The sequence below is a fragment of the Tursiops truncatus genome, chromosome 8, assembly GCF_011762595.2.
Source record: "Tursiops truncatus isolate mTurTru1 chromosome 8, mTurTru1.mat.Y, whole genome shotgun sequence".
Taxonomy (NCBI): Eukaryota; Metazoa; Chordata; class Mammalia; order Artiodactyla; family Delphinidae; genus Tursiops; species Tursiops truncatus.
Genome location: NC_047041.1, coordinates 8,926,695 through 9,162,767, shown reverse-complemented (window position 1 = coordinate 9,162,767; position 236,073 = coordinate 8,926,695). Strand labels below are relative to the sequence as shown.

The window sequence follows — 236,073 nt, the reverse complement described above, 5'->3', positions numbered from 1 at the left end:
CTGGCTAAAGTTTTATCAATTTTGTTTATTCTCAAAGAACCAGCTTTTAATTTTATTGATCTTTGGTATTGTTTTCTTTGTATCTATTTCATTTATTTCTGCTCTGATCTTTATGATTTCTTTCCTTCTACTAACTTTGGGTTTTGTTTGTTCTCTTTTCTCTAGCTCCTTTAGGTTTAAGGTTAGATTGTTTATTTGAGATTTTTCTTGTTTCTTGAGGTAGGCTTGTACTGCTATAAACTTCCCTCTTAGAACTGCTTTTGCTGCATCCCATAGGTTTGGATCGTCGTGTTTTCATTATAATTTGTCTGTAGGTATTTTTTGATTTCCTCTTCGATTTCTTCAGTGATCTGTTGGTTATTTAGTAATGTATTGTTTAGCCTCCATGTGTTTGTGTTTTTTACATTTTTTCCCCAGTAATTGATTTCTAATCTCATAGCATTGTGGTCAGAAAAGATGCTAGATATGATTTCAATTTTCTTAAATTTACTGAGGCTTGATTTGTGACACAAGAAGTGATCTATCCTGGAGAATGTTCCGTGCGCACTTGAGAAGAAAGTGTAATCTGCTGTTTTTGGATGGAATGTCCTATAAATATCAATTAAATCTATCTGGTCTATTGTGTCATTTAAAGCTTCTGTTTCCTTATTTTTTTCATTTTGGATGATCTGTCCATTGGTGTAAGTGAGGTGTTAAAGTCCCCCACTATTATTATGTTACTGTCGATTACCTCTTTTATAGCTGTTAGCAGTTGCCCTATGTATTGAGGTGTTCCTATGTTGGGTACATATATATTTATAATTGTTATATCTTCTTCTTGGATTGATCCCTTGATCATTATGTAGTGTCCTGCCTTGTCTATTGTAACATTCTTTATGTTAAAGCCTATTTTATCTGATATGAGTATTGCTACTCCAACTTTCTCTTGATTTCCATTTGCATGGAATATCTTTTTCCATCCCCTCACTTTCACTCTGTATGTGTCGCTAGGTCTGAAGTTGGTCTCTGGTAGACAGCATATATATATAGGTCTTGTTTTTGTATCCATTCAGCGAGCCTGTGTCTTTTGGTTGGAGAATTTAATCCATTCATGTTAAAAGTAATTATCAATATGTATGTTCCTATTACCATTTTCTTAATTTTATGGGTTTATTTTGTAGGCCCTTTTCTTCTCTTGTGTTTCCCACTTAGAGAAGTTCCTTTAGCATTTGTTGTAGAGCTGGTTTGGTGGTGCTGAATTCTCTTAGCTTTTGCTTGTCTGTAAAGCTTTTGATTTCTACATCACATCTGAATGAAATCCTTGCCAGGTAGAGTAATCTTGGTTGTAGGTTCTTCCCTTTCATCACTTTAAGTATATCATGCCACTCCCTTCTGGCTTGTAGAGTTTCTGCTGAGAAATCAGCTGTTAACCTTATGGGAGTTCCCTTGTATGTTATTTGTCGTTTTTCCCTTGTTGCTTACAATAATTTTTCTTTGTCTTTAATTTTTGTCGATTTGATTACTATGTCTCTTGGCGTGTTTCTCCTTGGGTTTATCCTGCCTGGGTCTCTCTGTATTTCCTGGACTTGGGTGGCTATTTCCTTTCCCATGTTAGGGAAGTTTTCGACTATAATCTCTTCAAATATTTTCTCAGGTCCTTTCTCTCTCTCTCTCTCCTCTGTCTGGGACCCCTATAAATGCAAATGTTGCTGCATTTAATGTTGTCCCAGAGGTCTCTTAGGCTGCCTTCATTTCTTTTCATTCTTTTTTCTTTATTCTGTTCCGTGGCAGTGAATTCCACCATTCTGTCTTCCAGGTCACTTATCGTTCTTCTGCCTCAGTTATTCTGCTATTGATTCCTTCTAGTGTATTTTTCATTTCAGTTATTGTATTGTTCATGTCTATTTGTTTGTTCTTTAATTCTAGTAGGTCTTTGTTAAACATTTCTTGCATCTTCTCGATCTTTGCCTCCATTCGTTTTCTGAGGTCCTGGATCATCTTCACTATCATTATTCTGAATTATTTTTCTGGAAGGTTGCCTATCTCCGCTTCATTTAGTTGTTTTTCTGGGGTTTTATCTTGTTCCTTCATCTGGTACAAAGTCTCTGCCTTTTCATTTTGTCTGTCTTTCTGTGAATGTGGTTTCCCTTCCACAGGCTGCAGAATTGTAGTTCTTCTTGCTTCTGCTGTCTGCCCTCTGGTGGATGAGGCTATCTAAGAGGCTTGTGCAAGCTTCCTGATGGGAGGGACTGGTGTGGATGAGCTTCTTATGTTGGCAATATTCTGCATATTACCACACATTGAAGCCATGAGAGAAACTCATTCTTGAGGACACAAACGTTTGCATTTGGAACCCTCTCAGTTCTACATTCTGCCATATGTATCTCTTCCTTTGACTGGTTCTAATTTGTATCCTTTTATTGTAACAAAACTACTTCCTGAGTCCGTTGAGTCATTGTAGCAAAGGATGAAACCTGAAGGTGGTCATGGAAGCTTCCTAATTTGTAGCCAGCTGGTCTGAAGTAAGGGTGGCCCTAGGGATCCCTGAACTTGCAGTTGGTGCCTAGTCTCAGGCACACTTGGCAGTCTGGAGGTCTGTGCTCTTAACCTCGGTTGGCTCTAACAGTAGCATTAGAAGAATTTAGGCAACAATATCTAGTATCTCAGGTTGCGAGAAATAGTGGTGTCCCGCAGGCAATGATGGTTTAGAACTACTGAGTTTCCACAGCCTGCATTAGATCCTGGATGGTACCCAGTGGCTCTAGGTGAACATCATAACACCACATATTTGTACAACTTACCTTGGCAAATTTCAAATCTGAGTTTCTAAACAGGTAATATCATCTTCCTTTTAGAAGCAAAGAAACTGAAGTGAAGGGGAGACACTTGCCCAAGGTCACTAGACTCAAACACAGGTGTTCTACTTCAACACAGAACTCTTTATAGTAGCACCCACAAACTACAGAAGTCAATTATAACACGTAAGCAGGGGTATCTTTCTGATCAGTTCTGCCTAAGCCCTTGTTAGGAAATTAAAGGCAACTGGGTTCCTCCAGACTTAGGACTCAGGATCCTCTTCCACATATGTGACTTTCTTCTTTGGGGGCAGTGAAATTTGGGGGAAAATCTCTAGAAACCCAGGTCTTCGCCAGTTAGAGAACCACATATTCCCTTATAGCTCATAATGGTCTCATACTATTGGCCTTTCCCAGGGGAGGAGAGAATTCATTACCCTCAGAAAGACCAAAATTAGGTAAGGAAACTTTCAGTTCAGAGACTTGAGAGAGCCTGTCCCAGAATTGTATCACACTACTAACATATGAAAGTTCTTGAGTGCATTGAAAGATGGTAAGCCAAGCCTACAAAGCAAATGGAAAATGGCAAACATACGAATAGTCAGTTTCAAGAAAAAAAATACAATTGGCTCTTAAGCAAATAAAATATTCCCAGTCTCACTCATAATATGCAAAATACAAATTAAAACGACAAGAAGATGTCATATTTACCTGTCAGATTGGCAGAGAAAAAAATTTGGATAACACATGGTGCTGTGAGATCTGGGGAAACCTCATCTGGCACCCTCTTATGTTGCTGGGGAGATTCAAAATTGGTATAACCTCTGTGAAGGGGGCTTGGCAACATTTTACAAATGCATATTTGCATTTGACTCAGCAAGTTCACTTTTAGGAATTTATTCTAAAAATGTATCCACTGGTTAGTGTAAAGATGTCTGCTGTATATTGAAAAACACTGTCACAATATTTTACAATGCTTTCCATTAAGAGATGAATCTGTTTTCCCCACTCTTTGAATCTGGAATTGCCCTGGGGCTTGCTTGCAATAAAATGTAGCAGAAGGGTTCCAGAGCCTAACCTCTCATGCTCTTGGAATTCTGCCCTTGGACCAGTTGGTGGTTAGAAGCTGGAAAAACACCAAAGACGCTGTTAGCAAAGCCTGGAGGAATGGTGAACAAACAGTTGCTGGAGGCTGAGAAAGCAGTAAGAAAATAGTTATTAGAGGCTGGAGAAAGGACAACACGTGTTATGTATGATGGAATAATTGCCAAAATGTTGCCTGTGGAAACTTGAAAGATAAGAAGTGTACGTAATAAACTTTAAAATATACGATAAAGAGATCTCCAGACAGAATGTTGAAAGTGCCCTTTGGTTTCTTCTGACGGAGCATAATAACGCACAGGAAGAGAAGGGTGAGCGAAAGAAGGCACCATGCAATTTACAAGCAGAATCTGGAGGGGATGCAGAAGCGCAAGGATTTGCTGGTTTGGCTGATATAACTGTCTCTTATCCCCTGTTTTCCCAGCTCATTAATATTTCTCAGCATTGAAAGAGTCCAAGGCCAAAAATCAAATCAAGGGTGTGGCTGTGAGAACCTTTGTAAGACTCCTGAATGATTTAAGGTAAATGCCTAAAGGACTCTCAGCAAGGGCTTCTGAGAATCTTCAGGATGCTTTCCCGCAGTAGCTCCAAATTATTGCCCCCAGAGACCTTGATTGTCTTGGTATACGTGACACGAAACAGCACAAAGTTCCCCTATTTTGGGCTTCCCTGGTGGCACAGTGGTTGAGAGTCCGCCTGCCGATGCAGGGACGCGGGTTCGTGCCCCGGTCCGGGAAGATCCCACATGCCGCGGAACGGCTGGGTCCGTGAGCCATGGCCGCTGAGCCTGCGCGTCCGGAGCCTGTGCTCCGCAACGGAAGAGGCCACAACAGTGAGAGGTCCACGTATCGCAAAAAAAAAAAAAAAAAAGTTCCCCTATTTTGATAGCATTGAGTTAATTGGATCACTTGAATACCAGCAGGGAGGATATACACCCTAAAATGATTGGGGGGCTGCCTGGTAGCTATTAGGGTCCGGTTGTCTGGGGCATGCCCAAGAGGTCCACTCCAAGCTTGAGGACAAGTTCCTGTACCTTGCTCCACCTACCACACGGAGGTGTAGATCTGGTAGGCTTCTTGGGATTTTGGAGACAGCATATACCACGTTAGGGAATACCACCCCAATCTATATATTAGTGACTTTAAAGGTCACACATTATGAGGGGGGCCAGAGCAAGGGCAAACTCTGTAGCAGGTTCTGGGTACCGTTTAAGTGGCCTTGCTGCCGGGCCCTATGACCAGTAGATTCCTTGGTGCTAGTGGTGTTAGTTGTACATGTATATGCCATGTAGAGTTTTTGCAAGCTCCACTGGAAAAACTGTAGTGTAGACCTCCAGGGTTCTGCTGCATGGCTGTGCCTGTAACAGTTAATGTTCCCAGAAGCAGATCTTAACCGATGATGGAGAGTTGGTAAATAAATATCCCAACATCCTTGCTCTTCCCTGTGGGGTAGCTCTGAGGTGTGTCCTACACCATCTCCCAGGGCTCCCTGACGGGATTAAACCCCAGTTGCCCACGCTCACCCTTTATTGCCCTCCTTCCTTTTTTTTAAACACCTCTATTTCCCTACTGGTGGTCCTCTTCCCCAGGTAAACTCCTTGCACTCTAATCCTCATCTCAGCGTCTATCTCTGGAAGTTCCAAACTAACCTACCAATAATTAGAAAAATAATTAGAAAAAAAGAAAAGAGTCTTGCTCATCTATGACTCCTAGCCCCAAACAGAGCTTTTCCCCAAATCGAATGTTCCCATGATGCAGTACCCTGGCTTACTGACAGATCAGTGAGCTTTCTGCTGTACTGCAAGTGCATATATTCTCTCTCTCTCTCTCTCTCACTCTCTTTTTACATTTTATTATTATTTTTTAATTTGGCCACGCAGCTTGCAGGATCTTAGTTCCCTGACCAGGGACTGAACCCAGGCCCTAGCAATGAAAGCACCAAGTCCTAACCACTGGACCACCAGGGAATTCCCCGTACATACTCTCTTGATCACAGGTGAAGGTCGGCCAGAAGCCACCTGAAGCATCAGAGGTGAAGTAGTTTTCTACTCTCACAGAGCTTTGGTGGATACCAAGAACTTCCATTCACTGATGCATTCTGGTAGACACTATACTAAGCATTTTACATGCATTATCTTATTGTCACATTATAAGTGAGATGTTTAGCCTTAGCTCAGAGCAGTTAAGTTACTTTCCCAAAACCTGATCACTGGTAAATGATGAATCTAAACTTTGATGCTGGGACTGTATGACCTCAGCTTATGCTTTAAATCTATATTACTTTCCTTGTGTCAGTCACCACAGTTCTACCATTTGATGGAAAGTGTGTTCTTCTCTTAAGAGTAAGGCCCTCTGCCCAAGTCTACTCTTCCTCTCTCCTTCTGTCCTGAAGTAGGTAGGGGATTCTGTAGAGGGTCTTGGGTTGGACACTGGTTGCAGAGAAGATTTGGAACTGGAAACATGGGACAGGAGTAGCAATGGTGGGGCTCCCACTACAACTGGGCACCATTAACAAGATGCCGCAACTCCCTCAAACTGCATCTCTCTACTAGATAACTTGGGCTTTGCAAGATATGGGGGTACGTTCTGTTTCAGTGCCTTAAGTAGGTAATGAAAATTCCTTGTTGAACAAATAATTGAAAGAAGACAGAAGCAACTGTGTGTATGTAATATGCTAATAAAGGTTGTTACAGTTAGTAGTGGGGAAAAGCAATAAACAAACTTATGAAATCTCCTTATGTTTATAAATTAATTTCAAAGACCAAATGTTGGTTTGAATGAGTCTCACTATTTGCATTGATCAACAGTATCTCAATAAAAGTGGGGTTTTTTGAACCTAGCTTCTTCGTATGAGAGTCAAGACAATATGACATTCCGTAAGTGTGATAGATGTGAACATGATTTTATTTTTTGATGGTCGTTAATGGCCTATAACCAGGGCACAACCTCCCAGGTAAACATTTAACTTTGCAGCATTAGTAGATGATTCACTAACTTTTAAAATTATTTTCCCCTTATATCACTATCCCATTAGGGGATTGTAGCTTTTAAGTCCATATACTCAGACACAGGTACGAATAAATACACATATATTATTTGTAGTATGTGACAGTTTACATAAGGGCTTCCTAGTACAAAGGGGGTTGTTAGTTTTGCATCTCAAATTAGTTCCTGCTAATCCAGCAACTAAAGCAAATTCCTTTGTGAAGAAAAGTTTCCTAGCATGGCCTGGTAATTGTTTTAATGGATTTTCAATGAGGGGTGACGTACCATGCTATGTGCCCTGCAGGCATGCCATAAATATGTTTTGACTGACTCTGTTAACAATCCACATAGAAAAAAAAAAACCAAAACAACCAAATATGTACTGTTTCAATTATTTTTTTTCTCATAGTCTCTGTCTTTAGCACAGATATCTATAAACATTTTAGGCCACCAAGGGACCTGCTGCAGTGGTAGGGAACTGCCCAGTGAAGCGCTCGGGGCTGTGAGTTTTACTTAGTCTAAGATGGTCAGTATTACCTGAGATTTGCACATCCCCAAGGGAGGGAGGAAGCTGCAAGCCGATGAGCTGAGGGTAATGGCTCATCTGTGTTAGAGACCCTTAACAATGGTATAGACAACTTCCTGTTTTCTATGTAAGGTATAGATCTGCTCTGACCCTGGCACTGTGGTGGATACTACTCTATTCTCAATATCTGTTGCACATACAACCGAGATAGAAAAAGGTGCATAAAACCGAATCTTCACCTGCTTGTCTCCCAAAACATTCATTGAGCCTTCCTGTAAGACATTATATATATACATATATTTTTTTTCACGCAAACACATATGTATGTGTATTATTGCTGTGAGCCTGTAACTCTTGCCCAAGTTGTTGTATGATTTAGGTTTTGTAACATACTGAGGATCCTCTGAGGGAGGGGTAGATTAGAGACCATCCATGTGCCCATTAGACTGCAAACTGGAATTCAGTAAGAAGGCCCTGGAGTGGACTCTAGAGTTAAAATAAAGCATTCATTTTTAGTTTGAGGAAGATTCAGTATAAGCAAGAGAACAAAGAACTGTCGGGTGGTAGGAAATAGAGGTTGACTGCCAGATGGGGGCTGGGAAAAAGAAGCCAAGCACTGGGGCTTAAAGCCGTTCAGGGCTGCCACGTGTGTATGCGGCGCCAGAAACCTCTGGTTTGAAGTTACATTTTTGGCATTTTTCTTAGTTAAGTAACCCATTTTCTTTCATCTACAAGAGGGTGAACCTCTTTTCCGGAAGGAAAAACTAGCATGTCTCAGCGAGCCCTTGAGGAAACTCAAGGGATCTACTCAAGTACCTTGAGTAGCAGCAGTTACAAAGGTATTTTCAAGTAACTGCTCTCCCTGCCTCAACTCCCAAGTCATTTAAGTAGAGAAACAGCCTTTTGTCCTCGCTCTGATTTGAAAAAAGTAGTTTAGGCCAGGCTTCAAGTCCAGGGTTAATTCTCATTAATGGGGCAAGGTCTGCCACCTGGTGGTAGGAAATAAAATTCCACCTGCTTTTCTCATCTAATCTTTTGCTATATATATTTTTTTTTTTTTTGGTCACATTTTTACAAAACCCATCCTCAGCCTCTGACTTGGGCTTGCCTGCCCCCAGCCAAAGTCTTGTAACTGGTGATAATGATGCTGACATGTCGAGGAGAATTTTTCAGCAAATATCTGGATCTGAAATCACCTGTAGAGTATTTTAGAGCCGCTGGGAGAAGCAAAGGTGAGGAAGAGGGGACTGGTAGGTGTTAGGGTTCTCCTAAAGAAGAAGGAAAGCATTCATTCATTCACGGAGTCACCATTGAGCACCCAAAACCATGCTAATCAGAATAAAATGCCTTTCCTTGAAAAAAAAAACATGCTAATGAATTTGCAAACAGAAATGTGTAAGACAACATCCCTGCACCTTTAGTGACAAAAAGATGAATGGATGACCAAGATAGGTTGGGAAAATAAATTAGGGTAATTCTTGTTTCCATTAGGAGGCTGAGGAGAGCGCAGAATCGTTTGAGTCCATTAGGGGGAGTGCTAAGTCACCAGACAAGAAACACACACACTAGGCTAATTCTGGACTATGCCCACAATTGCTTGGGGATATAGCCTATCTATCCCTCACAGAGAGTGAAGATACCCCAGGACCCTGGGGAGCTTGAACTTCCAATAACCTTCTCCAGCACTGCACACACATCAGTTCTTTCCTCTTTCACCAGCCCTTATTTCTCCTTCCATCTAGGTCAGCTCTCTCAAATTGTGGCCTCAGCACCGCCAACACTTGGGAAACTTTTAGAAATGCAAATTCTCAGGCCCTACGACTTCCCAGACTAAATACATCAGAAACCCTGGGAGTGTTTTTAACAAGCCCTCCAGGCAATTTTGATGCTTGCCAAAGTTTGAGAACCATTAGTCTACAAAACTATGTGGGTATGGACCAGGGAGACTGGTAGGAATGGAAGGGAAGGGAAGGGAAGAAGCAATGGTTCCTGCAGGCCAATCTGGTTAGCCCCGTGGCGTGTTAGAAGCAGAGGAAGCAGAGAACAGCTGTAAACGGAGATGACACTGCACACAGTGGATTTTGCGAACTCAGCTTGGCACCAGTGTTGTAGACACTAACCCCCCAGTTCGCCCTAGGTTAGAATGGTGACCGTACCACGACCTTCAGACTTGGGACACGGACTCAACCTTCAATTCGTGCCACTCCAGAGAAGTAGCTGCACAGTGTCGAGTCCAGGTAAGGTCAATCAGGGCTGTGTTAACTGCTACCGACACTCAGTTTCAACTCTCTCCACTCCCTTCCAGATCCATGACAGGCCCGCCTCACCTCCTTGGCAGTGTAGTGTATTGGAAAGCCCCCGTAGCACACCCTCCCACCTCCTCCCGCTTGGGGTTGGGATACCTGGATTGAATGGTTTGATGGTTTGAGTTACCATTAAACCTCTGGCAGCACTCAGCACCTTGCTCCCTCTTCTGTTGGACGGAGAGAATACTACAGTGGGCTCTCTGGGTCCGTTGGTTCTGCAATCACAGATTCCACCGGTTGTGGATCGAAAATACTGAGGAAAAAAAAAATTCCAGAAAGCAGAACTTGAATTTGCTGAGGGAGAGCAACTATGTACTTACATAGTGTTTACACTGTATTAGGAGTTTTAAGTAATCTAGAGATGATTTAAAGTATATAAGAGGATGTGCATAAGTTATATGCAAATACTAGGACATTTTAGATAAGGGACTTGAGTATCCGATTTTTGGTATGGGGGTCCTGGAACCAATCCCCAGAGGATACCCAGGGAGGACTGTACTTACTAAAGGGAAATGCTATTGAAATGAACAGTATCGCAGCACCTATAGTACTTACAGCATGGCAGGCATTATTCCTTAGTATTTTTCTGCCACCCGTTCCCATCCTCCCCCCAACCCGTCTGCCTGTGTCTCCCTACCTTACATTTTTAGCACAAAATGGGCATTTAAATGGTGTGGAATGAACGGCCGAACCATGCTTCTACTATCTGCTTTTTTTTTTCTCTAGCTGCTGCCCAGAAGTGTCAGGCCAGAGCCAGGGGCTCAGACTTTGCCAGTCTCTTCCAAAGAAACCACTCTTTTTAAGGGGAAAGCAATAAGCTTATTCCGGCGCCTCCCTGCGGCGCCTCCCTGCCTTCCAGTCCTCCTCCCCACGCGTGGGTACACAAAGAGCCGAAGCGGAGGTGGCAGTGGGGGGGACGGGCTCTGTACATCCAAAGCCCCGGGTCACCCCGCCCGGAGTCCGTCTAACTCCGCTGCAGACGGGAAGATGGGGCCTGGGCCGGGAACGGAGCCTTACCCCCACCTCCCCGGGCTCGGGGCCTGTCAGGCCGCATCTGCTCCAAATTTATAGCTCCTCCTCGGGCCGCCGCCGGCCTCTCCACGGCCTCTTTACCAAGTGCAGCCCCAGCTGAGACCCCTCCCGCGGGGAGGGAGAGGACACACCCGCGCCCGCCCCGGGCTGGGGGCGGGGAGCAGGTGTGAAGCGGGGGTCGCAGCCGCGCGCGCGGTCACTCTCCATCGCACCGCGGAGACCCGGTTTCGTTCCCTACGTACACACAATGGGGCCGGGGCCTGGCCGAGGGCGGCTCATTACCCCGATGGGCCGGGGAGCGGGTGTTGAAGGATGGGGGAGAGGGGGAGGGCCGGCCGCCAGATCGCTGCGCGCAGACCCCGGGGCCGGAGCGCGCGAGGGCGGAGGGGCGAGGCCTGCACCGCAGACACAGGTCCAGTTGCGGCCGAGCTCCGAGCCTCGCCAAACCCCCAACGCCCAGGCCAATCTGGGCCCCCAAGGCCGGGCGGGAGGAGGAGCCAGGGAACAACAAGAGGCCCAAGGGGGCTGGGGAGGGACGGGCGGCGCCCGGGGAGCGCGCGCCCTGCTGGGCTGCTGATTGCCTATTGTCCGCGTCGCCTCCACGCCCCGAGCCCGGCCACCGCCCCGCGCGCTCGCCTGGCGTTAACTCCTTCTCCCTGCTGGCCCCGTCCGTTCGAAAAGACCAGCTAGCGCCGCCGGCGCGTGCCGGGGAAAGGGTCTTTCAAGGAGGGAGCCTGGGGGGAGGAGAAGAAGGGGAGGCAGGAAGCAGAGGCTGCACAGAAAAGCACTAGCCGGCCTCCAACACCGTCCCTCACTCGTGCCTGGGGATCACGGGACTTTCACTCGCTCCCCTCCCGCGCCCCAAATGCTTCGTCTCCCCAGGTTGACGACTCTCTTCTCTAGCCCGAACTGTTCCGGGAGAGATGCCCCCTTTTTATTTTATTTTATTTTCCTGGGCAGTGGAAGCCTTTGTCTGGGCTTTGGAATGCTGAGATAAAAGCTGGGACGTCTGGACAGGTGTGTGTACCTTTGACGTTGAGGTAGAAGACTTGGATAGAGGAGGGAGGGAACTAAAGGAAGTGTGCTAGGTTGTGACGGCCCCTGACACCCAGCTCCCTGCTCCCTAATCCTGGGGTGTCTTCTGTCCCAGGGAACTCGCGCTGGTCTTTATGGCTTTGTTTCATGCTCCTCTTTGCCACACTCTTACGTTCCCTGGGAAATGGGCACCTCTGGGAAAGGACCTGAAAAGGGACAGCGAGGTCTAGGGATAAAGCGCCCACCACTGAGGGTTCGGACTCACGGGGGGGTGGGGGGGTAGCGTTGAGTGGAAGCTGAAACTCACCAGAATCTGGCAGCTCGTGGACCAAATCCAGGCGACAGACACATTTTGGCCCGTTAAGTATTTTTAAGCATTCTACTATGGATAATAGCATATTCTGGATAATAAACATATACAAAATGAGAGAGAGTAATAGAAGGAGCCCCATGGATCCGTCACTCAGCTTCAGCACGTGTCCATTCAAAAACAATCTTCCTTCATCTGTCCCCACCTCTCTCCCCTCGTGATTTTGAAGCAAATGTCAGAAATCATATTTCTTCTGGAAATATTTCAAAGTAGTCCTACAAGTTAAGGTCTCATTAAATAACATAATAAGAGTAATAACATTGTCACGCCTAAAGTATATCTCCCAATACATAATCAATATTCAAACTTCCCCAGTTGTTTCAATGATTTTTCTTCCTTCTTGTTGTTCAGATTAGGATCCAGATGAATCTGTACAGTGCAGTGTCTCTGTTAACTGGAGGTTCCCCTCTAATCTTTCTCTCTTTTTTCTTTGCAAGTGACAAAACTGGGTCATTTGTTCTGTAGAATTTTCCACAGTCTGAATTTTGTTGAATGTATCCCCGTGGTGTCATCTAACACGTTCTTCTGCCCCTATATTTCCTGTAAATTGGTTGTTAGATATAAAGGCTTGATCAATGAATGCTTGATATTTTTTTTTGCAAGAGTACTTCATAGGCAATACTGTGTAATCGTATCAGGAGTAATGTCTGCTTGTCTGTTTTTTGTTGTTGTTATATCAGCATCCAGTTTCCAGTAAAGATCATTGCCTGGATCCATTATTTCATTAGGGATTGCCAAATTGTGGCATTCTAATTCTGTGATTCCATCTTCATTTATTAGCTGGAATACTTTTCTAAAGAAAACCTGTCATCAACTATTTGTTTACACTTCGGTACATCCAAGTAGAAAAGGTAGGATAAAGGCTTGATTCTTTTCCTTTACCTATTATTTCTTAAAATAATGAACCAACTCCTTAGCATCCTCTAAAGGTAAGCAATGACTTTTTTTAAAAAAAAAATCATTATGGGGGCTTTCCTGGTGGCGCAGTGGTTGAGAGTCCGCCTGCCGATGCAGGGGACACGGGTTCGTGCCCCGGTCCGGGAAGATCCCACATGCTGCGGAGCGGCTGGGCCCGTGAGCCATGGCTGCTGAGCCTGAGCGTCCGGAGCCTGTGCTCTGCAACGGGAGAGGCCACAACAGTGAGAGGCCCGCGTACCGTTAAAAAAAAAAAAAATCATTATGAACTCATGGATTTAAATACGTTAGATACGTTTCACACCAAGCATGTTTGGATTACATGGGTATTGTTAAATTAGGAGGCACCATATTAGAAATTCTGAGTTCTGGTTTCTCCTGCAGATGATCTGGCAATCCTGAGCCCTTTTCCAACATGGCTAGAGCAGTCTGTTGTTGAAGGGCACTGCCCTCGTTAGTGGGCATTTATTCTTCTCCTGGTCTGCTCAGATCTTTTCTGCTACCTCCCTGGACACTGCAGGTGTGAGTTCGTAAACCAGATTCAATCTGTATTTCATCTTACAGATGAGAGAACTGGTGAAGTAATTTACCTACCTGGGACTAGAAGACAAGTCTCCTGGTCGCCTCCTCAGAGGAGAGAACCAGCTGGACTCTGCCTAACCTTTAATTTGAGCTGAGTCAGAGACCTTGAAACACCTCAAGACAACCTTCCTCCCAGTTCCCAAAATACACTTTGCAGAGGAAACTTGAGGCTATCCCAAATTCCTCTCTCTCTCTTTCTTGCCTTCTACACCCAATCAGTCACCTACTTGCTAATTAGCCTCCCTGCCTCCATTCCTGTCCCCTCCAATTCATCCTGCTCATCAAAAAGAGGTGTTCCAAACCATAAGTCTGATCACGTCACTCTCTGGCTTAAAAATCTGTCAGTAACTTCTCATTGCCTTTAGGTTAGATCTAAGTCAGCCTCCTTTGCACGTCAGACAAGGTTCCCCATGACCTGCGTCTTACCACATGCTGTCCCCTTGTCATGAGCTTGTCCTCCAGCCAGACTGAATTACCCACAGGACTCTGCACACACAGTGCTGTCTATATTTTGTCCTCTGTACTTTCTATTTGCTTCTTCAAGCACCCACTCCTTCCCCAGCTAACTCTCACTTATAGTTTAAGTCCCCTTCAAGCTTTGATCTTCTTAGGAAAACTGCTTTGGGCAGGCCCTGGCTGCATTTCCTGCTCTGTTCTTCACTTCTGTGGCCTCCTGTGTGGGTTTTTGTTCTTGTATTCTCTTTTTCAAGTTAGGTTCGTTTTTCTCTTCCACTTGTCTCCCACCTGGACAATGTGGGAGCTTCCTGGGGCCTGACAGGTGCCATGTCTGTATCTCCAACACCTAGAAGCGCAGCACACAGTAGGCGGGTCAGCGAAGATTTTGGTTAGTAAATGAAATTAGACCAGAGAGATGAAGCTTTGTGGACTTTTTTGGACAGAAGGAAGTCCTCCCTTCCGTTGTAGGGAGGGGGCTTGATGCAAATGACACCACTACAGTAAACTCACTGACAGATGCCAAGTATTGGCTAGGGTTGCCTGGGGCTGATGCAGCATCTTGGGGACCAAGCCTGTGTCTGCTGCCCTGGCTGAGCCACGACCCGGGCCCGGCTTGGTCTTGTGCATCCGAGGACACGTGTGTGTGTGTGTGTGTGTGTGTGTGTGTGTGTGTGTGTGTGTGTGTGTGTGTGTGTGTGTGTGTGTGTGTGTGTGTGTGTGTGTGTGTGTGTGTGTGTGTGTGCGCGCGCACGTCGCCCACCCCTCCTCCTCCCGCTGGGACGATAATTAAAGCGCCAAACGGCGGAGCGGGCGGGCAGTGCTCCCGGGGGCGCATTTCATCGCGGCTGATTAATGAGGCCGGGGAGTTAATGAGGAGAAAGCTAAACGGAGGGAGCCGAGCAGCGGAAGCACTCTCAGGCCCTGGGGGGGAGGGGCCTCCGAAGGCATCTCCCGCCCTCTCTTTTCAGCCGAGGCTCTGCGCGAGCCACGTGGTGCCCGGGCTTCCACTAAGCTGCCTACGGCCGGGGAGAAGAGGGGTCGCCTCACACTCGCCGCCGTGGAGAACTTGCTTCTCCTTCCTCCGTGTGTGCCCAAACTCGCTAAACAGAGAAAGAACCTGCCCTTCCCGTCTAAAACCCAACAAAGGACCTCAGGAGACCGCCTTCTTCATTGTCGGTCAGGAGTCCCAGACCCCCCTGCAGATTTCATTGCCGACCCGAATTAATAACCAGCTCTGTTGTTACCAACCGACTAAACTTAGACAGGTTATTTAGTCCTTTAAGCCTCAGTTTCTGCACCTGTAAAATGGGATCATAGTCCTTACCCCACCTCAAAATGGCTAAGGTTGACTGATATGTACCAGACACTCCTGTAAGCAGCTGGCATGTATAATCTCCTTAATTGCTCCCCAAAACTCTAGGAGGCAGGCTTTATTCTTACCATCTTTATTTCCATAGAGAAGGACATAGAAGCAGGGAACGTGAGGTAACTTACCCAAGGCCACCCAGCTACTAAGGGGCGCTGGGACGTCAACCTACAGTGTGATTCCAGAGCTCGTGTCCTTAGCAGTAAGCAACAGTGCTAGTTTGCAAGGTGGCTGTGAGTATTTAATCATATAACACATGAAAAAGACTTTGTAAACTGTTAAATGCTAAGCAAATGTGAGAAGCCACTGTTGTTGTCGTTATTATTATTATTTTCATACCCAGTTTTGGACCCAGGGTCGAGACATGGCTGGGAAGGATGTGGCCCCTGAACAGAGAGAGACAACAGGGGGTGTGGTGACCTCGCCAACAGTCTGCAGCCTTGGGTCTTAACCATAGTGGGAGAACAGAGCAGAAAATGACCTGCTCTGCTCTGCGTACCCACCTCTTAAGGCACACACCTCTGCGGTCATACTACAGACACACCAAATGGTCTCCATGTCCGCACAGTGGCATAGGAGTAGTAGCCTCGATTTTAAAGGGCAGAGCTTGGCACAAAGGGATGGGGCTGAGTTTGGACTCGGAAGAACCATGTTCCAATATGAATCTGCCGTTGACGAGCCATGTGGACCTGGTGAGTCACTTGACGAGCCTGAGCTTCATCTGCCGGTTGGGATGATAACCACTATAGCTGTCTCACAGGACCTGCTGCAGCAGGACAAGCATGAAGCTTCGCATGTGAAGAGTCATCGTAACTTTACGTTGAGGTTTGTGTCTAGAAATGGCTGGCCAGGGAGTCCAGGTCACTGCCCTGGGGCGCGCCAGGGGTTTCTAGCAATGGACAAAGGGCGAGATGCCAGAGCTGCCCAATGAATACACCTCCCTTCTCCCAGGAATCTCACTTTGGGATCTACAGCTCCATGTTGCTCTCCAGTCTAAAGTGATTTGGTACCAGAAGCCAATCTGCTTGACTTCTTGCAGTCAAGAAGTTCTTGACTTCAAAATGAGCCAGTTTCCTCCAGATGAGTTTCTTCTGCTGAACCAGGGACATTGAGGCTGCCCGGGCCAACTAAAAACAAATGAGTCTGCCCCTGCTTGTCAGGCACCTTCACCTTCTCCACCAAGCAGCCTCTGAAGCCCCCAGCCCTCACTGACACTTCATACCACCCACCCTCACTGTGGGAGCCAGCCAGGGATGGCAGAAGAGGGAGCATCAATAATTTTCTCCAAAGGAGCTTGTGTCTAGAGAAACCAATATTTAACAGCCCCATTTACATTGAAAGCGTGATTCTGATTATGAGATGGTAATGAGGGGATTAGCCAGAGGAGAGAAGCCCCCTGCCTGCCTCCCCCTCCCATTCTTCCTCCATCACCCTGCACGGTGGGCTTATTCCTAGAGGAGGAGTTATGGGGGAGGGTGCAGGGCACTCCCACTGGGAGAGCATCAGAGATGCCAGAGCAGGGCAGGGGTCCTCCAGGACCCCATCTGAAAGCCCCTTATTCACTTCTGGAATCAATTAACCTCAGAAAGCGTGATGGGTGACGTGTGAGACACCCAATTCTGAGAGTCCTTCCATTCCTTTCCCCTAGACTCAGCTGAGACCCTCTGCTCTCTGACTCTGTCCGGTATTTCAGATGGGCACGTTTAAGTCATGTTTTGCCTCTGAAGTAGAGGGGACTGAAGTTAAAAAGTCTGTTGGGAGAACTTTTGCTTGGCTCCTGACTTCTCTGGCTTAACCTCAAACCCAGGCCCTGTTCCCTGAATTCCCCGCCTCTCTGGAATGGCATATCCTTGTTCTCTTCATCCCACACCCTGCCTTTTAACCAGGCGGCGGTTTATCTCTGGCTCTTCCTGTGGGGCGAGGGGTGGAGGATGGAGAGAACCCAAGGGGGTCACCCATCCTGAGGCCCTGTTTGTTGGTGGACAATTGTGCTCAGACTGGATAATTCAGTGTGTGATTGTGGTCACGCCCCCCCCCCCTTTTGTGCCCCTTTCGGAGCCAATCTCCCAGACCCAGATGGGTTAATCCATAATGCAGACGAGCAAGTAATTGGCTGTCAGCCCGGCCCCCTGCACCCCCTCCCCTATTAGTGCCACTGCCCTAATGAAGCCCAGCTTGGAGAGCCCCCTTCTCAATGAGGCGCCAGTCCCAACCCAGCCAGGCACACATGTGTCTCCGCTGCTCTGCCCGAAGCCTGGTTCCCTTTAGGGACCCTCAGCCCAGCCTCCCCGGGGTGACCCAGCTGCCAGGGCTTCGGAGGCCCAGGGGGAGGCTGTGATGGATGGGAGGGAGTTAGTTAATAGAGCCCAAAACACATGGGCCCTGTCCCCACACCGACCCTCCCCCTCATACACACACACACACACACACACACACACACACACACACACTTTTACAGCTTCCTCTGACAGCAGCCCTGGCCTTTTGAAATAGCCCCATGGAATATTACCCACTTCCATCTCCCACCTAAGCTGTGCTGAAATGGGAGCTGGAAAGCTGTTTCTTTGGACGCTGGCACAAGTCATTGCCGCCCACTCTACCCCCAACCTCTGCCAACCTAAGTCCCCGTGTGGGTTTTGGGCAGAGACGGCTCAGGACTGTGTTGAAAGATGAGCTTGGCCTTCAGTCTCCAATGACTCGACTAATGTTGGAATCTCACCAAGTGATTTTCTCTTCCTTAATTCTTGGACTCCATCTCTGTTTTTGATCCTACTTCTCTTCCTACCCACTTCCCAACCAATTCTTTAGAGGCAGAACTAGAACCAAGCCCCAAAGGTGAGGCGGGTATCTACAGACCAGAGCCGTTCTCTCTGTTGGAGCTGCCCATCTTGTCCTAGGCATCCCACCAGGTTTTGAGCTCCGTCTCCGGAAGGATTCAAGCCAAGCCTGGATGAGAAGAAAGGTTTGGCGAGGATATTTGCAAAGGGACCTACCATTCTTTGATTCCCTGCACTTGCTTCCTGTCCGTACATCTCTCTTCCTTCCTTCCCTCCAATATAAAGAGCTGTGGGTTTGCTGACCCTTTTTCCAAACCAATGGAGGAAAGAAGAGATTGGCTGCTGCCTGGGCTTGGGTGCCCATCGAGGCAGGAACACTTTGTCCTGAGGAGAGTCCTCGACCTGTAATCTGCCTGCCCTCCTGCCTCTATTTAAACCTTTAAAATGATAATTTTATATTTTCCATTATTATCAAAATACTTTTAAATGGAGGAAAGGTGAAAAAAATGCATATAGTCCCTCGTAACTAACCAACCATTGCTTAGATTTTGGTTTATTTTTCTTTCCTTTTTTTCTTTTATCGTATGCTTAGAAATCACTCAACACAACTAAAGTATTTACCGAATGTCTTCTGTGCATCAGGCAGAGTGCTTATAGTTTTTCTACCTGGATTATAACTCCAGACCTGTTCCTATCTTTCCTTCTCCTCATTTTTTTTCTTTTTTTTTTGGCGCTACGCAGGCCTCTCACTGTTGTGGCCTCTCCCGTTGCGGAGCACAGGCTCCGGACGCGCAGGCTCAGCGGCCATGGCTCACGGGCCCAGCCGCTCTGCGGCATGTGGGATCTTCCCAGACCGGGGCACGAACCCGTGGCCCCTGCATCGGCAGGCGGACTCTCAACCACTGCACCACCAGGGAAGCCCATCCTTCTCCTCTTTTAATGCCAGGGTTATTGCTCTGGAATAGGTAAACCCTCTCATGATGGAATATTTGGAAATTCTCACATTTGGGATGGGGGTCTCAGCACTTGTCAAGGTTGGAATCCATAAAGTGCTCCAAAGTCACAGTGGGCCATCCCTTTATGATTAAGATCTTGGAGAGGAAAATAAGGCCCCCATGCCGATAGTGCAGGGCTCAGGGGGTGGAGGCAAGTGACCCTGAGTAAAGTCTAGCTCCATTTCTGATTGGATGTGGTAACAACACTGAGTGGTGAAATAACATTCAGAGGTTGCTTCTAGGAAATGTTGAATATTTATGAGCCTTGCAATCAGGACCTAGGAGGTAAGGCTTTAAAATAAACAGGCAGCAGGATGGGGGTAGGGAAGATGGAAGGAGAGAGAGAGACATGGAAGAAAAGCTATGGGGAAAGGAGAGAGACACATGAATGGAAGGAAGAAGAATAGGTTCTTGTGACTTGTCAGAATAATGACTTCTCTACATGTGTAGATGGGGAATGAGGTCACAATGTTGCTGGCTTTTCCAGGTCAGACCATGGAAGCCCAGAGAGACCTTGGAGTCATCTTCACTCCCAGGCATTGAGCTCCAGGATATGTCGGTTAAACGGAGCCCCTTATGGTGTAGAAAACCAAAGCTCAATGTAGAGCAGTGGAAGGAAGGACTCCAGGGCAGAGGGGTCCCGAAAGACACTGGAGATAGGTCCAGTACTCAAGGTGAATACAAATAAATCTATGAACACAAGTAGCAACTCAAAGAACACAGAGACTAAAGACTCAGGGACGTAAGGTGGAGAACCTTTCACATATGTATTTAATGCAAAAACATTTCCCTCTGAATGTAAATCATTAGAGGCACGGGAATATTTCTCTTTAATTGAAAAATGAGACATCCTCTGTTGGATGCAGGGGATTTGAAGATCTTAATTGGTCTCTTCCTTTGTGAATTTTATGCTCACGTAGAGAGAGAGAGAGAGAGAGGGAGAGGGAGGGGGGAGAGGGGGAGAGAGAGAGAGAGGCTGAGGCTGGGAAATTGAGACAAAGAGTGATAAAAAACATAGTCCATTTCTGACTTCCCTGAAACTGCAGAAGTTCCAGGAATGATAGAAATGAGCAAATGGAAAGAGCAGCAGGTTTAATACTGATAGGTACCAGGTACGATGGGATTTCGGAACTAAAAACAGAATGGTAGAAAAAGATCTGGAGGTCTCAGTGGGTTACACTCAGCCATGTGCTTGTAGAAGTCATTCTGTTACTAGAATTATGAATTATACATAAGAACGGTGGGGTGGGGGCAGGGGAATCTGCCTTCTGCTATCCTCAGATGCAGGTCCTTCACAGAGAGGTGGTATACCAGGCACACGGTGTATGGTCAGCCTGAGTTTAAATCCTGGATCCTCCATGTAGTAGCCACTTAAGTAACTTGGGGCAAGTCACTTAACCACCCAGTGCCTACATCTCCCCATCTGTAAAATGAGGGTAGTAACAGTGCCTGTTTATTGGGTTACTAGGAGAATTAAATGAGAAAAGCACCTAGAACAGCCCCGCCAATAGTAAGTTCACAATAACTGCTATGCTACACATCATGTCGGGCACCCAGGGTTCAAAGATGAGTCAGATATAAGTTCCAGCTCCCTAAGGGGAGCTTGGAGCTCATGGGGAAGCTAATCACGGAGCAAATAATTTAAACATCGCATGTTAAATTGTACGGTAGGGGAATAAATCAAGTGGTCTGGGAGAGTCAGGGAGGGCTTCAGTAATCACTAATCTGCACGGAATCCTGGCAGGTGGAGAACGGAAGGGAGAGGGCACTTCAGGAAAAGGAAGTGGAGAATGGCAGGAGCTAAGGTACAGAAGTAGAGAGAGCACCACACGTGAAAGAAAAAAGGCAGCTTGGCGGTGGGAGGTAGATGGCCAGAGGGATGGGGTGAGAGGTGGGGTAATGGAGAAGATCTGGGAGAGGCACACATGATCTATGGTGATACTCGTATGCACTTCCTCTAGGAATTGAGAAGCCATTATCATTTTTAAGTAGGCGAGTGACATGATCAGGTTTGAACATCAGAGACAAGCATGTAGCTCAGTGTCTGGCACTTGGCGGTTACTTACTAAATGGGGTTTGAACAAATATACGACAGTTCCTTGAAGCAGCAGAGTACAGGATGGATTCCCAATGGGAGGCTGAACGCAGGGAGTTAGTTTGCAATAGTCAGAGTGAAAGATGGTGAGAATCTAAACTAAGGCTGTGGCTGTGGAGATGGGCAGGAGGTACAGAGCTGATGAAATAGCTCTCAGAGACTCACTGGACTGGCTTCCTCAGGTTCAGGGTTTAAGGGGGGGAGGTATAAAGAATTTAGGAAGAGTCCAAAAGAAAGGTCCAGTTTATAATTGTAACACAACAGTAGTAAACATAGGAATAAACAAATGAGAAGTATTCAAGATCTACATCATGGAAACTTTAAAACTGTTAAAGGACATAAAAATGAGGCAGATGTTTTCTGCCACAAACATGTATCACTGGTCCTAAAGGGGAACAATATACTCCTTGCTCCTCGTTGTTGAAAATGCCCCATATCTGAGTCTAATGTCCTAAGACTCTATTACCCACCATCTCAGTACTGCCTACTGCCGACTCCTGCGTCCTACCACCTCATTCCTTGCAGATTTTAGCTTCCGGCTCGATGTTTCTCACCAACTCTTCCCCTGCTCTAATTCTTGATGGTTCTAATAACCACTCAGATGATCCATCCGATATCCTTGCTGTTCGGAAATTCTCTGGTGGTCCAGTGGTTAGGACTACAAGCTTCTACTGCAGGGGGCACGGGTTTGATACCCGGTCAGGGAATTAAGATCCTACATGCTGGCAGCTCCGCCAAAAATGACCTCAAAAATCAAAAACAAAACAAAACAAAACACCGAACAGTATCTTTGCTGCTCAGTTTCTTGACCTCTCCTCTCACCACCTCGTTGTCTGCTCTACCTTAGCCATTAATTCCTGTGGTCATACCCTAGTAGACCTTGTCATAACCAGTAACTGAACTACTCCATGATCTTAATTTCAAGCAACCTCATTTCCAATCGTCATCTCCTATGTTTTCCCATTGGCTTCTTCTGATGTTCCAATTCCAACAAACCTTAGAGCCCCACCAGGATAATCCATGAATCTTATTTTTTTCCCATTGATCTCAATTCCTTTTCACTGTCACTCCAGTTTTTCAACTCGTGGCCCTACTTCCCTCCTTACTCAGCTTACATTCCCACGGTCAATCATCAGAGTCAGTTTCTCGTAGACATGCTCAGCTTTCCTATCTGACCCTCAATTCTCTGAGTGTGTTTGACTAACCCACAAAGTTGAATAAATCCAACCCTCCACCTCTTCTGAACCTGCACCCAAGCCACCGAAGGTACCTGGAAAACATGCAAAACTATGCACAATGGTCTCACTTTAAATTCATGATCACTAACCCCGGGCAGGCCTCTAACACTGCCTGGTGATTATGTTGCATTTCCCTAGTTGGTAACTCTACTGCTCTCCTATATGAATATGTCATACACACACCTCCATCCTCAAGCCGTGAACACCTCTTCCCCTATCCCACTCTTAGCTGATAACTTTACTTCCTATTTCATGGGGAATAGAGAAGCAATCAGAAGATAACTCCTGGGACTTCCCTGGTGGTCCAGTGGGTAAGACTCCGCACTCGCAATTCAGGGGGCCTGGGTTCGATCCCTGGCTGGGGAACTAGATCCCGCATGTGTGCTGCAACTAAGAATTCGCATGCCGCAACTAAGACCCGGTGCAGCCAAAATAAATTAAATTAAATTAAATTAAATCAAAAAGAAGATAACTCCCACTGGCTCCCACCATCACATCTTTCCACCTACTCGTGTCTGGACGCCGTACCCTCTTCTTCCTTTTATTGTGGAAGAACGATCTGTGTCCTAAGTGAAACTGTTCACTTGTGCACGAGACCCCGTCGTCTCTCCAGTCAAGGACATTGCTCCAGCCACGCTCCCCTCTCTTCTCTGAATCGTGGATGTCCCTTCTCTATTAGGTAATTTCAGTCAGCACAGAAGCAGGAGGCTTTCCCTCTCATTTTATTAAAAGAGATTTCTGATCCCACTTCTTTTTTAACTTTCTCCCCACAAGTCTTCCCATTTCAGCAAAACTCTAATTCCTTTGCTTCTATTTTCTCATGCCACCCCAATCAGAATTTGCTTCCACCCAACCACCAGAACTGCCTTTAACAAGGTCACAGTGGCATCCACATTACTGAATTTAATGACTCATCTCGGTCTTCATTCTAGCTCTTCTTATTCCATTTACTATAGATCCCTCCCTTCTCCTTCACTTGGTTGCCAGGATACCACACTCTCCCAGATTTCCTCTTATCTCTCTGGCTCCTTCTAAGCTTTCTTTATGCTTCCTCCTCAACTCCCTAAATTCTAAATATTAAAGTAACCAAAGCTCCAGTCCTTGGACCTGTTTACTTTTTTTTTTCTATCTCCCTTGATGATCTCATCTAGTTTTGTGGCTTTTTATAGCATTTATTTGATGAAGGCTCTCAAATTTTTTTATAAGCAATACAAGTTTATTTAATTACTTTGGAAACAATCCCCCCAAATGATGCCTGAACCTAAAAGGTACATAAAAATGACCAACAATATCTTAAAATAATAGAGCTGAAGGGCTCTCAAATTCTTATCTCTAGCCTAGACTGCTCCTCTGAACTTCACGACTAGTTCATCCCACTGCCCATTTGATGACACCACTGAGATTTCTAACAGGCATCTCAAACTTAACATGCCCCAAACTAATTTACTAATATTAACCATAAACTCTACAATATGTTTAGGTTTCCCCATACCAGTAAAATCTTGTCAGCTCTATTTATATATACGATGTGAAAGGATACCCTAAACACATTGATGTTAACAAAAGCAGGCTGCAAAGCAGTACAATTAATATGATCATATTTGTGTTTTAAGAAGGATAGAGAGATACATGCTTTTTCTTAAAATTTGAAAGGGTACACAAGAAACCATCTGTAGCTGCCCCAGGCTGAAGAAGGATAAGAATGGTGTGAGGACTTTGTTCATCTCATACTCTTTTATTCTGCTTGGATATTCTTGCATGAGCATGTATTATGCATAGGATAATAAAACTATTTTTAAACGAACAAAATAGGATCCCTAGCAGAGTATCAGAAATAATAGAGGGGGAAAGGGAAGGAAGAAAAACAGAAAAAGAAGGTGTAGTGGGTTAAATTTCAGAATGTAAACTTATTTGGAAGGAGGACCTTTTCGGTAGTTAAGAAGAGGTCACACTGGATTGGGTTGGGCCCTAATCCAATGACTTGTATCCTTATAAGATGTACACACACAGGGAAGAATGCCATGTGAAGACAAAGGCAGGGATTGGAGAGATGCGTCTACAAGCGGAAGAATGCCGCGGACTACCGGGATCCACCAGACCTGGAAGAGACAAGAAAGAAGATGTGGCACATATATACAAGGGAATATTACTCAGCCATAAAAAGAAACGATATTGAGTTATTTGTAGTGAGGTGGATGGACCTAGAGTCTGTCATACAGAGTGAAGTAAGTCAGAAAGAGAAAAACAAGTACCGTATGCTAACACATATACGTGGCATCTAAAAAAAAAAAAGAAAAAAACAAGGTCATGAAGAACCTAGGGGCAAGACAGGAATAAAGATGCAGACCTACTAGAGAATGGACTTGAGGATATGGGGAGCAGGAAGGGTAAGCTGGGACAAACTGAGAGAGTGGCACGGACATATATACACTACCAAATGTAAAATAGATAGCTAGTGGGAAGCAGCCGCATAGCACAGGGAGATCAGCTCGGTGCTTTGTGACCACCTAGAGGGGTGGGCTAGGGAGGGTGGGAGGGAGGGAGACGCAAGAGGGAGGAGATATGGGGATGTATGTATATGTATAACTGATTCACTTTGCTATAAAGGAGAAACTAACACCATTGTAAAGCAATTATACTCCAATAAAGATGATAAAAAAATAAATAAATATTAAAAAAAGAAAGAAATCTTCCTTAGAGCCTTCAGAAAGAGCATAGCCCTTGACTTCAGACTTGCAGCCTGCGAAAGGGGATAAATATGTGTTGCTTTTGTCCACCTAGTTTGTGTTTTTTTGTTACAGCAGCCCTAGGAGAATGATATAGAAGGGAGAGAGACAGACAGAGACAGAGAATGAGAATGAATGGGAGGCACCGAGGGAAGGCTAGTGGGCTCTGCGGGGGCAGTTGTTGTGAGGACTGACTAGTTAATTGGGTGTATTCACTAAACCAATATGTACGGAGTGCTTGCTCTGTACCAAGTTTAATAAAAGGAATCAGGAAAACTCTTGTTCTCCCTAGCCTTTGTTCCATCTGTACTGGGATGTGGACATTTCTGCCCAGTTGCCCCCAGATTTCCAGACTTGGCGGTGTGTGTTGCACACTAACTCCCCCCAGGCTCCTCCACTGGAACCCCAGGGGTGGGGGGCCGAGGCGGTGGGGGGGGGGGAAGTGCGCTCTGGGACAAGGGGCCCTGGCCTATTATCTCAGCAGCTACAGGGTTGAGCCAACAGACCCTGGCTCCTGCCGGGGGCTGGCTCCTGCTGTCTGCTTTCCAGCCGGGGGCCTATTCTTTGCTCTCTGATCCCCCCTCCTGTTTGGCCCCTGCAGGCTGGGTCAGTGCCCCCTGGCATCATTGCTCTGAAGCCAGCAACCCTGCTGGGCCATTCACAGGCATAACCTAGTAGGGGTGGGGGACAGATGTTAGTTCCTTGTCTCCCTCCCCAACAAACACACACACATATGCTTGGTCCCTGGGAAAGGACCAAGGCAGAGAGAGTGATGGGAGGCTACAGGCTCTGGGGGGATGTAAACAGACTGTGTGTGTGTGTGTGTGTGTGTGTGTGTGTGTGTGTGTACTAGGGAGAGGCAGGGGCAGTAATCCGTGTGAGATGGGGGGTTGTCCTCAGGCTGCTCTCCTGGGCAATTACATGCCAGCAGCTCATCCACTACCAGCTGGCATGCAGGCTTTGAACCACCAAGAAGCTTCCCATACAGCCCCCAGCTTGGCCACTGAAAATTCCCAGCTATGTTCTCTGGCCTATGTGATGGCTCTAGGCCATGGAAGTTGACCTGGGGTAGCTATTCTCTCCATAAACACACACGCCCACACCCCAGACACACATTTCTTCCCACCAGACTCCAGAACCCTATCAGAAGAAACTTACCCTCTCTCTCCATAGACTCCACTCTCCCCATCCTCTCTGCCTCTTGCTACTCTCTTTTTTTGCCAACTCCCCTCAAAACTTCCTTTTCTCTTTTTGACTCTTTCTGAAGTGCAGACTGTTACTGATAAAACCCTGGGAAAGAAGTAGTCTCCTGAGGCAGCAGAAGGGAGGGGCCTGGAACTCAAGTCCTTTCTCCAGCCTAAGGTGGAAGTTAGACGAGGACCCTCCGATTACAGTGCACACACTGAGTGCTTCAGGTCAGGGGTCCCCAACCCCCCCGGGCTTCGGACCAGTAGCAGTCCCTGGCCTGTTAGGAACCGGGTTGCACAGCAGGAGGTGAGTGGCAGGCGAGCAAGGGAAGCTTCATCTGCCGCTCTGCATCGTTCGCCTTACCACCTGGACCATCCCCCTACCCACCCCTCATCGGTGGAAAAGACTGTCTTCCACAAAACCGGTCCCTGGTGCCAGAAAGTTGGGGACCGCTGCTTTAGGTGCTGTACCAGCGCCTGTGGTCTACAGGTTAGGAAAGGGAGACAGATACAGCGAGTTACCTACTCTCTCTAAATAAGAGGTAGAAGCCGGAGTTGTGTTGGTCGTTTGTGTGGTGAGGTGGGGCAGGCAGTGGGGAGACGAATAGGAGGCAAACTCCTTCCAGAGCTGCCTGTGCGAACAGCATAGCGAGAGGCAGGACTGGAGAAGGTGCAGGGCCAGTGTCCAGGCTGCCCATCGGACCTTAAGAAAGGGAGGCTGGGCTTTTTCTGCCCACTCTCTGCCCCACCTGGGCTCCAGGGGCCCTGAGCGGGCTGGGAATTGGGCTGTGGTTGGGAGGCCTTTATTCTCCAATACACCCCAGTTGAGTACTGCACCCTCTTTTGGCATTTAATATGAGTTGGTTTAAAGGGAGAGTATTCTAGAGATAGAGAAGTACAAAAAAGGAAAGAGAAGAAACAAGAACAAAAAGTGGGGAGAGAGAAAAGAGTATTGAGAAGGAGTGAGGTGTAGAAGAGGGACAGGAGATTTGGGCCAGGAGAGTCTCAGAAAGGAAGAGAGTGGCCCTACTTTGTCCAGTCTCTAAACCCAGAATGCCAGGGATTAGGAAGCTGCCTTGCCCATGGGCTGAGTTGCCGCCTCCGCTCAGGGAACCCTGAGCAAATAGCCCTGATCCCCACATAAAGGGCCAATTAACTGCGCTGTCTCTGGGAACAAATCCGCTAACAGGGTGACAAGCCCCTAGACGCTGGCAGGCCCTGTGTTTGCTGAGAGGCCCACCGGGAGCAAATCAGGGGATTAGGAGGGGGCAGGAGCCACATGGTGGGATGCGGTTTCCTGTCTGCTGCAGCCCTCCCTGCCCCAGAGCAGGGCTGGTGCCAGGACGCCGGATTTCTGTCCTGGTTCATCCTCTGACGTGATGGAACCCAGGTGACCTGGGTGGGTCAGCAAGGAGGGGAGCAGAGGGCTCCTGAACCGGGAATCTGAAGCATCAGAGCAGAGCAAGTAGTCCAATTTCTCCTTAACGGATGGGCAAACAGGTCCAGAGTGTGAAATCTCACTGGCAAATATAGGATTGGGACGTCTGGGTTCGTCATTCCTGAAGGGATTGATTTCTGGTGGGAAAATCTAACCCTTATCACCTCTCTTATCTGAATGCAGCCTCGTCCTGGAACAAGGATCAGACGTCAGGTCCTATCTCTTAGTAACTGGTCCTTGAGAAAGAATGTCACCAGCTCCTCTCCCACCTACCCTAATTTAAGGTCCGCTGGGGTTTAAGTGTTTGTGGGGCGCCAGATTCCTAGTCCAGCAAGGACAGGCGGGGTGCTGAAAGAACAGCTCCTAGGGCGCAGCCTCCGGTGGGGCACGCCCTGCCCCACTGCCCCGCCCCGCCTCCGCCCTTCTTGCTTCTGGCCTGGCGAAGTCACGCGCAGAGCTGAGGCGGGGCGGGGGGCCGTAGGAAGGCACCTAAACGTCCGTTCGTTTGAGGCCCCCGAGGGCTGCTCTGAGGATTGAGGGAGGAGTTTGGGGACAAGCCCCCACCCCTTGACTAAGTCTCTAGTTCACTTGAGCGCTGCCTGCCTGAAATACCCAACTCCTGACTTAGCTTACGATGGGGTCTACGTCTGTGTAACACCCACCCCTCAGGATGTTGACCTGTTCACCTGCCTCTTCCCACTTCGGAAGCAGCCACTCCTCAAAGGTGATCTCCTCACACGGAGCCCTCCGGTTGAGCCAGAACCCCACCATCAGCAGGGCCTTAGCTCAGATAGGCCCGGGTCTCTCTTCCCCTGACACCCCAAGGCCACCCGTAGCCTAGGAAAGTGTGTGTGTGTGTGTGTGTGTGTGTGTTTGGAGGGGGGCGAGTGGGAGATCTTCAGGTACAAAGAACGCCAGAAAAGCCAGAAGCAGGCGGGTGGGGGGGGTGTCGTGTCCCCTCCCCCTAAGGAGGATCGTTATCAAGTTTGAACTGATTTGAGCGAGTCTTCCATCAACCCCATGTCTTCTCTTGCACTTGCCTTTACAGGAACAATATTGCTCTCTTTGTCTTAGCCCCAGACTCCCTGGCTCCCCTTCAGTCTCCTCCGAAAGGTGAGACAATTTAATAAAATATGTCAGAGCAAAGTAATGCAAAAGCATGCCGATAGATGCGAGATGCCTGGGTTTCCCTGGGCTTTCCGCCTCCAGTTTTATCCCTGTTGAGTATCCTCAGGAACTACTAGATTAGTGGTGCGTCTGGGGCAAGGACTCCCCGGTCAAGACGCGCCACCTCATCCCCCGGTCTCTCGGCTGCAAACCAGGCGACTGCTGGGCAAAGGGGTGGACGCACCGCGGAATTATTCTCCACCCACTTCCAACTCCCGCCCCAAACCACGCCAGCCGTCCGCACTCCCGCAGCAAAGCCCGGGGACTTGGGAGGAAGTGGAAGCCAGGACTTGGAGAGCTAGAGGAACGGTCTGGCCCTTTGCCTCAGTTTCCTAAAAGAGGAAAAGAGAGGAGGGATTCCTCCTTTGAAGTCAGGCAGAAGGGCAGAGTCCGAAAGAGCCTCATCCCTCATCTTGGGTGCTTTGAGAAAGGAGGGAAACTCTCCCGAGGTGTCCAGAACCGACGCGGGACTCGGGGCGCGGGGCGGGGACTCCGCATCTCGCGCGCGACGCGACTCTAGTCTCTGGCCCTGCTAGTGGCCGTCGGGGTGGGGGTGGGAGGGTGGAAGGCGGCGGATTAATCCCTTAATTACGCGGTGATCCGCGTGGCACCTGCTTTCTGCCCGCCCAGCTCCCGGGGGACCCGGGCACGGCGGGTTGGAGAGAGAAGGACGAGGGAAGGAGGAGGGCACGCGGAGGCACGCGCGGTACCCAGGCGCGCCGGCAGGAGAGCGGCACCGTGGCTGGGACAGCGCGCAGAAGCTGTAGAGGGGCTTACGGCTCCCGGCCCGCGGGTCTCAGACCCAGGGGCTGGGCCCCGAGCCCCCAGCCCCGGTCCCAGTCGGGTCGCGCCATGCTGCGCTACCTGCTTAAAACGCTGCTGCAGATGAACTTGTTCGCGGACTCCTTGGGCGGAGACATCTCCAACTCCAGCGACCTGCTCTTTGGCTTCAACTCCTCGGTGGCGACGCTCAACCAAAGCCAGCTGACCCCCGGCGATCCTTATCTCAACGGTGAGACCCTGCGCCACGGGGACTTCGGATCCAGGGATGGGGTAAGGTGGGAGGGCGGCATGGACGGGGAGTCCAAAGCGCTCCTGCCCCAAGGTTCGGGACCCAGCTACTCCCTCCCACGCCTCCCGGGTGGTGGGGACCAATGGCTAGTTTGGGGCTTAAAGCACCTGAGTGGGGATATCGGCAGGAGATCGAGGGCTTGGGAGGAGTTGGCAGCTGAGTCCACCACTCCTCTCCTCCCCAACCGATGTCCACGGCCACCCCAGGTGAGAAGAACCTGAGTAAGAGAGGCCGGGACCCACAGCACGGAGGGTAGAGGAGGGGGCGCGGTCGCTGGAGGGCCTGGGCCAAGCCGGGCCACTCGGTGACCCACCCAGGTAACAGGTTTCCGTTCGGGACCCTAAGTTTTCCAAGAACTCACTTAGGACGAGGGTGATGACGCCAAAATGTTAAATGTGTTTGCTACAGAAGGCGACAGAGGCGGCGACCATTTCAGGGAAACTTAGAAGTTTGCCCCTCAGAGGTAGAACTCACCGCCGGCTCACCCCGGCAGAGCTGCGGCGGGCGGGCAGCGCTGGCTGGGAGGTCATTACCGCTAATTACGGTGATTAATAAATGATTGAGACAGCGCGCTTTCCCCTAGCGCTGCGGGGAGGCGGCGAGAGTAGATCTGCCGGAGCCTGGGGAGAGGGCCAATTGCGCCCCCTGCCGGCAGCATTGGGAACTCCCGCAGCCCTGAACGACTTTGCTGTTGATCCCCCTCTGGGCACAGCCTTCATCCCTCCGCCTCTACCCGCTCGAATCTACCAGCACCGTGCTGGGGACTCCAAGGTGGCAAGAAAGGAGACCCAGGCAATGGATGTGTGTTTGTGAGTGGGGTACTCCAGGTGCTGGGGGAGGAGCGCCAGAGCCTCATTAGCATGGTCATTAGCTATTCATTAGCTGCTGTCGAAGCATCTCCTGACACCGGGAATGACAGGGAAGAAATTCCAGGGAAAGGACGCCTGCAGCTGTGTCTACAGGAATTAGGGGGAAAGAGCCGATGAGAAGGGTGTGGTTTGTATGGAGGGAGCAAGGAGGAAGGAGATGGGGAATGAGATGGGATTCTCCAACCTCCTGACCCTCTTAGATTCCCAGGAGGTTAAGCACAGAGCCCTTCTCACGGACACCCCAGACGCGCCTCTGCTCCCCCAGCACTCTTACAGTGTTTACACCACACATCGTCTCATTCAAACTCGAAAATTCAAGGAGGTGCGTTGATGGTCACATTTTGTGACTGAGAAAACAAACTCAGAGCGGATGAATAGTATCCTAATGGTCACGAAAGCAACGTAAAGCTTGGCAATAACAAACCAACTTCCATTACACCCAAAGGCCATGTGAAGGGGGGAAAGGGAATTTTGGGGCCTGGAAGAATCTGATTCAGGTAGAGACTGTAGAGGTCAAGATAAGGTAAGGTGGGCCAGGGAGGAAGAGCCCTTAACTAAAAGTAGAATAGCCACATTCATGGAGTCTTCTTCCAAGTGCTTTACATACACTCTGGTCTTGTGACAACCCTACCACCAGTGCCACATTACAGGTAAAGAAACTTCGACCCAGACAAGTTCAATAATTCGCCCTAGTTCTGACAGCTAGGAAGTGTCAGCGTCTGAGATTCCAGCCCCGGTCGCTTCCACGACACCCCTTGAGCTCTTATCCACTCTAGGGTCGCTCACGTGGGGTCTGGTCTGCCTAAACGGGGACTGGAATGGGATGGAGGAGAAGAAACGAGTGAGAAGCAGAGGTTTCCATCTGAAAGGGAGGAAATCGAGAAAAATTCCTTCCTTCCCTAAGTGGGAGGGAAACCGATCTTCTTGTCCCTAACCAGTTAGGTACCCTCTCCCCAGGACAGCAGCAGCACGGGGCAACCCGTGCAGCTTTGTCTCCACTAGAACTTCTTAAGAGACGGGGCTGAGAAATGAAACCCAATCCCGTACAGAGGCTGGAAGCAAGAGGTCCCCGCGGATTTTGGAACTGGGGGTGGGGTGGGGCGTTGGGGGCGGGGGCGGGGGAGGGAGGCAGAGAACAGAAGCACGGGGCTGTCCCTGGTTATTTAAGGACACCAGGTTACGCGAGGCGGCAGCGACGCCTACTGGCCATAGGTTACAAATCCATTTTTGACGAATCTGGGGGTGGGCGTCTGAGCTCAACCCGCTCGAGGATCCTGGATCCCAAACTGCAGAAGAAGAAGCGAGCAGAAATCTGTAGGCCAAGTGAGGGGCAGGAGTAGACATGCGGGTGAACGGATCTGAGTGACCAAGGAAAGTGAGGAATTCCTCTCTCAATGATTCTTAGCCTTTCTTAACTATTATCAACCTGTAGAATAATCTGTTGAAAACTATGCCCTCTTAGAAAAGGAGCGTTACTCACTATTCCACCATCATTTGCGTTCAATTCGCGTGACTTCACAGGACCCAGAAACGTGATTATCTGTGGGGTGTCAGTAAGAGGGCACTGTGCCTATTCACGGGCTCCAGGATAAGGAGTCCTAGCCCTCAGCCCATCATTCACTTCTTCCCTTTCCTAAGGGGGGGCCCCAGGCTGGGCCACAGTCTCCATATCGCTGGTCCGGGACCGCGCGGGGGCGAAGAACAAATTGTCGGCGCTGGTGCACCGCTTATGGTTGTTCACAGGTCTGTGAACCAGCGCGGGTGGGAGACTGAAAACCAGTCGGCTAGAGGCGCGGTCTACTTGCCAAGCCGTGGCCCAGTCACTCTGCACTTCAGCTTGGCAGGAGGCTGGCGTCGTTAGCCGGCCTAGAAAGCCGGCCTAGGAGCAGGTGTCCAGATTCCTCTACTGATCTGCCTGTCCGCAGGCATCTTCTTTCCAGCCTAAGAACGTGCGGGGCACCTGTCCCGAAGGAGATACTCGACCCTACACACAGAGAGGGTGGGCAGGAGGGGATCTTTCTTCTCTCTGGAGATTCGATCTTTCTCCCGGTTTCCGGGTCTGAATGCTCTGCGCCCCCCACCCCCCTCAGGGTCAAAGGTCGGGCCGGAGGACGCGATGCCGCGCATCGTGGAGCAGCCGCCAGATCTGCTGGTCTCCCGAGGCGAGCCGGCCACGCTGCCCTGCCGCGCGGAGGGCCGGCCGCGGCCCAACATCGAGTGGTACAAGAATGGGGCGCGCGTGTCCACCGCGCGCGAGGATCCGCGCGCACACCGCCTGCTTCTGCCCAGCGGCGCCCTCTTCTTCCCGCGCATCGTGCATGGGCGCCGCGCGCGGCCGGACGAGGGTGTCTACACTTGCGTGGCGCGCAACTACCTGGGAGCGGCGGCTAGTAGAAACGCCTCTCTAGAAGTGGCAGGTAGGAGTCTCCTGGTTGCTTCCAGAGCCTCGGGAAGACGGGAGGGCACCGGGTAATCCCATCCAGAGCCAGGCCCAATCTCAACCCATTCAGCAGCTTCCCTTTGGGACTAAGACCTTTGGTCTCTAAAGCCCTCGCTTTGGTCGGATGAGGAAGTGGGCCTGGTGTTGTGGCAACCCGGGAAGAGTTCCGGTCTGCGGTCTGTGGTGATCCATCTCTCCCCAAAACACTTTCCTATGTCCTCACCCAGTTATGTCACCCCACACCCTATTTATTCCCGTGGTCATTCATTCTCTCTCTCTCTCTCTCTCTCTCTCTCTCTCTCTCTCGCTCTCGCTCTCGCTCTCCCTCTCTCCAGTCCTCCGCGATGATTTCCGGCAGTCTCCTGGGAACGTGGTGGCGGCCGTGGGGGAGCCCGCGGTAATGGAATGCGTGCCCCCCCGCGGCCACCCAGAGCCTTCCGTGTCCTGGAAGAAGGATGGTGCTAGACTCAAGGAGGAGGAGGGAAGGATCACGGTGAGGGGTGGGGCCACGGCTGGGGATCCGACCGGGAGCCAGGGTCGGGGCCAGGGACATCCTGAGGGGCGAAGCCCTAGGCTAGGGGTCTGGGACATGTGTCAGAGGAGGAAGGCCTGAGTCTAAAGGTCTTGGAGGGGCCGGGGGGAATGACCTGGAGGCGATAAGACAAGAGATTTGAAATTGGGGTATTAGCTAACCAGAGGCTGAGAGTCAGCTACTGAGTGGGGGATAAATCAGCAGAGGTAGGACGGAATCAGTGTAAGAAGGTGGGGATTATGATGCCCCAGGGACTGGTGGGAGGTGGTCTGGGCTGTGGGAGAAATGATACACTTGAGCCCCCACCTTGCGCAAATCACTCAAGGATTCCTTATCTGATAAGTGGGTCAAATTCACTGGTCTTCTTCATTGGCTTGCTGTGAGGATCAGATAAACAAATAGGCTTTGATGGCTATAAAGGATCAAAGTTTCCATTATTACTCTGCAGCTCCGTGGAGGGAAGCTGATGATGTCACATACGCTCAAGAGTGATGCAGGGATGTATGTGTGCGTGGCCTCCAACATGGCAGGAGAACGGGAGAGTGGGGCAGCCAAACTTGTGGTCCTGGGTAGGCACGTGGGGTTGTGGAGTTATGGGAGTGTGTAGCCTGGGGAGTGAGTAACTGAGCTGACCTCCTGACTACTCACTCACTCACTCTGCACAGAGCGTCCCTCATTCCTGCGTAGACCAGTGAATCAGGTGGTCCTGGCTGATGCCCCCGTGGACTTCCCATGTGAGGTGCAGGGGGATCCCCCGCCTCGTCTACGCTGGCGCAAGGAGGATGGGGAACTGCCCACAGGCAGGTGAGAAGCCCCCTCCTACCGCCTGTGAGGAGACCCAATCAGCTCAAGAACATACCCAGCCCTAGAAAGCTGGGGCGGGGCGGGGGGACAGGAAGGCAGATGCCTCTCACTTGCTGGCACAGAGAAGTCTGTTCCCCAGAGCCTGTGGCCCCTGCGCTAACCAGTCCCCACCTCCGTTCATGGGTCCATGGGTAGCAGCTTCTGTCCCTGTTGAGGTCTACCTTGTCCTTATGTACCCTGATCCTGGTGTCTGTCCTGGGGTGGGTGAGAAAGGGTGTGTAGCTGTGGCCAATCCAGCCTGGGGGTGGGGGGTGGAGCAGGTATGAGATCCGGAGCGACCACAGCCTTTGGATCGGGCGTGTGAGCGCTGAAGATGAGGGGACTTACACCTGTGTGGCGGAGAACAGCGTGGGCCGCGCCGAAGCATCCGGCTCCCTCAGTGTTCACGGTGAGGGCCCCACCTGGGACTGCCTGCAGCAGGGATGAGACGAGGGAAGACGGAGGATGGGTGGAGGTGGAGAATGAGGAGAAAGGACAGAGCAGGAGATATGAGTGCATCCCCTGAGACTTCTGGAAGGAGAGGAAGGATGGGAAAGCTAAGCAGGCTTGAGCAAAAGACGGACATCTGCTCCTGCTTAAGCCAAGCTCAGGCGTCTCTCTCCTGTTTCCTGTCTCCCTTCTTAGTACCCCTGACTCCCTGTTCCTTTATCTCCCCTCCCCTTCCCAGTCCCACCCCAGCTGGTGACCCAGCCCCAGGACCAGATGGCGGCTCCTGGAGAGAGCATAGCTTTCCAGTGCGAGACCAAAGGAAACCCCCCGCCTGCCATCTTCTGGCAAAAGGAGGGAAGTCAAGTAGGTGGCCAGCTCCACAGGCCTTCCCACCAGCTTCTCCTCTGGGTCTCAGCCGTCCTCCTTCTACATTCTGCAAACTTCTCTCTGGGGTTCAGTCTTAGCTTTCCTTCCAGAAACCTGTGCAAGTTATTTGGGAGGATTAAATAAGATAGTGAATATAAAAGGCCTGGAACATATGATAATATGTTTTGGTGGTAGGGAACAGTCCTGTATTTTCTTGGAGAATCTTTCTGTTTTGGGCAAGGCTGTCCTGAGGATGTAGCAGATCCAATTAGCTCCTTCCTCCTCCCCACGCCTGGGGTCTGGGCTTTAACATTCTGCTCTGGAAAGTGAGTACTGTACCAAAGCTGCTCAGGGTAGAACATTACACGCTTTTCTAATTACAAAGGACTTCCACCAGGGGGAGCTCACAGACACCCCTCAACCTCAGCAAGCAAATCTCAGCATATAGAATTGGAATGAACATGAACTGAAGTTACAACACAAGTAACTCCCTCCAAGGGGAGGGAGTTGTGCCAGCAAGTGAGAGAAACAGGGTCAGTAGAATAAAATAAGAATAAAATAAGTCTCATTAACCCCATCCCACTGGGAAACCAGGCCACCCACTGCCTCGTTGCAAATCCACAGCCACAATTTTCCAGCATCTTCTCTAGCACTGGGGACTGCTGCATTTTAATTAGATTCTTAAATGAATCAAAATGCTGATGGTAGTAGAGGGTGGGAACAAGTGTCAGTCAGGGGCTCAGCATGATGTCATTAAAACCTGCTTCCTTACCTTCTGTGTATCTAACGTAAAATGTTAAAGCCAGAAAGAAGGGGAAAGCACTTAACATTTATCATCCAATGTATTGAAAGGGTTTCAGGTAATCACTTGACTGAATCCTCGTAAGTATCCTCTAAGAGTCAAATCTGGGGAAATTGGGGCTCAGGAAGGTTAAAGAGCTTGCTCAGTTTCCTGACTGGTAGAGCCGGGATGTGCACCCCCCAAATCATCTAATAAAACTCCCTTATTCTTGTGAATAGGGTTAACTAGTTTGCCTAAGGTCACAACACTGGCTTTGGACAGAGTATGAACTAGAAGCTTAGGAATTCTCTGGATCCTGGGGTTGGTGAGAATGGGGAGCTCTCCCTGCCAGCTGCCAGGTGGCTTGGTTGCTTGCTCTGTCCCCAGGCCCTGCTATTCCCCAGTCAGTCACTTCAGCCCACGGGGCGCTTCTCAGTCTCTCCCAGAGGCCAGCTCAGCATCGCTGAAGTGCAGAGCGGGGATGCTGGCTACTACGTGTGCCAGGCTGTCAGTGTGGCCGGCAGCATCTTGGCCAAGGCTCTGTTGGAGGTGAAAGGAGGTACGTGCCCATGGAGACAGGGCTGGACTCACGGCCTGGAAGGAAATCATGGCTTAAAGAGATCTGTTTTTCTTGGATTCGCTGTAATATGTCTGCAAGGGGAGAGGCATGTTCCTGAGACATGTCCTTGAAGTTTGGAAATCAGGTACAGAAGCCACTAGTAGATGGCTGATCCCACACACAGACAACAGATAGTTATGGAAGCCCCCTGCAATATCCAGGGGAGGGGAAGTGAAGGAGCAGAGATGAGGACAAGGGGCTGGTTGCCTGAACCCAGGACCCTCGCCTGAGGTGCCCAAGTTCTTCCTCTCTCAGCCTCCCTGGATGGGCTGCCTCCCATCATCCTCCAGGGACCAGCCAATCAGACGCTGGCACTTGGCTCCTCTGTGTGGCTGCCATGCAGAGTGACTGGGAACCCTCAACCTAGTGTCCAGTGGAAGAAGGATGGGCAGTGGCTGCACGGGGATGACGTCCAGCTCAACCTAATGGCCAACGGTACCCTGCACATTGCCAGTGTGCAGGTGAGTCTCACTCCTGGGGCCCAAGTAACTGAGAATGGCCACGTGGTCCACATGCCCAACTCCAGTACCTGCTGCAGCTTGAACTCCACCTCTGCCCCTCTGCTCTCAGACCACCTAGAGTGGACAGCATCCTCCCCATCCTTCCGTATACCCACCTCCACTCCTTCGGCCTACCTTGCTCCACTCCCAGTTTGCCAGTCCTCCACCCTCTCCTGCAGGAGATGCACATGGGATTCTATAGCTGTGTGGCCAAGAGTTCCACAGGGGAGGCCACCTGGAGTGGCTGGCTGAGGAAGCGGGGTGAGTTTTTCCTTTGTTCCCTTGTTTTGCCAGCACCCTTCTCCAAACCTGCTTCAAAGGTGGCCAGTACCTCCCCAAACCCCAGGACTGATTTTATCTTCCAAATGCCATGGCCATGGTGGTGGGGAAAAGGAGGACAGAAGTGGTGCCCTTGGGAGGCACATGTGAGCAGGGGTTAGTTCACTATGTCCCCCCTCCACCATCACCACTGTCACAGCGCCACAGCTCCTCTGGGAAGGAGGAAGGTTACGCTGGGGCCATCTTTTCCCCATCCTTCTACTCAAAGATTATCTCCTCACTGCAGAAGACTGGGGAGTATCACCAGACCCCCCTACAGAACACAGTACCCCTCCGGGGCCTCCCTCGCAACCAGTGGTCACTGACATTACCAAGAACAGCATTACCCTGACCTGGACGCCTAACCCACAAGCTGGGGCCACAGTCACCTCTTATGTGATAGAGGCCTTCAGGTAAGGAGAAGGTTTTGAATGCAAACATGGAAAGTTACCAGGAGGGGCCCCTGTGTCCTTAAAGGCTTTGCTGTTGTGGTGAGAGGTTTGCCAGGGTGAGGAGGTAGTAGGGGGTGACAGAGAATGGATGAGATGAAATAGACAGGTTGGGCTCGGACAGCTCTGTCACCTCATTCTTGTTGTAGTCAAGCCTCTGGCAACATGTGGCGGACGGTGGCAGACGGCGTGCAGCTGGAGACACACACTGTCAGTGGCCTGCAGCCCAATACCATCTACCTGTTCCTGGTGCGAGCCGTGGGAACCTGGGGCCTCAGTGAGCCCAGCCCCGTCTCCAAGCCCGTCCGCACCCAGGGTGAGTAAGGTCAGGGTCTCTGGATCATGGGTATAACGTGCAACATGGCAGAGCGCCCCCTCCCCGCAAACCAGAGCACCTGCCTGGTTCCAGGTCTGTCCTGGTGGCCCGGCCTGGAATAGGTGGTCATGCTTTCCTTTCACTGAGGGAACAAGAGAAGAGGAGAGAGAGAAAGAGAGGAAGATTGATTCAGTCATCTTGGTAGCTCCTCACTTCTGAGGCTTTACCCACAGATAATGCAGATTATAAGTAGAAGGAAACTTGGGGGGTCATCTTCATGTGAGAGATGAGGAACAGGGCCTTTAAAGGGCGCATATGTAGCCATGCAGAAAGAATACTCATGTTAGCTGGACACCCTGGCCCACCTCTGGAAGCTCTTCCTCTGACCAGCCTGTTCCTGACCCTGGGATGTGCTTCAAAGTACTAAGTAGTGGTCTGTGGGGCAGGGCAGAGGTGGAACATACTCGCACTCTCAGTCCTGACTCCCTGTCCCGGAGGCCCCTGCTGAGTGGGCTCTTTGGTCAATAGACAGCAACCCATCCGGGCCAGTGGAGGAGGACCCGTGGAGAGGCCAGCGGGGACTGGCTGAAGTGGCTGTGCGTCTGCAGGAGCCCGTAGTCCTTGGGCCCCGGACCCTGCAGGTGTCCTGGACTGTGAGTGTGGCCTAGGGATGAGGCTAAGGGTGGAGATGATGATGGGGGACAAAGGGGCCTCCAAGAATTGGTATGGGAGAGTGCGAGGTGAGTGGCTGGGGAAGATGGGTGAGTGGAGGAGGGGCTGGGACTGGAGGACTTACGTGGCTCCAGCTCTCCCCCTGGTGTGCTTTGTCCTGTCTCCCACAGGTAGATGGCCCAGTCCAGCTGGTACAAGGTTTCCGGGTGTCTTGGAGGGTAGCAGGTCCTGATGGGGGAAGCTGGTCAGTGCTGGACCTACAGTCCCCAAACCAGCAAAGTACTGTGCTAAGAGGACTCCCCCCAGGGACTCAAATTCAGATCAAGGTTCAAGCCCAAGGCCAGGAGGGGCTGGGGGCTGAAAGCCCCTTGGTGACCAGGAGCATTCCTGAGGAGGGTAAGGGGGTGGGGCCCAGAGCTGATGGGTGGACAAGAGGGAAGAAGGAGTGGGGGAGGATGAAGGTTTGCCTGGGGAGAGCAAGGAGCCGGTGGGAAGGGGGGATGCATCTCACTTCCCTAAGATGTTAGAACTGGGAGGATGAGGAAGGTTGGGGCAGGAGGGGCAACTTGCAATGACTGTCTGTGTCCTTCTCACCATGCTTCACCCTGGCCCAGCCCCCAGTGGTCCCCCCCAGGGAGTGGCAGTGGCCTTGGGGGGTGACGGCAACAGCAGTATCACTGTGTCTTGGGACCGTCCGCTCCCCTCCCAGCAAAATGGGGTCATCAAGGAATACCAGGTGCAGGGGTTGAGGAGGTGGGCGGGCTGGGGAGTGGAGGGAGAGGGAGGATGGAGGGGTTAGGATTCGGGAGGAGGGAACCTAGGACTGGCTCTGGGACTGGAGACGAGGCTGGGGGAAGAGGAGAGAGGTTTCAGAGTGCCCTCTCTGAGTTGAATTACGCCCGGCTAAGCCCCTTCTACCATTCAGAGCTTCAAGTTTCCCCGTGAGGCCAGAAGCCACTTCTGAATCTCTAAACCCGGGTCTCGGCCTCCCCAGATCTGGTGCCTGGGCAATGAGAGCCGCTTCCACCTCAATCGGTCCGCGTCAGGCTGGGCGCGCTCGGCGGTGCTCCGGGGACTGCTGCCCGGTCTCCTCTACCGGATCCAGGTCGCGGCGGCCACCAGCGCGGGCGTGGGCGTGGCCAGTGCCCCGGTGTCGGTGCAGCTGCGTGAGTCCGGAGGGGGTGGGAGGGCGGGGCTGGGAGTTAAGGGGGGTCCTGGGGTAGCGGTGCCTCTACTCCCCTCACCTCTCTGACCCCCACAGCGTCTCCGCCGGAACTGGAGCCTGGGCTCGAGGCGGGCCCAGGGCTGGCGGAGCGGCTGGCGAGGGTGCTGCGGGAGCCCGCCTTCCTCGCGGGCAGCGGCGCCGCGTGCGGGGCGCTGCTCCTTGGGCTCTGCGCCGCCCTCTACCGGCGCCAGAGGCAGCGCAAGGAGCTCAGTCACTACACGGGTGAGAGCCCGGCCCGGGGGCAGCGCGGGCCGCGGGGCACAAGGGCTTCCCGGAGATGGAAAGGAGGGCCTTGGAGTGGGCGGAGCCTGGAGATCCCGCCCCCCCAGGGAGGGAGGCGGGGAGGATGGAAAGAGAGGAGGAGGGGCTCAACAGCTCCCGGAGCGGCGTCGGGCGAGGGGTCGCACGGGAACTCAGCCCCTTGGACAGGGGCCGGGTGCCCAAGATGGAACCGAGAGCTGTCGGGACCTGGGCTTGGGGGGTGGGGTGACGGGGAAGATCGGGGCCCAGAGGAGGCGGGGCGGGACCTGAGTTTGCTGAGAGGAGTGAGATTTGTCCTTAAAATGCCTCGGGAAGGAGCAGGCTTTGCGGTCAGCCTCAGTAGAGAAGGGGCAAGTCTGGGGGGCGGGGGGCGGAAACTCACTTCCTGGGGGTCGGGGGCTGGCAGAGGAAGTGTGGCCAGGATCCCAGGCGATAAATTGTCAGGCGGGGTCTGGATGGAAAGGGGGGACCCGCTGAAAGGAGGAGACTTGAGTTCTGCTTCTCCCTGGGAAGGGGCGTGTCCGGAGAGATGCGAGGTCTCTTAGTTCAGAGGTTCTCAATCTTCGCTACCAGGAGTCACTTGGGGAGCTTTAGAAAATTACTGATGCCTGAGTCGCACCCCTAGGAATTCCGATGAAATTGGTCTAGGGTTTCACAGGTGACCAATTCCTGTGAAATTGGTCACAACCTGAGTGGTGGAATTAGGACCACGCCCAAGGAGTGGACCAGAATATGGATATTTCTGACTTTTCTCCCCATTTCCCCTCTTCTTTCTCTCACGGGTTCCTTTTCGGAAGCCTCCTTTGCTTACACACCTGCAGGTAAGACATCTCTGCCCCCGGGGTGGGGGAGGGGAGGGGTTCGGACCCCAGGTAGCCGCGCTTCTCACACTCTCCCCGTCGTCTTCCCCAGTGTCCTTCCCACACTCAGAGGGCCTGTCGGCAGCCAGTTCCAGGTAATTCTCTTAGCTCATCTCCCCAGGATGAGGCCACTCCCTTCGTCCCAGGCCCAGCTGCCTCCCCGTGCTGACCTCCGCCCTCCTCTCACCGCCACACTCACCGTTACTGTCCTCCAGCTCCCATTACCCCTGCCTCCCTTACTTCGCTGGCCTCTTCAGGCTCTCTGTCCCCAGCGTTCACCTGCTGTCCCTCAGGCCACCAATGGGCCTCGGCCCTGCTCCTTACCCGTGGCTGGCAGACTCGTGGCCGCACTCATCTCGCAGCCCCTCGGCCCAGGAACCCAGGGGAAGCTGCTGCCCCAGCAATCCTGACCCAGACGACAGATATTACAATGGTGAGGAGTTCTGCTTCCCTCAGGGGTACACCAGGAGGCCCTGCACCCTCTCTCCTCCCGACCGGCTGGGGCAAACTGAAGGGGGCCAAGGGGTCCCAGTCTTGCTGAGGCTGCGTGATCCTTGGGAGGCTGTGAGTTGGGGGAGCCTCTCTCATGCCTTACCTTTACCCCGGATTGGGATGGGGAAGAGGCGGCATCCCCTTGTGCCCTCCATTCTCCTGTTGTCCTCTATTTTTCTGTCTCTGCCCCGTCTCCTCCCCGGGCCTCCCTCTTTCTCCCCCTCAGAAGCAGGGATCTCCCTTTACCTGGCTCAGACGGCCCGGGGAGCTGCCGCCTCTGCTGAGGGTCCTGTCTACAGCACCATTGACCTGGCCGGCGAGGAGCTGCAGACCTTCCACGGGGGGTTCCCTCCACATCCCTCAGGGGAGCCAGGCGACTGGAGCCAGTATGCTCCTCCAGAATGGAGCCAGGGGGACAGTGGTAGGACTCCAGTTCCCAACACCCCCATTTTAGCCCTGAGCAGCATCTTCCCCAAAGAGTATCCTCCACCCTCCCTTCTGGGACCTAGCCCAGCACTCCTTTCTGACGCGCCTCACCTCTGCCTCTTTCCTGCCTGTATCTTGCTGTGGCCCCATCCTGCTCTCCTCAGGAGCCAGGGGGGGCAAAGTAAAGCTTCTGGGGAAACCTGTACAGATGCCCTCTCTCAACTGGCCAGAAGCGCTGCCACCCCCGCCCCCTTCCTGTGAACTGAGCTGCCTAGAGGGGCCTGAGGAGGCGCTGGAGGGCCGGTAAGGATGCGCCTCGCCTGCAGATGCCCTGTACACGTGGGACCAGCCCAGGGCCTCCTGTCAGCGGAGGGCAAAGATGCTGGGAGAAGAAGGGAAGGGGGCAGCGGAAGGCCAAAGGGAGGGTATGAAGCTACTCAGTCACCCCGCCCTCCTGCCTCTTTGCCCCCAGCTCAGAGCCGGAAGAGTGGGGCCCACCAGTGCCCGAGAGGAGCCACGTGGCAGAGCCCAGCACCAGCGGGGGGTGCTTGGTCCCTCCATCCCGAGGGGAAACCCCCTCTCCCACACCTTCCTATGGACAGCAGTCCACAGCCACTCTTACCCCCTCACCTCCTGACCCTCCCCAGCCCCCCACTGACATTCCCCATCTCCACCAGACGCCCAGGTAGGGAGGTGTATAGTACCTTGCATGTTACAGGCCCTCCGTACATATCTATCCAGTGGGTGAATGGGTGGGTGACCAGATGGATGGATGAATCTGGGGCCCAGAGGTCTCATGGCTGTATCAGGGTGCAAGTGTGATTTGGGGAGAAATGTGGAGGCTGGCAAGGTCTCTCACTCCCGACACTCATTGGAGGGACTCTGCAAGCTTCCTGGGGCATTTCAAAGTTGGCTTTCCTCGTATTCCACGAGCATGGGCGCCTTGTGGAGGACGAGCTGTGTCTTATTCATCTGAGTGTTAGGTTGATTGTTTAGCATGGTGCCTGGCACACAATAGGCACTTACTGTCTGTTGAGCGAACAAATGAAGCCTCATGTCATTGCAGGAGGGCGCCCCTTGGGCCAAGTTCCCCTCTCAGTGTATCCCAGCCCACGCTGAGTAGCCGTGAAGGGAGGCCTGCTGGCCTGGGTGCTGACCCCACGGCCCTCCATCACAGCCCCAGCGCTGCCGCTAGTACAGCCAGCAGTGCCCCAGGTGAGTCTGTAGACCCCTCAACTGGCCTCCACCTCCCCACCTCCCGGAAGCTTGTTTCCCCTTCACCCTCAAGACCCTTTCTTTTTTTTTTTTTTTTAAATAACTTTATTTATTTATTTATTTTTGGCTGCATTGGGTCTTTGTTGCTGTGCGTGGGCTTTCTATAGTTGTGGCGAGCGGGGGCTACTCTTCGTTGCGGTGTGCGGGGTTCTCATTGCAGTGGCTTCTCTTGTGGAGCATGGGCTCTAGGCGCGCGGACTTCAGTAGTTGTGGCGCACGGGCTCAATTGCTCCGTGGCCTGTGGGATCTTCCCAGACCAGGGCTTGAACCCGTGTCCCCTGCATTGGCAGGCGGATTCTCAACCACTGCGCCACCAGGGAAGCCCCTAAGCCCCTTTCTTGATCCACTCTCTTACCCACTCCTACCCCCATCTCCCAATGCCACAGGGAGAACCCGGCAGGCGCCTGGGGAGATGACTCCTCCACTTCACGGGCCCCGTGCCCGAATCCGGAAGAAACCCAAGGCTCTTCCCTACCGGCGGGAGCACAGTCCTGGGGGTGAGGGGGCCGTGAGCCTGGGAGGTGGTGACAGTAGGGGAAGCAGGCAGATAACCAAGGTTGAGCTCTGCGGGTTGGAGGAGGGAGCGAGTGGACCCAAACCTTGGGCTGCTCGTTCAGCGCCCTCTGACGCCGGGGAGTGGGAGTGGGAGAAAGGCCCGTATAGGGAGAAGCAGGAGAGCGCTGAAAACAGGTCTCTCCCCAGACTTGCCGCCCCCTCCCTTGCCGCCACCGGAGGAAGAGGCAAGCTGGGCCCTGGGGCTGAGGGTGGCAGGCAGCATGTCCTCCTTGGAACGGGAGCGGGAACACAGTGGGGAGAGGAGAGTGGCGCAGGCCGGGCCCCTGGGGGCCTGGCGGGGCCCGCACCTGGATGGTAAGGAGGGCCCCTGCTGCACAAGAGGGTGGGCGCTGCGACTGGAGCCTAACAGGGTGGTACGGACCGTGCCACTGATGCACTCATTTTCAACCCAGCTCACCCCTGACCTCCAGCTGGGAGGAGGTCAACATTTGCTCAACATCAAAGACACTTGTCTCTCCAGCTCTCTTTGAGCAAAATCCCCTTAAGTTCCCAAGTTGTATCCGTTCCCAGGACTGAAGCCCAGAGGAGAAAAGAGAGGGGGCCGGGCGCTCTGTCCCTCCTTTCCCAGGGCCCTCTGCGTGGGAGTTCCCCACGGGTTTCTGAGCACGTGTTATGTAAAGGCCATGGGCTGTGCGCTCTGCTTCTCCTCAGCCCCCAGGATGGTCTGCCCTCAACTCTGCTTCCAGAGCTGGGATGGCGGTTAGGGGGGCACGGGGGCAAGCAGCGATGTTCTCCCCCTGCCTGGGCCCAAATGCCCCTCTGTCTCGTGCTGCAGAAGAGGCCTGGCTCCCCTACAGCCGACCAAGCTTCCTGTCCCGGGGCCAGGGCACCAGCACCTGTTCCACAGCCGGCAGCAACTCTTCGAGAGGCTCCGGCAGCTCTCGGGGCTCCCGGGGCCCTGGCCGGAGCCGGAGCCGGAGCCAGAGCCGGAGCTAGAGCCAAAGGCCAGGACAGAAGCGTGGAGAGGTAGGGGCTGGGGATGGCAAAAAATGAGAGTGGAGGGCTAGGGAGCATGGGCCACGGGATGATTAAAACTAGGAAGGCAGAGAGGTCCTCTGGGGGAAGTGTCAAAAGGAAGGGACCCCGTGAGTAAGGAGGAAGAGAGGACTCCTGGAGCACAGGTGACAAAGGATGAAGACAGATGACATAACAGAGGGGCCAGGCTCTGTAGGAGAGCTGGATCGGGAGAGAGGCTGACCAGAAATGAGGTGCATCCCCACTGGGTCCTGTTTGTCCCGACCAGCACCTTACAAACCAGCCTCTCTCTCTCTCTCTCTCTCTCTCTCTCTCTCTCTCTCCCCCCCCCCCACCCCTCTGTCTCTAGGAACCAAGATGACCTTTGATGAGCTACCAGAAATTCCATGGGGAAGGGCGTGTCCCTGGGCCCGGAGCCTGAGCAAGAGCCCCTCCCCTTGGTGAATGAGGGCTGAGCGGAGAGGAGCAGGGAGGAGTCTCTTCCCTCTCAGCAATGATGCATGGGGCTCCCTGAGAAATTGGCCTAGAAGCCAGGAGCCAGCTCTTCCCTTGCCATCTGGGACCCATTCATAAGAAAGACAATAAAAAGAGTCTGATCAGAGCGCTGGGCCCTGTTTGTCTGGTTTTGTGCAGGATGTGGGGAGGAAGGGGGCTGCGAGCGTGTGTATATCATTTGAGCTTCTTCGGCTGAAAGCACTAGGGGAGGGCAGGGCTAAGAGATGCCACCTGTTTTGCCTCCAGAAGGAGCTGAAGCCACCGTCTTCCCAGTTACAACCAGAAGGACTTTCCGAATAACCAACGGCGAGAATCTTGTCCCGCCTTCCCAGAGCGGAGCCAGGCCCTCCCTTGGTGCCCTCCTCCCCTATCAGGAAATATACCCCTTACAATAACAGTAATTTTTAAAAACTCAAAGAAAGGAGGAGCTGATGGGGGAAATCCCAGCCAAGAAGGAAAAACAGGCTTTTGCAGACAACCACCCACAACCCCTCACAAAGGGTGTGTGTAGATGGGCACCTCTTAGCCAGATTAGACCCAGATGTAGTTGGTTAGACTGGCAGAGAATTTCTTTTTAATTTTGGCCACGAACGCCATCGTCCCCATCACTCCCGAACCCGCAGCCCACACCACTCACTGGGCACTGAGGTCTGTTTCCTTCTCACTTGCCCAGTGACTGCTCCGGGCTCTCAGGGGATGGCCGCTGACCCCCCAGTCCCAGGCTCTGACCTCTCCTACCACTTTGACCTAAGTGTGTACAAATCCCTTTTTTCTCATTTCGTCTGGCAAATGAGGTTGGCATGTTTTCAAAAGGAATTTTACCAGGAAGCTAAAAGAAAAATAAAATCCAAAAAAGGAAAAGCAAATAAAGAGGAACGGATGTGTATCCAGAGCACTGACTCCTCATCCTGAGGTCACGACCCTGGGCATGCTCAGTAGCAACCGCCCAGCGTGTGGCTTCTGCCCCTGACCTTTCCCGCCAAGCGAGAAGGACGCAGCCCTGCCTGCCCTCCAGTGGTTTTCTGTGGCTCAGGCTCTGGAAGTCCTGCCCCTCCATTCCTCTGTTCTGTTTTCTGTCTGAAGGGTGCCCACTAGCCAGCCCTTACAGGTGGTTCTACCTTTTGTGAAACTTAGCTACTTTGTCTATTTTAAGAAACCATCTGGGACTGGTCTTTGGGGAGGGCAGCTGGGACCCCTGAAAGCAGGAGTTGTCTTCACAGGACAAGTTGCTAAGACCAGCAGACCCCGAAAATCCCCCACCCCTCCCTTTCCTGCATTCTGCTTAAAGTCTGAAAGATGCAGGTAATTCCCCCCTTCATAACAGAACAGAAAGGAGTGACACCTAGAGTGTCAGTGAACCCTTGATCCCTTTCTAACCCAGGAGCCCTCCTGAGGGTGGTGCTCCGCCGAGAGGTCTCATGATGGCGGCCCGCAGAGTGACCTCGTAGAACTCAAGTCATCGTAGCTTTATGGTATCAGATTCCTTAAGCTTATAGTGACAAGAGTATGAGGAGGGTGTACTTGTCCCACGTTTGTCACTCCTCCTTCATCTTCCTCCCTAGACTCATCACTGCCTCAGTGGAGTCTCTCTTTATGTCCCTTCGTGGTGTGTTTGGGGAGAGAGTTAGGAATCGTCCAGAAAAGGCAGAGAGGGGAGGCCCTGAGATGAGAAGCTCCTTCCTCCACAGCCCTCTCCCATGAGCCACTGTTGTCCTCCGGGCAGACGTTTGGCCCCTCCACTTCCCGTGATCCAAGTGGGTGGGGAGATCAGGATTTAGGGCTGCTTCTTAGGCCCAAATGACCTGGCTGTGGACGTGGATGAAGCAGTGGGAAAAGCAAGGGCTGGGAGTCAGGTGGAGATGATTTTTTCCCCCGGGGGCTCCAGGTCCGCTTTGTTCATATTTTGTTTTGCTTTCGTTTGTTTTCACAATCCGGGACGGAGAACTCTGGAGGCTGGGAGAGGTGGACCCCGACTGCAGAGATGCAGAGATCAAGACCCACAGTCCACAGCCCAGGCTGGCAGCTGACAGGGGAGACGGTTCTGATTCTCCTCTCGGCAGTCTCGGGATCAGTTCACGAGGAGTCTGTAGGAGAAGTTGAAGGAGGATGGATTTATCCCCCAGCTCCTTAGCTCTCCTGCCAGACCCCAGGTGCCCTCTTGGACCCCATCCCACTGCCAAGAACCCCTGCAGTCAAGATCGCCACATCAGCTAGCCAGCCAGACGCTTACCGCCAGCCATGGGCGCAGGACAGCTGACATGACTTCTCTGGGACGAGATCCGAGAGGTGGAGGGCCAGGGAGGCAGCCCCCTTCCCAGCCACTGGGTGTGGTTTTTCTCCATGTCCTCCAACCAGTCTGACCTCCACTCCCACGGGGGCAGGGAGAGGGCGGAGTTCAGGAAGAGGTCATCCCGGGGGGAGGGAGGTGACAAAGCATCTGTCAGGGAGGGTAGAGGTATCTGTGGAGGGTTGTCCTTCACCCTTATGGACCAGTTTAGGGCAGAAGGCTTGGGGCTGCTTAAGGCATACACCCAACCCTAGACATAACCCAGCCCCACTCGGTCCATCACCCCCAGTGGCCACATCCACAGGAGCCTCCGCCCCAGGGAAAGGAAGATGTCCACTGGTTTCTTCAGAGAACAGCTTGAGCTCTTTTGTCCTAGCCCAGCCCTGGCCTTCTGTCCTAGGTAATCCTTGCTCTCCTATCTACCACAAGCCTGACTGCTTTTTTGGGGGGGCAAAATGTAGAGTTAGGGTTCGTAAGATGGGTCTAGGGGATCTAACAGAGTGTCTGAGGAAGGGCACTCCAAAGGGCCACGGGGAGCCCTGACTACCTTCTGTTGACTTGGGGATGATGGTCCCACCTGCTAGACACGTGAAACAGGCCGCCCAGTCACTTCCCACCCTGCCACGCACAGGACAGGAAGAAGGCCTTGAAAGCACAGGGGGACACATGCGAGAAAACAGACCTTCCCACAGTGGGGACGAATCTGAGTCACTGGGCTGGGGAGCAACGTTTCCTGGAGACCCACATCTGGTAAGAGGGTCCTGGAGGTAGCAGAATGGACTGTACAATCGGCTGCCTCTGGGATTTTAACTTGAACAATTTATCCTGTTCTGGTAGGTGACCTTGAGCAAGCTGATAAAGCTGTTGGACTTACAGTTTCTTCATTTGGAAAAGAACGACAAAGAATATTCTTCAGAGAGTTGCTGTTAATGTTGAGTGTATGTAAAGCACTTATCATAGTGCCTGGGACATAGTCATCCCTCAATAAAAACTAGCTGTTTGGGCTTCCCTGGTGGCGCAGTGGTTGAGAGTCCGCCTGCTGATGCAGGGGACGCGGGTTTGTGCCCCGGTCTGGGAAGATCCCACATGCCGCGGAGCAGCTGGGCCCGTGAGCCATGGCCGCTGAGCCTGCGCGTCCGGAGCCTGTGCTCCGCAATGGGAGAGGCCACAACAGTGAGAGTCCCGCGTACCGCAAAAAAAAACCCAACTAGCTGTTTTAGGGACAACGACCACGAAGACGATGCTTAGGATGCTTTGCCTCTTGGTTGGGGAGAAGCTGTGTCCGCTCCAGGCGGTGGGGATGAGGAGGAAGACAGGGATCTCATGTACCTGTGAAGACGCAGTCTGCCTCCCTGGGCTCCAGCCCAAAGCCAAAGCTGTCCGCAGCCACGGCCAGGGCCCGGGCAAAGTGGGCGTCGGCGAGGAAGGAGCCGTCGGAGGAGCTGACCAGGCTGGCTCTGGCGCTGGGGGCGTTGTCCTCAGAGGCTGAGCCCCAGCCATTGGCCAAGGAGCCCTCGCTGGGGGTGGGTGTGGGGCAGGGCCGAGGTGGGCACAGCAAGCCCCTCACCTCGGACCCCACCCCCCCTCCAGGCCTGCCCATGTCTGCTAGCTCCGAGGCCGTCGGGACGCTGATGTAGCCATAGGTGATGGGGGGTGAAGGAGCCCTTGGCATTGGAGAGACACTGTTCCTAGGAAGAGGCAAAACGGGGGATGGGACGTGGTCGGGGTGGGGGGCGGGGCGTGGAGTGGCAGAAACAGCCCCGTTGAGGAGGGTGGAGGCAGCAGACCTAGGCACACTCCTGTCTCATGCTCCTATCTGTATCCTTTGGTTCCCCCTCTGGCCACTCACCTGGGGGTCTCCTCACCCTCACTGAGCTCCAGGCACAGGGCCACCTCCTCAGGGGTCAGCACACTGTCTTGATCCTCCCCCAGGGACGACAGTGATGAGCTGGACAGGCGACTGGATGCTGGGCTGGGACCAGAGAGGGAAGAGGCCTGGGGACTGGAGGGGCTGGGGGGACCAGAAGGGATAAAGGCAGGGACAGGGGCTGCTGGCAGTGGGTGGCAGGAGGGGGCTTGGGGCTCCACCGATTGCCTGATTGGGGTAAGATGGCAGGATGGTTAGTGCCGTCCTTCTGGCCCCTGCCACCCCTCCCCCAGCCCCGTCCACGGTCAGCAGACACCCCACACCCCCAGTGCCCAGCCCTGCGTCCTGACCCCATGCCCTCTTACTGGGTCTGTTGACTCTGAGTGCGGGGTCCACGAGGAGGGAGGGGTGCTGCGGGGAGAGGGTGAGTCACCAGCTCACTGGGGGAGCCGAGGAGCTGTGGTCCCAGGGCCCGCCAGGCAACCAGGGCCCAGGGCACAGCTCCTGGGGAACGACAGGCTGGGTGTGAGATAGCAGAACCCCCGTCAGCCCCGGGCCCCAGTTTGCCTGTCTATCCAGCCCCTCAGAGTCCTGTCTGCACCCAGCCAGCCTCCACAGGGACAGGAGAAGCCCCACACCCTGCCTCAGCCCCTCACCTGCCTCGTAGCGCCCTCCTCTCACCTGGGCTTTGGGAAAGGTTCTTGGAGCCTCTGTTGCCCAACTCACAGGCCCAGAGCTCCACAGGGTGGCTGGCCCGGAGCAGCGGGGAGCTGTTGGCCTGGTGCAGCTCTGCAAAGCAAAGAGTTGGTGGCTGGAGGCCAAGCCTGGGTGTGCCTTGCAGACCTCAACCACAGGCTCTAGCTTCAGCTTCGTCATCCAGTTAAGCTTTAGGGTTCTTGAACCCAGAGGGAAGAGGGAAGAACCTCTCTCCATCCAGGCAGCTGTGATATAATGGAAGGAGCACTAAGCTTGGAGTCAAAACACCTGCACTCGTAGCCTGGCTCAGCCACGTATTAGCTGTGTGACCTCAGGTAAATCCGTTAACCTTCCTGAGCCTGTTTCATTTGTAAACAACCACTGCAAAGCATGGTTTGGCCAGTTAACTAAAAACAGATTGGAAAGTTCCCGGCACCTAATAGATATATTAAAAAACAACTGTATTTCTCTTTACTGTACACATTCCAATTTCCTGATCTCTATACCCTCACATTGCTACCTATGTTCATGAATTTTGCCTCCGTGAAGGCAAATACTCCTTCTTTTCTTGGAGAGAATCTGTTAATTTCCACTTCTCACATCGCAAATATCTCACATGGCTCTGGATAGCCTTGCCCTGATAAACCCAAGTGTCTCTCACTTGGAGAGATGGGTTGGGCTGTCAAGTTGAGCTGAATGAGGAAGACAAAACCAGGGAGCTCCAGACCATGTCAGGTGTGAAGGGAGAGAGTCAGCTGATGGGAAGAGGAACTTGAAAATAGGAAGATGTGTTGATCTCACCCAGGGAGGCAATGCCCTGCCCGTGGATATTCAGTACGTGTTGAATGAATGAGTGAATGGATGGATGATATCAGAGATGCAGGTTTAAACACAAGGTGAGAAGAATCATGTACAAGATGGCAGCTATCATCAGGCCCATGTGGCCACTTAGGAGACAGGGCTCTGCGTGAACTGTGACAATACAGAAGACCCGGCTGTGTGCAATGACTTGGTCAGGCCAAAACCAAAATGGATCTCAGTTTAAACCAGAGAGGAGCAGAATAATAAAGGGAAAAGGATTTTCCCAAGACCAGGAACAGGAGAACATCAAGCAAAGGAGAAAAGAAACAGCCTTCAGGTTAGTGTCACATGATCAGAAGCCCAGTTAGGAAAGGGGACCGGAGACCAGGCAGGACTCTCAAGACAGAGCTGTCTAGTCAGTCCGATTTCAAAGATCTGGGGCAGGTTCAAAGCAGGGACAAGGCATTCATCAAGAATCCATCTGGACCCTAGGAATCCATGTACAGTAGCCAGACCTTCTGAGCCACTGGGATGAAAAGCCACACAATGGCTAGACTTCCTCCATCAAAGTTTCCTTTTGTAGTTTGGCTGGTTTGGTTTTTACTCATTTCCTTTAATTGTCATATGACCCAGGGAGTCCTGGAGGCCACCTTTGGGTGCTCCAACCCTGCTCTCATCACCTGTCTTGTCCTGTGCTTCTTGACTAAGCTCAGAAATGGGGGTACCTGTTGTTTATGTTGCTTTGTGTGGAAAGGGAAGGAAAAAGGCCATGCTTATCCCTGCTCCTATCATTTCCTCTAAAGGATTCTGGTAACAAAAAAACCCTCCTTCCACCTTGCTTGGAATTACTTGAATTTAGTTTCAATATTATTTGAATCAAACTATACAGTAAACATGTTATCAGGGTTAGGTGGAATCTTGTTGGGCACACCTGAATTGCGATAAATATTTGTTTGAATTAATTATTTAATGAGGCTATTCAATGTATTGATGATATGTATCCGCAAAGTGAACTGAGAATAAGATATAATGGATTAGACACGGGAGACAGCAGTTGTGAGATTATTAGTCACAGAGGAAAAAACCCAACTAAGGTCAGATAATAAGAAAAAGGGGACTTCCCTGGTGGCACAGTGGTTGAGAATCCACCTCAGGGCATATGGGTTCGATCCCTGGTTTGGGAAGATCCAACATGTCGTGGAGCAACTAAGCCTGTGCGTCACAACAACTTAGCCTGCGCTCTAGAGCTTGTGAGTCACAACTACTGAGCCCGCACTCTAGAGCCCGTGAGTCACAACTACTGAGCCCGCGTGCCACAACTACTGAAGCCCGCGTGCCTAGAGCCCATGCTCTGTGACAAGAGAAGCCACCGCAATGAGAAGCCCGCGCACCGCAACGAAGAGTAACCCCCGCTTGCTGCAACTAGAGAAAGCCCGGGCGCAGCAACGAAGACCCAATGTAGCCACAAATAAATAAATAGATTAAAAAAAGAAAAGAAAAAAGAATAAGCAAGTCAAGGGGGTAGAGGACACTGAGAGAGCCTGCCAGTTTTAGAAGACAAGGAATCAGCAGTCTTTCGGACCAGCTGACAGCAGTAGAGGAGCTCCATGCCTCTGAGATCTTGCTGCCACTGCAAAGAGCCAGAGGTAGGCCAAGTGTCCACCAGCCCAGGGGAGTCACTGTTCTCAGCCCATCCTGGGCAGTGGTGGGGTGGGGCCGGGTGAGGAGAAAAGGGGTGCAGTGAGGACCTAGATCTCTGAGTGAGGTTAGGAAGCTTCATCTCAGAATTGGAATCTTCTTAAGAATTGAGTGTAGAAAATTGCTCACCTTTTGTGGGGTAGTATTAATGTTCTCAGACAGGGTATACGTTATATTCAAATTAGTGTGGTTATCCACGGAAAAGCTAGTTTTTCCATGAGACTTCTGCAACCTCTTTTTAGCTGGTATTTCATTATCACAGATGATTATTTCTAATGCAATAGCTCTGAGGCAAAGCTGGAAAGGATGCCAGCTTGGCTAATATTTAGAGTCATAAAATTCCGGATATTGGACAAGCTCTTAATTACTCTGAATCCATCTTTGTCTTAATAAAAGTTGGATTATATCCACTTAACAAAACTGGCTGTTGAACATTTGTAAATCTTACTAATCAGTACAGGAGGCTCAGGAAGACAGCAGAGAGAGTGCAGACAGTGAATGTTCAGAAAAGGAGAAAAGAGTCAGGGAGAGAACAGAATTGCCCAGGGGCGCTCCCAGAGAGATTCCGAGTAGCCTTTGGAAGCAGACCATTCTGGCTTCAAATCTGAGAACTGCAGCTTATGGACATGGAGTTTTGAACAAGTTACCCAATTCTGACCCTCTTTCCCAATCTTGTAAAATTAGAGAAATAGCACCTAGCCGATATGTTGTGAGGATTAAATGAAATAACAAATGTAAGTAAAGCACCTCCCATAGAGTAGTTGCTAAAGAAACAGAGATTATAATTACTTCTCTCTAGAAAGTCAAAGCAGGTAGCCGGAAGTCAGGAGAAAACTCTGGATAGAAAGGAAATACTCATTCTCTGGGAAGCCAGCTGGAGGTGGGTACCTGGGCAGACCCGTATATCGTGCACGTACATAGTACATATGGACACAGTGCGTAGTAGAGAGGTCATGAGTGCCTGAGGCTTTGGGCTAGCACTGGTTACACCCCTCCAGGTTCTAGAATTTTCTGTGTGCTGGTCAGGCACTTGCATTAGACTTTGAGCTCGTAAAGAGCAAGGATTATATTTGGTGTTTCTGTGTCCCCCGTCTGGCATACAGTGGTGCTTATTAAATGTTTGCTGAGTTGAGCTGGCTGCAGCAACAAGGCTCACTACTGGTGTGGCAAAACCCAAGCAAGATCATGGTGTAAAGAAAAGCTGAGGCCAGCACACTCCGGGCTGGGTGCGTGGCGATAGGCGTCCATCAGGACAGGCTGCGAGTGGGGTGCGGCCCACACCCGGCGTCGAGGCCACCCCATGCTCTCTCCTGTCCCCCCTACCACCCGAGTCAGGCTGTCCCTCCCCCCATCCTTACCCTGCTTTTTTTTGGCCTTCCAAGCCTCTGCAGGGGCCAGAGACAAGCGCGGAGAAGAGAGGCCCCTGCGGCCGCAGAGGCTGTCTGAACTGGCCCAGGGACTGGAGAGCCTGGCCAGCTGGGGTGTGAGCCGCCTGGCAGCTGGGGCCTGGGGACTTGGCCGGGCTGGGGGGCTGGAAGGCAGCTCATTGATGAGGGAGCCATAAAAAGTGCTGGTGTCGGGAAGCAGGGGCACACCGGGGCTTCGGGGATCCCAGGAGATCACTGCAATAAAAACGACAGGAGGAATTATGGTGAACGCATCCCACCCATGCCCCCCCCTTCTCCAGCCCTGGGACCCCTGCTCCACTGCCAGGCCCACCCCACCCCCTCGGGACATGCTTACAGGAGCGACGACTGTCTAGTGGGTCCCGGGGGTCCATTCCCAGTCGGCTGCTGAGACTGCTGCTGCTGCTGAGGTCCCGAGAGCCAGAGGTGGAGCGCCAAGTGTCTGCCAGCCACGGCGAGTCACTGTGATCCATCCTGGGCAATGGAGGGTGGGGTGGAGGGAGAACAAGATTGGCCCAAACCTCCGACTCAGCGGGTAGCAGAAGGGGGGGGGGTGTTCTTCTCACTGCTTTTCAGCCCCTCACAGCCTCCTTAAGATCTCTGATCTGCTGTCCCAAACTCAGCGCCGCTTTCTTATCCTGGGATCAGGGGAAGTCCAAGTTGCCCAGAGCTAGGAGGTATCAAAGAGAGATAGCTACGGGCTGAGACAGAAAGAACACAGACCTGGAGCCAGATCTGCTGCAGCCTTAGCTGTGCAACCCTGGGCAACTCAGTCTATTAGCCTCTCTAAGCCCCCGTTTCTCCATCTGTAAGATGGCAACAGTAAGGCCTTCCTTACAAGGCTGATGCTGTAAGTTGAGACGAAGAAATGTGAGATGACTCAGCCAGCAGAGCAGGAGTTTGCTACCTGAAGGTTGGCTTCTCTACCTCTAGCCTGGTTCCCTTTGAATGGGACACCATGTGGCAGGGATCAGACCAAAGCACTTTTCTGCCTAAAACCTTCAGTGGCTCTCCATTTACCAAGATAGAGCCCAGCTGCCTAGCATGGCTAACAGGGCCATCGTTGGTCTGGCTTCCAGCTCCTCAGTCTGTGCTCTGACCCATCCCACACAGTACGCCCCAGCCAGACCAAAAGGCTTGTCTTTCCCTATGAATGCAACCGGCTATTTCTTGCTGTTCCCTTTGCCCTTCCCCTTCTAACTGCCAGGGTAAATGTGAAATCTTCTTCCTCCCATAGTTCCCCTCCAGCCCCTTCCTTGTACTTGTACATGTTTCTGCACCCCCAATTCTGGATTGCATTTGTGCTTGCGTGGCTGTCTCTGCTAGACGGAAGCTGTTCTAAAGGAATGAATCAACAAAGTGATCAGAGTGGAATCTCCCTCAAGGAGAAGGGATGAAATCCCAGGGGAGCCAGAGAAAGTTCGGGGCAGAGCAGACTAAGCCCAGGAGGTAGCTGGAAGGGAAAGACCAATGAGCACAGAACAACGCAGGAACACAGCACCAGCCAGCACAGAACCTTGCTCTGGGCCGAGAAACTGACAGCAAAATGGTAGAGCTGGATGTGTCTCACATAGTAGGTGCTTGATAAATTCCTGTTGAAAGATGCAGACCTGGAATGTGAACTCTCCCAGAGGAGATCTAATGAGATAAAGAGCAGGAGAAGGTGGGCAGAGATGAAATGGTTGTTCAGTGTAAAATTCAGCCAGTAGGAGAAAAAAGGATGTTTTCTCTTTTAGTGTCGTGTCTCATAATGGGAGACTTGCTCTGGCAGCCAAACGCGCTTGGAGCAGATGTACCTGCAGGCGGGCTCCGTTGCTGAGAACAAGGAGTAAGAATCCATCACGCAAGGGCAGAGCGCCCTCTGCTGGAACTGTGGGTGGATTATTGCGAAGGAAAGATGCCTCCGTGGGTAGGTGATTTCCTGTAGCCAAAGGGACTACTAGGGAGATGCTGAGTGTACAGAGCAAATTAGAAATCAGACTGGTCCTCCTGTGCTAGTTATTCTCCACCTAGCAGCACGAGTCAGCAGGAGAGTGCAGTCAGTATTAATGAGAGCTTGGTAACAAGAGCACTGGATTAGGAATTCAGAAGGCAGCTACTAGCTGTGCAGCCTTGGGCAGTCACTTGAGTCATGAGTCTTCAGTTTACTCACCTTGTCAAGTGGTGTGATAGGAACATTAATGAAAGAGAAATTTAATTCTCACTTGAAGTTCAAGGGAAATTCAGGTACTAGGATGCCAAATTGCCTGGCAGTAGGGGAGACTAGTACTCCGGCCAGTTCTCCATCCCAGCTCCACTGTCCCTCGGCCCCTCGGCCCCGCCCTCGCCTCAGGCCCTTTCGTCTCTCACCTGTGTTTTAGGATGGCGTCCTCACTGGTATGTCTGTACAGACCTGGGAGAGGGCAGGAGGAAGGGTCAGCCCAGAGTCTCCAGCACCTGGCTAGCGGTCTAAACCCCTGTAGCGTTCTGGCTGGACCCAGGGAAGGCCTGATCACCTGGGAGTCCACTTCACCTTCTCACCTGGGCCCAGGTGCAGCCCAGCTCGGCGCCGGCGGTGGATGCACACGGCGGTGCCCAGCAGCAGCAACCAGAGCACAACACCCCCGCTGGCAATGACCTCTGGCCGCCTCAAGGCCGCCCTCAGCTGCTCCAGGGTCCACGGGCCGTGCGCACTGGGCTCCTGGAGAGCTTGCTCCACGGCCTGCTCTGTATGGGAATTTGAGCTCAGGGGGAGGGGGCGGCTGAGGGGGAGGAGCCGGAAGCGAGAGCAGGGAGAGAGGAAGGCGGAGATGGGGCCTGAATGGGTCGGGGTGGGGCCGGTGGGCACTGTCCTCACCTAAAAAGAGGCAGACAGGGCTGCTGGGCTGCCCAGCCCCAGCCCCAGTGACTGCGGCCACTTGTACGCAGTAGGAACCTGGCACGCGGGTGGCGATCTCCAGCCGGGTCTGCTCGCCCGCCACCGTCCAGTTGGCCGGGGACAACGAGGTGTTGCCCAGGCTCCAGACCTGAGGCGCAAACAGAGGGGAGCTCGCCCCCTGGCACCATCCCAGCAGCTCAGCCCTTCCTCTTGCGGATCAGACTCCGGGCGTGTGGCCACCCTGTCCTGCCGTTCACCTGGGGACGCCCCCCGCATGCACCCACACGTCCTATTTCCTCCTCCCCCCACAGAGTGGGAGACACTTCTTTCTAGACCGACAGACGAGGGACAAAAGTAATCGGCGAAATAGGCGTTAGACCCGTGGTTCGCAAACGCCAGCGTGCTTCAGGGTCACCTGGAGGATTTGTTAAAATCCAGATTGCCGGGTCCATCCCCGACTTTCTGATTCACAAGGCCTGGCAAAGGACCTAAGGATTTGTGTTCTAACAAGTTCTCAGGTGATGCTGACGTTGCTGGTCCAGGAACCACCCTCTGACACCACTGCCTTAGAAGCTGAGAGTCAGACACGGCCTGGTTTGATTCCTGTTCTGTTTCCCGCACCTGTGAGCTTAGCCTCACTTTCTACGTCCATACACGGGACAATAACCCAGGGCGGACTATGGGATGAAATGAGATTCTAAGTAAGTGCTCGGCAGTGTCTGGCAGACAGTAGGGTCCTTGCCCAACAACAGTAAGTTTCCCTTGCTTCTCTGCCCAAGTACCATTTCTTAGTGCCCAGAGCAAGTGTCTACAGGACGCCAGGGAAGAGGGATCTCCTGGCACCACTAGGAAGGGGTGTGTCAGTTTGTGGAGGGTACCTGGTAGCCACGGATGATGCCATTGTGGTTTTCAGCAGGTGGTGGGACCCAGCTCACGAGGACACTGCCGTTGCCAGGTTTTAGGGTCACCTCCTGGGGAGGGGCACTGGGCACTGGGGAGGGGGGAGGGAGAGAGGCTGTAAGGGATGCTGAGGGAGAAGGCTCTAGGGGAAGGAGCTGGAATGGGACACAGGGTCAGAACCACACTGGTGAGACTAAGAGCCTTTCTCAGCTCTGCTTGCTGGGCCAGGGCAGGAGGGACCCAGGGGTGGGACCCACCATCCGCCCGGCTAGAGTGGGACAAAAAGGGGCTGGGGGTATATTGTTGGGTCTGGGGGGGCATCTGTCCCCGACCTTGCTCAGGCAGTCTCAGGAGCAGCACGTTGCTGTCGGGGCCTTGAGCCCGCCCGGAGGATGGTCTCACTTTGAACTCGTAGTCCTGGCCCCACTGGAGGCCCTCAAGCTCTGCGCTCTGCCAGCCAGCCAGCAGGGCCTCTGCCCACGGGGCTCCCTGGCCTCCGGGGGCAGCTGGGGTCCTGAACAAGGCCGTGTAGGACTGAGCAGGTGCAGCAGGGCCGCTCACCTGGGAAAGAGCCCAGAGGGAGAGGAGGGCTCAGGGCTCTCGTGAGCAGCCCTTTCTGGAGCTGTGACGGGCTCCAGCCCAGGTCCTGGGCCTCACCTTCCAGCTGAGCCACACAGCAGGACCAGGCTTGGTGCCCTTCGCAGGGTCTGGGTTCAGCAGGGTTACGTTTTCCAGCTGAATGCGCACAGCCAGAAGCTCCAGGGGCTCCTTGTGGTCCTGGGGCTCTGTGGGGAGCACAGGGCTGGGGTGGGGCCCATAGGCCAGAACGGAGGAATTGGGTGGAACATCCCTCGGCCACAGAGGAGCCAGAACTCGCCCAGGTTGAGAGCACTCCGATTTCTATTCTAGGACGGGGGAACCACCCCTAAATGGGGTCCCCGCCGCTCTGACCCTGATCCCGGGTTCCGCTCCCACATCCCCTAACCTCAGCCAAAACCAGACCACACCACCCTAACTGGAGCCCCCGACCTTGGCCCTGACCGCCCTCCCCTTACCTTGGACAGACACCCTGGCTGCCCGGCTCTCCCGTCGTCCTGCACTGTTGGTGGCCACGCACATATAGGTCCCTGCGTCACTCTTCTCTGCTCTTGCCATCAGCAGGGAACCTCTGGACACCTGTCAGGACCAGGTGCGTTGTGAAGTGTCCCCTGCGGGGAGGGCCTCTGAGTGCGGAGGGAAGTCTAAGGCCTCACCGCCTCCCCTTCCTCAAATTCTGCAGGGGACATTGGGCCATGGGGCGGGTCAGTCCCTCGCGTGTGCACAGTTGTGGCCAGGACAGGGTGAGGCATGGGGAAGGGGGCTACACTCACCGAGTGCCGCCCTGGCTGCAGGGCCAGGGGTTTCCCATCCTTCCACCATGAGACTGTGGGCTCTGGGTGGCCCCAGGGCGGCCCACACTGCAGAATCACCTGCTCGCCCACCGTGGCCACCGCGTCCCGAGGCTGGACCTGGAAATCTTCCCGAAGGACTGTGGGGAGGAGGGAGGGTCGCAGAGGGCGGGACCCAGTCCCCACATTCAGGTCCTGCCTTGGCGTCTCACAGCGTTCTGCATTACCTGCCTTTCCGAAGAGCCCCTCCTCCCCGGTCTCCTATCTAGGACCACCCCCAACCCAGGTCTCCCCGCCCAGGGCTCACCAGCCACAGACAGCCGAGCGCCCCGGCTGACTGCCGTGCCCAGCCGGTTGCTGGCCTCACACGTGTAGACACCCAGGTCTGTGGACAGGACCTGGTCATCGTGGGCACGTCCCCGGGGAGGGGGCCGCAGCAGCAGGAGGGTTCCGTCAGGTAGGAGGTGGTGAATGTCTGGGGGCACCATGCTCAGGGGATGCCCATTCAGCAGCCAGCGGATGGTGGGAGGTGGCTGGCCTGAGGCCTGGCAGCTCATCTTGGCCGGGCCAGGGCCCTGGAGCAGCTGGTCCTCGGGGTGGACGAGGATCTGGGGTGGGGAGTCCTGAGCCATGCCTCCTGGGAGAGGAAAGGAGGTGCAGCCCAGTCTGACTGCAAATAGGGCCCCCAAATCCCTGCACGCCTCATCTTCCTCCTCTTGCCTGAAGATCAGTTCCCAAATAACACGCTAGCTGGGAGGGGAGAAGGCCAGCATGCGTGCGTGGCACCCAGGTGAGGGCCAGTGGAGCTCTCAGTCTGTCTGTCTCACACTCAACATCACCATCATCATCATCATCACCGTCGTCTCTGGTACCCCCCACTGCAAAAGGGAAGCAAAGGAGCAAGGGGGTCTCCTCGCTGCCTTGGCCAGGCCTCAGATCAACGGAGCGGAGCGTGGGCTAGGAGTAGGGAGGGCCACACTCACCTGTGACGAGCAGAAGCAGGAGGGGCAGGGGCTGACGGGCCCCAAGGAGGCCTACTCCTCCAGAGTCCATGGCTGCCCTCAGGCCTCTGTCCTTGTCTGTAGCACTTTGTCCTACTGCTCTGAGCTCACAGCGGAGGGAAGGAGGGGCGGGCGCGGCGGCAGTGGTGGTTGTTTGTGACCGAGACTCTGCCCCAGGAGGGAAGCGGCTTTGAGGAAACCGATGCTTCCTGCCTGGCCCTCAGTGCCTTGGAGAATTGGGAGGAGACCAGAGGAGAGAAAGTCTCTGACCTTGATCCTGTAGTCATAACCTCTGACTCGAAGCCCCGCCCTAGGGTTTATCTTGTGATCTAGTCCAGGATTTCTTAGCGGTAATCCTTAGCCCGACCATAACTTCAACCACTGTTTTGATCCTTTACCCCAAGCCTCTACTGAACCCTTGAATCTCAATCCCGATCCTTTGGCTTCCAAGCGACCCCCTGCTAGAGTGGCATGAAAACCCAGAGGTGGAATCTCAGGGCACAGTGTTCTGAAGCTGAGGGTAGAGGAAAACAGGCCCCGGAAGCCAAGTGCGGGGAGCAAGTGTGTCTTGTCATGCCCCGGCCCATTTCCCGGGGAGAGGTCAGGGTGGTAGGTCAGAAGACAGGGAAGAGCACAGGCTCTTGTCTGGGAGATGTCCACTCTGTGCGCCTAGTCAGCCCAGAGACAGATGAGATAAGCTTCTGGGAGACCTCTGGCAAGTGACTTAACCCCTGAAAGTCAGTTTCCTTTTTTGTAAAGTGAGAATAATAATAATTAATCATAATAATAATAGTTCCTACCTTGAGAGCTGGAGTAAGAGTGAGAGGAGATGAAGCATAAAATCATCTAGTACAGTGCCTAATGCATTGTAAGTGATCAGTAAAGCTTAGCCAATATTGTGATATATTTATTTTCATGCACATCCCATCATTGAAACTATTTAAGCATCCTTGGCAGGGATATTTTTCAGGCCCTGGAAAGGTGGTTGGAGTACATGACCTTTAAGAGTTTTTCCAGGGCTTCCTTGGTGGGGCAGTGGTTGAGAGTCCGCCTGTTCATGCAGGGGACACGGGTTCGTGCCCTGCTCAGGGAAGATCCCACATGCCGCGGAGCGGCTGGGCCCGTGAGCCATGACCGCTGAGCCTGCGCGTCCGGAGCCTGTGCTCCGCAACGGGAGAGGCCGCAGCGGTGAGAGGCCCGCGTACCGCGAAAAAAGAAAAAAGAGTTTTTCCAGCCCTGAAACCTCGTGTCTATAGCAGACGGGACTGTAGCTTGTGAGTCTGCAATGTCGGTGCTCACCCCGCTGCTCCCCACACCCTGCTAGAGAGATGCTGCTGTCCCCTCTCAGAGCCCAGCTCCTGTTTACGGGTCTCTTCCTTCCAAATCTGGAATCTCAGACATTTCCTGGAACTGTTCCCGGAAGGCCAAGGCCAGGCTCTGGAGGCTCAGCGGAAGAATGTCCAGCCTTTGTTCCCCATTGTTCCTGGCCAGCTCCTTTGTGGGGCCCCTAACCCAGCCGACTCCCTCCCTTCCTCCCCCTTCTCAGCCTGGCCTCGCTCGGTGCCAGCTGCAGCCACGGCCCTCACAGCCTATCAAGAGGAAGGCCTCCTTCACTCCTTCTTCTCTTTCCCCTCAGATGCAGACCAAGACTGATTAAGACAATTAGAGCAAGAGAACACTGTGGTCTCTCCAAACTGGGCATTTCCAAGAGGTAAAAAATTGAGTTAAAGTAACAGAGTGACAGAGCTGGAAGAACAGGAATTGGGGTCAGAGAATAGAGCTTGGTGTTTCAGAAGCGGAGAAACTAAGAGCAGTGACAGACTCCATGGCGCGTGCCTGGGCGTATGTGTGCCAGGCATAGCGGAGTAGAATTTATGGGGTCAGGGATCTGTGGGGACAGAGTGATGAAGGAGGTATTCACATGGACCTTGAGGACAGCCAAGGGTGAACAAGAAAGGGCGTGGCGGGACAGATGGATTTACTGCACATCTAGCCCATTTGGGATTTCCCAGGTCCAGAGCCCCCCAGGCCTGCCCGACCCAGTGACTACCTGCGCCCCAGGAATGTTGCTGTTAGCAGTCCTCTTTAGTCTCTTCTGCTTATGCATTGGACTTGGGGAGACTAAACAAGTTCTCTGCTAATTATTTGCTGGCAGCTTGATTTGACTCAAATCTCTATAATCCAGAAAGATGGTATAAATTTCCCTTGGGGGATAAGAGGGCAAGTCTCAAAGGAACTCAGATTCATGACTAATGCTGTCCTCAGCTGAGTCGGAACGGGCAGGTGACTCAGTGAGGAGAAGCACCAGTGCTGTACTGCAGGAATGGAGCCTGGAGGCTACAGCAGCTGGGGAGGGGCCCTTGCCCCACAGTTACGTGACTCATCCCCGGACATGCCGTTGGCACAGCCTCTTTCCATTCCCAGACTCTGGACACCCAAGTGCTAAGAACTGATGGGGATTGGAAGGCCCCATCGTTCTGAGCTGTTCCTTAGGACATTAAGACTCTTTCTCCTCACTCAGTCCAAGCATCCAGGGCACTCAAGGATCCGTGGAGTGATGGCCGAGGGGACTTCCCAACAGTGAGGTATGTCTGGGTGGCTCTCAGAGACCACAGCGATCATTTCCAGCAACATGTCCCATCGGCATCCTGACTGTCTCATTTCCACACGCTAAGGAAGAGCCGACTGCGTGAGTCATGGGCATGACGTTAGTCCATGGGACCTGCCTCCAACTATTTCAAGGAAGCTCTGCTCTGGGACCCTGGGGATGTGCTGGCCAGTGACCAGTTTAAATACTATCTTCCTTCATCCCCTAGTTTTAGAGTTTTGGGTTTTTGTGAGTAACCCTTTCATTGCTTGTAAGAGGGAAGAGAGAGGAGAGAGATTAGTTGCTCTTCAAGGACCCTCCAGAGGACATTTGTTTTCTCCTGGTTTCTCTGGCGTCTTATTCTGTGTTTTCTGAAAATGCAGCCCAGGGACTCCTGCTGGTCAAGCTGGTGGGGTAAACAGTACTAATTCAGGTGGGATTTGATGTATCTTCGTATTTTCTAGAAAAGCATTAAAATCATTACCGGTGACATGTGCTCCTCGTGACTAGCAGCAAGTCTTTGCCAAAATGTGTGCTTGACCACAGCACCCTCCTTCACTAAAATCATATCCAACACTGAGCTTCCCCCTTGCTTCTGGAGCAGTCTCTCGGGGCTGTCTGAAATGCTTTCTCCTAGGCTGTAGTCCTCATTTTGCCCCAAATAAAACTTAACTCACAACTCTCAAGTTTCGCATTTTCTTTTCAGTCAACAAGATCTTCTCTTTGTCCTTGGTATACTCTAGCTTTACTACATTTTATGTAGGTGTGGAAATCTTTTAAGATATCTTGTGTGTCAACCTTCTTGAATCTGTATATTTATGAGTTCTACAAAAATTTCAGTCATTACTCTTAAAATATTGTCTCTTCTCCGTCTCTCTATTCTCCCCTTTGAGCTCTTGAGGAAATGTGTGTCAGACCTTTTCATGCTACATTGCCGTATCCCTTAATCTCTCTTCTCATATATTTCATCTCCTTGTCTGTCTGTGCCTAATTCTGAATAATAATCTTCAGGTACAACTTTCAGTTAACTAACTCTCTTCAGCTGTTTTTAATGTGCTGTTAAACTCTTTCATTTTTATTTCAATAAATTATATTTTTATGTATGAGTTCTATTTGTTCTTTTTCAAATTTGATCACTTTGATAGTCTCTTGTTGCTTGTTCATTTTTGTAATTTTGTCTTGTATTACTTCAAGAATTTCATAATTATTTTATGTTTTTTTTTTTTTTGCAGTACGCGGGTCTCACTGCCGTGGCCTCTCCTGTCACGGAGCACAGGCTCCGGACGCACAGGCTCAGAGGCCATGGCTCACGGGCCCAGCCGCTCCGCAGCACGTGGGATCCTCCCGGACCAGGGCACGAACCCGTGTCCCCTGCATCGGCAGGCGGACTCTCAACCACTGCGCCACCAGGGAAGCCCTATTTTATGTTTTATATCTGATCATTTCAGTGTCTGAAGACCTTGGGGGTCTAAATCTGTTGCTTCTTATATTTGCTGACTTTCATTCATGATGATTTGTTTCCTTCTGTGTTAATGACCTTTCCTTGTGAACTCGTCTTTGGTTGGTCTTAGTCTCTGAAAATTTAAGGAGATGTTTTTTTCCAGAGAGGATTTGTATTTTTTATTTTAGGAGCCTGGGATGCTACCAGCTGGGGGCCAATACCAATTTAATCCAGGAGTCTCAGGTTCAGCTCCCACACCTTGCCACTGGCACAAGTCTGGTCTTTCATCAGTGCTAATATAAACATTTGCCCTTGGGTAATCCACATTTTATGAGTGCTAAGAAGTCAGGACTCACCTTACACTTCTAAGCTTTTATATACGCTGCTCCTTCTGCCTGGAATATGTGTCCTTTTATCCTCCCCCCCATGCCCTATCTGATTAATCAATCTTTCTAAGACTAAGTTCAGGCTTGTTCTCCTCCAAGATACCTTTGCTGACGATCCCTAGTCTGGGTTAGATGCCGCTCTTACATGCCTCTATAGCACGCTGTATCTACCTGTCGTTGCATTTTCCACACTGTATTGTAATAATCTGTTTACTTATCTGTCTTCCTCCATGAGACTCTCTTTGGTAGGGGTCATGGCATAGTTATGCTGTTTCCCCAGTGTCGGGCACAGGGTGGATCATGGTAGATTAATACATGTCTGTTGAATAAATGAAAGACACCCGAATAAATGAATGAATGAATGAGTGAGTGATGATTTTGGAATGGACAATATGGGATTTCCAGAGAGGGTGAAGGATGATGGAGGGATGTGAGAAGAAAAGAGAAAAGGGAAATGACTGGTATTTTTAGGCTGTTTGTTTGTTCTCCTTGATTAAGTGGAATAAAGTTGTCACTTTATTTCATCAAAAGTTTATTGAGCATCCAGTATGTGCTAGGCACTCTGCTAGATGCCAGTAATACAAAGATGAAGATCAAAATGAAACAAAAACAAAACCACTCCCCCCTCACCCCATTTAAGGCAGATTTGGCTTGAGCCTGGGAAGCCGGCCCCTCAGGGATGCAGAACCGGGGTTTGGAATACAACTTGCCTGCATCTCACCTTAATCTTCACCCTTGCCTCTCAAGGCTGACCAGCATGTACCCATCTCCAAGTCCTGCATCTTCCACCTGCCTGAACAACTTTCCCCTGCATGCATTATCTCCTTCTAGATGAGGCACCTGGGGAAGTGAGGGGAGCAGTTCTGGCTAAGGAAGGGGAGCTGCAAAGGCACACCTGCTCAGAGGAGCCTGCAGAAGTGCATAGGGGCAGGGAGCTGGGAAGGGCACGAAGTCCAGGTAAGAGCAGAGGGGACCAACAAGAAATGTTGTTGCCCTTGGGGCTGGGACAAAACTGGCCCCAGTGTGGAGTGGTGGGGAACAGGGACCTTGAGAGTCGCTCTGTGGGATGGTGCAGAGTCGGAGCAGGAGCTTAGGAAGTTAAGGAGGGACCAGGGATGCACTAGAGGCCTCAGGGGAGAGAGGTCAGAACACAGCGAGGGACTTCTTCTCTTTCAGCTTTTTAATTGCGCTCTCTCTTCGCACGGTAGATTACTGTTCCTACAAACTGTTCAAGAGGCGGCGGCATGGGCGTGGCCTGGCTACACAGTGGACCAACCTCTCGGTACTCCGCTGTTTGTGTGACTGGGGAGTCTGCCCTTGTCCTGTCTCCTGGGACCTGAGCATCTGGGAGCAGGCCAGGTGAGAGGCCAGAGGCCAAGGGTTCCATCATGTCTCCAAGACATGCTGGGGAGCAATAAGCCTCCTCCTCCCCCTACCATTTTTGGGGAGAGTGGAACTTCATCCTCTTACAGCTGGAGGAAGCCCAACAACTTTCCGGGGGATAATGATTGTTTGAAAGGCTTGTTTTGGACAAAGCCAGGGAGAAGCCATAGGTATGAGGGCTCAAAAGACAGATCTTCACTTGATTTAGCCTTCTGGGCCTGAAGAATGAGTGAGAAGCCCCTTCTCTATGGAACAGAGATGGAAAGAATGCCGGGCACGCCGCTGAGGGAGGCTTTGGGAGGAGGCCAAGCGTGGGAGGCTTGAATCCTTTGCTCTTGCTAGAACCCCGGTAGCGGGGCAACGGAATGTATTGTACTTGAGCTCCTCCTTCACCAACTGGTAGGTACCGAGGTACCATATGCCTGAGAAGGGTGCTCCAAGGTACTGCCTTCACAATGATTCGCTGGATGCTGAGAACAGCCCTCTGTACACCCAGTAAAGGGCATTGGACTTCCCCTTAGTTTAGGACAGTTGTACGTTTGAGGCAAGTGGCCTCTCTAATCTGGGCTTGCCAAAAAAGTTCCCCAGGAATCAGGAGTTTGTTCGGAGGGAAGGGGAATGGGTGGGAAGCGTGAGGGCGCCCTAGGAAGGGCATAGGATAGTCAAGGGGGTTAGGTTACTGATGTTAGTTTCCATAAGCCCCTCCGGGGATTGGGCCGTAAATTTAATAATCTATATGGTCCTAAGAGGGCACAACCCACACCCACTGAGAACACAACTAAAGAGCCGGGAGCAAACGTAACCCGGTTTCACCACCTGATCCACCCTCCGCCTTCCCGCCGCGTCCCCCATCTGCGCATGCTCACAATCGTCCACGTGCCGGAACCCTAGCGCTGAGTGAGGACCTCCATCTCCCCTCGCCCCTCGCCCCTCGCCCCTGGCGGGCTGCTGCCCCGCTGCCCTGCCCTCCCCCGGGCCGCGGGCAGCAGTGCGCGGGCGCCTCCCGGGGGGTCCCGAAGAGGCTCAGGCGCTGATCTCCACCGGGCCGGCCTCGTCTTGCTCGCGGATCAGGTGCACGCCGCCCACAGTCCGCAGTGTGCGCGAGGCGCTGCGCGAGCGGCCGGGCGAGCTCGGGGCCCGGGGCGGCGACGTGTGCGTCCGGCCCGTGGCGGGGGAGCGCGCTGGAGAGCGCGGATAGCGGCGGGCAGAGCGGCTGGGCAGCCCCGGCGAGCGGCCTGGCACGGCAGGCGACACGGAGTAGCCGGGCGGGCCGGGCTCAGTCGCGCTCCGAGGCTCCGGGGCGGGGTTCTCCTCGGGCTCCGGGGAGTCCTGCAAGGACACGTGCCGCGAGGGGTCAGCGGACAGCCGGCCAGGGCTGGGAGCGCGCCTGCTGTTCCAGGGCGCTGGGAATACCGAGGTGGAGGGGACATAGTTCCCTCTACACTCCGACTGCCTGGAGGGCTGCAGGCGTAGGTCTGTTTTTGCTTGCAACACAGGACACTTGATGTGGTGCCTGGCACATAATAGGTGCTCATTAAATGTTGAAATGCATTAGTTTGAGTGCTTTGTCCACTTACTCTGCACCTTCCACCTGCCTTGGACAGCATGGGACAGAGTTGGTTTATGGAATAGTAGGGAAATCACCAGAGACAGTGTCCAAAGACCTGGGTTTGAAGCCTAGATTTGCCACTGATTTACTTGTTTGATCCTGGGCAAGTCATTTCACCCCTGTCAGCCGTATTTTTCTCATCTCTAAAGTGGGGATGACACAAATATTTCTTAGGGTTATTCTGAGTCCTAGAAAGGTATATCTATATGGTATGGCTACGTAATACCAGAACATGGTAAGGGCTGGTGGAGTGTTTGTGGGGCGCCCAGCCCGAAGCTGCTCACCTTGTCCTTCAGGATGTAGAGTGCCATGGGGTTCTTCCGCTCCTGCTCTCCACTCCGTGGGAGGGTGTCTGCTGCACGGAGCAAAGAATGGGGTGGCTGGCCCAGGTACAGAACCCTTTCCACCAGCCAGCACCTACACTCTTTGCTTCCCGATGGCCAGGTAAGGCCATCGGGAAGCCAGCCTCCACCAAATGGTCTGGAATACCTGAGGTCCTACCTTGGCCGCTCCTCTCCCTGCTCTGCAGTCTTCGTGCAGTTGGTGCAGGAAGGGGCCCTGCAGAGCTGGCTTCCTTGTCGCCCATTTCGGCCTTTTCCCAGCAGCTTACTGATCTGAGTGAAGATGGGACGGGTGAGTGCGTGGCTGGGAGCTCACCTTCTGCTTTCAGGCGGTCATCATTCTGATCCATATATTCCAGGGAGTTTTGCTTCTCCAGCTTCCTCTTCTTCCTGCAAATCAACCCAGCACCCTGTGAACAGAGCTGTCGAGTGTGAGCAGGAGAAGTTCTGGGGGCGAGGACACTGGGGGGATCTGATGGCCACAAACGAGGCCTTGTAACAGGAAGACGGGCTGAGTGCGGTGGGAGGGGGAGTAGTCCAGAGCTTTGGGATGCATCCCATCTAGGTTTGCCTCCTGAGTCCGTCCCTAGCATTGTGACTGTGGGCTAGTCATCTAACTAATCCGAGTCTCAGGTCGTTGTCTGTAAGCTGCAGATAATCACATTTAAAGGTAACACCCTAACCACAAACACAGTGCCTGGCTCACAAAAGGTGCCGTGTAAGTGAAACCAGTATTCATCGTGCTGGGGTTGTCAGGGTTGTGAGCACAGAATGCAGTGGTAAGATGGATCTCCCGGGAAGAGGTGCGGGGCCCTGGGAGGAAAGGCGTTTAAAGAGACGAAGGAAAAACAGAGCTTGGGGCTGGGATGGGTTGAAGGATTCAGGTGCTCAGGGAGAGGAACTTGGAGAGTTACCCAGACTTTCTGGACGGTTTCCAGCAGGCACAGACTGTCACCAAGGTCACAAGGAGGAAGATGCCTCCTGTGGACAAGATTATGTAGAGGGAGCTTCTTCCTAGGGAGAGAGAGGCAGAGAGTGGGGAGAGACTTCAGAGGGGGCAGGAGGTGTGGTGAGGAGAGCTTCCTGCGGCCGAAGAAATAGAAAAGGAACCCCAGGCAGCATGGCTGGCCAGTGGTGGACCTTGCCCAGAGCTCACTTCCTACCTGTGGCTGTCCTCCAGGGAGAGCTGGCCCATCTCTGCCTCTCTCCCCCTCCAGTGGCACTCTGTCTGGGAAGTCCTTAGCCTCTCATGGGCACCTGCCTCTCAGGGCTTTGAGTCCCAAGGGAGGGCAGCGGGAGACTCACTGTATACGGTGATCTTGACGGGCAGGCTGCGGCCCTGGCTGATGGGGTTCTCCACCACACAGCTGTACAGGTCGTCGTCCTCCATGAGCACGCGGGTGATGGTGAGCACCTTTTGGTCGGGGGACAGGAGCATCCGCGAGTCGTTGAGGAGGGGCTTGCCGTCCTTCAGCCATGTGTAGCTGGGCTTGGTGCCGTTCTCGTGCGAGCAGTTCAGGGTAAAGGCCTCGCTGAGCTCCAGCACCGTGGTCGAAGCCACTAACACCTGGGGCCTCGAAATGGGCACTGAGCCCGGGGGTGGGGGGAGCCTGTGAGCCACAGGCCAAAAGCATCTCCCTTCCCCTTCTTAACTGCCTACCTTCCAACTCAGTCTGCAGTATTGAGAGATCGTCACTCCAGCTCTTTACCACCATCCATCCACCCATCCATCCATCCATCCACTCACTCATCTATTTACCCACTATTTATTGAGCACATACTGAGCACAGGGAGTACAATGCCAAACAAGACAGCTATGGTCCCTGCCCTCGTGGACCTTCCCTTCCCTTCTTCCCACATACCTTTCCAAGATGTCTTAAACTGACCCAGCCTGGAAGATATTTTAGTTGGGCTAAGCTTAGGTCGAAATAGGTTCAAATATTGGCTCTACCACTTACTAGCTGCCTGAACTTATGCCCCAGTTTCCTCATCTGCAAAATGGGGTCCATGATATTAACTACCCCTAGATTATTATGAGCATTACATGAGTCAATATAGGCAAAGCACTTACAATCGTTTCTGGCACGTAGTAAGCGCTGTATACGTGTTAGCTATGGCCTATCTGCCAACCTCTAACATTCCAGTTGGCTCACTCCCAAGCGGCTTTTGTGTAGCTTTTCCTGGGGTCTAGCTAATATACTGGGTGGACGTGGCCCCAGTTCCAGTCACCAGTCCCGCCTCCTTCCCTGCCAGAGACTTTACCATCTACAGTGAGGTTGATGGTCTTCTCTCCAGTGAAGGTGTCATCGGTGATAGAGATCTCAACCTCATAGGTGCCCTCGTCGGCCAGCTGCAGGTCGCTGAGAAGCAGGGAGCCGTTTTCAAAGAGGCGGATGCGGTCTCGGTAGTCGGGCCGCAGGGTACCGATGACCTCTGTGCCGATGGACTGAACCACGGTCACTGGCTTGTCCCGCTTCAGCTGCCACTTGACAACGGGTTTGTCACTGCTGGTGCTGCTGTACTGCACAGAAAGCAGGGCCGCCTTCCCCACTGTGCCATGGATCAGGCGCACCGGGCTGGTGATGTTCACCGCCTCCAGGGGCTCTGTGGACAGAGACCCACGAGGTGAGGGCAGCGTCAGGCCCTGGCTCCTAACGTCACTCCCATCTTCGAGTCCTCTGGTCTCTCCATGCCTCACCCTTCTGAACCCTTCACTCCCTGTCAGTCCTTCCTTCTTACCCTTCGACTGTAGCTCTGGCCCCTCTGCTCCCCTGTCATCCCTCACACCCATCCCTTTGCCCTCAATCCTTCTTCAATCTGGACCTCTGCCTCTGGAGGTTTTCCCTATTGCCTTCCTCTTGAGGAAGATTCCAGGTAACCCATACCTTATGTGGCCCATTTATGGAAATATGTATTGAGACTCCCCATGTGCCAGGCACTGTTCTATGTCCCCAGGATATATCAGTGAGCAAAACTGACAAACATCCCTACCCCCTAAAGCTTATAGGTCATTAGACCCTAGAGTGAATTTGTCAGATTTTCTCCTTAATTGGGCATTGGGAAAGTGAGGGATGGAGAAAGCATGGAAATGTAGATTCCCAAAGAAAGGAGGGTGTCATGAGACAGTGCCAGTAGAGGGCAAGTTTAGGGGCCTGAGGACAACTGGACAACTCTCCGGTCATACCAAGAGCCTCCCCTATCCTTGTCCCAGCTGCACGTAGCATCATACTAGGTCTGCCCAGGGCAGAACAGTCGTGGAGATTCACCCAAACTCCAGCCCAATTTGCATCCCCTATGGAAGAGGGATTTGGGACAGGTCAAGCAAAGAGCTTGGAGTCAGAAGACCTTGTAAGATTGGGCTCCACTGCTTACTGGCTGTGAGAATTTGGGCAAGTCATCCTTCTAGGCCTCACTCTTCTCTCTTAGAAAATAAGGATGATAACGATAACAAGAGCAAGTGTCTTCTCCAGTTCACAGTGCAAAAGCATGATATGTATGTCAGTTACTGTGGTGTAGGGGAGAGAACACAGGATTGAGCATGAGAGATCGGGGCCCTATTGTTGACTTAGGACCTGGGAGAAGTTGCTTGTCTGTTCAGGGCTCAGATTTCCCACAGGTCAAATGAGTGGTAACGAGATGGTCTCATGGTTTGTTCCAGCCCTGTAGTTAGTTCTGGGATTTTACCATCTTGTCCGATGGCAGCCCCATCCAGAGACACATCTCACATTTCAGAGATCTCTTAGGAACTTTGGGGCCTGAACACTTGCTGCTCGTTGGCCTTGTACCTGGCCTTGCAGAGCAATACAGCCACCTGAGGGAGGGGTCTTCTGGAGAGGATGTCAGCTAGGAACAGGACTGAGTTTAGCTGAATAGATACGTACGTGTCAGGTTCTCCGTTCCTCTGCACCCCCAGGTGCTTCCTTTGACTGTCATTGCCTCTGAAGTTCCCTCCTTCCTTCTCACCCCTGTTTCCCACTCTGCTACTGCTGCAGTGTAGATTAGGGGAAGGTGAGCTGTACCTTTCCAATCCCTATTCCTCTCCTTGTACCTCGAGGACCCAGACCAGACCAGGAGGCAATGGAACTAAAAGGTTAGCTGTGGAGAGCGAAGCAAATTTTTTTTTTTTCTTGCGGTACGCGGGCCTCTCACCACTGTGGTCTCTCCCGTTGCAGAGCACAGGCTCCGGACGCGCAGGCTCAGCAGCCATGGCTCACGGGCCCAGCCGCTCCGCGGCATGTGGGATCTTCCCGGACCGGGGCACAAATCCGTGTCCCCTGCATCGGCAGGCGGACTCTCAACCACTGCGCCACCAGGGAAGCCCGAAGCAAATTTAATTTAAAAACATATCCAGTCCATTTAGGGAGCAAATGCATTGTTAAGTAATGAGCTTATCATCTATGGAAGTGGTCAAGGAAACACCAATTGACTCTTCTTTCACCTCACTGTGCTTCCATTTCCTCCTCTGAATAGTGAGGTGGTGGGACCAGATGATCTCTAGGGGCCTTCTCCACCCTGACATTCTATGATCCATCACCTGTCAAGGATGTTACAATCATAAAACCTTAAGCATGGAAGAAACTACCTTAATGATGAAAGCCACCATATGTATGACTATTATATACTTGTTGACTATTATATACTTGTTACTGAGAGGAGTCTCAATTGGCAGGAGTTAGAATGGACAAAATCAACTATTTTCAAAATTTTTAAATTAAAGTATTTTTGTTCCCACAAAACCTTATGGAAATTGAAAAGAAATGAAATTTAGTTCTAGTTCATCTGATTTGGTTCAAGAGGTGGTGAGGACCAGAGCCCTGTCCTCCCCAGTACCTCGGGGTGCTGCTAGGAATCCTTATGGCTTTGTGTATCAGGCTGAAATCGTTTGGCTACATGATCCTTAAGATTTCTCCAGCTCTTAGTTTCTGTGATAATTTAGATGGGATTTCCTGCCTCGCATCTGCTAGCCCGGAGATGGAAACAACCTAAATGTCCATCATTGGATGAATGGATAAAGAAGATGTGGCACATATATACAATGGAATATTACTCAGCCATAAAAAGAAACGAAATTGAGCTATTTGTAATGAGGTGGATGGACCTAGAGTCTGTCATACAGAGTGAAATAAGTCAGAAAGAGAGAGACAAATACCGTATGCTAACACATATATATGGAATTTAAGAAAAAAAAATGTCATGAAGAACCTAGGGGTAAGACAGGAATAAAGACACAGACCTACTAGAGAATGGACTTGAGGATATGGGGAGGGGGAAGGGTAAGCTGTGACAAAGCGAGAGAGAGGCATGGACATATATACACTACCAAACGTAAGGTAGATAGCTAGTGGGAAGCAGCCGCATAGCACAGGGAGATCAGCTCGGTGCTTTGTGACTGCCTGGAGGGGTGGGAGGGAGGGAGACGCAAGAGGGAAGAGGTATGGGAACATATGTATATATATAACTGATTCACTTTGTTGTAAAGCAGAAACTAACACACCATTGTAAAGTAATTATACTTCAATAAAGATGTTAAAAAAAAAAAAAAAAGACAGCACCTACAATGTGAAGGTGATCTTAGGACTAAAAGGGTAGAAACCAGGCAAGGGACTTCTTCCTATTGGGTCGGTAGAGGATGGGCTGACTCTAGGATCCCAGAGAATAACATCTTGCAAATCAGATTATCTAGATTTATGGCATGCTGTGTTTATGTCTGTAAATAGTATCCTAGCCTCTAGAAAAGCCTTGTTTGAATGTTCCAGGAATAGGGCTGTGATGAATTTAGGAAAGACTCTTTAGGCCATATTAGGTTCAGAGCACTAGGTGTTACTTGCCTGAGGCTAGGTTGGTGATTGCTGTCATAAGGGAGTATGGCAAGGGATTAAAGTAAATCTCTGGGAGCCAGGGCCACATGGTCCAGCCCCCCTTTTAGTGCCAATCTTAAAAATACATTTCCCAGCCTCCCTTGCAATTAATTATGATACTACTGAGTTCTAGCCAATAATACTAGTAAAAGTTGTAGACACCATTTACAGGCTGATTTAGAAAAACCTCCCTCCTTTTCTTTTTTCATCCTCTACCTAAAAGAAATGAAGATAAATCTCAGACTGACCATGGGAAACACATGTCAAAGCTGATAGCACTCCATCAGCTTGGTGCCTGAAAAACCTCACGGAACAGTCTTTCCTCACCCCAGGCCTAGCTCGAACCCGTGTACCCCTGCATTGGCAGACGGATTCTTAACCACTGTGCCACCAGGTAAGTCCCTAATGGTAACCTTTTAACTGGCATATCCAATGGGCTCTTTCAGGTCCTTATTATACTGGGCTCCTTGATACATTTGATGATGATTGTCCGGGAAACTCCCAACTCCCTTCATTTTCTGGATACCACAGTCTCCCAGGTCTCCCTCTGTGTTTCTGATTATTCCTTCTGGGTCTCCTCAGTGGGCTTGATTCTCTGCCTTCCTCTGCAAATCTTGGGGTTCCTCAATGTTCCATATTTAGCTCATTTTCTCCTCCAAGGTAATATTTATTCATTATCCTTGTTTTAAATCTCACCTCTTGGCTGACAGTTTCCAAATACTTCTCTCCAACCCTCCAGCTTTAGGTTATTCAACATTTTCCCACAAAAGTCCCATAGGCGTTTCAACCTCAAGGTGAGCGCAACACTAGCTATCATATCTCCCAACCTTGCCCCATTTTTAAAATTTATGGTTTCACACAGAAACCCTACCTCCTTCTCTAGATCGTTTCACTTCCTATAAATCACTAGGTCCTGACTTTCCCTCCAAAATATTATCTGAACATCCCTCACTCCCTCTCTCTTTATTCTAATTCCAGCCCAGGTCATTTCTCTCCTGAACTATTGCAATAGCCTCGCTATGGTTTGACTTGTGTCCCCTAAAATTCATATCTTGAAGTCCTAACCCCAAGTATCTCAGAATGTGACCTTATTTTGCCGTGTGGTCATTGCCAAGGTAATAAGCTGAGGTCATGCTGGAGTGGGGTGGGCCTCTAATCGAAGATGACTGGTGTCCTTTTAAAAAGGAGAAATTTGGATATACACACAAGCACAGGGAGAATGCCATGTGAAGATTAAAGTTAATCTGTCACAGCCAAGGAACTCCCAGAAGCCAGCAGAGAGCGCTGGAACAGAACCTTCCCGAGGGCCTTCAGAGGGAGCGCAGCCTTGCCAGCACCTTGATCTGGAACTTTTAGCCTCCAGAGCTGTGAGACAATACATTTCTGCTGTTGAAGCCACCCAGTCTATGGTTCCAGCAAATGGATACAGGCTTCCTTTCCTATCTTGCTTGCCTGTAGTTTCACCTCCAATGCCTCACTGGAGAGTGAGGGACCTGAGCTATACTCTGGCCCTGCTGGTTCCCAGATTAAAAACCATTCAATGTCCTCCCCCGCTCCCATTGTTTGCAAATTATATTACAGTTTCCTTAGCAGGGTTTACCAGACTCACCTAACTCCACCCACACTTTCTTCTCCAGCAGCGGTGACTGACTGGGCTGCTCCTAACATGTGATACCATTTCAAGCTGTTGACCTTGGCGCATTTTCCCAACTATAATGCTCACTCCCACACCTATCTGTTTTTCTCATCTTTTAAAATTCAGTGCAGACATTCCCAGGAAACCTCCCCTGATATTCCCCCACTCCCATTCTGTACCACCAGCGCCAGCTTCCTGATGGGGTAGGTGACCTCTCTCTGATTCTTGGGACCCTCTGCCTCTCTGACTCATAGTAGTTTCTGCATTTTATTAAAATGATCTCTGCATCTTATTTGCCCCACTAAATTGTGAATTCCTAGGCTCTCTGGAATAGTGTGTGTGTGTGTGTGTGTGTGTGTGCGTGTGCGCACATAAGCACATGTATTTCAAATAAGATCATTTCTCCAAGAAGTTGGTAGGGGGAGGTAGGTGTCTATGGCGTGTGTGTTACGCATAGGTTGGTGTTACTCTCCCAAACCAGGAGGCTTATTATCTCCAAAGCTTCTTTCATCTCCCTTGTTATTTTACACTCAGAGAAGCCAGGGTGGCGGCTGGGGAGACACAAAACCAAGATTTCCCCACCCCTCCAAGGCCCACCATAGTCCCTCGGAAAGAATGCCGGACTGGCCCACGCCAACAAGACATCCCATCAGAAACAGCTCATTGCCCTCCATCTAATGTACTGAATGCCGTGGGAGCTGCAAAGTCATGCAGGCTTTGGGGGATGGGGGGCAGGGGCCGGGCAGGAGGCACACAGAATGAAGAAATACATTCAACACGAATGCCTGAATTCACTGAGATGCTTCCCACGGTGGCTAAGCATTCTCCCCTCCTCCCACCCCAAAGGCATTCTGGCCCTCAGCTCTCCCCTCCCTCTCCTTCGAAAGCCCCGGGTCCCTTCTCCAGACCCTGTCTTACCCTCTGGTCTCCTACCTGTCTGGATCAGAAGCAGGTAGAGAAAAGGAGTGAGGCGCAGGGCATTGAAGGCTCTGGACAGGGCTTCCCTTTCTCTCTTCATTTTGGGTGGCGTTCTCCAGCTCTGGTGCACACAATTAGCATGATTTCTCCACTCTGGGCACGTCCCTTTGTACCACTCGGAGTTTCTCTGCCCGAACACAACCCTGCCAAGTTCTCTCTGAATACACAGAGCTCTGTGTGTTGCTGGACTTGTTCTTTCCTCTCTTTCAGACCTGGCATTTTCTAGTTTCAAAGCCCTACATCCCGGGTTCGGAGGAGAGTATCTGCTTGGGAGATAATCTCCAGCACAGGGTTCAGTCTGATGGGTCCCAGCAGCCTAGCAATTCTTTGCCGGCCTGTGCTGAGCCCCACTGCCAGGGGGAGATGAGGATTTGGGCTCAATGAATGGACTGGGCCGGGACACACACTAAATTGGACCTTGTGTGTCCCAACCTGTCCTGTCTCCACCTCACGCTCCCTGTTCCTGCGAAGGAGGGTGTGCGCCAGGGACACGCCTCAATAAGCTCTGAAAATGGAGGGAGAGGAGCTTTTCAAAAGCTGGGGGATGAGAGATTCCAGAAACTGCTGAAGAAATGGAAAACTCCTGTTCCACCCCAAAGAAAGAAGATTGGAATATGGCTTGAATTCTATTATTTTCATACCTGTCCTGGTGCTGCTTGGGCTTCTCTCTCTATCATAGAATCACGTAGATGCTGGGGACCTTTCTCCAGAAGCTACTCTGCTCATTCCCCAGCCTCCAGCCCATTTCCTAGAACATGTCAGAACAAAGACGAAGGTAATAGCCCAAGAGCCTGGGGTTCTGTCACCAGCTACAGCCCAGCCGTTTCCTCAAGTCTTGAGGTGTGATGAAGAGAGACATCCCAGCTCTACCCTGACCCTTCATTACCACGTCCACATCCTCTCCTGAGGGGCGTCAGTGGAATGTATGCTTGCTAACTGTGTGATCTGGGGATGGGTGTGCAACGTTGTTAATTCTCCAATTTTACATCTGTAAAAGGGGGAGAAACAGTAGCTTTCTTGTAGAAATTGTTGAGAGGATTGATGAAGATTTAGTATGGTAGGGTACCTAGAAAATTCTTTGTTGGAGAGGTGAGATATATATATATATATATTTTTTTTTTTTTTTGGCGATATGCGGGCCTCTCACTGTTGTGTCCTCTCCCGTTGCGGAGCACAGGCTCCGGACGCACAGGCTCAGTGGCCATGGCTCACAGGCCCAGCCGCTCCGCGGCATGTGGGATCCTCCCGGACCGGGGCATGGACCCGTGTCCCCTGCATCAGCAGGCGGACTCTCAACCACTGCGCCACCAGGGAAGCCCCAGAGGTGATATTTTAAACTTTAAGAAAAAACTGCCTCTTCTTCTTTTCCATTACTTTAGGGATCTTTATATCTTGGTGAGACCAAAGTTTACAAGTTCCCCTCTTGATTGTCTCTAACGCTGACCTTAGTTTTGTAAGTTCAGTAGCTATCTCTCAAAGTATTCTTTTTACATACTGGAGACAGCTTGTGTAAGCCAGGTTTCTAGAACTGAAGATTGAGTGCATGGTCCATCTGAGCCAAAGGATGGGGAGGAGAGGTGGGAAGCATTGCTTTTGAACTTCACAGAGGAACTCCAAAAATATTCTGAAATACACAAGTCAGATTTTTTTCCTTTTGCATCTTTATGGTTGTGACTTTTTCCTACCCAGCTCAAGGCGCTTGTCTGCCTCTGGTAGAGTTAATGGTGTTTCAGCATGAATACAATGAAAAAGAGAAAGGCAATATTCAGCTTCTGACATCGAAAATAGTATTTTAGAGTCAGTAGCAAGACGAAAGGCTTGAAAGCCAGTGTTTGTAAGGTACAGAAGGATATTTTAATTTCTTTTATCTGCTCCTTTGATGTATCACAGAGCAGGCTGTGGACCAGGTCATAGCGTTCTTCTATAGTTGTATACAAATGGCCTCTTTTGCCTGTGATGGTTAGGTCCAGAGGCTTATTGTCTGAGGTAAAAGGATATGATGTTCAGGAAATAGAAAGCCTGAACTCTGCCTTTTTCATCCTGAAGGACTGTGGAAAGCGAGCTGTGATAGAGGGAGACCTGGGCAGGATCTAAGTTCTCCACACCCCCTCCAGGGATGAACCTTAGGCTCTTTACACCCACGCAGAATACGAAGGTGCCCCAAAGTGGCCACATGTTCCCTTGAGGGGACCCAGAGGTACTGGAGGGTAAAGCACCAATAGAGGGCAGAACAGGGAGCAAAGGGGCCGCACTGTGCAGGTGACAGCTGGGCCACCAACCGCCCCTCAGACCAGAGAGCAACCTAGACTTGTGCAGAGACCAGTGGGAGTCCTGAGAAGGCCACACAGGTCCCCGGACACCATCTCCCGCCTTGCCACAAGGACCCCTAAGCCACCCTAACCCTTCTCAGAGAAGAGCTGGGTTTGGGGAAGAAACTGGAAAGGCTGATCCAATCAGAGACTGAGCTACCTCAAGAGAATGTTCAGGTGGTTGGGTTAGACTGAGTTTACCAGGATGGACTGACTTTTGGTTTTCCTCTGCTGCCCTGGGCGGGGGAGTGGGGTGGGGGTGGGAGGCTCACATGGGAGACCCCGGCAGCTGCAAAGGCGCAAAGGCACACTGTGCCTTTGCACAACTGAGTGTACGAGGAGCAATTCTGCAATCCTGCTTCAGGTGTTTTAAGATGAGTAGCCCTACAGAAGCGTATATCATCTGCTTCTGTGCTTTTCTCATCTCAAGAACAGAGAGTTCTTGGATTGAAGTACTGTGTCTTATTGGCCTCTGTAGCCCTACTGTGTAACACAGGGCGGGGCACATAGTAGGCGCTCAGCAGACAGTTGCTGACTATTGAATGGGCGAAAACTTGTGGTGGGTCGGGGGACCTCTCTAGCAGCTGGTGGAGTGGAGGGCGACTGTGAGGGGGATTGGGCGAGAGGAATGACAGCAGGGAGGGCACCAAACAGCAACTGCAGATGACAGAGCGATGTGTGAGCACACATGCGGCACCCCTTCTGGAATTCCCAGAAGTAACTGGGATTCACTTTGAGGCGGGCCACCGATCCAATAGGCAATGGGTGACAGAAACATAAGGTAACAGTCCAGCCAACGTAGTCTCACACACAACACGTACCGGTGATCTCACCTGTCTGAGCTGACCTTGTTTTATCCTTCCATGCATTCCTTGGGTTTTTCCCTGTGGGTGTGTCTGTTCCAGCTAATTGTTGATGATTCAGACTGGGGTTTTTGTTTTTTTGTCTTTCGTTCTTTTCTTTTGGTACGGATATCCTGATTATATATATATTACTTTTCTTTAGCTCTGAAGAGGGTTGTCCCCCTGGGGATCAGAAAACATGGTTACTGTGGCCATCTCCTCATTAGCCTGGGAGACTCTCCAGGGCAGGGGCTGTAATTCCTCATTCTTATGTGTCTCCTCCCAGGGAGGAGCTCTGAGCTCTGCATAACATGGCTATTAAACAATGTGGAGACACACTGCTTGACTGACGGCATCCAAGGCCTGTGCCCTTTCCTCCTCTGAGCACTTCAGCAGATGCATTTCCGCGGGCATCGTCCTCTCCTGAGCAGCTCGGCCGGTCCTCTTGGCCCTCCGGTTGCACACAGGTGCTTCAGGCCACTCTCATTTGGCACCCGCTCTGGGGCTCCGGGATTCCGACCCTCCCCTCCCCTGCATGCATGGCAGCCCTGGCCTGCTGTACTCAGGACGCTATGCTGAGCACCCAGGCAGTGGCCCTGCAGCTCAGAATGGAAACCTCCCCCAACACACACACACACACACACACACACACACACACACACACACACACACACACATGAATGACGTATAGATAAGTAGGTTTTAATAACCCTACCATTAGATTTAAGAATGTCCCTGCCCACTTGGCCTCTTCTCCTGTCTCCAGGCTGCATGAAGAATGCTCTGGCACCGATACTACTGGAGAGGTTTGGTCCTTGCTAATACCATAACATCAGTGGGGATTTTTATATTTAGCATCCTCCCCCTCCTTCCCTTCATTCACTTCCTGTTATCAACTGAGTCAAATCTGTCTCCTCCACTAAATTGTAATTAATCTTTGGTAGCAGAATGAAAAATAATCTAACAAATGGCACCCAAATTCCTCTTATAGAGTAAATTGTCTTTAGCAAGAAAAATATCTAGATACGCCACATGGAGTGGAAGGTAAGGTCTGAAGCAAAAGGCGTCAAGACACAAAAAGATAAACTCCTGTGCAATAGAAATAAACAGGAATTGGGGATGGAGAAAGAGCAGAGAGGAGAGACGTGAGGGGCCGGGGTGAGGAAACAAAAGGGGCAGGCAGCTGAAAACAACTGAAGAACAACTTGCATTGTTACACTATAAAACCCTTTCTCCTCTGTCTTCTTCAAAACTCTAAGAAAAGTTTCCTGTACACAAATTGCAGTATGTGTGTGTGTGCTTCTAGCTGATAGAATATGGCAAAGGTGATAGGGTAGCCACTCCCTTGGTTAGATTATGTTATATAAGACTTAGCAGACCAGAGCGAGAGAGAGAGAGAGAGAGAGAGAGAGAGAGAGATGGTCCTGCTGACTCTGAAGAAGTCAACTGCCCTGTTGTGAAACAGCCTCGTGGCAAGGAAATGCTGGTGGCTCTAGGAGCCGAGAGCTACCCTCAGCTAAAAGCTGGCAAGAAAATAGGAACCTCAGTACTACAGGCACAAGGAACTGAATTCTTCCAATGACTACATGAGCTTGGAAGAGGACCTTGAGCTTCAGAAAGGAATGCAAACCAGCTGACACCTTAACTGAAGTCTGATGACACCTTGAGCAGAAAATCCAGCTAAGCTGTACCCGACCCACAGAAACTGTAAAAAAAATAAATGTATGTTGTTTTAAGCTGCTAAATTTGTGGCAATTAGTTATGCAACATAGAAAACTAATACGGGTGTGTGTGTCTGTGTGTGTGTGTTTACACACTGAGACAAAGGACGGAGTTCTAGGTCTGCATCAACAAGGTGGGCAGGAGTACAGCACATATAGAACAGTGAAATGATCTCTAAAGGGACTAATTCAGGTGAAGCAGGAGTTTGGAGTCAGAGATAGTGCTGAGAACTTAGGCCTTCAGAAATTTGGAGAAATACTGGTATCTTAGTCCGGGTTGCCCCAGAGGCAGACTCCAAGGCAAGAAGCTAAATAGTTTATTTGAAAGGTGATCCCAGCAAAACCAGGTAGGATATTGGGGGAATGAGAGATGGAAGGGAAGGAAGCCAATGAAGGTTGCACATCAAGCAATTTACTACCATGGACAGCTAGAGCTTAATCCTGTGGGAAATAATGAAGAATAAGCCTCAGAATTATCCCAACCCAAGGGGCAAGGGAGCTGGGATATTTATCCACCGACTGCCATCAGATATGGGTTGAAGGCTGCTTCTCCGGGGTAAGAAGTTAATTCCCCTGACCTTGCAGGAAGGTATCCTGTCCAAACCTTCTCCCCTTCTCTAACTGCTCTCAAAGTGTGTGTGTGTGTGTGTTTGTGTGTGTGTGTGTGTGTGTGTGTGTGTGTGTGTGTGTAAGCTACTCCTACTGTCAGGCACTTTGTATCTATTTGTTCATTTAATTCTCCCAGTACCTCCTTTTCAGTAGATATTATCATCTCATTTTACAAACAAGAGAGACTAAAACTTCAAGAAGTTAGCAATTTGCTGAGGTCATATAGTTACTAAGTGGCAGAACCTGGATTAGAAACCCAGGTTAGTTGCTAACAAAGCTGAGGCTCCCGACCACCTCTCTGGGTCACCAGTTGGAAGTCCAAATCCTGGTCTAACCCTTTACCCCCAGCACCCACCCTCTGACTAAGTCCCAGGATGTAAGGTGGACCTCTCTGCCCACTCCTGGTGCCCTCTCTTGTTGCTGAAGTTATTTTCGATTCTTTGTTCCATAAACCTATATGTGAATGGTGCCAGAGCTGTCCCTACCATCAGTTCAATTTGCCAGAAAGGAGGGAGAGGGAGGACGGAGATTTGTGGAGCTGCTGTGCGTTGCCTGGGAACGAGGAATTTGTGTGAGGTTTTGAGTTGAGACAAGGCAGGGCCCTGCTGCTCCAGCAACCAGCGAACCAGGGACAGATTGGCCAGCTCTCTCTGGAACAAAACAAGCTTTCTGTGGGCCTGGAGAGTGAGGAATGGCCCTCCCCAAGGACATTTCTTCTTTCCTTTTTCTTTTTAAAGTTCCCCACCTCTGGCTCGCTTCTGAGAAACACCATATATGAACAGAGATGGGGGTCAAAAGGCTCCCTGTGCCCTCCCTGGGGCCTTCATCCTGAATGTTGGTTTTGCTGCCTGTGAGTTCAGTGAATGTGAGGGGATGCCTGGAAGAAAAGCGTTCTACAGATACGGTGTCTCAAAAAGGCGTGGGGTTTACTAGCAGAAACAATGTGATCCTGCAACAGCATGGGGTCCAGATTTCCATAAGCCAGGGAGGAGGTGCTCCCAGTTCCAAAGTGGAAAACTTGAAAACATCAACGTGTTTTATGCTGAGAGTCAATATTTGATTTCTGAATAGAATTCCCACCCCCTCAGAAACTGAGAGGAACTCAGGCTTGTGTCCACGGTCGATGAACGTGCCCTATTCAGCAACTCTCCAGAGGAACAAAGAGGAGACGTGAATTGGTATTAAAGCGTGGAGAGATCCAGCTTCGTTGACCTATTTGAGATGTGGCGAGGACATTCTAGAAAACATCTCTGGATTTCTGTTCATGTAAAGCTTCAGTGCTCAAAGAAAAACAGGTTGAAAAATCATGGGGAAGCCACAAATTACCCCCAACTCGTGAATGGCTTCATTTTTTCTTTTCTTCTAGATCCTCAGATGGTGTCCTCCCACCAACCTTGTCAGGAACGGGTTTGGTCCCATCCTCCCTCTCCCGCCCTCCTCCCAAAGAGGGAGGCACAGAAATGGAAATCAGCTGGCCAGCATCTAATAACTGCCTACTGTGTGAAGAGCACTGTGTTCCAGACTTCAGTAAGAGGAGTGGGATGTGGGGAAGGGTGTCACATTCAAAAGTAACAGAAAACACAATCCTTGCCTAGGTGCTTAACTCTAGTTGCGAGAGATGCATCTATATCTATAATACTGTTGATAATATATTTGCATTGCCCCTTACAAATTGTCTTTATTTTTACTATTTTATTTATTTGGCTGTGCCGGGTCTTAGTTGTGGCGTGCAGGATCTTCAGTTGCAGCACGCAGGATCTAGTTCCCTGACCAGGGGTTGAAGCCAGGCGCCCTGCATTGGGAGCACGGAGTCTTAACCACTGGACCACCAGGGAAGTCCCCCAATAAAGGGATTTATTATCTTATATAACCAGAGTCCTAAATAAGGGCATCTCTGTAACTTGTAAAAGTAAGTGGCTCAGCAATGTTATCAAGGATCCAGGTCCTTTCTGTCTTGCTATCTACCAGTCCCAGCTTCTTTTTTCATCATACTTATCACCATTTGAGACAATATGACGTAGGGGTTAACACAGACTCTGAAGCCAAACTCCCTGAATTTGAAATCTGGCTACCACGTTACTAGGTGTTGAGTTAAACTACTCAATCTCTCAGTTTCCGTATCTGTAAAATGGGGATGATTATTATAGTATTACCTACCTCAGAGGGTTGACTTGAGGATTGAATGAGTTGCTGTGAGGATTAAATATGTAAAATGCTTAAGCAACCTAAATGCCCATAGACAGACAGCGGATAAAGAAGGTGTGGCACACACATACAATGGAACACCACTCAGCTGCAAAAAGGAACAAAATTGGGCCACCTGTAGAGACCCGGATGGACCCAGAGACTGCCATAGAGTGAAGCAAGTCAGAAAAACAAACATTGTACGTCAACGCATATATGTGGAATCTAGAAAAATGGCACAGATGAAATAGAGGCTTGCAAGGCAGAAATAGAGACACAGATGCAAGGCTTGCAAGGCAGAAGTAGAGACACAGACGTAGAGAACAAACGCATGGACGCCAAGGGGGGAAAGTGGTGGGGAGGGGCATTGAATTGGGAGATTGGGATCAACACATACACACCAATATGCATAAAATAGACAAGTAACAAGAACCTGCTGTCTAAAAAAACAAATAATAAAAATCAAAAAAAAACTATAGGCTTAGCAGGGCCTTCTAAAAATAAATAAATATGTAAAATGTTTGAAACACCTACCCTAGTTCTAGTTCATTCCTCAGGCTCAGCTGTATCCTGGAGACATTCCTGTATCCTTTTAATAAATTCTCCTTTCTCGTTTAAACCCTTCATTTCTGGGGTTCTCCACGGGGCTCCCTGCCATCAACAAATTGTCTTTTAGAATATGGTCTTATTTAATCTTCTAACAACTTTATGTGGTAAGAATTTTTTCCCGAGGGACATGAAGCTCAGAGAGGTTAAGTAACCTGCTCAAAGTCACACAGTTTATATGTCAGCATAGTGCAGATTCAGCTTGTGCTTCTTGGATTAGTGTTCACATACTACACTCCTGAAAGAGGTTGCCTCCACTCAGGCCCAGAAGTAAAAAGTGGGTGGAAAAAAGCAAGGCTCTGAGACAAGATATGAGATGAGGAAGGATAAAGGTGAGCAACAGGGACTTAAAAAAAAACAAACTAAAAACTTAGTCAACGAGAGAATGATTGGGTCCCCAGTGGTGAGTCTGGGGACACTAAGAAGATGAATTTATGATACATGGGATTCAACATAGGGAGAGACAAGGTTTTTTTTTTTTTAAATTTTATGTATTTTTGGGCTGCGTTGGGTCTTCGTTGTTGCACTTGGGCTTTCTCTAGTTGTGGTGAGCGGGGGCTACTCTTCATTTTGGTGCAGGGACTTCTCATTGCAGTGGCTTCTCTTGCTGTGGAGCACGGGCTCTAGTTGCGCAGGCTTCAGTAGTTGCAGCACGTGGGCTCAGTAGTTGTGGCGCACGGGTTTAGCTGCTCCAGCATGTGGGATCTTCCTGGACCAGGGATCAAATCTGTGTCCCCTGCATTGGCAGGCAGATTCTTAACCACTGCACCACCAGGGAAGTCCTGAGACAAGGTTTCTTAAAAGAAGGCCCCAACTAAGATAGTAGGAAGGTGGCCTTGAAGACAGGCCAAAATGTTCACCCCTTGTTATAGTACTTTTAGGGTCCAGGTCTGTCTCGTTTACAGATCCTTACCAGAGTTAGCCCTCCAGGATTCTGCATCTGGTTTGCTGCCCATCAAGCTAAAGAATGTGATTCGTCAAGATTTTTTGGTTGTAAGTGACAGAAGTTCAACTTCAACTGTTTGAAGCCCAAAAGGAGGAATTTCTTGCACCATGTAACAAAATTTCGGAGGGAACCAGAATAATTGGGAATGAGATACTTAAAAGCCATGGCAGTTATCTCTCATCTCTCTTGCTTATGTCTTGGTGTCAGCTTCATTCTCATAAACCTTCTAACGCTTTTTGAGGGGGGCCGTCGTTGCCAGTCAGTCTAAGGTATCAGTGCTGCCCAATATAACTTCTGCATCTGTGCTGGTAAGCACAGCAGCTGTTAGCCACACGTGGCTATTGAGAACTCCACATGTGGCTAGTAGGACTGAGGAACTGAATTATAAATTTTATCTAATTTTAATTAACTTGAAATTAAACAGCTTCATGTAGCTAGTGGTTAACACATTGGACTGTGCGGCTTGTTATCCACGGAGGAGGAGAATTTTGACGAAGCTAGTTAAAAAAAACTTAGTGGAGGACTGTGGCTGGTGCGGAATAGGTCACAGACACAGCTCTGTATCAGTCACAATAGTCAGGAGGATAGAATACTATCCCAGGCTGGGCCATGTGCCCAACCATGTGCAGACAAATCAGTCTGCTAGGGGCGGAAGAGATGACTTCTGTGTTGCTTCTTAAAAAAAAAAAAATTAGCAAGCATTTATTGAAAACCTGTTCTATATTACACATTTCACATATATTACCTTCATTTTCACAAAAAAGTCCTGAAAGGTCAATTGTTCCACCCATATTGTAGATGAAGAAACAAAGATGCAGATTATGTGACTTGACCATAAATAGTAAATTGCAGAGTCAGAATATAAATCCAGGTTTGTTTCCAAAGTCTCTGTTCTCTGCACTATAATATGCTGTCTCTAGAGATTTGGGATATAGAAAATGAGACTATTAATAGTGGATAATTATAACAATCATAGAAGAACACACAAAATGAATGACTTGGTTTTGTCCAAATAGTTATCTTGAGTGCCTGCTACTTATTCTATAAAACATTTTTGAAATTGCTTTTAGATCCTACAACATATTTTTTAAAGTACCTTTAGTGATTGCAATTTTTATATTTTAGAAGTACATTTTCTAAAACAGTAAAAATATGGTGAATAATATTGGTAACAATTTATTAATAGATAAAATCATTTTGGTCCTAACTAACTATTGTGTTAAGGCAAAGTCTCTTATCTTCATGAAGCTTCTTTGGCTTCAAAGAACAGATACCCCAGGGAAGGTACCACCAGAGGAGAGGCACATCACAAGGATCTCGAATTGGAGAGCTCAAACGCTGAAGCAGCTCCTGGAACCAGTTTTTGTGGGTAGCTCAGAATCTTCTGCTTTTCTGCTTCATCCTCCTACATTTACCAATTGCCTCCCTCTACTTTGCTCATCTCAGGGCTCTCTCTGTTACAAACAATGTAAAACCTAACGCAAATTGGCATTCACGATAAACAACTTTCTTGGCTCACATATTTTGAAAGTCTAGAGGTGAGGTAACCTTGAGACTTAGCTTAATCCAGAGGCTCAAAAGTGTCAACAGGGAATAGCAAGGACTTTAAACTGTGGTTTGATGGAAAAAGAATAATGATAAGGATTGTCTATGTGTTTTTACACTGGGAAGTACGTGGCCTCAGAGCTGTTAGTGCCTTGGTCCCTGAGGCCTAACAACAGTCAGAGGGGGGTTGTAGGTGGGTTCTCCAGGAAGCAGACTCTAAGACTCAAGTTCAGGATGTTTATCAGGGAGTGCGCTGGAGATTGGCACCTGTGGAAGGGAGGAGGAGGAAGCAGGAAGAGGCACAGGAAGAGGCTGAGCTGTGATGTAGGTTGGACCACCTCAGCCAAGCCCACCGGGAGCTCTAAAGCTGAAATGATGGCTCATTGGCGTTGTTCCAAGTTAGGCAGAAACCGCCAGGCCTTTACATCGCCAGACCCACCGGTCTCAGGATGCGGCTGCTCCTCAGAGGGTGAGGCTGCTCTCTGAAGCTGAGGCTGTCCCTGAAGGAGTCGACAGCTCAAGGGACTACATTCTCAGAAGCTGGGCCAACAAGTCCTTCCTTGAAGGGAGATCTGGGAAGTGCATCTCTGTGTCCATCCAAGATGAGTATTTGGTAATGAGGAGGACAATGAAATTCTTGTTAATTTTTTTTTTATCACTCACCAACAGAAAGGGGAAAGACTTCTGCATCCATGACAAATTAGAGAATTTTTTGCAAAGATCAGTACAGCAGGTGCCACTGAGACAACCAGAACGATCTGCTATTAGTGCCACATACAATGAAATGCTGCTGCAGAAACTTATCGTGCACAGGCAAGCAGAAGAACCCTCATCAATTATTCCAGTTAGAAGGGTTATTCTGTGAGGTGGGTAAGGAGGAGGAGGAACAAAGAGAACTTTCAGGAAACATCCCAGAACATTGGCTGTTAGCCCTGGGGAATCCTGCTTACATTTGGGAAAGAGAGTGGAAGAGGGTACGACTCAGCTGCCTGAGGATCCCGATATCCAGATCCCATGAGAGTGGGAATAGGCAGCTTTCCCACTTCCAGAGAGGTTCTCCTTAGGATGGGCCCTTAGGACGAACAGGTTACCAAGTTTTCTAATTTGTTACAGGTGGGGGGTGTCAGTCAGCCACAAATAGGACAGTGACGACCAAGCAGCACATTTCTGAGTTCTGTGTGGGGTGGACCACTGCCAGAGACCCAGTGACTCAGGGCTTTGTGCAGAGATGGCCAGGGATCCCCCAGCCACACACATCAGAGATCATCAGCCCAATGAAGAGTGCTCTGGAGTAGGGCCGCAAGACTGCTGCCAGCAATACCCATTCGAGTTTCTGAAGAAGATAGACAGTTCTAAGCAAACAGTTCCCTTGCTGAGAAACAAACTCTGGCCATACAGAAGATAAGCCTTGAGAAAACGTCAGAAAATGGGTGCAGGGCCCAAGATGTGATCTCTCTAGACATACGAGAGTATATATTCATATGAAGCCACTGGCACAGCAGCTAGTGGGAGGCACAGACCTGAGGTAGAGGGTTAGAGACAGCAAGGAGCTACCTAATAACACTTCTTCTGAGTGTGTGTGTGTGTGTGTGTGTATGTATGGAGGTGTACAAATCAATCTCCCTCTGGCCCTCTCCAGTGGTATGTTCTTCTCCTCACCCTTCTGGGTGGATGTGGGATGGGTTTCCTTCTTGTTACTTGATTACTCAGTGCTATTTACAAACCATTTATTTTTTATTTTATTATTTATAAAAAGGGAGCTCCTTTTTTTCTCAGCTTCACCTCTTGCTTTGAATCTGATGTTAGACTACGTCACTCGCTACTTTCCAGGCTACACTCATCTACCTCCAGGTCTTTTCCTGAAATTCCTTGAAGACTGTTGCTCCTGGCTCTCGCCAACACTCTTCTGGTCATGTATCTTGGTGATTTCAACAACCTCAGGAATAATCCATCCAGTGCTCTTGCCCTCATTTCTATGACCTCTTCTCCAGTAATCTTGTTCTCCTACTCCCTCCCTTGGTCATACCATAAACTTTGACAGTACCAATATCTGCAGTTTCAAGCATCCCACTCTTGGATCACCGCCTCTTATTTTTTCAGTGCATTCCTTCTAGTATCCTGCTCTAACAAACCTTAGATCCCCACTGGAGCCTACAATCTCTTGATCCTACAAACTTTACAAGGTCCCTTACCCACTTGTTATCCTTTCCCATATTATCTATCTTAAATTCCATGGTCAGTCATTTAATCACTCCCTTGCGCTCAACATTAACTCTCTTGCCCCTTTCTTGTCTGAGAGTAATAGTTTGGTAAAACCTCAACCCTGGTTAAAAGTAAAATTTCTACCTATGGCTATGCCTGTAACCATGAAACTGAAGGAAAACACTCAACCATGCTGACTAGTCTCACTTTAAATTCATAATCATGAACCTCACATGGGTCCTTAAGGCTGTCTGGCAATTGTACATGTTTCTAGTTCATACTTCTACTCTCCTGGACGACTATTTTATACCTTCTTCAAACCTCCAACGTCCCTTCCTCTATTTTATTAATTGATGAACTTGCTTTCTATTTGTATTAGTTATCTCTCTCTGTGTAACAAATTACCTCAGAATCTAGCATCTGAAAACAACAAATATTAACTCATACAGTTTCTGGCTGGGTCGTCTGTCTCAGGGTCTCTTATGAGATTGCAGTCAAGTTGTTGGCCAAGGCTATATAGTCTCTGAAGACCTGACTGGGGCTGGAGGATCCACTTCCAAGATCATTCACCTGGCTGTTAGCAGGAGCCTTGAGTTCTTTGCCATGTGGGCCTTTTCACGTGACTTCCCATGACATAAATGGCTTCCCCCAGAGGAAGTGATCTGAGTGAGAATGAGAGTGAGAGCAAGAGTAGGAGATGGAAAGAATGAGAGTGCACGCTGGAGAGAGAGAGAGAGAGAGAGAGCGAGCACACGATAGAGAGAGAGAGAGGACACAGTGTCTTCTATAACCTCATCTCCGAAGTGACATACCACCCCTTCTGCCATATTCTATCTGTCACACAGACCAACTCTGGTACAGTGTGAAAGGGGACTACAGAGGGTGTGAATACCAGGAGGTGGGGATCATCAGAGGCCATCTTGTAGGCTGGCGACAATTCTGTTTTACAGAGAAAACAGAGGAATCAGAAAAGAACTTCCCACTGCCATATTACCCAATTACCAGTATATATTCTATTTTCACTGCTAGTGTTATAATGAACTCTCTCTCTCCTGCTATCTAAGGCCAATCCTTCCAATTGTTCACTAGATCCTGTTCCCTCTTGCCCACTTAAGGACATAGATACAAAAATTCTCCTCTCTCTCTCCTGCGTTGTCAGTTTTCTTTTGTTTACTGGACAATTCCCATCAACAAAACATATGTGCTGCAATATTAAAGAATCCTCCTATGATCCTATCTCTCCTTTCAGCTACACATTTCTCTGTGTCCCTTTACAATAAAACTCATTGAAAGAATTGTCTAAAATGACTGTCTCCAGTTCTTCCTCACCCTCTCTTTTAAGTCTACTCCATCAGGCTTTTGCTCTCAAACTACTCTAAAAATACCGCTCTTATAAAAGTCGTCTATGACCTCCATATTGTTAGATCCAATGGTAAATTCTCAGTCCTCATCCTATTTGACCTAACAGCAGAGTTTAACATAGGCGGTTGGTTCTCTTAAACAAAACACATTCTTCACTTGGCTTTCAAGGTATCACACCCTCCTGGTTTTCTTCCTTAGCCTACTGGCTGATCCTTCCCAATCTCTTTGCATTTCCCTTTTCTTTCCAGCCTCTTTAATGTTGGAAAACCCCAGGGTCAGTTTCTCAGCCAGGCAGGCACCCACCCTGGAGTGATTGTACTTGCTGTTCCTTTTGCCTGAAACACTCCTTTGGAAAACTCTCCGGTGAAAATTAAAGTAGCTTGTTCCATTACCTCATGGAATTTTGCATTGGAGTCTTTGCTCAAAAGTACCTCAGTGAAGTGTTCTCTGGTCATCCTATCTAAAATTGCATCTCCCCTACCCCCCAACAGACTTTTTTTTTTTTTTTTTTTTTTGGTACGCGGGCCTCTCACCACCGCGGCCCCTCCCGTTGCGGCGCACAGACTCCCGACACGCAGGCTCAGCGGCCACGGCCCACGGACCCGGCCGCTCCGAGGCACGTGGGATCCTCCCGGACCAGGGCACGAACCCGTGTCCCCCGCATCGGCAGGCGGACCCCCAACCACTGCGCCACCAGGGAAGCCCCCAACACACTTTTAATCCTCTTTCTCAGCTTTTACTCTACAATGCTTATCAGCACCAGACACATTTGTTTACTTATTCATTAGTCTATTTGGTTCCTTCTCATTGTCAATTCCATGAACAAGGGATATATGTCTATTTTGTTCACTGCTATATATTTCCAGTGCCTAGAACAGTGGTGGTATATAAAAATCTCTCAATTATGTATTACACGAACGAATGGGTATTCCACATGGATAATAGCGAAGTGTCCGAGAATTATAGCAAAGCTTGGAAGCAGACAGGGAGACCACTCACGAGGCTGCGATGTTTATATATAAGAACAGGTATGAAAGAGCTCCGTTAACGTAGCGAGGTGTACAAACATCAGTATGATTTACTGTTGGCTTAGTTCGTTCCTCAAGAAAGCCCTGCCAGGCCCGCCTTCTCCCATCCTTTTCCCGTGCTTCCCTCAATTGGTCCCCTGCCCTGCCCAATCAGCTCTTCGTCCCAACATACTTCTTTTCCTGAAGGATGTGGGATGGTCCCAGCGCCGGGACACTCGAGGCACGGCCAGTGTGCGACACTTCCGCCCGCCTGTTACCCAGCGCCCACGCGGACTCACCCGTGCCCCACCAGTTCCACGCGCGTTTATAGGTCCCGCCCACACAGCGAGACAAAGCGGAAGTGACGAACCTCTGGAGCGCGAAACCCCGCCCCTCACGCCTTTCCCGTCTCCGGGAGGTGACACAAGCCCGGAAGAGGCAGATACAAGGCCGCCGAGGGGCGGGGCGGGGCGGGGCGGGGCAGCCTCCTCCAAAGCGGCGGTTTACCGAAGGCGGTTCCTTTGGTGTCAGTGGTAGCTTGAATCCGTGGCGAACCGCGATCGATACTAGGCCGGTGCAGTCTCAGCAGGAGTGGGACCCTGAGGCTTGAGAAACAGGCTTTTCTTTGGTCCGGAACTCCCCGGCGTTCAGCGCTTCCCCCCATAACCGGACACCGATTATTCGGACTCTTTGCCTCAGACCCAGGTTCCCACCCCGCACCCTCCCAGCCCCCTTGCCCTCCGGCTGCTACGCTCTTTCCTCCCTTTCCTGCATCGCTTTGCCGCCACTGGCACAATCTTCGTTCTCTCATTCAGATTCTTGTTTCTCCCCCTTCTTGTCCCTGTTCCTTTCCGAGAGCGATCTTTAAACATTTCCTTCCTTTATTTCTTACCCCTTCTTTTCCCTTTTTTCCTTTTCCTTCCTTCTCCAGTATCCTTGTCAGGCTACTGCCTCCTCCAAGGCTTCTCTCCTTTTCAGAAGCCTGTGGCATACGTGTGTTAGGGGGTTGAGCTTTTAAGGCGGTCGTTTGAAGATTTTAAGCTTTTCCTCTCTCCTAACCAGGAGTCATAGATGCCAGGAAGTATGGCCCCCATCAAGAAGCTTCGAAATACCACAAAGTTGCCCCTGGCTTTAAACCCCCTGAAGAGCAAGGACGTGTTGGCAGTGCTGGCTGAGAGGAACCAGGCTATAGTACCCGTTGGGGCATGGGTGGAGCCTGCCCCGCCAGATAGTTCAGCAGTCCCGGCATCTGTGAGTGTCAGTTTGATGCAAGTATGGTGGGGTTCTTCCTCCATCTTTCTTTTTATTAGCCTTCTCAAATCCCTGGTGCTCAGATAAGATGAACAGTCTGGGGATGCCGTTTCTATTCTGTCATAAATAGATATGTTCTTGCATTAGGATTATAGAACAAATATGTATCTGCCGAAACTTGCTGCAGCTTTAGTCGGCATAATCAAATATTTATTACCTATATATATTTCAGTTTGCTTTGCAAACCCTTGATTGCTTTCTATGCACAAGACATAGGCACTGTCTTCCAAACACTCTACAATGTAGTAGGGATGACGACCACAGTTAATGTAACATTGATTGCTTAAAGTTTATGGTAAATTTTGTAATGGAGATTCAGTCAGGTTCAGATGCAGTGGGAGAATAAAGGAGAAAGAGATTAATTCTGATTGGGATTCCGAGAAAGTTTAACTGTAAATTCCATGAGGACAGGGATCTTGATGTTTTGTTCATTCCTGTACTGGCATATGGCAAGTCTTCAGGATATAGTTGTTGAATGAGTAAATGAGGTAATATAGTTTGTGTTAATCCTTAAAGAATGGAAGTGCTGTAAGTACAGATGAAAGGGAAGAGCATTTCAGATGAAGGGAAACTTTTGCAAATTGACATACATGCCTGTCAGACAACTCTCTTACGTAGCTATTAACACAGGAGGACAATTTTGTAAGATTTTTTTTTTCCTTTTTGGTAAGAAGATTTTTGATTGTCTTTCACCAAACTGTGCTCCTTAGCTATTTGTTCATATATTATTGTGGTTCATTTATTATTATAAATACCACATTATATTTATAGTAAGTTGTTTACATATCTACTTTTCCTGATGGAGCATGTAGATATTTATGGAATGCACAGAATGTTTGAAGATCTTCAGAATGTATAGACAAGGTGCTGAACATGAGTTGAAAAGTATGAGGTAGGTTCTCATAGTGGTCCTTCATCTCAGAGAAGAAATGAGACATGTTTCAAGTAAATGTTAAATAGCAGTGCAATGGCATGTATTCATTCATTTTATTTATGTCTGTAAGGATGTATATACATAAGCATTCATTTATTACTATGCTATTTCCAGAAAGGATTTTGAGTCTGAGTAGTATATGATTAAGTGCTAAGACTATTATAGCACTTAACGAAGAAAGATATGGTTTTGAATTGATGTGACCCAGGAAAGTTTAATGAAGAATTTGGATAATCAGAAAGAAAGAGGATGATTCTCCAATTAAGGAGAATGGAGAGAGTAGGAAGTAAGCAAGATATATTTAGGATTTAAGGGTAGGTTAGATTGATTGCAGTGGAAGGCCTAGTAGGGGCATGGTGGTTGATAGGATTGTGGAAAATAGGAGTGGTAGGGAACCACAGGAAATTTTGGAGACGGGATTGACTTCATTCATTGTTTAATATTTACAGATTAATTTCATGATCAAATAGTGTTTTGATTAGATAAATTGCTTTAACATTTTTTTAAGTTCTATTTTTTAAAACTATTTATTTATTTATTTTACTTATTATTTTTGGCTGCGTTGGGTCTTCGTTGCCGCGTGTGGCTTTCTCTAGTTGTGGCGAGCAGGCTTCTCATTGCGGTGGCTTTTCTTGTTGTGGAGCACAGGCTCTAGGCACACGGGCTTCAGTAGTTGTAGCACGCGGGCTCAGTAGTTGTGGCTTGCGGGCTCTAGAGTGCAGGCTCAGTAGTTGTAGCGCACAGGCTTAATTGCCCCGTGGCATGTGGGATCTTCCCTGACCAGGGCTCAATCCCGTGTCCCCTGCATTTGCAGGCGGGTTCTTAAGCACTGAGCAACCAGGGAAGTCCTGCTTTAACATTTTTAAAGGTGAAGGAGCAGGGAGACGCAAGAGGGAAGAGATATGGGAACATATGTATATGTATAACTGATTCACTTTGTTATAAAGCAGAAACTAACACACCATTGTAAAGCAATTATACCCCAATAAAGATGTTAAAAAAAAAAAAATGAAGGAGCGATTGGCTCCTGAGGGACAAATTGGGTTGTAATGGTAACAATTTAGGCATGAAGTATAGCACCAAGATTTTAATGGTAAGTAATGTAGAGGGAAAGCCTTGAAAAGGGGATTGAAATGGAAATGAAAAGGGATAAATGTAAGAAACATCCCAGAAGAATCAGTAAGATTTGGTACAAAGGTATTTTGGTATTTAAATTATTGACATCTGTTTTTAATTGCCCATATTATGATATCTTTATAATATCAATAGCATAAAAATATCTAAAAACGACCAAGATTTTCTGTGTTAAAAAGAATCATCACATATTCCCATATATCAACTCAAAATATTAAAGTCTTGGAGCATGTGTAAACATGTCTCCTTTCCTTCATTTAAAAAATTCTGATCATTACCAGTCAAAGGCAATTTGATCAAGCATCTAATAGAACTCTTTATCACTTTAGCATATACAGCCTGGGGAATTCACTCTTATTAACAGACGTAGGTCTTGTCAGCTCAGAACTTCTAAACCTTGGTTACCCTAAGTTCATGTCTGTGCTAAAGGGAAATGCCTAATCATTTTTGTCCTTAAGTTTCAAGGAGCCATCAGAATTCCTATAAACGCCATAGTTTGAGACTGCCCCTTAATTAAATTATCATCCAAGGGTACTGCTTTCCTATCAGCATATATAGCTATTGCATTGTTTTATAATTTATCTGATCATCTACTGTTGCGTAAGAAACCACTCTAAAACTTAATGGCATAAAGCAAACAATATTTTGTGTCAGGAATTTGCGCAGGACACAGTGGGGATGGCTTGTCTGCTCCACAGTGTCTGAGCCCTCAGTTGGGGTGACCCCAGTAGCTGATGATGTCTGGGACAACTTGACTGGATTCTGGCTGGTGGCTGGATTTCTTGGTTCTTCTTTATCTGGCATCTGCTGGGCTGTAATATCCTACATGGCTTTCTTACTCATATATCTGGCACTTGGGCTAGGCTGAGTAGAATGGCTGAGGGCTGGCTGGACATCTTCCTCTTTCCACATGGTCTCTCTGCTTGGCTGGTATGGGCTTCCCTAGGTGGAGGTTGCTTTATGACCTTGCCTGGGAAGTCATGGAGCCAACACTTGTGCCTCAGTCTATTGAGTATAGAGTCAGACTACATTCAGTATGGGAGATGACTACACAAGAGCATATATACTGGGAGGCTTGATTAATTGGGGGCAGAAGGGGAGATCATATTTGGAGACTAAGGACTATGTAATCTAACTATTAGTTCCACCATATATAAATTATCCGAATGTATTCTTTGACTGTCCTGAGAAACACTTCATTCTATATTGCCCCTTGGATAGTCTATAGGGTGCAAAAAGGCTATGAAGAATTGGTTGTACAATTGAAACAGTACAGTTGTCCCTCAGTATCTAGAGGGGATTGGTTCCAGGACCCCCCTCTTCCCCCACTTCCCCCACCTGCAGACACCAAAATTCACAGATGCTCAAGCAGTTGTATAAAATAGCATAGTATTTGCATATAACCTGTGTACATCCTCCTGTATATTTTAAATCACCTCTAGATTACTTACAATACCTAATACAATGTAGATGCTATGTAAATAGTTGCCTGTGCTTGGCATATTTAAGTTTTGCTTTTTTGGAACTTTCTGGAAAATTTTCTTTTCATCCATGGTTGGTTGAATCTGAGGATGAGGAACCTGTGGATACAGAGGGCCGACTATTTATTTTTGTTTAACCCAGTATTTCTCAAGTTTATATGATTCTGGGAACCTCTTAACGTCCCATGGAACAAGTGTTTTCAGGTTCTGGTTGTCTTACACAATAGTGTTGCTAAGAAAAATATGTTTCTAAAATATGTTTCTATGGTACAATCTTATCTTTGGTTTACTCTTGAGATCCACAATTTGGAACCAGTCATGCACTTCAATAAGACGTTTGATAATCTCAAGGTGCGAGTAAAAGAGGGCAGACAGAGACAATGGGAGTAAAAGAAAGGCAGAATGGCTTAAATTTGTCTGGGTCTTGACTTAACTTGAGTCACTTGTTCAGGCTTTACTACATATATATCTACTTTGGAATTATTTTACTTAATTATTCATTGATATCTGTCTTGTACACTCTACTCCTATGGTACATACTCTTGTAGAATAGTTTATGGGATAGATTTCTTGGGAATTTTAATTTTAATTGGAACTTCAATTCATTTGATTTTGAGAATTTAATGACTGTCTGTGAAATAATTTGGGGCACCCCTCAGAATTAGAATTTGGAATCACTGCATTAGGAGAAGGGATAGATAGGAGGTATGATGATTTTATTTAATATGAAGATTCCTTATGGAAGAGAGACATAGTCAAGAGAAAAGCAGTACAGTACAGGGCATAAGTGTTGGAGTCAGAGAAACTTCTAGCTCTGCTACTTGCCAGCTATAGGATCTTGGGCTACTACTACAGATTAATCCTTCTGAGCCCCATTTCCTCATTTTTAACATAAGAGGTAAGAATACCTAGTATTGGAGGTAGTTTTGAGGATTCATTGATACAAGGTAGTTAAAGTGTTTATCTCATAATAGACCTTTATTAATGGTAACTGCTGTTATTATAATCAGTTTGTTATTCAAAGCACTTAGAGGAGGCAAACAATGATCAAGGACTCAAATGTGATAAAATGTTCCAGATTGTTTAGAATGTTCTGGAATTAATCAATTATATAAATATTGAGTACCTTTGTATTCAAGGCTCTGTGTTGTATACCATAGGGGAAACAAAGGAGAATTAATACATTTCCTGCCCTCAAAGAATTCGTAATCTAACGGGGGAGTTAAGAAGTATTGTACTCAACGTTAATAAGAGTGAGAGGTACTAGATGGGTGTTGGATGGTCTTGACTGAGTAGGCCTTTTCTAGACGGAGGTGGCAAGAAGGGCATGCTAGGTTAAAAATGAAGCCTAATTCTCATTTTATAATAAGACATAGTGGGTGAGTGGCGAGCAATCTGGTGTATCTGGACTGTTTTACTCATTTTAGAAAATGTAACATAATGTACGTTTGAATTGGTTCATTAAGAATTAATGAAGATACTTTTAGTTCTCAGTACAATGAAAAATTAAGATTTGATTTGAGTGCTCACAGATTCCAATTTTTAGTTTGTGATTTGGTTTAAGTTCTTGGTACTCACTAGCTACGTCTAGATTATCAGCTCTGAACTCCTGTGATTTCTTTACTGTATGGGGAATTTTGGGTTGTAGAACTGAATTATTTTTTCAGGGCTGTATTCTGACTGCTTTGTGTTTACAACAGAGTCCTAATGGGCAAAGCGAATGGGACATGTAAGTTTATTTTCTGTCTTTCATCTTTAAAGACTTCAGCATATATGATTGAAAAAGAACTAAGGGAACAGCTAAGAAAGAAACAAGAAGCTCTGAAGCATTTTCAGAGACAAGTCAAACGCCGAGTAAATCAGCAAATTAGGCTGAGAAAAAAGCAACAACTTCAGAGGTCTTATGAAGCCGTAAGTTCAAAAGTGAGCCTGAGTAAAGACTGAATGGGAAGTGTGCTTGTAATGAGAAATGCTATTAGGCAATGACAGAATCACTTTCTTTTGATTCCAGGCTTCGCATAATCTGATTTACTAGTGAGGGCAGTAGATTGTATATAGAGAAACTGTTGTTTCTGTTTCCTGTGTTGTTCTGATTCCCTCTTTTGCTTTCACCAAATAGTTATAAACAATGTCAGAGTTTGGGGTTGGGGTTTGAATTCTGGCTTTGCTGCCTACTAGCTTTGTGACCTTGGGCTAATTACTTAAATTCTCTCGACTATAGTTTCTTTATGTGTGAAATGGGGATATGATACTTGTTTCCCAGTGTTGTTTTGAGAATTAGATAATGTAAAATATTAGCACGTAGTAGGTGCCTGGTAAATGTTAGTTTCTTTACCAGCTAAAGTTTTCCCCTCCTTCCCCCCAACCCTGGTTTTAAAGCTTTTGGGCTGCTGGTAGACATTATTTGATTGCACTTGACTGGGGGAAGCTCACTCTTTCTTCCTTTGTGTAGGCAGAAAAAGAAGGCTCTATAGCCATGCACTCTTCAGATCCAGCAAACTTAACTCTTAAAAGAACAAGTGTTTTTCCAAACCATTTGAATGCTGCTATTGGAAGTGCTAGGTTACCTCCTTCCCGGAAGCTTGAGGATGGAATAGAAGATAGAGAGAATCAGAATGAACTATTCCAACAACAAGCCCAGGCTGTAAGTATATATTCATTTTATTTTATGTCTCTGGTTTTTTTAGGCTATGATGTAGAGATGAGGAGGTGTCACATTCAACTTTGCTTTTTGCCACCTCCTCTTTTTTTTACCTTTGTAAAGTGGGGAATAGTGGATGATGTTTATTTTTATATATATTTTAAATTTATATTTATTGGTCAGACACTTAAGAATCATTTAAAGAAAGGTGCCAAAGTGTTAGAGTTCAAAACTTATTAGAAAGAGCTTTAGGTCAAAGAATGTAGATTTTTCAATTATACTGAAATTGTGTTATGGGTAAGTTACTCTCAGTTTGTGGCATATGGACAAAAGATTATTTTTGTTTCTTTTTTCTGTCCCTCAATCTGATTATCACCATAAATTGATCTATAAGTCAAGTGATAATATAGTAAACTCTAAATTAACATATTCAGAATTTTTTAATGTAACTTTTTAGTGACTCACTTTACATAACGAATATTTAAAAATTAACCACCATGAGTAGATTTATCCACTCAAATCACTTGATGCCATCTAATCAGTACCCCCCTCCACCCTGCATAATGTACCCAGGCTTTTGTCCAGTTGATCATATTCTTCAACTCTTCTGTGGGAATAATCCTTCATTTATCATTTTAAAATGTAATCCTAGGGTTAGTGAGAGGAGAACAAAAATGTGGAAATTATGATTATGTGAAAATAAAAGTTGTGTGATTGCTGACATACTTCGTCATAAGTATGAAGCAAATCTGATTATGCTGTTAGTATAAATAGGGAAAGCTTTATAATCACGTGTTATGTTGAAATACTTATTAAAAAGATTTTTCTCTCTGCCCAAACTATGACTTTTTCTTGTCATTATTTGGTTTGTAGTGATCATTTTTATAATCATTTTCGTTTTTAAGATTATGAACAGTTTACTGAGCAAATATTTATTGAGCCAGGCACCGCAGAAATTGCAAAGGATAGAACATTGACTGAGACAGAATAACAGTCCTTGCTTTCATGCTACTGGTAGCTATAAATTCCATTGTAGTGAGGACTTTACTTCATTTGTATGATACATGAATAGGACACATCAGTCCACAGATATTTGAATATACTGTGTTTGTTAACCATTGTAGGGATACTAAATGTGTGAAATAGGACCTTTCATGGGTTTATATTTCCAAGTAGAGAAACAAAGTTGGTAGACCCCCAATCTATTAGATAATAATATGGAGATATTTGCTGCATTGTTGATAAATTTGTGCAGTGGAAATTCAAAATTTTTTTAATTCCAAGGAAATAGTTTGGGAAGAATTCCTGGAAGAGGTGGAATTGAGCTGTGTATTTTGAATTGGTAAGCTGAATTTAATTGGTAAATTCAAAAGAACTTTGAGATAGGAGGAATAGTAAAAAGTCTAGAATATGTAATGAGCTTAGTATTGGGTTGGCCAGAAAGTTCGTTCAGGTTTTTCTGTAACAGCTTACAAAAACCCAAACAAACTTTCTGGCCAACCCAATATATTTGCTAATAAGTGATGGAACCTTTCTAATTGATAGTGTACAGGGTAAAGCAACAGAAAATGAGGTTAGATGGGTAGGAAAAAATCATGTTATGAAAAGCCTTCAATGTTCCCCAAATCTAAAAAGTTTTTATACTGTTTTTTTCTTTTCTGTTTTTTTTTGGCTGTGCCTTGTGGCATGTGGGATCTTAGTTCCCCAACCAGGGATTGAACCCGTGCCCCCAGCCGTACAAGCGCGGAGTCCTAACCACTGGACAGCCAGGGAATTCCCAACCCTGTTTTTTTCTTAAAAGAAGATGCACTACTGAGGAACGTTCAGTGACTTAAACTACTTTAAGCCTGTAAACTTTTGCCCATTCAACACCATGACAATAGATGCTCAAATTTTTTTAATCTTACTGTTTTTGTTGCAGTTTCTATCCACTAGATGTCGCCAAGAACTAGACAATGAGGCAGAGTTCAAGCACTAACTCCTTTGGGACAGTTTCAGGCAAACTGAGAGTTGGTCATCCTGTCTCTACATGTGTTCTCTCTTCTTTACTTATTTTTCTACTATTAACTGGTATTTTCATCATCACAGCTCCAAAACTTTGGCATACCTGAGGCTCCTTTAGCCTCTTTTCTCCAGCTTAGGATCTTTTAGGTCCAGCTCCTGTCTCTGACTTTTTCTCTGAACACTTCCTTGTTCATTATGTAAGGTAAGGAATCTTTATTGGCCCATCCTGCCTTTTTGCATTAGGTCTAGGTTACTGGCCAGCCTCTAGCTTGGTACTCCTACTTAAAGGTATATTGATGTACTACATTGGGGTTCATAGGCTATGCTAAGGGCCTCATGTGAGTTTTTACGTGTATGGTATTTTTGTGGCTGTAGAAAAGTCTAACACACTGAAAAATCAATATGTTATCTTTTGCAAATAAACTATATTGTACTTGGATAGAATTCAACTTTGGGTAGATTTTTATGGCATTAACATACATTTAAAGACATAGGTATTAGGCCTCCATGGCAGTACAAGAGGTGAAATTCTATAAATGTTAGATCTCATCTATAGTCTTTTCCCATGACCTACATGTTATTACCACATTGTTTCATTTATATAGTTCCATATAAATTCCTAATTGTCTGAATAAATTAAAAAGAACTGAAGAAAATATGAACAATGAGTGGGGAACAGTATCACAGTAGATATCTATATTTGTCAAATTCCATCCTACATATTTGTTTGAAGTTTTACATTTTAATGTATGATCAGTGTTTGCATTAGATTTTAAGATTTAAGTCTCAAAATTTGTTTATTTAAATCTCAAAATTTGTTTATATAGTACATTTTAATTTTATTGGTCAGAACTACCTTTGCTTATTGATAGCTGGGTTTTCTATGTAATTATATAGTAATTTATTTCCATCAGGGAAGTTTTAAGTCTTGGTTAGCGATTCAGTGCCAGTCTTTGCTGATAACAACAGCTACAAAGGAATGAAAATTGTGTCTAAGCTTCTAGTACAGAAAAGACTTTTGGGGGAGTTCCCTGGCAGTCCAGTGGTTAGGACTCGGTACCGTGGCCCTGGGTTCAATCCCTGGTTGGGGGACTATCACGCAAGCTGCATGGCACGGCCCCCCAAAAAGAAAAAGAAAAGACAAGACTTTTGGTCAAATTTTATGTTTTGAGTAGTTACAAACACAACATGTATATGTGTTTAAACTTACATATGTAAATGTATATGTATATATATACACATACAAATGCATATATATACACACACACAGTCACCAATATATGTAGTGATCACCATTATCTTACAATAAGAGGAACGTACTTCTCTGCCTGTTCATTTTACATAATTTGATTTTTACCATCCTCCTGTCTTCTGTGTTTTGTTTAGTGCTTATTAACATTAACTTTGGTCTTTGTATTAGTTTCCTGTTGTTGCTGTAATGAATTACCCCAAACTTAGTGGCTTAAAATGACAGAAACTTATTCTCTTACAGTTGTGGAGGCCAGAAGTCCAAAATCAGTTTCACTGAGTCAAAATCCAGGTGTCCGCAGATTCTAGGGAGAATTTGTTCCTTGACTCTTGAAGCTTTTGGTGTCTGCTGGCATTCCTTTGCTTGTGACCACATCAGACCCATCTCTGCCTCCATCTTCACATCACTTCTTCCATATGTCTGATCTTCCTCTACCTCTCTTATAAAAACACTTGTGATGGCATTTAGTGCCCGTCTGGATAATCCAGGATTATCTCCTCATCTCAAGATCCTCAACTTAATCACACGTGCAAAGGCCCTTTCTCCTTATAAAGTAACGTTTCAGGGATTAAGACCTGATATCTTTGGGTGGCCATTATTCAGCCTACTACAGTCCTCATAGCAGGTCATTGAAAGGATCTTTGGGTTGATTTGATGAAGGGTTTTGATAAAGACAGAAAAACTGAACGTAATGTTTAGTCCAACTGCTGGAGCAGTTGAAATATCTGCTTAAGAGACTAAAATCAATCTGCAACTAATAGGGGTTTGGACTTGATGGAAAATGAAGATTATGTACTCTTATTTTAAATCTGTTACAGCAAGTATTTTGCATCCTTGGTCACTTTATGCAGGGCAATAATGTCTACCACACTTGGCAAGGAGTAAAAATAAGCATGTTCATGGCTTTGTATTTTTTCATAACTTCAACTGCAGATATACTATCTGTTTTTGCATTGTGATTAACTCTATCTTGACCCCTTTAGCCACTCTGCACTAACCAAATTTAGAAGTCCTCCTCTTAGTAGAATAAAGAGTAATGTTTCAAGCTGATTTCTCTGGCTAGAGGTATAGACCTTCTAGAAACAAGGACAAAACAGAGGTGATAATGCTGTAAGGAAACCGGGCTGTTAGCAAGAGAGTGTTTTTATCTCTAGGTCACTATTAGTAAATATCATAAAATATTTGTAATTTATATCTGTAAATCACAGTCATTATTTCCCTTTAAGGGAGAAATGATGTCATTAAACTTTCATTGGATGGGTTAGAACTGGTCCTGGCTTTGCCATAATTTCACTGAGTAGTATAGGGATGTGCTTTTCTGTATTTTCCTTAAAGGAACATTCTATGCAGATATGTGAAATGTAAAATAGGCTGTGTGCTTCTCTGAAAAAGAAGTCAAAATAGATACTTACTGAAATTGCTAGGTAGAGATAAGGAATGAACACAAAATTAACATATTTAATATTAATATTTATTATCAATTGTTACCTAGAGTACCTGAAACAAATTGGTCTGTTGACAGGTTTGAATTTGTACTCTAAATTAACTTAGGAAGCCTTCCTGGAAGAAGAGACATTTGAGAAAAGACTAAATAACTATAGTTTTCAAATGTTATGGGTGAAGAAGAGACTCATGTAAATAGGAAAAAAGGATTTTAGGGGGACTAGGAATAGAGAGTCTTCTTACAAGGAGTGATAAAAGTGATCAGGCATGCAAGGACCAGTTGAAGAAATAACTCTTTATTAAGAAGACGGATAGAAGGTAAGGAATGTGTCTGCTCAGTAATTTCCAAATTCAGACTTATAGGTTCTAATATTTTTGTGTACGTACTTAATATAAAGCCTACATTATTAAAAAACGATTTGAGTAACAGCACTTAAATCAAGTTATGAAATACAGTCTCTTAAGATAATGAAAATAATGTTGTAAATATACTTATCAGCAGATCAGAAAATCTCCTTTCCAAGTAATCCTCTTGTCTTAGGTCTGGCAATTTTTAATAATAGGGGCCTGTTTTCCTGTTGGAACACTTAGTGAATTTGGTATTAAGACTTTAGCCTGTTTTTCTTTTCTTTTTTTCCCCTTTCTTTGGCAGCTTAGTCAAACCATGAAAGAAGCACGTCAACGGCTGGCATCATTTAAAACTGTGAATAAAAAAAATGCATCGGTGTTTCCAGATGATCGAAAGAAAAACTTTCCCACCCAAGAGGTAAATTAAATTCTAATGAGCTGTTTCTAAAAATACAGATTAAAAAATAGGATAAAGATTAATTTACATCTCTACATTATTTAGACCTGAAAAATAATTGGAAATAACCTTAATTATCCAAAAGTAGGGAGCGGTTTAAAAGTTATGATATATTCGTTTATAGCTATTATCAAAAATATCATGCTTTCAAAGGGTATCTGAAGACTAGGGAAAGTGTCTGTGATATAAAGTTAAGTGGAAAAAGTAGGATATAAAATTAGATACAATGTAAGCTCAATTAAAAAAATTCATTCCATAAATATTTATGGGATGTGTACGATTGCCAGGCATTGTTCTAGAAGCAGGACTTAACAGTGGTGAAAAGGTAGACAAGGAGCTCCTGTGTTAGTAGGGAAGCATATAATAAATAAGCAAATAAATGCAAAATATAATTTCAAATGATAAATGCTATGAAAAAAATAAAGCAAAATATCGAGATGGGGAGAGAATGCTATGAGCACAGCGAAAGGCCTGGAAAGAAATGGACCAAGAGGTTAATACTGATTATTTCTGGATAGTGTTATTACAGGTGATTTTTATTTTTTTCTCTTGGTTTTCTTTACTGTAGAAATTTTCCATAATGTATATATTTTATTTTTTAATCAGGAAGAAGTCAATACCATTATTTTTCAAAAAGAAAGAAATTCTTTTGATTCAAAATATAGAATAAGTTTAGCGTGAATAATTGGAACCTAAATATGGAGTTAGACTTAAAAGAATATTTAAAGCTATGCTTGTAAAATTGCATTGTTTTGGTGCCTCCTTATTTCCATGTTCACAAATTTGGATGTTAAACCCATGTATTTTCCTGTGTTTACTTAATTTTAGCATTAATTTCAAGTTTTGATAGGCAGCATCAGTAAAATGGCTCATTAATTAGTCTTTTTTTACTCTTTGTTTTTGGTACCATTAAGAACTCTGTCTCTTGCTTAGTTCTTTCTCAGTTTTGCTTCCTAATTGGTATTTTTTTACATTTTCCTAGATTACATATATGTTTATATTTTATTTTTGTATTTTTTCCTTAAGTATCTCTGTGCAACCATCAAAGACATTTGTCTCTTATATGTTTGCAGTTGGTAGAATACTAAGCTATAATACCTTCCTCTTCAGCGATAATTAAGAAATTTATAGTTAAATATAAAAAACAAGTGGGCATGGGTGTGCCTACATATGGCATTCCATCTTAGATGCATTAAGTATGGTTACCTTTTTCTAGGATTGCCTTGTTGTGACTTAAGACTCTTTTGAAACTAAATTCTTGACTTAGTTTCTTGACAATTTTCATACCTCTACCACGGATTTAGCAGTACTATAGTTTGGTCCATAAGACTGACTTCCCGGTACTGCTCAAAGGAGATGATTGGACACATTTTATTTAAACCAGAAAAAAAAAGGGTTATCAGAACCTAGAGACTGATACTTCACATTGTGTGGAGCATGTTCAAATCTTTCAACTGATGTTTTTCCCAGAAAGAGTACTGTTCCTAGGCCTGACTGAAATAATTCTCCAGTAGAAGGGAGGAGGATTAAGTCTGAGATGACATCCTTGTGTAAACCAGTTTGATACGTCAAAGGTGCCACTTAAGTGTAATTCATTATGATGTTGATGGTGAATTCAGGCTAGCTGCTTGCTTCCAAAGAATGCATGTGTGTTTTTCAGGTAAAACATCACAAACAAATCTACTCCATATAATTGAGAATGATCTAAGAAATTAGTGAAACTTTTCTTATCAAGTACGTAGTCTTTCCCTCAAATCTGAACAGTTTTCTATCCATTCAGTTGTGTGAAGGAGGAAGCTGCCAGTCAGAAAGGAGAACAATCTATAACCCAGTTGAACTCTGGTTTCGTATTCTTGTTAGACTTATTTTGACTGACATCTGGTTGTTCCAGATTTAGAGATAAACGTAGAAGAGATATATTTGCCTTGCCCACTGTTAGATCACCAAGACAAAATTGTAAGCCTTCTGAAATTGTTACTGGCTAGGATAGGGGCAAATTATCATTTATAAAGTTAAAATATTCTCCTACCAGGATCAGCTCCGTGCTTTGTGACCACCTAGAGGGGTGGGATAGGGAGGGCGGGAGGGAGACGCAAGAGGGAGTGGATACGGGGATATATGTATATGTATAGCTGATTCACTTTGTTATACAGCAGAAACTAACACAACAATGTAAAGCAATTATACTCCAATAAAGATGTTAAAAAAAAAATTCTCCTACCAGGAATTTCACTTCCATGTGTTTGATATGTAAGTGACTTGTTTGTATACTTGAAATAGAACTCAATATTCTGTATTAGACTACCATAACCTGCTAGGATTGCTCCAGATCTTTCACAAAAACTCAGCTTAGTGTCATGAGCATATTGCTTTCTCTAGACCATTTATATTTGTATTAATTTTTCTTCTTTTTCAGAAAGCACTTTGTAGGAAACCATCATTCACCAGGATAAATATAGGGATAAGAGGAGAAATGCCCTTTGAGGTCCATCAAGGTCTTTTTTTTTTTTTCTTTTTTGTGGTACGCGGGCCTCTCACTGCTGTGGCCTCTCCTGTTGCGGAGCACAGGCTCCGGACGCGCAGGCTCTGGACGCGCAGGCTCAGCGGCCACGGCTCATGGGCCCAGCCGCTCCACGGTATGTGGGATCCTCCCGGACCGGGGCACAAACCCGTGTCCCCTGCATCGGCAGGCAGACTCTCAACCACTGCGCCACCAGGGAAGCCCCATCAAGGTCTTTTAACTCTTGTAGATTACCAGAAATTTATGGAAGATCAGGTAGGGAAATGTAAAGAGTAGAGGAAAAAAGATGCCTTGTTAGAACTATCCACAGCTAATTAAGGATGAGTTTAAGTATTAAGATTATAATGCCCAATAGTTATTTTTTTCTAACAGTTCTATTAAGCTTTAATTCACATACCACACAATTCACCCATTTAAAGTGTACAATTCAGAGGTTTTTGGTATATTCACAGGGTTGTGCAACTGTCACCACAATCTAATTTAGAAGATTTTCTTCACCCCTGAAAGAAACCCCATACCTGTTAACTGTCACTCCCCAGTCCCTCCCTGTCCCTACCCCCAGTACTAAGCAACCACTAAACTACTTTCTGTCTCTGTAGATTTGCTTATTCTGGGCATTTCATATAAATGGAATAATATAATATGGCATCTTTTGTGACTGGCTTCTTTCACTTTGCATAATGTATTCAAAGTTCGTCCACATTGTAGCATGTATCAGTACATCAGTATGTCACACTTAGTTCAGCAGTTGATAGACATTTGTGTTGTTTCCATTTCTTAGCTTTTACGAATAATTGTGCTATAAGCAGTTTTTACATGTTTTTGTACGGACATTCATTTCTCTGGTTGTGGAATTTCTGGGTCATGTTAACTCTATGTGTAATATTTTGAGGAACTGCCAAGGTGGTTTTTTTTAATTTTTTTTTTTTTTTTTTTCTTTGCGGTATGCGGGCCTCTCACTGCTGTGGCCTCTCCCGCCATGGAGCACAGGCTCCGGACACGCAGGCCCAGCGGCCATGGCTCACGGGCCCAGCCACTCCGCGGCATGTGGGATCTTCCAGGACCGGGGCATGAATCCGTGTCCCCTGCATCGGCAGGCGGACTCTCAACCACTGCGCCACCAGGGAAGCCCCGGTTTTTTTGAATTTTTAAAAAATTAATTAATTTTAAAATTAATTTTGGCTGTGTTGGATCGTCATCACCGTACTTGGGCTTTTCTCTAGTTGCGGTGAGCGGGGGCTACTCTTTGTTGCGGTGTGCAGGCTTCTCATTGCGGTGGTTTCTCTTGTTGCAGAGCACAGGCTCTAGGCACGCGGACTTCAGTAGCTGTGGCTCGCGGGCTCTAGAGCACAGGCTCAATAGTTGTGGTGCACAGGCTTAGTTGCTCCACGGCATGTGGGATCTTCCCAGATCAGGGATCGAACCTCTGTCTCCTGCATTGGCAGGCAGATTCTTATCCACTGTGCCACCAGGGAAGCCCCTGCCAAGGTGTTTTCCATCAACAATGTATGAGGGTTCCATTTTCTCCACATTGTCTTCAAAACTTGTTATTGCCCATCTTTTTTACAGCCACCTTAGTGGGTGTGAAGTGGGATCTCTCCATACTTTTGATTTGTATTTTCCCAGTGACTGATCATCTTGAATATCTTTTCATGTGCTTATTGCCCATTTATATATCTCTCGTGGAGAAAATCTGTATTCAAATGTAGTGCCATTTTTAAATTGAGTTGTCTTTTTATTATCAAGTTATAAGAATTCTTTATATGAATACAAGTCTCTTATCAGATACTTGATTGCAAGTATTTTCTCCCATTCTCTGGGTTGTCATTTAACTTTCTTAATGCTATCATTTGCAGCACAAAATTTTTAGTTTTGGTATAGTCTAATTTATCTGTTTTTCTTTTGCTGCTGTGCTTTTGGTGCAGTATCTATTAAGCCATTGCTTAATCCTATGTCTTCTAAGAATTTTATAATTTTATCTCTCATATTTAGGTCTTTAATCCATTTTGAGTTAATTTTTATATATGGTGTGAGGAAGAGTGCTAACTTAATGCTTTTGCATGCATTCTTGTTTCTACCTGTAACAGATACATTTGGTTGGTTTTTTTTTTTTCTTTTCCATTTTTGTTTGTGTGTTCTTTAGGAACCTGACACTGAGGAATCTTCATCTATTATGATAGATAAGAAAGGGAAAAAGAATTTGTCTTGGGGGGACCAGCAGGATCTCCTTTTTGAAGACAAGGATATACCTTTCAGCACAGTTCAGGTAAAGCAGAGTGAAAGGAGATAGTATAATAGAAATTAAAGTAATTATGATTTGGACTAGAGATGCCAGTATTCTTGTACTGGTTTGAGACTGTAGATTTAGGTTCTATTGAGTTGAGCAAAGACTGTAATTTTGCATTTTATTTTAGTAATTTGTTTGACTACCGTATCCTTTTAAGATTATTTTAGGAATCTCGCAGAAAACCCAGTGTTGCTGCTGCTTGGCATTCTATATTTGATGTTTATGTTCACTTTTAGAAAGTACAATTCAAAAATCCATTATTTGCTGTGATGGAAGAGGAAGAGGTAAGGCAGTTACACCAGGATGTTCTGCCAGAAGCCCAGGATTATCTTCCAGAAGCCCCAGGTGACCTGCTGCAAACCCAGGGTGATTTGACAGGCGTCTGCAGTGTTGAGCTGGAAGCCCAGAGTGTTGAGCTGAGGCTCGGTACCCAGGATATCAAGCTGGAAGGCCAAGCTGTTGAGCCCAAAGCCCAGGCTGTTAAGACCAAAACTCAGAGTGTTATGCTGAAAGATCAGAGTGTTGAACTAGAAGATGGGAATATTGTTTTGGAAGTCCAAGATTTTCTACTCCAAAACCAGGCTTTTCTACCCACAGACCAGCATATTCTTCCCAAAGACCAGAATGTTCTACCCAAATGCCAGGACCAGGATTTTCTACCCACAGACCAGCATGTTCTTCTCAAAGACCAGAATGTTCAACCCAAATGCCAGGACCAGGATTTTCTACCCAAAGATCAGGTAAAATAGAGTGGAAAGGAGATATAACAAAAAGAAATAAGCTCTTTAAGGCTTGTAGTGGAATTTGCAAGGACTATATTGCAGCTGATTTGGAGAGCCATAGTTGGAACAAAATAGTTCACTGATTGATTTATCAAATAAATGTCCAGGGTTCTTATTAAGTGTTAAAATATTGTCAGCAGCATATTACCCCTGTCTGGACAATTTGCTTTTTAAACAATTTTCTTCATTAGGGAAAGTATTTCTTGCAGCCGTCATCTGTTTTGAGAGCTGAAAGATGGGAAAAAAGAGTGGCCCACAAGTGTCCAACAGTATTTTTTACCCAGGTTCCAAGGTCAGCCCTCCACCAGAGATCAGGTAGACCAAGAGGAAGAAGAAAGGGATCAACAGGAAGTAAATTACTTAGGGTTGTGGCTGGGTTTATGGGGAATAGAGTATAGTGTGTTAATTTATTCTATAAGATGTTCAATTAAACTCTGACCTCAGTTAACTCCTGAATTCTCAGTGCAACCTAAAGTATTATTGATTAACCTGTCTTTCTTAACTGAACAATTGCTATTTTATATTTGTTCTTTTTTAGAAAGCAAATTTGAAGCCGCCAGCATCAGTTTTGATAGGTAGGAGTCGGGAAGAGGTGCTTCCTCTGGATGTCCATCAAGATCTTCTACACAGGCATCAAGATCAGGCCTTCATCAACGGCAAGGTAGAGCAGAAAAAGGAGAGGGACCATCAGGAACTGCATTGTTTGGGTTTACTTTGGAACTTTCCAAGATTGTTCTTAGCTAGATTTCAAAAAGTATGGTTTTCTGTTTTATTCCATAATGTTTCACATTATCTGGAGTTGAAAAAATTACTGTAAGGCTCCCAATAGAGCCTAGAATATTATTGCTATCATGTTACTCCCACTGAACAATTTACACTTTATGTTTTCTTCTCTCTTAGAAGGTACGCTTCAAGGAGTCATATTGTGATATGACAAATGAGAAAGGGAGAGAAGACTTTTCTCTGGCAGGTTATCAGTATCTGCCTCCTAAACTTCAGGACCAGGCCTTCATCAGAGATCAGGTAGAGCACAATCAGAAAGAGATAGGAAATAAAGTAGCTGGATTTCATACATTTTCAACAACTGGTAATGTGAAATATAGAATCAGATCCTTGTTCAGTGAACTGTATCAGTCAGATCAGTTCTGTCATTCAGAAGGATGATAAATCACATTCATATTCTTATTGTGGAATCAGACTATTCTAATTTACTAAGATTATGCTATAACTTTTGCTGAAGCCCACATTATTACCACAAGCATACTGCCCTTACGTGAATATTATAGGAAGAATTAGCAGATCCTAAATTACTTAAAATTTGGGGGGGGGGGTTGTCAGACTATTCTGTACATGTTTGGGGATTAAAAATTAAGATCTCTAGAGTTGGGGTAAAAGTATAACATCCTCGTTCAAACCAAAATGTATCAGAATAGCCTCATCTGGTGCCATTTCCCTGGAGTTCTCACTGAAGCCTAGAGTATTAAGGTTAGCATGTTGCCCTGGTTAGACGACTTGTTTTCTGTTTTTGTTGTTTCTTTTGAACATGTTTCTGAAGCAACTGTCATCTTTTATGAGAGAAGAGAGAGAGAGAGAGATGAATTGACTCTGGGGTGTCATCAGAATGTTAAACCTAAAATGCAAGACCAAGCCTCCCCTAGAGAACAGGTAGAGCAGAATACAGTGAGAGCGCTGTCTACTTTCTAAAAGAGTAACAGATGAAATTTCTTAAGATTTGGGCTGGAGCTTGCCAAGCTAGCTAGTATGTAGACTACATAGAATTAAAGCTTCTAGAGTTAGGCTAAGAGTATGATGTCTTCATTTATTTCAGAATGTGCCAGATCTAAAGAGACCAGGTGAGGAAGCATACCTCTGTCATTTGGGTTAAATAAGAGATAGGTTTTATATAAAGTTGATTGGTTATCCGTAAATTGTTCTTCTTAAACTCAAGTCCTTCAGCAAATTTGCCTTTTGACATTTAGTCTTATACATACTGAAGGAATTCTACTCTTGGCCATCTGAAGCAGTACACCAAAGCCAGACATCAAATTTGCAAACCAGTTATGATGAAGGAAAAAACAAGCTGTTTGCCACTCAAAACATCCTAGACTTCACCACTTCTAGTATTTATGCATGGAGTTATTGGGGACATCGAGTAGGAGTACTTTGGGAAATGACACAGCTTTTTTCCTGGCTTTACCTGAGAAAATGCTAGCAACATTATAAAAATATTGCCTTGTTGCCTTATCTTCTTCGAAATGTGTTGTTGAATAAAGAGTTGCCCCATGCAAAAAATGCAAAAGAAAAAAAGTGCCAGAATAATCTGGGATTTGCTTCAAAATACTCCAGGAAAGAAAGTGGGAGAAGAGATGGATGAAAAAACATGATGTTGCTGGGAGGGACAAATTGGGAAATTGGGATTGACATATCACACTACTATATATAAAATAGATAACTAATAAGGACCTACTGTATAGCACAGGGAACTCTACTCAATATTCTGTAATGGCCTATAGGAAAAGAATCTAAACAAGAGTGGATGTATGTATAACTGACTCACTTTGCTGCACACCTGAAACTAATACAACCTTGTAAAACCAACCATACTCCAATAAAAATTAAGAGAAAAAACAAAAACAAAAAACATGATGTTGCTAATTGTCAGTGCTGGGTGATAGGTATCTTGGGACTTATTATACTAATTTTTTCCCCACTTTTATGTATGTTTGGAAATTTTATATTAAACACACACATGCACACCTCTAATTGTTATATTACCCTCCCCTGGTATCATTATTTCAGAGTTGTCACTGAAGTGTACAGTATTGTCACTAACCTATAATTTTTGCTTAGACAATTAGTTTTGTGTTTTGTTATTCCTTTAGAACAAGTGTATCAAGCAGCCCTCATCTTTTGAGAAATGGGAGGTTGAAAGACGAGTTGCTTCTGAAGTGCCATCGGTATGTTTCACCTGGTATTCAAGACCTAGCCTCTCCCAGAGAATAAGTAAAGCAGAATATAGGGAGAAGTAAGTAACAGAGAGTAAATTCCTTAGGTTTTGGTTCAAGATTGACAGGGCAAAGTAGTAACTGTTTCAGGGGTTTAGTGTTAAGGTCAATAACAATGGGCAAAGATATAATGTCCTCCTGTTCTGTGACCATTCTGCCCTGTTAAATCTACTTCTGGCCTCTTCACTAAAGCTTTTACTATTGCCCTGGCATGACGCTACTGCTTGGACAATTGATGTTCAGTGTTTGTTTTCTTTTAGCCCAGGAACTGTGGGCAGGCCTCACATAATATGACAGATGAGAGATGGAGAAAGGAGTTATTTCTGGAGCACCATGAATATGTTTTACATGAAATCCAGGATCCAGGCTCCACCAGAGAGCAGGTAGAGCAGAGTATAGTAAAGTGTAAGCAGCAGAAAGTCAGTTAATTAGAGTTTGATATAGACTTGCCAGAGCTATGCTACCAACAACAACGATGATGATGATGGTGTTATCTCTTATTAATATTATCAATAATGTTGTTAATATTATTAAGACTAACAGCTTAAATTCATTAAGCATTTACCATAGCCAAAATGGTTCTAAAACTGTATCCATTGTCTCATTTAACTCTCACAATTACCCTGGGAGATGGATACTATTATTATCCTTGTTTTATGGCTGGAGAAACTTAGGATTGCTTCGCAGATACAGTTAAGATCCATAGTAGTGGCGAGAAGTGTAATGTCTACTTTTATGCCGTAATATATTAGACTATTCTGACCTATTTAGATTACATCAGGGGTATCGCTGCAGCCTAAAGTGTTTTTACTACCATTACGTCACTGCTCACGCCATTTGGGGAATGCATTTGTATCTTTTAGAGCTTACGCTCCATACGGCAACCATCTGCTGGAACAGCTGAAAGATGGCAAGCAGGTTTGCTTCCGGCTGGCCGTCAGCATCTTCCACCCAAGCACCAGAGAGAGGCTCCCAGCAGCAGACAGGTAAACCAAACTGTAGAGTATGAACCCTGGAGTTTAGATAGGGTGTGGGTCCTACTGAGCTGGGAGCAGTAAGGCTGAGCAAAAGGCCGATTCTGGGTTTATTTCATAGTGTGTAAAACCTAAGATTACTCACCGAAGCCTAGGGTATTGTCAGAAGCGCTTGTTACCTATTGGAAAAATTGTATTTTTTACATGTACGTTCTTTTATTAAAGGTGTATTTCTGGTGGCCCTAGTCTTCTATGGTGTGAGAGGGAAAGAAATAAGTGGTTTCTGGGGGGAGGGGGAGGGAGGATCTTTCACCAACAGCCAGGACTAGATCTCCATCAGTAACCTGGTAGAGCATAAGGTAGGATCACCAAGAAAGAAACTCTTCAGAATTTGGGCTGGAGCTTGTTAGGGTTATATTGCCTAAGTTTTGGTGTATTGATTTAAGATCTATAGTTTTTCAAGAAAATGTCACAGTACGCTGGCCTACTAAGATTTTTCTATGACTTAACTGAAGTCTAGTTTATTCCCACTAGAATTTTACCATTGTCTGGATAATTTCTGACTTGTGGTTTCATGTTATTTTAAAGACAGAGCCTTCAGGCAACCAGTGTTGTTAGAATATATGAAAGAGATAAAGAGAAATTTCCTCTTGGCTCTTTTAAGAGAGCAGAAAGAAAAGGAGGCATAAAGGCAGAATTATGGATTTGGGCTGAGGTTTTTAGGACTAAACTGCAGGTCCTTTGTTATTTTTGGTTTGGGTCTCTTAAGATTGGTCTAAGGGAAGGCTGTCATGTTTTCTTCTGCATCGCCGTTTACATATCCTGAACTATGCCAGGCCCTTTTCTACTTCAGCTCTTTTGCTTTTTTTACCCCTCTGCTTGGATAGTCTTCTCTTTTTTCTTCACAAAGCTGGTCCCTTCTCATCCTTCACGTTTCAGCTTAAATGTCACCTTTTTAGAAAAGACTGCTCTGACCACCTTATCAAGATTAACGTTATTAATATTATTAAGACTAACAGCTTAAATTCATTAAGCATTTACCATAGCCAAAATGGTTCTAAAACTTTGTATCCATTGTCTCATTTAACTCTCACAATTACCCTGGGAGATGGATACTATTATTATCCTTGTTTTATGGCTGGAGAAACTTAGGATTGCTTCGCAGATACAGTTAAGATCCATAGTAGTGGCAAGAAGTGTAATGTCTACTTCTATGCCGTAATATATTAGACTATTCTGACCTATTTAGATTACATCAGGGGTATCGCTGCAGCCTAAAGTATTTTTACTACCATTACGTCACTGCTCACGCCATTTGGTGAATGCATTTGTATCTTTTAGAGCTTATGCTCCATACGGCAACCCTCTTCTGTCTTTCCTCTGTCCCTGCATTCTGTTTGTTTCCTTCTCCATAAACAAGACAGTTTGTAATTATTTACTTATTTACATGACTTCCACTAGTCTATAAGCTTTATGAGGAGAGGCACCACACTTGTTTTGTTTACCGGAGTGTGGACGGCATTTAACATGGTGCTTGGTACCTGCTGGTTTCTTGCTAAATTTGTTTAGAAAGAATTAGTCAATCAAACACTTATTGAGCACCTGTTTGATGTTAGCCATTGTTTAGGTTCTAAATATCAAAGCTATAACTATGAACAAGACAGAGCACTCAAATTTCAGTCTAAAGAAGAGAGACTGACAAATAAACGATAATTCTGAAGCAACATAATTAGTGGTAGAGGATGCATAGGGCATTAGCTGAGCACAGAAGAGGGGTACCTAATCCTGACTGTTTAATTGAGGGTGCAGCTTTGGTAGTCAGAACCTCTTCTTCTTGTCCTTCTGCCATACCAGCCCTGAAAATCCTCAACCCTGGATCAGTCCTTTCACCTTTTAGGCTCCCAAATAATCCAGCCTTATTGGAAAAAAGCTCTTTAATGGTGTAGGTTTATACACATTCATCCTTACGGTTTATAGTCACAGCTGGGTCCCCAGTGCTGCCTAGCTTTTTCCTTACTTGCCACTTGTCCGCTCCCTCACCTATGGCCCACACTGATCATTCTAACCCTTAAATACTCCTTAAAGTTCCTGCTGCACCCCCATACTCTCAGACTTTCGATAAAAGAAAAAGTAGAAGCCATCATGCAATAACTCCCTTGACCATTTACTTTTTTGCCATTCTTACCTGTTCCTACTAATCTCAGAGGAAGAGATGTCTTTCTTTGGATCCATATTCTGGATTCTCTTGCCATCTTTTCTTCTGGGTCCAATTTTGAATATTATATTGTGAGACAGGTTTCTATTAAAATCCTCTGAATAATGTTGCATATTTTTGTTTGTTTTGGCAAGCAGTCAACCTGGTTAAATTCACATTATATGTTCTTTCTCATCTTCTGTGAACAGTGGCTCCAATGTTAGTTCAGGTCTCAAAGCCTTCATTATACTTCTTTAAGTCCATCCCATGCATGCACAGCTCAGGGGTAATTCTGGGATGTGTGCCAGTTCATACACAGAATTAAGGAATCCACTTTTCTAACTCATGCATCTTTTTTTTTTTTTGCGGTATGCGGGCTTCTCACTGTTGTGGCCTCTCCCATTGCGGAGCACAGGCTCCGGACACGCAGGCTCATCGGCCATGGCTCACGGGCCCAGCCACTCCGCGGCATGTGGGATCTTCCTGGACCGGGGCACGAACCCTTGTCTCCCGCATTGGCAGGCGGACTCCCAACCACTGCGCCACCAGGGAAGCCCTCATGCATTTTTTAAAATTAATTTTTATTGGAGTATAGTTGATTTATAATGTATTTTATAATGTATTAGTTTCTGCTGTACAGCAAAGTGAATCAGTTATACATATACACATATCTACTCTTTTTTTAGATTCTGTTCCCATACAGGTCATTACAGAGTATTGAGTAGAGTTCTGAACTCACTCCTCTTGAGGATACCCACCCCATATACTCTCCAGATACCAGGGGCCACATTTCCTGGAATTTTTAGTTACAATCAGTGAGAGAGAGAGGCTCAGAGTGGGCTTACTCCTTGGCCAGTGCTGGAAGTCCAGTTTTTCTTACTTTTTTGAAAGCAGAAAATTTCATTTTTATTATAGCAAAAGTAAATACAAATAAACAAAAAGAAAAAAACCCCCAAATTCCAGAGATAACCACCATTAGCCTATTGCTATGTATTGTTTTCAGATTTTCTCTATAAAAAATAACTTTAAAAATAACAGCCTTATTGAAATATACAATCAATTCTCTTTATTCATAGTAGTTATGTTCTATAAAGTTGCCATAAACACTGAATTTTAGTGACTACTGAACCATTCATTGCTCAACTGTTTTGTGTGAATTTCTGTTTGAAGACACCTTATTTAATGTGTGTTGTTGATTCATTAACATTGTAGTCAGGGCCAGTGTCACTATAGCTTGTGCCTGAACGAAGCTTATCTAATATATGTAAATATTTTCTCCATAAGGCACATCACAGCCTTCTTATGCTTAAGAACACTAGGTAGTGCTTCAGCACTGTGCTTGAGGGATGTTTTAAACAGCAAAATCAACAGAAAAAGCACAAAAATGCAAAAACCTTTGCACCAAATGTACCTTGAAAAGGATACTTGTTTACAGTATGAAGGCCCAAAGGCAGAGCATCACCGTGTTCGACCTCAGCTTGCAATGTGTAAAACTGACGATTCAGATTTTTCACAGCTCTGTGCATGTCTGCAAGTGACCACAAAAGCACTGCGAGTATTCATTTTGTGATAACAAATACATTTTAACGAATAGGCAAATTCACAAATAATACAGGAGTGTTCAAATAATGAGGATTGACTACTTTATATACCATACAAGTAACCCATTTAAAGTGTACAATTCAGTGTTTTTACTATATTCAAAGGGTTGTGCAGACTTTGCCACAATCGGTTTTAGAATATTTTCATTACTCCCCAAAAGTCATACATACACCCATTAGCAGCCACTCGCTCCCTTTTTCCCCTCACCCCCATCCCCAGCCCTAGGCAACCACTAATCTACTTTCTGTCTCTATAGATTTGCCTGTTCTGGACATTTTATATAAATGGGATCGTGGAATGGCCTTTTGTCACTGACTTCTTTCACTTAGCGTAATGTTTTCAAAGTTCATTGACCTTGTAGCATGTAGTAGTACTTCATTCCTATTCATTGGATAATATTCCATTATATTCATACAGCACGTTTTATTTATCCATTCATCAGCTGATGGACATTTGGATTGTTTCCACTTCTTGACTGTCATGAATAATGCTGCTATGAACATTTGTTTATAAGTTTTTCTGTGATATGTGTTTCCATTTCCCTTGGGTATATACCTAGGAGGGGAATTGCTGAGACTTATGGTAATCATATGCTTAACCTTTGAGGAACTGCCAAACTGGTTTCCAAAGTGGCTGCGCTATTTTTCATTCTCATTGGCAGTATTATGAGGGTTCCAATTTCTCCGCATCCTCACCAATACTTGTCATTGTCTGCCTTTTTAATTATAGTTCTCTTAATGGATGTGAAGTCATATCTCACTGTGGTTTTGGTTTACATTTACTTGATGATTAATGATGAGCATCTCTTCACATGCTTATTGGTCATATGTATATGTTCTTTGGAAAATTATTAAATCCTCTGTGCAACTTGTAATTGGATTATTTATCTTCTAATTATTGAGTTATGTGAGTTCTTAATATATTCTACTGGATTCTTAATCTACTGGATTCTTAATATATTCAAATCTGTTTTGTGATTTGCAGATGTTTTCTCCTATCCTGTGGGTTGTCTTTTCACTTTCTTGGTGGTTTCCTTTCCTTTGCAGCACAGAAATTTTTAACTTTGAAGTCCAGGTTACTTATTTTTTCGTGGCTTGTGCTTTTGGTGTCATATCTAAGAAACCATTGCCTGATCCAAGGTCATGAAGATTTACTGCTGTGTGTTCCTCTAAGAATTTTATATCTCTTGCATTCTGCAAGGTCTTCAATCCACTTTGCATTAATTTTCTTATATGGTGTTCAGTAGAGGTCCAACTTCATTCTTTTTTGCACTTGGATATCCAGTTGACCCAACATCATTTGTTGAAAAGACTCTTTTTACCCGTTGAATTCGCTCATCACTTTTGTCAAAAATTAGTTGATTACGGGCTTCCCTGGTGGCACAGTGGTTGAGAGTCCACCTGCCGATGCAGGGGACACGGGTTCGTGCCCCGGTCCGGGAAGATCCCACATGCTGCGGAGCGGCTGGGCCCATGAGCCATGGCTGCTGAGCCTGCGCGTCCGGAGCCTGTGCTCCGCAACAGGAGAGGCCACGACAGTGAGAGGCCCGCGTACCGCAAAAAAAAAAAAAAAAAAAAGTTGATTGTAAATTTAAGAGTTTATTTCTGAACTATCAGTTCTATTCCATTGATCTATAAGTCTGTCCTTATGTTAGTACCACACTGTGTTGATCAGTGTAGCTTCGCAGTAAGTTTTGAAATTGGGGAGAGTGAGTTCTCCAACTTGGTTCTTCTGTTTCAAGGTCATCTCAGCTATTCCAGGTCCCTTGCATTTTTGTATGAATTTAAGGATAACCTTGTCAACTTCTACAAAGAAGTCAGCTGAAATTTTGATGTAGATTGCATTAAATCTGTTGATCAATTTGCCATCTTAACAATATTAAGTCTTCTGATTCATTTAGATCTTCTATTTCTTTCAACAATGTTTTGTAGATTTCAGTGTATACAATTTACACTTCCTTTATTAAATTTATTCCTAAGAATTTTTTGATGATATTTTATATGGATTTTCCCCTTAATTTCATTTTCAGATTGTTCATTGCAAGTACCTAAAAATACAATAGAGCTTTGCATACTGATCTTATATCTTGCAACTTTGCTGAAAGATAAATAACTTTTAAGCTAAAAAGATAAAAGTAATTTTAAACTTTTATTTCTAAAAGTTAGAGATCATAATTTGAGCCATATAATGTCCAAGTAAGTGTACTAAGTTATGTCAACAGGCTTTTCTAATAATTAGGGGGGAAATAAGCCCCAGTTTCTTCCCTGCCATGTCAGTTGATGGCTATAGTATTTTCAAGCTTTTATTCTCTAAACTCACACCTTTCAAGAACATGTATAAATTGAAAATGATTACAGATTTGAGATGTTAAGGGATCTAGTTTTATATCCTGGATTCAGTCCCAAGCACACACTCATGATAGAGTGATTTCAAGTGATCAATTTAGAAGGACTTTCATTCTGAACATTTTGATCTGTCATTAGTTCATTCTCTTTTTTTTTTTGGCTGTGTTGGGTCTTTGTTTCTGTGTGCTGGCTTTCACTAGTTGCGGCGAGCGGGAGCTACTCTTCATTGCAGTGTGCAGGCTTCTCACTGAGGAAGCTTCTCTTATTGCGGAGCATGGGCTGTAGGCGCAGGCTTCAGTAGTTGTGGTGTGTGGGCTCAGTAGTTGTGGCTTGCGGGCTCTAGAGCACAGGCTCAGTAGTTGTGGCACATGGGCTTAGTTGCTCCATGGCATGTGGGATCTTCCCGGACCAGGTCTCGAACCCATGTATGTCCCCTGCATTGGCAGGCGGATTCTTAACCACTGCACCACCAAGGAGGTCCCCATCCATGTTTTTGACCTGGATATTTTCTTTTCTTTATTGTTTTTGTTTGATTAATTTCTTTCTTTTATTCTTTCTTAAAGCTTTATTCTTTTATATTTGTTTAAAAAATTGTTTTTATCCAGTTGAGCTCAAGATTGCAGGAGAAAGGAATCAATAGATGAAATTATCAAAAACATACGTAGGGCTAACTTTTGGCAATTTTGTCTCTTTGTGTGACTGGACTTTCTAACAGGTTGGTGGTGAATATCAATCAGGATTGAACACTGAATTCCAAACTCCACTGGCACTTCAGTCAGGAGTAAGTCAAGAGGAAGACAAGAAAGAGGTATGTAGTGACAATGGCTTTTGGACATCAGTGTTTCTACTATAATAGTATATGTGAGATTGGAAACAATTTGTTGTGTCCTAACACATTAAGAGCTAGTACTACAAATTCCATAGATAAAGGCACAAAAGTTGCTTGACTCATTTTAATATGTTGAACTTCTCTTCTAAGCTTCTAGGATTTAGGGTACCTTGATGTGAAATCAGAGAGGTGATCCTAGTGAGTTTCTTCAGTTAGTGTATATTTGCCATAATAGCTAATTTAAGGAAGAGTTTTAATTTGTGACTTCCTTTTTTTCCTTTTCAATCTAAAGTTAGTTTAAATGAACAGTTTTTAACACTGGCCATGCACCAGAATCAGACATGGAGCTTTTTCCAAATACAAATGCCTGGACCCAAAGCAGATATACTGAATCAGTATCTTAGGTAGGTTTGGGGCATCTGTGTTTTAAAAAAACACCACAGATGATTGTGATGTATCTTCAATATTGAGAACTGTTATTATAGTTTTAATAATTTTTACCAAAAAGACACAAGCTACTCTAAGGACAAAAACATGTCTGTGTGTATACTAGTGCTCTTTGAGTAGCTTGTGCCCTTAAAAAGAGAATATATAAATTTGGAAGTATGAACAGATCACGGACAGGGTAGTAGCATTTGCTTTTTTTTTTTTTTTAAATTATTTATTTATTTATTTTTGGCTTCGTTGGGTTTTTGTTGCTGCACGCGGGCTTCCTCTAGCTGTAGCGAGCAGGGGCTACTCTTCCTTGTGGTGTGCGTGTTTCTCATTGTGGTGGCTTCTCTTGTTGCGGAGCACAGGCTCTAGGCACGTGGGCTTCAGTAGTTGTGGCACGTGGGCTCAGTAGTTGTGGCTCACGGGCTCTAGAGCGCAGGCTCAGTAGTTGTGGCGCACAGGCTTCATTGCTCCGCGGCATGTGGGATCTTCCCGGACCAAGGCTCGAACCCATGTACCCTGCATTGGCAGGCAGGTTCTTAACCACTGTGCCACCAGGGAAGCCCCAGCATTTGCTTTTATTATACTTGTTCCCTTTAAAAGTATGATGCTCTGTTATTCCTCAGTCTTCCCTCCCTCCTCCCCACCATATTAGGCTAGGCTTAGAGTGTGCTTTTGTAGTGTGGTTTTAATTTTGGAACGTTAAAGTGACGTTCTGTTATAAAATACCTCTTACATTCTTTCTTTGGTTCTGCTTCTGTGGTACTTACTACTTGGGAACACAGAGTAAATATAGTATGTATCTTATCATATTAAATATAATCATTTCCTCAAGGGCTATTGACAACTGACCATGCTAAGTGCAAACTAAATTAGTACTTCTTTCTCTGATTTGTCTGTTACATCTAATAGCTATGTGCTTGAAAATATAAATCTCTTGCTATATGTGATATTATCCTGAGTCACCATAAATAGAAGGAAATTAAGGACTTAATTCCCTGTGACTTTTGTGTCACATAGTTTTCTTGTCTATGGCACAAGGATTTTCCTTTCTTGGAAAGTCCTCTGAGAGCGGAATCTTAACAATTTTAACTTCTTTTCTTTAGCGTCAAAAGCAGTACCTGAGATATAGACGACTTTTCATGGATATTGAAAGAGAACAAGTGAAAGAACAACAGAGGCAAAAAGAACAAAGGAAGAAAATTGAAAAGTAAGTTCTTTGATCCTCATTGTGAGCCTTAAATTACCAGTTAAGATGATTTTGGAAGCTAGGTTTAGAAATAATCAAGCAGTGGTTTTACCTTCTTATCCAAAGTGGAAACAACTGTTTTGATCTGGGTCGTAGTATTAAAAGATGGTTAAGAGCTATGTTTTTTTAATAGACTATTTTTGGGAGTAGTTTTAGGTTCATAGCAAAATTAAGCAGAAAGTACAGAAAGTTCCCATTTACTCCCTGCCCCTACACATGGACTGCTTCCTCCACTGTCAATATCCTGTACCACAGTGATACATTTGTTACAACTCATAAACCTACATTGACATATCATAATCTATATTTTACATTAGGCTTCAGTCTCAGTGTTGTACATTATTATAGGTTTTGACAAATGTATAATGACATGTATCTACAAACGTAGTATCATACAGAATAGTTTTATTGCCCTAAAAATGTTCTGTGCTCTGTGTATTCATCTCTCCCTTCCCCCAGCCTGTGGCAACCACTGATCTTGTTACTGGCTCCATTGTTTTGCTATTGGGCTGGCCAAAAGGTTCGTTTGGTTTTTGTGTAAGATGGCTCTAGTAGCACTTAGTTGTCTTTAACTTCATTCAAAATAAGTTTGTTAGATTGTATGTGACAGCTGTCATATCAGCGTGCATTTAAAAAAAGACTTATCAAAATTGGTGAATTTTTGTGTAGCCATTTTAATATTGAAGATGGAAGGAAAAAACCAACATTTTTGGCATCTTATGCTTTATTATTTCAAGAAAGGTTAAATACACAACCGAAATGCAAAAAAAAATTTGTGCAGTATATAGAGAAGGTGCTGTGACTGATCGAACATGTCAAAAGTGGTCTGCAAAGATTCGTGCTGGAGATTTCTTGCTGGATGATGCTCCACGGTCGGGTAGACCAGTTGAAGTTGATAGCAATCAAATCGAAACACTAATTGAGAACAATCAACATTATACCACACGGGAGATAGCTGACATACTCAAAATATCCAAATCAAGCGCTGAAAATCATTTGTACCAGCTTGGTTATGTGAATCGCTTTGACGTTTGGGTTCCACATAAGTTAAGCGAAGAAAATCTTCTTGACCGTATTTCCGCATGCGATTCTCTACTTAAACGTAATGAAAACGTTCCATTTTGAAAACAAATTGTGAGGGGTGATGAAAAGTGGATACTGTACACTAATGTGGAATGGAAGAGATTGTGGGGCAAGCGAAATGAACCACCACCAACCACACCAAAGGCAAGTCTTCATCCAAAGAAGGTGATGTTGTATATGTGGTGGGATTGGAAAGGAGTCCTCTATTATGAGCTCCTTCTGGAAAACCAAACGATTAATTCCAACAAGTACTGCTCCCAGTTAGACCAACTGAAAGCAGCACTTGATGAAAAGCATCCAGAATTAGTCAACAGAAAACGCATAATCTTCCATTAGGATAACACAAGACCGCATGTTTCGTTGATGACCAGGCAAAAACTATTACAGCTTGGCTGGGAACTTCTGATTCACCCGCCACATTCACCAGACATTGCACCTTCGGATTTCCATTTATTTTGGTCTTTATAAAATTCTCTTAATGGAAAAAATTTCAATTCCCTGGAAGCTGTAAAAGGCACCTGGAAGAGTTCTTTGCTCAAAAAGGTAAAAAGTTTTGGGAAGATGGAATTATGAAGTTGCCTGAAAAATGGCAGAAGGTAGTGCAACAAAAGGGTGAATACATTGTTCACTAAACTTCTTGGTGAAAATGAAAAAATGTATCTTTTATTTTTACTTAAAAACCAAAGGCACTTTTTGGCCAACCCAGTATTTTCAGAATATCATATAGCTGGAATCATATGGTATGTAGCCTGTTCAGACTGACTTTTTCCCTTTAGTATTATGCATTTAAGATTGCTCAAATTCCTTTTCATGGCTTAATAATTCATTTCTTTTTAGTGCTGAATAGTATTCTAAAATGTGGATGTACTACAGTTTATTTATCCATGCACCTACTGAAGGATAGCTTGGTTTCTTCCAAGATTTGGCAGTTACAAATAAAGCTACTATAAGCATCCATGTGCAGGTTTTGTGTGGGCATAAATTTTCAACTCCTTTGGGTAAATATTGAGGAGTACATTTGCTGGATTGTATGGTAAGAGGATGTTCACTTTTCTAAGAAACTATCAAACCTTCCTCCAAAATGTACCACTTTGCAATCCATCAGCAATGAATGAGAGTTCCTGTTGCTCCACATCCTTGTCAGCATTTGATGCTGTCGGCATTTTGAATTTTGGCCATTGTAATAGGAGTGTGTGTTATCTCGTTATTTTAAATTGCATTTCCCTGATGACATGACGAGGAGCATCTTTTCATATGCTTACTAGCCATCTGTATATCATCTTTGGTGAAGTGTCTGTTCAGGTCTTGGGCCCATTTTTTAATTGGGCTATTTGTTTTCTTATTCTTGAGTTTTACGGGTTCTTTGTATATTTTGGATAATAGTACTTTATCAGATGTGTCTTTTGCAAATAATTCCTCCTAGTCTGTGGCTTGAATTCTCATTCTCATGACATTGTCTTTTGGAGAGGAGATGTTTTTAATTTTAATGAAATTCAGCTTATAATTATTTTTTTCATAGATCATACCTTTGATATTATATCTAAAAAGTCATTGCTGTACCCAAAGTCACCTATATTTTCTTTTGTGTTATCTTCTAGGAATTTTGTAGTTTTGTGTTTTACATTTAGCTTTATGATACATTTTGAGTTAACTTTTGTAAGGGGTATAAGGTCTGTGTCCGTATTCCTTTTTTTTTCACACAGATATTCAGTTGTTCCTATACCATTTGTTGAAAAGACTATCTTTGCCTCCTTATATTGCCTTTGCTCCTTTGTCAAAGATCAGTTAAGTGTATTTGTGAGGGTCTATTTCTGGGCTGTCTGTTCTGTGCCATTGACCTATTTGTGTATTCTTTTGCCAATACCACACTGTCTTAAAAGGGAAATGATGCCTGTAAGAGACTCACTTTAACTTTAAGGACACACATAGGCTGGAAGTGGAGGGATGGAAAAAGATATTCCATGCAAATGCTCACAAAAAGAGAGCAGGGATACCTATCCTTGTATCAGAAAAAATAAACTAAGTTAAAAAAGAAGGGTCACAATAGACAAGTCACTATATATGATAAAACGATCAATTCATGAAGATGACATAACGATTGTAAGTATCCAACATCGGAGCATCTAAATATAAAGCAGATATTAATAGAACTGAAGGGAGAAATAAACACTACAGTAAAAGTAGGAGACTTTAACCCCCCTCTCAACAATGGATAGATCATACAGAAAGAAAATCAATAAGGAAACAGCACTTTTGAGTAATACTATAGACCAAATGGATCTATACACACATATACAGAACATTTTATCCAACAGCAGCAGAAAACACATTCTCTTCAAGAACAAACAGAACATTCTCCAGGATAGATCATATGTTAGGCCACAAAACAAATCTTAACAAATCAAGAAGATTGAAATTATATCAAGCATCTTTTCCAAACACAATAATGTGAAACTAGAAATCAATAACAGGAAGAAAATTGGAAAATTCACAAATACATGGAATTTAAACAACACACTCCTGAACAACCAGTGGACCAAAGAAGAAATCAAAAGGGAAATTTAAAAAAATCTTGTGATATTATGGGATATGGCAAAAGCACTTCTAAGAGGAAAGTTTATAGCTATAAAGAGAAAAGATCTCAAATAAACAACCGAACCTTCCACCTGAAGGAACTGGAAAAAGAAGAGCAAACTAAGCTCAAAATTAATAGAAAGAGGGAAATAATGATTAGAGCAGAAATAAAGAATAGGGAAAAAATAGAAATGATCAGCAAAACTAAGAATTGGTTTTTGAAAAGATAAAACAAAATTGAAAATCCTTCGCTAGATTAACCAAGAAAAAAACTCAAATAAATAATATTATAAGTGAAAGAGGACTCATTACAACTGACACCACAGAAACACAAAGGTTTTAAGAGACTACCATTTACAATTATATGCCAACAAATTGGACAACCTAAGAAAAATGGATAAATTTCTAGAAACATACAACCTATCAAGACTAGATTATGGAGAAATAGAAAATCTGAACAGACCAATTGCAAGTAGGGAGATTGAATTAGTAATCAAAAACCTCCCAACAACAGTTGAGGAGCAGACAGCTTCACTGGGAATTCTACCAAACGTTTAAAGAGGAATTAACACTGATCCTTCTCAAAATTCCAAAAAAATAGAAGAGGAGGGAACACTTCCAAACTTATTACGAGGCCAGCATTATCCTGATATCAAAACCAGACAAGGACAGTACAAGAAAAGAAAATTACAGGCTACTATCCTTGATGAATGTAGATGCAGAAAGTTTCAACAAAGTATTAGCAAATTGAATCCAACAATACATTAAAAGGACCACACTCCAGGATCAAGTGGAATTTATTCTAGGGATGCAAGGATGGTTCAAATCCACAAATCAATCAGTGTGATACACCATATTAACATAATGAAAGATAAAAATCATGTGATTGTCTCAGTAGACGCAGAAAAAGCACTTGACAAAATTCAACATCCATTCATGATAAAAACTCTCAACAAAGTGGATATAGAGGGAACATACCTTGACATAATAAAGACCATATATGACAACTCCATAGCTAACATCATACTCCATGGTGAAAAGCTGAAAGCTTTTCCTTTTAGGATCAGGAACAAGACAAAAACGCCTATTCTTGCCACTTTTATTCAACATAGTACAGGAAGTCCTAGCCTGAGCAGTTAGTCAAGAAAAATAAATAAAACCATTAAATTGGAAAGGAAGAATTAAAAGTGTGACTATTTACAGATGACATGATATTATATACAGAAAACCCTTAGACTCCACCAAAAATCTGTTAGAACTAAATGAATTCAGTAAAGTTGCAGGATACAAAATCAATTTACAAAAATCAGTTGTATTTCCATATATTAACAATGAACTATTGAAAACAGAAATTGAGAAAACAATCCTATTTACCATAACATCAAAAAGAATAAAATACTTAGGAGTAAATTTAACCAAGGAGGTGAAAGATCTTTACACTGAAAACTATAAGACACTGTTGAAAGAAATTGAAGAAGACACAATTAAATGGAAAGATATTTCATGCCCATGGGTTGGAAGAGTTAGTATTGTTAAAAATATCCATACTACCCAAAGCTGTCCACAGATGCAGTCCCTATCAAAATTCCAATGGCAGAAATAGACAAACAATCCTAAAATCCATATAGAACCACAAAAGACCCTGAATAGCCAAAACAATGTTGAGAAAGGAGCACAAAGCTGGAGACATCACACGTCCTGATTTTAGACTATATTAAAAAGCTATAGTAACACTGTGGTATTGACATAAAAACAGATACATATATGATGGGACAGAATAAAGAGTTCAGAAATAAATCAATTAATTTGTGATGAGAGAGCCAAGAATATGCAATGGAGAAAGGATAGTCTTGTCAATAAATGGTGTTGGGAAAACTGGACAGCAGCATGCAAAAGAATTCAATTGGACCCCTATCTTACACTATCAAAAATCAACTCAAAATGGATTAAAAACTTGAACTTAAGACCTGAAACTGTAAAACTCCTAGAAGAAAGGTTACAATAAAACAAATGTTTGTTGAATGTTAAAGCCTACCATGTGGCAGGCACTGTACTGAATGCTGAGGATATACAATTTGCATATGTGGCAGGATAGTGGTTCATAGCACAAATTAAGAATCAAATAGTCTTAGGTTTGAATTTTCTACCTATTGGCTATGTAACCTTGAGCACAGTTCTTCGTGTGGATGAACTTCTTCATGTGGATGAACTTCTTTTTTTTTTGAAAATTTTTTGGAATTTTTAAATTTAATTTAAATTATTTTTTTATACAGCAGGTTATTATTAATTATCTATTTTATACACATCAGTGTATACATGTCAATCCCAATCTCCCAGTTCATCCCTCCACTCCTCACTGTCCCCCCGGGTGTCCATACGTTTGTTCTCTATGTCTGTGTCTCTGTTTCTGCTTTGCAAACTGGTTCATCTGTACCATTTTTCTAGATTCCACATATATGCGTTAATATACGATATTTGTTTTTCTCTTTCTGACTTACTTCACTCTGTATGACAGTCTCTAGGTCCATCCATGTCTCTACAAATAACCCAATTTTGCTCCTTTTTATGGCTGAGTAATATTCCATTGTATATATGTACCACATCTTCTTTATCCATTCATCTGTCGATGGGCATTTAGGTTGCTTCCATGACCTGGCTATTGTAAATAGTGCTGCAGTGAACACTGGGGTGCATGTGTCTCTTTGAATTATGGTTTTCTCTGGGTATAAGCCCAGTAGTGGGATTCCTGGGTCATATGGTAATTCTATTTTTAGTTATTTAAGGAACCTCCATACTGTTCTCCATAGAGGCTGCATCAATTTACATTCCCACCAACAGTGCTAGAGGGTTCCCTTTTCTCCACACCCTCTCCAGCATTTGTCGTTTGTAGATTTTCTGATGATGGCCATTCTAGCTGGTGTGAGGTGATACCTCACTGTAGTTTTGATTTGCATCTCTCTGCTAATTAGTGATGTTGAGCAGCTTTTCTTGTGCCTGTTGGCCATCTGTATGTCTTCTTTGGAGAAATGTCTATTTAGGTCTTCTGCCCATTTTTGGATTGCATTGTTTGTTTTTTTAATATTGAGCTGCATGAGCTGTTTATATATTTTGGAGATTAATCCTTTGTCTGTTGATTCAGTTGTAATATTTTCTCCCATTCTGAGGGTTGTCTTTTTGTCTTGTTTATGGTTTCCTTTGCTGTGCAAAAGCTTTGAAGTTTCATTAGGTCCCATTTGCTTATTTTTGTTTTTATTTCCATTACTCTAGGAGGTGGGTTAAAAAAGATCTTGCTGTGATTTATGTCAGAGAGTGATCTTCCTATGTTTTCCTCTAAGAGTTTTATAATGTCCGATCTTACATTTAGGTCTTTAATCCATTTTGAGTTTATTTTTGTGTATGGTGTTAGGGAGTGTTCTAATTTCATTCTTTTACATGTAGCTGTCCAGTTTTCCCAGCACCACTTATTGAAGAGACTGTCTTTTCTCCATTGTGTATCCTTGCCTCCTTTGTCATAGATTAGTTGACCATAGGTGCGTGGGTTTACCTCTGGGCATTCTATCCTGTTCCATTGATCTATATTTCTGTTTTTGTGCCAGTACCATATTGTCTTGATTACTGTAGCTTTGTAATATAGTCTGAAGTTAGGGAGTCTGATTCCTCCAGCTCCATTTTTTCCCCTCAAGATTGCTTTGGCTATTAGGCATCTTTTGTGTCTCCATACAAATTTTAAGATTTTTTTGTTCTAGTTCTGTAAAAACTGCCATTGGTAATTTGATAGGGCTTGCATAGAATCTGTAGATTGCTTTGGGTACTATGGTCATTTTCACAATGTTGATTCTTCCAATCCAAGAACATGGTGTATCTCTCCATCTGTGTCATCTTTGATTTCTTTCGTCAGTGTCTTATAGTTTTCTGAGTACAGGTCTTTTACCTCCTTAGGTAGGTTTATTCCAAGGTATTTTATTCTTTTTTTGCAATGGTGAATGGGATTGTTTCCTTAATTTCTCTTTCTGATCTTTCATTGTTAGTGTATAGGAATGCATGAGATTTCTGTGCATTAATTTTGTATCATGCAACCTTACCAAATTCATTGATTAGCCCTGGTAGTTTTCTGGTGGCATTTTTAGGATTATCTATGTATATTGTCATGTCATCTGCAAACAATGACAGTTTTACTTCTTTTCCAATTTGTATTCCTTTTATTTCTTTTTCTTCTCTGATTGCTGTGGCTAGGACTTTCAAAACTATGTTGAATAATAGTGGCGAGAGTGGACATCCTTGTCTTTTTTCTGATCTTAGAGAAAATGCTTTCAGTTTTTCACCATTGAGAATGATGTTTGCTGTGGGTTTGTCATATATGGCCTTTATTATGTTGAGGTAGTTTCCCTCTATGCCCACTTTCTGGAGAGTTTTTATCATAAATGGGTGTTGAATTTTGTCAAAAGCTTTTTCTGCATCTATTGAGATGGTCATATGGTTTTTATTATTCAATTTGTTAATATGGTGTATCACATTGATTGATTTGCATATATTGAAGAATCCTTGCATCCCTGGGATAAATCCCACTTGATCATGGTGTATGCTCCTTTGAATGTGTTGTTGGATTCTGTTTGCTAGTATTTTGTTGAGGACTTTTGCATTATATTCATCAGTGATATTGGTCTGTAATTTTTTTTTTAGTAGTATCTTTGTCTGGTTTTGGTATCAGGGTGATGGTGGCCTTGTAGAATGAGTTTGGGAGTGTTCCTTCCTCTGCAATTTTTTGGAAGAGTTTGAGAAGGGTGGGTGTTAGCTCTTCTCTAAATGTTTGATAGAATTCACCTGTGAAGCCATCTGCTCCTGGACTTCTGTCTGTTGGAAGATTTTTAATCACAGTTTCCATTTCATTACTTGTGATTGGTCTGTTCATATTTTCTATTTCTTCCTGGTTCAGTCTTGGAAATTTATACCTTTCTAAGAATTTGTCCATTTCTTCCAGGTTGTCCATTTTATTGACATAGAGTTGCTTGTAGTAGTCTCTTATGATGCTCTGTATTTCTGCAGTGTCCGTTGTAACTTCTCCTTTTTCATGTCTAATTTTATTGATTTGAGTCCTTTCCCTGTTTTTCTTGAGGAGTCTGGCTAAAGGTTTATCAATTTTGTTTATCTTCTCAAAGAACCAGCTTTTAGTTTTATTGATCTTTGCTATTGTTTTCTTTGTTTCTATTTCATTTGTTTCTGCTCTGATCTTGATGTTCTTTCCTTCTGCTAACTTTGGGTTTTGTTTGTTCTTCTTTCTCTAGTTCCTTTAGGTGTAAGGTTAGATTGTTTATTTTAGACTTTTCTTGTTTCTTGAGGTAGGCTTGAATTGCTATAAACTTCCCTCTTAGAACTGCTTTTGCTGCATCCCATAGGTTTTGGATCATCATGTTTTCACTGTCATTTGTCTCTAGGTTTTTTTTGATTTCCTCCTTGATTTCTTCAGTGATCTCTTGGTTATTTAGTAATGTGTTGTTTATTCTCCATGTGTTTGTGTTTTTAAAGTTTTTTTTCCCTGTAATTGATTTCTAATCTCATAGCTTCATGGTTCAGAAAAGATGCTTGATATAATTTCAGTTTTCTTAAATTTACTGAGGCTTGATTCATGACCCAAGATGTGGTCTATCCTGGAGAATGTTCTGTGTGCACTTTAATTCTTCTAGGTATTTGTTCTTTAATTTTTCTAGGTCTTTGTTAAACATTTCTTGCATCTTCTTGATCTTTGTTTGCCTCCGTTCTTTTTCCGAGGTCTTGGATCATCTTCACTATCATTATTCTGAGTTCTTTTTCTGGAAGATTGCCTATCTCCACTTCATTTAATTGTTTTTCTGGGGTTTTATCTTCTTCCTTCATCTATTACATAGCCCTCTGCCTTTTCATTTTGTCTTTCTGTGAATGTGGTTTTTGTTCCACAGGCTGCAGGATTGTAGTTCTTGCTTCTGCTCAAGTGTTTTGATTGGATAAAAGTGATGAATGCTGCACTCTCTGCCTAGCAGAGAAAAGGGTAAACTCTTTCTGGTCATAGATAACATAATTTGGAGCCTGTAAAAAATTTTAAAACAATATTATTCAGTCAAAATTTTCTAGGCATGTCAAGAGATAGGACCAGATCAAAAGCTAACAGAAGCAGGCTTACAGATGCCACAGATACTGGTGTTATCATACAAGGACTTTAAAACACTTGATTAATATCTTTATTTGAGGAAAAGATGGAGAAAATAGATGAAAATATGGAGAATTTCACCAGAGAACTGAAATCTTTAAAATAGAATAAAATAGAAAGTCTTAAATTGAAAAAACATGATCTTAAAATATGCACTCCAGGGCTTCCCTGGTGGCACAGTGGTTGAGAATCCACCTGCCAATGCAGCGGACATGGGTCCAAGCCCTGGTTCAGGAAGGTCCCACATGCCACGGAGCAACTAAGCCCGTGTACCACAACTACTAAGCCTGTGCTCTAGAGCCCGCAAGCCACAACTACTGAGCCCGTGTCCCACCCCATGACTACTGAAGCCCATGCGTCTAGAGCCCGAGCTCTGCAACAAGAGAAGCCACCGCAATGAGAAGCCCGTGCACCACAACAAAGAGTAGCCCCCGCTCGCCACAACTAGAGAGAAGCCTGCACGCAGCAATGAAGACCCAACGCACCCAAAGATAAATAAATACATAAATTTAAAAAAAAAAGAATTATCTTTCACTGATGGAAGTAAATCATTTTTTTCTATTCTTTCTGATTTTCAATTTTTTATCATTAGCATATTTGATTTTGGGAGCCTAAGCAATATCTATATGGTAAGGGACCCCTTGCTGAATATCTTATTTATTTTGCTATAGAGAATACAAAGACTTCTGAAATTTTTATGTGGCAGTCCACTGGTGAGAATAGTTTTCCTGTGACGTGTTTAATAGTTCCTTTGGTATGTTTTTATTCTCACATTTTTTTCCCCTTTGAGATATGTTATAATACTCTTGTCCTAAAAGCAACTTGACAAAAACTGCTGCAGTAAAAAAGTGTGTGTGTGTGTGTGTGTAGTTTGGATTGGGGTTAGAAGAGAGAGGCTTGGAAGAATCCTCATGAGGTTGTCTAGGGTATCCTTTAGGCAGAATTCTATTTAAATATTTCAAGGATCTTTTCTATTCTTAATATCCTTTAGGATTGTAGTTATATTGATATAATCTCCCAAATAACAATTTCAGAACATAAGGACATTGGCTCTCGGACGTTTGTTCCTATATCTAGGCCAGATTTGTCTTACTATAACCTAGTTATTTTGCCATAATTATGATCTGATCTACATCAAAAAAAATCTCTTTTCTGTGGTGCCCATATATAAGCGTTTTTACAGACTCATCAGGCAAAAGACAGAATGGAAATTTCAGTTCATTTAACTGAAGCCAAGACATCCCTGCTGTGGGTATTTTATGTCTACCTTAAATCGTCTTATGACATCCCTACCACATCGCATAGTCGGTGGGGAATTCTTTAGCTACACTGCTGACGTTCTATGAAAGCTTTTCTACTTAAGGCTTTTGTTTTATTGCCATTTTCTCACCAGATAATCTTTTTCTTGTTGTATATAGACCCTTGACCCCAGAAAAAATATGAAGGTCTCTGTCTTACAGATGGTATCAGAACATTAAATCTGTTGTCATTGACAGTTTGCAAGTAATTAAAATTTATTTTTTGCTTTTTCCTTGTTGAAGAAACTAAATCATGTATGCCTTCTTTGCATGGGGGTTGTATGTTTTAACTTAAAGACAAAAGCCATTTTAGCAACATTCTAAAGTAAACATATACCTGCTTTCTGAACCGGGATTGTTAATAACCACTTTACCTCACCCAGTTGTTATAAGAATCAAATGATATGTTTTCATTCATTCACTTAGCAGCTACTTATTGAGCATCTATTAATTGGTAGACATGATGCTAGATTTAAGAGCTGCAAAAAATGGAGACATGATCCCACCCTTCAAGGATCTTACTAGATAGATTTCACTGACTAATGGGGAGACAGATAAATGAATAGGTAATCATAATACCATATATTAAGTATTACAAGACAGTATAGCAAGTGATTAAGAACATGGGGATACATGTGTTGAAGTCCCAGTTCTGCTGCTTACCAGCTCTGTGACTTTGGTCAAGTTACCTTCTATAAGCCCCAGTTTCTTCTCTATAAAACAGGGATAATAATGATATATACCTTAGAAAGTTGCTGTGAGGATTAAATGAGGTAACATAGTAAATGAGCTTAGTATAGAATCTGGCATGTAGTATATGCTCAATAAATGTTAGTTGCCAAATATTTAAGGGAAAAAATAATACCAAGTTTTATATAAAATATTCCAGAGAATAGAAAACAGGGAATACTTCCCAGATAATTATAGAAGACAGTATAACCTTAATACCAGCCTGTCATGGGTATTACAAGAAAGCAATGTTACAGACTAATTTCTTTCATCAACATAAATGTAAAAAATCAAGTAAAATATCGGTAAAATAAAGTCTTTCTTCTTATGTCATTAGAAGGAAAACATTTCAAGAATGTCTGAGAGCACGGAGACTGTGTTTCGAAATCAAGTGTGAAAAAGGCCCCCCGTGGGGCAGAGCTGTTCAATCACACAAAAAAGAGAGAAGTCAGTCCGGCAGGAAGCCTGGCTGGGATATAAATTGCCCAGGGCCAGGGCATGCGCCAAGGCTGCTGCTGCTGGTGCTCGGTCCATTTTCTCCAGGACGGGGAAGGCTTCCTGGGCTGAGTTGTGAAGGGTTAGAAGAAGTAGTATGAGACAAAATTGGAATGGACTGGGGAAAAGAGTAGATGGGGATTCTAGGCAAAAAGAATAGCATTGTAAAAGCAGTAACTCCTGAAAGAATAGGACACTTCTGAGTTGGATGTGATTGGAGCTAAAGGAATGGCAAGAAGTAAACCTTCAAAATGAGGAAAGATCATAAAGAACTTTGTACGTCATGAGAAGGAATTTGGATTTTATCCTGAAAACAGGAGCCGTTTAGAGGCATTGTGAGGAATAGATAAAATGGCTAAGACTAGATGTTAGGGTATTATTGAAGTAATATACTTATAGAGAAGATGAGAAGTGAAATTAATTTTTTAAAGGTTATTAAATATTAAGCCCTTACTGCATGTTAAATGCTTTACATAGATTATTGTATCATTTAATTGATATACAGTCCTGCAGGGTAGTGGTGGCCACCATTCATTGAGTGTTTACAATACGCCAGACATACTGTTGGGTGTTTTAGAGGCATTAGCTCATTTGCCTACTTCAATAACTGTATGAGGTAAATTTTATTATTCTTTTTATTTTACAGATGAGAAAATGAGCCCCAGAGAGGTTAAGTAATTTGCCTAAGATTAAGATCACACTTAGCAATGGCAGAACTGGGATTCAATCCCAGATTTATTTGACTCCATCACCTAAGCACTTTTTTTTTTTTTTGCTGTACGTGGGCCTCTCACTGTTGTGGCCTCTCCTGCTGTGGAGCACAGGCTCCGGAGGCGCAGGCTCAGCGGCCATGGCTCACGGGCCCAGCCGCTCCGTGGCATGTGGGATCTTCTCGGACTAGGGCACGAACCCGTGTCCCCTGCATCAGCAGGCGGACTCTCAACCACTGCGCCACCAGGGAAGCCCCACCTCAGCACTTTGAAGGCTGTAACTTCAGTAAGTTATAAGCCAAGGCCAGGAAGGCAGTGAGGAGGAGGCAGTTTTAAGAGCGAAAGAGATAGAATTAATAAAATATTGTCAGAGGAGAATTCAAGGATAAGTCCCAGGTTTATGGCTTAGGCCACCAGGTAAATGGGGTACTATGAAACATTTTCCAGGAAGGAGGTGGAGGTGGAGAGGATAAGTTTAGTTTGGGGCATATTGGATTTGAAGTTCTTAAAGGAGATCCAAGTAGAGTGTCCAGTAGGAAATATTATTTTTAGTAATGATTTCAGAAATCACTAAGGAAGAATACTATCAGAATCAAGAAACAAAGAGACAGAGAAAAAAAGTTGAGCAGAAAAACATGATCAGCAGGCAAAGATTTAGACTGTGCTAGGTTAGACCTTAATCATGTTGTACCAAAGAGGAAGATTTCTTTCATCTCCTTGAGAAGTTATTTTTCTAACAGAGCACCTCTTTTTTTTTGAATATTATTTTATTGTATTTTTTTATACAGCAGGTTCTTATTAGTTATCTATTTTATACTTATTAGTGTATATATGTCAATCCCAATCCCCCAATTCATCCCATCACCACCACCTAACAGAGCACCTCTTTTAACTCCTGAAATAAATCTATTTCTTGTTCTTGTTTGCAGAATTCCTTTTATTTGATAGTGTTAGTGTTGGCAAATTTCTGTGATTGCTCAAGAAGTATGAATCCATAGAGCCAAAAAGATAGCCCTCGATTTTAGTTCTAGGTCTCTATCTTGTTTTAACTTTGTAAAGGATTAGTGGTGTGGCTTTATACGGAACATAGCTAACAAAGAGTTTTTGAGTTGTTGTTGTAATTATAAGAATATATTTTTAGGGCTTCCCTGGTGGCGCAGTGGTTGAGAGTCCGCCTGCCGAGGTAGGGGGCGCGGGTTTGTGCCCCGGTCCGGGAGGATCCCGCGTGCCGCGAAGCGGCTGGGCCCGTGAGCCGTGGCCGCTGGGCCTGCGCGTCCGGAGCCTGGGCTCCACGATGGGAGAGGCCGCAGCAGTGAGAGGCCCGCGTACAAAAAAAAAAAAAAAAGAATATATTTTTAATGCAGTTTGCCTGTGATAATCACTTTCTTTTCAGGATTCTCTTCAAAATGTAAATATTGACATCTACTTGTTGCTTAGTTCTGCAAACACCCAGTGTAGCAAGTTTACAAATCAATTTGCGGTGTTTTGTATTCTTACTCTCTTTTACTGAAAGTCTGACACTGGTTTTAGAATACCTTTTAGCATAACCAGAGAACCAGTATAATTGTATTCACGTCAGTGCCCTGGGAAAAACCGATATGTTGACATGTTGATTTCCAACCTAGTTTAGTTTCTATTGTGTGTCAGCTAAAAGGTATATTTATGCAAGAAGCTTTAAAGACATCCGAAAAGAATAAACTTGTTTATAGAATAATTGTTTATATCAACTTTTTTAGTTGGTTTTTGCCATTTTTTATTTTTATGATCCTTTCTGAAACTACTGTATGGCAGTAGTTCTTAACCTGAGAATCTGACCAAAGCTGCGGATTTTTTTCCCAGATAAATACCTTTGAGACACTCAAGTGGAATGTCAAACTGGCAGGTAGTTAAGTAGGTTTGAATCTCAGAGGAATGGTCTATGCTGGAACCGTAGCTTAATGAGTTACAGGTGGTAGTGCGTGGTAACTGAAGCATATGGTATGCGTAAAGTCACCTGGGAAGAAGGCATAGTGTAAGATATGGAGAATGCCTAGATGTAGTGTATTTCTGCTTATGTACTATGACTTTTTGGAGAGCCCCAAACTATTTTAATATCTAGGATATTTTGCTCCCTTGAATCAATTTTTGCTGCCTTGGGTACAATGTTGCCCCTGTTGAGAATGTAAATGCTAGATGGATTAACCTGTAGGCCACCACTGACCTTAGAGAGACTTGTTTTGGTGGAGTGATTGATGGGTCTTAATAAGCCATAATGGAGTGGGAGAGGAGATCAGGAAATAGAGAGAGAAAGCTAGACAACTCTTAAGATGTTTGACTGTGAGGAGAGGAGTAGCTATGGGGGAGAAGGGGGAAAGGGCTGATTCCATCATTTCTAGTAATTGTCCTGTTACCAATATTTGAGAAACAATGCTGGTGTGTTTCCTTAGCTCTCAGTTTACTGATATGGAGAATAAATGGTATAGAGAATTATACCAGTAACTAAGCTGTTCTGTTGTCATTCACTTGGCTCCATTTGTTTCACTATTGAAAACCTCACTTTAATTTCTTACCTACGGAAAAATCTTTTCACATTTGCCTTTTTCACAAGCTAAGGAGTTATTGAACTAATCAAATATGAATGTCCTAAAAACATTTACTTTTTTTACTGGATCTCTTTGGAATAAGATCTTTATATAAGAAGATCTTTAGCCAAGGGCACCTATGATCTTAGGCTTATCTTTAAACTTTTGTACTCTTTTAATCTCTTCCTTTTATTCTCTTATTTCATGCATTATATTTTAAGAGAGCACAGCAACGTGTATTTTAAAGTCAATTTTGGGGAATTCCCTGGTGGTTCAGTGGTTAGGACTCCAAGCTTCCACTGCAGGGGGCACGGGTTCGATCCCTGTTGGGGAAACTAAGATCTCTCATACTTTGCGGCTCAGACCAAAAAAAAAAAAAAAAAAAAGTCAATTGTACACAACCTTATATGCCTTTAAATCTTGATCCTTGCTAGTTATAAAAACATTCTCTCTCTGCCCAAGTGGCAATAGTGAGATTTCTTACCTCTACCCTATTACAACTTTATATTGCATTTGAGTTTGAATCATACCATAAAAGCTATATTTATGTTCTATACTCTTTGAGGAATACTCAACTTAGACTTAACAGTTGTAGCTCAAGAAAGAATAGCAAGTGTGGCAGAACAGTTATAAGAAAATCCTTGTTCAAAGTGGCCTTGTCACTCTGCTAGAGGTGGCCAGAGATTAGCTGTAATAATCTGGATGGACTTAGTTGCACATACAAGTTTCTTGTGCTTTTCCAGTGCCTGATCTTTCAGCCTTTATAGGACAGCTTCCTGGGTTTTCGTATATACCTGTGTTAATCTAAGTAAAAGGAAGCCCATAATTCCCCGGGAGCAAATAGCCTGCTACAAATGGATAGAAGCCCAGAATTTTCAGCAGTTCATGCTTTATTGAAGAGGTGTGAGTATGAATTGACCTCACACTACTGTTCAGAAAACAATAGCTCATTTGTTTCAAAGTTCTAGTCTTGAATTAATTATATTTCTTAACAAAAGCTCTTAAATTAGGTTTTCTGACAATTTTCTCACTGAGCAACTCATTTCCTCTCTGCAAGTAGGTGTTTTTTTAAATAAACATAATTGATATTCAATAAACTACACATATAAAAGTGTAAACTTTGATGTTTTCTCTCTCACACACACACACACAACGACCATCATAGTCAAGATAGTGAACATATATATCATCCTCAAAAGTTTCCTCATGCCCTAGGTAGCACCTCTTTCCTGCCCTCCCCACCTCTTTTTCCCCAGGCAACCACTGGTTTGCTTTGTGTCACTATAGATTAGTTTGCATTTTCTGGAGTTATACAACAGGTACTCTTGGGCCCAGCTCCTTTTATTCAGAGTAATTATTTTGTCCTTGTTGTTATGATACCAAGAGTTTATTCCTTTTTGTTACTGGATAGTATTCCATTGTATGGATATACCGCAATTTGTTTATCCATTCATAGTTTGATGGACATTTGAGTTGTTTCCAGTTTTTGGCTATTACAAATAAAGCTGCAGTGAACATTCGTGTGCAAGTCTTTGGAAAATGTTACCTTTTCTCTTGGGTGAATACCTGAGAGTGGACTGGATCATCATGGTAGGTATATATTTTCATTTTTTAAAGAAACTGTCAAAAGGCTTTCCAAAGTAGTTGTACCACTTTATATTACTACCAGGAAGAGTAATATAACTTGTAAGAGTTCAAGTTCCCTTAATCATCACCAACACTTGGTATGGTCAGTCTTTTTCATTTTAGCCATTTGAATAGGTATGTAGTGGCATCTCATTGTGGTTTTAGTTTACATTCCTTAAATGACTAAATATATTGTACTTTTGGCATCATATTTAAGATATCATTGCCTAACCCAAGGTCACAAAAATTTTCGTTTTCTTCTAGAAAGATTATCATTGTAGGTTTTACATTTAGGTCTGCAATCCAGTTTGAGTTAATTTTCACATATAGTTTGAAGTTTATTTTTTTGTATGTGGATATCCATTTGCTGAAAAGTTATTCTTTCTCCATTGCATTGCTTTTGTGCATTTGTTAAAAGTCAGTTGTCCAGCAAACAATAAAAGAGAAGATTGATGTTGGACTTCATCAAAATTGAAAACCATCAAGAAAGTGAAAAAACAACTACAGAATGGGAGAAATTATTTGCAAATTATATATCTGATGAGAGACTTGTAGTCAGAATATAGAAAAGAACTCTTACAACTCAATAATAAAAAGATAACCCAATTAAAAGGTAGACAAAAGATTTAACTAGACATTTTAGGAAAATATATAAATGGCTAATAAGCACTTGAAAAGATATGCAACATCATTAGTTATTGGGAAGTGCAAATCAAAACCACAATGAGATACCACTTCACACACAATAAGAATTGCTCTAATAAAAAAGACAAATTATAACAAGTGCTGATGAGGATGTCTAAAAATTAGAAGTCCCATACACTGTTGGTGGGGAATGTAAAATGGTACAATCACTTTGGAAAACAGTTTAGCAATTTCTCAAAAGGTTAAACATAGAGTTACCATATGACTCAGAAATTCCATTCTTGGGTGTATACCCAAGAGAACTAAAAATGTACGTCCACACACAAACTTACACAAATGTTCATAGCAGCATTATGCAAAATAGCCAGGAAGTGGAAGCATCCCAAATGTCCATAAACTGATGAATAGATAAATAAAATATATAGATATAGATAATATTTACACAGTAGAATATCAGCAACCAAAAGGAATGAAGTTCCAGTACATGCTACAACATGGACTTATGCCAAGTGAAAGAAGCCAGTCATGAAGGGCTGCATATTGTATGATCCCATTTATATGAAATCAAGAACAGGCAAATCTATAGAGACAGAAAAATTAGTATTTGCCTAGGGCTAGGTGGGAGTGGGTGGAAGGTGACAAAGTGTACAAGGTTTCTTTTGGGGATGATGAAAATGTTCTCAAATTACATTATGGTCATGTGAACTTTATGGTATGCAAATAATATCTCAGTAAAGATGTTAAAAAAAATGAGCTGTTCTTATATGTGTGGGTTTATTTCTGGACTTTCTCTTCTGTTTTACTGATCTATTTGTCTATCTTTATGCTAATACCATGCTGTTCTGATTGGTATAGTTTTATAATAATGCTTGAAATCAGGTAGTGTTAGCCCTCCAGTTTATTTTTCCCCAGAGTCACCATGGCTATTTTAGGCCATTTGCATTTCCATATGAATTTTAAAATGTGTGTCAATTTCTACCAAAGAACATTCCTGGATTTTGAGTGGGATTGTGTTGAATCTATAGATAATTTGGGGAGAATTGACATGTTAATGATATTGAGTCTTCCAACCCAGGAACATTTATTTAGCTCTCCTTTAATTTTTCTCAGTTATAGTTTTCAGTGTATAGGTCTTTCACATTTTTTGTCAGGTCTATCCTGAAGTATTTCATATTTTTGAAGCTATTGTAAATGGTATTTTATTTATTTATTTATTTTTAATTTTTGTGGTACGCGGGCCTCGCACTGTTGTGGCCTCTCCCGTTGCGGAGCACAGGCTCCGGACGCGCAGGCTCAGCAGCCATGGCTCACGAGCCCAGCCGCTCCGCGGCATGTGGGATCGTCCCGGACCGGGGCACGAACCCGTGTCCCCTGCATTGGCAGGCTGACTCGCAACCACTGCGCCACCAGGGAAGCCCTGTAAATGGTATTTTAAAAAATTGTCAATTGCTGATTCTGTTGTTGTCATTGCTAGTATATGGAAATATACAGTTGGTTTTTGGATATGGATCTTTGTACTCACTTATTAATTCATTGGATGTTTTTACATGGTAATCATGTCATCTTTAAACAAAAACGGTTTTGCTTCTTCCTTTAAATCTGATGTCTTTTATTTCTCTGTCTTGCCTGATTTCACTGGCTAGAACCTCCAGAATGTTGAATAGAAGTGATGAGAGTGGACAATCCTGATTTTAGAGAGAAAGCATTTAGTCTTTCACCATCAAGTATGATGTTAGCTATAGTTTTTTCTTAGGTTCCCTTCTCTTCCTAGTTGGTTGAGAATCTTTATCTGGAATGGACATTGGATTTTGTCAACTTTTTTTTCCTCTCTAGCGAGATGATCATAGGTTTTCTTTTCTAGTTTGCTAATATGGTGAATAACATTGTTTGATTTTCGAATGTTAAATCAGTCCTGCATTCCTGGGGTTACACCCCACTTGGTAATAATGTATTATCCTTTTAATGTATTGTTTGAGGGACTTCCCTCATGGTGCAGTGGTTAAGAATCCGCCTGCCAAGGCAGGGGACATGGGTTCCATCCCTGGTCTGGGAAGATCCCACATGCCACGGAACAACTAAGCCCGTGCGGCACAACTACTGAGCCTGTGCTCTAGAACCCGCGAACCACAACTACTGAGCCCACGCACAACAACTACTGAAGCCCGCCTAGAGCCCGTGCTCCTAGATCCCGTGCTCCGCAACAAGAGAAGCCACCACAATGAGAAGCCCGAGCACTGCAACGAAGAGTAGCCTCCGCTTGTGGCGACTAGAGAAAGCCCGTGCGCAGCAACAAAGACCCAATGCAGCCAAAAATAAATAAAATTATAATGTATTGTTTAGTAAGATTTGCTAAAAATTTTGTTTAGAATTTACATATATATTCTAGGAGATATTGGCTTTTACTTTTCTTGTAATATCTTTGACAGGTTTTGTTTTCAGAGAAATGCTAGCCTCGTAGAATGAGCTGGGAAGTATTGGGAGGAAAAGTTTATGTAGAATTGGCATTATTTCTTCCCTAACTGTTTGGTAGAATTTGCCAGTGACTCTCCCTGTTTCTGGACTTTTCACTGTGGAAATGTTCTTAACAACAGTTTCAACATTGATGATAGAAATAGGGCTATTCAGGTTATTTATTTTTTTCTTGATGAGGCTTTAGTAGTTTGTGTGTTTCAACAAATTTGTCATTTCATCTAGGTTGTCTAATTTATTGGCATAAAATTATTCTTAGTATTCTCCTATTATCCTTTTAATATCTGTAGAATCTGTAGTAGTTTCATTTCTCTTATTTTTTCTCTTAAAAATTGTATCTTCTCTCTCTCTCTTTTTTTTCATGATTAGATAAGCTCAAGATTATCAGTTTTATTGATCTTCTCAAAGTCCTAGTGTTTGGTTTCATTAATTTTTTTATTCTGTTTTCTAATCCATTGATTTCTGCTTCAATCTTTATTATTTCTTTTCTTCTGCTTACTTTAGGTTTAATTTCCCCTCTTTTAAGTTTCTTAAGGTAGAAGATTAGGACATTTACTTGATACCTTCCTTCTTTTCTCATATAGGCATTTAGTGCTATAAATATCATACTAAATACTCTTTAGCCACATTCAATACATTCATTTTCATTTGGTTCAAAATACCTTCTAATTTCCCCTTTTTTCTTCTTTGGTCATAGGTTATTTAGCAGTGTGTTATTTAATTTCCAAGTATTTGGAGATCTTTCAAGGATCTTTCTGTTATTGATTTCTAATTTAATTCTATTGTACTATGTATGTCTTGAAATCTTTTGAATTTACTGACACTTGTTTTATGGCCCAGAATATGATTTATCTTTGTAAATGTTCTAAGTTCAATAAGCTTATAATAGAAGAATGTGTATTCTCTTGTTCTATAAATGTGTATTCTGCTATTCTATAAATGTTGTGGAGTGTCCTATAAATGTCCATTAGGTCAAGTTGGTTGATGATGTTGATCAAGTCCATATCTTTCCCATTTTTATGCCTAGTTATTCTATCAATAATTGAGAGAGGGTATTAAAAATCTCTGCCTGTAACTATGGATTTATTGTATCTCCTGAAGTTCCATCAGTCTTTGTTTCATGTATTTTGAAGTTCTTTTATTAGATACATAACTGTTTGGGATTGTTATGTCTTCTCAATTAATTGACTCCATAATTATGAAGTGATCTTTATCTTTGATATTTTGTTTGCTCTGAAATCTACATTGTCTGATACTAATATACCTACTCCAACCTTCTTTTAACTAGTGCTAGCATATCTTTTATATTTCTTGTATTTTTAATCTATTTGTTTCTTTGTATTTAAAGTGTGTTTCTTGTCAGCAGCATGTAGTTGGGTTGTGACTTTTTGTCAAATCTGACAATCTTTTCCTTTTAATTGGGGTGTTTAGATCATTTACTTTTAATGTGATTTTTGGTAGGGTTTGATATAAGTATATTATCTTGCTGTTTGCCCCATCTGTTCTTTGTCCTCTTTTTCTCTTTTTATGCCTTCTTTTGAATTACTTTTATATTTTTATATCTATTACATCTCCTTTGATGGCATGTCAGCTATGACATTTTTGTTATTTTATTGGTTGTTCTAGGATTTATATCATACATCTCTAACTTTTCACAGTCTACCTTCAAATGATATTATACGACTTCACATATAGTATAAAAATCTTAATATAAGAATCTTAAAGTAATATTCTTCCATTTCTCTCATCCCAACCTTTATGCTACTGTCATACATCTTACTTTTTTTTTTTTTTTTTTGTGGTATGCGGGCCTCTCACTGTTGTGGCCTCTCCTGTTGTGGAGCACAGGCTCCAGACGCGCAGGCTCAGCGGCCATGGCTCACGGACCTAGCCGCTCCGCGGCATGTGGGATCTTCCCGAACCGGGGCACGAACCCGTGTCACCTGCATTGGCAGGCGGACTCTCAACCACTGCGCCACCAGGGAAGCCCCATCTTACTTTTATATATAAAATACATTGTTATTTTTGTTAAAGCAGTCTATTATTATTTAAAGAGATTTAACTAATAAGAAAAATCTTATATATATTACCTAAAGTATCACTTTGCTCAGGTCTGAAAGACAACCTTTAACATTTCTTTTAGTTGTGGATACACAGGCATATCTCATTTTATTGCACTATGTTTTATTACACATTGCAGATATTGCATTTTTTACAAATTGAAGGTATGTGGCAACCCTGTGTTGAGCAGGTCTACTGGTGCCATTTTTCCAATAGCATTAGTTTTTAATTAAGGCATGTACATTGTGTTATTGCACACTTAAAAGACTACAGTGTAGTGTAAACAGAACTTTTTTTTTTTTTTTTTTTGTTGTACGTGGGCCTCTCACTGTTGTGGCCTCTCCCATTGCGGAGCACAGGCTCCGGACGCGCAGGCTCAGTGGCCATGGCTCACGGGCCCAGCCGCTCCACAGCATGTGGGATCTTCCCGGAACGGGGCACGAACCTTTGTCCCCTGCATCGGCAGGCGGACTCTCAACCAATGCGCCACCAGGGAAGCCCTAAACAGAACTTTTATATGCACTGGGAAACCAAAAAATTCATGTGACTTGCTTTATTGCAGTATTCCCTTTCCTACAGTGGCCTGGAACCAAACCTGCAGTATCTCTGGGTTATGCCTGTACTAGGGATGAATTCTTTCAGTTTTTGTATGTCTAAAAACAACTTTGTTTCATTTTTTCCCCCTCCATGTGTTCATTTATATATTTATGTGACATGCCTTTTTTTTGGTGGTATAAAACACATAATGTAAAATTTACCATTGTAACCATTTTCAAGTGTACAGTTCAGTAGTGTTAATAAATAAACATATTCACATTGCTGTGAATGTGGTATGAGGTGATACCTCATTGAGATTTTGGTTTGCATTTTCCTAAAGATTAGTGATATTGAGCATCTTTTCATGTTTGTTGGTCATTTATAGATCATCTTTGGAGAAATGTCTATTCAAGTCCTTTACCCATTTTTAATTGGATTGACTGCTTTTTTGTGTTCCTCTTAATTTTTTGGATTTTTCCCCTGTGGTTTATTTTGGATGATTTATATCATTATGCTTTCAGATTTTGTTCTGCAGCATTTAATCTCCTGGTAATCCCATCCAGTGTATTTTTAATAAATAATTTATTTTTGTAGAGCAGTTTAGATTCACAGCAAATTTGAGAGGAAGGTAGAGCAATTTCCCATATGTACTCCCTGTCCCCTGACATTCAGAGCCTCCCCCATTATCAACATCCTCCCTCCGCCCCCGCCCCTCCGGTGTGGTACATTTGTTAACAAGTGATAAGCCTACATTGACACATCGTTATCGCCCAAAGTTTATAGTTTACATTAGGGATCACTCTTGGTGTTGTACATTTATGGGTTTGGGCAAATGTGTAATGACATGTATCCATCATTATAGTATCACACAGAATAGTTTTACTACTCTAAAAGTCCTTTATGCTCTGCCTTTTCACCCTTCTTTCCTTCCCTCCCTCCAACCCCAGCTTCTGGCAACCACTTTCTCCATTGTTTTACTATTTCCAGAATGTCATATGGTTGGAATCATACAGTATGTAGCTTTTTGAGATTGGCTTCTTTCACTTAGTAATATGCATTTATGTGCAATGTCTCTTCATGGCTTGATAGCTCATTTCTTTTCAGTACTGAATAATATTTCATTGTCTGGATGTACAACAGTTTATATATCCATTCACTTACTGAAGGACATCTTGGTTTCTTCCAAGATTTGGCAATTATAAGTAAAGCTACTTTAGGGCTTCCCTGGTGGCGCAGTGGTTAAGAATCTTCCTGCCAATGCAAGGGACACAGGTTCGAGCCCTGGCCAGGGAATATCCCACATGCCGCGGAGCCACTAAGCCTGTGCGCCACAACTACTGAGCCTGAGCTCTAGAGCCCTCAAGCCACAACTACTGAGACCATGTGCCACAACTACTGAAGCCTGCGCACCTAGAGCCCGTGCTCTGCAACAGGAGAAGCCACGGCAGTGAGAAGCCCGCACACCGCCAACGAAGAGTAGCCCCTGCTCACTGCAAGTAGAGACAGCCTGCACACAGCAACAAAGACCCAACACAGGGCTTCCCTGGTGGCGCAGTGGTTGAGAGTCCGCCTGCCGATGCAGGGGACACGGGTTCGTGCCCCGGTTCGGGAAGATCCCACATGCCGCGGAGCGGCTGGGCCCGTGAGCCATGGCCGCTGAGCCTGCACGTACGGAGCCTGTGCTCCGCAATGGGAGAGGCCACAACAGTGCGAGGCCCGTGTACAGCAAAAAAAAAAAAAAAAAAGACCCAACACAGCCATAAATAAATAAATAAATAAATAAATAAATAACCATGTGCAGGTTTTGTGTGGGTGTAAGTTTTCAATTCCTTTGAGTAAATACCAAGGAGTATGATTGCTGGATTATATGGTATTGGATTTTGTCAAATGCTTTTTCTGTATCTATTTATAGGATCTTGTGATTTTTCTTATTTAGCTTATTGACGTGATCTATTGCATTAATTGATCTTTTTCATGTTGAACCAGGCTTGCTTTCTTGGCATAAATTCCACTTGGCTGTGGAATGTAATATATGTACATCATTGGATTTGACTTGCTAATATTTTTGAGGATTTCTGCCTCTTGTTCATGAGAGATATTTGTTGTAGTTTTCTTGTAATATCTTTGTCAGGTTTTGGTATTAGAGTAATGCTGACCTCATAGAATGAGTTAAGAAATATTCTTTCAGTTTCTGCCCACTGAAAGAGATTGAAGAGATTTGGTATAATTTCTTCCTTAATTGTTTGGTGAACCCATCTGGGCCTAGTGCTTTCTGTTTTGGAAGGTTACCTATTATTAATTCCATTTCTTTAATATATAAGCTTATTCTCCAATGTATTTTTCATCTCAGAAATTGTAGTTTTCATCTCAAGAAGTTGATTTCAGCCTTTTTAGTCTAAACTTTTTGAACATATAGGATATAGTTGTACTATCTGTTTTAATGTCCTTCTGTGCTAATTCTAATAACTGTCCATTCTAAGTTGATTTTGATTCATTGATTATTCTCTTCATTATGAGTTGTATTTTCCTGCCTCTTTGCATCTTATCTTTTTTTTTTTTGCGTTACGTGGGCCTCTCACTGTTGTGGTCTCTCCCATTGCGGAGCCCAGGCTCCGGACGCGCAGGCCCAGCAGCCATGGCTTATGGGCCCAGCCGCTCCGCGGCATGTGGGATCTTCCCGGACCGGGGCACGAACCCGTGTCCCCTGCATCGGCAGGCGGACTCTCAACCACTGCGCCACCAGGGAAGCCCTGCTTCTTATCTTTGATTAGATGTCCAACATTGTGAATTTACCTTGTTGGTTACTGGATATCTTTGTATTCTCATAAATTTTCCTGAGCTTTGTTTTGGGATGCAGTTAAGTTACTTTGGGGCTTTGCTTTTACAATGTTGGGTGTGTCTGGAGCAGTGCTCAGTCTAGGACTAATCATTATTTCCCACTACTGAGGTAAAATCTTTCTGAGAACTTTACCCAATGTCCTGTGCATTATGAGTTTTTCAAGTCTTGACTGGTGGGAACAGGCTCTCTATTCTGTGCTCTGTGTGAGCACAGAACACTGTTCGCTGTTATTCTTTCAGATGGTCCTGACCCTGGCCCCAAATCATTTCCTCGCATACATGCACAGTGCTCTGCTGTGTATTAGAAGGAGACCCTCTGCAGATCTCTAGGGTTCTCTCTCTGAGCAGCTCTCTCTCCCTGGTTTTCTGTCTTAGGAACTCTAGTTGCTTTTGTGTCCCTGGACTCAGGGAGTCTACCAGGCTCCACCTCAACGCCCTGTGCTGCTGCCTCGAAACTTTCAAGGCAGTAAGCTGGGGCACCTGTAGGGCTCACTTCATTTGTTTTCCATCTGTCAAGGATCACTGTCTTTTGTTGTCTAATATGTAGTGTCTTAAAAACCATTGTTTTTTTGTATTTGGTCTGGTTGATTTCTGGGTTGATTTGTTTATTTATCTATTTGGTTGTTTAAGGTGGGAGGACAAGCCCAGTCCCTATTACTCTATTTTAGCCCAAAGCAGAAGTCCTGTCTACTTGTAGTTTTAACCTGAGAAAGTTCTTGTTTTAGAATTCTTAAAGGAAAACTCTTTTAGTAGTAACCATTGGTCATTTCCATCCAGGAGGCTATGTGTATACATGAACTACGGGATAAACCCAAATCAACCAGCAGGAGTTTTTGAGGCTTTTCTAGGGGTGTTAAACTGCTTTCCTGACTCCCCTGTTTCTGGGAATTTCTTGAGTTATTTGGATCTAGAAGCTAATTCTAAATAATGATTTTATGAAATTCCTAACCACGTTATGATTTTATCCTCAGAATTAAGAAAAAGAAAGAGCAGCAACGTTATGCTGAAGAGCAGAGGATATTAAGAATGAACTTTCATGAAGAGCCATATTCAGGGGAGAAGATGAGTGAGATGCTAGCCCAGCTCCAACTTGAGGAAGGAGCCAGAGAAAAACAACAGAAAGAAAAGGAACACCAAAGGTACTTTGAAAAGTTCTGTGTGAAATTTTGGCTCTAGAGGAAACTTGTTAGGAAGTCAGTGTTCTCATTTTCCTTACAGAAGAGTTGACTGTGTCTTCTCATACTTTGGGGAGTACAGAACTTCATCACATTTCTTGATTGCCTAATACCTCTCTGGAATCGCACTACGTTTTTCCTAGTGCTGCTTCCCAGGACCAAGAGGAAGAGTTGAGGCACAGAGATATGAAATAGTTTAACAGTTAAAGCTGGTAGTAAAATAAGGACTTATACTCATTCTCTTCCTAGTGGTTCACTTTGCCTGGTCATACTGTATTTTTATAGATATGTAGAAGCTTTAAGAGCCCAGATCCAGGAGAAAATGCAGCTGTATAATATTACTTTACCTGCACTATGCTGCTGTGGTCCTGATTTTTGGGATGCTCATCCTGATACCTGTGCCAACAATTGTATTTTCTATAAAAACCACAAAGGTAAGTCTCTTAAAGGAATGGTTGGGGCCTGGTGGCAGTTAAGAAAACAACAACAGTAAAAGTAGTGATTGTAGTAATTTAGCATTTATTGACTAAGGGCTTACTATATATCAGAGACTATTCTACCCCCTTTGCAAAACAACTGTGAGGCAATAAAAATAACTATAGTGAGTTATATTTCTCTTTGAGATCTGTTATCTTCTTGTCTCCATTTATGCTGGGGAAATATTTCTAGCTCACTCCACAGTAGTGAGACTAGGGTTTCAGGTCCTCCTGTAAATGAAGAATATTAGAGCTTGCCTCTTACGGCCATCTAAGTTAGGCCTTATCTAACATAGACTTATTATTTATCTTCACATATATATATATTATTTATAATGTGTAGATATCCACATTAGACTTTCAGTTCTGCTAAGGATCACTGAGGGAAATGAGGACCAATATAAACTCTACCTTTAACAGGGATCCCAGCTAGAGAAGATGAGTCATTCCTGCTGTGACTAGTATTTCTGTTTCCTGTCCATTCTTAAATATATTGATTTACATACTGTAGAGATTATATAGGCTTCATACACACACTGAACGTACTGCAAGTATTTGTATTCCTGCTGCCCTGTGATAAGAGTTCCTTATCAGTCCTGTGAGTTATATTTTAAAAACACAAATCTGATCATGCCATTCCCCTATCATCAAACCCGTAGGACTTACCATTACAGTACAAAATACATGTCATACTTGGCATATTTTCTCTCTGGCTCCGGGCAACACTCCAGCCTTATCGAACTTGCTACTGCCAGGACATGCCACATTTTTTTATACCTTTGCACCCCACACACTCATTTCTTTGCCTAGGATGCCTTCTTTCCTTTATTTTTATTAATCTTTCAAGACCATCTTAAATGTTACCACTTCTGGAAATCTTTTCCATCCTCTCCTAGTTTTTCTTTCATTCCACACTTCATTCTGTGATGACATTTTGTATATGCCTCTGGTCTGGAAATATTACACTGCAATTTAATTTTTGTGTCCATCCTCTCCCTTATCTTTTCTGTAATCACAGAGTACTTGGCATGTGGTAAGTACTCAATAAATATTTATTCAGTGAATGGGTTAAAGTTAATTCCTATGAGACTGGGCAGAGAAACAGTACTAATAGAAAAAGGTTGGGAGAATTGTTTAGAATCTGACTTCATTCACCACTGTTCAAATCTTTATTTGCAGCATATACCCGGGCACTATATTCAGTCATCAATTCCTGTGATATCCCTGAAGGGAACTCAACTCTTCGAGTCGCCATTCATAATTTTGCTTCTGCACACAGACGGACTTTGAAAAATCTGTAATAAGAATCTGAAATCAACTTAGTATTTCAACCTTCATTTAAAGTCAACCCTGAGAGATTATTTACAAAAAGCCGTTAAAGTTTATAAGATGTGTAATCTGAAAAGAAAGACTGTTCCACATAATAACAGCTATCACTATAATTAGATCATGACCATTGTTTCACTCTGTGCTTGGCACCAAGGTTGAAAGTTGGCTTCCAAACTTGTCTCTTTGCTGTAAACCACATGGACCACGTTGCTTTAAAAATGATCAGTCAGACTGGTAAGGTTTCTCTCACTTTGCTCCGCTCTGATCAGAAGAGATTATTAGAAATCTTTGAGATTATCTCATTTATTGTCTTTCTATATCTGTACTTTGAGTCTTGACAAAATTGAAAATGTCTGGATGAAGCAAAAGAGAAGATGATGAAATGAGTTTCTGAGCCTCAGTGGCCATCTGTTTTGCTGTTAACTTTTCTAGTTGTATATAACAATTAGAGATGAGAACAATCTGAATTTGATGTATGTTTTCTTTTCTCAAAAATTTTTCTCTCCTGTTTTTTAATTTATTCCCTCTTTCCCCATTTGGTGACAATGGACATAGGACTTCTTAATTTTTTTTTTTTTTTTTTTTTATGCAGTACACAGGCCTCTCACTGTTGTGGCCTCTCCCCATGCGGAGCACAGGCTCCGGACGCGCAGGCTCAGCGGCCACGGCTCACGGGCCCAGCCACTCCGTGGCATGTGGGATCTTCCCGGACCGGGGCACGAACCCGCGTCCCCTGCGTCGGCAGGCGGACTCTCAACCACTGCGCCACCAGGGAAGCCCAGGACTTCTTAATTTTATAATTTTTATTGCAAAAAAGAGAAAGGCAAATAAACTCTGTCTTTTGGGCATCTTTTATGTGAAATAATTGTGAGTGACATTTCAAAAAGTGAATCTGAAGTCAAAGTGAATAAAGTTCTACCTTATTTCCCTATCTTTAAAAAAATCTGGTGAATGCCATACCTACAGAGCAGATGAAATAAAAATTGCTATAGTTAGTATGAATTTGTTATTTCTTCACAGTGTTTCTTGACACAAAATATGAAAAGGTTTAATATTGTGAATTAAAGATAGGTACTGACATTTTCTTTTTCCTATGTCTTCTAATGGTCAGTGTTAAAAAAGCACTTAGGTTATGTCTCAAAAAACACCTAAATATCTAGCCAGGTCATTGCAAGTAAGAGTCAGAATTACCCATGTGACAAGATTGACTGGTTATTTAACCAGATTAATCATTCAGTTCCGTCAAAATCCTTATGTAACTATATCCTTGATTTAGCCTTTCTGAGTTGTATTTTTTAACAGCTTCGTTGAGATATAATTCATAGACCATTTGATTCACCCACTTGAAATGTACAATTCAGTGGTTTTTAGTATATTCTAGGCTTGTACAACTGTCACCACTAACAAATTTTAGAACACTTTTGTCACTCTAAAGAGATGCCCCTGTGATCCAACAAACCAAAATAATTGAAAGCAGGACCTTCAACAGATATCTGCACACCCATGTTCATAATGGCATTATTCACAATAGCCAAGAGGTGGAAGCAACCTGAGTTTCCAACAGCAGATGAATGAATAACCAAAATGTGGTATATACGTACAGTGGAATACTATGCAGCCCTAAAAAGGTAAGAAATCCTGTCACGTACTATAGCATGGATTAGCCTTAAGGACATGATGGTAAGTGAAGTAAGCCAGAAACAAAAAGACAAATACTGTGTGATTCCACTCATATGAGGAACCTGGAGTAGTCAAATTCATGGAGACAAAGTGGAGTGATGGTTACCAGGGTCTGGGAGGAGGGGGAAATGGGAAGTTGATTAATGAGTAGAGTTTCAGTTTTGCAAGATGAAAAAGTTCTAGAGGTCTGTTTCACAACAATGTGCATATACTTAACACTACTAAACAGTATACTTAAAAATGGTTACAATGGTAGATTTTAGATTATGTGTGGGTTTTTTTTTTTTTACCACAATTAAACTTTTTTTTTTTTTTTTTGCTGTACGCGGGCCTCTCACTGTTGTGGTCTCTCCCGTTGCAGAGCACAGGCTCCGGACGCGCAGGCTCAGCAGACATGGCTCACGGGCCCAGCCGCTCCACGGCATGTGGGATCCTCCCGGACCGGGGCACGAACCCATGTGCCCTGCATCGGCAGGCGGGCTCTCAACCACTGCACTACCAGGGAAGTCCTAAACTTTTTTTTAAATATAGAAAAGAAAAATCCCATACCCATTAGCAGTTGTTTCCCACTCCCCTGGCAATCACCAGCCCCCTTTCTATCTCTACAGATTTGTCTATTTTGGACTTTTCATATGAATGGAATCATATAATATATAGTCTTTTGTGACTGGAGTCTTTAATTTAGTATAATGTTTTTCAGATTTGTGCATGTTGTAGTGTGTATCAGTACTTCATTGCTTTTATTGCTGAATAATATTCTACTCTGTGGATGTACTGCATTTTATTTACCCATTTATCAATTGATGAACATTTGGGCTGTTTCTACTAATTAGCTATTATGAATAAGGCTGCTATGAACATTTGTTTACAAGTTTTTCTGTGGACAGACGTTTTCATTTCTCTTGGGTATATACCTAGGAGGGGATTTGCTGGGTCATATGGTAGCTGTACGTTGAACATTTTGAGGAACTGAAAACTGTTTTACAGAGTGGCTGCACCATTTTACATTCCCACCAGCTGTGTATAAGGGTTCAGATGTCTTCACAACCTCCATCCCTTGTCCTTATCTGTCTCTTTAATTATGGTCATCCTACTGGGTATGAAGTGGTATCTTGTGGATTTGATTTGCATTTTCCTGATGGCTAATGATGTTGAGCATCTTTTCATGTGCTTATTAGCCCCTGGTATATCCTATTTGGAGAGCTGTCTTTTAAGATCCTTTGCCATTTTGTAATTGTGTTATTTATCTTTTGATTATTGAGTTATGAGAGTTGTTAATATATTCTCCATAAGGTCCATTATTAGACTTATGATTTGCAAATATTTCCTGTTGTTCTGGAGATTGTCTTTTCACTTTCTTGATGGTTTACTTTGCAGGACAAAAGTTTTTAATTTTGAGGAAGTCCAATTCATCTACTTTTTCTTTTGTTGCTTTAGCCATTACTTAATCCAAGATCATAAAGATTTACTCCTGTGTGTTGTTCTAAGAGTTTTATAGTTTTAGCTCTTACACCAAGGTCTATGATCTATTTTGAGTTAATATTTGTATATAGTGTTAGATAGGGGTCTAACCTCATTCTTTTGCATGAGGATATCTAGTTGTCCCAGCGTCATTTGTTCTAAAAACTATTATTTGCCCCGCTGAATTGATGTGACACTGTTGTTACAAATCAATGGACCATTGGGACTTCCCTGGTGGTCCAGTGGTAAAGAATCCGTCTTCCAATGCAGGGGACACAGGTTTGATCCCTTGTCGGGGAACTAAGATCCCACATGCCTCAGGGCAGCTAAGCCTGCAAACCGCAACTACTGAGCTCACACCCTTCAACTAGAGAGCCCGCGTGCCACAAACTACAGAGCCCACTTGCTCTGGAGCCCGCATACCACAACTAGAGAGAGAAAAACCACACGCCACAACTAGAGAGAAGCCCTCACGCCGCAACAAAAGATCCCACATGCCACAACAAAGATCCTGTGTGCCGCAACTAAGACCCGATGCAGCCAAAAAAAAAAAAAAAAAAAATCGTTGGACCATTAATGTTAGGGTTTATTTCTGAACTCTCAGTTCTATTCCATTAATCTATATGTTTATCCTTAAACCAGTACAGTCTGTCTTGATTATTGTGGTTTTGTAGTGAGTTATGAAATCGAGAGGCATGAGTTCTCCAACTTTGTTCTTCTTTTTCAAGATTGTTTTGCTATACTGAGTCCCTTGCATTTTTTTATACAAATTTTAAGATCACCTTCCTGCAAAAAAGCTAGCTGAGATTTTGATAAGGATTGTGTTGAATCTATAGGTCAATTTGGGAGCTATTGCCATCTGATCCATGAACATGGGATGTCTTTCCACTCATTTAAGTCTTTAATTTCTTTCAACAATGTTTTGTAATTTTCAGAGCATAAAATGTGTACTTTTTTGTTAAATTTATTCCAAAGTATTTTATTCTTTTTGATGCTATTTTAAATGGATTATCTCCTTAATTTTATTTTCAGATTGTTCATCACAAGTGTATAGAAATACAATTGATTTTTGTATATCAATCTTGTATCTTGTAACCTTCCTGAATTAATTTTTTATACCTAATAGTTTTTTAGGGCATTCCTTAGGATTTTTCATCTATAAGATTTTCTCATTTGGAAATAGAGACAGTTTTACTTCTTTTCCAATCTAGATGCCTTTGATTTCTTTTTCTTGCCTAATTGCCCTGGATAGAACATCCAGTACAATGTTGAATAGGAATGATGACATTTGTGTACTGTTCCTAATCTTAGGGGGAAAGCATTTAGTCTTTCACTATTATGTGGGATGTTAGCTGTGCATTTTTCTTGGATAGGCTTTATAAGTTTAAGGAAGTTCCCTTCTATTACTAGTTTGTTGAGTGTTTTTATCATGAAAAGTTGTTGGGTTTTGTCAAGTGCTTTTTTTGCATCTATTCAGATTATCATGTATTTTTGTCATTTTTTCTATTAATAAGATGTATTATATTAATTGATTTTCAGATGTTAAAGTTTTTCACTCCTAGGATAAGTTGTATTGGTTTTTATTTGTTTCTTTGGTCTCGTCTAACGTGTTTTGATTGTTTTTTTGTTTTTTCTGCTGGTTTTGTTCTACTTTTTTAGTTTGGTTATCTGATATAGGTGAATCGACTTGTCTGACATCAAGTTAATGGTAGAATGGTGATGGGATTAGGTCTTACACAGGACCAGGGAAATTTCAAGTCTTCTTCCTCTAGGTTAAGTCTATGAATATAAATCTCACCTGAGAATGAGTATGCTTTTGTATTGTAGTTTGGTTATGTGTAGACAGTATCTAAAGGTTTATTTTTGTGGGGTTAGAGAATACTGGGATAACTAGCAGCTACCAAGGAGGAAGCCTGGGTCTCATGACCCTTAGTGATGATAGGGCAATGAATCCTGTTTGAATTGGATGAATGTGCTTTGGAAAGGAGCCTGGACTCTAAGACTTTGCCTGAATTTACACGTTTCTGAAGTCATGGTTGGGAGGACAAATTCTACAAGTTTTCTAAATTAGCAGGGACTAATAAGGAAGAAGAGGCCTGAAGATAAGATTGAGCCTAAATGAGATAGATTTTGATTTCAGGGCAAGGCGGTGAGGGACAGGATTAAAATTGGGCCCACTATTTCAAATAACGTAGGTGACAGACATTTCAAGTGAAAAACAATTGATTAAGAATGAACACTTTCCTAGATAACCGTTTCTTTTTTTGACTCTCTTCAAAGTTCCTGTAGGTTTTCCCTCACACTTACTCTCAGTTGGTGACGATGCTTTCTGTATCACTGAAAAAACAAGCAGTCAAAGGGAACTTCCCTGAGCTCCCACCGTCATATCTACCTACCTACCTGTGTGTGTTGATTCCTGTTAATATGGATGAGCTGTTTGCTCTCCTGTCTTAGGCCTACTCTGACTACTGGCTGGATCCTGTTCCCTTCTACCTACTAAAGGACATTGCCCCTGCATTTCTTCCCCTTCTCTTCTGCATCATAATTTTTCCTTGACTACTAGAGTGTTCCTATCTGTATATAAACTTGCTGTAATTTCTCCCATCTTGAAAACTAACCAAGAAAAAAAGAAAGGAGAGAGAGAGAGAAAGAAAAAGAAAGCCACCTGCTGCCTTTCTTTACCCCACATTCTCCTTCATGTACCACCAACCTTCTCTGCTTCTCTTTATAAAACTCCTTGCGTGTCTATACTTCCTGTTCCTGTTCTTATCACGTTCACTCTTGAATACATTCTAGTAAGACTATTTGCCTTTACCTCTCCAATGAAAGTGCTCTTTTCAAAGCCATCAATGTCATCCACATTGCTAAATCCAATGGTCATTCTCAGACTTTATCTGGACCTGTCATCAGAATTAAACACAATTGATCACTCTGTTTTTTTGAGGTACCTTACACATGGCTCCCACAACCCCAAAGCTTTTGAGAGTGTCCCAGGGCTCAGTCCCTGGACTTCTTTTGTATCTACACTTTCTCTTTTGGTGATCTGTTTTAGTCTTGTGGCTCGAAATATTACCTATATACTGATAACTCCCACATTTATATATCTGGTGCAGACCTCTCCCTGAAAATGCAAACTTTTAACCCTAACTGCCTACTTGACATTTCCACATCATTGGTTTCCCTCAATTTGCTCTTCCTATTGTCTCCCCCATATCAGTTAATAGTAATTCCATTTGTCTAGTTACTGAGGCCAAGAACCTTGAAGAAATCATTGACTTTCCTCTTTCTCTCTCTTTCATCTTTCATCACTTCATCAGCAAATCATGGCAACTCTACCTGCAAAATATATTTCCAGTTCACATTACTTCTACTGCAAGATGCCTGGTCCAAACCACCATCATCTCTCTCATAGATTATTTTAAGAGTTCCTAAGTAATCTCTTCTTGCACCTGTGTACTTTCTCAATACAGCAGCCAAATTTAACACATCTAAAACCAAACCTTCTGATTTCCACCCTCTGCACACACACACATTCTCTCTCTCACACACACATACACACATCCCAAACTATAAAAACATCTGTTTCTTCCTGCAGTCTTCTCCATTCTCAGCAAATGACAACACCATCCTTCTAGTTGTTCTGGCCAAAAAAGCATGGAGGCAACCTTCACTCTTGTCTTTCTTATACAGCCCACATCCAATCCTTGTTGGCTCTACCTTGAATATATATTTAAAATACAGCTATTTTTTCCATGTCTGCCCTACTACAACCCTGTTCTAAGTCACCATCATGTCTCACCCGAGTTACTGCAGTAGCCTCCTGGTTGGTTCTGTTTGTCTATTTGCCCACTATAGACTGTTCTTAGCACCACCTAAGTTCTTAGCACTTAGGACCACTTAGCAGTCCTTTCAAAAAAGTGAGATCATGTCACTCCTCTGCTCAAAGTCTCCTTTGGCTATTCATTTCATTCAGAAAAAGCCGGAGTCCTTACAGTGTCATACGAGGCCCTGTAAAATCTGGTCCCAGTTACTTCTGAGACTTTATCTCCCACTACTTTCCTCCTTGCTTGTTCTGCTGGACCTCGTTGACCTTGTATTTCGATGGATGTTCCAGGGACTCTTCTTTTTCATTAGCTCTCTGCCTGGAGACACTTGTCCCTCAGATAATGTTTGGCTCACTTTATTACCTCCGTCAAGCCTTCATTCAAGTGTATCAGAATTAAGAGGACCTTCCCTGACCACGCTGTTTTAAAATATGACCCTCCTACCCACCCCCATGCTTAGGTGCTCTGTCTCCCCTTCCCCTGCATTATTTTTCTTCATGATACTTACAGCTGTATGGCATACTATATATTTTACTTAATGTTTTATTTTCTTTCCCCACTAGATTGTATACTCCATGAGCACAGGGATTTTTGTCTGTTTTTGTTCAGTGCTCTATCTGACATGTAACAAGCTCTCAGAAAATACTTGTTAAATAGATATGCAGATTTGAATTTTTAAAATTCCAAATGCTTCTACATGATTAGTAGTTTTACCTAATGTTTTCTATCTTTAAAGGTCCTTAGACATCACTTTACTTTGTTTTTCATTCTTTAACTGTGACTGTGATTTGAGACAATTTCTCTGGGCTACAGTTTTCTCTTTCTGTAAAGAGAGTTATACTAAGGGACCTTCAATCTCCCCTGTGGCTCTAATGTTCTATGAATGTATTAATTATGTTTTATACCTTTGACCTCACCAGTTTTCCATTTCATTCGCTCTTCATGCTGAGTTGTGGACTCGTGGTACATTTGACTTGTAGATGATGCGGTAGTGTCAGACCCGTTCATCCTCTTCAACTCTGATTCCAACCCTGATCTTGTCAGAGTAGATGCGAGTTCAGTAGGTCACAATGGAATAGGAGAGCAGGGCAGGAGGATATAGCAAAGTATGGGCATGTGTCCAGCAAGAGGGCCACGATCCCAGAAGAGCTCAGCTGTTCTATTCCCCAGAGGCAACTTTATCAACTTACAGAATTCATGCCGAAAGACGGAATATACATGTGATAGAGGCAATTCCAGGATTACGGTAGTGGCGGAGAATATTCATGTACTAGTTTTTGTGCAGTAACAATCACAAAGCTGGCACGTGATGTATTTTCCTAGGCAGTTCTACCTAAAACGGCTTGCTCTAATGAACTCTGTGGCTTCTCCCTGGCATTGTTCCAGTGTATTACTGGTAACTGTCCAATATTACTTACCCTTATCTTTTAGCCCTTTTATTATGGGCAGGAATGAGATTATCAGTAACTTTATTGACTACCCACTGGGTGCAGAGGCTAGAAACTGCTGCTTTCACATCTTCCAACAATTTAAGATCTGATAGGTAGCAGGTATTACTCTTCTGTTTGCTTCCTTAGATGCTGGTTTTGGAAGCAAACTATTCCTTTAGTTTCACTTTAAGTGTAGTGAGCATAGTTTGCTTTTGTGTCCCATCTTGGGCATTTTCCCATGCTTCTCCGAAAAGAAGACTTGGCAGATTGGATATATTATAGAGAGAGATAAAAGCAGATGTTCTCCTGGCATGCTAGGCCCCTTCCACTGAGCAAAAGACTTTGAATATGCTGACTTTGGTTTTTAAAGGTCTCTTAAGGTAGAAATGAATGGTCCATGTCTGGTCTTGCTCCCAGTATTACTGACCACTATTAGAGGGGTGTGCCAAAGAGAAGTCAAGTCAATTCCTTTCGATTAAGACAGTTTGGTGTTGTACTTACTGCACGAGTCATCATCCCTTCCAGGCCCCAAGATGAGATCACCCTTGGTAAACGTTTTACTCAATTCTTGTCTTAGGTTCCTCCCCCTGCCTCAAAACACCTACGGAAATCATTATACGGAATCCACTGTATATAATAAATTAACTTCTCTCCGGTTCACTTGAAACCAAGTGCCCCTAAAACCGAGTTCCCCTGCCGAGTTTGTGATTAACCTCTTTATCTAAAACTTGATTTCCTTTCTGGTCCTGCCCCTGGTCCCCTCACACTTGAGGAGTATCAAAGAAAAGAGGGGATTGAAAGTAAGCAGCACCCTGTGGGGTCCTGCCAGGTACAAAAGTCCCTCTGTGTCCCCCATTTCTCGTTTGCGGAAAAAGGCTTTAGTCTCCTAAGGCTTCCCTGAGTTCCAATGAGCAGACTCAAGAAGTTGCTAATTAGGGAAGTGAGGGAAGGCAGGAACAAAGGAAAAGCAGTCAAGAAACAATAGTTCAGCAACAAAACGGAGTCCGAGTTCCTCATTGTGGATACACATTACAACCTGACACATGTTTTTGAGTTGTTCTGCGGGAGCTAAGACCGCCCTCCCACCCATGGGGACTAAATGCTGAACACGAGCACGTAGACCCCAGACTGGTTGGAACCAGAAGGTTGATGATAAAGATTCCTGAAACATCACCCTTTTACCTTACACACCAATCAGAAGAAAGCCCATGAGCTGATCACACACCCTGCAACCTCCACCCCTGATGTTGCCTTGAAAACCCTTCCCTGAAAGCCATCAGGGAATTCAGGTCTTTTGAGCACGAGCCACGCCATACTCCTTGCTTTGCACCCTACAAATAAACGCTGGAATTTCCTTCATCACAAAGCAGTGTTAGTAAGTTGGCTCTGCTGCACGGCGGGCAAGTAAGACCCAAGTTCAATTCAGTTACACACTTAGAACGGCACTAGCTGTGTACCATCCTTGGGAGAATTGAGAAAATAGCCCCTCAAATCATTTTCTGTGTTTTCTAGTTTAGATGAAAACAATACGTAAAGAGAAAAGCCATGAGGATTCCATTTATAGGAAGGAGAGAGAGGGAAACAAATTATACCATGAGAAAGCAGAAATCCAGAGGATAGGTCATTCTGTAGGAAAACAAAACTTCCTTCAACAAGTTAATGGCTTGAATTTTAAAAATGGGGAGGTGGCTCTAGATTTAGACAGATTTAAAGAGATTACAAACCTCAAATATAATGTATGGACCTTGTTTGGATCCTGATATGAAAAATTAAAAAAACAGTCCGAAAAATGTGTGTTTGAAGCAATTTTGAACAGAGTCTGAGCTGTTCATTGTGTTAGGTATAACAATGGCATTATAGTTATATAAGAAAATATCTATACAGGGATGGATACTGAAGTACACAGGGATGAAATAAAATTATGTTTGAGATTTACTTTAAAATAATTCAACAAAATGAGACAAGAGAGGTAGATGAAGTAAGTGTAGCGAAAGTTTAATAATAGTGAATCTCAGTGACAGGTATATTGGGGTTTCATTATGCTATTCACTCTGCTTTTGTGTATGTTTGAATTTTTTTTTTAAGCAATTTACTTAAAAAAAAAAAAACACCTTGGGCCTGAAATAAACTTGTTAGCATTATGAATGTCCTTCCCTTCCTTTCTCCTTCCCTTCCCCCTCTCCCAATAATAGGAGGTTTAGGTAGGAAAGTAATATCCCTTAGCTGTGGGACTTCTGACATGATAGTTATTATCAGGTGGTGATTAGAACCTAGAGGCTGCAGCATTCTGTGGTCTTTCTATAAGAAAGACTGGGCACCTAGTCTCCTGGTTTTATTATCTGGTGAATACCAGGCATATAAAATTTGAGAAGTTCAGGGATGAAAGACCATGGAAAACAGGGTAGAAATTACAAAAAACCAAAATGGTAATTTAGTAAAAGAAGCTTTGAAATCTTGGGGTGAATATTTATGTGGTTTAAGTTAGGGATGGGAAAAGTCATTTAGATTTCTATCTTCCCTCTGAATAGAATCTTCTAGAGATTAAAACATTGTTTTTTGCTGTCAAAGCTCTTTCTTGCTCTGTCTTCAAAGGCCCTACTGCTGTGGGATAGTTTGTGCAGTGGTTAAGGTCACAGTCACAGGTTAAATTCTGATTGTACCACAAATCAGCTGTGTGAGCTTAAGCAAGTTACTTGAATTCTCTGTGTCTCAGTTTCTTTTTCTTTTTTTTTTTTAACATCTTTACTGGAGTATAATTGCTTTACAATGCTGTGTTAGTTTGTGCCTCAGTTTCATCATCTGCAAAATGGGAATAATAATAGTACCTACTTCATAGAGTTGTTGTGAGAATTCGATGAGATAGTTCAAACATTTCATTTGCCCTTTCGTATTAATGCCTAAGAGAAAAGGTTTTCTAAGTCCCTAGGTCATGATGACATTTACATTTGATTTGCATTTGGGTATTTGATTTTGTTCATTGTTCCATCCTACTCTGAGCCGTCTTACCACTAAAGCCAGATTTTTTTTTTTTTAAGGTGGAGAATCAAGGAAAGAGACTTTGCCTAGTTGCCAAATGCATGGGTGTGTTGTTTAAATTGTAGATTAGCACGTCTCCTTTATTGCTCATCCAGAGGGTGAAATGATGCCTATCTTCAAGTCCTTCCTGGCTTAAAACTGTAGGTACCCTCACCTGACAGGTTCAGCTACAGGAGGAACATGTCTTACCCTGTTTTCCCAGGGGGACTCTGTGTTTTCTCTAAGGAGTTCAAAGCAATTGCTACAGAGCTGAGCAATACATCTTTTCCTGTCACTATTGGGACATTATATCCTACGCATGAAACCTGACTGACTGTCATACAGCTCGGTCTTTTAGGGTTCAGCCTCAGGAGCCTTTTTCCACATAAGGTAACTCCTTGTTCTTCCCTTACAAGTGACTTGGCTCAGGGATGGTAGATGAGGGCCTTTCTCCCTGTGACCCCTGCTCTGTAAAAAACAAACAACAAAAACAAACAACAACAAAAACCAAAAACCCGGAAACAGAGCTGGGAGTGGGAGGGGGAACCACATAGACATAAAGCAAGAAACAGGCTGGGGGCTTCCTTGGTGGCGCAGTGGTTGAGAGTCCGCCTGCCGATGCAGGGCACACAGGTTCGCGCCCCGGTCCGGGAGAATCCCACGTGCCGCGGAGCAGCTGGGCCCGTGAGCCATGGCCCCTGAGCCTGCGCGTCTGGAGCCTGTGCTGCGCAATGGGAGAGGCCACAACAGTGAGAAGCCCACGAACCGAAAAAAAAAAAAAAAAAAAAACAGGCTGAGACTGAAATTAACAATGGAGGATCAAGGGAAAAGAGAGTTTGAAGTAGAACGGGATTGGAGCTTGAGCCAACACAATCGGAAGTTTGGCTAGGCATGGGTTTCTGAAAACTGTGGAGGTGTTTGTTATTAGTCTAGGAGACTAATATAGTGTAAGTGGCTTATACTGTAGTGTCTGTAGTAGGTCAGTCTACAGTAGGTATAGACTTACACACAGTGGCTTACGCTGGAAAATCCATTCATGAAGGAATGTCATCAGGCACAGATAAACAGTGATAGCTGGAGACTTAGTTAATGCTCTACTAAATATGTGTTTTCTTTGTATTACATTTTCTGAACTCCATACCTACCTCTTCCTCTTCACCACTGGCAAAATGGAAATGTTTGGATTAATAGCCATTAATGAAACTTAATTTGACTCCAGGAGTAAGATGCAATTAGATCCATACAACCCTACACCTGGCCTGCCAGGCGGCACAGGGTAGGGAATTCGTCTAGGCTGTGGTATAGTTCTATCTGACATAGAGGAAATAGGCTGTGATGCTCATTTCAAGACACCCTGCTTTGAATTGATGAGCCAGTTATCCCAGTTTCATCATACCTCGTGCTTCTGTGCTTGCCAGGAGTCCTTCATCAGCTAGCGTTGGGACTGTAAGCCTTGCCAGGTCAGATATACAGGGAGATTCCCTGGGACTGGTTCCAAACTGGGTATTGCTCCTGTGTGAATATCACAGGACTGAGTCTGGCCTCTTCTTGGGACTGTAGGGTGCTGGGTGCAGGCTAATAACATTTGGGTCAGGAGAGCCCCTTAGGATTAATAGGCCTTTTGTTTGCCTGAAATTGTCCTTCCAGTTCTCAGTCTTAAAATTTTACTCACCCTTAAGGCAAAGGATTACTGCCACCCGCTCTATGAAAAGCTATCTGATTTCTCTCAATCAGAAGGAATTCTTCCTCCTGCCCAGCCATAGTATCCCACTTGTATGCAGTACATATTTTTTCTGCCTTACATGATAATTGTTTACATACATTAAAAGACAGTTTTCAGAAAAAAGTAAACTCATGACTTTCATACAGATATTAAAATGAACATGTTGATATTAAAGTGAGCATGTGTTAGACTTAAACCCCTAAGGAAAATAAGCAGCTGTTATAACTGGTTCCAAGAAAAGGCAAAAGAAAAAAAAAATACTCATATTTATATGAATAAAGGAACGTTGTGAAAGTTCAAATGGAGACAAAACTGATTTTCTTCTATAGTTATTTAAAATTTGCAGAATTGTAAATTAGATCAACTATCGGCTAAAATCAGATAACCCGGAGGGGAGTCCTCTAGCCAATGTGTAATTTTCCACCGAAGCATAAAATGTTTTCTACAGCTTCCTTTGTTTTGATCCAAAATAGTCTCCAAGAAAGGCTATTCTTGATCACAACCTAAGGCTGGTCTCATTAGATTGGGTCTAATTATTCATATAGGTGCAGCAAGAGTGTTAATTTAGGATCCAGGTCTTCTTAAGTTTGCTTTACTGGAAGCTTTTATAAGGAATTTCAGATTTGATTTTTTAAATATTTGTTAATTAACCAGACCGAATGTTTATTCATAGTTCATCTGTTTTCAACCTGATTGTATTTGTTAATTTTGAGGCTTGTGTGTGTATGTCTTAAACCTGCTACCGTGCAATAAATAGACGAGGACTTTATAAGACTTGAAGGACTTGACAAAGTCACACAAGGAGTTTGAAAGAAACTGATGAATTTTCTGTTTTGCTTTTTTTTCCCCTAGAGATGCCTGGGCATATGCCCGTCTCTCTGGCTGAAACTCTGTCATTATAAACTGGAAAGAACCTGTACAAATTCATGAGTAGGGGTGGGGGGGAAAGGTTTAGAAATAGGGCTCAGTCAATAGAAATTACTAGAAGCATACGGTGAGCATTTAGATGATCTTGAATTCAGAAGAAGGGAAGACTTGGATCTAAGTTAGGGTTAGGACTAGGTTTAGGTCTCTCTCCCAGGAATTTCAGTCTCGAGCTCAGTTCCTGTATCTTGCAGCCTGCCTGTCCTTCACATATTTTACAAGGAATACCAACAGCACACTAAGCCAGGGATCTGAGACCAGCGCAAAAGAGTTTTGTGGAGAAATTATAGGGTGAAGGTATTGTTGGGCCAAAGGAGATATAAGAGAGTTTTTCCAGATCTGGGGCCTGCCTTTGCTGCCATGGACACCGAAGGGTAGCAAGAACATCTCCAGTTTATATAGTGCGGCACTAGTTTGTTTATCCAGAACTTCTTTAATCTGACTAGTAAACTTCTCCCTATAAAAGACCTTCCCATTCTTGTCTGTGAAAAGCATCACAGTTCTTTGAAGTCACATGCTTCTCATTTCTAAATCCACTTTCCAATTTTCCTTTGTCCAACCTGTTCTCCCTGTTTCATTCCTCTTGCTTTACAGTGGTGCAGTAAAACTGTGCTCCCAACTGTAGATACAAGAGAGCAGCAGTGAAAGGCAGGGAGGCATGTCCACAGTCACCCCAGGGGCTGAGAAGGAATCTGATCTTATGGAGTGGCCCTGGGGAGAGCTGGTATCTTATCTTTCCGCCACCACCATTATGTGATTCAGAACATGCCTGTTTTCTTCTATAAGCTTAAATTTTCTTGTCTTTGGAATGGGGAGGAGTATTATCTCCTAGCCATAAAGTGGTACAGAAGAAGGTGTTAGATAAAAGCAGAGGTGGAATAACTTGGAATCAAGGGAATAATGCTGAAACCTGTACTCATGAAGGCAAGTTAGATGTTAACTTGAATTAGCATGGATAGCTGACCTTGCCACTCCACAGCATATTCCGAAAAGAAAAGATTTATATTAAAAGGTAAATTTGTACCATCCCCTGTTTCAAGAATTAGCAAACTGAGAACTACTAGGAAGAACTAAAAAGTTGACAAAGAGCTCCTTTTTTTTTCCACTTTTTAAAAAACTTTTTTAAAAACAATGATATATATACAGGAAGTTGCAAAAATAATTCAGGGAGGAAACTTTACCCAGTTTCTCCTATAGCTATAGCACAATATCCAAAGCAGAAAGTTGGCATTGGTACAGAATATATGTATGGCTCTCTGTGTGCCATTTCCACATGTGTTGATTCATATAAACACCACCGTGATCAAGATACAAAACTATTCCATCACCGCAAAGACCTCCCTCATGTTACTCCTCGAAAGTGACACTCGCACCCCTCCCTGTCCCCACATCCCTAACCCCTGGCCACCATTAAGCTCCTTGCCATCTCTATAATTTTGTCATTTCAAGGAAATGGAATCATACAGTACGTGGCCTTTTGAGACAGATTTTTTTTTCACTCAGCACAATGCCATTGAGATCCATCCAAATTGTGTGTAGTAATAATTCTTTTATTTGCTGAGTAGTATTGGGTGTACCATAACTATTCACCTGTTGAGGGACATTTTCGTTGTTTCTAGGTTTTTGCTATTATAGATGAGGCCACTACAGACATTTGTATACAGGTTTGTATGGACAGAAATTTTCATTTATGGAAGGCAACTAGTGGGCTGTATGGTGAATGTATGTTTAGTTTTTAAAGAAAGTGACAGCATGTTGGATCATGTTTTTAATCCTCTCTTCCAGGTGGGTGGTAGAAATTCAGGTTTCCTACTTGGCCTCAGTTGATACCAGTGGGGTGGTGGAGAAGGGCATCTTGCTACAGCTTGGAGAGTGGGAGATCAGGGTCCCTACTGTGCCTCCACTGACACCACCCTGCGTGAGAGGGGGAGGGGCCCTCCTTACTGCTCCCCATATGATCTCTGCTGACATCATGGGGGTGGGGTGGGGGCGTGCTCATCACCACTGGAAGGTGGCGAAAGTCCTGGCTTCCCAGAACTCGGAGTTCCCTGACACCACCCTGATGTCCTGATGGCGGGGCTGGGAGGACGCCTCATTCCAGCCAGGTGCAAATGGAAGTTGAGGCCTCCACTTTGCCTCTGCTGATAGAAGTGGGGCGGGCTGCTGTGCTCTCTGTAGTGTTTGGGCGGAGGGGCTGCCCCTTTCTTGATCCTTTACTTAGCTGGCTAGCTTTTCTTGGTGTTTTTTCCTTTCCTTTTTTGTCTGTGCTGTTGATGTTTCTGGACTGGGTGCTGGCTTCTCCAGAGCCCAGCCCAGGATAAATGAAATAAAAAGCAACCCCGACAAACCACTACTGTGTCTTTCCTCAGATCTCGAGTTTCCTAGCTAATCTTCCTTCCTCTCTCCACTTTCTCAGAATTTTCTTATGTTGCTGTACATACAATGCCCAGGGTTTTAGCACTTAGCAAGAAGAATAGGGAGAAGCGAGTCTATTCCATCTTGATCCAGAATCAGAGGTCGGCAAGGGCTTTTAAATGGCCATTTTTCCTCTAAGAACATAAATCTGATTGTGTCTCAACCCTTCTTGAAAACCTCCTTTTCATAACTCCCAACTGTCCGAAGGACAAAATCCCAACCCCTTAACATTGGCTTTGAAGGCTGTTTGCTATTTCACCACGAGTAAAAACGGTCATATCTTCAGCAACTCCTCACTGCGCATGTGTGCTCTCCAGCTACACAGAATTTTTTATGCACCATCTCTTAAATAGACCACGCTTTTTCATGCTCTGCTGTTTTGCACATGCCTGTGTCCATGCGCTCTGTTGGTCCTACCTTTCTCTTCTTCTCTACTTGGCACGCGCCCAGCTGTGCTTCACATCTGCTTCTCATATTACCTACTGTGGAGCATCTCAAGCCTCTTCCAGGGTCATCTGATCCTTTCTCAGGGCCTCCTTAGGAGGATGAACATACCTCTTTAACCTGCTTCTTGTCTGAGTCAACCTGTTCCTCTAGGGCTCTTTGAGGTGGAATTACATCCCTATACATGTCTGTCCCATTCAACTGTGACTCCTTTGAGATTAGGGGCTGTGCCTGTCTCATCCTGCCTGGCACATAGTTGGCACTCCAACAGTGTTGATTAAATGAATATATTAATGAATTGTTACTTTCAGATACTAGAGCAACCAAAACTTGTCCTCAGCTTGTGTGAACAGACTACCTGAGTCTGCCTTTTATCGTTACCTTATATTCCTTTTTATTTCTCCCCCTGAACAAAGCAACTTTGGGAGACCATAATAGTTTAACCACTTGCCCAATCTGCTCCTCCCTTCCCAAGGACTGCCTCCTTTCAGGTTGTCCGTATATATACCTGCTGCCACCCCGGTTGACTGTTTGAGAGCAGGACTGTCCCCTTGTTTGGCTGATAGTGGTCCCCAAAGCCCATTCTTCAGGCCATTATGAGCCATCAGTCCAGTCTTGCATAGACTGAAGCCCCTCCTTTTGACCAGTTGTATCAATGCTGGGGCTTTCTTTGCCAAGCCCTTCCGAAAAATTGTCTTTTATTGAGAAACAAAATCTTTTTGGATACATGGGCACCTTGCTTATTTATCTTTTGATTGTGTTGGCTGGAAGAAGTTTAAAAGCAATTCTTCTTAGCAAGAGTTCAGCATCTGATATATTTGAGATAATAATAGCTTCCTTCATTTTTATGACACTTTACTTAACCCATACATCCATCCTTGTCAAGCCCAAATTATTCCACATGTATTATCATAATGTTTACAATAACTCAGTGAGTGAAGTTATATACACACACACAGACACCCACATACATATACATTCACACACATACACACACACACACACACACACACACACACACACAGGATATTAAAGACTTTGCAGGTCAGATCTATTCTGTTACACCCATTGATACTTTTTAAGGACTCTGATCCTTCGGCGCCTATATTTTGTTCTCATTTTTAAGGGCCATCTGTTTCCATCAGTTGTAGTCAATATCTAATCCTCAAGCTGTATGTTTGCTCATGCACATATAACAATTGCTCCACTTACCAAACCTATTTAATATGGCCAGACACTTTTTATATGCATAATTTTAAATTCTTACAGCCACCTTGCAAGATCAATGTTATTATCCACATTTTACAGATGAGAGAACTGAGGTTTGGAGAAGTAGGAGAGCCAGAGCTGGCTCTGCCTCAAAACCCATGTTCTTTTCACTACACTTGGCATCTCAACCAACAGGCCTAATATGAAATTGAACCTTTAAAAGGTTGAGTAATCCCAATTTCTCCTAATATCTCAACTCCTACCCCACTAATCAAGGGTCTGGGTTCTGACTCTATCACAGAAAAAATCGTGCTATTCTCTGTTCAGTGAGACAGAAGTGGGAGAACGGAGATGTGTTCAAAGAATGATGATCGTGTGTGTGCAGGAAACGCGAGGGTTCCGCTGCCTAATGGCTTGTCCTCGTGGCGCTTGTTCTCACAGACTTTCTCAAGAATTCAGGTCCCTGGGTCCCTTTGAAAAAACCAGGGAGGACACTCGTTGCTATATCTAGAAGGACCTAAACGGATAACTGACTACCGAAAAAAGTCCCATGGATGGTCAATGAAACCTGCTAGCAATAGGAACTGGTATTTGATGGGCAAAAAGGTCATTATCTGCCGGCTCCTGTTTTCAGGTGTCTGATACTAAGGCATAGTAAGCATTTTTGACCAATTATAGGGCTACCCACAATAAGAACTAAGGCTCTCTTTCTTTAGTGTGTGATTCAGTCGCTCATCCCTTCCCTCCTTATTGCCTTCAGATACTACTGTCCACACCCTGCCAGGTACGAGGAGGTAGCATGTGAAGGGGGCCAGATAACAGGAAGGTGAGTCGAGGGCAGAGAGCTTGTGTAGCTGAGTGAAAGAAGTATCCTTCTTTGTCACTCCCCCAAGCAGCAGGAAGCGAGGATACTGTCAGGTCACACACAGGAGCAAGTGAGGAACATTGGTAGGACTGTCCCTGCTGCCATCCTGGCCCCTGAATTCACAGGAAGCCACTAGGACAAGGCAAAGACTGTCTCAGGACTGGCCCTGCTCCCAGCCACTCACTGGCACAGCATGAGTAAGAGCCATACCACCACGAGGGCGTATTCTTTATGCCTCTCTGAGGGTTCCAGCCACAGACAAGCATGGTCCCCTGAGGGGCACAAACACACCTTCTCCAGAGGGGCATGTAAAATGAGCGCTCATGCGTCTTATGCGTTGGCTTCTCTCTGTCTGGAATGGAAAGATAGACATTCCCCACTGCTGAAGTCTGGATAGCACCCCTGGAGCCCTTGCTGATATCCACGTACTCCTCCCGTGTAGCTTCAAGTGACCTCAGCTGCTTCCCTGGCTCCTCTGTATTCAACTTTCTCCTTCCCTCTAGTCCTTTGGACACAGGCAGCTCTCTTCCTGGTGATATCAGCTCATTATCCCATTTTATTTTCCACCCTTAATCTGCCTTCTTTCAGGCCTAATGTCTTTTGGGTGTTACTGACCCCAGAGCTGTCCATCATACGTTCTGGGACTGCGGGTGTCTGCTGGGATTGTCCCAGGCCAACCAGCATGGGTAGTCAGTCTTCTCAGATGGATAATGCCCACCTCCCTGACCTGTAAGAACGAAATGAATGTACGTCTGGGCACCCTGTGTGGTATAATTAAGGGCTGAGTTAGCTGCTGGTAGCTGTGCTCTTCCTCAGTGTTTCAGCTCCATAACCCAGCACAGCTTCTTCCTTCTATCCCCTGTCCCCTTTCCTTTGTAGTCGTCTACCTCCTGCCCTCTTCTGTTTGTTGCTGTCTTCATTTCTGCCACGAGACCCCTGCCCCTGACTGCCTGGCGTTACCGGAGGGTTTTACAACTCTGTTTACCTCTTTTTGCCTGATTCCGGGGCTGGTAGCGGCCAAGCGCACTCTCCTGGGTCTGAACCTGTTTGGTGTAGCCGTTACTGCCCTTCTCTGACCTTGCACTTTGGGTCTGGGCACTCCTAGGAGTGAGGGGCAGGGTGGGCTTAGGGCTGAAATCTATTTGCCCAGACAAGTTCCTAGTTTACGTTCTATTAACCATTTTATTCTCCAGGCCAATGCTTCCCTCTATAGTTAGTTCACCCTTGGGTTCATAGACAAAGATCTCACAATCACTGCTTTTTATAGGTGGAAACATACCCTGGAAATCTTCAGGCCAGAGGTCTGCAGAGCACTTTTAAGAGCACGGAACTCTGCCTCAGAGGGGCCCTTCACTATTGCATGGCTGCGGGCCTTCAGAAGGGAGAGCAGGAGTGGCCGCTGCACAGTCACCGTGGGGAGTAGAGGCGGGGCGGGGGGTATCAGTCTATCCGTGGACGAGGTGCGGTAGGGTCTTGTCTGGCTCACTGCGTAATCTGGAATCTGAGTGGGACAGAAAGTCCCTGTTGGGACACCTACGCTCCCAGGGGGCGCTGACCTCAAATCAGCGTCCTCTGGGACGCTGGCCCTCCAGCCTGCCTCAGTTTCCCGATCTGTGTCTGCGCCACAGCTAATCAGGATAGGAAGGCACTGCAGGAGCAGCTGAGGGTAGACGGGAGGTCACGCAGAGCTGACTGAATCTGGGATCGCAGCTTTCAGTTCCCCGGAGGGAAGTGAGCCGACAAGCGCAGGCCGAAGGAGAGGCCCCAGAGGCTCGGAGGGCCGCGGGTCCCTAGCCCGGAGGCAGAGCACGAGAAAAGTCCGTGCCCGAGGCCGGCCGGAGGATGGGCAGTGGGCGTGCGCTTTGCGCTTGGCCGGGCCCGAGGGCGGTCAGGCGCAAGGGGGCGGGGGCTGAAGGCCAAGGTTTGCGGCGTCTGGGCGGGCCGGCCGGCGGGGCATTTAAACTCTGGGGACTGCCAGCTCGGGGCGCGTGCCCAGCTCTGCATCCTCCTCTGCTTCGGATTCGCTTCGGGTATCGCCGGGCAAGATGCGGTCTTCCTTGGCGCCGGGCGTCTGGTTCCTCCGCGCCTTCTCCAGGGACAGCTGGTGAGAGGGCCTGCGGGGTGGGGGGCGCCGGGCCAGGACGGCCTCCCTCTCCCTCGGGTTTGGCGGATCCAACTCGGGCGGCCGGGAGTCCCAGCGTGCTGGTGGGGGGTGGGGGGTGGCGCGGCGGCGGGTTCTGACAGGATCTGGCCTGTCGGCGGGGAGGTGGGTGGCACGCACGCCCTAGCTCGCTCCGCCTCCGCAGGACCCCTCCCTGGGAGGCTGCCCAGGAGAGTTTCCACCGATGCCCGTTTGCATCCGCACTTCCAGACACGCACACACCCCCACCCGACCCCGGGGAGACCTTCAGAGCGCCTCCTTTATCGCTGAGCACCCGGGGGAGCCGGGCTTGCAGGCTAGGGAACCGAGGTCAGGGCGTGGCGGAGTTGCTGAAAAAGTGGCCATTGGAGTTGTCGAGTGGTCCTTTTGGTCTCTTTTGGCCCTTGGATAACACGAAGGCCAGAACCCAGTGGTCCTGGGACTTGCCTTGAGGGGTTCTGGGCCCTGAGAGACACGCTCCCGGGAGGGCATGCGTCTCAGATCAGAGCAGCAGCTGCGCCGCAGCAGGGTAGTCACCCCAGCGGCGGGCCGGCGGCTTCCACAGGAGTTTTCCTCCCGACCAAGGAGTCCTGAGGAGGCCGCGGATCAGGGGGGGTGTGGTGGGGTGGAGGGCTTTCAGCCCATTCTTCATCAGAGGCCACACTGGAGCAGTTTGCTTGGTCTGCACAGTGTTTTTGTTTTGTTTAATATTGTGTTAGTTGCCATCGTTTACAAATTATAAAACAACGTAGATAGCCAGATTCCTCGCTTCTCTGATGTAACAGTCTCAGGCCTAAATTCCCCAATTATATCATTAGGGGTAGGAGCCCCTTTTAGATGGGGTGCAAGCTCTTAATATGACCAGCTTGTTCCCGTTTTAAAACAGAAAATCCTGCATCCCCAGCCCCCTCAGTCCCGGGCAAATCAGGATGGTCAGTTGGTGACAGCCCTCACTGGGGACAGTCCTCACACTCCCAACCTTCCCCACTCATTAGATTATTTATTTGGTCCTTTTTGAGTTTAGGACTCTTAAAAGATATTTTTCAGAGAAAAAGATAAGATCATGACTCTCGTAAGGATATAAAAATGAACATGTGTTAAAAAGATTTTATTTCACTCATAATGAGGGTGCCAGAAGATGTTATAATTGGCACAAAAGAAAAACCCAGGGAGGGGAGAATGGGGGGTTATTGTTTAATGGGTACAGAGGTGCAGCTTGAGAAGATGAAAAGGTTCTGGAGGTGGATGGTAATGATGGCGGCACACCAATACGAAGGTACTTGATGCCACTGAACTGCGTACTTTAAAATGGTTAAACGTTAAATTTTATGTTACATATATTTTACCACAGTTTTGAAAAGAGAGAATACAAAGAACGTCCCCATTTGTAAGTTAGGCATATTGAGGCAAAACTGATTGGGAGGGAAGACTATTGAAACTCTGTAAGTTCATGGACATATTTTATATGACTTACCAGTTACTTACCACTTCATGGAATTCAAGCTCAGTGAAAGACAAGAATCAGATAACTTGGAGGGGTGTCCTCTGGGCAACGCACAGTTCTCCAGAGAAACACATTTTTCCCCTACAGTCTGCCCTGCTGGGATCAAAAATAGTCTCAAAGAAAGATTATTCTTGATCACGAAATAGGGTTGGTCTCCTTAGATTTGATCTGATCATCTATATACATAATTTACTGTATAGGCCTTGTTACGTTCACTTTGCTGCAAGTTTTCATAAGGGATCTTGGATTGGACTTTTAAAATCCTTCTATTATTTACTGTTCTGAGATTAGGAAGCCGAGCCAAGAAGCTGTCTCCACTAGGCTTTACCTGCTGTGCCTATAAATTTAGGCAAACTCCTCTCTTCTTGAGGTCCCCAAATATCCTAAGTTTCCTGGACCTGCCAGGGAGTGACCTTCCTGATTTGTGTGTAAGGGAACACAGTAAGCCGGTTTTATTAGGCGGGTTTTGTATTGGCTGTCAACCTTAATTCCTTAAAAGTGGCAGCAATAGCTGATTAAATGAGCATCATTGTCAAGTACGACATTCCAGGCAAGGCCTTGGTTGTAAAACCAAGTTTTCTAATATGTTCTGGTTAAAAAAAAAGAAAAAAATTCCTATTGAACTTTTGCAAATAACCATATTTTATAAAAAGCAAGAAGACTCAAAAACGGTTTCTGAATTCCGAGGAGTCAGGCAGGGAGAATAAGGTATTTACAAATGTTTCAGTTTACAAAAACAGGGTCTCCTAAATTGTTATGGGTTACAGACAACTTAAGAAGAAAGAGAAAGGGCTTTCTTATATATTCAGAAGATTGAACACTATAACAACATCAGTAATATTCCAAACGTGACAGTCATTCCTTATCAGTTCTTTCAGTCCTAAGTGATTAATTCTTGTTCTGCTGAATCTTGGGTTCACAACCACATAATCTGGTCAGCTTCTTTGCTGAAGAGTTTTGGAAATCCTGACTCAGTCCACTGGTATGTTCTTAAAGATATCTGAGTGATGTCATCAGGAGTCCGTACCCACGAGTATGTACCTGGTCCTGTGCTTTTCTGAGACAGTTCTTGTTTGCTGAAGGTAAAACCTTTGGCCTATAGCTGACTGCACAGCCTTTAGGGAGCATCAGAGTAGAACAAAAACTATCTGTAAGGGACAGAGACCTAAAGAGGTATGGATTAACTTATTAATGATAATTTTCAAAAGTGAATGATATGATGAGAATTCATGACAAGAAAAATGCAGCTAACAAGGAAGTCTGATTATTCCTGAGGTATGTAAAACAAAATAAAGCCAATCCAAAAAAAAAAAATTAGACAATGTCTAAAAACACACTAAGGCTAATTTCAAAGAAGACAGTGAACATTATATCTGATTCATAAAAATGATGAGCATAATTTTTATAGAGGAAAAAATCTTGAGATATATAAAAACCCCAATACATAATTTACATAATATACAAGGAGATACCAAGAATGTTGACTGAAGAGATTTAGTAAGTCTGGAGTAAGTCCTAAACATCTATGTTTTAATAAAACTCCATAGGAAAGTCTGATGTACATCCCCAGTTGAAAACCACTGACCTAGAAGATGCTAGATTCAAATTAAAGAAGTAAGGTTGCAGCCAGGTAACATTTAAAATCATAGCTGAAATCATGACTGGTAACATTCTACTGTTATCACCAGGCAAAGCACCACCAGGGTGCTGATGCATAGAAACAGATCATAGACCAAGAGGGCATTGAGAAACCTTTAGAACTTTCTCACACAGCAAACAACTTCTGAGACACTTATGTAAGTGAAATATTCTACTACTCTTTTTTTCCCATAATAAACAAAAATAGATCTCATTACCATATATGTTCAAAGTTGTATCTCTCTGCCACTATTGTTCCTGGTAGAGTCTTATTCGTATACATTAATTATACCCTTTAACCAAAGTAACTTATATTTCAGAGAAAATGAGGGGCAGGGAGAGTGGATCACTGTAAACAGCCTGTCCCACTCCAGCATTTTAGAAGAGCTCAGGAAGGCACAACTCTCCACAGGCACACACGTCACTTACACACTTGTTAAAGTGTGACTCCAACCACTGTGTTCTCCCACATCTCCCAGGTTTAAGACAGATCCGGATTGAAATCCTCTCACCACTGTGTGCCTTGTGTAGTTAACTTCTCTGGGACTCAGTTCCCTCGTGGGTGAAAGTCAGGTGGGTTCTTGAAGGCAAAAGTGATCCGTGAACATCCTTGACCTCCCGTGGCTGATGGAGGGCGCACGATAAGTGTTCCTTTACTTCCTTCCTGATGCATGGAGGTTTGGACTCCTAACAGACACCGAACGTCAGTGTAGTTCCTACCGTAGGCACGCTATCGTGTTACACTGTGAGGCCTACGAAGATGATTAGGACACGGTCCTACTTTCTCGGAATTAAGGCTCCAGCTGGAGAGAGGGCGTGTTCTCTCATTATCACATTTGCTGCTTCCACCTGTACCCAAGGAGGGCTTTTAAGCAGAAGTGAAGAAAGCAGACGGTCCTGGAGCAGGACACCAGAGGGTGGGCTGGCCCTGAGCTTTGGATTCCTTGTTTGTACCGTGAGGATACTTGTAACACCTACCTCGTCAGGTCGTTGTGAGGATTAAAGATTGTCTCGAGATGCAGCAGGTAAAATACTTAGATCAGTGCCAGGCTCATATTAAGCACTGACTAAACATTAATTACTGACTATTTTTCTACTCGCATTTCCTACTGCTCTGTGCCAGGCATTGTGTTTGTGGTTCACTGCAAGGCCTTTATTTGTTTCCCCACCTAATTCCCCATTATATGGGTATAATGGGGCACAGAGCAGTTATGTACCTGGTCAAGCGCCGCATAGCTAGTAAGTAACTGAGGTGAACTTGAATCCAGGTTAGTTAGACTCCCAAGCCCACGGTCTTTCCTCCCGATTAGAGTGTGGGAGGGGAAAAGAAAACATAGCCTTTGGACTTGAGACAAATCACTAAATCTCTAAGGCTCCAGGTCCTTGTCTTCAAATGGAAATAGCAATATACCTCTATCCCAGGGTTTTAGTGAAATTAAGTGAGAAGATATTTAAAGCACTTAGCCCAGTGCCTGGTGTGCAGTTAGTACTTGGTAATTGCACGGTGCTTGTGAGTTTCTGTGGCGGGAGGGTTTCATCTTCATTAGGAGGAACAGGTAGCATTTGCCTTGGTGGACCTGGAGGTGTTCTGAGTGGAGCCGTGGAGCCGGCGAAGGCACGGCAGTGAGGACGTAGCCTGTGTTGTCAGCACTGGTCACGTGCAGCCGCAGCTGGTGGGAGCCTGGGGCTTGAAGGCGCGGTCCGCGGACAGGAGGCTGAGAGGCAGGCGGCAGGAGGTGCGCAAGCAGAAGGCAGAGACTGAGGAGTTTCTGCCCAGGAGGATGGCACTGCCCCTCCTTCTCCCGTCAGAGCCCCCGGGGTCAGGCAGTGTCCTCGCAGGAGCCACAGCCCCTCTGAGTCCTCCCCAGCCCTGGGCCTGGCCGGTGCCCCGCCTTCTGTGCCAGCGTCCGCGTGGGCATGTCTGGGGACAGATGGCAACGTGGGCATCTTGCCAGAGAGATGAGTATGGCTGCTGATTCTGGGGCTGGGCCCGCTTCCTGGGGCCTGTGGGGAGGGAGCAGTTCAGGGCTCGACGAGAGGAGCCTGTGGGAGGAGGGCCAGGTGGCATTCCTGCTGGATGAGCAGGAATGGGTGGGGCACTGGGCAGGCAGGAAAGCAGGGGCCGTGAGCTCCCAGCTCGCTGCCCTCCCCCAAGCCCACCAGGGCCGAGGTGGGCTGGAGGCTGCAGCGGGGACCAGTGGCTCTGCCCGCCGGAGTTTGCTGAGGTCCTGCTGCCGGATGCATCGCATCTCATTTCATCAACCCTTATGGACATCTCATGTGACAGGACTTCACTACCTTAGTCAAAGGAAGATCAAAGTGAGGCTGAGAGGCGAAATGTTATCTCAGTTAGTCTTTAGGGCACCCTCATGTGACAGAAGTTTACTATCCCATTTACAAGAAGCTCAAGCTGAGGCTGAGAGGTGAGACAGCTCGCCCAAGGTCACAGTAACAGACCCAGAAGTTAAGATGCAGCGTCTTTTGGTTTAACGTCCTTTTCCCTATTCTGCCATGGCCTCAGACCAGGGACCCAGATGCTGCAAAGTAGCTTTCTCTTGTCTTCCTTCTCTTCCTGGTAACTGCCCAGAGATGCCCGGTAAGAGCATCAGAAAGGGCTCCTTAAAAAGAGTGGTGTGTGGGCTTCCCTGGTGGTGCAGTGGTTGAGGGCCCGCCTGCCGATGCGGGGGACACGGGTTCGTGCCCTGGTCCGGGAAGATCCCACATGCCGCGGAGCGGTTGGGCCCGTGAGTCATGGCCACTGAGCCTGCGTGTGCGGAGTGGCCACAACAGTGAGATGTCCGCGTACCGCAAAAAAAAAAAAAAAAAAAAAGATTGGTGATGGCGAGAGGCAGCTCCGAGAAGGAAGGAGAGAGCCTGGTGGAGGATCTGGAGGGCTGAGCCCACCGTCCCTGTCCCCACCCCCTTCCCTTCCTCGGGCTCTTCAGGCTGACCCCCAAAGAGCATGTGAACCTGCGTGGCTCCCTCCCCCACCTGCACATGACTGCTGTCTTCTCCCCCAGCCGCCTTCTGCTTCCTCTTCCTCTCCGCTGTTTCCTCTTTACCTCCTTACACAGCAGACTGATGCGCACCTCCCTGGCTTTGGGTGGGGCGGTCGGCCTCAGGGGCCACGCACACGCACTGGTCTAGAAGGCAGCCGGGCTTTGGGGGTGGTCTGTATGGATGGCCAAGACCTTACTTCTTCCCGTCAAGCTGTGCCACCTGAGTGCTGAGGTCCGAGCTGAGCGGTCCCGAAGCAACGCCAGAACTGGGGGCAGACACCAGGGTCGGAGTCCCTGCAGCCCACAACGCCCCCATCTGATTGCCCCCAAACTGGTGTGCGGGGTGGGCGCGGGGTGGGTGGCATCACTGCTCTCATTTTGCCGTCTGGCTCGTGCCTCCTCCCCTGGGTCCTTCATGCTGGGGAGAAGGAGTAGGTGAGGGTGGGCCACGGGCTAAGCCTCCAGGGAATCCCGAGAGGAGAGTCCTCATCTTAGCTCCCTGGGGAGGAGGGCCCCGCCACCACCATCGCATTCCCGCCTGTGCTCTTTGTGTAGCCGCTCTTCAGAAGAGAGACCACCAACTACCCGCTGACCACTTCTTCCAAACCCTACCAGCTCTCACACTCCTTCAGAGTTTTTCCAGGTACCTAAACGAAACCACATGCTGTAGCTAAAAGCCACGTCTTTTCATTCTGTCTGAGCACCCAGGCTTCCCCTGCCGAGATTCCTTCTCAAGGCAAAGCAATCTAGCCTATATTTTCCTCTCTCCTAAAAAAGACCATTATCTTATCTACTAATTCCTTCTAGAAAGTCCCGTGCTCCTTGTGCTACTGGCCAATGGCTCCCCTTCTCTGGGAAGGATCTTGGGACCGAGCCCTGTGTCAACCTGATGTCTCTGAGCAAATGCCCAGGTTCCATCTGGAGGAGGGGCATCAGGTGGAGGAGTCCTTGGGCTGGGTCTCAGCCCCGAGAGGGCTCTGTTCCTCTGTTCTCAGAGGCCCTCCCAGACCTGGCCTGTCCCCGTCCCATCTTGTCAGTGGAAGGCCTGGCTCAGGGCTCTGCCCTGTGCTGTCTGTTCCAGGCTGACCTTTCCCTACCAGGGTGTCCCAGGGGCAGCGGAGGGCTTGGCAGGGGGCGGGGTGATGGCACTGTCACCAGCAGCCTGGTTCTTACTGTCCTCAGCCCTCTCTCCTTTTCAGATCTGCTGAGTCCCAGGACAGGCACGTCCAAGGACAGGCCACCAAGTAGTACTTTCCTCCGGGCAAGTGTCAAGGTCACCTGCAGCTACAGCCAGGCCAGTCTGCCCCCACCTGAGTAGCCCCAGACATCTACTAGCTGCCCCAGACATCTACTAGCTGCCCCAGGCATCTACTAGCTACCCCAGACATCTACCAGCTGCCCCAGACTTGGCTTAAGGACTGGGCTGAGGCAGGAAGTGGTAGGGATTGGTCAGTGAGGGAGTTTAATTCCCTGTCGGCCTGCCATGGGGATAGGAGCCATCAGCACCGTCAGCAATGTGGTTGCAAAGCAGGGAGCGGGGTGCAGGGACCGGGGGCTGACTGGGCAGACACTGGAGAGAAGGCACCTCTTCCCACTGTCTCCTGAGGTCAGCATTCTTCTGCTGGGCTACTTCTTGTTTTCTGTTGTTGTGATGGTGGTGGTAGTAGGTCCTTTGGGGGTTCTGTTTGTCATCTGTTGCTGCTTTGGCAGTCGTTGTTCTTTGCCCCTAACCTGAGAAGCGTTTCTAGTGCAGAGTCTTAATGAGGTCCATAAAGCTATTAGCGTGCTCATTTGGAAGAATAAGTTGGACTGTCAGCTAATAGTTAAGAGATAGCTAGTCCACCTCTCTATCTGACTTGGTTACTCAGTAACCAGTGCCGTGCAGGGGGAGGTGAGACTCTCAAAGTGCCATCTCTCGCTAACACAGACTTAGAGGGTCATGGGGTGGGCACCCTGCCCGGAACAGTCTGTGGGCCTCGCCACGCACGTTCCTGGGTCTCTGGCCTGCTTGCCCAGCCTGGCCAACACCTGGGCTGCCATCCCTCCCCCTCTGGGGCAAGCCAGGCGAAGCCCGACTGTGTATTTTCCCCCCTGCTCCCTTTCTGGGGCCTCTTGTTTCTGCAAGAAGGGCTTGTGAAAGCAGAAGTGAAACTTGCGGGTTCTACAGGCAGCAGGAGCACATCAGCTATCTTCCCTGTGAGCTACTGTGAGTTCGACAGCCTTTGTGTCAGCCCAGCCCTTCACCGGACCCATGTCCCCAGTCCCCTTTGAACTATGGCACCTTGGCCTTTTTCTCAGAAGAGCTGCCAGAGTGGAAAGGAAAGAGGACTTGACTAAGGGGAGGCCCCGGGTATGCTCTGCCCAGCTAGCTGTGCCGCTCTGGGCTCATGCCGCCATGGTGCTGCGGTCCAGGCAGGGAGTCCCAGAGGAGGCCAGTGCCCATCCCAGCATCGCACAGCAGGTTGAGGTCCTTCTGCCCCACCGCCTCCCTCCCTGTGACTCTCCTGCTATCTTGGGTGTCAGGTTTTCTACTGAGGGATGGGGTTAGAGCTGAGAGGTCAGGCCGAGCTTCTGGACAGGGCTGGAACCTGGCAGATCTGCATGACTGTGGATCTCTGCTAAGTCTCCCTGTCTACTCCCAAGGGAGAACATGGGTGGGCCCAGTGGACCAGCCTCTGCTCTCTCCCCGTGGCAGGCTCCCGCATGCGCACTGGTAGCTTCGGGGCATCGTCGTGTTCCTCTAGCCCACCTCTGTGTACTAGGCATGTGGGAGGCGTGGCCATGCTGGCCTCCAAATCCCTACCTTACAGGCAAATCCAGGGCCTGGAACCACCACCGCTCAGAGGAGTTTGGTGCTAACCCACACCCTGCTCACCTCCCGTAACAGAGCAGCGCGGGCTGCCTCCACCGCCTCCAGCTTTCCTTCCTCAAAATCTGAAATCGTAGTAGCTGTCATTTTTAAGTGTCCACTGGGTGTGAGGAACATGTAAGAGCTGTCCTATGCATCGTCTCATCAACCTGTCAATAGCCCTATGAGAAAGGTGATAAACACTACTTTGCAGACCGCTAACAGGTGTAAGGAATGAAATCAGGTTTCGCCTGATTCCTAAGTCCTTGCTCTTTTCTCTTACAGACACCAGCTCCCTGAGATGCACCACCGAGGGTCTCCATAGAGGGTGGCTGGCAGTGTGGATGAGGCAGAGGGAACCAGCCCTACCTTCTGCGAGGAAGCTTGTCTGGAGCTTCCCAAACTAATCAGCAGGGCAGAGCTTAGCCTGGGAGGTGTCCGGAACCCTCCGACCTAGAAAATCCCACCCCTCTTCAGTGACTCCCCATCACCCCAAGAGACACTTGAAACTCACCCTAGGCCCTCCATGACCTGTCCGCTCCCTCCTTCCCCACTCCTTCACCTTCCATGCTTGGCCCAGTCCCACCTTCCAGACCTCTGGCTACATAGCGTTCCCCAGTCAGGTATCATTGCTGTTCACGCCTCCGCACTTTGGCACACGTACTTCCCTCTCCCTGGCGCCGCTTCCCGCCCCAGCCCTGGTGGACCTGGCCACCTCCTGCTTGTTTGTGAAGATGCGGCTGAAGCCTCACCTCCTGAATCCTTTGCTGACACTGCTCCCGTCCCAGCTGGCCTCGGCGCCCCTGCTTCCGTGTCATGCAGGGCTGCCCTCTCTTACGGCACTGTCGCACCAACTCTGTTTGTCTCCCTGCTGACCTGCGAGCCCCTGGAGGGCAGAGGTCTCTCTTACAGCTTCTCTGGGTCCCTAGCACAGTGCCTGGCACATGGCAGGATGTGGATGGGAAGGCAGTCCTGTTTCTGCCAGAGAGAATCGAGATGTCAGAAATGGGCCTGGGTGTGCCTGCTGTCCTGTCTTAGCTTCTGCCACGCAAGGTTGGGAGGGACAGGACTCCAGAAGGCAGATAAGGAAGCACACCGGGGACCACAGGCTGGAGAAAGCCAGGGCAGGTGACCTGAGGTGGGCAGGTGTTGGCACTTGGGGCTGAAGCAGTGTCGTGGTGGGAGGAGCGAGGGAGGAGCGAGGTGGCTGCCAGCGGGGCTGTGCCTTTCGATCCCTCGTTGTGTCTGAGCATCTCCTGCGTGGGCTCGGCATGGCTGAGTTGCAGCCTGGGCCTCCCTGCCTGGCCTGTCAAGGAAGGACAGTCAGTGCTGGGGGCGCTCAGTGGGGCCTGGGGATCCTTCAGGCCCAGAGGAGATCTCATCTGTCACCAGGGTCAACGGCTGTATCCAGGTGGCAGCCGAGATAGACTCAGCTGATCCCGGGGGTCGTAAAGGTGGCCCAACAGACACGTAGGGACTAGGGTGAGAGTTACATTGTGTTCCCTGGTCTTTGAGCTGGATGTGGTTGGCACTGTCCTCCGTGGGCATCTGATGAGGAAACCGGAGGCAAAAAAGGCTTAGGAACTTTCATTTGGTTACACAGTAAATTAGAGTCATCCCTCAAAGCTTCCAGCTTTTTTCCGGACTCAGCAGCTCCCCGGGCAGGACACTGGTGAGTGTTATCTGTAGGGCTGTGATTTTCTTCCATCTTGTGCACTTTGAAGAAGCCTCACTGGGCAGCCTCTCCAGTTCTCTCAGAGACACCCCCAACCCTGCCACCAGATTCTGCAAGTTCCTGAGGTAGGAGTCACATGAGCCATTTGCCAAGTGGAAAACATTGCTGCCACCAAGCTTGTGTATGTCACAGGGTCACTGTGACAGTCCCTTGGAGTAACCCCAGATTCCCTGGAGAACCCCTGGTGACTCCCCCCGAGCCATGCACCCTCGGCAATGGGGAGCCAGAGAGGCTGGGCGGTAGAGAGACCGTAAGATTCAAGCTAGAGAGAGCTTCGTTCTTAGTGGAACGGAGAGCCACCGAGAAACGTTAAGCCAGGTGACGGCGGGGGCACATGTACCTTCAGTCTCTTCAGAAGATAAACTGTGAGGCAGTGGAGGGAACGAGGCAGAGAACGAGTCCAGGGGTGAAGGGCCCCGGTAGCCCGGCCTGAATGCAGCCTCTGCTGAAACACCCCTTCATCTCACGAGCAGGAGCCTTCACGACATGCTTGGGAGGAAGGGATTGGGGTTTGGAGGCAGATCCCTGGAGAGGGCAGACTGAGCCTCCAGCGTCCTGGCCCTTTGGTTCGTGGATCCAGAGATAGAAAGGGTTTCAGGCCCCCTTCCCCTTCTTCCCCACCTTCTCCGTGGGCTCTTTAAGAAACCAAGGCTCTGGTCTTTCTCCTGGGCTGGAGTCCGTGCTGAGGTCTATTTTCCATGTACTTCCTGGCTCCCGGCTGCTGACTCGTCTCAGCTGATGCCGTGACTCAGGAGGACCTGGAAGCCCTTCCTCAGAGCCTCGGCAGAAGGGGAAGGGGGAGCGCGCAGCGGAAACTTCGGTGGGGCCTGGCTGAACTGTTCTTTCCGCCCCAGACCGGCGCATGGGATGAGAAGCACTGTATGAGAGGGCCCATGTGATGTGTGAGCCGCAGATGGAAAGGATGACCCCTCTGTCCAGTGGAACGGACTAGGGCAGAGGACCTGGGTTCTGTCACCAGCTTTCCCTCTGTTGCCACATTTCCAGCTAGGTTTTGGGCTCCGCCCCTACTGGGCTGCAGCAGGTGCTGTTTCTGCCGTGTTCTAGGCTTGAGAGCATAGTCGACTTCACTTTATTTCATTTATTTATTTTTAAAATTAATTAATTTATTTTTGGCTGCATTGGGTCTTCTTTGCTGCGCGCGGGCTTTCTCTAGTTGCGGCGAGCAGGGGCTGCTCTTTGTTGTAGCGTGCGAGCTTCTCATTGCGGTGGCTTCTCTTGTTGCGGAGCACGGGCTCTAGGCACGCAGGCTTCAGTAGTTGTGGCTCACGGGCTCTAGAGCGCAGGCTCAGTAGTTGTGGCGCATGGGCTTAGTTGCTCTGCGGCATGTGAGATCTTCCCGGACCAGGGCTCGAACCCGTGTCCCCTGCGTTAGCAGGCGGATTCTTAACCACTGCGCCACCAGGAAAGTCCCGACCTCACTTTAAAGACAGACCCTTCTCCCACATCAGCCTCCTGCCGGCTCCCAGCATGTCCAGTATTTTAAATACAATTCTGTCTCCCTGCCCCCATCTCTCACACACACAGAGGCACCCCGATCTTAGTGAGGCCAGAGAGAAGCAGAGGTGATGGGCAGTGGTAAGAGCAGGAGGGGGTACTTTGGTGTTGTCTAGGGCGCTGATGCTGGGCTAGCTCTGTCGGGAGGCCTCGGTAGCAGGAGCAGGGACTTGGGGCCCCCCGGAGCACTCTGGCCTCTGGCGTCTGTTCCTACCCTCCCCTTGGCCTCTGCCCCGAGGAACTTGTGTCTGGAGGGGAGCCTGATGTAGAAGAGTTGGCGGTGCTGGGGCTCTGAGGCTGCTAGAATGGGCACAGGTGCATGCTTCCTGGACACAGTAGAGGCGGAGGTCCGAGTGCCCTGCCAGCCCAGCTGCCCACCTCTCCCTGCAGGTACCGCGGCTTCATCCTGCTGATCACTTTCCTCATCTACACCTGTTATCACATGTCCAGGAAGCCCATCAGTGTCGTCAAGGTGAGGCTGGCCTGGGCGTAAGGAAGAAAGCAGGAGATGCTGGGCCCCAGCGGAAATACACTTCCGTAGAATGGTCTGGAACTTGGCGTATAACCATCCTTGTTCCCTTACCTTGGTCACTGAGCCCGCTCCTTCCCCCTGGCAGAGTCCCACTTTCAGCAGTTCTCTTTTCCCAGGAGAGTTTCCTGGGTTTATTCACCAAGACGGTGGTGTCGGGGGCTACGGGTGGAGCCAGAGAGCAGACACCCTGGGCCCCGTGTCTACCCTGCGCGTCGACCCCCGTTGCCCTTCACCGAGGCTCTGCTGTGGCCACTTGCCCCTGGAGCCAGTTTTTGCCGGAGGAGGGAGCGTGGGGTCCGGTCGATGGGGCAGCGGGGCTGGTGTGTTGGAGGCTGCTTGCTCCTTTCGGGGCCACAGGATGCCCCTGACCCGTGCACCCGTGACTCCTCCAGAGCCGTCTGCACCACAACTGCTCAGAGATGATCCAGCCCATCGGCGACACCCACAGGCTCAACGACACCACGTGGTGCAACTGGGCCCCGTTTGGTAAGAGCGGGGCAAGCTGTTCTTCCCCACAGCCCACTCCCCCTACCCAGGAGAGGGTCAGCCGGGGCCAGAAAGGGCTTCCTGCAGGGGTGTCCAAGCAGCCAGCCAGCATTCTGCCTCTCCCATTGGCTTTCAGACCAGAGCAACTACAAGGAACTCCTGGGGGCAGTGGACAACGCCTTCCTCGTGGCCTATGCCATCGGCATGTTTATCAGGTAAGAGAGAGGCGGAGCCTGTGACTGCCCGCAGCAGAACCGTTCAGAGCTGCCTCTCCCCTTGGCCGACCTGGGGGCAGCAGGGTCAAAGGGAAAAAGCTGGGGACCCCCCCCCCCAGGTGGAAATGAGACGACAAGACTTGCACACGTCCTGTCAGCCCGTAGCCAGCATGCTCCCACGGTTACCGAGCCTGCTCCTTCACCTGGCCAGCTCCCACTTTTAGTAGCTCTTTTCCCTGGAAAGGCTTTCCTGGATGTCCTTTTGAGTTTATTCACTCAGATGGCAGTGTCAGTGGTGTGGCTGGAAAATGGTTTGTCCTTCAAGGATAGCCCTGGATGCTAGGAAGACCCCAGCACGGCTTTTATGTAGCAAGCATGATGTTTGTTCCCAGGAATCAAAGATGACTGAGGCAGGGTACCACCTCCAGAGAGCTCACGGTCTAGTGGAGTGACCGATAACAGCAGCTAGTTATAGAGCAGTGTGGGAGTGGTGGCTCCCAGACAGGTGCTTCACACGGGGCGCCCTGGGGGCTCCGAGGGGTCACTTAATGTGAGCTGGGATTAGAGAAGAGGGGTTGGGGAAGGCTTCTTGGAGGAGATGACACTTGAACTAATGAAGAAGAATTGGGCTTGGCAATGCAGAAATGGCTAGGTGGAGGGAATGGCATGGGCAGAGTAAGGCGAGTGTGAAACAGCACGATCTGGGGGGACAAGTAACAGGTTTACCAGAGTGTAAAATGCAGGAGATGGGGCTGAAGAATGAGGTCATTGTGTACCAGGCCATGGGCACAGGAGAACCTCTGAAGGGTGGCATGTTCAGATTAACACGTCAGACAGATCGCTGTGAGGGTGACGGAAGGTAGATTTGAGGGAGAGTAGGACTGAGTACCACGTCACACTAAGGAACAGATCTGATAATAGCTCAGCTGAGCATTGAGCAACGCCTGAGAACAATAGTAATAGAGATGAAAGAGTAACGCCGCACTGGAGAGATGTAAGTAGAAGGTACAGGTCTTGGAGGTTGCTTGTGAAGGGTGGGGCGGAGAGGCAGGAAACGGAGGTAGCCCCGTGGTTTCTGGCTTGAGTGGCCAAACGTGGTGGCGACATCCACTCAGATGAGGGGCACAGGACACGGGGCAGGGTGGGGGGCAGAGGCAGAGGAGTCCTGATTGTGGAGCATCCCAGTCAAGATGTCTGGAAGGCATCTGGATATGATCGTGACGCTCTGGGGGAGAGTTCAGGGCTGTAGCTATGCAGCTGGGCTGTGTAACGTATATGTAGCTGGTAGTTAAAACCATAAAAGTGATGCAAGAGAAAATGCATGAGGAGCGCTGGTCAGCCAAGGGGGGAGGCAGGTGGGCCACGGTGACCTCACAGAGGCCACGGAGAGCGCACTTCAAGGCGCTTGGTCAGCAGCGTCAAATAAAGCGGAGGAGCCCAGCGAGTGGAGGACCGAGGGTGTCCCTGGCGTGTGGCAACACAGAGGTCACTGGTGATCACCTTAGCAGAGTCGTTTCAGTGGCTTTGGGGTGGGGGGGCGGAGAGATAGGAGGTAGAGAGCCGAAGGGCGCAGGTAGCAGAGATTACCATGGATCCAACCCTCTCTTCTGCAGTGGCATTTTTGGGGAGCGGCTCCCCCTCCGTTACTACCTTACAGCCGGAATGCTGCTCAGCGGCCTTTTCACCTCGCTCTTTGGCCTGGGGTATTTCTGGAACATCCACGCGCTCTGGTACTTTGTTCTTATCCAGGTACGAGCCTTGGCCTTGCACTCAGGCCTCTGTTCCCGGCACAGAAAGATAGTAGAGGCTGCAGGTCCTTCCCAGCCACCCCAGGTCCCGGCGCATCCAGCCCTGTGCTCCTTTATCACGATGCGGGGTCCCATTGCCCATTGCCTGTGGTCACCCTCGTGGGCTCAGTGAGTTTGCGCTGAGCGTTACCCTGAGGTCCGTGGAGGTGCCTGCGAGGCCTGGTCTCTGCCGTGGGGATCTGGGGCCACAGGAGAAATCAGCTGGTGGGTTACGGGGTGCGTGCACGCAGGTGAAGGAAGGGGGTGCATAGTGTGCGCTGCGGAGGGGCCCCCGTCCCAGGGGCTGCACCGCTCAGCCCAGGCCTGTCCCGCCTCTCTCCTCCCTCCCTGCAGATCTGCAACGGACTCGTCCAGACCACGGGCTGGCCCTCCGTGGTGACCTGTGTGGGCAACTGGTTCGGGAAGGGGAAGTGAGTGTGATGGGACAGGAGGGTGGGCGGTGCCTGGGGGGCCGGGCTGGTGGGTCCCTCGTGGCCCCTGATGTGATTTCAGGGTCAAAGATTAGAAACTTGCCTCCATCTTGCTGACTTTCACAGGCCGAGATGCACATGTTTTAGTGACTAAAAGCAGTACTGATTTTCTCATTGCTAAGGTTTTGATCCTTAAAACCTGCAACCTCAGTTATGCTTTTTTCCTCTTAATAGATGAATTTCCATTTTGCGTGAAGACAAAAATGAAGCCTATAAAACTGTGTTTGTATACACACACACACATATATATGCGTTTGTATATATTTTTATATATATATATATATTTTTTTTTTTTTTCTTTTTCCTTGAACTGGCTTTTGTGCAAAAGTTTCTTTAGAGCAGGGTTTCTCAACCCTGGCACTATTGACATATGGGGCTGGATAATTCTTTGTTGTGGGACCGTCCTACACAGTGTAGGGTGTTCAGCAGCCTCTACCCCTAGATGCCGCTAGCGCACCCACAGCTGGGACGTCGCAACTCTCCAGACGGTGCCCGTGTCCCCTGGGGGCAGAGTCACCCCTGGTTGAGGACTTCAGAGTCACGGCCTTAGGGCAAGAGAAGAAAGGGCTGGGGCTCTGGGCCCTGGGGCAGCAAGGAGCCAGAGAGCGCTTGCTCAGGGAGCGGCTGGGGAGCGGGACCCCCGGCCTTGCTGTCACTCCCTTGACACCAGCAAACCCTCCCGCTCCTCCCTGAGGGGGGTCTTCAGCTCAGAGGCTGCAGGCAGCCAGCTTTTTGCACTTGGTCGGCGGTCGCCAGGAGCCCTGTGCTTCTCTTCTCACTTTTCCCGTTCTTCTCTCCCTCCCTCCCTCCCTCCCCTCCAGGCGGGGGCTCATCATGGGCATCTGGAATTCCCACACATCCGTGGGCAACATCCTGGGCTCCCTGATCGCCGGCGTCTGGGTGGATGAGCAGTGGGGTCTGTCCTTTGTGGTGCCCGGCATCATCACCGCCGTCATGGGCCTCGTCACCTTCTTCTTCTTAATTGAATGTGAGTGGAGCCCTCCCTCCTCACAGGGCCGGAGCCGAGCCTCCCGGTCAGGCCCTGGGAGAAGGCAGTGGGTAGCGTGGGATCATGGGGTCAGAGCCACAGATGTGTGACTTGGGACAGACAACCTCTCTGAGCCTCAGTTTTCTCATGTGTGACAGAAGTATAACGACGCCTGCTTCCCTGGGCTGTTGAGCGTTTCCATGAGACGTGAGACTGAGGAGGGAAAGGTTGGGGGGACCTCTCCACCTTTGCTGCCTCTTCCCAGCTCCCTGACAGACGGGCCAGGGAGTCAGGGCCGTGGTCACTTGTAGCAAGAGAACGAAAGTCCACGAGGCAGTAGTGACACAACTTATTGTTAGGAGACCCAGACCTCGAAGGTGGTCTCTGGAGCCCTGGTTCCATGCTCCCTTGTGCTGGAAAGTCAACTCACCCCCTTTGAGGAGGGGTGGGGACCACACGCCATGCAAGGTGAGGGCCTGGCCTGCTGGGAAGCTTCTTAGAAGATTTTTCTTTCAGACCCAGAGGACGTGGACTGCTCACCCCCTCAGCACCATGTGAGTGTGGCCCCCAGTCCTATCCCTGCCCTCCACTCCACCCGGGGACTGGTCCCAGGGAGGCCTGGGGAGTTGGAGGAGGGGCCCGTGTGCCCACAGTTACTTCACAGGCCCTTGGGTGAGGGCCAAAGTCACGCCCTCGGGGGGCTCCCCGACAGCCTGACGGGCCTGGCAGGATGTTAGTCCAGTCCAGGAAGGGGACACATACCTCTTCCAGCGTGGGAGCCCCTACCTCTCACATGGGCTGTCCCTCCAGCTGGTGGGAGGTGGTACGTGGACGCGCCCACAGCAAGGGCTCTTCTCTGCTCAGGGTGAGCTGGAAGAGAACGGGGACAACGCTGAGGACCCTGGCAATGGACCCCACTCTAACAGAGGGAACGGCCGGGAGTCTGCTGTCACCTTGTCCAAGGAGCCAAGTGCTCAGCCCGCTGCCATCAGCTTTTTTGGGGCGCTCTGGATCCCGGTGAGTCTTTTGTGGACTGGAAGGAGGAGAGAGGCTCTCTAGATTTTTTTGCTGGGTCTCAGGAGATGGGGATGCTCAGGGTGACCTGTGGTTTCCAGAATTTCTTTACATGCAGTGCCTAGGGAGGGCGGCCCACTTGGGGAGGGGAACACGGGAGACTTGTCCTGACACAGCATATCCAGGCCACAGGTACACTGCTGTTACTGAGGCTGGAGAGGTCCTCGAGGCTGCTTTGTGCAGTGGGCGGTGGAAAGTGCTGGGTTGGGGCTCCGCTGACGGACCAAGGGCGTCTTGCCCCTGTTTCCATCGCGCCCTCTGTTACGCTCCCCAGGGTGTGGTCGAGTTCTCCTTGTGTCTGCTGTTTGCCAAGCTGGTCAGTTACACCTTCCTCTACTGGCTGCCCCTCTACATCTTCAATGTGGGTGAGTACCTGGGGAAGAAGAGGTGAGGAACGGAGGGGTCTCTGAGGAGGAAACCTGTCACGTGACGCGTACGACTCCAGGAATAGGCAGAATTTCTGCTGAACCTCTCCTAGGGCAGGAGGGAAAGTTTTTTTCTTTAATGGGGAGCTAAACCTTGCAGATGCACCCCCGCCCCCCACCCAGTCCCTGATTCCAGCCACTCTTCCTCCCTTGGCGCTGAGTCGGGGTTAGGAACTCAGAGCTCTGTTCTGCAATCCTCCCTAACTGCTCCAGCCTCAGGCATAGGAGAAGCCCCCCTCCAGGCTGCTTGGCTCATAGGTGGGCGGGACTGGAGGGTGCTGGAAACGGTCTGCCTTTTGAGCGCCTCCAGGAGCCCCTTAAGCCTCCCCCAGCCCAAGGAAGAGGGCCTGAGGAGCTACCCCCACTGCCTGTAGCCTGGCAGTAAATGCTGTTCTCTTCCAAGGAGGGCTGCCGGGAGCCTCGGGGGATTGATGCCCTGTGCGTGGGTCTGCTGGGCTGCCCACCTTGTGGCCCTCCTCTCCCCTGCCTCTGCCCCTGCCCGAGGATGGACAGATGAGGAGAGGTCACTCTTGCAGTTGAAAAGGATGTTTATGTTCCCCTGTCCTGGATCTCTGGTTTTCCACACGTGGAGCTACTCTGTCAGGGAGCAGTTCTGCCCCCAGAGCCTCAGAGCCTCAGAGCCCCACCAGGGCCAAGGACCACTCAGCCAGGGCTGCCGGGCTCCCTCCAGGCCCCGTGGGAGGGACGAGGCTGCTCTCCACACAGCATCCTCGCACCGAACAGGATGCGGTGGGGATGAGTCAGGGCCAGGTCTCAAGCTGTAACTCACCCCCCCAGCCCCGCCGCCGGCTCCATCTGAGGGGCCTCTCTCGACGACGGGGGTAGAGCATCGGGGCAACCCTGCGGTCGCTGACTCTGTTCTGTGGCCTTGATGCTGGCTACAGAGTGTGAGTCAACCTTGAGGGCTGGGCTACGAGTCAAGCTTCTGGGCGTCCCTTTTTCTAATTCTAGGGCGAGGTCTGGGACCTGAGGTCCCCATTTTCCCACAAGCCTCCTTCCTGGCTCTGTTTATAAGCAGGGACCTCAAATGGAGGTGACAAGCTTCTATGGGGACCAGCCGCTCGGTCAGGGGGAGGGAGGAATGGGGCTGGACAGGCTGAGGCTCAGTGAGAGCAGTTGTACCCCCAGTGGGACAGGGTCCTCAGGGGCCAGATCCCAGTGCTTTCATAGAAGGGCTTTTCCGGGAGGTCAAGGCCATCCGACAGGACTGGGGGCCGGAAAGGGCATCTGGTCCCAAACTGCTGCAGACTCGCTTGTGACCTTGGCCAGTCACTTCTCCATGGGCCCCACTCCTTCCTCTGAAGGTGATACTGGACCAGGTGTCTGCAGGGACGCTCCCAGCGGTGGCCCTCCAGGATGTCTGCCCGGAGCCCCCAGGTCTGAACACATGCTTTTGTTTTCCACAGTTCACTTTACTGCCAAGGAGTCTGGGGACCTGTCCACGCTCTTCGATGTTGGTGGCATCGCAGGTGAGGCCATGCCCTGCTCTGCCTCTAGGCTGCATACCCCTCTTCTCTTGTCAGGGTGCAGAAAAATGGGACGGGTCCAGTGGGATGTGACCTAGGCAGGTGGCATCCTGCCCAGGTGGTCTTCCCGTGAGCAGTGGGTGCGGGAAAGGCTGCGGAGGGAGACACTCAGCTGGCTCTGGGTGCCCGACCCCGGTTCGTGCTGGGCTGAGTGATGGGGCAGTGCTCGGGGTCCCACATGCCTGGGGCGGCAGTGTGCACGTTGTGTTCCAGGCGGCATCCTGGCGGGGCTCATCTCTGACTACACCAACGGCAGGGCCACCACCTGTTGCGTCATGCTGATCTTGGCTGCCCCCACGGTGCGTAGAACCTCAAGGGCAAAGTGTGTGTGTGTCGTGGGCCGCTGAACCCTGTGCACGCCTGGGCATCACGCACACACCCGTCTCTTTGCGTGGGTACATCCCTGTGCACGGCCAGGGGAGGAGAAGCCAGGGTCAGCACAGGACAGAGATCCAGACAGGATTTTGGAAAGGGATTCGTGGTTATGTGGCCTTGGCGAGAAGGGGCAGGCCAGCTGCTGAGCTTCTTGACCAAGGAAAGAATAAGTGATTGAGGTTCGATATGAGAGGAGACTTTGGGGGCAAAGGGAAATGATAGATTACCACGTATTAGACCCTGCATCCCTGGGACCGGAAGACCGAGAGGCCTGGGTATGAGAAGGCAAAGGAGAAAGGGAACCCCTGGGGTTCCCAGACTTCCGGGCTCCAGTCTAACAGAGGCAGCCCGTGGGGAAGCCGGGCTGTGATCCTGTCTTCCGCCTTCTCCTCTCTCAGATGTTCCTGTACAACTACGTTGGCCAGAGTGGGATCAGCATCTCCATAGGTGAGGAGCTGGCGCTGCCGTGGAGACACCGCGAGGCTGGCTTGGGGACGTGGGTGGGAGGCTCGGGGAAGTGGAGGTTCTCAGCCTGACGCCTGGGGGACTCACCCGCTTTGGGGCTGGGGGTGGCGGTGGCCTCTCCTCTCTAACTGGGCCGTCTCCATCACCACGTCAGTAATGCTGCTCACCTGTGGAGCCCTGGTCAACGGCCCTTATGCCCTCATCACCACTGCCGTCTCGGCTGACCTGGTAAGCGGAGCCACCTCGGGGATTGGCCAGGGCCTCTGTCTCCAGGCCCATCTTCACGTCTCTCCCCCTCCCCCCGCCCGCAGAGACGAGATCCTCAAAGTCCTTCAGAATCCGCCATCGGCCCCCCTTTCTTCCCAGCTCCAAGCCCCCCTCGCTGCCTTTCCCTGAGCCAGTCCCTCTCCTGGTCCCGGTCCCGGTCCTGCTCGGTGCCGCCTCTCGGTTCAGGCCTCCCCACTCTGCTCTCTCCCCAGGGGACTCACAAGAGCCTGAAGGGCAACGCAAAGGCGCTCTCCACCGTCACGGCCATCATCGACGGCACTGGATCCATAGGTCTGTGACTCTCGCCCCAAGCCTGGTCTCAGGCGCACTCTTGGGATGCTGCCGTCTTGCGGGCAGGGAGGCCAGGGTCCCTGGTGCAGGGCCCTTCTCATGCTGTGCTCCACACAGGTGCGGCTCTGGGGCCTCTGCTGGCCGGGCTCATTTCCCCCACAGGCTGGAACAACGTCTTCTACATGCTCATCACTGCCGACATCCTGGCTTGCTTGGTAAGAGCTTTGGGGTGCACAGATGGGTATGGGGAGGGGCCCTGTCCTGCGGGGCTGGGACCCTGGAAAGTTCCGAAGTGTCCAAAGTGGTCCAAAGTGTCGGCCATCCAGGGCTTTGCTCGGAACCACTCTGCGTCCCGTGGGTGAACCCCTGCGGAGTGACGCTGTGAGCCAGCCGAGCGGTCACCTAGCGCTGGGGACCAGCCACGTGCTGCACGCTGAGGTCGCCCTCCCTCCCCTCAGCTCCTCTGCCGGTTGGTGTACAAAGAGATCCTGGGCTGGCGGTCATCCCTGAGTAGAGACAGAGGGTAAGTCCTGCGGAGGGAGGGCCGGAGCCCCGCCTGCCCGGCCTCACTTCTCGTGGGAGTCAAATCCGGCGCTCAGTTGCTCTGCACCAGTCTGAGCCTCGCTCCAGCCCAGACCTCAGGAACTCGGAGCCGGGAGCTGAACGTGCTCCGGGAACCCCTGCCTGGCCCCCAGCCCCACTAACCTGTCCTCTGTTATCCCCATGTGTCTCCATAGCTCTAGTGTGGCCCTAACCCACGCGCGGTAGTATTTTCCTCAAGTCCCGTGACTTTTGTGAGTATTTTCTTCGAGTCTGTAACTCCTGTGCCCTTAGCGTGCATGCAAAGCCTCTCTCCTCCAGTGCGATTTTTCTGACTTTCGCTTTTTCCTTGGGGGCCAGTTCCAAAGACTCTGAGTCTGGACGGAGTGTGGTGCTTGGGAAGTGTTTCCTAAGGGGCCGGAGCTGCTGCGAAGGTTGGCAGCCTCTCCTCCTTAGGGAGAGCGATAGGGCTTTGGACGTAGACCCCAGGACAGAGGGGGCAGCATCCAGGGAAATCGTTTTCCCTCTGAACTTGGACTCTGAAGTTCAGAAACCAAGGGCACCTGGCCCCTCTGCCTGGGGTGTGCAGACAAAGGCAGCTACCAAGCAAAGCCTCTGGAGCAAAACCCAAAGCCGGCCTGCTGTGCTCTCTGCCTGTCGCCCAGCGGTGGCGGGCGTGGAGGCCGCGCAGATAGGCCCGCGGCTGAGGCAGGGCGCTAGAGGCTGGGCTGCGCGGCTGGCGCTGGGATGGCAATGTTCTCTCGTGGCCTTTCTGGCTCTCCTTAGGAAGCTCTTGCTAATGAGAAGCTGCCGGAGCGATGGACCTGGTCTGGATGGTAAATGTGAGGAAGAGCCCACGGGGGTCATGGTAACCAGCACTGTATCCGGGGAAGAGCTTCCCTTTGAGGAAGGCATCGTCCGGGTTCAGGGGGAGAAGAATGCAGGGCAGGAGGCATTAACAGAGTCTGTGCCCTGCCCTGCCCTGGAGGGGGAGCAGTGGATGGCACCTCACGTGACCAGTGCCCCCTCCACCTGCTGTCCCCCGGCCAGGCCCGGGGGGACATTGGGAGGAGAGGAAGTGATGCAGAAAGGGAAAAGAATTAGTGCGTAGTAAGCGTCTGCTCTGGGCGTGAGCTGTACTGGCTTCCCTCTCGGCAGCCTTGAGAGGTAGATGTTCTCACTTAGAGGTGAGAGAACAGACGCTCGGAGCTCATGGAGCGTACCTCAGGCCTTTAGCTAGTCCCAGCAGAGCCTGAGTTTGACCCCAGGTGTGCGGGCTTGGCTTCTCTCTGCATCCTCAGCGGGTCCTTCTCTGAGGAAGGCCTGTGTGGGAGAAGCAGAGTCACCTGCTTGGGCAGAGGGAGCCTGGGGCTTGAAACCAGAAATGCTGGACCATCCTGACTTCTCTGCTCACCTGCTTCTGTAGAGCCTTGGGCACCTTCTCTGAATGTCCGCGTCCTTGTGTGTCAAATGGGGATGCTCGTTTCTAACTACCCGGTAGGGCTGATCTCAGGCTGCGACAAGCTGGGTATGCGGTACTGCTTTGCAGAGTGGTCAGACGCGGTACAGGCATTGTAAGGCTTTTCACCTTATTCTGGCTTGGTGTTCCCTGCTTGCTGAAGAGGTGACAGGAGCCCTAATGATAGCGAACGGGATGAAAGGCAATTATTAAGGGACCCTCGGGACCTGCCTTCCCCGTCCCCACCGTTGGGGACGTCCTCACTTTCTCTCCCATTGCCTCTCTGCTCCTCACGCAGGTATAGAGAAATGTGAGGACCCGATCGCAGCAGAAACTTGGAGGGCCCTCGCCGGGTCCCACAGTGCACCCCCCCAGGAGGCCGAGGCAAAGCCTCCGGGCCCAGCACCAGCCAGCGCAGCCCACGAGGCTTCCACGGGCTAGGAGACTCTCCACCGGAAGGGGACCACCAAGCTTGAGGCCACGGAAGACTCAAGGGCCTTGTTGGAGGACGGAGGGGACGCAAAGTGCCCACTGAACTAAGGCACCTTGAGACCAAGAAATGAGGGGGCAGCTCCATGCGATCAAGACCAGTTTAGTATAGGGTCACTTACGGGGTGGGTTGGGGCTCGGGCTCAGGTGGACGGCGGTCTGGGAGCGCTCCACGCCACCTGGGGGCCCAGGACAGTTTTATAGTTAACCTGGGGCAGGGGGGCGGGTACTGGGAAACAGGACATGCATTCTTCAGATTTATGAATGGGTAACTAGTCTCGTGGCTGCCGGGCATACGTCAGGGGAGGTTTTCATCATTGTTTGGGGACTAACAGAGCATAGAGGCTGCCTGGTCCTAAAGATTATTAAACAATATCTATTAACTACAAAGCCCTTGATGACAGAGAAGTGATTTACCACACAGTATATGGTCCTGGCTAGGGGGGCGGAAGGAGAGGAGGAACTGTAAAGGCCCTGAAGGCGTCAGTTGCACCGACAGCGATAAAGGCCTGAGCTCTGGAGGCCGCCAGTGGAAGGGATCAGGGCTAAGCGGTGTCTGCGTTTTGGTACAAGAAGGGATATGCTCAGACTCCTGCTCGTTCAGATTCCAAGTCAGAAGGCAGAGGTTCAGCAGGGCCGAGGCCTGGAAAAGCGTGTCTCTCCTTCTCACGCTAAACGTGAACCTCTGTCATCAGCCTGTACCTAGAAGTGGCTATTTCAGAGCCACCCGGCCTCTCTTTGTCCCTTTGTCCACAAGCCAGTTTTCTCTGTGTGTTTCCCCACGTTGGCACTCCTCCATCTACCCTCCATTTGATCCTGGTTCTAACTCCTGACCCATTTTGATTAAAGCATTATTGCTGTATCCTCCAGGGCAGGACTAGGGAGAGAGGGGAGGTGTCACTCCCGACTGTGAGGGCCCCTTGCCTGCTCTCATCCCAGCCCTCTGTGTCCCCAGGGAAGATGGCTTGTCAGGGCAGTGCTGCTGTAGGGGAAGGGTGGGGCGGAGGGCATGACCAAAGTACCAGTCACATTATTAAATATTTTGATAATGAAATGCCAGTGGTTACCGAGTGCTCACTGTTTGCCAGCTGTGCTCTAGGAATGGAGTAGGTAGTGGACACAGAAAAAGGACTGACACCCTAAGCACAGGCACGGGGGTGACATGACTAGCAAGGTGGGAGGGTGCTGCTGGCTTCGTTCAGGCAGCTGTTACGTGTACAGCTCGCAGCCCCCTGCAGCTGGCCCCAAACCCTTGGGTCTGCCAGCGCTTGGCATTTCTGTCTGCCTTCTGAAGCTGCCCATTAAGCCCCGATATAGATGTCGCCAGCTGTGCCTGTGCTTGTCCTGTCAGGGCTCATGTGGGCCGCTGGGGCAGCGTCCCAGGGCCACAGGGTGGTGTGCTGGGGAGCTGACAACTGGCGTGCCCAGAGGACGCAGTCGTGAGGACACTGGGACCCGCGGGCGAGCTTGTGGGCAGTTCATGGGCGGGATACAAATCCCTCCACGCTGAGACAGGTTATACACACGCCAATGGTGACAAATAGCAAGTCTCAAAGTGCCCGAGACCCACTCTGGCTTTAAAAGCAGGAGTCAGTTGGGATGTCTAAGTCCTCAAGCCCCCAGGGCGGAGCTGCAGCTCAGGTTCAAGAATGCGTCTCTCAAGATCAGGTTTACCTGGGGCTTCCCTGGTGGCACAGTGCTTAAGAATCCGACTGCCATTGCAGGGGATGTGGGTTCGAGCCCTGGTCTGGGAAGATCCCACATGCCACGGAGCAACTAAGCCTGTGCGCCACGACTGAGCCCACGTGCCTAGAGCCCGTGCTCCACAACAAGAGAGCTCACGCACTGCAATGAAGAGTAGCCCCTGGCTCACCGCAACTAGAGAAAGCCTGCGCGAAGCAACAAAGACCCAACGCAGCCAAAAGTAAATAAAACAAAAAGATCAGGTTTACCTGCCAGCAGCACTCAGGGAAGCCACTAGATGGCGCCATCATCCCACGGTAGAGCCCGTGCCTGGGCTCCCTTTCTGCTTCCTGCAGGGAGACAGGCTCCCTCGCCCACCACTTCTGGGGCAGTGTTGGCAGGGTGTTGTCCCTCCCTGGGCGCTCACTCTGGAGGTCTCCTTCTCAGCCTCACCACTGATGGCTTCGAGCCTTTTCCTCATTAGAAAACAGTGATGACATTACCTCCCTCAGAGGATCGCTGTGAATCCGGGAGACAAGTCAGTGACAATGCACGCCCTGCCCTCAGGGGTTAGTTAGGGGATAAGACGGGAGCAGGGAAACGTTTAAACGATGCGACAGAAAACACCAGGGTGGGTGACTCAAGTTGAGAGACTTCACTGTCCACTCGTCCAGCCTTGAAGGGCCAGGGCTGGCAGGAGGGCAAGCCTAGTGGCAATGGAGGAACAAATGTGACCATCCAGAAAGAAGAATGAACAGGAAGGAAGTGAAAACGGACGCGTACCAAGCCCCTAAATGTGTTAGGCCCAGGGACTGGAAAATGAACAGACATTCTCTGGTGCCGGTGGCTCAGTGTGGCGCTAGGGAGATGCACAGGGCGTGTGGGAGCTCGGGGCCGGCCTCAGAAATGAAAGCTGGGTGTAGGTAGGAGTCCGGGGCCCCGGGCCCTGATATCGGTCCTTGCACACCTGGGTCCCAGGCCCAGGATCCCTGTCCCGCAACCCCTCTCTGCAGCTCTGGGCACTGACGGTCCCTGGAGGCCCAGGACCTGCCCCCTCTCTGGGCCTCGGCACTCACTCGGGGCTAATGCATGAGCATTACGTTAATTAGTTATTCATTTAATTTAACTTCACATTTGGTCTCAATTAAGCTTAAAGTGTGCTTCCTTATAGATGTTACAATAGCACTTGTAATTAAAAAGCAGTATCTCTTTGCATGTCTCCTTTAGAGATCCATTGGGAGGCTGGGCTAGTGAGGGGGTGGGGAGAAGCCAAGAAGAGGAAAGCGGCTCCTGGCGGATCTCAGCACTGGGAGGCGACCACTGTGAGTGAAGTCGGGGGAAGTTATCAACACATCATGGGTGTCGGGTGGGCACCCTGAGAACTGGATAGTGGCACTGGAGCTAATGGGGCAGGTCTCCTGCATGAAGGCGTGGGGTACGGAGAGGATGGAAGAGGGAAGGTAGAAGGAGGCAGTCCTTAGAGGCGGAAGAGGGGCCGGATATGCTGGGGTAGGCAGAATAATGCCCCTCGTCCAGAGGGGTCCACAGCCTAGCTGCCAGGACCGGTGAATGCTATCTTACATGGCAAATGAGACCTGGCAGATGTGGTTAAGGACCGCTCCTTACAAATCAGAGGGGGAGGCAAGAGTGTCAGGTATCAGATTAGAAGATGCTGGCTTAGAAATTTTTTTTTTTTTAATTTTTAAATTAAAAATTTTTGGCTGCCACGGAGTGACGTGCCGGGATCTTAGTTCCCTGACCAGAGACTGAACCTGTGTCCTCAGGTTCAGTGAAAGCGGCGAGTCCTAACCACTGGACTGTCGGAAGTTGCTGGCTTTGAAGATGGATGCAGGGCCAAGGAATACGGGCAGCCTCCAGAGGCTGGAAAAGACAAGGAAACAGGATTCTCCCCTAGAGCCTCCCAAACCCTGATTTTAACCTCGTGAAACCCATTTTAGATTTCTGGCCTCCAGAACTATAATACATTGGTATTCTTCTAAACTGCTAAGTTTGTGGTAATTTGTTATAGCAGCAATAGGAAACTATTACATGTTCCCAGTGTAAAATGGGGCCAACATCAATATGAAGACAGCAAGAGCAAAGAAATCTGCAAAGATTTAAAAAAAAAAAAGTGGAGAGGATGGCCATGGAGAATTCGGATACCACGTAGATGCCACATGTGTAACTACCCCAAGTTCCCTGAAGGCAGGACCTGGGCTAAACGTACACCCTTTACAATATCCAACGTGTGTGAGGAAAACCAGAAAAATGAACTTTCTCATTCCGTCTGTGGTGCCGGGCCCCAGCTTTGATCCTTGCTGTCATTTCTTAGGTCCCAGGAAACTGAGGCAGGAGGGTGTGTGTTGAGCAGGCTGGGAGTGGGGGGACTGGGAAATTTTTTTTTTTTCCTTGAGTAAACAGCAACCAATGTGGTCTGCTAGAGACAGAGATCGAGAAACAAACACACATTCTTGGCTTGTGGCTCTGATTCTTCCACTGGCACCTCTGAAAACCAACCCAAGTATCAAACTATCTGGGCAGACAGAGCTGAAGAGAGAGCTTGCCGCGTATATCCTTGATACTCAGTCCACAAGCCGCTCCCCCGGTATCTCTAAGCAAAGTCTCACAGCACAGAAACCACCCCCCCACCCCGAAACCAGACGTGATCAGTGAGGCTGTCCCTGAGGTCCACGTGGCTTCTAACTGTGTTGCCCTGGATTCCTGGCCAATTCCTAAGATTCTGGACTTTCCTCTAGATTCAACTGCTTCTCCTTGGTATTCCTTGGTCCCTCCTTTTCCTTTGTTTTCATCTTATGGAGCAACATGATGTAAGGAAGTGAAGAACTGAGGCTGCCTGAGTTCAGGTCCTGAGTCCTGTTTAACCCCTAGCTGAGTGACCTCAAGCAAACCCCTTCACCCCTCTGTGCCTGTTCCCCATCTGTGAAGTGGGGGTATTAAGAGCACTTGTTTCACAGGGTTGCTATAAGGATTACATAAGTTAATACTTAAGAAGGCACTTAGAAAAGTGCCTCATACGTGTTTGCTCAATACAATAAAAATTGTGATATCAGCAAGTGAAGAATAGAATATTCCGAAGTATTGCGTTGGAAATAGAGATGAAAGATTGAACTCCATGGACTACAGCATCCCTTCCAATCCTGAGCTTTTATGCTCCCGCGAGGATAATCAGCGCTTCTCCAGGCTCATTTCCATGAGGTTCCCATTCCCGTGTCTGGAAACTTGCTCCTATGTAATAAGAGCCAAATACTTGAAGCTTTATGCCAAGAAGTCATGATAAAATGCTTTTTATTTGTTCCATAAATGTTAATTAGGAATTCTTTAATGAAACGTTTACATTTTTTGGATACGGGTCAGGGGAATGGTGGGTACACATAGCTAAGAAATAGTGTTAGCCAATGTAAAAATAAGAAGTTGTTCGAAAGCCAAAACGGATCCTTAAAACCATGGGAGAAATGAAATGTCAGGATCCCGATGCAAAGTGTGAGCCTCACTACTAACAAGCTGGGCAACTTTTAAATATTTATTTATTTATTTATTTTTGGCTGCGTTGGGTCTTTGTTGCTGCGCGCGGGCTTTCTCTAGTTGCGGCGAGCGGGGGCTACTCTTGGTTGCGGTGTGCGGGTTTCTCATTGCAGTGGCTTCTCTTGTTGCGGAGCATGGGCTCTAGGCATGCAGGCTTCAGTAGTTGTGGCACGTGGGCTCAGCAGTTGTGGCTCACGGGCTCTAGAGCGCAGGCTCAGTAGTTGTGGCGCACGGGCTTAGTTGCTCCGCGGCACATGGGATCTTCCCGGACCAGGGCTCGAAGCCGTGTCCCCTGAATTGGCAGAGGGATTCTTCTTAACCACTGCGCCACCAGGGAAGCCCCTGGGCAACTTTTTAAACCCCTGTATCTCTCTGCCTGTCTCTCATCTGTGAAATAATTGCAGCAGGTTTCTTTACACATGAATAAAAATCAAAGCAAAACAAAACCCTTCAAGTGCAGCAGCAACAGGATAGAGCTGACAGAAAAGTTGATGTCTTAGAGAACAGATCAAGAAATGGATTACTTTATGTTAGAATAAAAACATTTAAAAATGGTTTGGATCCCTTCATCCCAGGATGGAGTGAGGGAGACAGCCTGGATGCCTCAGAGCCTCATTCTGGGGTGGATTTACTCCACCAGGACCGTGCTTCACACCCAGTGGGAGCACAGTCAACGCTGAGTGAGTGCCGACACCTGCTGTGTGCAGCATTCATGAATGGCAGTGCACTCCCTACCAACTGAACAGCGTACAATAACTCTGATGAATTCTTAGATTAAATATCCGATACCATGCATCAGGAAAGAATGTTAGCTTTACTTCTGTTTTACCAGTGAGAAATAAAAGGAACTTGTCAAAAAAATTACCAAGTGTGTTCTGCCGGCTCGCGACAGCGCCACCTAGTGGATCAGAGAAACGTCTCCGCTGTGAACGTTGTGGCGTCCTGCTCATGTGGTTTTCGTCAGGATGCAATTTTAAGAGGCTGTGAAATAACCTGTCTTCTTATATAGAAGCCCTGAATTCTCCCTCCCCCGCTTCCAGACAGTGGGATCACCACAGTCTCGTGGCCGCGGGATCCCCTCTGGGTGGCACCACTTGCGCTAAGGCCATTGATCAAAGAAGGATGAATGGGACCCTGAGATGATTTGTTTGTATTTAAGGGATGCCCTCTAAGCCCTGTCCCCAGGAAGGCCGTGAGCACAAGGGCTGCCGTATTAGCCACTGATTGTCGGGGTCCCCCATGTAGAACTCAGTGAAATTCATTTTGTGCCCTCCCAGACTTCTACTTCTGATCCCAACCCCGTGAGGGTCGTTTTCAGGGCTGGACATGACTTCGTGGCGTATGAAGGTAGAAGGTGACCCATCATTCATGTCACCACTGCTGGGAGTTACAGGATCTGCAGAAGGCAGGCTGAGCTAAAATACCCTTTGTACGAAGCATATTTTTGCCCTTAACACACAAGCCTGCCATTTACATCTGTGTTAAAAAAAAAAAAAAAAAGATTAGTGTACTACTGGCATTATAGCATGTACTCAATCAAAGTTCTTTTTCCAACTTGTTTTCTGGTTCTTAATTTTAAGCCAGAAATTCCTTCTTCAAATAGCTCTAGGGAGCCAGGATGAGACTTCCAAAATGGAACCAGCCTAGAGCCCCTCTAGTTACTAACAAATTTCACTTGGTCTGGGGGCTTAGGTATAAAGTTATACCTAAGCCTGGGCATATACATTCCTCATCAGCTTTGGAGAAAGAGCTACGAAGATGAAAGAGATGACAGTAACCCCAAATGGACTCTTATGGTAACCAAATAAGGCAACAAAGGCCGCCAAATCCTGGAAGCAAAAGAATCCAGAGAGACAGAGCAGCAGGACACACAACTGGCATTTCCATACCCCGCCTCTAATCCCCGAGTGAACCTGAAATATAGCAATGCGAGGTTTAGAAGGCTGTGGCCAGGAGTTCGAGGTGCAAGCCAGTCCTTCAGCTGCTGTTGCTTGCTTTCTTGGAGCAGCGGGAAGCGACACCGTGGCCTCTGTGGAGCCCGGTGTCGTGATATGCAGAGTGCTCCATAACCGGGGCCTGGATACGTCTCCAGGTCACTACACTGAAATAACCGTTTGAACTTTGATTGTCTTTCTTTCCCAAATGATCTTGACCTCGTAACTAACAATTTTTCATAGTATCAAAAAGGACCAAGTTCTTCCGTCAATTTGACAGCAGAAGCCAAAGTGCCCCTTTTCCCAAAATTCATTTACTGAAGTCTTCATTGAAAACCTACTCTAAGCAGACCCCTGTTGCTATTTCCTTTTCAAAAGAGATGGAAAATCTGAGGTACAGGTGCTAAGAAGATGGCAATATCCCTCTTAAGCTGGTGAGAATCTCTCCCCAGGGGCAATTTTGCAACCCTGTTTCTGGAAGCCAGGACTCAAGGGATTTGTCTTAGTGATGAAGAGATGGTCCTCCGATCTTTAGGCAGGAAGGCTGTCAAAACAAGACTCCAAACAATACCTTTCTGCTCATCAATGACATCAAAGCGAGGGAAAGAACAGGGTCTTGGTTTTCCTGAAGATGGCTCAGTGGGACCGCAGTGGTTTGGCATAGATTGGCTCCACGATGTGATGGATTAGAACCAAGAAAAGGCTCCCAAGGAAGACAAGAGTGATGAAAGCCAGCAGGACATAGCGGCCAATGAAAAAGGCATCTACAATCTGGAGAAAGAAACATCAAAAACGAAATTACTGTCGCTTCCGCACCCCGGCTGTGCTCATCTGTAATCTCTGATGAATGGGCCCAGAGTCTGTCCATGTTTGTAACTTACAGTAACATCCTGCCCTGAGTCTACCCTGCAAATGGATAAGAAAGAACCTTTTTTCAACGTGCTGAGCCAGAAATACAAGATAAAGAGAGGCTTAATGAAGTCCAGGGAACAAATGGCTCCAGTAGGAGGTTCACAAACACTCTGAAGACCCTGGACGAGTCCTTTTCTGTTCTGAAATCAGTTCTCGGAAAGAGTTAATGAGAAGTTTGCTTGCTTGGTCTCTGAAAGGCTCATTAAGTGGCTGTCAACTTTTCATCATGGAGAATTTTAAACATACATAAAGATACGATAGTATAATAAACCCCACACACCCAGGACCCAAGCCCTCACATCATCAATCCATTGCCAACTCAGGAGATGTCATTTTCAAAATGAAAAGGTGACTCTAAAACTTTCATCAGAAGAGTTCTGAACCCTAAAATTCGTAACCCAGCATTCCAAGGGTTGGGGGAAACAGTCATTTTCCTGAGATACTGAAACACGAAGAGGAGAGATAACTTGCCCCAATTCGTACAGTTGGCTGCTTGGCAATCAGTTGTACTTGAGGCCCCGAAACTGTTGGTCTTTGCTGACATAAACCTATGAGTGGTATTGGCCCTCCCTGCTTGTCTACTGTTCACAGCCAGAGCTCTGTTTTCCGCAGATCCAAATGGTGCTGCTTAAGTCCGGGCAGGAAAAAGCAGTTTAATCTACAGACTTAAGGGAGAAGCAGCACAAACCAAGTGACTGGGGACTTCACAGCTTCCGGAAGATTCCAGAACCCAGTACCTGAAGAGAACCCAAAATACCTGAAGGGCGACTGCGGTTGACAGAACAATGGCCCTAAAATGTCCACATCCTCATCTCCAGAAAGTCCGAATATGTTAAATTACATGACAAAGGAGCATTAAGGTTGTAGATGGAATTGAGGTTGCTAATCAGCTGACCTTAAAATAGGGAGATTGGCCTGAACTGCCCAATACAGTGGCCCAATGTAATCACAAGGGTCCTTAGAAGTGGTAGAGGGATGCAGGAGAGAGGGTCAGAGAGAAGGATGTGAGGACGGAGGCAGAGTCAGAGAGACGTTACTTTGCTGGCTCTGAAGATGGAGCAAGGGGACTGCAAGCTGAGGGTGGCCTCCAGAAGCAGGAAAGGGCAAGGAAACATTCTTCCGCAGAACCTCCAGAAAGGAAGACAGCCCTGCCAACCCCTTGATTTTAGCCCAGTGAGGCTGATTTGGGGCTTCTAATCTACGGAACTATATAAGATAGTAAATTTGTGTTGTAAGCCACTAATTTCGTGGTCATTTGTTACAGCAGCAGTAGGTAACTAATACAGTGGCGATACACAAAGCACCTGTCAAGTCCGAGCTCTGCTGTGATCCCTGAGTTCCAAAGACACCAAGAAGGAAAGGGCTGCTCCAGAGAGTACCCTGACAGCCGACTTACAACAAAGGCCAGCTTGCTGAGATAGCTTTAACATAACCTTGACCTTGGCTCCAGGACTGAACAAGTCTCTCACAAGCTGCATGTTTGTTGGTTCGACAGGGTTCCCTTTTTAATTAGCCAATTAGCAGGCCTGGGTGAGCAAGGCCCAGGCCATGTATTATTGATACAGTATTGAGCCAAGCTGCTGAAGGAGCTGGTGCTCAAAACCTGAAAATGAGACCCTGCTGGCCATGCTGACGAACATATTTTGCTCAAAGCCCATTCTGCTCTCCTGGGTCTGAAACTCATATGACAGAGGAAAGAGGGATTGATTTCGAAACAGCGTTTACTCTGTGCCCTTCTTCCAATGTTCACATCCACAGCAATCCAGAAATACGCAGCCTTCACCGCTCTCCCCATTTTAGGAAAACCAGGGTGGGAGTCTGCGCCCCAGCTCACACACACAGTCCTGACACAGTCAGAGTGGTTTCCAAATGGTGACCAAAAAAAACCTGGCATGTATGAAAATAATTCCTCAGTTTTGTGTGGTATTATTTCCCTTGGAATTTTCAGAACGAATTTCCTCCCTTTTGCCATGGTCAGTCCTAGATAGAACTGGAAATGTGTGCCGATTTTAGTTCAGGAGTTACATCATTTTGTGTAGTCTAGTGTCTAGTGTCAAAATGGTCACCTCTGCACTTTCTGCGAAGGCCCCTAATATTCTGTGGAGTCCCCAACAATGAAGGTTTTGAAGACAGACCTCAGCTTGAATCCTTGCTCTGCCTCTTCCTATACATGTATGATCTTGGGCAAGTTACCCTAACCCCTTCCAGCCTCGGCATCCTTACCTATGAACTGGGGACACTAACAGCACCTGTGTCATACCACTTAGGGTTGTCCTGAGGTTTAAATGAGAGCTTGTAAACGACAGGCTTAGCACAGGACCTGGCACACAGTGATGCCTTAAAAAACGTTAGCTGTTATCACCGTGACAGCTTAAAAATTAAAACAGGAAAGAAGCTGCTCAAAAAAGTAATGGGACACAGGAAGTCAATACTGTGATCAAGAGCGTGGGGACCTGAGACCAGCTCTGTATGGCAAAGCCAGAGCCCCAGCCAGGAATGAACCAGAATGGGTGGGGTCTAGGAGAGATGGTAAAAATCCACGTAGACAGGTAGGTGCTGGGAGATGTGGTTCTAGAAACGAGGACCAAAGGGGCCTCGCCAAAGGCTGTTAGTATTAAACGCACCAACCTCTACAACTTCCGCTTTCCAGAGAAGCGCCCCTCCTTCCTCACTGCTCTTCTCTATGGACAGTGCTCGCTCCATGCCACAAGTGGAAAAACGCAAACACACGGAGGTGAAAAAGCATGTCGTTCAGCACCGGGGAGCACTGCCTACGTGCTGCCCGGGATGCGAATTTCTGAGCCAAGGCCAGCAGGAGTGGGAGCCTCTTACTCAGGACAGGCTCTTCCCGCCTGTCTGCTCGGCTCCGGCCCTCACACCACGAGGTGGCTTCTGGGCTTACGGCTCTTTCCACTTGATGCAAACTGGAGACGAGAACAGATTAGGCAAATAGCTGCCTGGGGGTGTCGCAAGGGGGCATCGGAAGAACTGTCTCTTCCTGGGGGAGGGGGGAGGGGGTTAAAACTCCCTCTGAGCTCCCCCGATCCTGGTTTCAACTTTACAATTTTTCTAACACACTTCGGCCCTCCTGGCATCAGGGACCATGTGGGGCAGGATGGAGGTCCAGAGCAAGAGACACAACTCAGGATGCAAAACAAAACCCATGGTTTTACCTTCATCTCAGCCTCAGGGGCTGGGAATTCACTGGCTCGGGGGAAGAGCAACAGAACCGCCGTGATAATCAGAGCACCGAGGAACACGAAAATGACGGAGAACCTGGGAGTGAAAGACAGAGGGTTAAAAGCACTGTTCAGTCTCCTCTCTATTCAGCTAGGCCGGGACTGGCTCTTCCCTGGGCGGATATCCTGTTTCAGTCCATTAACAGGCCCAGTGTGCTGCCCACACCGCCCAGGGAATTTAGAAATGTTTTCCCCTTCATCCCCAAACCCTTCTTCCCAGACAGGTACCAGCGGGATGCGTTCCTGTTTATTCCTGGGAACTCCAAATTCCTAAGAATGGGAATTGGTAGTTTTTATCTTTGCCTCTGTGCAGTCATGATCAGGAAAAAGCGAAGCAGCTCATCCCCCAAGTGCTGTGTTTTAAACCAGGAAACTTTAGTAAATGATGTAACTTGCTACACTGTCTGGCCAGGGAGTGTGACTCCATGGTGACCTTAGAGTCAGCTTATGGCCTGATTCTTTCTTAAGTCAATGCCAGCCCAAGTCACCTACGACTCTTCAGCGTCCCAGGGCCCAGGTCTGGAGCCTTAGGGGCTGGACCCAGTGCCTGCTGTAAATCTCAACAACTAAGAAACACGCACACATACAACCCCAAGAAACTCAACAGGCACCGAAAGCGGATTCTCTTTCCATCCCCTGTGTCCCCATCTCCTCAACACTGAGAGCTGACATATACCACTCCCCTTCTCCTCCCACCTCTGCTTCCGAGCATAAATAACGCAGTTAGTCCTTATGATGACGTGAAAATGCAACTCATTCAAACTGCCAGTAATTACAACAATGAGCTTCTGAATTCTAAACGTTTCATGAGCGTCAGCGATTGAACTTCTAATTGCTTTTACCTGGGACTCCTGGCTGGAGAGAAGGCCTTACCTAGCTATACCTGAGGCTCTGGATAGCAGCAGACACAGCAGCAGCACTGACACCCAGAGCAGGGCGAGGATGAACACGCCAGCCCCCACGCCCAGCACGGTGCCAGCCATGCGGGGGGTGCAGCTGAGAGCTGCAGGCCTGGACCCCCCGGCCCGATGAGCTGTCTGTCCCTGGTGCTGTGGGTACCGCCAGGCTTCCGTGCGCTCCTGGGTTTCCTGGTGGGCGGTCAAACACAGAAAGTCCCAATTCATTCTGGGGAATTTTTGATGATTGCTGTGGTAGGAGGATTCGTCAATACAGGTCTTTGGGAATGTCGAGTCCCTTAATAGGAACTACAAATTTAGAACCCAAACCTTTCTTTTTGGTGAGGACTGAGAAGCTGCTTTCTGCTCCATGTGGGTCATTTCAAATTCGGAATCTGAGTTTGTCTTCCCACAACCCACAAGCTGGATTCTCCCTTGATACAAAACCCTAACCGAGGGCTGTAAAAGGTACCAGGACCTGAGGGCTCCAGGGCCCACGAGAAGTCGTAGCTCTCGGGTTAAGTCTGTGGTGCGAGCTGTGACTCAGTAGGCAATCACAAGACAGAACTCCTAATCCTTGGAGAAGAAGAAGAGCCATCACTGTTCCTGAACATTCACTTGTGCTAAGTACCTTACAAATACAGCTCATTCAATCATGGCAATAAGCTTCTGAGGTAGGTACCATATCCACGTTACAGAAGACGTAACTGAGGTATGATGTGATGGGATAGTATTAACAAACCCGGTGGCTTACAACAGACAGTTATACTCTCACAGTTCTGGAGGCCAGAATTCTGAAATTAATGTGTCAGCCAGGTCACACTTTTTTCCAGAGGCTCTAAGAGAGAATTCTTCCTGTCTCTTCCAGCTCCTGGCGGCCCCAGGTGTTCCCTGGCTTGTGGCTACATCACTGCAATCTCTGCCTCTGTCTTCACGTGGCCTCCCCTGTGTCTCTGTCTTCTTCCTGTCCCATCTCTTATGGGGACACTTGTCATTGGATTTAGTTCCACCCAAATGATCCATCATGATCTCATCTCAAGATCCTTAACTTAATTGCATCTGCAAATAAACCTGTCCCATTCACAGGTTCCAGGGGTGAAGATGTGGACATATCTTTCTTGGGCCACCATTCAACCCACTCCAGGGTAACACCATATAGCACCTCCCCTGACTTTCCCTTTCAGTATCAGAGGCAAGCCTTAAGCAAACAATTGCCTCCTTAGGCTGATGGTTTTCTTTACCCTAATGGCTTAAATACCACAAAAATGATTACCTATGAGAATTTCTGTTATAAGGATATTGGAAAGTAAGTCCTAAGCATGAACTGCTAACCAACAAAACCCCACATATATTCACTCAACATTTATTTATTTATTTATTTTATTTATTTTTTTGGCCACACGGAGAGGCATGTAGGATCTTAGTTCCCCAACCAGGGATCGAACCCGCGCCCCCTGCATTGGAAGCGTGGGGTGTTAACCACTGGACTGCCAGGGAAGTCCCAGTCAACATTTATTTTGCACCTACCTTGTAGAGCATTGCTGCAAGCTGGGGATCACAAGGTAAACAAGACATTTCTTCTGACAGAAGCTTAAGACCTATTGGAGAACACTGTTATGCAGACAACTTTCCATTCTGATCAGCAGGAAAAACAAAGTGCAATGGGAATTGAGATGTGAGAAGGGCTTTACAAAGGAGGTGACTCTGCATGGGCCCATTTAGGAGAGAACCATGGCCAGAGGACAGAGTAAAGGAGAGGTGGGCAGAGAGGCCTGGCAGCAGATGGGCGTGGCCCCCTTGCCCATTCTCCCCTCATTAGACACAGGGGTGTCGGGTGTCCTCAGTAACTCAATATGCCAAGGGTTTTCCCATCTCTGGGTCCTTGTGCCTGCTGTTTCCACTGCCTGGAATGAAGCCCTGACCGCAAAGAAGCCGTCTACCATTTGCAGGGCTGGCTTCTCCTCATGCTTCTGACCCAGCTTTAAACACAACGTCCTCAGAGCGGTCTTCCCTGACCATCCTATAGCTAAAGAAACCCACCTTCACCCTAGTCCCTTCAGAGGGCATTTCGCAAACTGTAGTTCACATTCTGATTTATTGTTCACAGGTTTACTTTCTGTCTCTCCAGCTGGAATAGTAAACTCCAGGAGGGCAGAGACTTTGTATCTTGCTCACTACAGTCTCGCCGGTTCTTTTCTACAGAGGTTGTAAGTAATAGATATTTGTTGGATGAATACATGAAGCAGTGCTAACAAGCCCACAAAAGTCCAATGAAGGAGTGATGGGGTCGTATCTAATTTTAGAGAAAGATGACTGTGGCTTCTGGTCAATATGCTGGACAGAGCTGACACGGGAATTACCCCACACAACAGCAAACACATAGAAAGGCTTAATAAAATAGATGAAAAGAATTTAATACACAGCGCAGCTTGAAAGCAATAAAGGGAAATCCTGAAGTACTATAAACAAAAATGTAACTCAAAGCCTGGATAGTAAGCAGGAGCTGAGCCCAAAGACCTGCAGGGGTCCTGGAACCAGGTGCAAACCTTAGGAGTGGTCCTTTCCTCGACAGGTGAGGCTTCAGACCCATGGTACAGAGAACTAGAACTGAGAACAAGGTATAAAAATGGGCTCTGTAAGGGCTCAGCTGTCTTTGAAACAGGGACTAAAAAATTTGATGCTGACGTGGCTGGAAGAAAGCGGGCCAAGTAGCTGAGCCCATGGGTGAAAAAAGAACAACCCAAGAGAAATCTGCATCCCCATCCTTCATCACATGCGGGAGAGGGGTTCGGATCACACTAGCACGGAGGTGTGGGAATCCCAAGTAGTAAGAGTAACATGAAAACTACACGAACAGTGAGAAGCCCATAGGATCCCAGCACAGACAGATGGAAACCTCTCTGGAGGGAGGTCAGCATGCAAGGTTCCCACTGGAGTGAGTGTAAAATAGAGGTTTTCAGACATACAAAGACTGGAATGGAGTTCAGCTCTCATAGATGTACTTCACCAAGAAGGAAAATGAACTAAGAAAGAAGGTGTGAGATGTAAGGAGGAAAGGTGAGAAAAATATTAGTAAATACTGACAGGAAAGACTTCTTTAATGATAAGGACTAATTTCTTGATGAGTTAAAAACAAGGAAGAATTAAAATATTTGTCGACAAGTGAAAGGTGAGAAAGGACAGCTCAAAGTTAAATCATTCCATAGTTATTATTTTGCTCTGAGGAGGTGAGAGTTAATGATTTTACCTATAGGCTTTGTTAAGCTAAATATGCATGTTAAACACCAGATAACATAAATAGGATGAATAACTTCCATACTAGTAGAGTGAGAAAAATAAAGGAAGAAAGCAGAAGGCAGGAGTGGAAAGAAACAAAGGAAAATACAGAATAAGACTGTAAAAATAAGCCCAAATATAACAGTAATCATAGTAAATGTAAGCAGATTACACTTGACTATTAAAAGAGATTCTTATATTAGATTTTTTTTTGAACAGCTCTTTATAAAAGCTGTGCAGAAAGCACAATGAGAGAGAGGCTGAAAATAAAGAGAGTGAAAAAGACATACAAAGCAAATACTACCAAAACAAAAAGAGGGGAAAAGGGGAATTGTTCAATGGATACAGAGTTTCAGTTGTGCAAGATGAAAAAGTTCTAGAGATCTGTTACACAACGATGTGAATATACTTAACACTGCTGAACACTCAAAAATGGTTAAGGTAGTAAATTTTATATATGTGTTTTTTACCACAATTACCAAAAAAAAGAAAAAAACAAAACAAAACAAAATACAGTCTGGTAAAGCAATATCAGTATCAAGCAAAACGGAATGTAAAGCTTTGAAAATTATTAATAACGACACAGTCACAAAAGGAATAATTTAACAAAAAAATACAACTCAAAACACATGAACCTAAAACAAAGCCCCAAAACATATAAAGCCAAAACTGAATCACCGCAATAAATGGAAAAGCCCACAAATTTCGTGCAAGATTTTAATATACCTCTCTCAAAAACTGATAGATCAAGCAGCTAAGAATAAACACTTGAGAAGGAGGATATACAAATGGCCAACAAATACGTGAAAAGGTGCCCAACTTCATTAGTCATCAGGAAATTGCAAATAAAAACCAAAATGCAGTACCTCTAGACACCTACCAGAATGGCTAAAATGAAAATGACAGATAACACCAAGTGTTGACAAAGATGTGGAGTAACTGGAACGCTCATACCCTGCTGGTGAGTGTCTACCAGTAGACTACCAGTAGTTGTTACTACCGCTTTGGAGACTCCTTGGTAATATCTAATAAAGCTGAATGTCCATGAACCCTAGACCCAGCTCTTCTCTTCCTGGGTGTGTCCCCAACAGACATATACACATAAGTTCACTAAAAGACATGTACAAAAGTTCAACGCAGCCCTATTTGAAATAGTTAAAAACTGAAACAACCTAAATATCCATCAGTCGAATAGATAAAGTGTGGTATTATACATACAATCTCTTCATTCATACAATGGAATAGTAGAAAGCAGCAAAAATGAACAAACTACAACTATACCCAGCAATGTGGGTGTTTCGCAAATATTGAGTGTAAAAAGCTAAAGGCCAAAGAGTTCATACCGTATAATTCCACATATATAATGTTTAAAAACAGGTCAAACTAATTTTGGGGTTAGAAGTCAGGAGTGTGGTTCCCTTGTAGAAAGTAGTGACTGGAGGGGGTCTGAAGGGGGTTCTGGGGTGCTTATGAAATTTTGTTTCTTCATCTGGGTGTTGGTTACATGGCTTTGTTAATTCTGTTAAATTGTATCTAGCTGTACACTTCTGATTTGCATATTTTTCGGTATGTGCGTTATACCTTTTTTTTTTTTCCAAAAAAGTTTTCTTCAAAGAAAGTCTGAAGAGATATACCAGACAAATGCAATATATGGGCTTTGTTTGGGTCCTGATTCAAACAAACCAACTATACAAAAACGTTTATGAGATGACTGGGGAAATCTGAACAGTATCTGGATACTTGATGATATTAAGGAATTGCTGTTTAGTTTTTAAATGAAAAATATTGTTTTTTTAAAAATGTGGGGACTTCCCTGGTGGCGCAGTGGTTGGGAATCCGCCTGCCAATGCAGGGGACACGGGTTCGAGCCCTGGTCCGGGAAAATCTCACGTGCCATGGAGCAACTAAGCCCATGCACTATAACTACTGAGCTTGCGCTCTAGAGCCTGTGAGCCACAACTACTGAGCCCGCGTACTGCGACTGCTGAGGCCCACCTGCTGCAACAACTGAAGCCAGTTCGCCTAGAGCTCGTGCTCCGCAACAAGAGAGGCCACTGCAATGAGAAGTCCATGCACCGCAACGAAGAGTAGCCTCCGCTCGCTGCAACTGGAGAAAGCCCACATGCAGCAACGAAGACCCAGTGCAGCCAAAAATTAATAAATAATTAATTAAAAAATGCGATGGTGTTGTGGTTATATTGCTAAAAGATTATTTCTGATATACAGGTACACACACACACGCACACCAGAGATAAGAGAAATCGATGTCTGGGAACTTTATAATTATTCAGGGGAGAGGAGAAGACCGGGGCTAATATGAAACAAGGCTGGTCATGAGTTAACTGTTGAAGCTGGGTGGCGAATACATGAATGTTTGCTATACTATTTTCTGTACTTCTGAATATATTTGAAACTTCTGCAATAAAAAGATGTGTGTATGAATAAGTATACATGTATAATTAGGAATAAATCCAACAAAAGATGTGAAGTTTTTTTTTTTTTTTTTTTTTCGGTACGTGGGCCTCTCACTGTTGTGGCCTCTCCCGTTGCGGAGCACAGGCTCCGGACGCGCAGGCTCAGCGGCCGTGGCTCACGGGCCTAGCCGCTCCGCAGCATGTGGGATCTTCCCAGACCGGGGCACAAACCCGTGTCCCGTGCATCGGCAGGCCGACTCTCAACCACTGTGCCACCAGGGAAGCCCATGAAGATTTTTATAGCAAAAATTATAAAACTTTATTTGAAGATACATATTTTTAAAAGGCCTGAATAGAGAAATAACCCATGTTCCTGAATGGATGGGATGGTTTAATATTGAAATATCTCAATTTTCCTTAATCTATCAGTTCAATGCAATTCTAACCAAAATCTCAAAGTAATTTTTTGTGGAACTTGAAAACTGATCCTAAATTCATATGGAAAAGCAAAAGCCCAAGAATAGCGAAAACAATTTTGAGAACAGGATGGAAACTTGCCTTTCGTGTTACCAACTGCCGCAAGACACATTATAAAACCAAGGTAATTAAAACAGTGTGATAGTGGCATAAAGACACGTGAGCCAGTGGAATAAAACAGAGAACCCAGAAGCAGATCCATGCATTTATGAGAACTTTGCACAAGACAGAGTTGGCTTTATACTCAGTGGGTAGAGGATTTCATAGATAGTGTTGGGACAAGTGATTATCCAATCAGAAAAGAATAAAACCAGATCTCTACTTTATATCATACGCAGAAGCCAATTTTAAATGGAAAGTAATTCATAATAAAACAGCATATGTTTAAATATACAAATGTTCAGGCTGACTACACTAGAATACATAAGGAAGTAACGCACTCAGATGCTCGCACCTAAACTTAGAATCACCATGAACGCAAAAGCTACAAATGCTGGCTGATGTAGGTGTGTTATAGGGCAACTCAAATACCACGAGCTGGGCTGCCTTCAGGTACGGGGTTTTCTACAGTGATGAACAACTCTTGTTAAAAAGTTCCAAACCACAAATAAGCATACTTTCCCCTTGATTTACATTAGAGTGCATTCCTGGAAATTTTACTATATTAAACTGTGCCAAAAAATACATTATGTTTATACAAAAAACGGAGTTAGGTTCTAGGCTCACATTATAAATGAGTATCCTGTGAGACCCTCAAAAGTTGTGCAGGAGGAAGGACAATTCTTTACTATGAGGGGCTGTCCAGTGTACTGCAGGACTTCTAACGTCCCCAGACCTTCTTTGTAAACCCTGGTAGTGTCCCCCAAATCACAATAATAACCAGAGGTGCCCTCACGAATTCCAAAATGACCAAAGGGGCACTACCATCCCCTTAAAGAACCACGGTCCTAGATAAACTCTGGCATAAAGAGACATGTAGAAGGGTGTTCATAATAGCAAAACATCTGAAAAAATCTAAATGTCCATCAGTAAGGGAATGGGTATTATATACTCAGAATGAACACTTAAAATGAATGAACTTGAGCTAGCCTTATTGAAATGAATGTATCTCAGAACAATATTGAGTCTAAAAGCAAGTTGCAAAATGAAGCCCACAGTACTATGCTACTTGTATCTTTAAAATTTTAAAAATACCTAAATAGCAATATACATATAGTTTATGAGCTACACATATACAGTAAACATAAACATGGGCATAAATGATGGAAAGCAATTTCAGAAGAGCGTTTGTCTCTGGGGAGGGAGGAAGGAAAGAGAATGAGCCCTGCTTAGAATCTGCAGGAATTAGGAGGTACTGACCCCAGTGCAGAAGCTGGCACTGGAGGGCTGCCTGCTGGGGGCCCGAGTGGTGTGTTTAAAGGACAACAGTCGCTATGCGCTTTCAAATCACAGAAGCACGCAGGAAAAAGGGTGGAAGGGTGTAATCCGGATACACTGCTCCCCATTTTCTGTCAACGCGTTAACAGATGATGACACATCGATGGCATTTTGGTAGCGTGACAATTGATTTTCCCCAGACTTGCATTTTATTTCATTATAAAGGTAGAGGCATTATCCTAATATTTTAAAATTCAAACCTTATTGAAGTGTTTAAAGTAGAAAAAAAGTGTGCAAGTTACCCCCCGCCCAATTATCTTTGAAGGTTTGGAACAGCTATAAAGGAAAATGAAGAAGAATCTTCCAGAAGGGCAGTTCACTCCTGTAACCCAGTTTCCTTTTTTCTTTCTTAAAGATTTATTTTTTATTGAGGTAACACTGGTTTATAACATTATATGTTTCATGTGTACAACATTATATTTCCACTTCTATATGCCCTACTGTGTGCTCACCATCAAAAATTTAGTTTGCATCTGTCACCCTACATTTGATCCCCTTTACCCATTTTGCACCCTCCCCACCTCCCCCTCTGATAATCACTACTCTGTTCTCTGGATCTATGTCTTCTTCTTGTTTGGTTTGGTTTGTTCATTTTTGTTTGTTTATTCCACGTATGAGTGAAATCATACGATATTTGTCTTTCTCCGTCTGATTTAAGCACTGGTAGGGACTTTGAGGACACAAAAGAAATGTGATGTCACTCTTGCCTTAATAGCCTGTGGTTTCTTAACATCAACAGCACATGAAACAACTAGGAAACACTAAAGAAAGATATGACAATGTGCCAAACTTAATTTATCGTTAATTTCCCAAAAAAATACTACTACTACTACATATCTGCAGGAGCACTGTCGTCTTCAGAGCACTTCTTCACTTGTATTATTTGGGGGAAATATTGCTTTGGCTGGAGTTACTGTGGGTCTTCATGGTACAGCTAGAACTAATGCTGGGCCCTGGCATATGGGTAGGAATGGGAAAGGTGAATCAGAAATGGAAGGGGATCCACGGAGAGAAAATAGTTTGAACAAAGAGGGTGAGACAAGATTGGCCACTGAGTATCTGGGGAATAATGTGGAGACTGGCCTCAGCCAGAACAGAGGCAAATAATGGACAATAACACTGTGTAGACCAACTGTTCAGGACCAGTTCTGGGCCTTTAATATTTGGGGGGAAAGTGTTTAAAAGCTTGACATTTGGAGTTAACCTTCTTATACTCCTAGTGATCACGCTGACTTGAGTTAAATTATAAACTAAGAATAGGGCATGACTGAGGAAGCACGGCAAACTTCTTACATCTTCCTGAATGGAGATAACGTTTTAGGTTTTCTCTCTCATAAGAAGGAGCCCTCCCCCAAAACCCAACTCTGTCCTCCCTTAACTGGGAGAAGGTATTAGTCTAATTTCCCTCCCCGCCCCCCCCCCCCCCCCCCCCCCCGCGTCGCAGATTCAAACTGGCGACAGGAAAACAGTGCCCACAGATCTCATCTTCAGAATTTTCGCCCGCTATCTACCAGTAGTTGGGAGAGAGATTAAGGTTTCGGTCACAAGGTATTTCGAATCGGGCACTGACATTTCACTTTCTTAAGAGCATGAGAAATAAAGCATTCCTGCCTTTTCCACCCCCAATTCAGCAATTATTGGCCGCCAGGCCTTGGGTCCAGATCGGCGGTGAGGGTAGCCTGAGAGGTCCCTGCACCGCCATCCGCCCACGCCTTCCTCTAGCCGTCTCAGCCCCATCCCCTGCCATTCTCTCCTCTCCGCGGCCACCTCCACTCATCTCACTTCCACCCCCACCCCCCTCACCTGGCTCCCCATTTCCCGGGTCCCCTACTCACACCTCTCAGTCCGGCCTGTTTCAGCCCACAGGGGATTTGGTCTACTCAGGGCGAATCACAAGTGGGCTTTCATCCAGGCAATTCCGGATTGGCTAATCAGCGCCGCTCTTTCAACTCCCAAATTCCCCCTCATTTGCTTACAACCACCGCGGCTCCAGGCAACGCGGAGCGTGGTGGGTGGGCACGTCGCCCTCCGTTACGCACTCCGATTGGTCGGTGCCTGTTGGTCCTGGAACCGGCCTCATGTTCTATTGGATAGAGACAGTCCTGGCTCCCCACGCTCGCCCCACCCCGTTGTCAATCACACCGTCCCTTAGGTAACCCACGGGACCATTGGTCAGTCTAGCCTGAGGGCGGGTTGTTGGGCGGAAGAGTTGCTTTCCCGGCTTGCCTCGCTGTTACCGTGGAGGCAGGACCGCAGCGCTCTGAGGCGGAGAGTCCCGGCCACCCCTTTCCTCCTTTCTAGACCTTAGTGCCTGTTCCGGAGTATAATGGTCTTCACAGTTCCCGACCTACTGGCTCCGGCGGATCGCGGGATTTGGGGGCAAGTAAAATTAGGCCTCAGAGAGGGGGTCAGGCCCAGTCATCAAGGGTCCCTAACAAGCCTCCTGAAGAGAACCGAGTCCGAACCACCTTGTAATAACATCACGTTTTCATTCGTCCTTACTTCGCTTTTTTGTATTTGCCATTATTCTTCCGTTAGCCTTACGACGTACACTGCAGCAAGGATCATTTTACTCACGGGACAGACTGGGGAAGAGGAGCCAGGGTCAAATCAAGTAAATCTTCTGTAGCTACGCCTCCAGGCATCTGGAAATGGTCCATGCTTTTAGCAAACTGCTCTTGCCTAACTGCAAACTAAAACTTGCCATGATTTTTGTTCCTTACCATCTTAGAGGTCTCTAATGAATCAGTTTTCATGGAATGTTGGAACTGAAATAGACTTTTGAAATCATGTAGTGTTAATTAAAAAAAAAAAAAATCTTACCTTGAAAGAGATACGTTGCTTCTTCTTAAAAATCACATAGTCAGGGGCTTCCCTGGTGGCGCAGTGGTTAAGAATCCGCCTGCCAATGCAGGAGTCACGGGTTCGAGCTCTGGTCCAGGAAGAGCCCACATGCCACGGGGCTTAGGGAGCAACTAAGCCCGTGCGCCACAGCTACTGAGCCTGCGCTCTAGAGCCCACAAGCCACAACTACTGAGCCCACGTGCCACAACTACTGAAGTCCATGTGCCTAGAGCCCATGCTCTGCAGCAAGAGAAGCCACCATAATGAGAAGCCCTCACACTACAATGAAGAGTAGCCCCCGCTCGCCGCGACTAGAGAAAGCCCCGCACAGCAACGAAGTCCCAACACAGCCAAAAATAAATAAATAATTTATTTTTTAAAAAAATCACATAGTCAGTGGACAAAACTGGTACTAGAACCGTGGTTCCATTGGTCTAAGTTTTTTTTTCATTGAAGTGTCTTTTCTCACATGGAGCTTATCTTACTTATGATGGGAACGATGTTATATAATCTGGAGGCAAGGAGAGTTAATCAAAAACTTTCCTGATTTTGATCTCATGTCTCATCCAAATATACTGCACCATAATCAATTTATGGATACTTGGACTTTCATTATTTCAGCCAATATAAGTTGTCTTCTGTCTTCCACTTTTCTCATTTCTCAAAAGGAGTATGGCCATCCTGAAAAACTTTCTCACTTTTATGTGCTTTCTTTAAAAATAATCTTTCTCTTTCAACAAAGGAATTCAGAGGCGGCTGACTTTCTATTCCAGTCTAAGGTTCTTAAGGGAGGTGAAGACAATTAGAAAAGCATAAGACACAGTTTTTACTCTGGAGCCCATGGATGGGCCATACGTGTGGAGAGGGAGGTGGGTGTCCACAAACCCACCAAAAGGTAAGGTTTATTGTATATGTGCATATGTGGGCTTTTCTGGGGGGATCGGTGGTATCCATGGTTTTCATAAGATTTTGAGTCCATAACCCCAAGATGTGTTCTGGGGAGAAAGCTGCTCAGATGTGTGTGGGGAGACTGGTCTAGGTTCTCAGGTCTGTAAGACTTCAGCAGATAAAGAGAAGAGCTCTTTGCTCGCTTACATCGGCCCACCCAAGTTGTGTGTGTGTGTGTGTGTGTGTGTGTGTGTGTGTGTGTGTGTGTGTGTGTGTGTGTTTTACCTCTTCTGCCACTCATAGAGGTGATAAAAATTCATCAGATTCACATAACCGTTGAACTCAGAGGGTGATGAAATCCCAGTATAATTCTCTCCAAAGAACGTTCTGATTAATAGAAACTGCAGAGGAACTAATTTTATGAAAATAGCAAATGGGATTGTTTTAGCTGAAGCAAGCCGGGAGAGTGAGCGCTGATGCCCAGCGGAAGATGCAAGCAGCCACGTTGTGCAGAGCTGACAGCTCCAATCTGGCCATTTATTTATTAAATGTCTTTCCGCTGTAAATTATTAAGCCTGGATTCTGGGAGATGAGGGAGCTGACAGGATAAGACAATAGAACGGAAAGCAAACCTGGACAGCTTCCTTCAGAATTACTGCAGCACTGTGTCTTGTGAAAACCCCTGCCATCCGGGGTTTGGAGAAGGGGGAGAGTCCCTCTTTGGCGGGACTCAGAAATGGACGAGACAAGTAACATGCTTTTGATTTCTGATTTTTATTTGCCAGTTCTTACACATCAGAATGTTCTTCAGAGAAAATTCAACCTGTTGGCTCAACAGCTGGGAGGCAGGCATTTTGTCTGTTCTCTGCAAGGGCTGTTTTGCCCAAATAAGGAAGAACTTGGTCAGCTTTACCATTCAGACGTATCAAATGAAATGTTTTAGGGTCCTCAGCCATGAGAAGACTGGGTTCATTTGGCTTATTTGATAGCTGGAAAGGCCTTTCCTGCCGACGAGGCGTTCGAGGGTCTAATTCTTAAACTGAAAAAGAGGAAAAGGCTGGTGAACAGAGAGGGAGTGGAACTTTGATTATGCTCATCATCGAGTGAGAAGCTGGAGTTCTGGTAAATGGGGAGTGGCTGATTTATGTGAATCTCAGGCTTCACTTTTAGACCTCTGTTTTCTAAAGAGTGTAATGGAGGGCAGGAGGCTTCATTTCCTGCCCAGGCCTTGTAGGGCTTGAGTTTCCTCCTGGGTGACATGGGAAGCATTGGAGGATCTTTGCAGAGAGGAGTGACGTGATCTGAGTTGTCAAAAATACTGACTGGGTGCCAGTTAGTGTAGTCTGTGGCCAGAACGGGGCCTGATTCCCACAACACGAAGCCACTCACCGGCTTTGGGTGATTCCTCCCCAGGATGTCGAGTGAAAGGGCTCATTTTATTTCTCCTCACCTGTAGGATGGGTGGGATTTCTCTGTTCTTTGTGAAGTCCTCTCCTGGAGAGTGCCAAGGCTGGTGATAAGGTGGAGTTTCAGGTCCCTCTGTCCTCCTACAGACACGGAGAGGGATACAAAGGATCAAACAGCAAGAGAATCTGCTACCACCGGCCCCGCCCTGGGCTGGGTTTGTGATCCAGTAATCCTGTCCGGGGAGCTGATAGACAGCCGGCTGGCAGGAGAAGGATTCCGTGAGTTCTGATTTCCTCCACTCTGGGGAAGGAGGAGAGGACTGCAGCCCCAGAGGCAGGACACCAGGCAGCTGCTTGGAGGCTGGCTGTGGCAACACGCAGCTGCTGCCTATATGGGACCTGTGGTGGGTGGGAGAAGGAAACACATGAGGCTTTGTGGGAAAGCGCGAGAGTCTTAGAAGAACCGTGCGGTTTCTGGACTAGCAGAAGTCTTGAGACATTTCTACAGCCCATGGCAGGCCTGAGCCCCACGCTGCCTTACAGGATGGAGAGTTCACTGTGCCCGAGGAGCAGCTGAAAAGTGCTGCTGTTCAGGGGGGTCACACCAATGAGTGTTCTCATCCCTTCTTTCGGGGTATTTTAGAACAGGGTCAAGCTGAGGCTGCGGGCAGTGTAGCCATGGTTCTTGAGCTCTGAGCAAAAGGAGATGGTCAGACCCGGAATTGAGGGATTTTTAAATATGGGTACAAATCTTATTTGAGTTCTCAGCTGTTCAAATTGAAAGGGCTTTTTATAGATCGGTGCTGTGTTCTGGGATTGAAAGGCCAGATACTTAGGAAGAAGCTCTAAGAGCTAAATCAGGATTAGGGATCTAATTCTCTCAAAGGCACACAAGTACCTAGGTGTGGCCCAGCATGACAGTGCAGGCTCACAAATATCCCATATTTTTTAATTGGTGAAGGTCCCTGTCCATAAGAAGGAAACAAACCTTGAACATTTCATTTCTGGAATTTTCTGCCCCAGAACCTTGTTTTGCTAACCTTTGGGTACCATACCAAGCTATCCCCAATAGAAAATATTAATATAGGAGTTTGATGCACAAACTCAGAGGCCCTGAGGGCAGTAGATGTGACTTAAGTTTATCTAATAAATACATGATTATAAACAGAATTGCTTCTTTGATTGCTTTGCCAACATATTCTTCAGGTTGAGACAGGGGAGTCAGGACATGAGCAGGGGACAAGGAGAGAAGGAAGGAGGGGAGTGACAAAGAGCAGGAAGCTTGAGGAATGAAGAGGGTGAAGCCAGATTCCTTAAAGAAAAAGAAAGCACAGTGTGTGATCTCATCTGCGGTGAGAAGGATGGCCATTCCTGAATGGTCGTTTCCCCAAACCTTCTGTTTCCGGAGCTGAACTGATTGCCCACTTATTAAACTCCAGATTCTGCCTGGCACCTTGGTTGTGTTTTGACCTAAGGAATAAGGGCCTGATACTATTCACTTTAAGAACTGAGCGTCCCCCATCCATCAGGTGGTGTTCTAGAAATGGGGGTGTGGAGATAGATACAGTGCCTTTCTTCAGCTTGTTCACATTCTACTTTCAAGACAAACAAGAAAACACCCTGTGTGATAAAGGCTACATCACAGGCAAATCTGAGGTACTTCCTACCTACAGGGGAGGAATTAGAGGGGCCAAGGAAAGTTTCCAAGGTGATGCTGAATTGGGCCTTTATGGATGACTGGAATAAGGGATAAGAGAGAAGAGGTTCCAGGCACAAGGAACAGCATATACAAATATCTAGCAGTATAAGAGAGACTAGCAGAACAGGTGCGGGGACAGGAGTTCAGTGTCTGTGGTAGGCAGTGTGGAAGGCAGGAAAGGGTAGAAGATGAAGTGAGAGGTCACGGGGGCCTGTGTCATGAAGGGCTTGCGTGGCCTGATAAGGAATCTAAGCATTGACCTGCCGATTCTGATGAGCCACTGAAAGATATAACAAGAGAAGGTCTTTATACTTTTTGTATAAGGTACACACACATACACAGAGACAGCTCTTCCATAAATCTCTTATAGATATTTATCTGCTTCTCTGGCCTCTGCTTGAATATATTCAGGGTTGGGGAGCTCTCAACCTCCCAAAGCTGCCCACTTCATTGTTGGATAGCTATAAACCTGAGAAAGGTCTTACATTGAGCCAAACTCTGCATCCTCATAATTCCTGCTCATTCTATCTAAGCTTTGCCATTTGTAGCAACACATGAAAGGCCACTTGAAAAATATTTGAGGATACAGTGAAACCTTCCCTTGGTTTTCACTTTTCCAAGTTAAGCACACACAGAGTTCCCTCATTCTTTATTTCATCGATTCTAGACTCCTTTACCATCCCCGTCACAGCTATCTGGATGAACTGTGGTTTATTAAAGCATCTTTTAGAATCTGGCACTAGAATTGCTCATAATACTTCACATAAGCTCTAAAAGTATGGAGTACAGTGATGCGATAACTTCTTTTGAGCTGGACACACTGTGACCATCAGGGACTCTGAAGACCTTAGTTTGTTACTGGTCACATCTCACTGTTTGCTTTTAAAGCTTGTGATTAACTGAAGCTTCTAATTCTTCTGCACACTAATTACTGCCAAGTAAATTCTCCACTGTACTCAGTATGTGCAATTTATTTCTGAAATCTAAACACAGGCCTTTACATTTATTTAAATGTTACTTTTTAGTTTTCTAGACCACTAGATTCCAGCCTATTAGATTCATTTTTCAAGTCTTGATTCTCTTTCTTATGATATTAGTCGGCCTCCCTGCACATTTGATAAACATTTTTTGTAGTTTTAATCCAGGTCATTAATAAAAATATTGTCTAGGATAGACCTTGGTATCAGTGGAGACCTCCTTCCAGTCTGAATATGTGTTCAGACAGCTTCAGTTTTGCCTAATGACCCATTTTACAACATTATTCATGTGATTACTTTAAAGATACATTGTATTTGGCATTTTCTCCCATTCAAATCAGTAAATGTTTATTGTTGATCTCCCATCTAGGTTCTGTGTTAGGTGCTTAGGACTCAAAAAATGATCAAGATATCATTCTTAAAGAACTCATAGAGGTGACATTCATATATACACCAACTCCAAATCAAGATGTGTATAATTAAATATGCATTACCTCAAAGTTGTAGTAGAGGTATATATATTTTTTCAATATAAAATATAATAGATAATATGTCATGTATATAACTTCATATTAATATTAGCAGTATAAATAAAGTATATAGAGAACCCAGAGAAAGGGGAGGTTACTTCATCATAGGGCGAAGAGGAGAAAGAAAGACTTCATACAAGAGGTGACATTTTAGACTTCCCTGGTGGCGCAGTGGTTAAGAATCCGCCTGCCAATGCAGGGGACATGGCTTCGAGCCCTGGTCCGGGAAGATCCCACATGCTGCAGAGCAACTAAGTCCGTGTGCCACAACTACTGAGGCCGCACTCTAGAGCCCACGAGCCATAACTACTGAGCCTGTGTGCCACACCTACTGAAGCCCACGCACCTAGAGCCCGTGCTCCGCAACAAGAGAAGCCACCGCAATGAGAAAGCCGCACACTGCAATGAAGAGTAGCCCCCGCTCGCCGCAACTAGAGAGAAAGCCCGCGTGCAGCAACAAAGACCCAACACAGCCAGAAGTAAATAAATAAATTAATTAAAAAAAAAAGAGGTGACATTTTAGCAGAGCCTTGAAAGATATGTAGGATTTTTGTGAGATAAGTGGAGAATGGATATGGAAAGATATTCCAGACTGAAGAAACAGAATAAGCCAACCATGGAAGAGTGAATGTCTTTGGTTCAGGAACAGCAAATATTCTAATGTAGATGGAGTGCCAGTGTCAGGGAAATGAGCGGCAGAAAATGAGACAGCGTGTGAAGGGTTATGAATGCCATGTTAAGGAATTCAGGCTTTAGCCTGTAGGTGAAGAGTTTAGCTAAATCAGAAGTCTTTGAGCAACGTGATCCGATGTATCAAGGTCATAACTCTACTGTACAGGAAATGAGTTCAGTTTGGCAAACTTATCCTTAGTGAACCCATGTTGACTCTGGTATTAACCAATTATTAAGCATCTGTTTAATGAGCACCTCAACCTTTGTGTGTGTGTGTGTATTTTTTTTAATTGAAGTATAGTTGATTTACAATGTTGTGACTATCTCTGCTGTACAGCAAAGTGACTCGGTTATCCACATATAGACATTCTTTGTTAATATTCTTTTCCATTATGGTTTATCACAGGATATTGAGTATAGTTCCCTGTGCTATACAGTAGGACCTTGTTGTTTACGTATTCTAAATGCAAGAGTCTGCATCTGCCAACCCCAAACTCCCAGTCCACCCCTCTCCCTTACCCCCTTTCTGTGTGTGTTTTGCTCCTACTTCTTCAGCTTCTCCGCATTTTTGACTGTTGCTTTGACCTTTGGGCCTCTTGCCCTTTTTTCCCCTTAGGTATTTGTGTTCTGTATTCTGTTGCTTTATTTGTTCACTCACAGCTTGCTCTGACCTTCACTAATTAATGTGTCCTCTGGCTCTGACCTCTGAGCCACAGCAATTCCCTGACCCTCAGAGCTGGCCTTGCCTCCACTGCAGTTGCTCATGTACTTTCACTTCCCCGGGGCAGCTGCGACCTCTGCATTTTCTGTTCCTCCTTGGTCTCACCTGGTCTCACTCTTTGCGCTACCGTCTTTGCATCAGTTCTCTTTTCCACCTCCCTGACCTGCAAGTTGGGCCCATTTGCTCACTTTGGTTCCAATTCTGGCTGGAGAATGTGATCTTTCCTTTTTAGGAGCTGTACGGTACAGTTGAAGCAATAGGACTAATACACAAGAAACCCTCTAAGTTACAACTGAGTGACAGTTGGATGTACTAACTAAAAGCGTTCTGTGAGTTTAGAGAAAAGATTGAGGTGGAAATTCAAGAAGGAACGGTCCATTGGACCAATCCATTAGAGGAATGGTCCTTTCTAGTCAACTCCCTTGTAGAAAGCTTTGGATATTTGAGACACAAACATTTCTTGGGAAGAAGGAAGAACTCCTTGCGGACTTCCCTGCGATTGGCTCCAAAGCTGCCTGTCTTAGAGGAGCGGCCTGGTCTGTGCCATTTAGCGGTGGTTGCCACCAGAAGCCTTACCCGCCTCAAGGAGAGAGCAATTTAACGCCATTTCCAACTTAAGCACCATATCTACAGGGCGTGAAATTAGTTCCAGCAAGCAGCAAATTTGCTGCTAATAAAAATATTTAGCGATTCACTTGTCTTTAAATCAGCAGCAGAATATTCTTCTACTTGCATCAGTGCTTGTTTCTCCCAATTCTAATATTTGATAATCAAGCTGGCATTGTTTAGCTAAAGCTGTGAAACAATTCTTCAGCTCTGCAAAAATTTGGGTTTCCTGAGAGGGAATTTTTTCTCTCTTTCCTTTGGTCAAGAATAGGCCTAGATGTTTGGATCATGGAGGTGGAACACTTTCACTGGTTTGGGGGTCTTGGAAATGAGTTTTCATTCTCTTCTGCCTGCCAATACTATCTCCTGAGTCGTTGCACGTGGAGAATCTGGGACACTAAGAACGAACACGATTTCTATCTCATGTTTAGACACAACTTTACCCTGTCTCGGTGCCAAACTCATTTTACTTTCTTTTCTGTTTCTTTTAGCCTCTGGTCCAGAGTGAGAGTGATCTAAAAGCTGAAGAGATACTGTAGGACGTTCAAACTTCTTTTTCATTCATTCAACAAACATTTATTGGGCACCTCCCATATGCGTTCTTTGTTTTAGGTCCTTCTTTGGATCAGTGTGTTCCAAGAAGGCTAGCATGATAGTTGGGTGAGAGGCTGACCTGACAGATGACACCTCTTCTCCAGGTCACTGGAATAGTGGGTCACATAGACGCCTACTTCTTTTTCTTTTCCTTATGGAGTTCATCAAAGAAACAAAGAACAGCAAACATTCTCTCTCTTATCCCTTAATTGGTCCAAGGGTCTAAACAGATCACTTGTTTCAAAGTCCATATAATTGAAAGAAAGAGTGTAGTGGCACCCTGGGGGCTTTGTCTTCTACCCCAGAGGAGCATCTGGGGTAGAAGATGGCTGGATCATCTTTCTTAGGCTCCTGGTAGAAATCAGTTTTGATCATCCCAACAGGAAATCAAGAGGTAAGCTGCTTCTGACACATACCACTGTATCCTTCTCAGAAATCAGCCAACTTGAGATGCTGATGAAAACAGGCCTCTTGCTTAAGAGAGGGACCCTGGCAGTGCTGATAATTAGAACCAAAGACAAACGGAATGGGGCTTCCCTGGTGGCGCAGTGGTTGAGGGTCCGCCTGCCGATGCAGGTGACACGGGTTCGTGCCCCGGTCCGGGAGGATCCCACATGCCGCGGAGCGGCTGGGCCCGTGAGCCATGGCCGCTGAGCCTGTGCGTCCGGAGCCTGTGCTCCGCAACGGGAGACGCCATGGCAGTGAGAGGCCCGCGTACTGCCAAAAAAAAAAAAAAAAAAAAAAACAAACGGAATGGCCAGCTAACACTAACCTCACTGCTGGAGATACTGGAGGGGGTAGATTAAGAACACGCCATCGGGGAACGACACTTGGCAGCGGCCTGGAGGTCAGCATGGAGGCTCAGGAAGGGGAGAACCCCTCTGTGCATAGCAGCAGGAGGTACAGAGGACTGGAGATTAGGGTTCTAGGTTCTGTGCTTGGTCCTTTCCCTCAGGTACACGACTCTGACGAAGCCCCATCTCCCCCTTGACATCAGTTTCCTTGTCTGTCAGAACAGATGGATTTTACCCACCCTCCCAGATCGTCCTACTATAGCATGAGAGGATCGGAGGGTGACCGTTTTGAAGGGCTGTGAGAGATTCCCCAGAGGAGTAGGTACTGCGATGAAAGTCTGCATTTCTCCTGGGATGGAGAGCACGACATCATGATACATTTAAGGTTGACAAAGCAAGGCTGTTCTAATCGTAAGGGACGTAAGACCAGATTAAGTGCGACAACCTTCACTGAATGAAATATGCAACCCACCCTTGCTTCACGCTCTAATCTCCAAATCCCAAATATCTGCTACTCAGAAGTTCCTCATGTTTAAAACCTTGATGATTGTATCCTAGCTCTAGAGTGATGGGAATCATCAGGTGTGAATTGTTGGGAAAGTATAAAAAGTGATTTGAAGAACAAGTGCTATCAGTTAGTAGTTAAGCAAGAGCCAGAATCAGGATCAGGAAAATAAAAACCTAAATAATTTAGTAATTAAATAGAAATAAAGACATTCTCCAATCTTCCTGGTCCTGTCTTTCTTCTATGTCAGTATGTAATCAAGAAAGACTTTCTGGGAACGAGTGTACAAGGAAAACGTGTAACTTGGAGGTTGCAGATTGAATGTTGTTGAGGGCAGCTGGTATGTAGTGCAGCATAAGGCCACTAGGAGAGCAGGGAACATAAGGAATCAGAGAAAGAAGCCGGGAGGAGAATTGGAGAGAAAGAAGGGAGCTGGACAACGGGAGCCCTGAAGTCTCCCGTGAGCCCCTTGACCCTCGAGGCAGAGCTGGCAGAGGCTGGGGAGAGGAATGATGGGGTTGGAGCAAGGAGGCTGTTTTTCTCTGCCAGGTATCCTGGTCCCTTGGCCCCCTTCTAGCTGCTTCTCATCTCAGTGTCCTTTAGGGAAGCTGTTTGCTTCTCCATTTCCCATGGCAGCCACCTTGCCTCTGCCAGCTACCACCCAGGCAGGGGGTCTCTTGCCTACAGCCCTCTTGCAGTCAGGTGCCAGAGCTGGGTCAAAAGTCAAACAGGGTGAGGATGGATTAATGATGCTTTAAAGTGTCTAATCTCTTCAAATGCCCATATGTTTCTTGGGCATTTCTCATGACAACATTCATCATAAGCCTGTCTTTAGGTTTCCCTGAGTTCTCCTTGAGTTAATGCACATATAAGGTAGAACCTTAGCAGTGCTTCCGCAAGGTCCTCATAAACACAGCCCTAGGAGGTTAATAATTCCAAACCTAGGCTGGGCAGAGCATATGATCAAGGACCAATAGTCAAAAAGGGCTTTACAGGTAGAATGAATAATGCTCAGAGGCAGTAAATCACTCTGTAATCTCAGAAAGAGGAGCATGGCTAACACATCGGTTTATAAAACAGACTGGCCTTCTGCAGAATTTCTAAGGGGTTAAGTTCTGACCTTATTTCAAGTAGTTTATTCTCGGAGGTCATGTATAAAATATTTGATTTCTCTCTTAGGAAAACTTAACCACCTTCCTAGCCCTTAGCATCAAGGATTTGGATCGTTGAAATAACTGGATCCTGTGTAATAAGGAAAGGAGATATGTGTGGTGCAGAGCTGTCAAAAGAGATGCCTTGCTAGGACACCCACATTCCAGAATTGGGAGGTCATTCGAAGAGTGTCAAAATGAGAAGTGGAAGCAATGTTAGAGGTCACCTAGAGGCAACATGGCATCCTGAGAAGAATACCAGCACTCATGTCAAACTACTTGGGTCTAAATCCTTTCCCTACCCTGCACTGGCTGTGTGACTCTGGGCAAGTTACTTAACCTCCCTGTGTTTTTGTTTCTTCATCTGGAAACCAGAAAAAAGTTGCCTACCTCAAAGATTTGTTTAAGGTAATAAATATTAGATATTTATACCATTAGTAATTGATTTATGACACGTTTGTAAAGCCCTTCACAATGAGACATTCTTTTTATATGAGCTCTCTCTGCTTAATGTAACTAGAAAGCAAAGAAAACCCCAACCAATTGGATTCACCATAAATTTATGCTGTTGAAGCTGGGTTGGCCCGTGCAGCTGCTGAGCAATCTTCCTCCCCATTTCTTGTTGACTTCTTAGTGCAATTCCCTTAATAGTTGTTCTAAAGCATGGTTTTTCAACCTTGACACGAGTAACATTTGGGGCAGCATAATTCTTTACTGTGGGGAACTGTCCTGTGTATTGCAGGATGTTTAACAGCAGCCCTGGCCTCCACAAGATGCCGCTAGATGCCTGTAGCCCCTTCTCCCCATGGTGATAACAGATGATGTCTCCAGACTTTGCTAACCCAAAGGGCCTCTGGGGTGGGGGGCAAAATCCCCCCCGGTGGAGAACCACCGTGCCAAAGCTTTTCCGTCTTCCTCAAGCTCATACCTTCAAACACCCACTTTCAGTTGATAATTAACGCCTCCTGTTTTCCTGAGAAAGAGATCATCTGATCTAGGTTTTGAATATCCCTTTCTTCCCACTCGAAATTCACCTGGATATTCCCCATCATTTTCTCTTCCCCTTTAGTCTGGTGTTGCCCTCTTTTTCAAAACTAATTGTTGCACTTAGGTCTTTCATTAATGTCCATCCATGTTCTCTGGCCCTCACTTCCGCAGTCATTGCTTTTCTCTGTTCCTTTAGTCACTTGTCTTTGCTGGGCTTTCACTTCAGTCTAGATGCACATTTTTTTTTTTTTTTCCAAACACCTTTAAGTATTGATACCTCCCTCAGCTACTAGCTTTTTTTTTTTAATCATGTTTTTCTGAAAAAGAGACAAAAACTAATATCTGGGGAGCACTGAGTGTGTGCTAGGCACGCAGGTAGGTCCCACTGCCTCAGCTCCCACATAATTTTTAACCCCCTGCAATTCTGACCGTTCCCACTCTGCCCCAGGGTGCTTATTTCCTCAGTGATCACATAATTGCCAAATGTAACGGCCTTCTCTTGGTCTTCAATTCCTTACGTTCTCTAGAGTTCTTACCATGGCTGACCGCTGCTTGGTTGAAACTCGATTTCAATTTCCCTTGGATTTTAATTTCTCTGGGCTTTGATTTGATTAGCTAAAAGTCAAAGGAATTCATTTCAGGGACTTCTTAAGACCCCCTTTGGTGCCAGAATCTTATACATTTAAGATCCTCTCAGCTTCTGTTTGCCAGACAACTGCAATCAGAATACGGTACCTTTAGAAGCCACAGAGGTGCACCAGAGGGTGCAGACAAAGGGACCCCACCTCACAGAACACCGCTGAGGCCACTTCTACCTTCCTTACAAGCAGCTAACTTTCTCAAGCTTTGCTTTGCTCCCCAGCACCACCATTACCCTAACCAGGCTTAAAACCAGAGTGATTTTGTTTGTTTTTTCTTAGTTTTATGCTTCCCTCTCCTTTGCTCTCCATTTAATCAGCCCACAAATCCAGCTTCCACATCTCTCTAATCCATCTCCTTATTCATGCCCACCAACCACTACTCTAACTCAGGACTTCATTACCTTTTTAAAATTAAATTTCCCTTACAGTATTGAGTCCGTATTTTCTAAAAAACATTAAACTTCTAATGCTGCCTTCCACCTCCCCAGCTTTGCCGTCATTGTTGCCTTCCTCGTCTGGAAGATGACCATTTAACCCTTTAACACTTTCCACACACATAAATACATACTTCTCCTCCCTCAAGCCTCCTAATTTAGTTATGATATAATTTTTGGTTAAATTGATATTCAGAATTTATAGTAGTTTAACTATGGAAATGTTGTTTGTAGCTAAGCCATGTCGTGTACTATGATTGCACTTCCTTTCTTGTATGTTTTATTTTTAAAGTTAATATTGGTATTTTAAAAATTTGCTTAGTTTTATATGTAGTCACCGACAGCTCTGCCCCAAACATTCTAGGAGAACTATAAATTTCCTCCAGTTTGGCCATGGATGTCAGATAATTCATCAGCTCCCTGTCAGTTCAGTTTCGTTTTATTTTTCCTGCGCAGATGCCAGCTACAGCATCTTTTTCCTGCTCCAGTCCAGACGGGTTGAGCTTTAGGCCTGTGGCACGTCTTTGTGTCAACATTTCGGGAATTCCTTTCATTCTGCTCCTGCTTGAGCCCCTTATTTCCTGGATCCAGGGTCTTTCTCTTTCTGAGTTTACTGCCTATTTTGAAGAAATTCAAATCTTCTGTAAACCTTCATAGAAAGGATTTAAGGAAATAAATATTTCTTAGTATTTGCATTTTTGGCAATGTCTTTGTTTAACTTTATAGTTGATTCCTAATTTGTCAAGGTGTAGAAATATTAGTTAAAAGTCATTTTCCCTCAGGATTAACATACACATACTACTATATATAAAATAGATAATCAACAAGGACCTACTGTATAGCACAGGGAACTATGTTAAATATCTTACAATAACCTATAATGGAAAAGAATCTGAAAAAGAATATATATGTTCTGAAATAATCTGGAAAAGAATGTATATAATATATACTTCAAAAATATATATACATCTTCCCTCAAAATGTGGAAGATCTTATTTCACCAGTTTTTTTTTGTGTGTGTCTTAGCCTGTTTTTAGAAAGTCCACTGCTATTCTGATTTCAATTCCTTTTCATGCAATCTTTTTCCTCTCTTCTTTCTTTCTCTCTTTCATCCTCTCTCTCTTTAATATATCAGCCTTATTGAGATATAATTCATATATCATACAATTCACTCGTTTAAAATGTACAACTCAGTGGCTTTTAGTATATTCACAGGGATGGGCAGCCATCTCAGCAATCAATTTTAGAACATTTGATCACCTCCACAAAATACCAGTCTTGTACCTGTTAGCAGTCAGTCTCCAATTCCCCACTGCCAGCCCCTGCTCCTCAGCCCTCGGCACTGCCAGCCTACATTCTGATCTATAGGTTTGCCTATTCGGAACATTTCATACAGATGGAATCATACAATATGTGGTCTTTTGTGACTGGCTTCTTTTACTTAGCAAAATGTTTTCAAGGTTCCTCCATGCGGTAGCATGACTCAGTGTTTCATCTCTTCTCATTGCCAAATAACATTCCATTGTATGGATATACCACATTTTGTTTATCCATTAATAAATTGATGGACATTTGGGTTGCTTACACTTTTTTGGCTATTATGAATAATGCTTCCACAAATAGGATTTCCTTTTTATCCCTGACCTTCTGAAGTTTCACGGTGACATTCCTTGGTGTCACTTTTTCATTCATTGTCCTGGGTGCCTAAGAGATCCTTTCAGTCTAGGGAACTGTGGCCTCTAGTTCTGGGAAATGTTCTTGTGGTATTTCGTTGATAATTTCATCCTATCAGTTCTCTCTTCTCTCTTTCTGGAATTCCTATTAGCTGGATTTGGGGCCTTCTAAATTGAGTCTCAAATGTACTTATCCCTTTTCTTCTATTTTGCTCTATTTTCTATGACCACTTCTCAACTTTTTTCCAGTTTTTCTATTTAATATTTTATTTTAGATATTTTATTCTAATATTAAAAGGCTCTTGTTTTCTCTTCTTTTTCATAGCATCATATTCTTTTTTTATGAATACAATGTCATCTCTTGATTCTCGTAAGTTTTAATTATTCTATTTTTGAAGTTTCCTCTTCTTTCTGCATTGTCTGTTTCCTCAAAGTTCCTGTATTTTGATCATTAGGTCTTTCATGGTAGAGATTTCTCTCAAATGTTCAGTACTCATTGCCTGGAATTAGTATTTAAAAATGATGCCCTAAAGATCAGATAGAGATTCTGTGGGGGGGGGGGGCGGAGGGGTGGTCTTGTGACTAGTGGACCTTGTGGCAGAGTGATTGGGCAGGGGTCTGGCCATTTAATTGGGGGCTCTCAAATAGCAGTGTTGGTTAGTCTTTTCTCTTGAGCTGGTAAGTTTCCCAAGAAAGGAATTCTCTAGTCTTCTGCCCAAGGAGGAGGTGAGTATAAGCCTGGCTGCTGACATTTTGGGAGCCTAGCCAGGGAAGGGGACCATGGGATCTCACCTCTCAGTATGCAATCTTTCCCTTCCCCTCCCACCCTCCGACCCCCATTTCAGAATGGCCCGTCACCTGACCTTTAGCTGTGACTACTGTCCCTGCATGTGGACCTCTTCCAGTTCAGTCTCTCCAGGGAGGTCCTCTCATCTGCTGAGGATCGGGGTGGGGTCGGGATGTTGGGCAGTTACTTGGCTGCCCACTTCCAGCCTCACCCAAGTCTGTGGCCCTCAGAGGTTCCCAGCGCTTCCCACTCCAAGTCCGATTTTGTTGACCTCTCTCATCTGCTGTTGCCTCCTATTCCATAGTCTTTGTCTTTGTGGGTTCGTGTCCTTTTTATTTACTGTCATTTTAGTTGGATTTTACGAGGGAGAATAGATAAACAAGGGTGTCTAATTCACCATGTTTAACCAGAGTCCTGCTTGCTTTCTATTGAGCTGTCCCATCGGCCTCATGCTCATCCGTTTTAAGGTTGTTTCTACTTTGACCCAATCTATACATTTCTGCCAGATGAGTTTTTCTAAGGCACAGCTCTAATTATTTAAGCCCTCACTTAAACATCCGCCACTGCTTGCCCATTTTACTGTAGAATCTTAACACTAGACAAGACTTTACAGCTTTTTCAGACTGGCTCTCTGCGTGATGCATGAGTCCTCTGTCCGCAGTGACGGCTCACCGGGCCTCTGCCTGAGTGAGCGTCTCCATGGAGAGGGCAGAATTCTCACTGGCCGTCCATTCCCTTATCGCACAGGTCTGTTTGTTAGAAAGTCCTTTCCTACATAGAACTGAAACCTTGCTCTTGAAGCTTCCAGTTTTTGACCCAAATTCTGACCTATGGATCCTCACATTAAAAGCCTAATCTCTCTTCCACATGACAGCAGTTTATATAATTGAATTATTGCTACCATAAGCCTCCTAGATCTTCTGTTCTTCTAGTTAAAAATCCCTAATTCCTTTTACCATTTCTTATCTGAGGTTGCCTATTGAATAATGTCCAAAATTCCAAACTCTTGTGTTTAGGACCCTCTGCAGCAAGACTCCAACTCCTCTTACCCTGTCCTCTCTCATCTTCTTCTTTTGCCGTACACTCCAGGCACATGACTTGCCTTTTCTCTTCTGACTCCTGTTCTTTACCTGTGATACTGTTCTTCTTCTCTTTCTGTGAAAATCTAAGGATTACGGCTGATAAATTTTTTAAAAAAAAGTAAGATTG

General features: G+C 46.3%; 6 protein-coding genes and 3 long non-coding RNA genes across 59 annotated transcripts; 4 read left to right on the top strand and 5 right to left on the bottom strand.

Annotated features, from left to right (window-relative positions):
• Positions 1-21,562: 21,562 nt before the first annotated feature.
• On the bottom strand, positions 21,563-40,778 carry LOC141279301 (uncharacterized). Of its 2 annotated transcripts, none has more exons than XR_012333276.1 (5): positions 40,325-40,778; positions 39,422-39,525; positions 38,705-38,767; positions 29,935-35,254; positions 21,563-24,651 (listed from the first exon to the last, which is right to left on the bottom strand). It is a non-coding gene; the product is annotated as an uncharacterized lncRNA (long non-coding RNA). The 2 variants fall into 2 exon arrangements; XR_012333277.1 differs by having other exon boundaries at positions 21,567-24,651; positions 35,175-35,254; positions 40,325-40,772.
• Positions 40,779-41,325: 547 nt separating this feature from the next.
• On the top strand, positions 41,326-45,983 carry ROBO3 (roundabout guidance receptor 3). Of its 7 annotated transcripts, XM_073808035.1 has the most exons (11): positions 41,326-41,604; positions 41,696-41,738; positions 41,937-42,076; positions 42,362-42,556; positions 42,726-42,864; positions 43,034-43,246; positions 43,628-43,776; positions 44,223-44,333; positions 44,539-44,706; positions 45,188-45,378; positions 45,737-45,983. In XM_073808035.1, exons 3-10 carry the CDS (start codon positions 41,944-41,946, stop codon positions 45,346-45,348), a joined length of 1,269 nt encoding a protein of 422 aa, XP_073664136.1. In that variant the 5' UTR covers positions 41,326-41,604; positions 41,696-41,738; positions 41,937-41,943; the 3' UTR covers positions 45,349-45,378; positions 45,737-45,983. The 7 variants fall into 7 exon arrangements, with proteins under 7 accessions (XP_073664136.1, XP_073664131.1, XP_073664130.1 ...); XM_073808030.1 differs by having other exon boundaries at positions 41,937-42,556; positions 42,792-42,864; XM_073808029.1 differs by having other exon boundaries at positions 41,937-42,556.
• A 450-nt stretch (positions 45,984-46,433) lies between these two features.
• On the bottom strand, positions 46,434-60,989 carry ROBO4 (roundabout guidance receptor 4). Of its 16 annotated transcripts, none has more exons than XM_073808012.1 (18): positions 60,766-60,982; positions 60,090-60,419; positions 59,864-59,922; positions 59,450-59,570; positions 59,052-59,179; positions 58,727-58,955; positions 58,373-58,485; positions 57,474-57,642; positions 57,158-57,343; positions 56,987-57,029; positions 54,975-55,111; positions 54,590-54,853; positions 50,718-50,825; positions 50,402-50,555; positions 50,019-50,264; positions 49,499-49,857; positions 48,113-48,319; positions 46,434-47,966 (listed from the first exon to the last, which is right to left on the bottom strand). In XM_073808012.1, the coding sequence occupies exons 1-18, from the start codon at positions 60,833-60,835 to the stop codon at positions 47,956-47,958; spliced, it is 2,934 nt and encodes a 977-aa protein (XP_073664113.1). In that variant the 5' UTR covers positions 60,836-60,982; the 3' UTR covers positions 46,434-47,955. The 16 variants fall into 16 exon arrangements, 15 of the variants coding, with proteins under 15 accessions (XP_073664113.1, XP_073664114.1, XP_033717750.1 ...); XM_073808013.1 differs by having other exon boundaries at positions 50,019-50,141; positions 59,765-59,922; positions 60,766-60,981; XM_033861859.2 differs by having other exon boundaries at positions 59,765-59,922; positions 60,766-60,979.
• Positions 60,990-65,712: 4,723 nt separating this feature from the next.
• Positions 65,713-77,637, bottom strand: HEPACAM (hepatic and glial cell adhesion molecule). 9 transcript variants are annotated; one of them, XM_019941717.2, is made up of 7 exons: positions 76,943-77,637; positions 70,793-71,134; positions 69,836-70,117; positions 69,445-69,544; positions 68,679-68,920; positions 68,474-68,544; positions 65,713-67,909 (listed from the first exon to the last, which is right to left on the bottom strand). In XM_019941717.2, the coding sequence occupies exons 1-7, from the start codon at positions 77,040-77,042 to the stop codon at positions 67,604-67,606; spliced, it is 1,443 nt and encodes a 480-aa protein (XP_019797276.1). In that variant the 5' UTR covers positions 77,043-77,637; the 3' UTR covers positions 65,713-67,603. The 9 variants fall into 9 exon arrangements, with proteins under 9 accessions (XP_019797276.1, XP_019797277.1, XP_019797278.1 ...); XM_019941718.2 differs by having other exon boundaries at positions 68,474-68,541; XM_019941719.2 differs by having other exon boundaries at positions 68,691-68,920.
• Positions 66,418-153,342, top strand: CCDC15 (coiled-coil domain containing 15). Of its 11 annotated transcripts, XR_012333275.1 has the most exons (19): positions 66,418-66,556; positions 74,612-74,782; positions 93,398-93,586; positions 98,957-99,118; positions 99,648-99,839; positions 105,185-105,298; positions 110,002-110,124; positions 110,382-110,885; positions 111,466-111,588; positions 111,828-111,950; positions 113,810-113,884; positions 114,193-114,315; positions 114,796-114,918; positions 121,763-121,855; positions 123,415-123,518; positions 150,336-150,503; positions 150,825-150,973; positions 152,195-152,578; positions 152,937-153,342. XR_012333275.1 is itself a non-coding variant. In XM_073808020.1 (18 exons), the coding sequence occupies exons 3-18, from the start codon at positions 93,407-93,409 to the stop codon at positions 152,314-152,316; spliced, it is 2,466 nt and encodes an 821-aa protein (XP_073664121.1). In that variant the 5' UTR covers positions 66,418-66,556; positions 74,612-74,782; positions 93,398-93,406; the 3' UTR covers positions 152,317-153,342. The 11 variants fall into 11 exon arrangements, 10 of the variants coding, with proteins under 10 accessions (XP_073664121.1, XP_073664119.1, XP_073664124.1 ...); XM_073808020.1 differs by having other exon boundaries at positions 98,957-99,106; positions 152,195-153,342; XM_073808018.1 differs by having other exon boundaries at positions 152,195-153,342.
• On the bottom strand, positions 152,903-173,118 carry LOC141279303 (uncharacterized). Its single transcript, XR_012333279.1, has 2 exons — positions 169,234-173,118; positions 152,903-165,266 (listed from the first exon to the last, which is right to left on the bottom strand). It is a non-coding gene; the product is annotated as an uncharacterized lncRNA (long non-coding RNA).
• Positions 173,119-173,249: 131 nt separating this feature from the next.
• On the top strand, positions 173,250-198,198 carry SLC37A2 (solute carrier family 37 member 2). 7 transcript variants are annotated; one of them, XM_033861853.2, is made up of 20 exons: positions 173,330-173,438; positions 182,749-184,135; positions 186,104-186,185; positions 186,638-186,731; positions 186,868-186,946; positions 188,560-188,695; positions 189,088-189,164; positions 190,046-190,212; positions 190,729-190,766; positions 191,077-191,229; positions 191,561-191,651; positions 193,139-193,201; positions 193,472-193,557; positions 194,032-194,080; positions 194,253-194,326; positions 194,578-194,656; positions 194,774-194,871; positions 195,115-195,179; positions 195,394-195,450; positions 196,954-198,198. In XM_033861853.2, the coding sequence occupies exons 3-19, from the start codon at positions 186,156-186,158 to the stop codon at positions 195,422-195,424; spliced, it is 1,410 nt and encodes a 469-aa protein (XP_033717744.1). In that variant the 5' UTR covers positions 173,330-173,438; positions 182,749-184,135; positions 186,104-186,155; the 3' UTR covers positions 195,425-195,450; positions 196,954-198,198. The 7 variants fall into 7 exon arrangements, 6 of the variants coding, with proteins under 6 accessions (XP_033717741.1, XP_033717744.1, XP_073664129.1 ...); XM_033861850.2 differs by lacking the exon at positions 182,749-184,135 and having other exon boundaries at positions 173,250-173,438; XM_073808028.1 differs by having other exon boundaries at positions 182,749-186,185.
• A 3,918-nt stretch (positions 198,199-202,116) lies between these two features.
• On the bottom strand, positions 202,117-218,910 carry TMEM218 (transmembrane protein 218). 5 transcript variants are annotated; one of them, XR_004527799.2, is made up of 5 exons: positions 209,830-210,869; positions 209,329-209,543; positions 208,390-208,492; positions 203,236-205,075; positions 202,117-202,662 (listed from the first exon to the last, which is right to left on the bottom strand). XR_004527799.2 is itself a non-coding variant. In XM_033861843.2 (5 exons), the coding sequence occupies exons 2-5, from the start codon at positions 210,924-210,926 to the stop codon at positions 204,941-204,943; spliced, it is 501 nt and encodes a 166-aa protein (XP_033717734.1). In that variant the 5' UTR covers positions 210,927-210,949; positions 218,791-218,808; the 3' UTR covers positions 202,117-204,940. The 5 variants fall into 5 exon arrangements, 3 of the variants coding, with proteins under 3 accessions (XP_033717734.1, XP_019797255.1, XP_019797253.1); XR_002177643.3 differs by having other exon boundaries at positions 202,117-203,846; positions 204,876-205,075; XM_033861843.2 differs by lacking the exon at positions 209,830-210,869 and adding exons at positions 210,879-210,949; positions 218,791-218,808 and having other exon boundaries at positions 202,117-205,075.
• Positions 218,911-219,183: 273 nt separating this feature from the next.
• LOC141279302 (uncharacterized) lies at positions 219,184-230,773 on the top strand. Its single transcript, XR_012333278.1, has 2 exons — positions 219,184-220,694; positions 222,241-230,773. It is a non-coding gene; the product is annotated as an uncharacterized lncRNA (long non-coding RNA).
• Positions 230,774-236,073: the final 5,300 nt, after the last annotated feature.

What these genes read in the sequence shown, in the direction of transcription:
- ROBO3 (XM_073808029.1), top strand. Translation starts at nt 41,944, where the DNA reads ATGGGCCTCGGCCCTGCTCCTTACCCGTGGCTGGCAGACTCGTGGCCG. An exon ending in GCGGGAGCACAGTCCTGGGG is followed by an intron (nt 44,334 to 44,538) that starts GTGAGGGGGCCG and finishes GTCTCTCCCCAG; the next exon opens with ACTTGCCGCCCCCTCCCTTG. An exon ending in GCGGGGCCCGCACCTGGATG is followed by an intron (nt 44,707 to 45,187) that starts GTAAGGAGGGCC and finishes CTCGTGCTGCAG; the next exon opens with AAGAGGCCTGGCTCCCCTAC.
- CCDC15 (XM_073808018.1), top strand. Translation starts at nt 93,407, where the DNA reads ATGCCAGGAAGTATGGCCCCCATCAAGAAGCTTCGAAATACCACAAAG. An exon ending in ATGAAGCCGTAAGTTCAAAA is followed by an intron (nt 99,119 to 99,647) that starts GTGAGCCTGAGT and finishes TCCTTTGTGTAG; the next exon opens with GCAGAAAAAGAAGGCTCTAT. An exon ending in AAAGAAAAGGAACACCAAAG is followed by an intron (nt 150,504 to 150,824) that starts GTACTTTGAAAA and finishes GTATTTTTATAG; the next exon opens with ATATGTAGAAGCTTTAAGAG.
- SLC37A2 (XM_033861847.1), top strand. Translation starts at nt 178,398, where the DNA reads ATGGCACTGCCCCTCCTTCTCCCGTCAGAGCCCCCGGGGTCAGGCAGT. An exon ending in GCTCACCCCCTCAGCACCAT is followed by an intron (nt 190,767 to 191,076) that starts GTGAGTGTGGCC and finishes TTCTCTGCTCAG; the next exon opens with GGTGAGCTGGAAGAGAACGG. An exon ending in CCGACATCCTGGCTTGCTTG is followed by an intron (nt 194,872 to 195,114) that starts GTAAGAGCTTTG and finishes CCCTCCCCTCAG; the next exon opens with CTCCTCTGCCGGTTGGTGTA.
- ROBO4 (XM_033861859.2), bottom strand. Translation starts at nt 60,835, where the DNA reads ATGGACTCTGGAGGAGTAGGCCTCCTTGGGGCCCGTCAGCCCCTGCCC. An exon ending in CCTGCTTCTGCTCGTCACAG is followed by an intron (nt 60,420 to 60,765) that starts GTGAGTGTGGCC and finishes TTCCTCTCCCAG; the next exon opens with GAGGCATGGCTCAGGACTCC. An exon ending in GAACCTTTCCCAAAGCCCAG is followed by an intron (nt 50,556 to 50,717) that starts GTGAGAGGAGGG and finishes TCTCACACCCAG; the next exon opens with CCTGTCGTTCCCCAGGAGCT.
- HEPACAM (XM_019941717.2), bottom strand. Translation starts at nt 77,042, where the DNA reads ATGAAGAGAGAAAGGGAAGCCCTGTCCAGAGCCTTCAATGCCCTGCGC. An exon ending in CGTCAAGATCACCGTATACA is followed by an intron (nt 69,545 to 69,835) that starts GTGAGTCTCCCG and finishes CTCTCTCCCTAG; the next exon opens with GAAGAAGCTCCCTCTACATA. An exon ending in AAACCGTCCAGAAAGTCTGG is followed by an intron (nt 68,921 to 69,444) that starts GTAACTCTCCAA and finishes GTTGATTTGCAG; the next exon opens with GAAGAAGAGGAAGCTGGAGA.
- TMEM218 (XM_019941694.3), bottom strand. Translation starts at nt 210,000, where the DNA reads ATGAGCTGTATTTGTAAGGTACTTAGCACAAGTGAATGTTCAGGAACA. An exon ending in AGAGCCTCAGGTATAGCTAG is followed by an intron (nt 208,493 to 209,328) that starts GTAAGGCCTTCT and finishes TTTCACTCCCAG; the next exon opens with GTTCTCCGTCATTTTCGTGT. An exon ending in CCCCTGAGGCTGAGATGAAG is followed by an intron (nt 205,076 to 208,389) that starts GTAAAACCATGG and finishes TTCTTTCTCCAG; the next exon opens with ATTGTAGATGCCTTTTTCAT.